Source organism: Heptranchias perlo, chromosome 35 (genome assembly GCF_035084215.1).
Source record: "Heptranchias perlo isolate sHepPer1 chromosome 35, sHepPer1.hap1, whole genome shotgun sequence".
NCBI classification, from domain to species: domain Eukaryota; kingdom Metazoa; phylum Chordata; class Chondrichthyes; order Hexanchiformes; family Hexanchidae; genus Heptranchias; species Heptranchias perlo.
Genome location: NC_090359.1, coordinates 20,531,087 through 20,756,086, shown reverse-complemented (window position 1 = coordinate 20,756,086; position 225,000 = coordinate 20,531,087). Strand labels below are relative to the sequence as shown.

At 49.4% G+C, this 225,000-nt stretch overlaps 5 protein-coding genes across 12 annotated transcripts; 2 read left to right on the top strand and 3 right to left on the bottom strand.

The window, feature by feature from the left end:
- Nucleotides 1-15,042: 15,042 nt before the first annotated feature.
- Nucleotides 15,043-30,830, bottom strand: LOC137302301 (uncharacterized). The gene is made up of 9 exons (XM_067971942.1): nt 30,761-30,830; nt 28,251-28,776; nt 28,099-28,160; nt 23,593-23,732; nt 20,112-20,166; nt 18,983-19,037; nt 17,939-17,993; nt 16,825-16,879; nt 15,043-15,224 (listed from the first exon to the last, which is right to left on the bottom strand). The coding sequence occupies exons 1-4, from the start codon at nt 30,828-30,830 to the stop codon at nt 23,680-23,682; spliced, it is 711 nt and encodes a 236-aa protein (XP_067828043.1). The 3' UTR covers nt 15,043-15,224; nt 16,825-16,879; nt 17,939-17,993; nt 18,983-19,037; nt 20,112-20,166; nt 23,593-23,679.
- A 7,452-nt stretch (nt 30,831-38,282) lies between these two features.
- On the bottom strand, nt 38,283-125,163 carry neurl4 (neuralized E3 ubiquitin protein ligase 4). Of its 5 annotated transcripts, none has more exons than XM_067972055.1 (29): nt 124,909-125,163; nt 111,140-111,530; nt 104,434-104,499; nt 101,311-101,579; nt 98,990-99,101; nt 95,573-95,661; nt 94,603-94,675; nt 90,483-90,744; nt 88,468-88,649; nt 86,573-86,658; nt 85,077-85,239; nt 82,370-82,568; nt 79,482-79,558; nt 77,413-77,518; nt 75,363-75,532; nt 73,861-73,989; nt 72,482-72,627; nt 70,381-70,596; nt 69,097-69,195; nt 64,934-65,083; nt 61,416-61,580; nt 58,000-58,158; nt 52,148-52,327; nt 50,345-50,438; nt 49,299-49,406; nt 47,343-47,487; nt 46,696-46,808; nt 43,407-43,569; nt 38,283-38,612 (listed from the first exon to the last, which is right to left on the bottom strand). In XM_067972055.1, exons 1-29 carry the CDS (start codon nt 125,071-125,073, stop codon nt 38,408-38,410), a joined length of 4,482 nt encoding a protein of 1,493 aa, XP_067828156.1. In that variant the 5' UTR covers nt 125,074-125,163; the 3' UTR covers nt 38,283-38,407. The 5 variants fall into 5 exon arrangements, with proteins under 5 accessions (XP_067828156.1, XP_067828153.1, XP_067828154.1 ...); XM_067972052.1 differs by having other exon boundaries at nt 43,407-43,566; nt 124,909-125,152; XM_067972053.1 differs by having other exon boundaries at nt 77,413-77,491; nt 124,909-125,151.
- A 155-nt stretch (nt 125,164-125,318) lies between these two features.
- On the top strand, nt 125,319-173,765 carry gps2 (G protein pathway suppressor 2). 4 transcript variants are annotated; one of them, XM_067972047.1, is made up of 11 exons: nt 125,319-125,413; nt 129,625-129,758; nt 134,061-134,170; nt 134,739-134,908; nt 138,915-138,994; nt 140,112-140,188; nt 142,791-142,959; nt 167,547-167,633; nt 169,502-169,581; nt 172,337-172,420; nt 173,583-173,765. In XM_067972047.1, exons 2-11 carry the CDS (start codon nt 129,665-129,667, stop codon nt 173,664-173,666), a joined length of 1,035 nt encoding a protein of 344 aa, XP_067828148.1. In that variant the 5' UTR covers nt 125,319-125,413; nt 129,625-129,664; the 3' UTR covers nt 173,667-173,765. The 4 variants fall into 4 exon arrangements, with proteins under 4 accessions (XP_067828148.1, XP_067828150.1, XP_067828147.1 ...); XM_067972049.1 differs by having other exon boundaries at nt 125,374-125,472; nt 134,739-134,857; XM_067972046.1 differs by having other exon boundaries at nt 125,374-125,472.
- Nucleotides 173,766-180,872: 7,107 nt separating this feature from the next.
- On the bottom strand, nt 180,873-198,441 carry LOC137302406 (eukaryotic translation initiation factor 5A-1-like). The gene is made up of 6 exons (XM_067972051.1): nt 198,351-198,441; nt 190,057-190,250; nt 186,508-186,612; nt 185,196-185,327; nt 183,945-184,018; nt 180,873-183,269 (listed from the first exon to the last, which is right to left on the bottom strand). Exons 1-5 carry the CDS (start codon nt 198,382-198,384, stop codon nt 183,956-183,958), a joined length of 528 nt encoding a protein of 175 aa, XP_067828152.1. The 5' UTR covers nt 198,385-198,441; the 3' UTR covers nt 180,873-183,269; nt 183,945-183,955.
- Nucleotides 198,442-210,590: 12,149 nt separating this feature from the next.
- Nucleotides 210,591-224,461, top strand: LOC137302405 (Y-box-binding protein 2-B-like). The gene is made up of 7 exons (XM_067972050.1): nt 210,591-210,870; nt 213,725-213,788; nt 216,066-216,099; nt 218,277-218,366; nt 218,860-218,979; nt 220,427-220,636; nt 224,336-224,461. Exons 1-7 carry the CDS (start codon nt 210,810-210,812, stop codon nt 224,444-224,446), a joined length of 690 nt encoding a protein of 229 aa, XP_067828151.1. The 5' UTR covers nt 210,591-210,809; the 3' UTR covers nt 224,447-224,461.
- Nucleotides 224,462-225,000: the final 539 nt, after the last annotated feature.

Sequence of the window (225,000 nt, the reverse complement as noted above, 5' to 3'; positions counted from 1 at the left end):
TGGAGTTAAGATACAGATCAGCCCCATGATCTAAATGAATGTCGGAACAAGCTCGAGGGGCTGAATGGCCTCCTCCTGTTCCGATGTTCCTGGAAAGGGAGAACAGAAAGAGAAAGAAGATGGTTGGAGAGATGGAGCCTAAGGACTGGGCAACTGGGGCACAGTATATGGGTGAGCTACACCAAGGTTAAGCCATGCAAGGTTAGGTGAAGCCTACTTGCACTACTAGAGTGGCAAGGCAGTCGGCAAAGTATGCCCCAGAGAAGGGCACCGTGTGTGATCCTGAAGACATTTCGCACCATCTCAGTTTTGACTGGAGTATTTCAGCACTATAGCCGAGAGGGGTAAAACAAAATGGAATTGTCACAACTATTTTGTGCTGGCATTGGGAAAAGAGACCATTTCGGGCAGCCAGTGTCATCTGGGCAGCTGGCGCATGGGAACACCATCACCACCAAGTTCCCCTCCGAGTCACACACCACCCGACTTGGACGTACATCGGCCGTTCCTTCATCGTCGCCGGGTCAAAATCCTGGAACTCCCTCCCTATCAGCACCGTGGGAGCACCTTCACCGCACGGGACTGCAGCGGTTCAAGAAGAAGGCCCGCCGCCACCTTCTCAAGGGGCAACTAGGGATGGGCAATGAATGCCGGCCTCGCCAGTGTCGCCCACGTCCCGAGAACCAATGAAAAAGAAAGAAGACGGTGCCAATGATCAACCAATGAGGCAAAACGTGCAGGGAGGTATGGGGTCAGGGGAGGGCCAGGACCTGATCTGGACCGGAGACAGATAATGGAGGGCCAAAAGCGAAGAGGGATCTAAAGATGACTGAGCCGGTGGGCACTGAGACATCAACACCAGGAAGGTGTTGAGTCAACTGATCTCAGCCAGGGCAGCAGTCGAGGGGACGGGGGAGGACGCGAATGGCTTCAGCGCCCCTGCATGAGGGATGGGAAAGTCAGCCAGGGTTTGAGCTCCCAATTGTTATCCAGTGACCCCTGTTGGAAAGTCGATGCTTTGAGGTGTGGATAGGGTCGTCCACCCCGCACCCGCCCCCAATGGGTCAGTACTCACCGTCTAGGCTCGGCTACGAAAGATCAGCTGCTTGGGCCAGGTTATATTCGGGGTTGCCAACCCTCCAGGATTGTCCCTGGAGTCTCCAGGAATTGAAGAGTAATCTCCAGGATACTGCTGCGAGTAAAATACCCGGGAGAAAAATCATTGGTGGGTCGCGGGGGGGTGCGTGGGGGGGCGTCACAAAATAAATTGTAGGTTGTTTTAATTTTCTTTCAGCCCTTTCATTTATTAGTTGTAAAAAAAATATGGGAGGTGGGGGGACAACTGGCTGTTTGACTGACAGTCAAGAATAATCCAATCAAGTAACAAAGAATGTGTTAACTTTACACTTGGAAGCCGCGAGAGTGGACCAATGGCGGGAGCGTGAGGGGGCGGGGCTCCGCGAGGGTAGACCAATGGCGGGAGCGTCAGGGGGCGGGGCTCCGCACGAGTGGACCAATGGCGTGAGTGTGAGTTGGCGGGGCTACGCATGGGTGGACCAATGGCGGGAGCGTGAGGGGGCGGGGCTCCGCGAGGGTAGACCAATGGCGTGAGCGTGAGTTGGCGGGGCTACGCATGGGTGGACCAATGGCGGGAGCGTGAGGGGGCGGGGCTCCGCGAGGGTTGACCAATGGCGGGAGCGTGAGTTGGCGGGGCTACGCATGGGTGGACCAATGGCGTGAGCGTGAGTTGGCGGGGCTCCGCGAGGGTTGACCAATGGCGGTGAGCGTGAGTTGGCGGGGCTACGCATGGGTGGACCAATGGCGTGAGCGTGAGGGGGCGGGGCTCCGCGAGGGTTGACCAATGGCGGGAGCGTGAGGGGGCGGGGCTCCGCGAGGGTTGACCAATGGCGTGAGCGTGAGTTGGCGGGGCTACGCATGGGTGGACCAATGGCGGGAGCGTGAGGGGGTGGGGCTCCGCGGGAGTGGACCAATGGCGGGAGCGTGAGTTGGCGGGGCTCCGCGAGGGTAGACCAATGGCGGGAACGAGCGGCCGGGGCGATGCATGGGTGGACCAATGTTGCGAGCGTGGGGGGGGGGGCAGGGCTCCACGCAGGTGGACCAGTGGCGGGTGCGTGAGGGGGCGGGGCTCCACGAGGGTGGACCAATTGTGGGGGCATGAGGGGGCGGGGCTCCGCACAGGTGGACCAATGGCGGGGGCGTGGGGGGGGGGGGGCTCCATGTGGGTGGACCAATGGTGGGAGCCTAAGGGGGTGGGGCTCCGCACGGGTGGACCAATGGCGGGAGTGTGAGGGGAGGGGGCGGGGCAGTTGGAGGCACGAGGTCATGTGATGAAATCTCCAGGAATATGCACAACTAGAGTTGGCAACCCCAGCGAGATAAGAGTCATTGCCGTCAGGGAAAGGTGGAGAAAGCTGGTAGAACAGCGAAGAGTAGCAGCGAGGAGGAGAGTACGAGGGGAGCCTGCGTTACCTGAAAGGAGTTTTAGCCTCGTCAATAGGGATGTGCCCGTAGTCCTTTCCAACTGGCTTATAGGTGGCTATTATATTCATCTCATCCCAAGACTGTGATTTCTTTTCACTGGGAGGAAGAACAATGTAATGTCAGTGTGTCTCTCTCTCTGGATGCGGCTGACGCCAGCCACACTTGCAGTCGGACAAAACAAAAGCTCCTGGACAGGTCGGCTGGTCAAGTGGGACCTGACCAGCACTGGTCAAACTTGGCCATTCAGGGCTCCTGAGATTTTGGTCGGTCGGTCGGTCAGCCCAAAGTCTCTGCGCTCAGGTAAGAAAGATCTAGCACCTTCCACGGCCTCATGGACGTCCCAAAGCACTTCACGGCTTTTGAGATGCACTCGCGATTGTCCTGCAGGTAAACACGGCAGCCATTTTGCGCTCAGCAAGCTCCGCCAAACAGCACCGAGGTGAACAAGCAGTTAATCTGTTTTCGGTGGAGGGAGGAATGTTGGCCCAGGACACCAGGGAGAACTCCCCCTGCTCCACTTCCAATAGTGGCCGTGGGATCTTTTACGTCCACCTGAGAGGGCAGACGGGGCCTCGGTTTAACGTCTCATCTGAAAGACGGCACCTCCCTCAGTACTGCGCTGGGAGTGTCGGCCTGGATTATGGGCTCAAGTCTCTAGAGTGGGGCTTGAACCCATGACCTTCTGACTCAGAGGCAAGAGTGATACTGACTGAGCCAAATTGACATCATGCCTTGTATACAGGAGCATTATACCCAGTAACACACAGTGTTATTGTATAATATATATATATATGTGTTATTATATTATATATATACCAGAGTGTTATATCCAGTAACATACAGCATGCTTTCATATAATATATACAGGAGTGTTATACCCAGTAACACACCGTGTGTTACTATATGATATATGTACAGGAGTGTTATACCCAGTAACACACGGTGTTATTATATAATATATATATACAGGAGTGTTATTCCCAGTAACACACGGTGTGTTACTATATGATATATGTACAGGAGTGTTATACCCAGTAACACATGGTGTGTTATTATATAATATACAGGAGTGTTATACCCAGTAACACACGGTGTGTTACTATATGATATATACAGGAGTGTTATACCCAGTAACACACGGTGTGTTATTATATAATATATATACAGGAGTGTTATACCCAGTAACACACGGTGTGTTATTATATAATATATATACAGGAGTGTTATTATATAAGATACAGGAGTGTTATACCCAGTAACACATGGTGTGTTATTATATAATCTACAGGAATGTTATACCCAGTAACACACTGTGTGTTTTAACATAATATATACAGGAGTGTTATACCCAGTAACACATGGTGTGTTATTATATAATCTACAGGAATGTTATACCCAGTAACACACTGTGTGTTTTAACATAATATATACAGGAGTGTTATACCCAGTAACACACGGTGTGTTATTATATAATATACAGGAATGTTATACCCAGTAACACACGGTGTGTTATAAATATAACATATATACAGGAGTGTTATACCCAGTAACACACGGTGTGTTATTATATAATATATATACAGGAATGTTATACCCAGTAACACACGGTGTGTTATTATATAATATATATACAGGAATGTTATACCCAGTAACACACGGTGTGTTATTATATAATATATATACAGGAGTGTTATTATATAAGATACAGGAGTGTTATACCCAGTAACACACGGTGTGTTATAAATATAACATATATACAGGAGTGTTATACCCAGTAACACATGGTGTGTTATTATATAATATATACAGGAGTGTTATACCCAGTAACACACGGTGTGTTATTATATAATATATATACAGGAGTGTTATACCCAGTAACACATGGTGTGTTATTATATAATATATATACAGGAGTGTTATACCCAGTAACACACGGTGTGTTATTATATAATATATATACAGGAGTGTTATACCCAGTAACACACGGTGTGTTATTATATAATATACAGGAGTGTTATACCCAGTAACACACGGTGTGTTATTATATAATATATATACAGGAGTGTTATACCCAGTAACACACGGTGTGTTATTATATAATATATATACAGGAGTGTTATACCCAGTAACACACGGTGTGTTATTATATAATATATATACAGGAGTGTTATTATATAAGATACAGGAGTGTTATACCCAGTAACACATGGTGTGTTATTATATAATCTACAGGAATGTTATACCCAGTAACACACTGTGTGTTTTAACATAATATATACAGGAGTGTTATACCCAGTAACACATGGTGTGTTATTATATCATCTACAGGAATGTTATACCCAGTAACACACTGTGTGTTTTAACATAATATATACAGGAGTGTTATACCCAGTAACACACGGTGTGTTATTATATAATATACAGGAATGTTATACCCAGTAACACACGGTGTGTTATAAATATAACATATATACAGGAGTGTTATACCCAGTAACACACGGTGTGTTATTATATAATATATATACAGGAATGTTATACCCAGTAACACACGGTGTGTTATTATATAATATATATACAGGAGTGTTATTATATAAGATACAGGAGTGTTATACCCAGTAACACACGGTGTGTTATAAATATAACATATATACAGGAGTGTTATACCCTGTAACACATGGTGTGTTATTATATAATATATATACAGGAGTGTTATACCCAGTAACACACGGTGTGTTATTATATAATATATATACAGGAGTGTTATACCCAGTAACACATGGTGTGTTATTATATAATATATATACAGGAGTGTTATACCCAGTAACACACGGTGTGTTATTATATAATATACAGGAGTGTTATACCCAGTAACACACGGTGTGTTATTATATAATATATATACAGGAGTGTTATACCCAGTAACACACGGTGTGTTATTATATAATATATATACAGGAGTGTTATTATATAAGATACAGGAGTGTTATACCCAGTAACACATGGTGTGTTATTATATAATATACAGGAATGTTATACCCAGTAACACACGGTGTGTTACTATATGATATATATACAGGAGTGTTATACTCAGTAACACACGGTATGTTATTATATAATATATATACAGGAGTGTTATACCCAGTAACACACGGTGTGTTATTATATAATATATACAGCAGTATTATAGCCAGTAACGCATTGTGTGTTATTACATAATATATATTGGCGTGTTATACCCAGTAACACACAGTATGTCATTTTATAGTATTTACAGAGGTGGGAGATTGGCGGGACGGAGGTTGGTGGGGGAGGGGTTGGTGGGGTGGACGGGTGTACCTGCCCTGGGAGTGTTTGATGGGACAGTGTAGAGGGAGTTTACACTATATATAACCCGAGCTGTTCGTGAGCTGGGAGTGTTTAATGGGACAGTGTAGAGGGAGCTTTACTCTGTATCTAACCCGTGCAGGTCCTGTCCTGGGAGTGTTTGATGGGACAGTGTGGAGGGAGATTTACTCTGTATTTAACCCGAGCTGTTCGTGACCTGGGAGTGTTTGATGGGACAGTGTGGAGGGAGCTTTACTCTGTATCTAACCCTGTACCTGCCCTGGGAGTGTTTGATGGGACAGTATGGAGGGAGCTTTACTCTGTATCTAACCCGAGCTGTTCGTGACCTGGGAGTGTTTGATGGGACAGTGTAGAGGGAGCTTTACTCTGTATCTAACCCGAGCTGTACCTGACCTGGGAGTGTTTGATGGGACGGTGTAGAGGGAGCTTTACTCTGTATCTAACCCGAGCTGTACCTGACCTGGGAATGTTTGATGGGACAGTGTGGAGGGAGCTTTACTCTGTATCTAACCCGAGCTGTACCTGACCTGGGAATGTTTGATGGGACAGTGTGGAGGGAGCTTTACTCTGTATCTAACCCGAGCTGTACCTGACCTGGGAGTGTTTGATGGGACAGTGTAGAGGGAGCTTTACTCTGTATCTAACCCGAGCTGTACCTGCCCTGGGAGTGTTTGATGGGACAGTGTAGAGGGAGCTTTACTCTGTATCTAACCCGTGCTGTACCTGCCCTGGGAGTGTTTGATGGGACAGTGTAGAGGGAGCTTTACTCTGTATCTAACCCGAGCTGTACCTGACCTGGGAGTGTTTGATGGGACAGTGTAGAGGGAGCTTTACTCTGTATCTAACCCGAGCTGTACCTGCCCTGGGAGTGTTTGATGGGACAGTGTAGAGGGAGCTTTACTCTGTATCTAACCCGAGCTGTACCTGCCCTGGGAGTGTTTGATGGGACAGTGTAGAGGGAGCTTTACTCTGTATCTAACCCGAGCTGTACCTGCCCTGGGAGTGTTTGATGGGACGGTGTAGAGGGAGCTTTACTCTGTATCTAACCCGAGCTGTACCTGCCCTGGGAGTGTTTGATGGGACAGTGTAGAGGGAGCTTTACTCGGTATCTAACCCGAGCTGTACCTGCCCTGGGAGTGATTGATGGGACAGTGTAGAGGGAGCTTTACTCTGTATCTATCATGTGCCAGAGCTGCCCTGGGCGTGTTTGACGTTGGCACTGGGTGTGTGAAATGGACATAAAATTTAGAAAAAAAGGAAACAAATTAGTACGTGACAGATTTGATTCATTAATTAAAGATTGATACAGCACCTTTAATATAGTAAAAGGTCCCAAGGTGCTTCACAGGAGCCCAATCAGACAAAAATTGACACCGAGCCAAAGAAGGAGATATTAGAACAAATGACCAAACACTTGGTCAAAGAAATAGATTTTAATCAACGTCGTAAAGGAGGACTGAGGTGGAGAGGCAAAGAGCTTTGTGGAGTGTATTCCAGAGCTTAGGGCCTATACAGCTGAAGGCACGGCCGCCAGTCCTGGGGGCAAAGGGAATGGGGGTTGCACAAGAGGCCATAGTTGGAGGAACGCAGAGTTCTCATTGGGTTGTAGGGCTGGAGGAGGTTACAGAGATAGGGAGGTGGCGAGGCCACAGAGGGTAAGAATCGAGGCGTTGCCGGACTGGGAGCCAATGTCGGTCAGCGAGCTACAAGGGGTGATGGGAGAACGGGACTTGGTGCGAGTTAGGATACGGAGCAGCAGAGTTTTGGATGATCTCAAGTTTACGGAGGGTGGAAGATGGGAGGCCGGCCAGGGGAGCATTGGAATAGTCGAGTCTGGAGGTAACAAAAGCATGGATGAGGGTTTCGGCAGCAGATGAGCTGAGGCAGGGGCGGAGACGGGCGATGTTACAAAGGTGGAAGTAGGCGGTCTTGGTGATGGAGAGGATATGGGGTCAGAAGCTCAGTGCAGGGTCAAATAGGATTGAGGTTGCAAACGGGTCTGGTTCAGCCTCAGACAGTGACCGTGGAGGGGGATGGAGTCGGTAGTTATGGAAAGGAGTTGGTGGCGGAGGCTGAAATCCCTCCATGACCTCGCCCCCTCCCTAACTCTGTAACGTCCTCCAACCCTACAATCCTCCGAGATCTCTGCGCTTCTCCAACTCTGGCCTCGTGCGCAACCCCCAATTCCTTCGCCCCAGCATTGGCTGCCATGCCTGCAGATTTACTCTTTATCTAACCCATGCTGTACCTGCCCTGTTACCCTCCAATCAGGTTTCCGCCCCCGCCACAGCACTGAAACGGCCCTTATCAAAGTCACAAATGACGTCCTGTGTGACTGTGACGATGGTGAACTATCTCTCCTCGTCCTTCTCCACCTGTCTGCAGCCTTTGACACGGTTGACCACACCGCCCTCCTCCATCGCCTCTCCTCCATCCTCCAGCTGGGAGGGACTGCCCTCGTCTGGTTCCATTCTTATCTCTCCAGTCGGAGCCAGAGAATCTCCTGCAATGGCTTCTCTTCCTGCTCCCGCACCGTTACCTCTGGAGTCCCCCAAGGATCTATCCTCGGCCCCCCTCCTATTTCTCATCTACATGCTGCCCCTCGGCGACATCGTCCGAAAACACGACGTCAGGTTCCACATGACGACACCCAGCTCTACCTCACCACCACCTCCCTCGACCCCTCCACCGTCTCTCATTTGTCACACTGCTTGTCCGACATCCAGTATTGAATGAGCAGAACATTCCCCCAATTAAATATTGGGAAGACCGAAGTCATTGTCTTCGGTCCCCGCCATAAACAACTCGTTCCCTCGCCACCGACTCCATCCCTCTCCCTGACCACTGTCCGAGGCTGAACCAGACCGTTCGCGACCTTGGCCTATCTGACCCTGAGATGACCTTCCGACCCCATATCCGCTCAATCACCAAGACCGCCTCCTCCCACCTCTAACATCGCCCCGTCTCCGCCCCCTGCCTCAGCTCATCTGCTGCTCAAACCCTCATCCATGCCTTTGTTACCTCCAGACTCCACTATTCCAATGCTCTCCTGGCTGGCCTCCCACCTTCCACCCTCCTAAATTTGAGATCATCCAAAACTATGCTGCCCCGTATCTTAACTCGTACCAAGTCCCGTTCACCCATCACCCATGTCCTACATTGGCTCCCGATCCGGCAACACCTTGATTTTAAAATTCACATCCTTGTTTTCAAAATTCTCATCCTCGTGTTCAAATCCCTCCGTGGCCTCGCCCCCTCCCTATCTCTGTAACCTCCTCCATCCCTTAACCCTCCGAGATCTCTGCTCTCCTGCAGTTCTGGCCTCTTGCGCGTCCCCGATTTTAATCACTCCACCATTGGCGGCCGTGCCTTCAGCTGCCTAGGCCCCAAAGCTCTGGAATTCCCTCCCTAAACCTCTCCACCTCTACCTCCTTCTCATCCTTTGAGACCCTCCTTAAAACCGACCTTTTTGACCAAGCTTTCAGTCACCTGTTCTAGTGTCTCCTTTGGATCAATGTCAACATTTTTGGTTGACTACACTCCTATGACGTGCCTTTGGACATTTTACTACGTTAAAGATGCTATATAAATGCAAGTTGTTGTTGTTTGATGGGACAGTGTAGAGGGAGCTTTACTCTGTATCTAACCCGTGCTGTACCTGCCCTGGGAGTGTTTGATGGGACAGTGTAGAGGGAGCTTTACTCTGTATCTAACCCGTGCTGTACCTGCCCTGGGAGCGTTTGATGGGACGGTGTAGAGGGAGCTTTACTCTGTATCTAACCCGTGCTGTACCTGCCCTGGGAGTGTTTGATGGGACAGTGTAGAGGGAGCTTTACTCTGTATCTAACCCGTGCTGTACCTGCCCTGGGAGTGTTTGATGGGACAGTGTAGAGGGAGCTTTACTCTGTATCTAACCCGTGCTGTACCTGCCCTGGGAGCGTTTGATGGGACAGTGTAGAGGGAGCTTTACTCTGTATCTAACCCGTGCTGTACCTGCCCTGGGAGTGTTTGATGGGACAGTGTAGAGGGAGCTTTACTCTGTATCTAACCCGTGCTGTACCTGCCCTGGGAGTGTTTGATGGGACAGTGTAGAGGGAGCTTTACTCTGTACCTAACCCGTGCTGTACCTGCCCTGGGAGTGTTTGATGGGACAGTGTAGAGGGAGCTTTACTCTGTATCTAACCCGTGCTGTACCTGCCCTGGGAGTGTTTGATGGGACAGTGTAGAGGGAGCTTTACTCTGTATCTAACCCGTGCTGTACCTGCCCTGGGAGTGTTTGATGGGACGGTGTAGAGGGAGCTTTACTCTGTATCTAACCCGTGCTGTACCTGCCCTGGGAGTGTTTGATGGGACAGTGTAGAGGGAGCTTTACTCTGTATCTAACCCGTGCTGTACCTGCCCTGGGAGTGATTGATGGGGACAGTGTAGAGGGAGCTTTACTCTGTATCTATCATGTGCTGGAATTGACTTGAAAATGTTTAATTATGACACTGGGTGAACATTTAGGAAAAAAATTTTAAAAATGAACGAATGACAGATTTGATTAAATTATTAATTCACTAATTATGACTCATTAATAGAGGAGCTCTAATTAAGCCCTTTCTCTGACAATGTCCCTGTCTTCACTCTCAAGTAGGTATGTCATGTTCTCCTTCTTGACATTGGTATTAAAGGAGCAGGAAGGGTTGTGTGTAAATGCAGCACAAGGTTACTTACTGAACCATACAAGGAAGATCCCAGGCTCAATCACCGGTCTGTGGTGAGATATCGGCTCTCAGCTGAGGCAGCAGTAGTGCGTGTGTGTGGACATCGGCAGAGGGCAGGATTAGGTCCAGTTACGCCACGCTCTTCCCCACCCCAAGGTCGAATAACACTTGCCGTCTGGGCTCACACGCAAAGTTGGGTGAGAGAGCGCCCAGCGACTTTCAACTGTGCCCAACATGAGGAGGAGGGGGGGTAAAAAATCAGTGAAAGGAAATGTTATCCCTTTGTTTCAGAGAAATAGCAGTAAAGTGCAGTGGATTATAATAAACTCCATCCGTTTGGCCATTTGTTTTCCAGGCCGCTTCAGAAATCAGCAAACAACAATCAACAGGTCAAGAGAGTGTTGAACCTGCCCTCTTCTGGCACACGACCGTCGACGTCAAAAACATCAAGAGGTCACCCGACGGGAAACTGTAACATTGCAACAGGAAGCCCTTCTGAGATTGGGGTTCATGCTGGGGACGTGGGCATCGTTGGCCAGGCCGGCATTTATGGCCCCATCCCTAGTTGCCCTGAGAAGGTGGTGGTCTCACAGCTACGGTTCGCGACCACTGAGGGGCTCACTCGGCCGCTTCAGAGGGTGGTGAAGAGTCAACCACGTTGGCGTGGGATTAGAGTCACGTCTCGGCCCAGACTGGGGTAAGGGCGGCAGGTCTGCTTCATCCTAATGGATGTTAGTGACCCAGCTTCACGGTCACTTCTAGCTTTTTATTTCCAGATTTTTAAAAGACTGAATTCAAAGTCTCAAACTGCCCAGGATGGGATCTAAACTCACGGTCCTTGGATTATTAGTCCAGTGACATAACCACCATAGTACTTGGACAGCTCTTTCAAAGAGCCGGCACAGACACAATGGGCCGAATGGCCTCCTTCTGTACTGTATGATTCTATGAGTACCGCACCCTCTAGCAGGGGCAGTGCAGCCAAAACAGAATGTACAATCAAAGTCATGATCAAACCGTACAGTGATCTGTTCAAACATCACCTCAGGGATTATGTCCAGTTCTGCTCACCAAGACACACCATCTAGCAGTTGGACTTTGCCAACTTTATATTGGTAATGGGCCGGAGTTACCATTAGCCTGGCACCGAGGGGGCATTGCGATATAAAAAGGCTTAATAGAGGAACAACAATAACAACTGCTTGCATTTATATAGCGTCTTTACCATAGAAAAACATCCCCGACCGTTTCACAGAGGCGTAATCAAAAATGGCCGCCAAGCCAAAGGAGGGGTGGGTGACCAAAAACTTGGTCAAAGAGGTGGATTTTAAGGAGGTTTTTAAAGGAGGAGGAGAGACAGGTGAAGAGTCAAGGGATTCATACAAGGGAAATCCAGAGCGTGGGATTGCCAGTGGATGAGGAGAATGTACAAGAGGTCAGGGGGTTATCGGAGGTTACAGAGGTCGAAGCCGCGAAGAGATTCGAATACAAGGATGGGAATTTTAAATTTGAGGTGTTGGGAGAACCAGGAGCCCCAACTCAATGCTCTCTCCCCCACACTCTTGCAAAGAGAGCACCAGATCCTTGCTGGGTTACAGCACCAGGGGCGCCGGGCGGCCCCACTCGTACCTCGGCCAAATGGACACTCTTCAGTGCAGTGAATGTTAGTGGGCTCTTCGACCTTGGGAGGCATTCATGTCCTCACTTGCAGCACACTTCCCAGCGAGCGGAGGAGCTGTTCACTGAATGGATGCTCAGTACCTGGATTTTTTTTTAAAAACTCAATGGGCAACTCCAATGCCCCAACTGCTCTGTCTACCAACTAAGGCAATGTGCGTCCCATCACATCGAAAGTCCAGCACAGAAACAGGCCATTCGGCCCGACTGGTCTATGATGGCATTTATTCTCCACGGGAGCCTCCTCCCTCCCTACTTCATCTCACCCGATCAGGATGCCCTTCTATTCCTTTCTCCCTCATGTGCTTATCTAGCTTCCCCTTAAATGCATCAACGTTATTGGGAATTGGGTATTCTGGGACCCTCGGAGCTTCACCAACCCAGGCAATAGTTCTGTCACACTCATGTCATCGCTGGTCCGCAGTAAGAGGGAAAGCAGTACCCAGCACAGGGCTCATGTCAGCTCCAACTCACCTGTCCGCCTCAGGTTCCTTTTTGGCTCTCCCAAGGCTGGAGTTACTTATCTTCTTTAAGATGCCTTTAACAGGTCTGTGGTACTCCATTGTCTGAGGAGGGTTGGGTTGGTTGGGTTGGGTTTGGCGGGGAAGGGGAGGGAGGGGGGTGGGAGTGGGACTTCTCTCTGATCTAAAGAGTTTCAGGACTGGGGTGGAGGCTCAGGTCCTTCCCCTGCATCTGAGAGCCTTCCACCGGCTTCTCAAGTCACTCATTCCCCTAGCGCTGTGAGTTTAAGCCCCGCCTTGCAAAAAAAAAGGGGCGGGGAGGAGGCGGGGCCACCGCCTGGCCGCACCCCTTTCTCCACGTCATACAAGGGGCGGAGTTACGTCGGTTGTGACGTCGATCCGTCATCAGCTGGTTAAAAATGGAAACAAAAGTTTAAAGGGACCAGCACCCCAGAATAGGGTGAGACCACCAGCAAGATCAGAGGCTGCAGGTAGGATCCACCAGTTCGTCATGTAACAAATCTCCTGGGGAAAGCTGTGCATTTGGCTAAAGTACTTATTTCTACAAACTGTATTTTTAAATGGTTCCATTAAAGGTGGAGGTTCCCCCACCCCCACCAAAAGGCTGAGATTGATCGATTATTGTGAGGTGAGAGTTTTACAGGTTAGGGAACCAAGGCAGGGAGATGGGAGTTAAGAGAGATCAGCCAGGATCTAATTGAATGGTGGAACAGGCTCGAGGGGCTGAATGGCCTAACCCCCCCCCCCCCCCCTCCCTTCCACCTACATTTCCCCTATTTCAGTCTTTCTGCTGATACATCGAGGTCCCGTCCTGTCCCAACAAAGGTAGAAGATCCCAGGGCACTACTTAAAGAACAGCAAGTACTGTCCTGGCCACCATTCTTGCCTCAACTAACAGATTAACTGGTCCCATTGTTTGTGGGAATGTGATATGCACAAACTGGCCCCCGCGGCTAACCAGTGACTACACTTCAGAGGGAATTTATTGGCTACGAGGCACTTCAGGGCATTCTCAGGCATAGAAGTGAAAGTTTGGAAATTATATTTAGCACTTTTTTTTTTAAGAATATAAAAACTATCTTATTGCTTGGTTCTTGCTCTCCAGAACACATTCCCTACCTTCTAATGACGCCTTATTGTTTGGTCTCCTCTTGTTTTAACCTTTTTGTGTATTTGTTGGTAAAATGGTGAGAGGAAAAGCATAATGGGTGAGTGTTTTTTACGATCATTGTGAGTGCTTTATTCCTTAGTTACTGAATGGTGGTAGATGTTTGTTCAGTCAATTTACACCTGTGAAGTACGAGTACCTGTATTGTGCGTAGTGTTTTCTACTAAAATTAATGCCTGTGGATAAAAAGGTGCCACTGTAGCCACAACTCCGGCTAGTCAGCCATTTCTAATGGACGCCAGTCTGCTATAGAAGGGCCAGGAGTTGCTTCAAAATCAGCCCTAAACAATATTTCACCTTTTATTAAAAAGAGAATCCATCCATTGTCTGGAGGGAACTGGGTTAGTGAAAGAACTTGCATTTATGTAGCGCCTTTCACCTCAGGGCATCACAAAACACTTTACAGCCAACGAAGTACGGTCACTGTTGTAGCAAGCTCCCACAAACGGCAATGTGACAATGACCAGATCATGTTTCAGTCATGTCCTTTGAGTGATAAATATTGGCCAGGACACCAGGAGAACTCTCTTGCTCTTCTTCGAATAATGTCATGGGATCTTTTACATCCACCTGAGAGGTTTATCTATCCAAAAGACAGCACCTCCAACAATGCAGCAGTCCCTCAGTACTGCACTGGGAGTGCCAGCCTGCATTATGTGCTCAGGTCCCTGGCCTGGGCTTTGAACCTATGACTTTCTGACTCATGGAAGCAGGACTTCATCCAGAGTTCCTATTCTTTTAAAATTGGTTCTCGGGATGTGGGCAACAGCCACCCCTAGTTACCCTGAAAGCATCAAGAGACAGCAACGCAACTTGGGACTGGAGTCACATGTAAGCCAAGCCCATTCCACAAAGGACGTTAGATTAGGACTGCTGTTCCTGTACCCTAACAAGGCAACCGTGTCCCACTCAACCTTACTGGAAGATCAGATGAGGGCAGGATTGGGCTGCCCTCCATAGTCGAATATCCAGTCCTTGCTGGTCTTGGGGGTGTGGGGGGGAAAGAGGGGATCTAGAAAAGAGAGCGAGAGAAAGGTGAGTGAGAGAGAAACAAGGGAGAGAGATAGATAGAAAGCAAGCGACAGATAACAAAGCAAAGAGACCCAGACAAAATTTAAACCCCAGTGCTCTGAAGAATACATAGCAGCCAAAACAGAGCTCCTCATGTCCAGTCTTTTTAATAAACATGCAATGTAATAGCAAGTTGGCAAACACCACAATGCGTGGGCTCCAGGCTTCATCCAAGGGTCTCGAAAGGTTGAATTCATTGGAGGCGTTCCCAGAAGTCACGCTGTGCCTTCACCTTGTTCCAGGTCTCCTCCAAACCAGACGAGGAACCTTTCTCTGTGAGAAGAAGAGAACTTGCATTTATATAGCGCCTTTCCCAACCTCAGGACACCCCAAAGCGCTTTACAGCCAATTAAGTACTTTTGAATGTAGTCATTGCTGTAATGTCAGGAAATGCAGCCGCCAAACTGGACACAGCAAGGTCCCACTTTCAGCACTAACTCGATCTTAATAGTGTTGTTGGGCGAGGGATAAATATTGGCAGGGTCACTGGGGAGAACTCCACTGTGCTACAGCAACCTTATTCCAAAAACATTCCTTGGCGATCCCGCAAGAGCGGAGATCGTGCATTAAGATGCCCCCCCATAGCGAATAGCCCGATAACATTGTTCAGGCTCTCGTGTGAAGAATGGCCATTGTTACCCCAGCAACCCTACCCCAGAGAGAGGAGGAACGAGGTGGTGGGGAAAAGGGAGAGCATTAAACATAAAATCTGTTCTAAACACACGGTACCACCTTAAACGGTGCAATTTCTGAGGACACACAGCAAGGTCACCTTGTACTTTGGATTTTCCTTCATTCAGCTTTCTATTTCTAACACAGATTTTCACGAGACTGGGTGCTGTGGCGGGTTAGACTCTCCACCTCTGGAGCCAAGGGTTTAAATCCAGCCACCTGGTGAGGGGGTCAGAGGTTCGGGCTTTCTGCCAGATGTGAAGGTGGAAGCGATTTGGCCAGTTTCACGCCCATTCTCACTTCAGAAAACTTCCCCGACTTCCAGAGGCCACAAGTGTGCCGCAAATGGGGGGGGGGGGGGGGGAAATCACTGCAACAGCCAGGGAGCGAGTTTCTGTGGGGAAGGGTTGAGGAAGCTTTGCATCTGGGAGTGCCTGATTCCAACACTCACTGTAAGGAGGGTCCTATCCCCTGCACTGATCGACTGTACAACAAGGAACGATGCATCATCATGGCAAGTGATTAACTCCTACTTTTCTCACTCAGTCCCAATACACTATCTGCTTTAAAGAGAACAAATTTAACAGCTGGTAAAAGTGTCCATGGAAATATTCCTGCCATTCTCCTCCACTCCCCACCCCTAAAACATTAAACCACAGCACAGTGACGACCCTTGGTGCTGACACCTAACCACAGACAAGAACCACGGCGACACACAGGAACAGGAGGAGGCCATTCAGCCCCTCGAGCCGGTTCCTCCATTCAATTAGATCATGGCTGATCTGTACCTTAACTCCATTTCCCACCTTGATCCCGTAACTCTTAATATCCTTAAAATCGATCAAACTCGGTTTTGAAATTTTCAATTGACCCCCGGCCTCAACAGCTTTTTGGGGGAGAGAGTTCCAGATTTCCACTCCCCTTTGTGTGAAGAAGTGCTGCCAGACATCACCCCTGAACGGCCAAGCTCTAATTTTAAGGTCATACCTCTTTGTTCTGGACCCCCCTCCACCAGGGGTCAGGACGTGTCCCAGCAACTTTCGGCACAGCGGGGTCACGGGTCAGACCCTCGCGGCTTCCTAGTCTGGGGTGTGTTGTTACTCTGGGGCCACCACTGGATTATACACAGGCACGGGACGGGATCAGGTATAGTGGCGGGTGGCTCCCGGAGACACTGAACGCTGCAACACAAGAATCTTACCTGCGACGGAGTCAGGGTAAGTGTTCACTTTCACCTCTCAGCTTCAGACTCTAACCTGCAATTCAATCACAGAAAAAAAAGAGTTTGATCGGTCAGAAGTGTGAAGTGATGCATTTCGGAAGGTACAATTAAGGGAGGCAATACAAACTAAATGGTACAATTTTAAAGGGGGTCCAGTAAGAGGAACCTAGGGTCTCTCATACTGAAATCTTTGAAGATGGCAGCACAAGTTCATAAGGCTTTTAAAAAAAGCAAACAGGTTCCTGGACTTTATAGGCAGAGGCATAGAATACAAACACAAGGAAGTTATGTTAAACTTTTAGAAATCATTGGTTAGGCCTCAGCTGGAGTATTGTGTCCAATTCTGGGCACCGCATTTTAGGAAGGATGTCAAGGCCTTGGAGAAGGTGCAGAAGAGATTTACCAGAATTATACCAGAGATGAGGGACTTCAGCTGTATGTGTAGAGACTGGAGAAAATAGGATCGTTTTCCTTACAGCAGAGAAGGTTAACGGGAGATTTGATAGGTGTTCAAAATTAAGAATGGTTTTGATAAGAGTAAATAAGGAGAAACTATGTCCAGTGGCAGGAGGGTCAGTAACCAGAGCACACAGATTTAAGATAATTGGTAAAAGACTAGAGGGCAGATGAGGAGAAATGTTTTCTGCTGCGAGTTGTTAGGATCTCAAATGCACTGCCTATAAGGGTGGTGGAAGCAGAATCAATAATTACTTTCAAAATGGAACTGGTTGAATATTTGAAACGAAAAAATTTGAAGAGCTACTGGGAAAGAGCAGAGGAGTGGGATGAACTGGAAGGTTGTTCAAAGGAACAGGCACAATGGGCCGAATGGCCTCCTCCTGTGCGGCGAGATTCGATGATTCTAGATGGAAAACATTCACAAAACGGAGGAGCAGTTTTCGTCACAATGAAGCAACTTGTCCCAGGAACTTTCGGCACAGCGGGGTCACGGGTCAGACCCTCGCGGCTTCCTAGTCTGGGGTGTGTTGTTACTCTGGGGCCACCACTGGATTATACACAGGCACGGGACGGGATCAGGTATAGTGGCGGGTGGCTCCCGGAGACACTGAACGCTGCAACACAAGAATCTTACCTGCGACAGAGTCAGGGTAAGTGTTCACTTTCACCTCTCAGCTTCAGGCTCGAACCTGCAATTCAATCACAGAAAAAAAAAAGAGTTTGATCGGTCAGAAATGTAAAGTGATGCATTTCGGAAGGTACAATTAGGGAGACAATACAAACTAAATGGTACAATTTTAAAGGGGGTCCAGCAAGAGGAATCTGGGGGTTCACATACACAAATCTTTGAAGACGGAATTACAAGCTCATAAGGCTTTTAAAAAAGCAAACGGGATTCTGGACTTTATAGGCAGAGGCATAGAATACAAACTCAAGGAAGTTATGCTAAACTTTTAGAAATCACTGGTTAGGCCTCAGCTGGAGTATTGTGTCCAATTCTGGGCACCGCACTTTAGGAAGGATGTCAAGGCCTTGGAGTGGGTGCAGAGATTTACCAGAATGATACCAGGAATGAGGGGAGATTTGATTTGATAGGTGTTCAAAATTAAGAATGGTTTTGATAGAGTAAATAAGGAGAAACTGTGTCCAGTGGCAGGAGGGTCAGTAACCAGAGCACACAGATTTAAGATTAATGGTAAAAGACCGGAGGGCAGATGAGGAACGTTTTCTGCTGCGAGTTGTTACGATCTCAAATGCTCGGCCTATAAGGGTGGTGGATGCAGAATCAATAATTACTTTCAAAATGGAATTGGATGAATATTTGAAACGAAAAAATTTGAAGAGCTACGGGGAAAGAGCAGAGGAGTGGGATGAACTGGAAGGTTGTTCAAAGGAACAGGCACAATGGGCCGAATGGCCTCCTCCTGTGCGGCGAGATTCGATGATTCTAGATGGAAAACATTCACAAAACGGAGGAGCAGTTTTCGTCACAATGAAGCAACTTGTCCCAGGAACTTTCGGCACAGCGGGGTCACGGGTCAGACCCTCGCGGCTTCCTAGTCTGGGGTGTGTTGTTACTCTGGGGCCACCACTGGATTATACACAGGCACGGGACGGGATCAGGTATAGTGGCGGGTGGCTCCCGGAGACACTGAACGCTGCAACACAAGAATCTTACCTGCGACGGAGTCAGGGTAAGTGTTCACTTTCACCTCTCAGCTTCAGACTCTAACCTGCAATTCAATCACAGAAAAAAAAGAGTTTGATCGGTCAGAAGTGTGAAGTGATGCCTTTTGGGAGGTATAATTAAGGGAGGCAATACAAACTAAATGGTACAATTTTAAAGGGGGTTCAGCAAGAGGAACCTAGGGGCTCTCATACTGAAATCTTTGAAGATGGCAGCACAAGTTCATAAGACTTAAAAAAGCAAACAGGTTCCTGGACTTTATAGGCAGAGGCATAGAATACAAACACAAGGAAGTTATGTTAAACTTTTAGAAATCACTGGTTAGGCCTCAGCTGGAGTATTGTGTCCAATTCTGGACACCGCACTTTAGGAAGGATGTCAAGGCCTTGGAGTGGGTGCAGAGGAAATTTACCAGAATGACACCAGGGATGAGGGACTTCAGCGATGTGTGTAGAGACTGGAGAAAATAGGATTGTTTTCCTTAGAGCAGAGAAGTTTAAGGAGAGATTTGATAGGTGTTCAAAATTAAGAATGGTTTTGATAAGAGTAAATAAGGAGAAACTATGTCCAGTGGCAGGAGGGTCAGTAACCAGAGCATACAGATTTAAGATAATTGGTAAAGGACCAGAGGGGAGATGAGGAGAAATGTTGTTTTTTTCCCCAAACACAGCGAGTTGTTATGATCTGGAATGCGCTGCCTGGAAGGGTGGTGAAAGCAGAATCAATAATAACTGTCAGAAGAGAATTGGTTAAATATTTTAAATGGAAAAATTTGAAGGGCTACGGGGAAAGAGGAGGGGCGTGGGGTGAATTGGATAGCTGTTTCAAAGATCTGGAACAGACACAATGGGCCGAATGGCCTCCTTCTGTGCGGCGAGATTCGATGATTCTAGGTGGAAAATAATCACAAAACGGAGGAACAGGTTTCACCGCAATGAAGCAACTTGTCCCAGGAACTTTCGGCACAGCGGGGTCACGGGTCAGACCCTCGCGGCTTCCTAGTCTGGGGTGTGTTGTTACTCTGGGGCCACCACTGGATTATACACAGGCACGGGACGGGATCAGGTATAGTGGCGGGTGGCTCCCGGAGACACTGAACGCTGCAACACAGGAATCTTACCTGCGATGGAGTCGGGGTAAGTGTTCACTTTCATCTCTCAGCTTCAGACTCTAACCTGCAATTCAATCACAGAAAAAAAAGTTAGACAGGTCAGAAGTGTGAAGTGAGGCATTTCGGGAAGGAACAACTAGGAGGGGCAATACAAACGAAATCAGTGTTTTTCAAACTTTTCTTTCCTCATGACCCAGTGGGAAAAAAAGCACTTAACCCAGGGACCCAAAACAGTACCTCTGACTAGAATTTTTATAAAATCACAATAAAGGGCAATACATGCTAGCTTGAACCATTTCACTTCAAATAACTAAAATTAGACATCAACGCTACTTGAAAAACATTTTAAATACAGTGTAAATACAGTAGAGATCAGGTTTCACTTCCTTAATGTGACGGGTGGGTCTGCCTGTTGTTCATGATCTTGTTCCAATCTGGATCACAAGATGAAAGCACCACACACAGATCAGGTGCACTGTTGACTCGGTTTCTTGCTCTTGTTTTTTTAACTGAGTCAAAGATCCCAGTTCGCAGAGGTAGGTTGTTGTGAGCGGCAGCAACAGCAGAATCTCACCGAACAGAGGATATTCTTTGAAAGCACTGATCCAAAAAGATGACAAACGGAATGACTTGTGGCGTGTTTACAGCGTGCCCTCAGGAGGTGAGTTGCAAAAGCTCGGTTTCTTGCTCAGGCACCAAGTTTAGCTTCACTAGCGATTCAGGATATTCGGAAGCAAAAGGATCTTTCACCCAACGCTTTCCCTTCAAATTTTCAAACCCCTCTGCAGGGAAATAGCCACTAAAATTGTCAGACAGAGCAGCGGGATGTAAGTGTACGACGAATTTCATTTCATTCTTTTTCTTCGTTGATGCCTTTCACCTCAATGTGTTGTAACAGTGTTGGGAACGTGGAATGGCTCGGGCTATTACTTTTTAGTCCGGCTTGCCGCAGTTCGAATGACTTTTGGAATTCTCGTATCTGTTCACAGTGTCAAAAACAAATCGTTGCCTCTTCCTTGTAACTTCAATTTCAGTTTGTTTAAAATTGAGAAAATGTCAGCTAGATGAGACAATTGTCATCGTAAAACAAATCTGCCAACTTACATTCTTTCTCTACCAGAAAGATGAATCTCTTTCCTGAGGTCGTACGCCCTTGTAAGCACTCTGCCCCGTGACAAACATCCTACTTCAGTAAGCACCGCTCCCATTTCTGAGCGTAACACTTCAAAAAGCCTGCAGTTCAGTGAGCTTCCTTTAATGAAATTAACAATTTTCACTCCTTCCTTCAGTACTGCCGTAAGATCAGGGGGAATACCTTTGGACGCCAAAGCTTCGCGGTGAATGAAACGGTGATTCCAAACAACATCATTACCCACTGCCTCAGATATTCTTCTCACAACTCTGCTATTTCTACCTGTCGTATTTGCTGCACCATTTGTATTTTCCAACTACGCAGTCATAAATAAAATTTAAAAAAATGTTTTTTAAATAAAAAAGCAAAATATTATTTGAATGGAGAAATACTACAAAATGCTGCGGTACAGAGGGATCTGGGTGTCCTCGTACATGAAACACAAAAAGTCAACATACAGGTGCAGCAGGTAATCTGGAAGGCAGAATATTGGCCTTTATTTCTAGGGGGATGGAGTATAAAAGCAGGGAAGTCATGCTGCAACTGTACAGGGTGCTGGTGAGACCACACCTGGAGCACTGCGTACAGTTCTGGTGCCCTTATTTAAGGAAGGACATACTTGCATTGCAGGCAGTTCAGAGAAGGTTCACTAGGTTGATTCCGGGTATGGAAGGGTTGTCTTATGAGGAAAGATTGAACAGGTTGGGTCGAAACTCATAGAAGAATGAGAGGAGATCTTATTGAAACATACAAGATTCTGAGGGGACTCGATAGGGTAGATGCTGAGAGGATGTCATCCCTCGTGGGGGAATCTAAAACTAGGGGGCACAGTCTCAGAATAAGGGGTCGCCCGTTTAAGATGGAAATGAGAAGGAATTTCTTCTCCCAGAGGGTCGTGAATCTTTGGAATTCTTTACCCCAAAAAGCTGTGGAGGCCGAGTCATTAAATACATTCAAGGCTGAGTTAGACACATTTTTGATCAGCAATGGGGTCAAAGGATATGGGGAAAGGGCAGGAAAGTGGAGTTGAGGTAAAAATCAGATCAGCCATGATCTCATTAAATGGCGGAGCAGGCTCGAGAGGCCGAATGGTCTGCTCCTATCTCTTATGGTCTATGATCATGCAGTGCTACGAATATCCGTGCTCCTGTTGTATTTTGTATCATAGAATGGGTTACAGCGCAGGAGGCCATTTGGTCCATCGAGTCCATGCCGGCTCTTTGCAAGAGCAATCCAACTAGTCCCATGCCCCCGCCCGACAGATTTTTTCCTTTCAAGTACTTATCCAATTCCCTTTCAAAAGCCACGATTGAATCTGCCTCCACCACCCCCTCGGGCAGTGCATTCCAGATCACAACCACTCACTGTTTAAAAAAGTTTTTCCTTTGGTTCTTTTGCCAATCACCTTAAATCTGTGCCCTCTGGTTCTTGACCCTTCCGCCAATGGGAAGTTTCTCTCTATCTACTCTGTCTAAACCCTTCATGATTTTGAATACCTCTATCAAATCTCCTCGCAACCTTCGCTGTTCCAAGGAGAACAATCCCAGCTTCCCCAGTCCATCACGTAACTGAAGTCCCTTATCCCTGGAACCATTCTAGTAAATCTCTTCTGCACCTTCTCTAAGGCCTTCACATCTTTCCTAAAGTGCGGTGCCCAGAATTCAGTTGTGGCCGAACCAGTGTTTTATAAACTCATCATAAGTTCATCATGATCTCCTTGTTTTTGTACTCTATGTCTCTATTTATAAAGCCCAGGATCCCATATGGGTTTTTAAAACCGCTTTCTCAACCTGCCCTGCCACCTTCAACGATTTGTGTACATATACCGCCAGGTGTCTCTTTTCCTGTACCCATTTTAGAATTGTGCCCGTTAAGTTTATTTTGCCTCTCCTTGTTCTTCCTACCAAAACGATGCCAGTTGTGCCTCATCATTCAGAGTAGCTGGCCGACTTGTTTCTAAATGTCTCTGTTTTGTTTCGAATTTAAAAAAAATGTTGATAGTTTTAAACTCTCGCTTGCAAGCACCTCATTACAAATAACACACTGGGGCTTCAGATCTTTGTTTGCGTCAGCACAATCGATGAAATCGTATTTCAAAAAAAGCCCTGTCCACAATTTGGCTTTCTTCTTATTAGGTGGTTCAGACGAGCTCGGCGTGGCAGGAGTATGTCGGTTGTTACTTGAACTCTCTGTTGCAGACGACGTACTTGCATGTGTTTTTTCATTTTCAGACGTAGATGGGTTTGATAACGGTGTTTACTTTTTCTTAATCCATTTTTGGGGATTAAAGTTTGATGATTAAGCCCCCCCCTCCTTTCCCCGTGATACCGGGCTTAGACCCCGCCTAGCACCACTCACCTTGGCTTTGGCGGCGAGGAACAGCGCATCCTGGTTGATGCTCGAAAACACTAAACGTAAAAGGAAGACTATTACACTGGAACATGGTCATCGCTCCACAGAATGAAATGACTGCCTGCCATCTGCCCAACGGAAATCACCTGTGCAATAATAGAAACCTGAAAGTAAACTTCAGTCCAACATTCAACCAACGTCACGCAATCAAAGTTCTGACTAAAAAACTGCATGTGACCTATCGTGTCTTTATAAAATAAATGTTTGCCCTTTTCTTATTTGGCATCCAGTTATGCTTCATTTGATTTTCCTCAGTTGGTATTGTGGCCGTACCCATTTAATGTCAGTGAGCCGAGACTGCCAATCGGGCTCAGCGTTCTCTGGCGAGCAGCTGCCCGCACTATAAGCTCCGCTGACAATCTGATATCTGACGAATTTCCTCTCCACGTTCCATTACATTCATGCTTTTCTTTTTAGGGTTCAAACGAGGGGGCACAAAGTTCAACACAAAGCAATGGGGCAACATACAGGTCTCCCCAGTAAAGGCAAGAGCACACAGAAGGAATCCCGATGGACCAAACCCCTTCTCATTCACTCCCACTGGAAAAAATCCTCAAGACCAAACCCTTTCCGATTAGATAGAATCCCAAAGAGAAAAACCCTTTCCGATTCCCTGCCATTACACAGAATCCCAAAGAGAAAAACCCTTTCTCATTCCAAGCCATTACAGGGGGTTCCAGTGGACCAACGCCATTTACACCTGCAGAATTCTGTTCAAGTAAAAAAAACGTGTTGTGGTTGTTTTTTGGTGGAATGAATTCAGTCGATCGCAGTGATTTTCGATTACTGAGACATGGTGAGACACAGGGCTGAGAACAGCCCTCACAAACCTGGGTCTGGATTCCACCATTAGAACTACAATCAGATGATGCTTCTATAGAGGCAGCGCAATCATGGTGGGCAGGGGAATTGGCCACGTGGGGAAGCACAGGCCCTCCTGTTGCTTCACCTCCGCCATCTTACCGAGCCGGCACACTGGGAAGGGGCGGGGGGGGGGGTCGGACTCGGACTCAGCCTCTCCTGGAGTTTTGCTTGCTCAGGACTATTTTGAAACACTCTTCGTTTTCCCCCCTCCTGCTGGGAGATTTGGAGTCAACCGTCAATGGGTCACTATAAACCTGAGATGGGGGGGGGGGGGGGGGGGGGGGGGGGGAGTGACCCAGTATTGGGTCGTGACCCGTACTTTGAAAACCACTGGTGCAGAGGAACAAAGGGACCTTGGAGTGCATGTCCACAGATCCCTGAAGGTAGCAGCACAGGTACATAAGGTGGTTAAGAAGGCATACGGGATACTTTCCTTTATTAGCCAAGGCACAGAATATAAATGATGTGGAGATGCCGGTGATGGACTGGGGTGGACAAATGTAAGGAATCTTACAACACCAGGTTATAGTCCAACAAATTTATTTTAAAATCACAAGCTTTCGGAGATTATCCGAAAAAAAGGGGGAAAAAAATTATGTTTTTTAATATTCTCTCTCTCTCTGCCATTTTGGGTTTCTTTCTGCCTGCCTGTGTAATTGACACAATGTATATCCAGTGTACTGGGACGTGCTGTTCTCTGTGACTGGCCTGTTTGAATAACAACGACACCTTTTGATTGGTGTGATGCTGTCCCAACATAGTATAAGATATGTGATTTGAGAACCTTTTCACTCATTCACCTGACGAAGGGGATAATCTCCGAAAGCTTGTGATTTTAAAATAAATTTGTTGGACTATAACCTGGTGTTGTAAGATTCCTTACAGAATATAAAAGCAGGTATGTTATGCCGGAACTGTATAAAACATTGGTTAGGCCGCAGCTTGAGTACTGCGTACAGTTCTGGTCACCACATTACAGGAAGGATGTGATTGCACTGGAGAAGGTGCAGAGGAGATTTACGAGGATGTTGCCAGGACTGGAGAATTTTAGCTATGAGGAAAGATTGGATCGGCTGGGGTTTTTCTCTTTGGAACAAAGGAGGATGGGGGGAGATTTAATTGAGGTGTATAAAATTATGAAGGGACTAGATAAAGTGGATAGGGAGGACCTATTTCCCTTAGCAGAGGGGTCAATATCCAGGGAGCATAGATTTTAAAGTAACTAGTAGAAGGATTAGAGGGGAGCTGAGGAGAATTTTTTTCACAGAGGGCGGTGAGGGTCTGGAACTCACTGCCTGAGAGGGAGGTAGAGGCAGAAACCCTCAATCATTTAAAAAGTACTTGGATGTGCACTTGAAGTGCCGTAACCTACAGGACTATGGACCAAGAGCTGGAAAGTGGGATTAGGCTGGATGGCTCTTTTTCAGCTGGCACAGACACGATGGGCCGAATGGCCTCCTCCTGTGCTGTAAATTTCTATGAATTTATGGCACTTTACCAAATGCCTTTTGAAAGTCCATATACACACCAACTGCACTACCCTCATCAACCCTCTCAGTCACTTCATCAAAGAACTCAATCAAGTTGTCAAACACTATTTTCCATAAACAAATCCGTACTGACTTTCATTTATTAGCCCATACTTTTCCAAGTGCCAATTTATTTTGTCCCAGATTATTGTCTCTATAAAAGTTTCCCCACCACAGACCTCAGGCTGACTGGCCTGTAACTGCCAGGTTTCCACCCTGACTTCCCTCAGTAACGGAGGATGCACCCCACCAGGACCGAGTGACGTTTCAATCTTTTAGGTACCTTCTCTTCAGCTATTTTTGTCCTATCCAATATCACTACTACCTCCTCCTCTTCTGCTACGATGGCAGCATCCTCTTCCCTAGTGAAGACGGATGCAAAGTATTAATTTAGTACCACAGCCATGCCCTGTCTCTACAATGTGGAGATGCCGGTGATGGACTGGGGTTGACAATTGTAAACAATTTTACAACACCAAGTTATAGTCCAGCAATTTTATTTTAAATTCACAAGCTTTCGGAGGCTTCCTCCTTCCTCAGGTTAGGAGGAAGCCTCCGAAAGCTTGTGAATTTAAAATAAAATTGCTGTCTCTACAAGATGATCTTTTTTGTCCCTAATCCATCCCACCCCTTTGACTACTCTTTTATTACTTATATGTTTATAAAAGATTTTTATGTTAGCCACTAATCTATTCTCACACTCTCTTCTGGCCCCTCTTATTCTCTTTTTTAGATCTCCTCTGTACTTTCTGTATTCAGCCTGGTTCTCTACTGTATTATGAACCTTAAATTCATCATAAACCTCCTTTTTCTGTTTCAATTTAGTCTCTATATCTTTGGATGCCCTTCCTTTCCTCCTCGTAGGGATGTGTCTACTCTGTTCCCAAACCAGCTCCTCCTTGGAGGCCTCCCGTTGTTCAATTACTGTTTTGCCGGCCAATTTTTGATTCCAATCCACCTGGGCAAGATCCCTTTTTAAACTCACTAAAATTTGCCCTCCTCCAGTTAAGCATTTTCACACTTGATTGTTCCTTTTCCGTTCATTTATGTAGTGCCTCAGGAAGTCCTAAACAACTTTAGGCCAATGAAATACTTGTTTTTTTGAAGTGTAGTCACTGTTATAATGTAGGGAAACTCAGTAGCCAATTTGTGCACAGCAAGATCCCACAGACAGCGATGCTCACTCGAGTTTAGATGAGAGGGGATCTCATTGAAACATATAAAATTCTGACAGGGCTAGACAGACAGGATGTTTCCCCTGGCTGGGGAGGGTCCAGACCGAGGGGTCACAGTCTCAGGATATGGGGTAGGACATTTAGGACTGAGATGAGAAATTTCTTCACTCAGAGGGTGGTGAACCTGTAGAATTCTCTACCACAGAAGGCTGTGGAGGCCACGTCTCTGAATATATTGAAGAGCTAGATCGATTTCTAGACACTAAAGGCATCAAGGGGTATGGGGAGAGAGCAGGAATATTGTATTGTGATAGAGGATCAGCCATGATCATATTGAGTGGTGGAGCAAGCTCGAAGGGCCGAATGGCCTACTCCTGCTCCTATTTTCTATAACTATTCTAATCCTAATATTATGATCACTGGTCCCTAAATGCTTTTGAAACATAATTAACTCAACATACAAAAATAAGTCATGCTTTTTCAATCTAGAACCGTCCCAGTAAACCTTCCTCCAGCATTCCTGCAGTTACAATAGCACGTGCGTGTAGGAGGAGGCCATTCAGCCCCTCGATGCTGTTCCGCCATTCAATTAGATGGTTGCTGATCTGTAGCTTGACTCCACTTACCCGCTTTGGTCCCATGCCCCTTAATACCATGCTTATTATTTAATATTAAAATACTCCAACGGTCCATATTCCTGTTTTTAATTTCTCCAAGATAATGATTTTTGGAGTTTATGAATAAATTATTTCAGATTAAGATGTAGAAATTTACAACCCAAAAAAAAAATGCAATGGGTAAATGCACCCATTTTAAATAGGTGATCTGGCCAGGGGGGGGGTCCTGAGATGCTGCAAATTGGTGCGAATAAATAAGGTACAGACCTTTTAATGGGACAGTTGCCAGCCTTCTGCAGAAATACGTTGCTCTGCTTTCTTTAGCCTGTCTGAGAGGAGGCACACTAGATTAGAAAAGTTTTTAACGTAAAACGTACCGCTTTTAAGTATTTTTCAACTAAATCTTGGTGTTGGGTTACCGAATGAAGTTGTGGCTGCCGCATCCTGCTGTCTGCTGCTTGGTATGAGGCTCCAGGATAGCGGATGGAGAAGGATTCTGAATGGAGGCAAACGACACATTCACATCGACGCCTACCATCACGGCACCGCGAAGAAAAAGGAGCCGGAAATGGGCGACGCTCAAGAAGTGCTCGAGCAGTTTCCGGCACAGTCGGCACCCGAAGAGCGTTCGGCAATTTCCGGATATAGTCAACACCCGAAGAACGTTCGGCAGGTTCGGGAAATAGCCGAGTTCCGTAGTGTTCGGTACTTTCCAGAAATAACCGAGTCCCGAAGTCTGTTCGGTACTTTCCGGACATAGCCGAGTCCCGAAGAGCGTTCGGCAGCTTCGGGGAATAGCCGAGTCCCGAAGAGCGTTTGGTACTTTCCGGAAATAGCCGAGTCCCGAAGAGCGTTTGGTACGTTCCGGAAATAGCCGAGTCCCGAAGAGCGTTCGGCAGGTTCCGTAAACGGCAGACCCGCCCCCAAAGGCTGTAACGCCGCCATCTTAGTCATCTAGAATTGGCACTGTTGATATTTATTTCTATTTTCTCCTTCTTACAGTCTCAATCATTTATCAAAGATGCAGTTTTTGAGTGCATCTGATGTTTTTGTTCTGCAATAGGCAATTTCATTGTATTTACAACAACAACTTGCATTTATATAGCACCTTTAACGTAGTGAAATGTCCCAGGGCGCTTCAGAGTAGCGATTATCAAACAAAATCAGACACCGAGCCACAAGAGCATCAGAGAGTTAACATGCAGGCAGTTAGGAAGGCAAATAGTATGTTGGCCTTTATTGCAAGGGGCTTGGAGTATAAGAGTAAGGAGGTCTTGCTGCAATTATTTAGGAATCTGGTGAGACCTCACCTGGAGTGCACTGTATGCAGTTTTGGCCTCCTTACCTAAGGAAGGATATACTTGCCTTGGAGGTGGTGCAACGAAGGTTCACTAGATTGATTCTTAGGATGAGAGGGTTGTCCTATGAGGAGAGATTGAGTAGAAGGGGCCTATACTCTCTGGAGTTTAGAAGAATGAGAGGTGATCTCATTGAAATGTGTAAAATTCTTAGTGGGTTTAACGGGGTAGATGCTGGGAGGCTGTTTCCCCTGGCTAGAGAGTCTAGAACTTGGGGTCATAGTCTCAAGATTAGTACCGAGATGAGGAAAAATTTCTTCATTCAGAGTGTTGTGAATATTTGGAATTCACTACCCCAGAGGACTATGGGTGCTCAGTCGTTGAGTACATTCAAGACTGAGAGCGATAGATTTTTGGACACTAAGGGAATCAATGGATATGGGGATAAGGTGGGAAAGTGGAGTTGAGGTCGAAGATCAGCCATGATCTTATTAAATGGCGGAGCAGGTTCGAGGGGCCGTATGGCCTACTCCTGCTCCCATTTCTTTTGTTCTTATGTTCTTAAAAGAGGAGAGAGAGGTGGAAAGGTTTAGGGAGAGAATTCTAGAGCTTAAGGCCTAGGCAGCTGAAAGCACAGCCGTCAATGGTGGACCGATTAAAATCGGGGATGCACAAGAGGCAAGAATTGAAGGAGTGCAGAGATCTCGAAGGGTTGTAGGGCTGGAGGAGGTTATGGAGATGAGGAGGGGGTGGGGCCATGGAGGGATTTGAAAACAAGGATGAGAATTTTAGAATCGAGGCGTTCCCGGACCGGGAGCCAATGTAGGTCAACGAGCACAGGGGTCTTGGGTGAACGGGACTTGGTGCGAGTTAGGATACGGGGCAGCAGAGTTTTGGATGAGCTCAAGTTTACGGAGGGTGGAAGATGGGAGGCCGGCCAGGAGAGCATTGGAATAATCAAGTCTAGAGGTAACAAAGGCATGGATGAGGATTTAGTGAAAATTGTTTATGTAAAAAGCCATATTATGTCTTAATATCTCACTGCAGTTATACAGGGCCTTGGTGAGACCACATCTGGAGTACTGTGTGCAGTTTTGGTCTCCTTATCTGAGGATGTCCTTGCCATGGAGGGAGTGCAACAAAGGTTTACCAGACTGATTCCTGGGATGGCAGGACTGACGTATGAGGAGAGATTGGGTCGACTAGGCCTATATTCACTAGAGTTTAGAAGAATGAGAGGTGATCTCATCGAAACATATAAAATTCTTACAGGACTAGACAGACTAGATGCAGGGAGGATATTCCCGATGGTTGGGGAGTCCAGAACCAGGGGTCACAGTCTCAGGATACGGGGTATGCCATTTAGAACCGAGATGAGGAGAAATTTCTTCACTCAGAGGGTGGTGAACCTGTGGAATTCTCTACCACAGAAGGCAGTGGAGGTCAATTCATTAGAGGTATTCAAGAAGGAGATAGATATATTTCTCAATGCTAAAGGGATCAAGGGAAATGAGGAAAAAGCAGGAACAGGATACTGAGTTAGACGATCAGCCATGATCATTTTGAATGGCGGAGCAGGCCCGAAGGGCCGAATGGCCTACTCTTGCTCCGATTTTCTATGCATCACTTACATGGGACATCATACACAACAGTTCTTTCCACAAAGAACAATCCTTTCCTCCCATCATTTCTTGAAGGCATAAATTCTTGGGAGCGTTACAGTTCCACGGTAAGATTCCCACAATTTGGCCAGTTGGAAACCAAAGGGGGCAGGCCCATGATTTTTTAAAAAGCGCGACGTGAAAGCAAGATCATGAAATGGGCCTGCTCACATAATGGGTTTTTGTTACACAGTTTTCAATTATCAATACTTCACAGCCAAAGTCATGTCTGGTTCAGATGTGGATGGATGGCCATAAGGCAGGCCTCCAATACCTCGATCGAGTGATTGCTCATGTGTGACTCGAGACAGTGAGTGTCAGAAGGCTTGTCTTTTTCTATATATCATCCCCCACTCCCCTCCTCCCAACCCCCGCTTAGTATTTCTTTTTGCAAGTTTAGTTACTCTTGTAAAGCAGTGGCCATTTTGCACACAGCAAGCTCCCACAAACAGCAACGTGATAATGACCAGATAATCTAGGCACCGGGGAGAACGCCCTTGCTCTTCTTCGAAATAGTGGCCGTGGGATCTTTTACGTCCAGCTGAGAGAGCAGATGGGGGCCTACGGTTTAACATCCTACCCGAAGGACGGCACCTCCGGCAGTGCAGCACTCCCTCAGTATTGCGCTGGGAGTGGTCAGCCTAGATTTTGTACTCAAGTCTCTGGAGTGGGCCTTGAACTCACAACCTTCTGACTCAGAGTGCTACCCACTGAGCCACAGCTGACACGAGAGGTGTATTATTTATATCTCATAGAATGTTATCAGCACAGACGCAGACCATTTGGCCCATCAGATCCGTGCTGGTGTTCTTCTCCACATCAGCCACCTCGTCTAAATCCACTCTCCCGCTCGCTCCCCAGAACGATTCTGCGATTTATATCTCCCCGGTCACGTTGATTCGGTAAAGTTGCTGCAATACAGAGAAAGGGGTGAACTACAGTCACGTTTAGGCTGAGACGGGGACTGCAGTAAACACTGAGACTACCTTGAGCGAAGCCACAGGAGACTGCCTAATCTTTACAATTTCAGGAAGTAGCTTTGGTTTCATCATTTATTCCCTCCTCCCCCATCCCAAACCCACTGATATTTTGGCAGACAGTCCAGCGCACAACCCACAGGGATAGGTTCAGCAAACACACCTGCCTCACCATTAAGAGGCTAGAAAGTTGATATATTGTGAAAGATCTTTTTTTTAAAAAACGCAGCAGTCGACTTGTACAGACTACACACGCGTGCAACTGGGGACTAGATAACAGGCAGCTGTATAAACCTGCTGCCCTTAACTTTCTCTTGAAAGCACTGACTCTTGCTGGGGTCCGCTTTCATGGCTGTCCTCCAGTGCTTGACCCAATATAGGAACAGGAGTAGGCCATTCAGCCCCTCGCGCCATTCTATTAGATCGTGGCTAATTTAAGGTAATCGGCAAAAGAACCAGAAGGGAGATGAGAATTTTTTTTTTTATGCAGCGATTTGCTATGATCTGGAATGCACTGCCCGATAGAGTGGTGGAAATAGACTCAGTGGTAGCTTTCAAAAGGGAATTGGATAAATACTTGAAGGGGAGAAAATTCCAGGGCTATGGGGAAAGAGCAGGGGAGTGGGACTAATTGGATAGCTCTTTGAAAGAGACGGCACAGGCACGATGGGCCGAATGGCCTCCTTCTGTGTTGTAAGATTCTACGATTCACTTCTAATTGGCCTGAGTGACTTTTCTAAATGTGTGAACCTCAGCACCGAGTGTGGGCAGGCGATCAAACCCGATCCTTTCCACTACCAATGTCCACGTCCACATTGTATCTCAAGATGAGTCAGGCGAGCCGAGGTCACTGGGGCACAATGAAGTGTTTCCCCTTAAAGAGGCAACACCTCTAGTGTTTCTCATGGAGGGTCTATGACATCCAAACTGATTCAACAAAAAGTTACCCAGTTATAGGGGAAAAGATCCATGGAATACCTGCCAGTGCAAGATAGCATCCAGCAAACAAGGCACGTTCGTACTTAAGGATCACCTGGACACGAGCTATAGCGCAGAAAGTGGGTAAGCAGGCAGAAAAGAAAGACTCGCATTTATATCGAGCCTTTCACGACCTCAGGAAGTTCCAAAGCGTTTCACAGACAATTAAGTACTTTTGAAGTGTGGTCACTGTTGTAGTGTAGTAAACGCAGCAGCCAATTTGCACACAGCAAGATCCCACAAACAGCAATGTGACAAATGACCAGATAATCTGTTTTAGTGATGTTGGTTGAGGGATAAAAATTTGCCAGGAGACCGGGGAGGACACCCCCTGCTCTTCAAAATAGCGTCTTCGGATCTTTTACATCCACCTGAGGGGGCAAGCGGGGCCTCAGTTTAACGTCTCTACTGACGGACGGCACCTCCGACAGTGCAGCACTCCCTCCGTATTACACTGAAGTGTCAGCCTAGATTATGTGTTCAAATTCCACACAAGAGATTAGCAAAAATGAAGGTGTACGAAATTGAAAGAAACCCTGTAAGATGCGATGGCAATTGGTTGCGAGGTAGGAGACAGAGTGGGGACAAAGGGAACGGTCAGCGATTGGCAAGATGTGACAACTGGTGTTCCCCACGGATCTGTACTGGGGCCTCGGCTTTTCACCATGTATATCAATGAGTTGGATGAAGGAAGAGAGAGTTGTATATCCAATTTGCAGACTGCAGTAAATTAGGAGGCACAGTAAGTTTTGTAGATAGGAGCAGGAAACTACGAAGAGATGTAGAAAGCCTGAGTGGGTAAAACTATGGCAGATGGAGTTCATCTACTTCGGATCCGAGAAAAATAAATCAGAATATTGTCTTAATGACAAGAAATATAGGGGCTGTGGAGGAGCAAAGGCATTTGGGTGTCGATATGCCCAATTCACTAAAAGCTGGTGGCCAGATACAAAAAGTAAATCAAAAAAGCGAATGGAATGTTGGCCTTTATCTCAAGGAGGTTGTAATACAAAAGTAAGGAAGTTATGCTTCAGTCATACAGAGCCTTATTCAGACCCTATCTGGAGCACTGCGTTCAGTTTTAGGTACCAAACCTCAAGAAGGATTTATTGGCCTTGGAGGGGGAACAGTGAAGATTCACCAGAATGATATTGGGGCTCAAATTGAGGTCAGCTTGCAGACTAGACTTGTATTCCCTTGAGTATAGAAGATTGAGGAGTGATCAAAATGAGCCGTTTAAAGTCATAGTGTTTCCGTAGAGTAGATACAGAGAAATTATTTCCTCTGGTGGCAGGGCAGGGAGGGGGAATGCATAATCTTTAAAATAGAGTCACTTAGGAATGAAATCAGGACGTACTTTTTCCACAGAAAGGATAATGGAAATGTGGAAAACTCGCCCCTGAACGGCTGTGGATGCTGGGGGACAACTGGAGTTTTCAAGACTGAGATCGACAGATCTTTTATTAGCAGAGAAAGGCTCTGAGGTTGATCCCTGCAACCGAAGAACTCACCCTTCAGTCCTGAGAAAAAGCCAAAGAGAGGACCTTTAAAAAGTGCACAAGATACCAAGTGCGTTAAAGTTAACCTGCAGCACCGTTCAAAGATAAAGCAGGACTGCGGCACAAGGGGCCATCGGTAGAAACTAGCTAAAGGCAAGTTCCAAACTGATAGCAGGAAGAGCAAAGAGTGATAGAGATAATTTAAAGTTACATAGACTAGGCTTGTATGCCCTCGAGCATAGAAGTTTAAGGGGCGATCACATTGAGGTGTTTAAGATGATTAAAGGATTCGATGGGGTCGATAGAGAGAAACTATTTCCTCTGGTGATGGGGGGAGTCCAGAACAAGGGGGAATAACCTTAAAATTAGAGCCAGGCCGTTCAGGGGTGATGTCAGGAAGCACTTCTTCACACAAAGGGCAGTGGAAATCTAGAACTCTTTCCCCCCACCCCCAAAAAGGCCAGGGACGCTGGGGGTCAATTGAAATGTTCAAGACTGAAATCGTTAAGATTTTTTTTTTTAAGTAACGCTATCAAGGGATACGGAGCAAAGGCGGGTAAAATGGAGTTGAGGTACAGATCGGCCATGATCTAATTGAATGGCCTTCTCCTGTTCCTGTGTGATTAAATACCTGGGTAGAATTCAACGCCATGATGGGGGAACCGTAGGGTTTCTGTACTTTTAAAATTTTGTTCGTGGCAGATGGGCAATGCCGGAAAGGCCACATTTATTGCCCGTCCCTCGCAGCGTAGGTTTACTAGAATGATACCCGGACTTCGAGGGTTAAGTTACGAGGAGAGATTACACAAATTGGAGTTGTATTCTCTGGAATTTAGAAGGTTAAGGGGCGATCTGATCGAAGTTTATAAGATATTAAGGGGAACAGATAGGGTGGATAGAGAGAAACTATTTCCGCTGGTTGGGGATTCTGGGAGTCGGGGGCACTGTCTCAAAATTAGAACCAGACTTTTCAGGAGCGAGATTAGAAAACATTTCTACACAGAAAGGGTGGTCGAAGTTTGGAACTCTCCTCCGCAAACGGCAATTGATACTAGCTCAATTGCTAAATTTAAATCAGAGATAGATAGCTTTTTGCCAACCAAAGGAATTAAGGGATATGGGCCATAGGCAGGTATATGGAGTTAGATCACAGATCAGCCATGATCTTATCAAATGGCGGAGCAGGCACGAGGGGCTGAATGGCCCACTCCTGTTCCTATGCCCTAAGGGAGGGAGGATCCTTGAACCGCTGCACTCCTCGCAGCGCTGATGCCCGTCAGCAGGGCAAGTAGAATGAGCTCCCTCGTGCGCACGGTCGAGTCTAGTTGCGTTGCATCGCACAGCTGGAAAGCTACCGCACTCTTACGCAAAAACAGAACTTTGAGCGGGACGACGTGGTTTTTTTTGGTAACGTTTTATGAATGTGAAGGATACGGTGTGACAGGTAACAGTCTTTAATCTTGAGTCACTCGTTCATTTTTTTTTGTTAAATAGTGTCTCATTGGTAACGAAAGGAAAAAATAAACACTCGCGCACACAAGACTATCTGTGACTTGTCCACCTGGAGGACGTCCAGCGGCTACGGAAGACCGGCAGAGTCTTACCGTCGATCGGAGAGCTCCGCCAGGCAAAGGTTCCAGCTCGTTCCCTTTCTCCCCCCCCCCCCCCCCACCCCCCCACCACTGTGCGGCCATCCGAGGCGGGCGGTTATGGGGGACGCGCAGAAATTACATTTTTTTTTTAAAAAGGGGGGGGGGGGGAAAGAACCGTACGCTGGGATGAGCAGGTTAGACTGTGCACCAAAGTGGAACTTTTTTTTGGCTTGCAAGCCCACTTGCGACGAAGAGGCGAGTTCAAGGGTGGAAAGGAGGCAGTGGAAATTACAGTAGTCTCGCATTATAATTCAAAGTTTCAAAGCTGCAGTCTTTGATTTCTTCACGAAGACTGATGTCAAAGTGGCTTAAAGACAGTTCTTCATATTATATATATATAAAAATGCCAACTTCCATTATCTGAACTGCCGTTTGCAGCATTATATATATATATATATATATATATATATATATATTTATATATATGGCTTGCAAGTCATAAAATTCACAATTGAACAGAAAAACTACACACGCACAAACTCGCACGATAAGAGAGCGACCTGAGATGGTGAACGATCACAGTGTTAGTCGACGTAACTTACAGTAGTGGGCGTCACCCTGCAGAACACGTAGGGTTAAACAAGCGGAAATGATTGTCTGGCCCGTTTCAATCATCCCCCCCACCCCACTGTCCAAAATTATTTCTGCCACATCAACTAACGATATCCCCAATCAGGTTTCAGCTTCCTCCACATTACAGTCTAAATAGAAATAAGTTACAACAAACACACACTCTCTCTCTCTCTCACACACACACACACGCACACACACGGGTTAAGGTTTCAACACATTCTACTTCTCCACAGAGTGGGGTCTGCTTCAGGAAAACCCTCCGTGAAATCTTCCAAGTGAAATACATTAAAGCAGGCAACAAGTGGGCACGCACCTGCAGCGCGGCAAGTCAAAGCCGAGAGGAGACGGTGGGAGAAAGGGGGGAAAAACGCAAGGCAAAGCGGACGGGAATAATATCGACAGCCGCGCGCTGAAACCCAAATAAAACGCACGCCCTCCTCCTCCTCAGTTATGGCTTCGTGCGGTTTCTGAAGCACGTCCACACACCGCGCGCGCTCAAGCCGCTGTTGACCGTGCAGGGGGCGTTCTGGAGCAGTCCATCCTATCGGATCTTTTCCACAGCTATCAACTCCCCCCCACCCCCACCCCGCCACCCCCAACTCTTCAGCCGCAGTCATAACCCATTTAACAGCAGTCTGATCAGATTCAGTTTGACAACAATTCCGACCCTGCTGGACGGCACTCTTATAAAATCTCGAGTCTTAAAATTGCAGATTTTTTAAAAAACAACAAACAAAAAAAAAAACCAGGTAAAAATGCGGTAGCAAGTATCAGGCGACAAGCAGCCAATTGGCTGGAGAGCGCAGCGTGCAGAACTAGCTCTTCGAAAGGGCGTGAGGCGGACCCCTGTCACCCGCCGGTCAGGGGATAGAGCGGGGGGGGGGGTGGGGGGGGGGGGAGGGGGAACGCCGCCTTCTACCGTTTGCCCGAGGTGTGCGAAGCCTCGGCCCACCCGGACAATCCCTCGCGGAAACAACATCTTCGTCCTGACGTGTCCGACCGGCCGTGTGTTTTGGGAGTGGGGTGGGGTGGGGTGGGGCGGGGGGCCTTGCTGGCCCCTTCAGCGTTGGCTTTTTCTTCCTCCCTTAGATCCGACGGCCTTGGGGGGCGGCGAGGAGCCAAGCAATCCCATTCTCTGCACCCCCCCGCCCCCCCCCCGACCCAACCCATTTGCAACTCCCCCTCCCCACACCCAGCAGTTCGCTCTCTGTACATGTTTTTAAATATCCCTGCAGTGGGCATGCATTCACAAACACAGGTTTTTTTTTTCTGAAGGAAGTCTGTTGCCTTAAGAGTTGGATCAGCGTCCGTACGCGCGTCCCCTTGAATGGACGCACTTACGCTGGTTACCTGCACAACACATCTTGCTCGCGTGTCTTTTTCCGTGCCTCTCCCCTCCCAAAACAGAGAGGAAATATCCACCGTCAGATATTCTATTTTGTTTTTATGCAGTTAAGTCCGGCCTGTGCCTCAGGCTTCTGGTCGTCGGAACATTCAGCAGTTCAGATGCTCAAGCGTTTTTCTTTTTTTAAAAAAAAAGCTATATATAAAAAAAAAACAGTTTGCCACAGTGGAAACCGGGGGGGGGCCCCTCTAACAAGAGCAACCCCCACCCCCAAAAAGGCAAGGTTAAATCCCAACTGAACGTTTTAGTTCGACGACATCTTGTTCTTCTTTGTCGACACGAGAGACAAAAGTGCAGCGTTCCGTTGGTGCGAGACCCGGGTTGTGTAAAAGTGTGCAAACGCAGATGCTACAGTGTCCTGACTCTGTGTGTGCTTTCTCTTCCTCCCCAACGCCCGCCCGCCCGCCCATCGCCTGCTGTCGTCGCACTTTGATTGCGGCACCAACGTAGCATCAGTCTCTCTGGTTTGTTTCGTTCGTTCTCTCTCTCCCTCCCTCCCTCCCCAAGTTTGCGAGCGGAGGCAGGGAAACGCCTCACTCCACGCGGATCAGCAGGCCGTAAAGGACCGTCGAGGCTCTCTCCTTGGTGACCCACTCGATCTCGTTGTTGCTGAAGCGGGGGTCGATTGACTCGCTGGCCCCCACCGACTGCGGCCCCACCTTGTACGACCCCGGCCGGACACACACCTGGAAGGCCACTTGTGCCTGGTGATGGCGCTGCGATTTCAGGTCCTTGAATCTAAGAGCGGAGAAAGTGGGGGGGGGGGAAAGAATAGCACAATTAGCAAGAACAAAATACAAAGAATTACTGTGTAGAATGATACAGCACAGGAGGAGGCCACTCGGCCCGTCGTACCTGTGCCGGCTCTATGTCCAATCCAATTAGCCCCACTCCCCCCCGCTCTTTCCCCAGAGCCCTGCAAATGTTTCCTTTTTAAGTATTTATCCAATTCCCTTTTGAAAGTTACTATTGAATCTGCTTCCACCGCCCTGTCAGGCAGCGCGTTCCAGATCGTAACAACTCGCTGTGCAACAATAATTCTCACGCCCCTCTAGATTTTTTGCCAATTACCTTAAACCTTCCATACTTAAGAAAAGACATACTTGCTCTCGAGGCAGTACAAAGAAGGTTCACTCGGTTAATCCCGGGGATGAGGGGGCGGACATATGAGGAGAGGTTGAGTAGATTGGGACTCTACTCATTGGAGAGGCGATCTTATAAGATTGTGAAGGGGCTTGATCGGGTGGATGCGGTAAGGATGTTCCCAAGGATGGGTGAAACTAGAACTAGGGGGCATAATCTTAGAATAAGGGGCTGCTCTTTCAAAACTGAGATGAGGAGAAACTTCTTCACTCAGAGGGTGGTAGGTCTGTGGAATTTGCTGCCCCAGGAAGCTGTGGAAGCTACATCATTAAATAAATTTAAAACAGAAATAGACAGTTTCCCAGAAGTAAAGGGAATTAGGGGTTACGGGGAGCGGGCAGGAAATTGGACATGAATTTAGATTTGAGGTTAGGATCAGATCAGCCATGATCTTATTGAATGGCGGAGCAGGTTCGAGGGGCCGATTGGCCTACTCCTGCTCCTATTTCTTATGTCCTCCGGTTACCAACCCTCCTGCCAGTGGAAACAGTCCCTCCCTAACGAGCCTATCAAAACCACTCATAATTTTGATCACCTCTCTTAAATCTCCCCTTAACCTTCTCTGTTCCAAGGAGAATAATCCCAGCTTCTCTAGTCCCTCATCCCCTGGTACCAGTCCAGTAAATCCTCTCTGAATCCTCTCTCCAAGGCCTTGACATCCTTCCTTAAGTGCATTGCCCAGAAATGGACACAATACTCCAGCTGAGGCCTAACCTGTGACTTATAAAGGTTTACCATCACGTCCTTGGCAGGTATGCGAGCAGGTTAACAAGCGGTAGTCTTGTTCCTAGCTTGTACTGCCGTGCCTCACCGCACCCAGGGTCACAGGCAGGCGCGAGCACGCGGGTAAAGGCACAAGCAGTCACACACACTCCAGCCGAGCCGGACTCCGGGAGATGCCACAGCAACATCCTGCACTCTTACAGCACTCGTAACATAGCAAAAAGGGGTCAGCCGTGGTTCAGTGGGTAGCTCCCTCGCCTCTAAGTCAGAAGGTCATGGGTTCAAATCCTATTCCAGAGACTTCAGCACACAATCCCAGCTGACACTTCCCAGCGTCAGTACGGAGGGAGCGCTGCACTGTCGGAGGTGCCGTCTTTTGGATGAGAACATAAGAACATAAGAAATAGGAGCAGGAGTAGGCCAATCGGCCCCTCGAGCCTGCTCCGCCATTCAATAAGATCATGGCTGAGACGTTAAACTGAGGCCCCATCTGCCCTCTCAGGTGGACGTAAAAGATCCCACGGCCACTATCCGAAGAGCAGGGGAGTTTATTTATCTCTCAACCAACATCACTAAAACAGAACATCTGGTTATTATCTCATTGCTGTTTGTGGGATCTTGCTGTGTGCAAATTGGCTGCTGTGTTTCCCTACATTACAACAGTGACTACACTTCAAAAGTACTTCATTGGCTGTAAAGCGCTTTGGGACGTCCTGAGGTTGTGAAGGCGCTGTATAAATGCAAGTCTTTCTTTCAAAATATCCCAAGGCACCTCACAAAAAACATGTTGGGGTAAACAGACGGCAAATGGGAGTCAGAAGAGATAGGGGAGGTGACTGATGGCCAAAGAGGTAGGTTTTGAGGCATATTTGGAAGGTGGGAGGGGAGGTTACAGTCACATTGAATCTCAGCACAGAAACAGGCCATTTGGCTTAACAGGTCTATGCTGGTGTTCATGCTCCACATGAGCCTCCTCCCTCCCGACTTCATCTCACCCTATCAGCATATCCTTCTATTCCTTTCTCCCTCATGTGTTTATCTCGCTTCCTCTTAAATGCATCTCTGCTATTCACCTCAACAACTACTTGTGGGAGCGAGTTCCACATTCTCACCACTCTCTGGGTAAAGAAGTTTCTCCTGAATTCCCGATTGGATTTATTAGTGACTATCTTATATTTATGGCCCCTAGTTTTGGATTACCCCCACAAGTGGAAACATCTTCTCTAAGTCTACCTATAAACCTTTTCATTATCTTAAAGACCTCTATCAGGTCACCCTTCAGCCTTCTCTTTTCTAGAGAAAGGAGCCCCAGCCTGTTCAGCCTTTCCTGACAAGTGCATCCTCTCAGTTCTGGTATCGTGCTTGTGAATTTTTTTGCACCTTCTCCAGTGCCTCTATATCCTTTCTGTAATATGGAGACCAGAACTGTGCACAGTCCTCAGTGTGCTCTAACCATGGTTCGATACAAGTTTAACATAACTTCCCTGCTTTACACCCAGTAGCGTAATAAGCTCTGCTATTGTTCCTTAATTCTAGGTAGTTGGGGTTTTGGGGAGAGAGTTCCAGAGTGCCGGAAGGCTTCATCAATGATGATGCATTCTCCCGCCCTGCCCCAAAGACCAGAGTCAGAAGACCGAAGGATATGAGGGACGTGGGGCTGGAGAGAAGTTGCAGAGGTGGGGGTGGGTTGAAGGCGGATAAATCCCCTGGACCTGATGGCTTACATCCTAGGGTCTTGAGGGAAGTGGCAGTGGGGATTGTGGATGCTTTGGTAATAATTTTCCAAAATTCTCTGGACTCGGCAAAGGTCCCGGCAGATTGGAAAACTGCCAATGTAACACCCTTATTTAAAAAGGGTAGTAGGCAGAAGGCTGGAAATTATAGACCAGTTAGCTTAACATCTGTGGTGGGTAAAATTTTGGAGTCTATTATTAAGGAGACAGTAGCAGAACATTTGGATAAACATAATTTAATAGGACAAAGTCAGCATGGCTTTACGAAGGGGAAGTCATGTCTGACAAATTTGCTTGAGTTCTTTGAGGATATAACGTACAGGGTGGATAAAGGGGAACCAGTGGACGTAGTGTATTTGGACTTCCAGAAGGCATTCGACAAGGTGCCACATAAAAGATTATTGCTCAAGATAAAGAATCACTGGATTGGGGGTAATATTCTGGCATGGGTGGAGGATTGGTTATCTAACAGGAAGCAGAGAGTTGGGATAAATGGTACATTCTCGGACTGGCAACCTGTAGCCAGTGGTGTTCCGCAGGGGTTGGTGCTGGGTCCCCAACTCTTTACAATCTATATTAACGATTTGGAGGAGGGGACCGAGTGTAACATATCAAAGTTTGCAGATGATACAAAGATGGGAGGGAAAGTAGAGAGTGAGGAGGACATAAAAAACCTACAAGGGGATATAGACAGGCTGGGTGAGTGGGCGGAGATTTGGCAGATGCAATACAATATTGGAAAATGTGAGGTTATGCACTATGGCAGGAAAAATCGGAGAGCAAGTTGTTCTCTTAATGGCGAGCAACTGGAAAGTACTGCAGTACAAAGGGATCTGGGGGTCCTAGTGCAAGAAAATCAAAAAGTAAGTTTGCAGGTGCAGCAGGTGATCAAGAAGGCCAACGGAATGTTGGCGTTTATTGCTAGGGGGATAGAATATAAAAACAGGGAGGTATTGCTGTAGTTATATAGGGTATTGGTGAGACCGCACCTGGAATACTGCATACAGTTTTGGTCTCCATACTTAAGAAAAGACATACTTGCTCTCGAGGCAGTACAAAGAAGGTTCACTCGGTTAATCCCGGGGATGAGGGGGCGGACATATGAGGAGAGGTTGAGTAGATTGGGACTCTACTCATTGGAGTTCAGAAGAATGAGAGGCGATCTTATTGAAACATATAAGATTGTGAAGGGGCTTGATCGGGTGGATGCGGTAAGGATGTTCCCAAGGATGGGTGAAACTAGAACTAGGGGGCATAATCTTAGAATAAGGGGCTGCTCTTTCAAAACTGAGATGAGGAGAAACTTCTTCACTCAGAGGGTGGTGGGTCTGTGGAATTTGCTGCCCCAGGAAGCTGTGGAAGCTACATCATTAAATAAATTTAAAACAGAAATAGACAGTTTCCTAGAAGTAAAGGGAATTAGGGGTTACGGGGAGCGGGCAGGAAATTGGACATGAATTTAGATTTGAGGTTAGGATCAGATCAGCCATGATCTTATTGAATGGCGGAGCAGGCTCGAGGGGCCGATTGGCCTACTCCTGCTCCTATTTCTTATGTTCTTATGTTTTATGAAGCCTTAGAGCAGTGCGATAGGTCAAGGGAGGTGGGCAAAGACATGGGTCTGATGGACATTGCCTCCGATAAGGACGCAGGCAGCAACCTTTTTCGGACAAGCTGGATATCAGTGAACTAGTTGGGTTTTTTCCCTGATGGCAGCCCACAAATAACCACATTCATTAAATTCAATTTCACAAGTTGCATTATTGGGATTTGAACTCAAGATCCCCGAGTTTCTAACCACGACAGCATCAAACCATCCGTCCAGCAAATCTGAGTGCTGGGGATCGGCGGACCAGCCATGTCTTCACCCTCCCCTCTCCCCTGAAGGTGCAGTATTAGCTCGACTGTTTATCTATATTCAGTCAGCACTTACTGTATTTTAGGACAGAACCGGTCAAGTCCCACGTATCGCATTGTTGGCGAGAGGTTAACTTTTACAATGTCCTTTTCCTGCACGCTGTTTTCCTCAGGCTCATTATATCCATTCTGTAACTCCACTTTTGCCTGTTTGCTGCAGAAAATTGACGCACCTCCTGCTGTAATTTGGGTGAGGAGTGCAAAGGGGCAGAGGGGGTGAGGAGTGCAAAGGGGCAGAGGGGGTGAGGAGTGCAAAGGGGCAGAGGGGGTGAGGAGTGCAAAGGGGCAGAGGGGGTGAGGAGTGCAAAGGGGCAGAGGGGGTGAGGAGTGCAAAGGGGCAGAGGGGGTGAGGAGTGCAAAGGGGCAGAGGGGGTGAGGAGTGCAAAGGGGCAGAGGGGGTGAGGAGTGCAAAGGGGCAGAGGGGGTGAGGAGTGCAAAGGGGCAGAGGGGGTGAGGAGTGCAAAGGGGCAGAGGGGGTGAGGAGTGCAAAGGGGCAGAGGGGGTGAGGAGTGCAAAGGGGCAGAGGGGGTGAGGAGTGCAAAGGGGCAGAGGGGGTGAGGAGTGCAAAGGGGCAGAGGGGGTGAGGAGTGCAAAGGGGCAGAGGGGGTGAGGAGTGCAAAGGGGCAGAGGGGGTGAGGAGTGCAAAGGGGCAGAGGGGGTGAGGAGTGCAAAGGGGCAGAGGGGGTGAGGAGTGCAAAGGGGCAGAGGGGGTGAGGAGTGCAAAGGGTCAGAGGGGGTGAGGAGTGCAAAGGGTCAGAGGGGGTGAGGAGTGCAAAGGGTCAGAGGGGGTGAGGAGTGCAAAGGGTCAGAGGGGGTGAGGAGTGCAAAGGGTCAGAGGGGGTGAGGAGTGCAAAGGGGCAGAGGGGGTGAGGAGTGCAAAGGGGCAGAGGGGGTGAGGAGTGCAAAGGGGCAGAGGGGGTGAGGAGTGCAAAGGGGCAGAGGGGGTGAGGAGTGCAAAGGGGCAGAGGGGGTGAGGAGTGCAAAGGGGCAGAGGGGGTGAGGAGTGCAAAGGGGCAGAGGGGGTGAGGAGTGCAAAGGGGCAGAGGGGGTGAGGAGTGCAAAGGGGCAGAGGGGGTGAGGAGTGCAAAGGGGCAGAGGGGGTGAGGAGTGCAAAGGGGCAGAGGGGGTGAGGAGTGCAAAGGGGCAGAGGGGGTGAGGAGTGCAAAGGGGCAGAGGGGGTGAGGAGTGCAAAGGGGCAGAGGGGGTGAGGAGTGCAAAGGGGCAGAGGGGGTGAGGAGTGCAAAGGGGCAGAGGGGGTGAGGAGTGCAAAGGGGCAGAGGGGGTGAGGAGTGCAAAGGGGCAGAGGGGGTGAGGAGTGCAAAGGGGCAGAGGGGGTGAGGAGTGCAAAGGGGCAGAGGGGGTGAGGAGTGCAAAGGGGCAGAGGGGGTGAGGAGTGCAAAGGGGCAGAGGGGGTGAGGAGTGCAAAGGGGCAGAGGGGGTGAGGAGTGCAAAGGGGCAGAGGGGGTGAGGAGTGCAAAGGGGCAGAGGGGGTGAGGAGTGCAAAGGGGCAGAGGGGGTGAGGAGTGCAAAGGGGCAGAGGGGGTGAGGAGTGCAAAGGGGCAGAGGGGGTGAGGAGTGCAAAGGGGCAGAGGGGGTGAGGAGTGCAAAGGGGCAGAGGGGGTGAGGAGTGCAAAGGGGCAGAGGGGGTGAGGAGTGCAAAGGGGCAGAGGGGGTGAGGAGTGCAAAGGGGCAGAGGGGGTGAGGAGTGCAAAGGGGCAGAGGGGGTGAGGAGTGCAAAGGGGCAGAGGGGGTGAGGAGTGCAAAGGGGCAGAGGGGGTGAGGAGTGCAAAGGGGCAGAGGGGGTGAGGAGTGCAAAGGGGCAGAGGGGGTGAGGAGTGCAAAGGGGCAGAGGGGGTGAGGAGTGCAAAGGGGCAGAGGGGGTGAGGAGTGCAAAGGGGCAGAGGGGGTGAGGAGTGCAAAGGGGCAGAGGGGGTGAGGAGTGCAAAGGGGCAGAGGGGGTGAGGAGTGCAAAGGGGCAGAGGGGGTGAGGAGTGCAAAGGGGCAGAGGGGGTGAGGAGTGCAAAGGGGCAGAGGGGGTGAGGAGTGCAAAGGGGCAGAGGGGGTGAGGAGTGCAAAGGGCAGAGGGGGTGAGGAGTGCAAAGAGAAAAGAAAGCAAGAGTTTTAGTTATTTCATTCGGATCATCTGAAAATACAAGATGCACAGTATATAACTCATAAATGCTGAACACTGCTGCTGCAGGTCAGACATTGGTCTTTTCACCACAGGGACCGAAGAGAGAGGATGACAGCTGTCCTTCTACGTTGGGAGTAAGGGTCTTAGTAGTGTTTGATGGGACAGTGTAGGGGGAGCTTTACTCTGTATCTAACCCGTGCTGTACCTGCCCTGGGAGTGTTTGATGGGACAGTGTAGGGGGAGCTTTACTCTGTATCTAACCCGTGCTGTACCTGCCCTGGGAGTGTTTGATGGGACAGTGTAGAGGGAGCTTTACTCTGTATCTAACCCGTGCTGTACCTGCCCTGGGAGTGTTTGATGGGACAGTGTAGAGGGAGCTTTACTCTGTATCTAACCCGCGCTGTACCTGCCCTGGGAGTGTTTGATGGGACAGTGTAGAGGGAGCTTTACTCTGTATCTAACCCGTGCTGTACCTGCCCTGGGAGTGTTTGATGGGACAGTGTAGAGGGAGCTTTACTCTGTATCTAACCCGTGCTGTACCTGCCCTGGGAGTGTTTGATGGGACAGTGTAGAGGGAGCTTTACTCTGTATCTAACCCGTGCTGTACCTGCCCTGGGAGTGTTTGATGGGACAGTGTAGAGGGAGCTTTACTCTGTATCTAACCCGTGCTGTACCTGCCCTGGGAGTGTTTGATGGGACAGTATAGAGGGAGCTTTACCCAAGATTACAACGTAGTCTTGGATGAGGAAAACGCATTCAGCCCATTTAAAATCATCCATCCACATGGACCCTAAAGTCTCTCCACTTGGTTCTGAAATGATTCCAGGGTTTTCGCCTGTACATCTCGATCCTGGAATCCACTCCAAGCGTGGTTTCATTCTTTGCAGGACAAAGAATTTCCTGATATCAGTCCTAAATTTACCCTTCACTAGCTTGAATCAGAGAAAAGCGGCTCAGTTCAGATAACCGTCCAAAACTAAACAGGTGCCTTGTTCAGCCGAGAGGAGAGTGCCATCGAGCAGGTTCGTGACCAGACAACAGGGCAATATGGCTCGCTTGCCTTTATGTGCTTGCAGCTTAATGGGAATTTTTTTTCTTCTTTTGAAGTGTTAACTGGGCGTTCAAGCTTTTGATTTCCCCCCTCCCCCACATTTTCATCCCGTTCACATACCTGACACCAGCTCCCCGTGATCCAAGGCCCGCCTCAGAGCCCCCACAGACGTCCCGTGGTATGCCGTGTGCCACTTTTTGTAAACGTTGGCGACCTCACAGCGGGGATTCAGCCTGAAGGAACCCAAATATCGACACGTTTTAGGCAATGCAAAAAGCAAAGAAAAAAAATCACCCGGTGACTTTCACGTCCTCGGGACGTCCGAAAGGGCTTCGCGGCCAATTGAAATACAGAGCGGCAGCCACGAGCCTCGGGGCTAATGGCAACGGAACTAAGTCCCCCATCCCGAGGTGGGACAGGCACTTAATGACCAGCATTACACCCCATTACAGTGGGACCATCACCCTGTGACCTGACATTTCGCCCTATTACAATGGGACATTACACCCTGCTGCAGTGACACAGTTATCTCTGTTTGATGCACCATGTGAAGTCCGTAACACGGCCTGACACAACACGCAGGTGCAGCAACCACACCAGTTCGCACAGAAGAAAGGAACAGTGCAGTCCCTTCCCTGCTGATTAAATCTAACCAGGGTCCTTCGCACTCATCGGTTAACCTCCCCACCCGGTGTGCTGGGGCTGAGCGCGCTCGGACAGTCCGGTGCAGTGACCCTTGCCCCCCCCCCCCGACCTCGGCCACTTACCTCAGTGCGAACCTGCACCACCCGAACGGCAGGGCGTAGTCCTTGGGCGGGTCGCCTCGCTTGTAGTAAGCCTCGTCCCCTCGCAGCTTGTGGCAGGACTCGCAGTAGCACAGGTTGCACTTCAACTCTTCGTTGAAGTAGCCATCTGCAACGTCATGGCAACGGGAGAACGTACAAGTCACTGCGGCGGTCAATCCCCTGCTCACCCTCCCTCCAACCCCCACACCACCTCCCCCCCTCCCCCCCCCCCCATTTCTTCTCTTCCCCCGCTTCTCTCAAAAGTTTACCGCGGGTACCCCAGCTGAGTCCGCCGTTTGTGCAGGCTATTGGACCGTGGAGGGCGTCGCAGCCAAGCCCGCACCCGACCTCCACACATGGCAGGAGTCGCTGGATGGCGACTGATCCCTGTGGCTGGCTCAATGTGGATTGTATCCGTACTACAGAAGGGAGAGACTGGAGAAGCTGGGGTTGTTCTCTTTAGAGCGGAGAAGGTTCAGAGGAGATTTGATGGAGGTTTTCAAGATCACAAACAGTTTTGAGAGTCAGTGAGGAAAATTTGCTTCTGGTGGCAGAGCACACAGATTTAAGGTGATTGATTAAAAGAGCCAGAGGCGACATGAGGAAACGTTTGTTTACGCAGCGAGTTGAGATGATCTGGAATGCGCTGCCTGAAAGGGCGATGGAAACAGATTCAATCGTAACTTTCAGAAGGGAATTGGATAAATACTCGAAAGGGAAAAATTTACAGGGCTGTGGGGAAAGAGCAGGGGAGTGGGACTAATTGGATAGCTCTTGCAAGGGGCCAGCACGGGCACGATGGGCCGAATGGCCTCCTACTGTGCTGTACCATACAATGAGACAGAATACATACTTTTAAACAGTATGAAGTAGGGTGGGAGGAGGCCTGTGTGGAGCTTAAACGCTGGCATGGACCAGTTGGGCCGAATGGCCTGTTTCTGTGCTGTAATTTCTACGTTATTCTATGTAAAACTCTGCAGTAAATCCCCTGCGATGTGACCCACAGAAAATGTCGGCACATACGGATGGAGAGCGGCTCAGCACCCGAGAGCCCTTCATGGGGACTACTTTAGAACGAACGAATTAACATTTATATAGTGCCTAATCAATCCTTGGGGTGCCGCAGTGCTTCTCCAATGAATTCTCCTGAAATGTAATCGTTGTACGGACCCCATCGGGAGCCCTGCGTTCAGTTCTGGGCACTGCGCCTCTGGAAGGATATACTGGCCTCGGAGGGGGCGCAGCGCAGATTCACCAGAATGATATCGGGGCTTAAAGGGTTAAATTACGAGCGCGCGTTTCCAATGGAGGTGCTGAAAATGATAAAGGGTTTCGATAGGGTAGACAGAGAGGAACTATTTCCTCTGGTTGGGGAAATAGAGAACAAGGGGGCATAATCTTAAAATTAGAGTCAGGCCATTTAGGAGTGACATCAGGAAGCACTACAAAAGGTAGTAGAAATCTGGAACTCTCTCCCCCCAAAAAGCTGTGGATCAGTTGGAGCTTTAAAGATTGATAGACTTACCTAATAAATACGCTGTCAAGGGATATGGAACAAAGGCAGGTAAATGGAGTTTAGGTACCGTTTCAGCCATGATCTGATTGAATGGCGGAACAGGCTCGAGGGGCTGAATGGCCCACTCCTGTTCCGATGTTCCATCCGCTCCCTGCACACTCTTCCTCCTTCCCGTGTCGAAATCAAGGTTCGTCGTACAGTATCCTACTCTAACTCGATCTTTCCCAGGACCTGAAAACCGTGGAATGCCTTCGCTCCCTCAGCGTAACACTCCTCCGACAATCTACCAGCTTTTAAAATCCCAGCTGGACGCTGACTGATCACTACGCCCTGATTTACTTCATCATCTCTTCTGTCCTCGACCACGGTGTTTGATGTTCAACTAGCTGCCCCAATATATTCTTTTAAAAAAAAGTTCTCACCTGGCAGTGGGAGGAGCTCTTTAAACCTGGCACAAAGTGCCTGATATTCGCATGTTTTCATGGGATTCACTTCAGGAGGTGGCGTCCAGCATAGGTTCTCCTTGATACCTGGGAAAGAAGAACAGAGATCTGAGTGATCGAACCATTGAGAAAAGTGATGGGGGCAAGAGTGGAGAACATGGGTGTGCGGAGGGGATGGGATTGGGCTGAGGCGCTCTCTCCATCAGATGAGCATGTCGGCACTCACTGCCCTGGCCCGCGTGTGACTAGCGGCCACTTGGGCGAGGTACCAGAGGGCAGGCTATTCCACTGCCAGAGGCATCACAGCCGGGCCCGATCCGAATCTCACCTGACCTCTGCAGGTGGATAATCAGCAGCAGGAGCCCAGGCTGCTTCCCCCTCCCCCTCCCCCTCCGCAAACCAGGGAAATGGTGCTGAGGCCAACTGGGGCATCCTCTACTATCATATCAGTCGAGATTAGCTAATTCAGCACCGACCAGAGCCCCAAACCGGCACACTCTTGGCTGAATGGCTCAGCGACTCACCGTCCGGGGGGTTGGGGGAGCCTTTTAAAAAAAAAAATTGTTTTAAATAAAGATAAAGTGGACCCTCATCTTTTCAGATCAGTAGGATTGATGGATGTTATTGTTTGAATTCATCAAAAGTAGCAATGCAGGTTAATAAATCCATAAATAAATGCAAACAAAGCATTGAGGTGCATTTCCAGAGGAATAGAATTGAAAAGCAGGGAAGTTATGTTAAACTTGTATCGAACCTTGGTTAGACCACACTTGGAGCACTGGGCACAGTTCTGGTCTCCACATTACAAAAAGGATATAGAGGCACTGGAGAAGGTGCAAAACAGAGTCACAAGGATGATACCAGAACTGGGAGTTTATAACAGTCAGGAAAGACCGAACAGGCTGGGGCTCTTTTCTCTAGAAAAGAGAAGGCTGAAGGGTGAATTAATAGATGTCTGTAAAATTATGAAGGGGTTTGATAGGGTAGACGTAGAGAAGTAGTTTCCACTGGGGGAATTCACTTACCATCAACCACATCGGCCTTTTCCAAGTCACCTTGACAACGTAAATGGCCGCCGTCGCCTCCGATGGCCATGACATCATTGGTTACTATGGTAACCTGCCAGATATTAAAATGCATTAGCGTTTAGGCATCCTGAGAAACAGATTAAGGAAGCGACTCAGCACATTTCTCAAACTTTGGGACTCAACGCGAGAAAGGTCAGGAAGGAAATGGAACTTTTACGTTGACCCACTGTCGGAAATCCCAATGCAGAGCGAAGCTTCCACGACACCACCCCAACAATGTGCCTTAAACCCAGGTTCTTTACTGCAAGACTGTAACATTTCCAAGTCGCACAACCTCACTAGACTGTCCAATGAGTGTAGAATTGTGGGCAGTTCCAGCTCAATTCCCTTCATTTCGAGGGCTTGCATCTCAGTGAAGATGGAGCTGTCACACCACTGCAGTACGTAGCACTCTTCAGAGGTGGGGGGCTGAGGTGCACTGATGGGGCAGCATAGAGGGAGGTCGACTCAAAAGTGTGTTGGAACACAGATTTAAGGTAATTGGCAAAAGAGCCAGAGGTGAGATGAGGAGAAATGTTTTTACGTAGCCCGTTATTATGATCTGGAATGCACTACCTGAAAGGTTGGTGGAAACAGGTTCAATGATAACTGAATTGGATAAATACTTGAAGGGGAGAAAATTTGCAGGGCTATGGGGATAGGGCAGAGGAGTGGGTCTAATTTGATAGCTCTTTCAAAGAGCCGGTACAGGCACGATGGGCCAAATGGTCTACTTCTGAGCTGTAAGATTCTATGAACACGCTCCCAGAGATACATTGAGCAATATCATAAGTCGTCACTGAACCAGTCGGTCAGGAAAAAAATGTATGCACCTCTGGAAAACAATTGAATCATTATATTACTTCAACACAGTGGGAAGGGTATTAGGTCCATTGGAATTTTTTTTTAACCATAGGAATAAACAGAAAGGGGCTTGGTCCATTGCGACTGGATACAACAGGAGGAATCAGAAGGGGTTTGGTCCATTGAAATTGTATTCAATGGGAGTAAATGGGAAGGGGTTTTATATAATAGGAGCGAATTGAAATGGGTTTGGGACCCTGGGACTGTTTGGAATGGGAGTGAATGGAAAGGAGTTTCGTCATTGAGATTTTATATATAATGGGAGTGGATTGGGAATGGAGTTTGTTCATTGGGATCTTATATAATGGGAGTGATTGGGAAGGGGTTTGGTCCATTGGGATTTTATATAATGGGAGTGATTGGGAAGGGGTTTGGTCTATTGGGATTTTATATAATGGGAGCGATTGGGAAGGGGTTTGGTCTATTGGGATTTTATATAATGGGAGTGATTGGGAAGGGGTTTGGTCTATTGGGATTTTATATAATGGGAGTGATTGGGAAGGGGTTTGGTCTATTGGGATTTTATATAATGGGAGTGATTGGGAAGGGGTTTGGTCTATTGGGATTTTATATAATGGGAGCGATTGGGAAGGGGTTTGGTCCATTGGGATTTTATATAATGGGAGTGATTGGGAAGGGGTTTGGTCTATTGGGATTTTATATAATGGGAGCGATTGGGAAGGGGTTTGGTCTATTGGGATTTTATATAATGGGAGTGATTGGGAAGGGGTTTGGTCTATTGGGATTTTATATAATGGGAGTGATTGGGAAGGGGTTTGGTCTATTGGGATTTTATATAATGGGAGTGATTGGGAAGGGGTTTGGTCTATTGCAATTCAGCTCTGTCTATTTCATAAGATTCCAACCCTTGCCCCGACCCCCAGCGGAGCCACTCACCTGTTCACACTGGCCATACAGGTCAATGACTACGAAACATGGGTTGGGAATGTCCTGGGCAGCCACACCTTGGTCCATTCCATTAACAAACAGATGGAGAGCGTGTGCGTTGTCCACCAGGAGTCCAAGAACTGTTCCCTCCGGGCACGTGTCCAGGTTGGGACCATAATTATCACAGATCTAAAAAAAAAATCAGAAGAGAAATAAACAGACACCACACAACTCTGGGACATCTTGGGTCACATTGCCCAACAGTGCAGCAGTCACTTCCCACTGGCATCACCAACTGTGCTACTGAGATGCACAGACCAGTAAGGGTACCTGGGTCAATTCCCAATCTGTGCCCAGTTAGCGGATAGAATCGTACAGCACACGGCACAAAAAGGCGCCATTCGGCCCATCATGTCTGTGCCGGCTCTTTGAAGGAACTGTCCAATTAGTCCCACTCCCCCTGCTCTTTCCCCGTGGCCCTGCAAATGTTTCCTTTTCAAGTATTTAATCCAATTCCTTTTTGAAAGTTACTATTGAATCTGCTTCCACCACCTTTTCAGGCTGTGAATTCCAGGTCATCTCTTCATAGGCCTTTAAACTAAAAAGTGGCGGTGGGGTGGTGGGGGGGGGGCGGGGGAAGAGGGAGGGTTCAGGTAAGGATAAATTTCTAAATCTGAAGAGAAAAGTCAAGGCCATACAGCAGTGTAGCGATTTGGGTAAAGATAAGCAGAGTGCGTCAGGAAGGGACAGAGAGTTTAACGGTAATAGTGCATCAGCGAATAAGGTCAAATCAGGGGAAAATAGTAAAAAGTTAAAATTAAAGGCGTTTTATTTCAATGCAAGAAGCATTCGTAACAAGATAGGCAAATTAATGGCACAAAGAGATAAATGGGTTTGATCTAGTGGCCATTACTGAGATGTGGGCAAAAGGCAACCAAGGTTGGGAACTAAATATTCCAGAGTACTTGACTTTTCGAAAAGACAGAGAAAATGGAAAGGGGGGTGGGGAGACGGGGGGAGGTAGGCCTGATAATAGAGGATGACATAAAGACAGTAGCGAGAAAGGATCTTGGCTCGGAAGATCAGGAAGTAGAATCAGTATGGATGGAGACAAGAAATAACAAGGGGCAGAAAACATTGGTGGGAGTAGTTTATAGGCCCCCTAACAGTAGTTATACTGTTTGACAGAGTATTAATCAAGAAACCAGAGGAGCTTGTAACAAAGGTAATACAATAACCGTGGGGGACTTTAATCTTCAGAGAGACTGGGCAAATCAAATTGGCAAAGGTAGTCTGGAGGACGAGTTCATGGAGTGCATTCGAGACGGTTTCGTAGACCAATACATTGTGGAACCAACCAAGGATAATTTTAGATCTTGTCTTGTGTAATGAGACAGGGTTAATTAGTAATCTCATAGTAAGGGATCCTCTGGGGAAGAGTGATCATAACATGATAAACTCAATATGAAATTCTAAGAGTGACGTACTTAAATCCGAAACTAGAGTCTTAAACTTAAACAGAGCCAATTACATAGGTATTAGGGGTGAGTTGGCTAAGGTTGATTGGGAAATTAGATTAAAAGATATGACGGTAGATAAGCAATGGCGAACATTTAAAGAAATACTTCATAATTCTCAATGAATATACATTCCATTGAAGAATAAAAACCCCATGGGAAAAGTGATCCATCCGCAGCTAACTAAAAAAGTTAAGGATAGTATTAGATTAAAAGAACAGGCTTATAATGTTGACAAGAAGAATAGTAAGCCTGAGGATTGGGAGAATTTTAGAAACCAGCAAAGCATGACCAAAAAATTGATGGAGGGAAAAAAACAGAATATGAGTAAACTAGCACGAAATATAAAAACAGATTGCAAGAGCTTCTACAAGTATGTAAAAAGGAAGAGAGCAGCGAAAGTAAACGTGGGTCCCTTAGAAGTTGAGACAGGAGAAATTATAATGGGGAATAAGGAAATGGCAGAGACGTTAAACAAATATTTTGTACCTGTCTTCACAGTACACTATGACCTTCACATACCAGAGGTAGTGGAGAACCAAGGGTGTAATTAGAGTGAGGAACTTAAAGAGGTTAATATTAGTAAAGAAAAAGTACTGGAGAAACTAACGGGACTAAAAGCCGACAAATCCCCTGGACCAGATGGCTTACATCCGAGGGTTCTAAAAGAGGTGGCTGTAGAGATAGTGGCTGCACTGGTTGTGATCTTCCAAAATTCGCTAGATTCTAGAACGGTCCCAGTGGATTGGAAGGTAGAAAATGTAACGCTATTCAAGAGAGGAGGGAGAGAGAAAACAGGGAATTACAGGCCTGTTAGCCTGACACCAGTAGTCGGGAAAATGCTGGAATCTATTATTAAGGGCATGGTAACAGGGCACTTAGAAAATCATAATATGATTAGGCAGAGTCAACGTGCTCTTATGAAAGGGAAATCATGTTTGACAAATCTATTGGAGTTTTTTTTTTTGAGGATGTAACGAGCAGGGTAGATAAAGGGGAGCCATTGGATGAAGTATATTTGGATTTTCAAAAGGCATTCGATAAGGTGCCACACAAAAAGTGGTTACACAAGATAAGGGCTCATGGGGTTGGGGGGAATATATTAGCATGGATAGAGGATTGGTTAATGGACAGAAAACAGAGAGTAGGAATAAACAGGTCATTCTCAGGTTGGCGGGTTGTAACTAGTGGGGTGCCGCAAGGATCGGTGCTTGGGCCTCAGCTATTTACAATCTATATTAAAGACTTAGATGAAGGGACCGAGTGTAATGTATTTGCTGACGATACAAAAGCTAGGTGGGAAAGTAAGCTGTGAGGAGGACACAAGGGCCATGATTTTGACCCAGAGCCGGGAAGGGGGTCGAATCGCCAATGGGAAACCTGGAAGTACGGGTTTCCCGGACGTCCTTACAATTTTGACGTAAGGACATCTATTATTTTTTTTTCCAGTTTGCCGTCCGACTGGCCGGCCTGATTGACTCAGTCGGACGGGAGCAGAGCAAGGAAGAGGACGCGAAAAGTTAATCTTCAGGTAAGTGTTAGATTGTATGGATTGGGCAGGGGGGGGGGGCATGGGTGGATCGATGGGTATGGGGCGAAGGAGTCAGTCATGGGGGGGGGGGTGGGAACAGGAGTCAGTCACTAAAGGGAGGGGGGGTGGGTTCAGGATCGGGAGTCATCGCGGGGGTCCACGATTGTTTGGGGGGGGGGGGGGGGGGTGGCTGCAGGTTGGCTTGTTGGCCCTGGGGGGGGGAAGCACTCCTGCTCCTCCAGGCCCACAAGCTGTGCCAGAAAGGCACTTACCTGCTGTTTCAGGCCTTCTCGCCTCCTCTCACGAGGCGTAAAGGAGAAGGCCCGGGAATCCCGGCCCCCAGGGGTTGCAATTGCAAACCTTTCAAAATGGAGGTCCGCAGCCTCCTTGAAAAGGTTTTAGTGACCAACCCGCCCCTCGTCCCACCATGTGAAAACCGGAAACGGGCGGGATGCAGGCGGGTCTGAAATTGTTGCAAATTTTCAATGCCCCCCACCCCCAACCCCTCCGTTTTCAGTTAAAATTCTGCCCAAAGAATCTGCAAGGGGATACAGACAGGTTAAGTGAGTGTGCAAGAAGGTGGCAGATGGAGTATAATGTGGGGAAATGTGAGGTTATTCACTTTGGTAGGAAAAATAGAAAAACAGAATTTTTTTTTTTTAAATGGTGAGAAACTATTAAATGTTGGTGTTCAGAGGGATTTGGGTGTCCTCGTACACGAAACACAAAGTTAGCATCTAGGTACAGCAAGCAATTAGGAAGGCAGAAGATATGTTGTCCTTTATTGCAAAGGGGGTTGGAGTACAAGAAAAAGGAAGTCTTGCTGCAATTGTACGGGGCTTTGGTGAGACCTCACCTGGAGTACTGTGTACAGTTTTGGTCTCTTTATTTAAGGAAGGATATACTTGCCTTAGAGGCGGTGCAACGAAGGTTCATTAGATTGATTCCTGGGATGAGAGGGTTGTCCTATGAGGCGAGGTTGAGTAGAATAGACCTATACTCTCTGGAGTTTAGAAGAATGAGAGGTGATCTCATTGAAACATATAAGTTTCTGAGTGGGCTTGACAGGGTAGCTGCTGAGAGGCTGTTCCCCTGGCTGGAGAGTCTAGAACTAGGGGACATAGTCTCAGGATAAGGGGTCAGACATTTAGGACTGAGATGAGGAGGAATTTCTTCACTCAGAGGGTTGTGAATCTTTGGAATTCTCTACCCCAGAGGGCTGTGGACGCTCAGTCGCTGAGTATATTCAAGAACGAGATTGACTGATTTTTGGATACTAGGGGAATCAAGGGATATGGGGATCGGGCGGGAAAGTGGAGTTGAGGTTGAAGATCAGCCATGATCTTACTGAATGGTGGAGCAGGCTCGAGGGGCCGTATGGCCCACTCCTGCTCCTATTTCTTACGTTCTCCCTCCTTGTTCTTCTGCCAATTACCTTAAATTTGTGTCTTCTGGTTACCGACCCTCCTGCCACTGGAAACAGTTTCTCCTTATTTCCTCTATCAAAACCCCTCATCATTTTGAACACCTCTATTAAATCTCCCAATGGTCAGCCAGCACAGCAGTTGGAGAACAGCAACTGGCCTCAATGCCAACGGGCACTGCTCCTGCTCGCCATCAAGTGACTCGCCCTAGAAAGCAGGGCCACTGTTTTCCGGCAACTGCGCAAGTCAAATCCCATTTTTTATTGCATGGGAGTCCAGGATTTTCTCTCGTCTTTTGGAAACGGCGCTGTAACTTTGAGTGACCTGTGTGTCTGTAGTTTGAAGAGGAACACACTGGGCAGGGAGAACAAATCACAGCTCACAGTTTAAGTCATCTTTTCTGAAGCAAACATGCCAGGAATGTCCCGGGTGCCATCTGTGAAGAGTGTAGCCCGCACAATAGCTGGGGGTGACACATTTGGCCCGAGTGGCTTCAAGTTAGGGAGAGAGCAAAAAATTAAAAACCTGTGAGGGTTCCTGCTCCTTGTGAGAACATAGATACGTTTTTTCATTGTTTTAGAATCATAGAAGTTTACAACATGGAAACAGGCCCTTCGGCCCAACATGTCCATGTCGCCCAGTTTATACCACTAAGCTAGTCCCAATTGCCTGCATTTGGCCCATATCCCTCTATACCCATCTTACCCACGTAACTGTCCAAATGCTTATTAAAAGACAAAATTGTACCCGCCTCTACTACTGCCTCTGGCAGCTCATTTTCAGCAAAGACGGAACAGACGGAATTAAGGTTAAAGAACACAAGTAGATCAGAATGTGGGCTCACAGATCCTATCCCTTGATCACAGCGACACACTTGAACAAAGTAATAGTTCAGGAAGAGCAAAGACGCGAAGGTTCGGGAGAGGCCACTGGAAGTGTGTGGGAGAGACCACTGGAAACAAGACGACGACATTAAAACTCACTAAGAATTGGACGATGTATGCTTGCTTTTTAAAATGGTATAAACGAGGGATACAAAGCATCACTCAGTGAGGAACTTTAGCTACCTTCTAGGAGAGGTACAGTGAGTGGCCTGGATAGACAGTCGCTCTTTACACGCGAGTTTTCTAGACGTAGGACTGCGTGTACTGCTCTGCATGTAGTCTTAAGATGAATGTTTTGAAACAACAATAAATGTAGTTAGTTGTCAGGCATATTACTGTCTCCAGCTTCCAGGGATCTGTCATTAAAAGGGTAAGGATTATCCGGCACTCCTGTTCACTACCCCTCGCTGCAAGTGTGGATGTTGGCCGAGGTGTAGAATCAGGCCCGGGCCTTTGGGATGAAGTAGTCCGGGGGGACAACCGGAGGAAAGCTCGTCATTCTCACCTTTAAGGAGTTATGAAACACAGAATCCCGCTGGATCAGCCAAGCGGAACGTTTGATCGACGAGGCGGTGCCCGGGAAGTTAAACCGCTCGGGGCAGTTCCCAATCACTCCCAACGAGAGCGAAGAAGTCCACTGAGAGTTTAAACGATCAATTTGGATCTGAATAGAAAAATGCAAAAAAAAAAATAATAATAAATATATAATTAATGGTTACTTTCTTAAAGCAAACAATGGTTTCCAACACTCCTGATCACTACACTCTGGTGGTGGAATCCAGAACAAGAGGGCACAATCTTAAAATTACAGCTAGGCCCATTCACAAGTGAAATCAGGAAGCACTTTTGCCACACAAAGCATAGTGGAAATCTTCCCCCCCAAAAGACTGTGGACGCTGGGGAACAATTGGAGATTTTAAGACTCAGATCAATAGATTTTCATTGGGTAAGGATATCAAGGGATATGGAGCACACGTGGGTAGATGGGAGTTGAGGTGCAGATCAGCCAGGATCTAACTGAATGGCGGAACAGGCTCGAGGGGGCTGAATGGCCTCATCCTGTTCCTAATGCTTTTCATCTCAGCCCCTGCCTGGGCTGGTACGGAGAGTCCCAGATTCAACGTGTTGTGTTAGCAGATCTCAACCATGGAAGCAATTCGGTTGCTGCAACCCGCCGTGGGTGAGGGAGGGGGGGGGATTAAAAAACAAGCATCAGGCTTCCCACTCCTGATCACTTTCCAGTGATTCCCGCTGGAAAGTGTGTACACGTTGGTTGAAGACAGGACTGGGGTCTTGGGGAAAGGGTTGGAACCAAACAGGACTGCTTCAGTCTTGCCCTCGTTCAGTTGCAGCAAGTTAGGCTCATTCATTCCTTGATCTGACTGCACGATGGTGGTTACGGAGCCGAGGGTAGGTGCAGAGAGGCAGAATTGGGTGTTGTCGTCATACAAACAGAAACTAAATACCTGTCTATGGGTGATGTTGGGGCAACATGTAAATGAGGACGTTGGGGGGTGGGGGGGGCCCCCCCGAAGAATGGGGTTCTCGGCACAGGGGCTGGAGGATTAAGCATTGCCGCAGATGTGTTGAATACAGTGGGACAGGTAGGAGTTTTTTTTTTAAATTCGTTCATGGGATGTGGGCGTCGCTGGCGAGGCTAGCATTTATTGCCCATCCCTAATTGCCCTCGAAGAGGTGGTGGTGAGCCGCGTTCTTGAACCGCTGCAATCTGAGCAGAGGGGGTCACGTGGGGTGGGCCACACAAGGGCGGTGGAGGTGGAGGAGCATGGTGCGGTTGACCCATACAGAGAGGTCAAGGAGGGTTAACGTGCCACGAATGCAGAGATGGTTGGTGACTTTCACCAGGGCAATCTCAGTGAGGTGGGCATGGCGAGAACCAGGCCGAAGGGGCTTGAACACATTACTGCGGAGGAGTTGAGCGCAGAGCTGGGTGGCATCATTGCGATCAAGGACTTTGGAAAGTGCAATTAGATAACGGGACGGTAGCTGAAGGAATGAGAGGGGTCAGGGCTGGCTTTTTGATTCGGGGGAAGACGACTGCAGTTTTGAAAGGGAGGAAAAAAACACCTGTTAAAAGCATCAGCAAGGTATTGAGGCAAGGAAAGGTCAAGCATTGGGTCAGGAATAGTGCCATGGGATCTTTAACGTCCACTCGAAGGGGCAGTGGGGGCCTTGGTTTAACGTCTCACCCGAAAGACGGCACCTCAGACAGTGCAGCACTCCCTCAGTACTGGCACTGGGGGATGTCGGCCTAGATTTTGTGGGGATTGAAGGAGCAGGAGGCTGTTTGATGGAGGAGAGGAGCTTGGTAGAGGCTGGCGGGTGAGATGGGCGGGGGTGAGGGGGGGGTGGAGAAGCTGATTGGGGGTTGAGTTGAAAGAATGGCATGGATGGTGTTGGGATAGGAGGAGGATTGGGAGGAGGCTGAGCAGATAGTTTCAATTTTGGAGACGATAAAGTCCATAAGGCTCCTCGCCCCACCCCTGCATTTGGTGTGGAATGTGAGGAAGGAAAGGGGTGGACAGTTGTGGGGGGGGATACCATCAAAGAGCCAAACCGGATTATCCTGTAGACACAAGGGAAACATGCAAGAAAGATCCCACAAACAGCAACATGATAGTGACTACATTATCTGTTTTTTTAGTGATGTTGGTTGAGGGATAAATATTGGCCAGGTGTGGAAATGCATAAAGGGATATTGACCATATTAACTGACTAGCTAATTCACTTAAACTCACATAATAAAGTTTCTCACGAAAACACATAGAAGCACAATTGTGTAATTACTTTCAAGTTTCTCATGCTGATAGCTGTTCTCCCTTTAGATAGAGAGAGGTAGTTGACTAACAGGAATAAACGACCATATAGCCTTGAGACTAGCTACAGACTTACTGATAAAGACAGTTTCTTAGGGGAAAAGCACTTTCCCAGGCCTGCGTCCAAGATATCAAGATGGCTATGGGAACTCGAGGGTTGGTTCCCTATTTTGATTGACCAACTACCTGAGCCAATAAAGAATGTACGTGTACGCCCATATTCTGTGACAGGTGGGCGTTGTTACTGAGCTGTATAAACGTGAGCTGTTTCTTGAACTCAGCGAAGACATATCCTCAACCATTGTCGAGGTGCTCTTCCACTTGTGTACAAGTAAAAATAAATTCTCTCTTGTACTACTTTGTTTGGGTGTTAATGCATTGTATAGAATAAGTAATATTAAGTTTCCACACAGGACATTGGGGAGAATTCCCCCGCTCTTCTTCAAACAGTGGCCGTGAGACCTTTTACATTCACCGGTTTAACGTCTTGTCCGAAAGACGGCATCTCCGACAGTGCAGCGCTCCCCTCAGTACTGCACTGGGAGTGTCAGCCTGGGATTTTGCGCTCAAGTCTCTGGAGTGGGACTCGAACAAATGACCGCCTGACTCAAAGAGGAGAGAAACTGAGGGCTCTTTGGTCTTGAAAGGAGACGGCCGAGCGGGGAACTTGTAGAGGTGTGCAAGATGTTAAATAGTGCAGAGGAGCGCTGCTTCAGTGACGCTAGACAACGAAATAAAGGGAGCAACAGGTTACAACTGGTGAACGGTCAATTTGGGACAGATATTGGGAAGGACTTCCCAAAGACGGGAAGATCTTCAGGGGCAGGATAAGTGGAGGCAAGAACCGTAGATTCATACGAGATCCAGTTGGGCGACCCGATTAGGCAGGTGGGACTAAACTGTTACCTGGGATCTGGTGAGGTAAGATGGGCTGAACGGCCTCCCTCGTCTGTATCCATCTCCCGAGCAGGCAGCACATGTCCAGGCACAGAGCCATCACTGCTTCCGTTCGGACACTTTCTACACACGCCCCACAGCTCAACGCTGGAGGTAAGATGGGCGGCCTACCCCCCTCTCCCGTTACCTTAAAGAGCAGTTGCCGGGGCAACGGCTGGGCGGATGCCACCACCCCCTGGTTGTAGCTGGCCACCCGGGTGGCTGTGTGGCCTTCGTTGGACAACAAGATGTTCCTGCCGTGATTCTCCATGAACTCTATGGTCGCCATGAAAACTGATGCCTCATTCTCACACTGAAAGAGAAGGAGAATCCGATTAACAAGGTGTGCGGGCAGGCTGAAACAGACATGCTTAGAAAACCCCCGAACCCCCCACCCCAACCGATCCCCGCCAGCCTGCTCAGCGTCAGTCATTTCAACAGCTCCTCTATATTTAAATCAGTTTGTTTCTCCTTTTTCTGGGGGTGGGGACTTGAGCTGTGCGATGGCACACTTTCCATTTCAGGCATCAAACACTCCCAGGGCAGGTACAGCACGGGTTAGATACAGAGTAAAGCTCCCTCTACACTGTCCCATCAAACACTCCCAGGGCAGGTACAGCACGGGTTAGATACAGAGTAAAGCTCCCTCTACACTGTCCCATCAAACACTCCCAGGGCAGGTACAGCACGGGTTAGATACAGAGTAAAGCTCCCTCTACACTGTCCCATCAAACACTCCCAGGGTCAGGTACAGCACGGGTTAGATACAGAGTAAAGCTCCCTCTACACTGTCCCATCAAACACTCCCAGGGTCAGGTACAGCACAGGTTAGATACAGAGTAAAGCTCCCTCTACACTGTCCCATCAAACGCTCCCAGGGGCAGGTACAGCACGGGTTAGATACAGAGTAAAGCTCCCTCTACACTGTCCCATCAAACACTCCCAGGGCAGGTACAGCACGGGTTAGATACAGAGTAAAGCTCCCTCTACGCTGCCTCAGCCCCAATCTCAGAAGAGCGCCCTCTACTGCACCTCAATGTGACCCATTTTTCCATTCCCACATGAGCCATCCTTAGGCCTGAGTGACATTTCCAAATTCTGCCAAATAAGGGTAATTATGTACTGTAGGCCCACCCCTTCGAGGACTAGGATGTAGACTGCTCAAGTTTTATGTAAGACCATTAAAGCCAGAGGAGGCGTCTAACCCATTGGTGTGGGCTGTATTTGATCCCAAATCAGAAATGTCTGCTTATTTGTAAATGGGGATAAAATGATTTGACACATCTCAAAAACTTGTGAAAATGCTTTGCATATAATGAGGTATTCTGAAGTGCAGTGACTGTTATGTAGGCCAATGCAGCTGCCATTTTGTACACCGCTTGACGCCACAAACTGCAACGAGATGAACCAGCAGTTAATCTGTTCTTGGTCGATGAGGCAGGAATGTTGCTCAGATCACCAGGGGTGCTCCCTCCAGTGCTCCGATGGGATCTTGAACTTTGACCTGAACCATCTGAGCAGGCTGCCTCGGCATCCAATTAACCTCTCACCCGACAGACGGTATCTCAGACAGTGCAGCACCCCCTCAGTATTGTGCTGGAGTATGAAACTAGTGCAGAATTCTGGTCTCCACATTACAAAAGGATCTTGAGGCACTGGAGAAGGTGCAAAAAACATTTACACGGATGATACCAGAACTGAGAGGATATAACTATCAGGAAAGACCGAACAGGCTGGGGCTCTTTTCCCTAGAAAAGAGAAGGCTGAGGGGTGACCGGATAGAGGTCTTTAAAATTATGAAGGGGTTCGATAGGGTAAACGTAGAGAAGATGTTTTCACTTGTGGGGGAGACCAAAACTAGGAGTCATAAAGATAAGACAGTCACTAATAAATCTAATAAGGAATCCAGGAGAAACTTCTTTACCCAGAGAGTGGTGAGAACGTGGAACTCGCTCCCACGAGGAGCAGTTGAGGCGAATCGAATAGATGAATTTAAGGGGAAGCTGGATAAATGCATGAGGGAGAAAGGAATAGAAGGTTTTGCTAATTGGGTGAGACAAAGAGGGGTGGGAGGAGGCTCGTGTGGAGCATAAACACCGGCATGGACCAGTTGTGCCTAACGGCCTGTTCCTGTGCTGTAAAATTCTATGTAATTCAACGTAAATCTAGATCAGGGGCCAGCCCAGCTGCGGACTGTGGGCCACATGCAGCCCCGAGCCATGGAAAACACAGGCAACCCAGCCCTGCTCGTGCTTATAGTTCTTATTTGTTGGCCTGTCCTGTGCGAATTTTGTGGAGCTTTGGAAAGGGCACTGTGGGCAAATCCTAAATCAGAACACCCAAGATCTAATAGTTATCAGAAATTTGAGATCTATTCAGATTGATGGGACCACGGATTTAACCTTTACATGTCGGCCCGAGGCTCCCTTGTTATGTGACCCACACGAGGAGAAAAAGCTTGGACACACCTTGGATTGTACACCGAAGTCCTGGAGTGGGGCTCGAACCCTCGATCTCCCGATTCAGAGCCGAGAGTGCTACCAACTGAGCCAAGCAGACAGCTTTTCTTCTCCCCACCCCCTTCCGTTTCTTTAAAACCCTGTTTATCGTACGCAACCACTCCTGACCTGCAGTCACTCCAATGTCACACCCGCCCCTATCAAGCCTGGTGTCAAACCCAGGGCCAAGAGGTGAAAGGATTATCGGTTTATAGAGCCCCTTAAGAACAAGTTGCGAAAATGCTTCACGTACAATGGCGTCTTTTGAAGTGCAGTGACTGCTTACGGAGGGCAGATGCGGCAGCCGTTTTCGCACCCCGCACGATCCCACAAACTGCGACGAGGTGGACGAGCAGGCTGTGCGTTTTTCTAAACTCGTGGAACGGATCGGCTGGTGCAGCCCGGTGATGCCGTGGGCCGGTTTGCCGACGCGCCACACAGGCGGGGAAGGGCAAAGGGTCACACCCACGATGCTACACCGGTTGCTGGCAGAGGGCGGCGGGTCAGGGACCAGGGACTGTCTCCCCCCGGCGGGCAGAGAAGGATTAACCGGGCATGTTATCGATATTGGGAGTCAGCCATGTCAGCTGCCTGCTTGCTGGGGTTGTGGGGGGGGGGAACAACATGCTTTGGACGAATGAGAATTAAAAAAAAACAACTTTACTTCAAGATCCCTCAGAGGCAGATAAAAGTTACACGGAGGGCGAAGGAACAACTAGGTAATAAATCATGGCACACGCCCAACGGCTGGTGTACAACAGAAACACACAGGCTAGAAAGTCCCAGGCTCGATTCCCGGTCTGTGCTGAACTAGTTGATCTCAGCATGGGCAGGAGTTGGGGGTGATCCAACGGGCTTCAGTGCCCCCTGGGCTCCAGAGAGCAGAAAATGAGCCAGAGTCCCTGCTCCCGATCGCTATCCAGTGATCCCTGCTGGAAAGTACGCACGTGTGTGTGGTTGTCGGGCGAGGACAGGATCGGGCTCGTCTATGATGCTCTCCATGGCCGAATAGCCTGCCGACCGTCAACTGTCCAGGCATACACACGAACAACGGTCCCTTGGGGTGAGGTACCGGGAGGACGAACGGTGCCCGCACAACTGTATCCCAGTGAGAGTCAGTGCCTTCACGGAAGGAGAAGAGGAAAACAGAAACACATCCTTTCCTTACAGGGGCCAGCTCTTCCTCCTCCTCCTCCTCGCTGCAGCTGTCCGACGACATCGAGGGCGGCTTCATGCTCTCCGTCTCTTCCAGCGCGCTGGAGCTCACGATGGACACCGACACAACCTTACCGTACAAGTCTACGACCGCAAAAACATTCTGGAAGGACAAAAGGAGAGAGACAAAAAAAAGTGTTAAAAAAAAATGCAATCAGTGGCTCTCACAGAGTCATATCCTGTGGGGGTTGGGAAGGTATTACATAGAATTACATCGAGGCTACAGCACAGAAACAGGCCATTCAGCCCAACTGGTCTATGCCAGCGTTTATACTCCACACGAGCATCCTCCCTCCCTACTTCATCTCACCCTATCAGCATATCCTTCTGTGCTTATCTAGCTTTCCCTTAAATGCATCTATGCTATTAACCTCAGCTAGTCCATGTGGTAGCAAGTTCCACATCCTTGCCACTCTCTGGGTAAAGAAGTTTCTCCTAAATTCCCTAAGTTTAAGGATTATCAGATTATGGATATGAATATTAGTGCAAGGATAGGCACGTACAGATTATTAAGTAGAACGAGCTAGTTGACATCATATAATTATGAGCAAGGGTACTTAGGTTAAAACACACATCAGAAAGACACAGATGTACCGGACAAGCCTTTAGCAGAGTTAGGGAGGGGGGAGGTGGGGTGAGATGTGAAAAGATATCAAAGGCACGCATAACAAAAGGTGACAGATAACCGTAACACTAAATGATAGCAGCCATACCAACAGCATACACACAGAATATGACGACATATACACAATGAAACATATAAAAAGATAGGACACCTTAGAAGCTCCTGGGATTTTTGATCTAGTCTTGCAGAGACTAGTGTAAGCAGTCAAGACGACATGCTTGCGACCTCCTGAGGAGTCCTCGGTACGTGAGCACAATTGGTGCCTACATCTCATATACACTGCATGTAAGGGATTGTGTTTTATTATAACATTGACTTGATTTAATAAAGAGTATTAACCAGATGCTTGCAGTGTTTCCTTGTCCTCGAACTCGTATTAGAGATAAAGGATATATGGCAATATCCTATAATACCTCCACTTAAGGGCATTAGGGATATATGAAAATATGCTATGTAAACCCAACAGTTAAGACAGTTCTTATCCTTTTACTTCAATACAGGCTTGTGGACCCAGGAGAGAGAGTGTCACCTGGTCAATAATCTTTACCAAATGAATATAAACACAACATATGGAGTGCTTATGAAATAGGCACCTTTATGCTCACAAGTAACAGACTCATCGGGGGTTCATGAACTAAACCCTCTGACCGCTCACGGCAGCCTCTGCAGCAAGACGACTTAGAGTCCCTACAGTTTCCCCAGGTGCCCTATCTTTATACAGTTCACCACGTAAGGTTAGTACGTAAATATGCCAGCAGTCACATAGTCAACTCCACCCTTCTCGCACATGCGCTTTGCGGCTTAAGCTGGTAATTGATCTCCAGACATTTCACACAATCAAGCGGTCAGGCTGGCGTCGAGGGCCAGCGTTTCCTCGTCTACCCGCACATTTCACACACTCGAGCATCTGCTTGGCTCCTGAGTTACCATCACCTTTGGGAACAAGCTGGCATCTAAGCTCTCGCTCAACATTACGCTCCCGGCTCTACATTCCCAGCACCTACAGCCCCCTGTCAACCCGATAATCACTACCACTACTAGTCTACTCCTCCTAACAAAGGAGAGGACGGACAGGTGGGGCCCAGACACACCTCTCCGCGGGTAGGACAGTAGCTCACGCAGAGGTGCTGGAAATGGTTGGTATTCAGGAAGGCTGAGATCATGTAGGCTAAAGGGTATTCATCATCCAGGGTCTCCACATCCAATCACAGAGCAATAGAAAGTGCCTCTGTGAGCATTTCAGGTGAAAAGAAAAGACAACTTTATATTGTGCACAGTTCTGGTCTCCATATTACAAAAAAGGATATTTTTTTTTATTCGTTCATGGGATGTGGGCGTCGCTGGCGAGGCCGGCATTTATTGCCAATCCCATATAGAAGGTGCGAAAAAGATTTATGAGGATGATACCAAAACGGAGAGAATGTACTTATCAGGAAAGGCTGAGGCTCTGTTTTCTAGAAAAGAGAAGGCTGAGGGGTGACCTGATAGAGGTGTTTAAAATTATGATGGGGGTTCGATAGGGTTGATGTAGAGAAGATGTTTTCACTTGTTGGTTGGGGAGACCGAAACTAGGGGCCATAAATATAAGATAGTCACTAATAAATCCAATAAGGAATTCAGCAGAAACTTCTTTACCCAGAGAGTGGTGAGAATGTGGAATTCGCTCCCACAAGGAGTAGTTCAGGAGACTAGCATAGATGTCTTTAAGGGGAAGCGAGATAAACACATGAGGGAGAAAGGAATAGAAGGATATGCTGATAGGGTGAGATGAAACGGGGAGGGAGGAGGCTCGTGTGGAGCATAAACACCAGCGTAGACCTGTTGAGCCAAATGGACTGTTTCTGTGCTGTAAATTCTATGTAATCTCGGGACGTCCCTTAGTGTTTCACAACCAATTAATTACTTTTTGAAGTGTGGTCAGTCACTGTTGTTAACGGGGACCCAATTTGCACGCAGCAAGGTCCTAGAAGTGGCAGCGAAATAAGTGCCCAGGTAATTTGTTGAGGGACGAATGTCGACCAGAACGCCGGGAGGACCCCCTGCTCTTCTACGGAAAAGAACCTTGGGACGGTGAGGAGAGGATCAGCTCTGATGCCTCCTTCCACAGTCGAATAGCCAGCTAATACTTTGGGTGCGCGGGAGGGGTAAAGTGGAGAGAAAACTTCCGAAACCATGAGCCCTGCAATATGGTTCAGCATTTCCTATTCGGCCACAAAGTGGGGGGGGGGGGGTGGAGGAGGGGGTTAACCATTTTACGGAGCGGGTTTGGTTATCTTCGGTTACCAGCTAATGTTCTTTTTGTTAAATCGTTCTCAGGATGCGGGCAATTACTGGCACTTATTGTCCATCCCCAGCTGCCCCGAGGTGGAAGTGTTGGGCCTTCTTGACGTAACAGCCACGTGTAGCTCGCTCGGCCACTTCATGGGGCAGAACCGGGCAGGGGTTGGTGCTGAACGGCACGTCTCCTGGTGCCGGCCCACGAACCCGGCCAACGGCGTAGACTCGGCAACCCGATGATGTCACTGGTGCCGCTGAGCCAATCAAACGTCTTCGGGGAGGGGGGGGCAGTTTCATCAGGCCGGCGCCTCAACGTGTTGGCGTCACAGCCCACGGCCAGTGCGGTAATCGGAGCCGCTTTAGGGAGACAAGAACAGGAGGAGGCCATTCAGCCCCTCGAGCCTGTTCCGCCATTCAATTAGATCATGGAATGATCCATATCTTAACTCCATCTCCCCGCCTTGGTTCCCTAACCCTTAATACCCTCACTCAACAAAAATCTATCGATCTTAGTTTTTAAATTTTCAATTGACCACCAGCCTCAACAGCTTTTTGGGGGAGAGAGTTCCAGATTTCCACTCCCCTTTGTGTGAGGAAGTGCTTCCTGACATCACCCCTGAACGGCCTGGCGCTAATTTTAAGGTTATGCCCCCTTGTTCTGGACTCCCCCCACCAGAGGAAATAGTTTCTCTCTATCGACCCTATCCAAACCTTTAATCATCTTTAACACCTCGATTAGATCACCCCTTAATCTTCTATATTCGAGGGAATACAAGCAGAGTCTGTGCAACCTGTCCTCGATAATTTAACCCTTTTAGCCCCAGTATCATTCTGGTGAATCTGCGCTGCACCCCCTCCGAGGCCAATATATCCTTCCTGAGGTGCGGTGCCCAGAACTGAACGCAGTGCTCCAGATGGGGTCGAACCAGAGCTTCAGATAAACTGTAACATAACATCCCATTATATTCCAGCCTTCTTGAGATAAAGTTCAACATTCCATTAGACTTTGAAATTATTTTCAGTACCTGTCCACTGGCTTTTAGTGATCTCTGTACTTGGACCCCTCAATCTCTCTGCTCCTCCACAGTTCTGAGTTTCTCGCCGTTTAGAAAATACTCCGATTTCCCCCCTTTTCTTGGGCCCAAATTAACGACCTCGTCTTGAACTCCACCTGCCGCAGTTTTTGCTCACTTGGTCTATCGATGTCCGCTTACCTTGGCGATTCCCGCCGCCGCTACGCCCATGTCCACTCCGTCGACGAAAACGTGCATGGTGTCGTCACCGCCACGCTTCACGCCGACTCGGTTGCCGACCTGCGGTGAAAAGCACGGTGTGAGAAACGGCGGCGCGGGGCACCGTCGCAAGCAGGCAAGCTCGGCTGACGCCAGATGGTACCGAGGGGCATCCCCGCGCGCGTCCCTCGGAGATCCACTTGCCGGAGGCACAGCTCCCACGGCCGTCGGCCGCCCCCTCCGCTTCCTCACCCGAGCAGCCATTCTCCGTTTGTGGGGCGCGGCAGTGAGCGCCGGGCAGCTGTTCAACCACGAGGGCCGTCGCAGCCGGGCCCAAGCCCGTCCTCTGCAGGAGGAGTCGGTGGATAGTGAGGAGGGGGCCGGGGACACCGGCTGCTTTCGCCCTCTCCCAATTTGAGCACTGCCCCCCACCTCCCGCCCCCCGCTGAGATCAGAAACCTCCAACACAGGCCAGGCACTGTAGGTGGGACCTTTTTGGTCCATATGGCTCAGTGCCACTGCTCGGTATTTTCCTTCATATCTCGCACTCGAGGTGAATTCACACTACAGGTTTAGCGTTGGTGTGAAGCGGTTCTGGCTTTCGCACTGACGAACGTACAAAGGTGCATTTATCTAGCCCTCCGACCTCGGGGCGCTTTACACCCAGTGACGTACTTGTGAAGTGGAGACACTGTTGTAATGAGGAGAGGCGTGACAGCCAATTTGTGCACAGCACGATCCCACAAACAGCAGCGAGATAATCTGTTTTAGTGGATGTTAGTTGAGAGATAAATATTGGCCGCAGGACGGCGGGGAGAACGCCCCCTGCTCTTCTTCCAATTGCGGCCGTGGGATCTTTCACTCCCACCAGAGGGGGCAGGCGGGGCCTCGGTTTAACGTCTCATCCGAAAGGCGGCCCCTCCAACAGTGCAGCACTCCCTCAGCGCTGGCACTGGGAGCGGCGGGCTACATTTTGTGCTCAAGTCTCTGGAGTGGGACTTGAACCCACGATCGACTGACTCAGAGGCGAGAGTGCTACTTACTGAGCCACGGCTGACACACAAAAACACCCAACTTGTGGGGCTTAACTTGGGTGTCAAGGTCCATAGAAGTGAAGCAGATTGAGACTACTTCCTCCAGGCAGGCCCTGGCTCTGGGTTCAGGCTCTGCGCACGTTTTATGTACAATACACAGGAGCGACTAGGGCCATTGTGAAGTCTCAACTAAAGCAAACAGGCTCCCGGTCATCTCTCCGCACAGACTCACCGTCAGCCGTTCCAGCGAGCAACCGTAGTTCTGCTTCTGCAGCGTGCCGTTCCGCCTGATCTCGGAGCCGCTGACCAGCCAGCTGACCTTCGACCTCAGCTCCAGCAACGAGGGCGGAAGCCCCGACGAGGTGCAAGGGACGTCCGAAGGTTGAAGAGTGGTCAGCCCGATGTGCAGCGACCCGGACCACTGCTCGTCAATCTCATCGACCTTAACCTGCGGGCGGCAGCATTGAGACCCAGGGCTAGTGAGAGAAACAAGGACAGGCCTGGAGGGCCGAGGGGTCGTCCTGCGCGAGGTGGTGTTGATCGCCTTTACAAGCAGCACTTTGCTCTACAAAAAGTTTTCCTTCCACCTCTGGGACCTGGGTTCCAGACAGACAGGGTCGAAGTCTCCTCTGCCCTTTGACTACAAGTCTCTGGCAAGAAATGAGTTTGTACAGACTCAGCCCAGATCCTGGTCCACAGCAGTAAACTCCTAATTCAAGTTAACTTGGCATAAATTGGAAACGTCACTCAGGGAGGTCTAGGATGGTTGAAGTGGCATATGGAAAAATGTCACATTGGTGCTCTTCTTGAGCTGGGACGGTGTAAATGGAGCTTTATTTGGTATGTAACCCGTGCTGTACCTGCCCTGGGAGTGTTTGATGGGACAGTGTAGAGGGAGCTTTACTCTGTATCTAATCCGTGCTGTACCTGCCCTGGGAGTGTTTGATGGGACAGTGTAGAGGGAAGCTTTACTCTGTATCTAACCCGTGCTGTACCTGCCCTGGGAGTGTTTGATGGGACAGTGTAGAGGGAGCTTTACTCTGTATCTAATCCGTGCTGTACCTGCCCTGGGAGTGTTTGATGGGACAGTGTAGAGGGAGCTTTACTCTGTATCTAATCCGTGCTGTACCTGCCCTGGGAGTGTTTGATGGGACAGTGTAGAGGGAGCTTTACTCTGTATCTAATCCGTGCTGTACCTGCCCTGGGAGTGTTTGATGGGACAGTGTAGAGGGAGCTTTACTCTGTATCTAATCCGTGCTGTACCTGCCCTGGAGCGTTTGATGGGACAGTGTAGAGGGAGCTTTACTCTGTATCTAACCCGTGCTGCACCTGCCTCGGGAGTGTTTAATGGGATAGTGTAGAGGGAGAGTTACTCTGTATCTAACCCGTGCTCGAGCAGAGGCTAAAAACCCTGGAAAGATTGAAGAAGAAGTAAGATGCTGTGATGGGGAGACTGTAGGATCTTTCTGGGTGGATAAGGCAAGCGACCTTCCTCGACCATGTCTATCTTATGATGTGATCTTGGAGTGGTCGTAAGGGCTTAATTCAGCTGAACCTGTCATGTAATTGGCCACAAGACAAATTATTTCTTTTTTTTTTAAATCGATCATCCTCGAGGGTCGGGGGGAAAGTTCAGAGGGCTCCATCTTCTTAGTGACTACACCTGCAGAGAGCACCTCCCTCGTGAGACTGAAGGCTCATGGAAACTTACAGCACAGAAGGTGGCCATTCAGCCCTTCGTGCCTGTGCCGGCTCTTTGAAAGAGCTATCCAATTAGTCCCACACCCCCTGCAATCTCCACATAGTCTTCCAAATTTTTCCTTTTCAAGTATTTATCCAATTCCCTTTTGAAAGCTACTATTGAATCTGCTTCCACCGCCCTTTCAGGCAGCGCATTCCAGATCGTAACAACTCATTGCATAAATAAAATTCTCATCTCCCCCTTCTGGTTCTTTTCCCAATTATCTTAAATCCGTGTCCTCTGGTTACCGACCCTCCTGCCTCTGGAAACATTTTCCCCTTATTTACGCTATCAAACCCCTGATGATTTTGAACACCTCTATTAAATCTCCCTTTAACCTTCTCTGCTCTAAGGAGAACAATCCCAGAGGCACAATAAAGCAAACGGGGTCTGCGCACCCAATGGGCCAAATGGGTTTCTCCTCCCCGACAGTAATACGCTGTCTAGAATTAGGTTGGACGAAAGAAACCAAAACACTCCCTCGCCCCCTAGCCCCCACTCCTGCCCCCCAAACTAATTCAAGTGCCCCAATTTTGGACAGATGCCGGCGACATGGGAGCGAACAGCACAGGCAGAGCGACGATCAAGTTACCTCAAAGACCTCGTCGGACCTCAGCTCCTTTATGCTGAAGACGATCCCGTGGGAGAAGCCGTGGACCCGCACCGCCCGGCAGCCGTCGCTCTGCAGCGCCACGTTCTTTCCGCAATTGGCGTGGAAGCGGTGCGCGATTCCTGGAGCTGAGGGCGGCAAACGGAGCGAGGAGTCAGCCGACGGGACGCTAACCGCACCCCCCCACCCCCCCCTCGTGGCCGCCGTGACGACGGCTACTTGCGCCTTTCACGTGGGTAAAACATCCCCAAGGCGCTTCACGGGAGAATAATTGGACATAAATTTGACTGGGAGATGCGCGCGGGGTGTATGGTGCCCCCGAATCTTACCACTGCGTTGTGGGTCCGAGTTACAGATACCTGTTATTAGCCAGGGCACCCCGTGGGTAGAGAACGTGGCTTCACTTTGACGCGGGGATGTAGCACACAATTTGATGTTCGTATACACACACATACATACTTTAGATATTAGATGTACAGCAAACACACACTTTTGTTGCCTCTCTCTCTCTCTCTCTCTCCATGGGACTGTGCGCGTACGAACTCCACCCCTCAATGTCCCGTTATCTTCAGACGCCCATCTTGTAGAGAGGGCAAACGAGCAGCTCTGAGGATCCCCTCAGTGACGCACAGCGTACATGCCTTTCGAGGCCTTGCTCTGGGGGAGGGGCAGGCAGGGAATAAAAGCGCCCCGGGCAGTCACGTTAGCGTAGGGACCTTGGGAGGTCCCTACACTTAACCCCCTCCCAATGCCCCATCAGCCAGATGGCCCACTCTGTAATGCTTCAGGACCACGTTACAGCCACTACAGCATCTCAGTGCTTCACCAATGCACCGATCCTGCACTCCCAAGCAGGGGGCGAGTGGGGCCATACTCAGAGGCTGCAACACTGTGGTGCCCATTCTCCGACCCATGCTCCCTTCCAGCATGGCAGCTCCCCCACACCCCCTCACTATCCCCTGCTCGGGGTGCAGGCCCCATGGGCTGTTGGCGGGAGCCTTCGGCAGGACATTCGATTGCAGGAGGCATCACAATCAGGCGCGAACCTGCCCCCTCATTCGCACCAGCCTGGAGAGCAGCGACCCGGGCCGACCTTCTCCCTCCCGCGAGCCCAGGCGCAGTGAGGTCAAATTGCAAGGGTGGGGGGGGGGGGGGGGGGGGGGGGGGGAAAGAGAGAAAGGGAGGGGGGGGGGGGGCGCGGAGCGGGGGAGAAAAAGTGCTCGGATCATTGGTGCGGACGTTCTCGGCGGTGTCTCGGATTGACCGGGGCCCGGTGCCGTTTGCCGAGCGACAGGTTAGTGACAATGCCACGTATCTCGGAGAGCTGGGTGGCCGGGGGAGGGGGGGGGGGGCGTGCATACCTGGGGAGTGTGCCGGGAAGGATTTCTCTGTGACGTTGCTCAGGGACAGACTGTTGTCCACAGGTAGCGAGCCGCTGGTAATGGACACTTGGACACACTGCCCATACAGATCAACCACAGCGTACAGCTCTGCGGGGAGAGAAAACAGGACCATAACAGCTGCTACAGTACACCCTCTCAACTCAAATTAAAATTAACACCCCGCCCCTCCGGATTAAATATTAGAAACCGGCCGGGAGACAAACACACCGTCAGGGACCCTCGCATCATGAGGATCGCTGAACGCTGGAAATCGAGCGAGATACGAGAATCTGGAATCGTGCGCTGACTGTTTCGATTGTAGTGCTTTCTCTCACGGGCAGGTGTAGGTGCGTTTGATTAGCGTAAATCAGTCCCAACCTCTCAGACCACCACCCCTTCCCCATCGAACCGATCGGCACAGATGCTCCCTCGACCTCATCTCCTTAAGACTTCACACTTTGGCACATCCCCCTTTGCGTTTCCCGGTTTAAAAGGGTGACTCTCGCACTCCCGGTTAGTAAACGCAGCTCTCCTTCCATTCAGCCGCCTCCGTGCCCCCTTCCCCCCGCCACGCCTCACTGGGATGAACGGAGCTGCTCGGACCAGCAGGATTCCTGCTGCGAACACCCAGTCTATGCTGAGTTATCTTCACCACAAGCCTGCTGCAATTGGCTCCAGCGCCCCTGGGACTGAAGGGGCGTGGGGAAATCGGCCAGATTCCCACTCTGGGTTATTAACCGCAGCGGCCCCTTGCTGGAAAGGGCGGGGGAGATCGGATCAGGCTCGACTGCGATGCCCCCACGATCAAATAGCTTGTCATCTGGGGTCGACCCGCGAGGACGGCCCTGGGCTGAGGTACCGAGGGGGGGGGGGGGGGAAGGGGGCACCTTGCAGAGGTGGGAAGGAGACAGGAGTCAGAGGGGGAGACAAGCTGCCCACATGACTGACAGGAGGCACAGATTCTTGTTGGTATCAGGTTTGTAGGGAGCTCCTCTTTCGGTATCTCATTTGTGTTGGCTTCAAGATGGGTTACGTGGCCAACTCATTAGTTGTGACGTATGGAACCGACCTGCCACTCCCTGGGTTAGGCGACTGTTGATGTGGTCCAAAGCTTAGCACTATGAAAGGCTCAACAAGCCAGGGCTCTCTTATCTAAAAGAGAAGGCCGAAGGGGACCTTTCAGATCCGCCTGGGAGGGGCAGACGGGGCACGGGTTTCACGTCTCATCCGAAAGACGGCTCCCTCAGACAGTGCAGCGCTCCCTCAGTACTGCACCGGTAGTGCCGGCCTGGGGTTATGGGGCTCGAGTCTCTGGAGCGGGGACTGAAACCCACGACCTTCTGACTCTGAGGCGAGGGAGTGCGACCCACTGAGCCACGGCTCTCAAACAGTCCGCTATCTCACCGGGGTTTTGGGGAGGGGGGGGGGGGATATCCTTCCTCTAATACGACCGGGCGCCCCCCACCCCACTGTTCATTTACCTGGCGGCAGTCCCGAACAGGCCACTCCCTGGTCCACCCCGTTGATGTAGTAGTGGAGGTCCCCGTTCAAGCTGCGCATCATCCCGATCCGCGAGCCGGTGGTCAGCGAGTCCAGATCGCAGCCGTAATTGTTACGCATCGTGTTCCCGTCTTGCATGATCGCCGTGCCACTGTGATGGGGGGGGGGGGTGGGGGGGCGGGGGAAAGAGGAGAGAGAGAGAGAGAGAAACACAACCATAAGGACGTCACGGACCGAATGCTCGCGACAAATGTTAAATAAAAGACACGTGCGGAGTGAAAGGTTGGACCGGTCGGCCCCTCGTTGGGGGTTAATGCTCCTCGCGCCGTCGGCCGAGGAAAGTGCAGGCGCACCCTCGCAGGGCAAATGGGAGGCGAGGCGCGGGTCAGCCGGAGTGGCGGGACAGGCTCGAGGGGCTGAATGGCCGCCTCATGTTACTTACAGGTTAGAATTCTGTCAGTTTGCATCATTTTTTTTGTTTTTAAAAAAGGCGTTCCATTTTCAAGTTTGGGCTCTCGGACCCCCCTTTGCCTGGATGATCAGCTCACTTGAGGGAACCCGGGATGAGATTAGGCCTTTCCAGCAGGACTGACCATTACAACCGCCTCCCACAAGGTCGCCATACTCTCTTCATAGAAATTACAACACAGAAACAGGCCATTCGGCCCAACTAGTCCGTGTTGGCCTTTAACCGTCACGAGTCCCAGTCACATTTACCTGCCCTGTCCCCGTATCCCTTCGATCCCTATCCCTTCATCCACCCGTCATCTTGGACGTTGACATAGTTTCTGCCTCAGAACTAACCCCGGAAGTGAATTGCACAGCCTCACAACTCTGTGTGAAGAGGTTTCTCCAGCCCTCTGTTCCAAATCTCTCTCATTTAATCGACAGCCGCACCCCTCCCCCCAAATCTAGGCCCCTCAACCGTGCTAAGGAATCACCAACTCATGAGAACATCACACAGGCTGGGTTTTCCCGAAATGGAGCGCACACACTCTTCTGGTACGGACACATCCGACCTAAGTCAGGAGAGGTTAGGTGCAGGTTGGCTGAGGATCCCCCAACAGGGTCCTGCTGGAGGGTAACCGGATAGAACCGGGGAACTTATCAGCACAGAGCACCGGGGCGTTTCCAGCAGCCTCCACAGCCAGGAGCACCCTACCCAGTATGGTTGAGGCGGAGCCGGATGGGAGAGAATCCCAGGCCCCGGTATGGGGCCCAGTGCCCCCCCCCACTCCCCAGGCCCCGGTATGGGGCCCAGTGCCCCCCCCCCTCCCCAGGCCCCGGTATCGGGCCCAGTGCCACCCCCCCTCCCCAGGCCCCGGTATCGGGCCCAGTGCCACCCCCCCCCTCCCCAGGCCCCGGTATGGGGCCCAGTGCCCCCCCTCCCACCCCAGGCCCCGGTATCGGGCCCAGTGCCCCCCCCACAAAGCCCCAGTTTCGGGCCCAGTGCCCCCCCCACAAGGCCCCGGTATCGGGCCAGTGCCCCCCCCCACAAGGCCCCGGTATCGGGCCCAGTGCCCCCCCCACAAGGGCCCCGGTATCTGGCCCAGTGCCCCGGTATCGGGCCGAACCTAACCTCTAGCAATCTCTCTCCCGCCCTCAATCCCCTTTCTCAACGGGTAGCCATCCAGTACCTTTTTGCAACCAAAATGTCTCCGACTTGAAACAGCGTCAACACAAAACACATGCATTTTGCCCTCCTCTGAGCAATAGCCATTTGGACCTCCTCTCCCGGTGTCGGGGCGGAGGTGTGTGTTACAAACAGTATCACTGCGCCTCTCAAACTCCAGTTCCGCACTGCATGGCTGACTCTTAGTGCCCTTTGAAGCGGCCCGGCGAGCCGCTTAGTCAGGATAATAAATGCGGCCTTGCCAGTGTCACCCACATCCTGGGCACAACCTCCCTGGACTGGGAAGAGAGAACTGGGATCCCTGTCTGCTCCAACGCCATATGGAATTTCTCAAACACCCTCTGCCCTCTGCCCCCTGCCCCCCTGCCCCAGACAGAGTGGTCAGACCCCGCCATTACCTCAGCATCCAGGTGTCATAGTCTATATCCGTCATAGTGCTGGGAAACTCAAGGTCTTCTGGACGGATTGCTGTAACTCCTAAATAAGGGGGAGTCTCAATATTAACTATGACAGGAAAAATGTCATTAAAGTGGACAATATGGGAAAATACACAGCAGAATGAACACATCACAACCGACGGGCTTAGAGCAGCTGGTTCAAATGGATTGGACTCAAACTGAACTGGCTGTCTGCACAATACTCAAAACATAGACACGTGCATGCAAGACACACTGACGCACTCCCCAGACATGCACGCCTGCAACAAAACCAGACACACGAGCATGCAGCACTCCCCACACACACACCTGTGTGCTACCCATCTGGCCACACACACACACACTATATAAATAATGCCTGTGTATGCTACACTGCATAAATACAACAGCCACACACTATCTCCCACATTGCTTAGAAACATACTCTATCAGTAACTAACTGCAAAACAGCAATTTAACAGGTTTTATTTTACTATAGATTAATCTTTTATGTAAAGGTCAGTATTTTAACATTTCAAATCACACGCACACACAGAGAAGCACAGACAGAGACACCTAACAGACCTAGACTTGGAAGACAAATGGGTCAGTTTCTCACTGGCCGATCAGCGAATGGAAACTGCCACTGGGTCTAACTCACTGTCGCCTGGAGTCTAACGAGGCAAGTTACCGCTGAATAGAACCAATGGGCCGGATTTTGCTGTGAAAATAACGGTGAGGCTAACAGCGCTCGCTGTTATTTACGTGCAAATTGCGCAGTGACTTCCGGCGACCACATGCGCGCAGTTGAAAACGCGGAAATCGGGAAGCTGCTGCCCGGGACACCCTTCTCCTCCAAAAGCTGCGCGAAAACGGCGTCTCACCGTCTGACTCACCGTCCAAGTGAATTGAACAGCGTGAAGTTCCTGCACTGACGGCGTAGATACGGGCTAAACTCGGCCAGAAAAAGCTAGGGCTTGTCCATTCCAGTATAAGCACCCATTTAATGGCGTGGTAAGTCTTAATTACTGCCAAACAACCTGTCTGGCACTGAAAATTAACTTTTACAAGTGTGGAGTCTCATTCCTTCAGCTCTTAATTATTGTTAGACATTTAAAAAAAACAATTAAATAAAAAATGTTTTGCTTACTTTTGCTTTGTCTCTTTTATCTCTGTCTCTTACCCTTTCTTTATTTTGCTTTCTGTCCCTGATTTGACATTGAATTCACCATTCTACCTTACACTTGCTGGTTCAGACTCTGCGCTGTTGCTAGCCATTCTCCAAGCTGATCGGTTAAGGGGATACGCGGCTGCTTGCCCCTGTCCACACAGCCCCCACGTGCCCTGTTGTGGGCGCCCCGCTTTTCGGAGCTCTAATTTACAGGAACCGGCCGTGCAAAAAAAAAAAAGCAGCTCGCGGGAAGTCTTCGGGCGAGCGCGAGTCTAACGAAAGGACCGGCGGGGCTTGTTTGCCGCTCACAGCAGAATCCGGCCCGGAAAGCGGTTTTAGCTGCGCTCGATGCCTTAGCAGCACTTTGCGCAGGTCGGAGTGGGTCCTGGTGAGAAGATTCCCATGTACAAAGCTCCACTGGGCCGTCTACCGGCAGGAAAACCAGCGCTGCAGCGCTCGAGTTAAGTCGATGGGTGCGGCTTGCACCTTTGGGGCTGGGCGGAGGGAAGTTTACAGAAATGCACGGGTCTGGGAGCTTCCCCCCCCCCCAACCCCCTCTCCCCACCATTGGCTCGGTACTTAAAAAGGTGGTGAGCTGCTGGGCCGAGGGGTGGAGAGCCATTGCTCCGTGTTGAGTTAGCTGACCTCGGACAGGGCATGTGGTCACTGCAACTTCGCTCGAGGGGTTCGTCGCAATGTGGGATTGATCCCGGGCTCGCCCGATGTACGTGGGCACGTACTTTCCAGCAGGGGTCGGGGGGCGACTTGTGGCCCGCCTGGTGAATGCTGCCTCCCTTCCTATGCTAGCAGTACAGCCTCAGCTCTCCCCCAACCGCCCCCCCGTAACCTTTAGAGAAAGCCCACTTGCCTCGATACTCACCCGCCTCGATGGATCCAGACCACCGATCCACCATCTTCTGAATCAGTATTTCAAACATTTCCCCTTCTCTCAGTGCTCTGAAAAGTAAGTCAACAAAAACCGCCAGTTTGCCACGTGGTTTAAAAAGAGATATAAAAAAATAACAACCCCAGAGGCTGATGCTGGAGGCAAAGGGTGAACTGTCGTCCCAGGGCCACTGCATCTCAAGCTATCATCCGTCCTGGAGCGCCTGCAGAGCCTTTGATAACATCACGACTGCTCTTCACATCCTGGGCATCAAATACAGGCCTCACCCTGCCAGGCTCAGACTGCTGACAGAGGACGTGATATGACCCCCACCTTTTCAGTACCCCCGGAGCAGCTCACAACTTCCGACCTGGCTCTGACAGAAAAGAAAGAAAGACGTGCACTTATTTAGCCGTGCCTCAGTGGGCAGCACTCTCTTGCCTCTGAGCCAGAAGGTCGTGGATTCAAATCCCCACTCCAGAGCCTCGAGCACAAAATCTAGGCGAACACTTCCAGTGCAGTACTCAGGGAGTGCTGCACCGTCGGAGGTGCCGTCTTTCGGATGAGACGTTAAACCCGAGGTCCCATCTGCCCTCTCAGGTGGACGTAAAAGACCCCGCAGCCTCTATTGGAAGAGCAGGGGAGTTCTCCCTGGTGTCCAAGGCCAATATTTATCCCTCAACCAATGCCACTAAAAAAAAACAGATGATTCGGTCATTATCACATTTCTGTTTGTGGGATCTTGCTGTGCGCAAATTGGCTGCTGTGTTTCCTACATTACAACAGTGACCGCACTTTGAAAGTACTTCATTGGCTGTGAAAGCGCTTTGGAGCGTCCTGAGGCCGTGAAAGGCGCTATATAAATGCAAAAGCGAAATTCTGCGGATGCTGGAAATCAGAAATAAAAACAGAAAATGCTGGAAATACTCAGCAGGTCGGGCAGCATCTGTGGAGAGAGAAACAGAGTTAACGTTTCAGGTCGATGACCTTTCGTCAGAACTGCATGTGAATGCAAGTCTTTTTTTTCTCATGACTTCAGGGCTTTACAGCCAATTAGTATCATAGAAAGGTTACAGCACAGAAGGAGGCCATTCGGCCCATCGAGTCCACGCTGGCTCTATACATGAGCAATCCAGCTGGTCCCACTCCCCTGCCCTTTCCCCGTAGCCCTGCAAATTTTTTCCTTTCAAGTACTTATCCAGTTCCCTTTTGAAGGCCATGATTGAATCTGCCTCCACCACCCCCTCGGGCAGTGCATTCCAGATCCTAACCACTCGCTGTGTAAAAAAAAAGTTTTTCCTCATGTCACCTTTGGTTCTTTTACCAATCACTTAAATCTACGTCCTCTGGTTCTTGACCCTTCCGCCAATGGGAACAGTTTCTCTCTATCTACTCTGTCTCGACCCTTCATGATTTTGAACACCTCTATCAAATCTCCACGCAACTGTCTCTGTTCCAAGGAGAACAACCCCAGCTTCTCTAGTCTATCCACGTAACTGAAGCCCCACATCCCTGGAATCATTCTAGTTAATCTCTTCTGCACCCTCTCTAAGGCCTTCACATCTTTCCTGAAGTGCGGTGCCCAGAACTGGATAAAATACTCCAGTTGTGGTCAAACCAATGTTTTATAAAGGTTCATCATGACTTCCATACTTTTGTACTCTATGCCTCTATTTATAAAGCCCAGGATTCCGTATGCGTTTTTAACCGCTTTCTCAACCTGCCCTGCCACTTTCAGCGATTTGTGCACATAAACCCCCAGATCTCTCCGTTCCTGCACCCCTTTTAAAGTTAAGTAGTTCTGAAGTGTAGTCGCCGTTGTAGCGTAGCCACCCAGGCCCCCAACATCACCCAGCCGACCCCCCCCACCCCGCATCAGATCTGCCCCGAAGGAGTAATTCGTAATCTTAAAGATGGATTTGCGAAGGGAAAGAGGGACCTATTTCAGACGTTACGAGGGGAAAGGCCACACATGCAAGAACAATGCAATGAATCTCAGAGAGCGGTGAGCCTCTGGAATGCACTGCCGGCTGGTGCGGTGGGTGCTGACGCTCTGCAGGCCTTCAAGAGGGGGCTGGACTGGTTCCTGACTGGGGCAGAGGTTGCATCATATAGAAGGCAGGTGTCTTTATACAGCAGAGAAGGTTAAAGGGAGATTTGATAGAGGTGTTCAAAATCATGAACTGTTTTGATAGTTTCCCCTTGTTTACTCTGTTTCCAGTGGCAGAAGGGTCAGTAACCAGAGGACACAGATTTAAGGTGATTGGCAAAAGATCCAGAGGCGGCATGAGGAATTATTTTTTTTAATGCAGGTGTTATGATCTGGAACGCGCTGCCTGAAAGGGTGGTGGACAGAGATTCAATAGTAACTTTCAAAAGGGAACTGGATAAATACTTGAAGGGAAAAAAATTTGCAGGGCTATGGGGAAAGGGCAGGGGGGGTGGGGGGGGGGGGGGGGGGGGGGGAGTGGGACTAATTGGATAGCTTTTTCATAGAGCCAGCACAGGCACAATGGGCCAAATGGCCTCCTTCTGTGCTATATCATACTACGATAACACTTGGTCTGTGAGATCTCCTGGCACTGGTTTCAATCCCATGAAGAGGGGGGGGGTCGGAGAGGAATTTTACAGATTATTTTCTCCCTTATCGGCCTTGGGGTTTTCCCTCTGGTTCTTTGACTCTCCCAGGGGATTACATGGCTGCGAGGGGGGGGCAGAGAGGGGTGGGAAGTGTCTTGTCGAGATGCTCCAGCCGTCATGAGGTGTGGGGCAGGCTTGATGGACCAGCTGGTCTTTTCCTGGCCATCTATTTTGTATGGTACGTTCGGAATCCCCAGGGAAACACAGGGACCGGGGTTGGGGGGGGCGCACAGTAGTTTTACCTGCTGGACATGACGATGGCGTCGTTGAATTCGCTGCGGCAGTTCTGCCTGAACGCCGTGCGCCCGCCATTACTGATCACGGCGTTGTTCCCGTGGAGGTGATGGAAACGGAGGTCGTTGCTGGGGGTCAGCGAGAAGAGGCTACAGGGAGAGATCTGATTATTCCCGTCCAAGGAGTCATCAGGCAGAGGAGGGAGATCTGGGCAAGAAAACCAAATGAAAGGGAAAGAAGTTAGCCCAGGATCAGTCTCACTCTCACACACCCCTATCGGGTTAATGCAGGGTCAGTCTCACACACACACACCCCCCTATTGGGTTAATGCAGGGTCAGTCTCACTCTCACACACACCTATTGGGTTAATGCAGGGTCAGTCTCACACACCATAAGGTCAGAAATGGGGATGTTCGCTGATGACTGCACAGTGTTCAGTTCCATGCGCAACCCCTCAAATAATGAAGCAGTCCGAGCCCGCATGCAGCAAGACCTGGACAACATCCAGGCTTGGGCTCATAAATGGCAAGTAACATTCGTGCCAGATAAGTGCCAGGCAATGACCATCTCCAACAAGAGAGAGTCTAACCACCTCCCCTTGACATTCAACGGCATTACCATCGCCGAATCCTCCACCATCAACATCCTGGGGGTCACCATTGACCAGAAACTTAACTGGACCAGCCATATAAATACTGTGGCTACAAGAGCAGGTCAGAGGCTGGGGATTCTGCGGCGAGTGACTCACCTCCTGACTCCCCAAAGCCTTTCCACCATCTACAAGGCACAAGTCAGGAGTGTGATGGAATACTCTCCACTTGCTTGGATAAGTGCAGCTCCAACAACACTCAAGAAGCTCAACACCATCCAAGATAAAGCAGCCCGCTTGATTGGCACCCCATCCACCACACTAAACGTTCACTCCCTTCACCACCGGCGCACAGTGGCTGCAGTGTGTACCATCCACAGGATGCACTGCAGCAACTCACCAAGGCTTCTTCGACAGCACCTCCCAAACCCACGACCTCTACCACCTAGAAGGACAAGAGCAGCAGGCACATGGGAACACCACCTGCACGTTCCCCTCCAAGTCACACACCATCCCGACTTGGAAATATATCGCCGTTCCTTCATCGTCGCTGGGTTAAAATCCTGGAACTCCCTTCCTAACAGCACTGTGGGAGAACCATCACCACACGGACTGCAGCGGTTCAAGAAGGCGGCTCACCACCACCTTCTCAAGGGCAATTAGGGATGGGCAATAAATGCCGGCCTCGCCAGCGACGCCCACATCCCATGAATGAATAAAAAAAACACACACCTATCGGGTTAATGCAGGGTCAGTCTCACACACACACATACACCACCCCCACCCTATTGGATTAATGCAGGGTCAGTCTCACACACACACCCATCGGGTTAATGCAGGGTCAGTCTCACACACACACCCATCGGGTTAATGCAGGGTCAGTCTCACACACACCCCCCCCCTATCGGGTTAATGCAGGATCAGTCTCACACACACACACCCATCGGGTTAATGCAGGGTCAGTCTCACACACACCCACCCCCTATCGGGTTAATGCAGGGTCAGTCTCACACACACACCCACCCCCTATCGGGTTAATGCAGGGTCAGTCTCACACACACACACCCCCCTTTCGGGTTAATGCAGGGTCAGTCACACACACACACACACCTATCGGGTTAATGCAGGATCAATTACACACACCCGCTCTCTCACCCACTGATGTCCATCAGGGTGAGAAATCCCGCATGACAAACAACAGTCGCGTATTCGCAAGGTTATTTTTAAAATTATTTTGAGAAACCTAGAGGATGAGCCACTGCAGACAGACCAACAAAAGAAGATCGGTTAAATCAGGGAGACCGATTAGGTGATGGCACGTTTTGGTGGGAAAGCCCAATGACTCAAGGTGAGGGGAGTCTGAGGGAGATGAGGAGTTCCACTGTTTGGAGGCGCAGGGTAAAAACAGGTTCGAGTAGGGGATGGTGTGGTGAGTCTTGACTTTAACACAGTGTGGATGCCGGCATGCAGCAAGGCCTGGACAACATCCAGGTTTGGGCTGATGTGTGGCGCGAATGTTACTTGCCACCTAAGTGCCAGGCAATGGCCATCTCCAAGAGGGAGAATCCAATCATCTTCCCCTTGACCACTGAATGGCATCACCATTGGCAATAGGAAAAAGGGATAGACTGGAGCTGAGATCACACCATATAGAAGGCAAGGCAAGTGTCTTTATAGATAACACCTAGTCCTATGATCTCCTGGAACTGGTTTTGATCGCCTGGGGTGGGGGCGGTCGGAGAGGAATTTTCCATTGGATTTTTTTTCCTTATTGGCCCTGGATTTTTTCACCTCCCCTAGGAGGTGAAAAAATCCAGGGCCCTAGATTAGATGGCTGTCGGGTGGGGGGGGCAGGGGTGATGAGGAGCGGGGGAGGGGAAAGGTGGGACGTGTCTAGTCTTGATGCTCCAGACAGCACAAGGTGTGGGGCAGGCTTGGTGGGACCAGATGGTCTTTCCCTGCCCATCAATTCTGTACGTCGGTAGGAGGAGGAGTGCGGAGGACGGGGTACTTGGGGAAGAGGCGAGGGAGTTCAGAGGAGCACCGACTGTGCCAGGGTTGACGAAGCAGAGCAGGTTCAAGTAGGGATGGTACACAGCCGAGGTTAGTTAAAACGGCAGACCCACCTATATCGTCTATGATTGTGGCCTGGGCAGCTTGGCCGTAGAGATCCACCACAGCGTAAACGTTGGACGGTACGTTGGACGCCGCAAGTCCCTGGTCCACGTTGTTCACGAAGAAATGCAAACTGCCGTCTTCCTTGCGCATCACGCCAACCGTGTCACCCGCCTTGTGCAAGCAAGGTCGCGGAGGATGAAATGGGGGGTTAGAAAGGGTAAGCAACGTGATAGAGAATAAAATTAGCACTGCATTTACTCCACCTGCATCCATATATTATTCGTGGCTCCCAGTATACACAGCAAGCTCAGGGATCCCAAGAGATCACCCTGGTCCACAGTCCCCCAATCTGCCCGGTGAGAGGGCACATCAAATGGCTCAGTTCTGGATAGGAGCTCACCCTTCTCCAGCCAGAGCCATCAGGAACTAGTGTTGCACCAACAGGTCGTGCGAGTGTCACAGGGACTACTAGTGTTGCACCAATTTATTACTGGTGACAGAACTATTGTTTTTATCCTAAGGGGGTATATTTCAGTTCTGTAAACCTGCTGTTTGTCTTTGCAACTCTTTACTTATCCATTTAGGTTTAATAAATCTGTTTGGTAGTTGAAGCCATCGCCGGACCGAGTGCTTATGCTTCTGGTTTCCGAAGTCAAGACGACCACATGTGTCCAGCAAGCTAAAATACAGCAACAAGGACTTTCCGTTTGAACCCTCGGATTGCCACAATAACCCAGATATTGTTGGGCATATAAAGTGCACATCCCAGATTATAGGGAGCGAGAGCAATGGGAGTGGCCATTGGCATTGAGCACAAGGAAATAATCAGAGGTCAAAGTTGAAAAACATAGCACCTATCCTGTCAATCGTGCTTTCTGTCACCTCTCTTCATTCTTCCTTCCTATATCAGAACAGCGACTGCACTTCAAAAAGAGCTTCATTGGCTGCAAAACGCTTTGGGACGTCCTGAGGTCATGAAAAGCGTTGTATAAATACAAGTCTTTCTTTCTCCCAGTTTTGCTCAGTTCCTCCTCCGTGAAGCACCTTGGGAAGTCTGCTCTGTTGAAGGCTTTACATAAATGCGAGCGGGTCGCGCTCTCGCCTCTGAGTCGGAAGGTCGCGGGTTCAAGTCCCACTCCAGAGACTTGAGCCCATAATCTCGGTTGACACTCCCAGTGCCTGTACTGAGGGAGCGCAGCACTGTCGGAGGTGCCGTCTTTCGGATGAGACGTTAAACCGAGGCCCCTTCTCCCCTCTCTGGTTAGCAGGGGCCAATTAGTTGAGAGAACCGCATTCCACAACAAACACGGAAGACAGCCATTACAATTCTGAACCAAAGACTGAAAGTCTAGCTAACCGAGTTCAAGTAGCATTTAAAAAAAATATTACATTCTGACTGAAATTTTAATGAAGTTGAAGACTTGAGCCTGGTCAAACATGCTGGATGCGCCTATCCATCAGCTTAACCCTCATCAATCAACACGACAAAATTCTGCAGCCTCACCTTTAGTCGATCGAGGTTGTGACCGTACTCATCGAGAATCGTGGTCCCATTATGCATCACACCATTGCCAGTCATCATCCAAGTACCTGAGAAGGAAAACCCAACTGGCTTTAACCTTTTCCGTTCAAACAAAATCGTGAAGGGAACGCTTGTGACAAAAGTTTTAGTGAACAGCGTATTGCGGTAATTTGTTTCTTTCTTTGTCACAGTATATATGGGGTTAAATTCCACATCCACTCAGAAAATGGCCCAACTTGTTTTGACGCAATGGCCATTTGGCCCATCATGTAGGCCATCTAAGGGTTGCCAACCCTCCTGGGTTGCCCCTGGAGTCTCCAGGAATTAATGACTGATCTCTAGGACACTGCTGCAAGCAACATCCAGGAGAAAAACCAGAGGGGCAATAAAGAATTGTTTTTTTTAAAAAAAATTTCTTTGAACAACTTTGATTATTAGTTATAAAAATATCGGACCGAGGGAGGGGAAAAAGGTGAAGAATCGTCCAATCGGGCAGCGAAGAGTCTATTCACTTTCCGACTGGCGTGGGAAGGCGGCGCACCATGAGGATGGACATGTCGGGCGACCAACGGCGGGAGTGTGGGGGCGGGGTGGTTGGAGGCAGGAGGTCACGTGATGAAGCCACCAGGAATATGTCCGAACAGAGTTGGGAACCCTGAGGCCACCTTACCCACCGAGTCTGCTCTGCTATTTCAGCTCGATCTTTTCAACCCCCCTGCCTTTTCTCCACGTGCCTTAAACCCCATTCAGTATCTAACTCACTTGGAAATCGATTCTGTTATCTATGGTCTCCTGGGGATGCAGGCTCTACATTCTCACAACCCTTAGGGTGAACAAGTTTTTCCTGGATTTGGTGTTAATCAGCACATCCTCAAACTCTAAGATTCTCTCCCCTTGCTCTGGACGCCCCTATTACTCGCTGTACATTTTGGATGAGATGTTAAACCAAGGCCTTGACTAAAAAGGGTTAAATTATGAGAACTGGTTGCATAGACTAGGCTTGTATGCAAGGGGGCATAACCTTTAAATTAGAGCTAGGCCGTTCAGGGGTGATGTCAGGAAGCACTTCTTCACACAAAGGGGAGTGGAAATCTGGAACTCCCTCCCCCAAAAAGCTGTTGAGGCTGGGGGTCAATCGGAAAATTTCAAAACTGAGATTGATCAATTGTTGTTAGGCGAGGGTATTAAGGGTTACGGAACCAAGGTGGGTAGATGGAGTTAAGATTCAGATCAGCCCGTGATCTAATTGAATGGCGGAACGGGCTTGAGGGGCTGAATGGCCGCCTCCTGTTTCTATGTTCACGTGGATGTTTTCTTAAAAAAAAAATCATTCTTAATCGCCCACTTATTGCCCCGAGAAAGTGATGGGGCCTTGCTCTTGAACCACTATAGCGGATTCATACAATCAAATGCCAGAGCATTTCAGAGGGCGGATAAGGATCAACCATGTTGGTGTGGGAATGGAGTCACATATAGCCCCACACCGGTTAAAGACGGCTGGTTTCCCTCCCTAAAAGGATATTAGTGAATCATTTGGGGTTTTTTTTTAAAAAATGAGGCCAGTTTTTTTTAAATTTCCAAATTGTTTTTTAATACTTGAATTCAAATTCTCAAACCATCATAGTGAGATTTGAACTCACGTTCTTTGGATTATTAGTCAAGGCCTCTGGATTACTAGTCCAGAAACATAACCACTACGCTAACGTAGCCAAATCTGGTTGGGACCTGAAAAAAAAACAATGAAACAGTTGGATTGTAGTTAAAAACCCAATTAACGTCCTCAGGGAAGAGAACCTGCCACGTGGGCGCGGAGGAGAGAGGGGGCCAGGAAGGGGACGCGGGCAGAGTAAAAGATTCTGAGACCAAGGGAAACGCACCAGAGCGCAGATTGGTCATGGTGGACGGCAACTGGAGGTAAGCGGGATTGTGGGTAGTGACGCCAATTTCGATGGACCCCGCCCACTTGTCTACCATCTTGTCGATACGGACTTGAAAGATTTCGTTGCTCCTGAGGGAACGGTTGCTGAGCACCACGCCGTGGTTGAAGTCATCCGTCGCGCTGTAGAGAAAGGGCAACAAGAATGTCAGATATACGAACGCGACCGCAAAACCGCGAACTTTAAACCCTTTTCTAAAACTTGTGCAATGAGGTAAAAAGTGCAGGATAGAAAGATAGAACTTGCGTTTATATTGCACCTTCCACCACCTCAGGGCATTCCCTAAGCGCTTCACGGAGTACTTTTTTTTCTGAAGCGTACTCACTGATAACACTTTTTACCTCATTGCAGCTTTCCTAACGAAAACCTGTTGGGGCGGTTGGAGAACACGCGATGAAACCACCAGGAAAAACGTCCATCGAACGTTGGCAACCCCAATGCTAGGCTGTTGGACCAGCGTACAAACACACGTGGCTTACATACGTATTAAGAGCAGGAGTAGGCCGTTTGGCCCCTCGAGCCTGCTCTGCCATTTGATAAAGTCATGGCTGATCTGATTATGACCTCAACCCGACTTTTCCAGTCGACCTACTATAACCTTAGATTCCTGATTAACAAGGGAGTCAATCTAAGTCAGCCGTAAAAATACTCCATGACCCTGCCTCCACCGCTCTCCGGGGAAGGGAGTTCCACAGACTCACGACCCTCAGGGAAAAAAATTCTCCTCATCTCCGTCTTAAATGGGAGACCCCTTATTTTTAAACTGTGACCCCTAGTTCTAGTCTCTCCCACAAGGGGAAACATCCTCTCAGCATCTACCCCTTCAAGCCCCCTCAGGATCTTATATGCTTCAATAAGATCACCTCTCATTCTTCTAAACTGCATGGCACGGTAAGGCCCCTGCCTTCTGTGTCCCCGTCGCTTTCCTCCGTCTGGGAGGCCGAGCCTCAACAAGGTGACTCTTTACAGTGATGTAGCAGAGTCAGGGGAATCGTATCTGTGCCATCCATCAAATGTTTCAGAGCCCTGCTCCTTCCGAAAGAAAATGTTAATCAATTTCGAGACCACTGCTTTCAGTTTTTACAGAACAATGTGCGGAATCGCAGGCTCAGCCCCCAGAAGACCAGCGAATATCCCAGCTAATAACAACAGAGTTTGACTTAAATCAGCATGAACGAGTGGTCAGGCTGAACCTTTGCGAACTTTGCGCACATCAGGACGAGTGAGGTTAGCGTTGGGGGGCACAACACTTTCCCACTCCAAACACTCCCAGGGCAGGTACAGCACGGGTTAGATACAGAGTAAAGCTCCCTCTACACTGTCCCATCAAACACTCCCAAGGCAGGTACAGCATGGGTTAGATACAGAGTAAAGCTCCCTCTACACTGTCCCATCAAACACTCCCAGGGCAGGTACAGCACGGGTTAGATACAGAGTAAAGCTCCCTCTATATTGCACCTCAGCCCCCACTTCAGAACAGCACCCTCTACTGCACTAGGACAGCATTTCTCACCTCAGTTATTCTGGGCTCTCGAAGTGGGAGTAATTAGAGGCTGTTTTCTGCTGTGGGCCTCGGTCTCGGACAGAGATGTCCCAAACTCATTTCGCTTAGTAGCCATATTGCCAACACTGAGAAATGTAAATCAGCAAAATGCCGTCACCTACAGGCGAAGAGGAGTGGCAAGATTGGCAGAGTTGTTATGATCTGGAATGCGTTGCCTGAGAGGACGGTGGAAGCAGATTCAATAGTAACTTTCAGAAGGGGAATTGGATAAATACTTGGACAGGAGAAACGTGCAGGGCAATGGACTAATTGGATAGCTCTTTCAAAGAGCCAGCATAGGCACGATGGACCGAATGGCCTTCTTGTGTGCTGTAAGACTCCATGATTCTGCAGCGGGATTTGCCAGGACTGAACCAAGAGCCCAGAGGCAGAATGTCGTCTCTTTACTTACTGAGGCCTCAGGGCTGTCCTTCCATCGCAAACGATGGCGGCCTTCTGCCCGCAGTTGGGGTGGAACAGCAGCCGCTCCACCTCGGCGTCTCCGGAGTCAAAGACACGCCGACCCACGTCCGGCGACAGCGCCCGCATGATGGCGTTGTTCCTCCGCAGCCGGTCGGAGTGGTTGTGGTTGTGGACGATGGTCACTTTCACTGCCATGCCGTAGAGATCCACCACGCCGTAGACCGTAGGCAGGGTCTGAGTTGCGGCCACGCCTGCAAGAGAGTCAGAGAGTGAGAGTGAGAACGAGAGCGAGAGCGCGCGCCAGAGAGAGAGAGAGAGAGAGAGAGAGAGAGACAGACAGAAAGAGCGAGAGCGCGCCAGAGAACGAGAGAGAGCTTTGCACACATTCAAAGGCGGGCGACATTGCACCAATGCCATCATTAGGTTACATATAGCCTTATGGCCACAGGAGATTGGTGCTTATGGTGTTATACTGGCAACCCAAGGGCCATGAGTGACCTGCAAGTGTTGGAGAGAGGAGGATGAACCTTTGTGCACCTTTGAGGGAGAGCGACAACAGAGCTAAGGAGCCAATGCACCCAGTGCCATCATCAAACACTTCCAGGTCACATTATAGCCTTACGGCTACAGGAGATGGGTGGTTATGGTGCTAAGGGGTCGTGAGTTCAAGCTGTGAAATCTGGTCATTTGTGAGCTGGTACCACTAAAAAATAAACACGAGCACGAAAGCGGTCATTAAAATCCAACAGAATCAGGGAACGGAATCTGCCGCCGCTACCCGGTCTGGCCTACACGTGACTCCAGTCCCACACCACGTGGTGAATCCTCAATGCCCTCAGTTGTAAAAACAAAGCACTTCAGGGCAACTAGGCAATAAACGCGGCCTTTGTCCGGGTCGCCCACATCCCCGTGAGAAGAAGTTCAGAGGTCGCGTACATCTCCCCGCACTCTGGCTCAACAATGTGCCTCAAGATACTTTGTCCAAGGTAACCATGATGTGGAGATGCCGGTGATGGACTGGGGTTGACAATTGTAAACAATTTTACAACACCAAGTTATAGTCCAACAATTTTATTTGAAATTCACAAGCTTTCGGAGGCTTCCTCCTTCCTCAGGTGAATGTTGTGGAAATGAAATCCTCGAACCCTTCGCGTTTATAAATCACAGAACAATACCTGGTGATTACAGATAGTCTTTCCAACTGCCCGTTGCCAAGGCAATCACAGTGTGCAGACAGAGAGGTGTTACCTACAAGGCCACCGAATATACAAACACCCAAAAAAAGAGAGGCAGAAACATCCGGAAGGAAGAGAAAGACAGCAAATGACCCGTTATATTAAAAACAGATAACATTTGTTCGCTAGTGGGGTTACGTGTAGCGTGACATGAACCCAAGATCCCGGTTGAGGCCGTCCTCATGGGTGCGGAACTTGGCTATCAATTTCTGCTCGACGATTTTGCATTGTCGTGCCTCTCGAAGGCCGCCTTGGAGTATGCTTACCCGAAGGTCGGTGGCTGAATGTCCATGACTGCTGAAGTGTTCCCCGACTGGGAGGGAACCCTCTTGTCTGGCGATTGTTGCGTGGTGTCCATTCATCCGTTGTCGCAGCGTCTGCATGGTCTCGCCAATGTACCATGCTCTGGGGCATCCTTTCCTGCAACGTATGAGGTAGACAACGTTGGCCGAGTCACAGGAGTATGAACCATGCACCTGGTGGGTGGTGTCCTCTCGTGTGATGGTGGTATCTGTGTCGATGATCTGGCATGTCTTGCAGAGGTTACCGTGGCAGGGTTGAGTGGTGTCGTGGGCGCTGTTCTCCTGAAAGCTGGGTAATTTGCTGCGAACGATGGTCTGTTTGAGGTTGGGTGGCTGTTTAAAGGCGAGTAGTGGAGGTGTGGGGATGGCCATAGCGAGGTGTTCGTCGTCATTGATGACATGTTGAAGGCTGCGGAGAACATGGCGTAGTTTCTCCGCTCCGGGGAAGTACTGGACGACGAAGGGTACTCTGTTGGTTGCGTCCCGTGTTAGTCTTCTGAGGAGGTCTATGCGATTTTTCGCTGTGGCCAGTCGGAACTGTCGATCGATGAGTCGAGCGTCATATCCCGTTCTTACTAGGGCGCCTTTCAGCGTCTGTAGGTGTCCATCGCGTTCCTCGTCTGAGCAGACCCTGTGTATTCGCAGGGCCTATCCATAGGGGATGGCCTCTTTGACGTGGTTAGGGTGGAAGCTGGAAAAGTGGAGCATCGTGAGGTTCTCCGCAGCCTTCAACATGTCATCAATGACGACGAACACCTCACTATGACCATCCCCACACTTCCACTACTCGCCTTTAAACAGCCACCCAACCTCAAACAGACCATCGTTCGCAGCAAATTACCCAGCTTTCAAGAGAACAGCATCCACGACACCACACAACCCTGCCATGGTAACCTCTGCAAGACATGCCAGATCATCGACACAGATACCACCATCACACGAGAGGACACCACCCACCAGGTGCACGGTTCATACTCCTGTGACTCGGCCAACGTTGTCTACCTCATACATTGCAGGAAAGGATGCCCCAGAGCATGGTACATTGGCGAGACCATGCAGACGCTGCGACAACGGATGAACGGACACCGCGCAACAATCGCCAGACAGGAGGGTTCTCTCCCTGTCGGGGAACACTTCAGCAGTCAAGGACATTCAGCCACCGACCTTCAGGTAAGCATACTCCAAGGTGGCCTTCGAGAGGCACGACAACGCAAAATCGTCGAGCAGACATTGATAGCCAAGTTCCGCACCCATGAGGACGGCCTCAACCGGGATCTTGAGTTCATGTCACGCTACACGTAACCCCACCAGCGAACAAATGTTATCTGTTTTTAATATAACGGGTCATTTGCTGTCTTTCTCTTCCTTCCGGATGTTTCTGCCTCTCTCTCTCTCTTTTTTTTTTGGGTGTTTGTATATTCGGTGGCCTTGTAGGTAACACCTCTCTGTCTGCACACTGTGATTGCCTTGGCAACGGGCAGTTGGAAAGACTATCTGTAATCACCAGGTATTGTTCTGTGATTTATAAATGCGAAGGGTTCGAGGATTTCATTTCCACAACATTCACCTGAGGAAGGAGGAAGCCTCCGAAAGCTTGTGAATTTCAAATAAAATTGTTGGACTATAACTTGGTGTTGTAAAATTGTTTACAATTGTCCAAGGTAACACAAGGGAAGACATGACCGGAAGAAAATTGAATGACCATGATGCAAGTGACATGGGAGACTTGGACACGCTAAAAGGATCCAAAATATACAAATGGCCGTAGGACAGATGATATTTATTCCAGAATGCCAAGAGAGACTTGGAAGGAGGTTTGTGGGGCACTGAATTATTATGACGGTGTCACTAGACATTGCAAAAGCCCATGCAGTGACTAAACAGATACAGACAACTACAGGCCTAGTAGATGTATTACACACATTAGTTATTAGCTTTGGCTCGGTTGGTAGCACTTCTGCCCGAGTCACAAGGTCGTGGGTTCAAGCCCCACTCCAGAGACTCAAGCACATAACCCAGGCCGACCCTCCCAGTACAGTACAGAGGGAGCGCTGCACTGTTGGAGGTGTCGTCTTTCGGATGAGACGTTAAATCGAGGCCCCGCCTGCCCCTCTCAGGTGGATGTGAACAGATCCCACGGCCACTATTCGAAGAAGAGCAGGCAAGTTTCCCCAGTGTCCTGGCCAATAGTTATCCTTCAAACAACATCACAAAACTAGAGTCGCTGGTCATTTATCTCATTGCTGATTGTGGGAGCTTGCTGTGCACAAATTGGGTGCCTCGTTTCCCTGGATTAAAACAATGATAGCACTTCAAAGCAACCCTGAGGTTGTGAAAGGCGCTATAGAAATTCTCTCTTTTCTTTCTTTCAGACTCAAAGCGGCTTTCCTGTTACAAAAGTCTGAGGTATGGGAGATTGGGCCCTCACGTATTAACACTGAGTCACCATGCTCTGCAAAAGGCAGTCGTACCAATTCGATACAAGAGGAACTTACAACTCTTTCAGGTCGAGTAAGAGCAAGGGTAACGGACCAAACTAAACTTTGGTCAAAAGCAGCAAAATAGGCCTTACCTTGGTCAATGCCATTTATATAAAAGTGCAAAGCGCCACTGGACTTCCTCATAAGTCCGATGTGGTCCCCTTCCTGCAAAACACAAGGGGAGCAACTCTCAGACAGTGAGGACTCTTCCTAAATTCCCACAGAACTCAAATGAAGATTCCCACCCCGTCTTTATCTCTTTCAGATGCTGATGGGCATTTCAAGCATTACGACGTCAGGTAGATCTCTGCTCCCCACCACGCCCCAAAGTCACCAACATTTGCTGGAATATGGTTCTGTGGGCACCGGCGGCCCTCTGCTACTGCTTTACACGCGCGAGCCTGGGCGCGCTCTTCAACTGTGGGAGGCAATGCCGAATTGTGTCTTCCCTCAATATTCACACGCTCCAGGAGCCAGTGGAAGGCGAATGGGAGCAGAAACCCCGGCTGATTTCCCTCCCTCTATCCCATTAGCGTCGAGACTAACTACGCAGCAACCCCCACCCCCCCACCCTCCGCAACCGAGATCAACTAAGTCAGCAGATGGCGGGAATCAAAACTGCCACCTTCCCTGTCTGTGCGTTCAGCTCTCACTCTGACAACGGAGATTGAGGTGCTCGTTTCCCAGACTCCAGTGGAAAATCCCAACACTGCAGGACACTGGGAACAAAGCATCTTATACATAGAATGTACAGCACAGAAACTGGCCGCTCGGCCCCACTGGTATCTGCTGGTATTTACGCTCCACACGAGCCTCCTCCCACCTTACGTCATCTCACCCTATCAACGCACCCTTCTATTCCTTTCTCCTTCATGTGTTTATCTACTTTTCCCCTTAAATGCATCGATGCTATTCGCCTCAGCTACTCCTTGCGTTCTACATTCTAGCCACTCTCTGGGTGGAGAGGTTTCTCCTGAATTCCTTATTGGATTTATTGGTGACAATCTTATATTTATGGCCCCGAGTTTTGGACTCCCATTGCGAGAGGAGCAGTGCCATTACCTGCAGCTCATCCAGGCTGAACTCACAGTATTCCCTCCGAGTTCCCTTCCCGTTGGTTAGAATTCCACAGCCGCTCATCATAATTGTCCCTGTAACGATAAGAAGGTGACACACAGCTCCCAGAATCAAAAAATGGAAGTTGCACAACTCAGTCCGCCACGCTACACTGATGCCGCCACGTTCCACATGTACACTGACGACACCCAGCTCGAACTCACCACCACCTCCCTCGACCCCTCCACTGTCTCAGGTTTGTCACACTGCTTGTCCAAATACTGAATGAGCAATTAAATATTGGGAAGACCGAAGCCATTGTCTTCAGTCCCCGCCACAAACTCCGTTCCCGAGCCGCCGACTCCTCCCTGGCCACTGTCTGAGGCTGAACCAGACTGTTCGCAATCTTGGCGACCTATTTGACCCTGACATGGGCTTCTGACCGCATGTCTGCGCCATCACCAAGGCCGTCTACTTCCATCTCCAGTCTCCGCCCCTGCCGTAGCTCATCTGCTGCTGAAACCATCACCCATGCCTTTGTTACCTCTAGATCTGACTATTCCAATGCTCACCTGGCCGGCCTCCCATCTTCCACCCTCCATAAACTTGGGCACATCCAAAACTCTGCTGTCCGCATCCTAACTCGCACCAAGTCCCGTTTACCCATCACCCCCTGTGCTCACTGACCTACATTGGCTCCCGGTCCGGGAACGCCTCGATTTTAAAATTCTCATCCTTGTTTTCAAATCCCTCCATGGCCTCGCCCCCTCTCCCTATCTCTGTAGCCTCCTCCAGCCCCTACAACCCTCCGAGATCTCTGCGCTCCTCCAATTCTTGCCTCTTGCGCATCCCCCATTTTAATCGCTCCATCATTGGCGGCCGTGCCTTCAGCTGCCTGGGCCCTAAGCTCTGGAATTCCCTCCCTAAACCTCTCCGCCTCTCTCTCCTCTTTTAAGACGCTCCTTAAAACTTACCTCTTTGACCAAGCTTTTGGTCACCTGTCCTAATATCTCATGTGGCTCGGTGTCAAATTTTGTTTGATAATCGCTCCCGTGAAGAGCCTTGGGATGTTTTACTACGTTAAAGGCGCTATATAAATGCAAGTTGCTGTTGTCGTAGGTTTGATGCACATTAAAAGTACCGATGCGGAGACATGTTTGGAAGTGACACTGTGCGCTTATACCACTCTGCTCTTCACTGCTGCACTCCTATCACAATCAGAACTCAGGGATTCAAGAGTACAGGTCAGGTCCCCTGATGGCCCAGTGGTTGAGTACACCATACGGTGCTGTACTGAGACATACAGACCAGCAAATCCAGAGCTCGACTGCTAGCCTGGTGCCTACTTAGGTGATCTTAACTAGGGCAGTGGGGTGCTACAATTAATCCATATCCTCTCCATCCACCACCGGCGCACCGTGGCTGGCAGTGCGTGCTGTCTACAGGATGCATTGCAGCAAGTCACCAAGGCTTCTTCAGCAGCACCTCCCAAACCCGCGATCTCCGCCGCCAAGGGCAGCGGGTGCATGGGAACACCATCACCGTCAAGTTCCCTTCCAAGTCACACACCATCCTGACGTGGACGTGTAATGTCATTCCGTCATAGTCGCTGGGTCAAAATCCTTGAACCCTCTACTCAACAACATTGTGGGAGCACCTTCACCACACGGAACTGCAGCGGTTCAAGAAGGCGGCTCACCACCACCTTCTCAAGGGGCAACTAGGGATGGGCAATAAATACCGGCCTTGCCAGCGACGCCCACAGCCAAAGAATGAATTTTTTTTTAAAAATCTCCGAGCCCCTAAACTCGATAGAGGAATGGAAATCTAGAGACACAAGAGACTTCAGATACGGGATTATTTCCACAGAAGCAGGGAAGGCTGAGGAGATTTTAAAGAGGTTTTTTAAATTACGATAGGTTTTGCTGGGGGTGCATAGGGAAAGACTATTTCCTCTGGAAGGAGAGTCTGACTAGAATTTGAAATAGTCACAGAGAGAACGAAGGTTGTTGGAGCAGAGAATACTTAATTACAGGAAGTGCTCGAGGCAGAGACCATTGCATCTTTAATGGCAAAATGGGAGAAATATTTGAAGCAGGTGGGCTATGGGGAGAGACCATGGCAGTGGGATTAGTTTTGGGTTGATACAGGTCTATGGGGAGAGATCAGATAATCTATTTTTAGGCATTGGTTGAGGCAAAAATATTGGTCAGGAGACCAGAGAGAACTCATCTGCACTTCCTTCAGTGCAGTACTGAGGGAGTGCTGCACTGTCGGAGGTGCCGTCTTTCAGATGAGATGTTAAACCGAGGCCTCGTCTTACCTCTCAGGTGGACGTAAAAGATCCCACGGCACTATTTTAAAAAGAGCAGGGGGAGTTCCCCCGGTGTCTCGGCCAACACTTATCCCTCAACCAACACCTAAAACAGATTAACTGATCATGTATCTCATTGCTGTTTGTGGGAGTTTGTTGTGCGCCATGTTTCCTACATTACAACAGTGACTGCACTTCAACAGTACATCATTGGCTGGAAAGCGCTGTGGGACATCCTGAGGTCGTGAAAGGCGCTGTATAAATGCAAGTCTTTCTTTCGGAAGAGAGAAAATTGGAGGAGAAATATCGCAGATCAATGTCACAAGTACATTCTGCTCCCACTCTGAACCTGTGTCTCGTCGAGGCTACAAATCTTAATTGCTGTTCAGTAAACACTGGCTGAGGTCAGGCTCTTCAGGCCGCAGCTCAGAAGTCAAGATAACACGTGTGTTTCTTAAATACACATCTGTAGGCTTCAATAACAAAATCTCTCTCTCCATCTAATCAGAACTGCATCATCAACAACAACTTGCATTTATATAGCGCCTTTAACATCGTAAAATGTCCCCAAGGCGCTTCACAGGAGCGATCAAATAAAATTTGACACTGAGCCACATAAGGAGATATTAGGTCAGGCGACCAAAAGTTTGGTCAAAGAGGACGGTTTTAAGGAGCGTCTTAAAGGAGGAGAGAGAGGCGGAGAGGTTTCGGGAGGGAATTCCAGAGCTTAGGGCCTAGGCAGCTGAAGGCACGGCCGCCAATGGCGGAGCGATAGAAATCGAGGGATGCGCAAAAGGCCAGAATTGGAGGAGCGCAGAGATCTCGGAGGGTTTGTAGGGCTGGAGGAAGTTAGAGTTGGGGGGGGGGGGGGGGGGGGGAAAGAGAGGCCATGGGGGGGATTTGAAAACAAGGATGGGAATTTTTATAACGAGGCACTGAAGTGGAGCCAATGTAGGTTGGCGAGCACAGCGGGGCGATGGGTGAACGGGACTTGGTGCGAGTTAGGATACGGGGCAGCAGAGTTTTGGATGAGCTCAAGTTTACGGAGGGTGGGAGAGTAACGCATCTAAGAGTCGCAACACAATGGCATCAAAGCAGGAACCCCTGACCTGATCGGAGGTTGGTCATCGTTGCCGGGTAGTCCAAGTTGTTCGGGTTGTGCATGGTGATGCCGATCTCAATCGAACCAGACCACTTGTCAACCAACTTGTCGATCCGGATCTGTGAAGGTGGGGGTGGGGGGTGGAAATATGAACCTTTTAAAATTTATACAGAAGAGTGAAATCTCACTAACCACTGTCAATTTTAAATTGAGCCAATATTTTGATCATTAAAATATACACAAAGAAAACAAAACCTATTAACACAGGGGCCAGAATGTCTGTAACCTCGCCCTCATCTTAATACCATACTTTTAAGAAAGAGAAAGTCAGGCATTTCACCTTGGGTTCTAATGTTCAGATTGTGCCCCCCTTGTTCTGGATTCCCCCGCCAGAGGAAATAGTTTCTCTGAATCTATCCTACTGAATCCCTTTATCATTTTAAATACCTCTTATGAGATCACCCCTCAACCTTCTAAACTCAAACATGTCCACATAATTTAACCCTTCAAGCCTCATTCTGGTGAATCTGCACTGGACCTCCTCCAGGGCCAATATATCCTTCCTGAGGCGCAGGGTCCAGACCTGAGGGCAGCGCTCCAGGGGGAGTCTGACCAAGGCTCCGTACAATTGAAGCATCACTTTCACATTCCATTCCCCTTGAGGTAAAGGCCAACATTCCATGCGTCTTTTTTGATTGCTTTTTAGTGATGTGTGTACCTGGACATCCAAATCCCTTTGCTTCTCGTCTCTCCCCGTTAAAAAAATATTCCGATTTGGCTTACTCCAATCCAGATTAGGTGACCTCACGCTTACCCACATAGAACTCCATCGGCCTTGGTTTTGCCCACTCACTCAGTCTGTCTTGGTCTCACTTTGTAACTTGCTGTTCCCATCTACACAACTTACTGACATCTGCAAACTTGGATATGCAACTCTCTATTCCTTCATCCAAGTCATTAATAAAAATGGTTAAAAGCTGTGGCCCCAGTACAGATTCCCTGGGGAACGCCACTTGTCACATCCCGCCAATCAGACAGCGTTCCCTTTATCCCCACTCTCTGTCTCCTACCTCCCAACCAATTACCAACCCGCAACACAAGGTTACCTCCAATTCTGTGAGCTCCCATTTTCGCTAATCTCTTGTGCGGTACCTAATCAAATCACCTCAGCCAGGCAGTGAAAAGAAATTAGAAAGACAACACGGGAATGGAAACGACCCAAGTCAGGCAGTGAGAAAACACTGGAGCGCAGCATATTTCCTCAATGGCTCACTGCCTATATGTGACTCCAGTCCCACACCAACGTGGTTGACTCTTAACTGCCCTCAGTTCTATCAAACTGCTTCAGTTCGAGAAGAAGGCCCACCACCACCTTCTCAAGGCACCTAGGGATGGGCCAATAAATGCCAGCCTTGCCCACATCCCGAATTCCTTTTTTTAAAAAGAATTAATCGGCCAGGGGTCAGCTCCTCATCACCACTCAGTGACACCCGGAGGAAAGTGTTGGTGGAGGTCGGGCAAGGACAGGATCGAACAGTCAGCTGCTGCTCGCTGTCTGGGGTCATCTCGTTGTGCTAAACCTTCACAGAACACTGGTCAGGCCCCAGCTGGGGTATTGAGTCCAATTCTGGGCACCGCACTTTAGGAAGGATGTCAAAGCCTTGGAGAGGGTGCAGAGGAGATTGACCAGAATGGTACTGGGCATGAGGGACTTCAGTTGCGTGAAGAGACTGGAGAGTTGGGGATTATTCTCTTCAGAGCAGAGAAGGGTAAGGGGAGATTTGATAGATGTTTTCAAAATCATGAAGGGTTTTGATAAGAGTAAATAAGGAGAAACTGTTTCCAGTGGCAGGAGGGTCGGTAACCAGAGGACACAGATTTAAGGTGATCAGCACAAGAACCAGAGGGGAGATGAGGAAAGAAACATTTTACCCAGCGAGTTCTGATGATCTGGAATGCACTGCCTGAAAGGGAGCAGATTCAATAACAACTTTCAAAAGGAAATTAGATAAATACTTGAAGGGTAAACATTTGCAGGGCTCTGGGGAAAGAACAGGGGGGAGTGGGGCTAATTGGATAGCTCTTTCAAAGAGCCGGCACAGGCACGATGGGCCGAATGGCCTCCTTCTGCGCTGTATCATTCTATGATCTTTGGGCAAAGTAACGGAGAACAGCCAGTGCCCAGAAAACCGAGGCGGGGGCGGGGGGGGGGGGGGGCGGAAGAGAGGGGAGATGTGGGGATGGTAGGAATGAGCAAGGGGGTCCAGTTTAAGCGAAGGCCTCCGACTGACCCAACAAAGCACGGGCAAAACCGGCCGCCACCCTCACCTCGAACATCTCGTTGTCCCGCAGCGGCCGGTTGGTCATCACCACGCCGTTGTTGAACTCGTCGAGCGGCCGCCTGCGCTCCGCCGTCTTGTTGCTGTTGCTGAGCTTGATGAGCGTGCCGCATTTCTCGTGGAACAGCAGGGCATCGTTGGAGGTGACCGAGCACCCGCCGTCCAGCGGGCTGCCCAGGCTGACGTTCAGCAGGCTGCCGCTGTACGCGGTGAGGATGGCGTTGTTCACCACGTCCGACAGCTCCATCCCGACAAAACCTGGAGACATAAGAACATAAGAAATAGGAGCAGGAGTAGGCCATTCGGCCCCTCGAGCCTGCTCCGCCATTCAATAAGATCACGGCTGATCTTCGGCCTCAACTCCACTTTTCCCGCCCGATCCCCATATCCCTTCATTTCCTCAGTGTCCAAAAATCTATCCATCTCAGTCTTGAATATACTCAACGACTGAGCATCCACAGCCCTCTGGGGCAGAGAATTCCGAAGATTCACAACCCTCTGAGTGAAGAAATTTTTCCTCATCTCAGTCTTAAATGGCCGATCCCTTATCCCGAGACTATGACCCCTAGTTCTAGACTCTCCATCCAGGGGAAACATCCTCTCAGCACCTACCTGTCAAGCCCCCTCAGAATTTTATACGTTTCAATGAGATCACCTCTCATTCTTCCAAACTCCAGAGAATATAGGCTGATTCTATTCATTCTCCCTCAATTGGACAACCCTCTCATCCCAGGAATCAATCTAGCAAACCTACATTGCCTCTATGGCAAGTACATGCTTCCTCAGATAAGGAACCAAAACTGTACACAGTACTCCAGTTGTGGTCTCACCAAAGCCCTGTACAATTGCAGCAAGACTTCCTTATTCTTGCACTCCAACCCCCTTGCAATAAAGGTCAACATTCACACAAAGAGAGGTCGCAGTGACTCGAGCCAGCCGTCCCAACGATCAAATGCTAAACGTACGTTCCACAGCGAAGAGCCGCACCAGGGCAGAGAGTAAACAGGACGGGTTTGCTCAGGTGAGGAGTTTGCACTCCTTTCCTGTTGAGTGAGGCACATCACTGGATACCAGTTTGCTCCGCTCCAATTATACACCCGATACCCTCACACCAGATGCCCTTGTCCCCAGTAAAACCTGGTCCCCATCCTGATCATTTCCCCCCCCACCCGGCATGCCCACCCCCAGCCCCCTCATTCAAAGAGCACATAATCCAGCACACAACTGGTTTCAGCCATGTACCACCAGATCTGGCTGGACCACACCAAGCACCATTGGCCTCATTCCCCCTCAGCCAGAAAAAACAACCAGTACTTCAGGATTGTCCTGGAGAGCAAAGATAACACCCGGCTTCTTATCTCCACTCCCAGCCGTCTCCTTAAACCCTTCTCCCCTGCCCCCTCCACCCTCGCCTCCAACAAGTGCGAGGAGCTCATGAACTTCTTTGACATTAAGATCAAGTCCACCTGTTCATCTGCCTCTGCCTCATCCCTCCCTTCCCCATCAAGCTAACCCCCCCCACCGCCCAAGCTCCTCAACCAACGTCTTTCTCCAGTTCCTCTCCCAAGTTCATCTTGTCCATGAGACCCACCTCCTGCTCCCTTGGTCCCATGTCTACGAAATTGCTGACCACCCAATTTCCCTTCCTGGCCCCCATGCTAGTTGGCATTGTAAATGGTTCCCTCTCCTTGGGTACTGTCCCTCTCCCTTTCAAAACCATCATCATCACCCCTCTCCTCATAAAACTGACCCGTGGCTTCCACTGTCCTTGCAAACTACCACCCCATCGCCAACCTCCAGTTCCTGTCCAAAGTCTTTGAACGTGTTGTCACCTCCCAAATCCTTTCCCACAACTCCATGTCTGAATCTCTCCAATCAGATGTCTGCCTCTGCCACACTATTGAAAGGGCCCTAACCAGAGTCACAAATGAGATCCTCTGTGACTGTGACCATAGTGCACCATCCCTCCTCATCCTTCTCGACCTCTCTGCAGCTTTTGACATGATCGACCACACCAACCTCCTCCCAAGGTCTTTCCTCTGATGTCTGGCTCGGTGAGACTGCCCCTCACCTGGTTCCACTCTTCCCTATCTAATCGCACCGTTATCTCTGGAGTCCCCCAAGGATCTATCCTTGATTCCCCTCCTATTTCTCATCTACTGAGATCAGCCGAAGATACGGGATCGGCTTCCACATGTATGCTGACGACACCCAGCTCTACCTCTCCACCGCCCCCGTGCTCTCAGACTGCTTGTCTGGCATCTAGTCTTGGATGACCTGCAATTTCCTCCAGTTAAACACTGTTAGACCCCACACAAACCCTTGCTACTGATTCCATCCTCCTCACTGGTCACTGTACCAGATCGAACCGGACTGTTCACAACCTCAGCATCCTATTTGACCTCGAGTTGAGCTTCCTGCCCCTTACCCTCTCCATCGCAAGACCGTCGACCTCCACCTCCGTAACATCATCTGCCCCTACCCCAGCCCACCTGCTGCTGAAACCCTCATCCATGCCGTTGTCACTTCAGATTCGACTACTCCAATGCTCTCCTGGTCGGCCTCCCACCCTCAGTGAACTTGAGTGCATCCAAAACTCTGCAGCCCCGTAAGCCTGCACCAAGTCCTGGTCACCTATCACCCCTGTGCTCGCTGATCGCCATTTGCTCACGGTCCCTGACACCTCCAATTTAAAATTCTCATCCTCGATTTTAAATCCTTTTATTACATTGCTTCTTCCTATATCCGTAACCTTCTCCAGCCTTGTAATTCCCCCAGGACTCTCCGCCCCCTCCAGCTCTGGCCTCTTGTGCATCCCCTCTTAACCCCACCAGTGGCGGCCAAGGGGTAGGGAGTAAAAGAGAGAGGGAGAGGGAGGAGGAAGGGTAGGGAAAAATAGACAGGGAGAAGACACAATGGGGGGGGGGGGCGGGGAAGTTAGAGAGAGAGACACACACACACCCACAGCCCTTCTTCCCAGGGCATTGCAGTGAAGAGCTCGTTCAGGTCTAATTAAAGACACACGACTCCTTCAATCTAATTAACCCTCCCAATAAACGGGGCAGGGACCAAGCAGGGAGCGGGACAGACACAAGCTCAACTTTCACCTCACCATTTTCCGATTCCAGACCGTTTGGAAATTTATCTGGACGGCTGCAACTCCGAGGAATATTGAGAGCTGAAATCCAGAGAGAGAGAGAGAGAGAGAGAGAACAAAAAAGAACAAGGAGCAAGAGGGTTACACAAGAGTGAGGGTCACGAGCGCCCGGTCATGCACCCCTTGCCTGCGGAAGCCAGAGGCTCAAACCCCCACCCAAGCTCAGTTTCCTTCTCCACGTCCCCGTAATCAGGTACCCGAAGACACTGCTGAGGCCCTAATCTGCACCTATATCAGCTCATGGCCCACGGCTCCCGAGACCCTCCTCAACTGGTCTCCATCTCGATAAGGATGTGGGGGGAACCTCAGCCTGCCCTCCCCTTGCTGGGCCCAACCGCATTGCACAGCAAACTGCTCGTAAGATTCTCGTCTTCAAATCCCTCCGTGGCCTCGCCCAGCCCAGCCCCCTCCAGTTGTACCTACCCGAACCCACTGTTCCTCCGACTCCCGATTATTCCTCGCTCCGACATCGCTGGCCGTTCTTAGATCTGAATCTCCAGAGCTAAATCTGTCCACAGACTCCTAAAACCACGGTGGTCTTGGGCAGTGCTGCCAACGTCCCCTTTATGCCCACTCACGCTTTTTACGTGTGTACACACGCTATGACAATATAGATATGTTTTTATGTTGCTTTTAAAATGGAATGAAAACAGAACAGCAAATGTAGGAATTATGCTTAAACTACGAGATCAGAATTGGTTTGAACAGTGGGCTCGCAGATCCTATCTTTTGATCAGTGACGCACCTGAGTAAAGTCATAATTCAGGAAGAGCAAAGACAAGAAGCAAAAGGTTCGGGAGATACCACCAGAGCTGGGAGATACCACCGGAGTCGAGCAAGAATTGGACAATGTATGCTTGCTTTTTAAAATGGTATAAATGAGGGATACAAAGCAAAACTCAGTGAGGAACTTTAGCTACCTTCCAGGAGAGGTACAGTAAGCGGCCTAGATAGGCAGTCGCTCACGATTCCCGGGGAGTTCTTTACACGTGAGTTTTCTGGACGTAGGACTGCGTGTACTGCTCTGTATGTCATCTTAAGATAAATGTTTTACATAGAATGTACAGCACAGAAACAGGCCATTCAGCCCTGCTGGTCCATGCCGGTATTTATGCTCCACATGAACCTCCTCCCACCCTACTTCATCTCACCCTATCAGCATATCCTTCCACTGCTTCCCCTTAAATGCATCTATGCTATTCGCCTCAACGACTCCACATTCTCACCACTCTCTGGATAAAGAAGTTTCTCCTGAATTCCCTACTGGATTGATTAGTGGCTATCTTATATTTATGGCTCCTAGTTTTGAAACAACAATAAATGTAATTAGTTGTCAGACGTATTACTGCCTCTAGCATCCACAAATCTGTTTATTAAAAGGATAAGGATTATCCAACGCATACACGTGCGAGCGGAGGCTTTCCGGTTGAGTGAAATCGAGGTATGCTCTCTAAATCCACTCCTTGTGTACACCGATCCAAACTACTTCAATGCAGATCAAACGAGGAGACTATACAAAGGGTAGCGCGGTCTGGAGCGTGTTAGAAGGGATCTGGTCTGTGTTGAGTTAGCTCATCTCAGTGGGTGGGTTGTGGTGACAGCGACACATTACAATTGGCCCAGTGAGGTACTGAGCGACATGGAGTAAATAAGAAGCTGGCGGGTTGGATCCCTGCTCCGTGCCAAGTTCACCTGCAGCAGTTCAGGTGATGCGATTCACCCCCACTAGAGGGGCAAAAAAAAAAATCAGCCAGGGTTCCCCTCTCTCGAAGCCACTGACTTGCATCGTTTCACGGGCACCGGAAGTCCTCTGGTACCTCATGAAAAACAAGAGAATCAGTGAAGCTATTCGACCTTGGGGGCCGAGCCCGATCCTGTTCAAACTCGATGTGTACGCGTAGGGTTGGGGGGGGGGGGCTGGAGTGGGGAGGCTTTCCAAGAGGTCATCACGATTGGGAGCAGGCACCCTGGCTGTCGTTTCCTCCCCTTTCCCCGAGCACAAGGGTCGCCGCAGGCCAGTTGCTAAGAGCCCAAGCTGCTGCACTGTCTGAGGCCGGCTAGCTCAGAGCGGGGATGGAAACTGGGACCTTTCTGGTTCGTGAAACTCAGTACCACACCGGGCTGTGCACCTACCCCCCAACCCAGGGGATCGAATTGAATCGAGTTTAATTTGAGGTTATAACTCGATGCATTTTCGCCCCCATTCCCCACTTTCCCTGGGTTGCTCGCCATGTGGGACCACCCTGGAGACTCAGTTCTCACCCATGGAGCAAGCAGCCCGTATCACAAAACTCCTGTTGTTAAAATACAGGAGAAAGCTCATTTTTTTTCTCCCCCCTCTGTCAACCCACTAACAAAACCGTGGTTATGTTAATGCCAGCTCATTCGCACGTCATTAATCGCAGAGAGGACAGGAATCCTCCTGGTTTGGTAACGGAATTTCGCCCCAAGGAGGAATGAAAGTCGACGCGGGAGGATTACACAGGAACAGGAGGAGGCCATTCAGCCCCTCGAGCCTGTCCCGCCATTCAGTTCGATCATGGCTGATCTGTATCTCAACTCCATTTACCCGCCTTGGATCCATATCCCTTGATACCTTTACCCAACAAAAATCTATCGATCTCACTTTTCAAGAAAATATCAATTGACCCCCAGCGTCCACAGCCTTTTTTTGGGCGGGAGAGTTCCAAATTTCCACTACCCTTTGTTTGAAGGGCTGAATGGCCTAGCTCTAACTTTAAGATTGTGCCCTCTTGTTTCGGATTGCCCCACCAGAGGAAATAATTTCTCTCAATCTAATCCCATCAAATCCTTTTATCATTTTAAACACCTCAACCATCTAAACTCCAGGTAATGCAAGATATGTTTATGCAATCTGTCCTTATAACTTCACCCTTTAAGCACTGGTAACGTTCTGGTGAATCTGCGCTGCACCTCCTCCAAGGCCAATATATCCTCCGAGGTGCAGTGCCCAGAACTCGATAGTGAGGAGGAAAGCTGTGGACTGCAGGAAGACATCAATGGACTGGTCAGGTGGGCAGAAAAGTGGCAAATGGAATTCAATCCGGAGAAGTGTGAGGTAACGCTTTTGGGGAGGGCAAACAAGGCAAGGGAATACACATTAAATGGGAGGATACTGAGAGGTGTAGAGGAACAGAGAGGACCTTGGAGTGCATGTCCACAGGTCCTTGAAGGTAGCAGGACAGGTAGATAAGGTGGTCAAGAAGGTATATGGGATACTTACCTTTATTAGCCGAGGCAGAGAATATAAGAGCAGGGAGGTTATGCTGAAACTGTATAAAACATTGGTTAGGCCACAGCTTGAGTACTGCGCACAGTTCTGGTCACCACATTTCAGGAAAGATGTGATTGCACTAGAGAGGGTACAAAGGAGATTTTCGAGGATGTTGTCAGGGTTGGAGAATTTTAGCTATGAGGAAAGATGGGATAGGCTGGGGTTGTTTTCTTTGGAACAAAGGAGGCTGCGGGGAGATTTAATTGAGGTGTATAAAATTATGACGAGACTTGATAGAGTGGATAGGGAGGACCTATTTCCCCTTGCAGAGGGGTCAGTAACCAGGCAGCATAGATTTAAAGTAATTGGTACAAGGAAGCTGAGGAGAAATTTTTTCACCCAGAGGGTGGTGGGGGTCTGGAACTCACTGCCTGAAAGGGAGGTAGAGGCAGAAACCCTCAACCCATTTAAAAATGGATGTGCACTTGAAGTGCTGTAAACCGACAGGGCTACGGACCAAGAGCTGGAAAGTGGAGATTAAGCCGGATAGCTCTTTTTCGGCCGGCATGGACGCGATGGGCCGAATGGCCTCCTTCTGCGCCGTAACTTTCTATGATTCCATGAACTGAACGTAGTACTCCAGATTGGGATCTGACCAAGGCTCTGTACAACTGAAGCATCACTGTCTCACTTTTATACTCCAACCCCCTTGAGATAAAGGCCAATGTTCCATTAGCCTTTTTGAGTGCTTTTTGTGCCTGTGCACCAGTTTTTAGTGATCTGTACATATGGGCACCTAAATCCCTTGGCTCCTCCACAGCTCCCTAGTCTCTCACCATTCAGAAACGATTCAGGAATTGTCTTCCTCCAATCCAAGGTGGACGACCTCCCACTTCCCCACAGCGAGCTCCATCTGCCACAGTTTTGCCCACTCACTTAATCTGCCTTTGTCCATTTGTAACTTCCTGCTCCCAGCAACCTCCCATTTATCTCCCTTACAGGTTGGCTCCACGCAGCACAACGCCACAGTGGCTAAGGACAAGAAGCCAGTGCATGGGGACTATGGGTTTGAAGCCACGACCTATGAGCGGGAAAACTACAGGAGCAAATGTTAGCCTTTATAACTAGAGGGCCAGAATATAAAAGGGGAGGAAGTTTCGCTACAGCTACACAAAACCCTGGTCAGACCACATCTGGAGCACTGTGTACAGTTCTGGGCACTGCAAAGGATATATTGGCCTTGGAAGGATCGCAGCACAGATTCACCAGCTCTAAGGGTCAAATTACGAGGAGAGATTTCATAAACGAGGCTTGTTTAGAAGGTTGAGGGCTCATTTGATTGAGGCTTTTAGGATTTTGAAAGGAATTGATTGGGTGGATGGAGAGAAACTTTCTCCCACTGGTGGGGGAGTTTAGGACAAGGGGACATAACCTTAAAATCAGAGCCAGGCCATTCAGGAGAGAAGTCGGGAAACACTTCTTCACACAAAGGATGGTAGACGTGTGGAACTCTCTCCCACAAAAAGCAGTAGATGCCAGCTCAATTAATAATTTAAAATCTGGGATCGATAGATTTTTGCTGGCCAAGGGAATTAAGGGATATGGAGCCAAGGCGGGTGGATGGAGTTAGGTAGAGATCAGCGAAGATCTCAATGAATGGCGGGAACAGGCCCGAAGGGTTTAATAGCCTACTCCTTTTCCTTTGTCCCTATGAATGCTGCAAGAGGTTATAGACAATAACCTGTTGGAATCGGAGTCAAATCCAGCACTGAATAATATACGAAGGAGACTTTCATCTGACTGGCCAGTATGGTTAGGGAGCCATAGGTTTACAGACCCAGGGCAGGTACAGCATGGGTTAGATAAAGAGAAAAGCTCCCTCTACACCGTCCCATCAAACACTCCCAGGGCAGGTATAGCATGGGTTAGATACAGAGTAAAGCTCCCTCTGCACTGTCCCATCAAACACTCCCAGGGCAGGTACAGCACGGGTTAGATACAGAGTAAAGCTCCCTCTACACCGTCCCATCAAACACTCCCAGGGCAGGTACAGCATGGGTTAGATACAGAGTAAAGCTCCCTCTGCACTGTCCCATCAAACACTCCCAGGGCAGGTACCGCATGGGTTAGATACAGAGTAAAGCTCCCTCTACACTGTCCCATCAAACACTCCCAGGGCAGGTACAGCACAGGTTAGATACAGAGTAAAGCTCCCTCTGCACTGTCCCATCAAACATCCACACGGCACTTACTGTATAGGTTAGAGGAGCCCTCTGCTTTTAAATTTGACGGCAAAAAAAATCCCTCCGTGTCCTAGAGACTGCGAGATTCACCTCCTAGAGGTACGGTCTCTGGGGGGTGAGGCGGGGGGGGGGGGGGGGGGAAGAACAGCTGAGCATAAATACAAACAGGAAAAACAGGAAGGGATTTAGAAACCTGGATCAGTCCTGGACCATTAGCACGGCAGGGGGGGAGCGGGGGGAAGAAATGATTTCCAACCCCTGTAAAAGAACGAACTTGCATTTATCAGGAAAGGGTGAACAGGCTGGGGCTCTTTCCTCTAGAAGAGAGAAGGCTGAGGGGGTGACTTGATGGAGGTCTTTAAAGTAATGGAAGGGTTTGACAGTGCAGACATGGAGAAAATGTTTCCACTTGTGGGGGAGACCAAAACTAGAGGGCATAAACATAAGATAATCGCTAATAAATCCAATCGGGAATTCAGGAGAAATTTCTTTACCCAGAGAGTGGTTAAAATGTGGAATTCGTTACCACAAGTAGTTGTTGAGGCGAATAGCACAGATGCATTTAAGGGGACGCTAGATAAGCACGAGGGAGAAAGAAATAGAAGGTTATGCTGATAGGGTGAGATGAAGTAGGGAGGGAGGAGGCTCGTGTGGAGCATTAACACCGGGATAGACCAGTTGGGCCGAATGGCCTGTTTCTGTGTTGTAGTTTCGAGGTGTAAAGTCATGAAAAGGTGCAAGATGAAGGCAAGTTCTTTCTTCCTACGTCCGCTCGTTCTAGACCCCTCGAAGGACTCTACATGGTTTCCTATTTGTTTTCTCTCCTGTTACTCTTTAACAGAGGCTTTCCAGCTTCGTGCCAGCTGCTCGGGATCTCGTTCGCCAGGAAGTTATTAATTTTTTTCTACTCAATTTGCATACTTTTTTTTAAAAAAGAAAAGGAACTTTCATTTCTAAAGTGTCTTTCACAATGTCCCAAAGCGCTTCACAGCCAACTCAGTGCTTTTGAAGTGTAGTCACCGTTGTATTGTGGGGAAACGCGGCAGCCAATTTGCGCACAGCAAGATCCCATAAACAGCGGTGAGGTAAATGACCAGATCATCATTTATTTATTTTTTAAGTGATGTTGGTTGAGGGATAAACATGAGGGATAAAAACGTAACGGGAAATCTTGAACCGTTACCTTCCTCGGTCGTGGCCGCCCTGCGGGTTTCTTCTCTTCGAAAGACGTTGTCGCAGCCCACCACCGTCACCTGAGTGCACTTGCCGTACAGGTCCACCACGCCCCAAACCTGTGGGGGCAGCCCCGAGGCCGCCACCCCGCAGTCCCGCCCGTTCACCCACAGGTGGAGCTCGCCACCGGCCGTCCGCTGGATGCCCACTTTATCGCCCTCGCTCAGCTGGTCCAGGTCCTGCCCGTACTCCTCCAGCACCGAGCGCCCGTCCCGCAACACCGAGCAGCCGGAGATGATCCAGGAGCCGCCCTTCAGACCGGTGGCGCTGCTGGGAAAGTCCAAGGTGTTGGGGTCTAATGCAGTCACCCCGATCTCGATCGAACCGCTCCAGGAGTTTACCTGTTCAACGAAACAAAGACAGCGAAGGCATCAGTAGCGGCACAGAAATCAGGTCAGCTTCCCAATGGCACATGCAGCGCCCGGTGCGGGGCACCCAGCGCCGAGTCTGGGCACCCAGCGCAGTACAAAGCCAGGCAAGGCAGATTTCAAAGCCAACCTCTGCTCTGTACTGAATTACCAATCTCAGCTAGGCTGGCGGTGGAGGTACCACAATACACCCGTTACGGTCACGTTGTGGTTATGGCACTGGACCAGCAACCAAGAGGTTGAAAGTTGTAATCTAATCAGGGCAGTTAAATAAATCTGGTTTTAAAAAACCAAATGGCCATGAAAGCCGCAGACTGTCGTAAAAGCTCAACTGGTTCACTAATGGTCTTCAGGGAAGGGAACCTGCCGTCCTTACCCTGTCTGGTCTACACGTGACCCCGGTCCTTCATTATGTAATTGAGGTTTTTAAAAAAAATTGTAATGGGTTTTGATGGGATCAAAAGAGAAAGACTGTTTGATCTGGTTGGGGAAGTCAGTGGCAATTTAAAATGGTCAATAAGAGTGAGGAGAGGGGTTAGGAGAAGGTATAACATTGGGGTACAGTGCTGGTATCAAAGTATCATAGTATGTTATAGCACAGAAGGCAGCCATTCAGCCCATTGTGCCTGTGCTGGCTCTTCGAAAGAGCTATCCAATTAGTCCCACTCCGTTCTTTCCCCATAGCCCTGCAAATGTTTTCCCTTCAAGTATTTATCCAATTCCCCCTTTGAAGCTACCATTGAATCTGCTTCCACCGCCCTTTCAGGCAGCGAATTCCAGATCATAACAACTCGCTGCACAAAAAAATAGTTTCCTCATGTCGCCTCTGGCTCTTTTGCCAATCACCTTAAATCTGTGTCCTCTTCTGCCACTCCTTATTTCTCCTTATTTACTTGATCAAAACCGTCCATGATTTTGAACGCCTCTATCAAATCTCCCCTTAACCTTCTCTGTTCTAAGGAGAACAACCCCAGCTTCTCCAGTCTCTCCACATAACTGAAGTCCCTCATCCCTGGTACCATTCCAGTAAATCTCTTCTGCACCCTCTCCAAGGCTTTGACATCCTTCCTAAAGTGTGGTGCTCAGGATTGGACACAATACTCCAGCTGAGGCCTAACCAGTGTTTTATAAAGGTTTAGCATAACTTCCTTGCTTTTGTACTCTATACCTCTATTAATAAATGGTGGGTACAGGTCTGTCACTGGATAACACCAGGATACAGTACTGGTGGGTACAGGTCTGTCACTGTATAACACTGGGGTACAGTACTGGTGGGTACAGGTCTGTCACTGGATAACACTGGGGTACAGTACTGGTGGGTACAGGTCTGACACTGTATAACACTGGGGTACAGTACTGGTGGGTACAGGTCGATCACTGGGGTACAGTACTGGTGGGTACAGGTCTGTCACTGTATAACACTGGGATACAATACTGGTGGGTACAGGTCTGTCACTGTATAACACTGGGGTACAGTACTGGTGGGTACAGGTCGATCACTGGGGTACAGTACTGGTGGGTACAGGTCTGTCACTGTATAACACTGGGACACAATACTGGTGGGTACAGGTCTGTCACTGTATAACACTGGGGTACAGTACTGGTGGGTACAGGTCGATCACTGGGGTACAGTACTGGTGGGTACAGGTCTGTCACTGTATAACACTGGGGTACAGTACTGATGGGTACAGGTCTATCACTGTATAACACTGGGGTACAGTACTGGTGGGTACAGGTTTGTAGTTAAGCTGGGAGCAATTTAAAATGATGCATTAAGAGGGTTATCTTAAATAGGTTTCCCCCATTAACATTCATGAATTTGACTGTGATTGTCCCTAGAGTAAATGAGCATTAATACAGTAAGTAAGCCCAGTAACTTCAGAGCTGGGGCGCTCAGAGTCAGCGTGGATGGATCCCTCTCAGAGGCAAATAGGCTCTTTTATATTTCTCACCTACATGCTGCCCCCTGGGCAGCAACATCTGAAGACATGATGTCAGATCCACACCTACAAACGACACCCAGCTCTACCTCACCCCCACCTCTCTCGACCCTTCCACCACCTCAGTGTTGTCAGACTGCTTGTCCAACATTCAATCCTGGAGGAGATGCAGCTTCCTACCATTAAACACTGGGTAGACCGAAGGCAATGTCTTCGGCCCCCACTACAAACTCCGTGCCCTCACCACCGATTCCATCCCTATCCCCAGCCACTGGTTGAGGCTGCACCAGAAATTCACAACCTCGGCGTCCCAATTGAGCTGAGCTTCCATAGAAACATACTAAATAGGAGCAAGAGCAGGCCATTCGGCCCTTCAGGCCTGCTCTGCCATTCAAAATGATCACGGCTGATCGTCTAACTCAGTACCCTGTTCCCGCTTTTTCCCCATATCCCTTGATCCCTTCAGCATTGAGAAATATATCTATCTCCTTCTTGAACACATCTAACGACTTGGCCTCCACTGCCTTCTGTGGTAGAGAATTCCACAGGTTCACCACCCTCTGAGTGAAGAAATTTCTCCTCATCTCGGTTCTAAATGGCATACTCCATATCCTGAGACTGTGACCCCTGGTTCTGGACTCCCCAGCCATCGGGAACATCCTCCCTGCATCTAGGTCTGTCCAGTCCTGTTAGAATTTTATATGTTTCGATGAGATCACTTCTCATTCTTCTAAACTCTAGTGAATATAGGCCTAGTCGACCCAATCTCTCCTCATACGTCAGTCCTGCCATCCCAGGAATCAGTCTGGTAAACCTTCGTTGCACTCCCTCCATGGCAAGGACATCCTTCCTCGGATAAGGAGACCAAAACTGCACACAATACTCCAGATGTGGTCCCACCATGGCCCTGTATAACTGCAGTAAGACATCCCTGCTCCTGTACTCAAATCCTCTTGCAATGAAGGCCAACATACCATTCGCCTTCCTATCTGCTTGCTGCACCTGAATGCTCGCTTCCAGCGACTGGTGTACAAGGACACCCAGGTCTCGTTGCACCTCCCCTTTTCCCAATCTACCACCATTAAGATAATAATCTGACTTTCTGTTTTTACAACCAAAGTGGATAACCTCACATTCATCCACGTTATACTGCACCTGCCATGTTCTTGCCCACTCACCCAACTTGTCTAAATCACATTGGAGCCTCTTTCCATCCTCCTCACAGCTCACATTCCACCCCAGCTTTGTGTCGTCTGCAAACTTGGAAATGTGACATTCAGTTCCCTCATCCGAATCATTGATATATATTGTGAATAGCTGGGGCCCAAGCACTGATCCCTGCGGTACCCCACTGGTCACTGCCTGCCACCCGTTTATTCCAACTCTGTTTCCTGTCTGTCAATCAATTCTCAATCCATGCCAGTATATTCCCCCCAATCCCATGTGCTTTAATTTTGCACACTAACCTCTTGTGTGGGACCTTATTAAAAGCCTTCTGAAAATCCAAGTACACCACATCCACTGATTCTCCCCTATCTATTTACTAGTTACATCCTCAGAAAACTCCAGTAGATTTGTTAAGCATGATTTCCCTTTCATAAACCCATGCTGACTTTGTACAATCCCGTTAATGCCCTCCTAGTGTTCTGTTATCACATCTTTTATAATAGACTCTAGCATTTTCCCCACTACTGATGTTAGGCTAACTGGTCTGTAATTCCCTGTTTTTTCTCTCTCTCCTTTTTTAAATAGTGGGGTTACATTTGCCACCCTCCAATCTGTAGGAACTGTTCCAGAGTCTATAGAAATTTGGAAGATGATCACCAATGCATCCACTATTTCCAGGGCCACTTCCTTTAGTATTCTGGGATGTAGATTATCAGGCCCTGGGGATTTGTCAGCCTTTAGCCCCATTAATTTCCCTAGCACTATTTTTTTTTTAACTAATACTGGTTTCTTTCAGTTCCTCCCTCTCACTAGACGCTTGGTTCCCTAACATTTCTGGAAGGTTATTTGTGTCCTCCTTTGTGAAGACAGAAGCAAAGTATGTGTTTAATTGTTCGGCCATTTCTTTGTTCCCCGTTATAATTTCCCCCATTTCTGACTGTAAGGGACCTACATTTGTCTTCACCAATCTCTCTCGACATATTTATAGAAGCTTTTACAGTCAGTTTTTATGTTCCCTGCTAGTTTACTCTCATACTCTATTTTCCCCTCTTAATCAATCTCTTTGTTCTCCTTTGCTGAATTCTGAACTGCTCCCAATCCTCAGGCTTGCCACTTTTTCTAGCAATTTTATATGTCTCCTCTTTGGATCTGATACTATCCCTAATTTCTTTTGTAAGCCACGGTTGAGCCACCTTTCCTGTTTTACTTTTGCGCCAGACAGGAATGAATAATTGTTGTAATTCCTGAACACGTTCTTTAAATATTAGCCATCGCCTATCCACCGTCATCCCTTTTAGTAAAGTTCCCCAATCTATCATAGCCAACTCGCACCTCATACTTTCGTAATTTCCTTTATTTAGATTCAGGACTCTAGTTTCGGATTCAAGTACTTCACTCTCCATCTTAATGAGGAATTCTATCATGTTATGGTCGCTCTTCCCTAAGGGACCCCGCACAACAAGACTGTTAATTAATCCTTTCTCATTGCACAATACCCAGTCTAGGATCGCCTGTTCTCTGGTTGGTTCCTCAACATATTGGTCTAGAAAACCATCACGTACACACTCCAGGAATTCCCCCCCCACAGTATTATTGCTAATTTGGTTTGACCAATCTATATGTAGATTAAAGTCACCCATGATTATAATTGGACCCTTCTTGCATGCGTCTCTAATTTCCTGTTTAATGTCCTCCCCTACATCTCCACTACTGTTTGGGGGCCTATAAACAACCCCCACCAACGTTTTCTGCCCCTTGGTGTTTCTTAGCTCCACCCATACAGATTCCACATCGTGATTTTCCGAGCCAATATCCTTCCTCACTATTGCATTGATTTCCTCCTTTACTAACAACACGACCCCACCTCCTTTCCCTTTTTGCCTGTCCTTCCTAAATATTGAATACCCCTGGATGTTCAGTTCCCATCCTTGGTCACCCTGCAGCCATGTCTCCGTAATCGCAACGATATCATAACCGTTAATATCTATCTGCGCTGTTAATTCATCTACCTTATTGCGAATGCTCCGCGCATTAAGACACAATGCCTTCAGACTTGTCTTTTTAAGATTGCTCGTCATCTTAGTTTTATTTTGCACTACGGCCCTATTTGTTTTTCACCCTTGTTTTCTCTGCCTTCCACTATTACTTCTTCCGTCTTTTGTTTCTATCCTTCTTTCCCCCTCCTCTGTCTCCCTGCTCAGGTTCCCAACCCCCTGCCATTCTAGTTTAAACCTTCCCCAACAGCACTAGCAAACACCCCCCTGAGGACATCGGTCCCGGTCCTGCTCGGGTGTAACCCGTCCCGCTTGTACAGGTCCCACCTTCCCCAGAACCGGTCCCAATGTCCCAGGAATCTAAATCCCTCCCTCCTACATCATCCCTGCAGCCACGTATTCATCTGGTCTATTCTCCTGTTCCTATACTCACTAGCACGTGGCACTGGTAGTAATCCTGAGATCACTACCTTTGAGGTCCTGCTTTTTAATTTATCTCCTAACTCCTTAAATTCACCTTGCAGGACCTCATCCCTTTTTTTAACCTATGTCGTTGGTACCAATATGGACCAGATATGGACCACGACTACTGGCTGTTCACCCTCTCCCTCCAGAATGCCCTGCAGCTGCTCCGTGACATCCTTGACCCTAGCACCAGGGAGGCAACATACCATCCTGGAGTCACATTTGCGGCCGCCGAAACGCCGATCTGTTCCCCTTACAATTGAATCCCCTATCACTATAGCCCTGCCATTCCTTATTCCTCCCCTCCTGTGCAGCAGAGCCACCCATAGTGCCACAAACTTGGCTCTTGCTGCTTTCCCCTGATAAGCCATCTCACCAACAGTATCCAAAGCGGTATATCTGTTTGAGAGGGAGATGGCCCCAGGGGACTCATGCTCTACCTGCCTAGTCCTTTTACTCTGCCTGGCGGTCATTCATTTCCTTCTTGCCTGCGTAATCTTTACCTGCGGTGTGACCACCTCACTGAACGTGCTATCCACGATAATCTCAGCATCGCGGATGCTCCAAAGTGAATCCACCCGCAGCTCCAGCTCCGAAATGCGGTTAGCCAGTAGCTGCAGCTGGACACACTTCCTGCACACATGGTCGCCAGGGACACTGGTAGTGTCCATGACTTCCCACATAGTGCAGGAGGAGCATTTCACGGGTGCGAGCTCTGCTGCCATGACTTGCCTTAGATTTACACTGCTTTCACCTCTCGGATTCTCTTCCCGCTCTTTAGACTCTCCTTTTACACTGCGCTCACCTCTCGGACTCTCCTTTTACACTGCGCTCACCTCTCGGACTCTCCTTTTACACTGCGCTCACCTCTCAGGACTCTCCTTTTACACTGCGCTCACCTCTCAGACTCTCCTTTTACACTGCGCTCACCTCTCAGGACTCTCCTCCCGCTCTCGGACCCCATGTCCACTCCATCACCAAGACTGTCTACTTCCACCTCTGTAACATCGCCCGTCTCCGTCCCTGCCTCAGTCCATCTGCTGCTGAAACCCTCATCCATGCTTTTGTTACCTCCTGACTGGACTATTCCAATGCTCTCCTGGCCGGCCTCCCATCTTCCACCCTCCATAAACTTGAGCTCATCCAAAACTCTGCTGCCCGTATCCTAACTCGCACCAAGTCCTGTTCACCCATCACCCCCTGTGCTCGCTGATCTGCATTGGCTCTCGGTCCACCAACATGTCAAATTTAAAATGCTCATTCTTGTGTTCAAATCCCTCCATGGCCTCACCCTTCCCTACCTCTGTAAACTCTTCCAGCCCTACAACCCTCCGAGAACTCTGCATTCCTCCAACTCAGACCTCTTGTACATCATCCACCATTGACGGCCGTGCCTTCAGCCAACTAGGCCCTAAGCTCTGGAATTCCCTCCTTAATCCTCTCTGTTTCTCTCTCTCCTCCTTTAAGGCGCTCCTTGAAACCTAACTCTTGGACCAAGCTTTTGGTCACCTGTCCTAATGTCTCCTCCTTTCACTTGTTGCCAATTTGTGTCCGTGAAGCACCTTGGGATGTTTTCCCATGTTCAAAGGAGATATATAAATGCAAATTGTTCTTGGGATGGGGAGTGATAGAGGGAGAACAAGGAGGAAGGGTAGAGGGAGGGGAAAGAAACACAAGACAGTAGGTGCTACCAGACAGCAGCAGAAGCAATTTCATAAGAACATAAGAAATAGGAGCAGGAGTCGGCCAATCGGCCCCTCGAGCCTGCTCCACCATTTAATAAGATCATGGCTGATCTGATCCTAACCTCAAATCTAAATTCATGTCCAATTTCCTGCCCGCTCCCCGTAACCCCTAATTCCCTTTACTTCTAGGAAACTGTCTATTTCTGTTTTAAATTTATTTAATGATGTAGCTTCCACAGCTTCCTGGGGCAGCAAATTCCACAGACCCACCACCCTCTGAGTGAAGAAGTTTCTCCTCATCTCAGTTTTGAAAGAGCAGCCCCTTATTCTAAGATTATGCCCCCTAGTTCTAGTTTCACCCATCCTTGGGAACATCCTTACCGCATCCACCCGATCAAGCCCCTTCACAATCTTATATGTTTCAATAAGATCGCCTCTCATTCTTCTGAACTCCAATGAGTAGAGTCCCAATCTACTCAACCTCTCCTCATATGTCCGCCCCCTCATTCCCGGGATTAACCGAGTGAACCTTCTTTGTACTGCCTCGAGAGCAAGTATGTCTTTTCTTAAGTATGGACACCAAAACTGTATGCAGTATTCCAGGTGCGGTCTCACCAATACCTTATATAACTGCAGCAATACCTCCCTGTTTTTATATTCTATCCCCCTAGCAATAAAAGCCAACATTCCGTTGGCCTTCTTGATCACCTGCTGCACCTGCAAACTTACTTTTTGATTTTCTTGCACTAGGACCCCCAGATCCCTTTGTACTGCAGTACTTTCCAGTTTCTCGCCATTAAGATAATAACTTGCTCTCCGATTTTTCCTGCCAAAGTGCATAACCTCACATTTTCCAATATTGTATTGCATCTGCCAAATCTCCGCCCACTCACCCAGCCTGTCTATATCCACTTGTAGGTTTTTTATATCCTCCTCAGTCTCTACTTTCCCTCCCATCTTTGTATCATCTGCAAACTTGGATATGTTACACTCGGTCCCCTCCTCCAAATCGTTAATATAGATTGTAAAGAGTTGGGGACCCAGCACCGACCCCTGCAGAACACCACTGGCTACTGGTTGCCAGTCCGAGAATGTACCATTTATCCCAACTCTCTGCTTCCTGTTAGATAACCAATCCTCCACCCATGCCAGAATATTACCCCCAATCCAGTGATTCTTTATCTTGAGCAATAATCTTTTATGTGGCACCTTGTCGAATGCCTTCTGGAAGTCCAAATACACTACGTCCACTGGTTCCCCTTTATCCACCCTGTACGTTATATCCTCAAAGAACTCAAGCAAATTTGTCAGACATGACTTCCCCTTCGTAAAGCCATGCTGACTTTGTCCTATTAAATTATGTTTATCCAAATGTTCTGCTACTGTCTCCTTAATAATAGACTCCAAAATTTTACCCACCACAGATGTTAAGCTAACTGGTCTATAATTTCCAGCCTTCTGCCTACTACCCTTTTTAAATAAGGGTGTTACATTGGCAGTTTTCCAATCTGCCGGGACCTTTGCTGAGTCCAGAGAATTTTGGAAAATTATTACCAAAGCATCCACAATCCCCACTGCCACTTCCCTCAAGACCCTAGGATGTAAGCCATCAGGTCCAGGGGATTTATCCGCCTTGAGTCCCATTAATTTACTGAGTACCAATTCCTTAGTGATTTTAATCGTATTTAGCTCCTCCCCCCCTAGAGCCCCCTGTTTGTCCAGTGTTGGGATATTCTTAGTGTCCTCTACCGTAAAGACTGAAACAAAATATTTGTTCAGCATTTTTGCCATCTCCATGTTTCCCACCATTAATTTCCCGGTCTCATCCTCTCAAGGACCTACGTTTGCCTTAGCCATCCTTTTTCTTTTTATATAACTGTAGAAACACTTGCTATCTGTTTTTATATTTTTTGCTAATTTATTTTCATAATCTATCTTCCTTTTCTTAATCAATCCTTTAGTTACTTTTTGCTGTCTGTTGAAGACTTCCCAATCTTCTATCCTCCCACTAAGTTTGGCTACCTTATATGTCCTTGTTTTTAGTCGGATACTATCCTTAATTTCTTTACTTAGCCACGGATGGCTGTCATTTCTTTTACACCCTTTTTTCCTCAATGGAATATATATTTTTTGAAAGTTGTAAAATAACTCCTTAAATGAACACCACTGTTCATGTACCGTCTTACCCTTTAATCTATTTTCCCAGTCCACTTTAATCAATTCCGCTCTCATACCATCATAGTCTCCTTTATTCAAGCTCAGTACGCTTGTTTGAGAACCAACCTTCTCACCCTCTAATTGGATATGGAATGTAACCATGTTATGGTCACTCATTCCAAGGGGATCCTTAACTAGGACATTAATTAATTAATCCTGGCTCATTACACAGGACCAGGTCCAAGGTTGCTTGCCCCCTTGTAGGATCAGTTACATACTGCTCAAGAAATCCATCCCTACTACACTCAATAAACTCTTCCTCAAGGCTACCCTGCCCAATTTGATTTGTCCAGTTAATATGATAGTTAAAATCCCCCATAATTATAGCTGTTCCCTTATTACATGCCCCGACTATTTCCTGATTAATACTTCTTCCAGCAGAGTTGCAACTATTAGGAGGCCTATATACTACGCCCACGAGTGTTTTTTGCCCCTTATTATTCCTTATCTCTACCCAAACTGTTTCATTATCCTGATCCTTTGTCCCAATATCTTTTCTCTGTATTACAGTGACTCCTTCCTTTATTAACATAGCCACCCCACCTCCCCTTCCCTTCCCTTCCTTCCTGCCTGTCCTTCCTGATTGTTAAATACCCTGGCATATTTAATTCCCAGTTGTTGTCACCCTGCAGCCATGTTTCTGTAATGGCCACAAGATCATACCCATACGTCGTTATTTGTGCCGTTAACTCGTCCATTTTGTTACAAATGCTACGTGCATTCAGATAAAGAACTTTCAAATATGTTTTGTGACACTTAGTTCCTGCTTTTTCCTTTTTTAACACTTTACCTTTTACTCCATACCTTCTGTCCCTTCCTGATACGCTTTCCTCTGTCTCCCTGCTCAGGTTCCCAACCCCCTGCCACAGCTTTGATGCTGGGTTAATCGCCTTACGCCTTCTAGTTTTCATTTTATCTGTCGTGCCTAAAGTACCTAAAGTACACTTTCTTTCCGCTGCTCTATGCTTTTCCCTTTCACTTGTTCTTGAACAACTGTTTGTACTATTTGTATTGTAGATTTCCCCTAGGTCTTCCCCTCTCTTGCTGCTCTCAACTTTATTCCCTTCTGACTCCCCGCTCAGTTTAAACCCCAACAGCACTAGCAAACACCCCCGCGAGGACATTTGTCCCGGTCCTGCTCGGGTGTAACCCGTCACACTTGTACAGGTCCCACCTTCCCCAGAACCAGTCCCAATGTCCCAGGAATCTAAATCCCTCCCTCCTACACCATCCCTGCAGCCACGCATTCATCCTGTCTATTCTCCTGTTCCTATACTCACTAGCACGTGGCACCGGTAGTAATCCTGAGATCACTACCTTTGAAGTCCTGCTTTTTAATTTATCTCCTAACTCCTTAAATTCACCTTGCAGGACCTCATCCCTTTTTTTACCTATGTCGTTGGTACCAATATGGACCACGACTACTGGCTGTTCACCCTCCCCCTCCCCCTCCAGAATGCCCTGTAGCCGCTCCCCGAACCTGGCTCTTGCTGCTTTCCCCTGATAAGCCATCTCCCCCAACAGTATCCAAAGCAGAATATCTGTTTGAGAGGGAGATGGCCCCAGGGGACTCATGCTCTACCTGCCTAGTCCTTTTACTCTGCCTGGCGGTCACCCATTTCCTTTCTGCCTGCGTATTCTTTACCTGCGGTGTGACCACCTCACTGAACGTGCTGTCCACGATAGTCTCAGCATCGCGGATGCTCCACAGTGAATCCACCCGCAGCTCCAGCTCCGAAATGCGGTTAGCCAGTAGCTGCAGCTGGACACACTTCCTGCACACATGGTCGCCAGGGACACTGGTAGTGTCCATGACTTCCCACATAGTGCAGGAGGAGCATATCACGGGTGCGAGCTGTGCTGCCATGACTTGCCTTAGACTCTCTTCCCGCTCTAGGTCTCCCCTTTTATACTCTGCTCACCTCTCGGACTCTCCTGCCTCACCTGTGATGTCGCACAGCAGTTGTCTCCTGTTATTTCATCCCAATACAAACGAGATCCCACTGTCCTTTTGACAAAGCTATTGTTTGTATACCATAAATAAATAGGGGACAGGGTGGTGCAGCGGATTAGACATGGGCTGGGGGGTAAAATAAGTTCGGACTGTTGGGATATAATTTTCACCTATATACTGGCTGCAATGGTCCCACATGAAATAACAGGGATAGTCTAAATCCAGTCCCAAATAACCAGGGGACCCAGATCACTGATATCAGAAAATGTCACACTGGGGCAGTAGGGAACGTTCTCTAAATTTGGGACAGTGTAGAGGGAGCTTTACTCTGAATCTAACCCGTGCTGTACCTGCCCTGCAAGTGTTTGATGGGACAGTGTAGAGGGAGCTTTACTCTGTATCTAACCCGTGCTGTACCTGCCCCGGGAGTGTTTGATGGGACAGTGTAGAGGGAGCGTTACGCTGTATTTTTTTTTATTCGTTCATGGGATGTGGGCATCGCTGGCAAGGCCAGCATATGTTGCCCATCCCTAATTGCCCTTGAGAAGATGGTGGTGAGCCGCCTTCTTGAACCGCTGCAGTCCGTGTGGTGAAGGTTCTCCCACAGTGCTGTTAGGAAGGGAGTTCCAGGATTTTGACCCAGCGACGAGGAAGGAACAGCGATATATTTCCAAGTCGGGATGGTGTGCGACTTGGAGGGGAACATGCAGGTGGTGTTGTTCCCATGTACCTGCTGCTCTTGTCCTTCTAGGTAGTAGAGGTCGCGGGTTTGGGAGGTGCTGTCGAAGAAGCCTTGGCGAGTTGCTGCAGTGCATCCTGTGGATGGTACACACTGCAGCCACAGTGCGCCGGTAGTGAAGGGAGTGAATGTTTAGGGTGGTGGATGGGGTGCCAATCAAGCGGGCTGCTTTGTCCTGGATGGTGTCGAGCTTCTTCAATGTTGTTGGAGCTGCACTCATCCAGGCAAGTGGAGAGTATTCCATCACACTCCTGACTTGTGCCTTGTAGACGGCGGAAAGCCTTTGGGGAGTCAGGAGGTGAATCACTCGCTGCAAAATACCCAGCCTCTGACCTGCTCTCGTAGCCACAGTATTTATATGGCTGGTCCAGTTAAGTTTCTGGTATATAACCCGTGCTGTACCTGCCCTGGGAGTGTTTGATGGGACAGTGTAGAGGGAGCTTTACTCTGTGTCTGCCCTGGGAGTGTTTGATGGGACAGTGTAGAGGGAGCTTTACTCTGTATCTAACCTGTGCTGTACCTGCCCTGGGAGTGTTTGATGCCAACATTAATTGCCCCTAAATTTGCCGAGCAAAATTCAAACCTGAGGACAACTTTTGACGGCGCAGTTCCAATTGACATTCGATTCTGCTTCTGGCTTTTGTTTTTTCTCCTGCTTATAGCCCTCAGCCTGCCTTTCCCCAGGGACACTCTGTGGAGACAGCAGTGATGGGGACGCCAGTGGTTTCTAAATGGCGGATGATGATTTTAAGTTTTTAAATTTAGGGGGAAATTAAACTGAAGAAGATATACAGTTAACTCATCCCACTGGGATCCTCCCCTCCCTTCAGCTGCAGGTTTGATGGAGACAATATGCAGCTTTTATCACTGGGGATTAAGCAGGGGGGGTGGAATTATTCTCCAGCCCGTTTAATCTGAGCAAATATTCATTGTGGGGGGGCTCAGCCTAAATTATAATTAATCCCCAGTTAGCCCCATTTGTGGCTCATTTTTAAAATCATCTTTGTACCCTAATTTCTGTTGCCCCTCCCACCCCCAAACACCCTGTAACTGGAGCTCCACCACCCACCCACCCAGGAGTAGGCCTCAATCCCCGGTGTTTCCTACTGGGGTTCCCCCCGGGGTGGTGGTGGGGATGGGGGGGGGGGGGGGAATGGGGGTCTCTCTCGCCCCCTTCCCCCTTCACTCACCTTCCTGTCGATCCGCACCTGGAAGACCTGCCCGTCCCCGAGCGCCTCTTGGCTCATGGCCAGCCCATGGTTGAACTCCTCGGTCGGCTTGTTGCGCTTCGCCGTGCGGTTACCGTTCAACAGGACCACCAGCTTCCCGGTCCGCTGGTGGAACTCGGCCGCCATCCTTACCGCAGCGGGAGGCGGGGAGGGAGAGAGGCGGGCGGCCGCTAGGCGACGGTCGGCTTTGCGGCAGCCGGCGCCATCCGCTCTACGGCCCAGTCGGCCAATACGTTTTACGGCTGCGGGGCACTCTATTGAAAATCGCGCCGGTCCGTTTTACGGCAAGGGGGCAGATCTGCCGCAAAAAAAAAACCGTTCGAGGAGGAGGAGGAGGAGGAGGGGGGTGGGGGTTTGTTTTACGGCGGTGACGGGCCGTCGGCTCGGTTTGAATCTACTTTTACGGCAGCGGGGGTCAAACGCGGCGAGGAGAGGCGGAAGTGACGGTGTGTGTCATGGCGGCTGAGTGAGTGTTTTATGTGGAGGGAGATCGGCGGTCGGGGGCTGGGACTCGGGCTTTGTGAGGTACTGAGGAGATCAGGGAGATCAGAGAGAGAGAGAGAGAATGAGGGGGGAGAGAGAGAGTGAGTGAGTGAGTGAGGGAGAGGGAATCAAAGGGAGGGGGAGGGGAATCAGAGGGAGGGGGGGGGAGGGGAATCAGAGGGAGGGGGGGGGAGGGGGATCAAAGGGAGGGGGAGGAGGGGAATCAGAGGGAGGGGGGGGGAGGGGGATCAAAGGGAGGGGGAGGAGGGGAATCAGAGGGAGGGGGGGGGGAGGGGGATCAAAGGGAGGGGGAGGAGGGGGATCAAAGGGAGGGGGATCAAAGGGAGGGGGAGGGGGAGGGGGATCAAAGGGAGGGGGAGGGGGATCAAAGGGAGGGGGAGGGGGGATCAAAGGGAGGGGGAGGGGGGATCAAAGGGAGGGGGAGGGGGGGATCAAAGGGAGGGGGAGGGGGGATCAAAGGGAGGGGGAGGGGGGATCAAAGGGAGGGGGGATCAAAGGGAGGGGGAGGGGGGGATCAAAGGGAGGGGGAGGGGGGGATCAGAGGGAGGGGGGATCAGAGGGAGGGGGATCAAAGGGAGGGGGAGGGGGGGATCGGAGGGAGGGGGAATCAAAGGGAGGGGGGATCAAAGGGAGGGGGGATCAAAGGGAGGGGCAGGGGGGGATCAAAGGGAGGGGGAGGGGGGATCAAGGGGAGGGGGGGATCAGAGGGAGGGGGAATCAAGGGGAGGGGAGATCAGAGGGGGAGGGGGATCAAAGAGAGCGAGGGGATCAGAGAGGGAGAGAAGGTGGGGGATCAGCGAGGGAGAGAATGAGGGGGATCAGAGAGGGAGAGAAGGAGGGGGATCAGAGAGGGGGAGGGGATCAAAGGGAGGGGGAGGAGGGGATCAGAGGGAGGGGGAATCAAAGGGGGAGGGGGATCAGAGGGAGGGGGGAGAGAGTGAGGGAGGGGGAATCAAAGAGAGTGAGGGGATCAGAGAGGGAGAGAAGGTGGGGGATCAGCGAGGGAGAGAATGAGGGGGATCAGAGAGGGAGAGAAGGAGGGGGATCAGAGAGAGGGAGAGAAGGAGGGGGATCAGAGAGAGAGAGAGAAGGAGGGGGATCAGAGAGAGAGAGAAGGAGAGGGATCAGAGAAGGAGAGGGATCAGAGAGAGAGAGAAGGAGAGGGATCAGAGAGAGAGAGAAGGAGGGGGATCAGAGAGAGAGAGAGAAGGAGAGGGATCAGAGAGAGAGAGAGAAGGAGGGGGATCAGAGAGAGAGAGAAGGAGGGGGATCAGAGAGAGAGAAGGAGGGGAATCAGAGAGAGAGAGAGGGGGATGAGAGAGAAGGAGGGGCATCAGAGAGAGAGGGGGAGAGGGGAATCAAAGGGAGGGGGAGGGGGAATCAAGGGGAGGGGGAGGGGGAATCAAAGGGAGGGGGATCAAAGGGGGAGAGTGAGGGAGGGGGAATCAAAGGGAGGGAGAGAGGGGGATCAAAGAGAGTGAGGGGATCAGAGAGGGAGAGAAGGTGGAGGATCAGAGGGAGAGAAGGAGGGGGATCAGAGAGAGAGAAGGAGGGGAATCAGATAGAGAGAGAGGGGGGATCAGAGAGAGAGAGAGGGGGGGATCAGAGAGAGAGAGAGGGGGGGGGATCAGAGAGAGAGAGAGGGGGGATCAGAGAGAGAGAGAGGGGGATCAGAGAGAGAGAGAGGGGGGGATCAGAGAGAGGGGGGGATCAGAGAGAGGGGGGGATCAGAGAGAGAGGGGGGGATCAGAGAGAGAGGGGGGGATCAGAGAGAGAGAGGGGGGGATCAGAGAGAGAGGGGGGGATCAGAGAAAGAGGGGGGGATCAGAGAGAGAGGGGGGGATCAGAGAGAGAGGGGGGGATCAGAGAGAGGGGGGGATCAGAGAGAGAGAGAGGGGGGGATCAGAGAGAGAGAGAGGGGGGATCAGAGAGAGAGAGAGGGGGGGATCAGAGAGAGAGAGAGGGGGGGATCAGAGAGAGAGAGAGGAGGGGATCAGAGAGAGAGAGAGAGGGGGGGATCAGAGAGAGAGGGGGGGATCAGAGAGAGAGGGGGGGATCAGAGAGAGAGGGGGGGATCAGAGAGAGAGGGGGGGATCAGAGAGAGAGGGGGGGATCAGAGAGAGAGGGGGGATCAGAGAGAGAGAGGGGGGGGATCAGAGAGAGAGAGGGGGGGGATCAGAGAGAGTGAGAGAGGGGGGGATCAGAGAGAGTGAGAGAGGGGGGGATCAGAGAGAGTGAGAGAGAAGGAGGGGGATCAGAGGGAGAGAGAGGGAAGGGGGGAATCAGAGGAAGGGGGAACAGAGGGAGTGAGAGAGTGGGTGGGGGATCAGAGAGAGATGGATGGGGATCAGAGGGAGAGAGAGAGGGAGGTAAATCAGTGGGAGGAAGGGAGAGAGTGGGGGAGAGAGAAAGGGAGGGGGATCAGAGGGAGGGAGGGAGAAAGAGAGAGAGAGAGGGAGGGAGGGGGAATCAGTGGGAGAGAGGGATGGATCAGTGGGAGAGAGACAAAGGGAAGGAATAGGATCAGAGGGAAAGAGAGAGGGAGGGGGAATCAGTGGGAGAGAGACAAAGGGGAGGAATGGGATCAGAGGGAAAGAGAGAGAGAGGGGGATCAGAGGGAAAGAGAGAGAGGGAGGGGAATCAGGGAAAGAGAGAGAGGGAGTGGGATCAAAGGGAAAGAGAGAGGGAGGGGAATCAGAGGGAAAAAGAGAAAGAGAGAAGGAGGGGGATCAGAGAGAGGGGGGGATCAGTGTGAGGGGAATCAGAGGGAGTGAGAGTGGGGGGTCAGAGGGGGAGAGAGGGAGGGGGATCAGGGGGGGAGAGAGGGAGGGGGATCAGGGGGGGAGAGAGGGAGGGGGATTCAGAGGGAGAGAGGGTGAGGGGGGTTCACGGGAGAGAGAGGGGGGATCAGAGGGAGGGAGGGAGAGAGAGAGTGGGTGGGGGATCAGAGAGAGAAGGAGGGTGGGGAGATCAGAGGGAGGGGGCAGTGGGAGGGGGATTTGTGGTTGGGAGATGGTCAGTGGGAGTGGGATCTGTATAGGGAGGTGATCAGTGTGGGGGTGGGGATCTGGAGAAGGAGGGTTTCTGAGAGGAGGGGAGGTTCTGGGAGAGCAGGATGGTATGTGAACAGGAGGGGGTCTGGGAGAGGGACGGTCACAGGGAGAGGGAGGATTCAGGTGGGGATCAGAGGGAGGGGGGGCCAGGGAGAGGGAGGTAATCAGTAGGAGGGGGATCTGGGCGATGGAGGGGATCTAGGAGAGCGAAGGGGTCAGTGTGAGGTGGATCTGGGAGAGAGCAGGGAGGTCTGGGAGAAGGAGTGGTTCTGGGAGAGGGAAGGGATCAGAGGGAGAGGGATCCTGGGTGAGGGAGGTGGTTCTGTGTGAGGGAGGGGGGATCTTGGAAAAGGAGGGGGATAGAGACACTATCTGGGAGAAGGATGGGGATCTGGGGGAGACCTAAGACTGGATACAGTCTTGTGGGGACACTAGCTCTTGGTGATCCACTGGGGATGAACATGAGGGAGAAAGGAATAGTAAGGATATGCTGATATGATCAGATGAAGAGGGAGGGGAGGAGGCCCGTGTGGAGCATAAACGCCAGCATGGACCAGTTGGGCGAATGGCCTGTTTCTGCGCTGTACATTCTATGTAATTCTACGTAAGATGTGGGCATCGCTGGCGAGGCGGCATTTATTGCCCATCCCTGAGTTGCCCCCTGAGAAGGTGGTGGTGAGCCGACATCCTGAACCGCTGCAGTCCGTGTGGTGATGGTTCTCCCACAGTGCTGAAAGGAAGGGAGTTCCAGGATTTTGACCCAGCGACTATGAAGGAACGGCCGCTATATGTCCAAGTCGGGATGGGTGTACTCGGAGGTGCTGAAGTTCCCGTAACATTGCTGCCCTTGTCCTTCTCGGGTAGAGGTCGCAAGGGGAGAGAGGTGCTGCAGAAGTAACCTTGGCGACTTGCTGCAGTGCATCCTGTAGACAGTGGGCACTGCAGCCACGGTGCACCCATGGTAGAGTGGGGGTTGGATATTGAGGTCTAGTGGGGTGGGGGGCGCCGATCAAGCGGACTGCTCTGTCCCGGACGGGCGTGGGGGGGGGGGAAAGGCGATGATTACACCTCCGTCTGTTTGTTCCACTGCGGGAGCTCACGTCGGCTTTTATTGTTACAGGTCTAGCTTCTAGTGTCTGGCTCCTTCTGAAACTGAGACGATGCCAGCCCTATTGGAACGGCCCAAGATGTCGAGCGCAATGGCGCGGGCTCTTCACCAGCACATCATGAAGGAGAGAGCACGGAAACGACAAGGTGAGGGTCTGGACGGGAGGGGGGGACACAGTAAATCAATGCCGACATGGCAAAAGAACGAGAGGAGGCGATGAATTCACTGCCTGAAGCAGATGCAATAGGAACTTTCAAAAAGGAATCATATATGTATACTTGGAAAGGATACATTTGCAGGGCTATGGGGAAAGAACAAGGGGAGTGAGACTAATTGGGTAGCTCTTTCAAAGAGCCGGCACAGGCACAATGGGCAGAATGGCCTCCTTCTGTGCTGTGCGATTCTACCATAGGTTAGATGCCAAGAGTCGTCGGCCTCTGGCACAGGCAACGGAAACACGTGGTAAGTATCGGTTCCTTTCAGTCCTTCAGAGGGGAGCTGAAGAGTTCCGGTGTCGGCCGTGGCTCAGTGGGCAGCTCTCTCGCCTCTCGAGTCGGAAGGTCGTGGGTTCGAGCCCCCACTCCAGAGACTTGAGCCCACAATCCAGGCTGACGCTCCCAGTACATTACTGAGGGAGTGCTGCACTCAGGTGGACGTGAAAGATCCCACGGCCACTATTTCAAAGACGAGCGGGGGGAGTTCTCCCAGGTGTCCTGGGCCAATATTTATCCTTCAATCAACATCACTAAAAACAGATCTTGCTGTGCGCAAATTAGTTGCCCCATTTCCCGCCATTACAACAGCGACGACACATCATAAGTACTTCATAAGTACCTCTGGGACGTCCTGAGCTTGTGAAAGGATCTATAAAAATGCAAGTTCTTTCTTGAGAGAGGAGGTCATGTCAAGTAATCAAAGAGAGGCAAGATTTAACTCTGATTGCTGACATGAGACATGATGCCCTCTTGGAGCTCGCCCTTGCTCTCACAGGTGGGAGAAAAATCTCCCAGAGGTTTTTGTAAATTATCCTCAGGTTTTTTCTCTCTCTCTCTCTCTCCCTCCCTCCCTCTACCCTCTCCCTCTATCTCTCTCCCTCTAGGATAAATAGAGAGAAACTTTTTCCTCCAAGTGGGCTAGTCTAGGACAAGGGGACATAACCTTAAAATTAGAGCCTTGCCATTCAGGGTGGTAGACGTGTGGAACTCTCTCCCACAAAAAGCAGTAGATGCCAGCTCAATTAATAATTTTAAATCTGGGATGGATAGATTTTTGCTGGCCAAGGGTTTTAAGGGATATGGAGCCAAGGCGGGTGGATGGAGTTAGGATACAGATCAGCCATGATCTCATTGAATGGCGGAACAGAACCGAGCGGCTGAATGGCCTCCTTCTGTTCCTATGTATCTCTACCTTGCTCCCTCTCTATCTCTCTCTCTGTTATTTTCCCTCTCCCAAGAGATTGTGTGACTGTGAGGAGGGCTCGACGGGATGGTCTTTCTCTGTCCTTTTTCATGCACGAGAAGAAGGGTGAGAAAAGACTGTTGGGGGTCCCATTTGCCCAACTCCATCCGCGCGGCACTGGTAACGGGGTCTACCATTTAGAACCGAGAGGGTGGTGAACCTGTGGAATTCTCTACCACAGAAGGCAGTGGAGGCCAAGTCATTAGATGTATTCAAGAAGGAGATAGATATATTTCTCAATGCTAAAGGGATATGGGGAAAAAGCGGGAACTGGGCACTGAGTTAGACGATCAGCCATATCGTTTTGAATGGCGGAGCAGGCCCGAAGGGCCGAATGGCCTACTCTTGCTCCTATTTTCTATGTTTCTATGAACCATGCTGTGCAGGGATTTCCAATCTGCAGCCCCTGGCAAGCTGGTCCTCGAAGCCCAAGCCAAATCTATCCTGTGTCTGCTTGTATTTCTGTCTTGCCGGTTAGTGCTGTTTGACTCCCATTGGGCTGGAGGTTTGGAAAGGAGCGGTTCTTAGCGCTGTTGCCTCATTGGTGGATAACTCCTAAATCACAACCCTGAGATTACACCGAACGTACAGCACAGAAACATTCGGCCCCACTGGTCCATGCTGGTGTTTATGCTCCACACGAGCCTCCTCCCTCCCTACTTCATCTCACCCCATCATCATATCCTTCTATTCCTTTCTCCCTCGTGTTTATCGAGCTTCCCCTTAAATGCATCTACACTATTCGCCTCAACTACTCCTTGTGGGAGCGAGTTCCACATTCTCACCACTCTCTGGGTAAAGAAGTTTCTCCTGAATCCCCGATCGGATTTATTAGTGATTATCTTATATTTATGGCCCCTAGCTTTGGTCTCCCCCACAAGTGGAAACATCTCTACGTTTACCCTATCGAACCCCCTTCGTAATTTTAAAGACCTCTATCAGGTCACCCCTCAGCCTTCTCTTTTCTGGAGAAAGGCACCCCAGCCTGTCCAATCTTTCCTGATAGGTATAACCTCTCAGTTCTGGTATCATCCTTGTAAATCTTTTTCTCACCTTCTCCAGTGCCTCGATACCTGTTGGTATCAGTGACTTGAAATCTCTGCGAATTAATGGGACCAGGTACGCTTAACGCTGAGGCTGTGTGACACAAAGGCAAACAGCTTGGACACTATTTTGCAATATATCCTCCTGGGGCGTAGAGGTACGAAAAGAACTAGACTTACATGGGCCTCCTCTTCGGCCCGGGCTCTGCCACACTCCACGAGGCTTCACGCAGGCTCAGGTGCCAGACAAATAATCCAGGGCGTGTTTCCCCCCCCACCACCACCAAAATGAGAAACACCGGACTCCTGGGGCCGACAAGCAGCTGGACGCAAGTCGCAGGTCGTTTGCGCCACGCTGATGCACCCTCCGCGGCCGGGCACTTGGAAATCGGGGGAGGCGTAAACCGACGACTTGCATTTATATAGCGCCTTTAACGCGGTGAGACACCCCAGTGCACTTGACGGGAGCGTAATCAGGCAAAACTGACACCGAGCCACAGAAGGAGATATTAGGACAGGTGACCAAAAAGTTGGTCAAAGAGGCCGGTTTTAAGGAGCGTCTTAAAGGAGGAGAGAGAGGTCTAGGGAGGGAATTTCAGAGCTTAGGCACGGCTGAAGGCACGTCCGCCAATGGTGTAAATCGGCGGACGCGCAAGAGGCCGGAATTGGAGGAGCGCAGAGATCTCGGTATGAGGGGGGGCGTCATAGGGCTGCAGTAGGTTACAGAGTTCGGTGGGGAAGCCATGGAGAGATTGGAACAGGAAGATGAGAATTTTAAAATCCAGGCTTTGTCGGACCGGGAGCCAATGTAGGTCAACGAGCCCAGAGGCGACGGGTGAACGGGACTTGGTGCGAGTTAGGATACGGGGCAGCAGAGCAAAGAGGCTGGGACGCAGTGGAGGAGGGTCACCTGCCTCAGATCCACCCAAGCAGGGAGTGTCACGGAACCAAAAGCTTAGAAACCCCTGAGGTGGACCAGTGGCCGAGCCCCAACCAGGCCATTTTCGGGGAGAGGTGAAAATACTCTGCGCTCATTTCAGGAATATCTTTGAAAAGAAAGAAAGAACTTGCATTTATATAGCGCCTTTCACGACCTCAGGACGTCCCAAAGGGCTTTACAGCCAATGAAGTACTTTTGAAGTGCAGTCACTGTTGTAATGTAGGAAACGCGGCAGCTCAATTTGCGCACAGCAAGATCCCACAAACAGCAATGTGATAATAACCAGATCACCTGATATAGTGATGTTGGTTGAGGGATAAATATTGGCCTGCTAAATTCCCCTGCTCTTCTTCGAACTAGCGACCATGGGGTCTTTTACGTCCACCCGAGAGGGGCAGACGGGGCCTCAGTTTAACGTCGCAGCTGAAAGACGGCACCTCCGACAGTGCAGCACTCCCTCAGTACTGGCGCCGGGAGTGTCAGCCTGGATTATGGGCTCAAGTCTCTGGTGTGGGACTCGAACCCACGCCGTTCTGACTCAGAGGTGAGAGAGAGAGAGAGAGACCACTGAGCAGCAGCTGACTTCCTGAGCCAAGATTACAGGTATGAGGCTAAATGTTAAAAATTTAGGACGGAGAGCAGGAGAAATGTTTTTCACACAGAGGGTTGGGAGGTCGTGGAATGCACTACCAGAGTTAGTGATTGAAGCAGAGACCGTGTCCACATTTCATGATCGGTTCGATAGGGAGCTGAAGGAAAGGGGGACAAAGGCATACGAGGAGAGGGCGGGCACATGGGATTAGGGTTATTGCCCGTGTGGAGGATGAGTTCGTCGGGCTGAATGGCCTGTTTCTGTACTGTAATTTAGCAGGCAGTCTGGAGGCAGCAGGCCTTCCCGTTATGTTTTGGGGGGGGGCGGCCTCCCCACCTCAATGGGGGAGAGCCATTTTCTGAGACGCTTTGCCAGTTCTCTCCTGTAACTGATGCTGCTGTTGTGGCCATTCCAGAGGAGGAGGAGGTGGATAAGATGATGGAGCAGAAGATGAAAGAAGAGCAGGAACGGAAGAGGAAGAAAGAGATGGAGGAGCGCATGTCCCTGGAAGAGACGAAGGAACAGGTAAGTGGGAGCGGGGTGGGGGGCTGGTTCAGAGTTATTTTCGCCAGTGGATTTGAGCCCGGGCTGTTGAACTGAAACCCTCCTTTCTGACAGCTGGCTGTGAGGGTCCTCTGCCTCTCGCGCGCCATCTCAATCCCGCCCACCGTGCCCGGCCGCTACCAACGTAGCCCTCTCACTCCTACAGGGCACAGGGTGGGAAATGAGGGGGACATCCCGCCGTGTTGGGTGGATTTTCTGAGGTTGGTGGCTGAGGCCCATTGTCAGGGCAGTACATAGAGAGCTTGATTCTGCGTCTAACCTGACCAGATGCCAGTACTGGATGGGGCGGGGGGCAATGTAGAAACTGTCCCACTCCCCAGCACTAACATCCCTCAGGTCGAGGACCCCTATCGGGGGACGCCCTACTGCGACCCGGAGAGAGACTGTCAGCGCAGTACTGCGCGAGAGCTGTGCGTCGTTTGAACGAGGACACGTCCGCAGACTCGCACCGCCTCATGCCTCCCACCCCCCCCCCCCACCCCGGTCTGCGACTCACCGCCCTCACTCCTTGCTCCATTACCTTCCTCAGATCTCTAAGATGGAGCTGAAACTGCAGAATTTGCAGGAGGAAAAGCACCAGTTGTTCCTGCAACTGAAGAAGGTCCTGCATGAGGAGGAGAAACGGCGGGCCAAGATGAAGGAAAATAGGTACAAGACCTGTTTTGGACGATTTTCTCTCTCGACGTCTACGAACATCGGGTGAGGGTAGGATTGGGTGAGGCTGTAATGCCTTCTACAGTTGAATAGCCTGCCAATGTTTTACCGTCTGGGCACTGATCTTTGCCAGGGTACACAGTTCCATGGGCGCCGATTGCTCTCTGGTAGCTCGTCCAAATTTGAGCCTATATATGGTGAATGGTGACCGGCTATTTGACTGTGAGAGGCCTCGTGGCCAAGCCTGATCCTACTCTCTCCGCTCCCTATGTTAATGCACTGGGCGTTCCCGGCGGGAATCACCCTCCCATCGTTTAGTCTCTAAAGGTTAATTGGTGTTGAATTAAAAATTTTTTAACCACAGGCCTAGGGAACCCACTCGGGACGGGAGGGCACCGTCTGGGCATTGCCACTGGAAAGTGCGCACATACGAATGTCAGCGGAGGGTGATGCCCCCCGCAGTCAAATAGCCCGCCAAATAATTCACCATCTAGGTTCAACCTTGGAACAAGGTGTTGGAGGGAAATCAGGTCCTGCGTAACTAACCTGGCAAAAATCGGGAGAATGAGGGCGGGGTGGGAGGGGGATGTGGGGTGGGGGGGGGCTGTTGCTGTAAAGGTTCCGTTGCTTTGTTAACGAGAGATGGCGCAGAGTAAATGGAGTGGCTCGGCGCAAGCGTGCGCCGCCTGGGGTCGGTCCACGCTCGTAACGCAAGCCCGCGCGACTCACCCGTCGCCCTTAACATCTGCGGCGAGCGCATCGCGGACCCCCCCGCTCCCGGCGCCCGAGCTTAAGTCCGGGCTGACGCTCCGCCGAGGCACTGAGGGATTGCCACAGAGGCTGTCCTTCCGTCAAGGTTCCCCCGTCTCCCGTAAAGGTCCCCGGCGCGCCTTTAAAGGTACTGCAACGGCCTCCGGGGTTTCGAGGAAGAGCGGGGAGCTCTCCCCAGTGACCGTGGGCCAAAAGGCAACGGCCGGGGTGGGGGGGGGGGTGCAGGGGTGCAAAAGAAGCAGATTAACTGCTTATTCGGCCAGTTGCTGATTGTGGGATCTTGCTATGTATAAATTGGCTGTCATGTTTCCCTACATAACGAAAGTCACTGCATTTCGAAGTAATTCAATGTACATGAAGCACAATGGGATGTTTGAGTGACCTGATAAGGCACTGCAATGTATAAATACAACTCTTTGTTGATTCAGTCTTACATCTAGAACTCACCTGCAAGTAAAATAGCCCGTTGCTGCCACCCGCAATTTTTATTGAGAAACCTCCACTCCTGTCGTTTGTTTTAAACTCTTATTTTTCTTTTATCTCCCGTCTCCAAAGGAGTTGGCTCTCGCCCGGGGCTCGGGTTCCACAGTACCTCGCCAGGGTGGCCGCTCCTCCAGTACCTCGCCAGGGTGGCCGCTCTTCCCACGCGAGCCCGGGCGGCGGGTGCAGGCGGAGCTATTCGACTGCGGGGGGCCTCGCACGGTCACAAGCCTCCGCTTTCCAGCGGGACTCACTGGGTGGGACCTGGGAGCGTCCCCCCCCCCCCCCCCCCCCCCCCCCGGTCTGCCTGCGCGGTTCGGTCCTCTGCCGATCGTTTGCAGTTCGCCCCGGTTTAAGCACTGCCAACAATGGACGAGATTGAGGACGTGCAGAATTAAAAGGGGCTGCATTCGTTCTCCATCTTTGAGGGGTGATTTGGTAGCCACCTCAGAGAATCGACCGCTTAGTGTGGGACTGGAGTCACATATAGACCAAACCGTGTACAGGCAGGTTTCCTTCCCAAAAGACTAGGAGTCAACCAGTTGGTTATTTACAACAATCCTGTTTTATTCCTGGTGCCACCTTAATTTCACCCTAGCTGAGATTTGAACTCTGGCCTGCCGGTGCGGTGCTGTAACCTCTACGCTACATGCCCGCCCACCTGCCAGGTACAGGAACACAGCTGGTACAAGCCTCGTGGCGGCCTAATGACACTGTGCAGCAACGTGTTACCAGCAGGCAATCGAGGAGAAGTCACTACGTGGCAGCGATCGCAATCTCGGTGTTCAGTTGACTTTCAGGCTGTTCTGGGGATTTATGACGCTTGCCTAATCTCGCCGATTAGATAACAGCCTCCTACACACTTCCCCCCCCCTCCCCCCCCCCGCTCTCCGCATTGTGAGACAGGGCTCGGCACCTGACTGCATTATCATTTGAGTGGGTTGAGTTTGTGGTTGAGGGCTCCTCTGAACTCCATGTTGATCAATGCACCGCCTGCTATACTTTTATTTTAACCACTTATTCTCGGGATGTGGGCGTCCCTGGCAATGCCGACATCTATTGCCCCGTCCTTCGTTGCACCCCTGAGAAGGTGGTGGTGTCCCTCCTTTTCGAACCACTGTTGACCACGGTTTGGTTCAGCTGAGTGGCTCGCCGGGCCACTTCGGAGGGCAGTTAAGAGTCAGCCCACCGGTGTGGGACTTGGAGTCACGTATATTCCAGATCAGGAAAGGATTCCTTCTTTAAAACGACATTAGGCTTTATTACTAAGCCGGAGGGTCAGTGGTTTGATGGTTCAATTCATGGTCTGTGCTGAGTTAAGTGATCTCAACAGGGGCAGCAGTTCTCCCGTTACAGTGGGGCGGGGGAGGTTACTCCCTGCAGAACAAGGGGGCAAAACCTTAAAATTAGAGCTCGGCCGTTTAGGAGTGAAATCTAAAAGCGCGTTTTCACACAAAGGGTAGCGGAAATCTGGAACTCGCTTCCCCCAAAAGGCTGTGGATGGTGGGGATCAGTGGGAGCTTTCAAGCCTGAGATCGATAGATTTTTTTTTTTAGGTGAGATTACCAAGGGATATGGAGCAAAGGCGGGTCAATGGAGTTGAGGAAGAGATCAGCCATGACCTGATTGAATGGCGGAACAGGCCCGAGGGGCTGAATGGCCTCCTCCTGTTCCTATCTTCCTGATCACTGAAGTGCCGGTGTGTGGATGCCGGACGATGATGACATCTGATTCAGCTGTGAATCCCCCCACAGTTGACTAACCCCCCCCGCCTGCCATGACCTATGAAGGATGGCCGGGGTACTTAAGGGAGGTCCATCGCCTCTGGACCTGAATCCCAGCAAAAGTTGGCGCCTTCAGGAAAGCCGCAAAGAGAAAATTGAAGGTCAAAGAAAGGATCTTTGTGATAAGGTCGAGGAGTGTAGCAACGTACAATGCAGTTACCTCTCACAAAGCCAGCACAGCTGTGTACTGTGCAGCTTTCGGGGGCTCCTAGACGTCAGCCCTGGCTCAGTGGGTAGCACTCGCTCCTTCTGAGTCAGAAGATTGTGGGTTCAAACCACGCTCCAGAGACTTGAGCGCAAAATCTAGGCTGACAGGAGTGTAGTATCGAGGGAGTGCTGCACTGCTCAGACGAGACATTAAACCAAGACCTCCGTCTGCCCCCTCAGGTGGACGTAAAAGAGACCACGGCCGCTATTGGAAAAAGAGTAGGGAGGGTTCTGTCCTGGGGCCAATATTTATCCCTCAACCATCCAAAAGACGTGATCTGGTCATTTATCTCATTGCTGTTTGTGGGATCTTGCTGTGCGCAAATTGGCTGCCGTGTTCCCTACAACAACAGTGACTATACTTCAAAAGTACTTAATTGGCTGTCAAGCGCTTTGGGACGTCCTGAGGTCGTGAAAGATTCCAGACAAATGCAGAGTGGGGCTTCACCCTCCCCTGGGCAGCACGGAGTCTCACTGGGGGACTGCTTCCACAATCACCAGACGCCCGCCGGTACCACGCCTAAGCGGCCGCTCTTTACGGTCAAGCCCAGGTGGCATTGTGTCGCCGGGCTGTTCGACCGGGAGGGCATCACGCACATACTCCCCGGCTGGATTGTGATCGACAGCCGGAACCCGAGATGATTCTGGCTCCCACCAGCCACCGAGGCAAATTATCCCAACTAGAGCCCCGGCTTAGATCGGGTAGATCAGCACAGAGTCAGAAGCGAACCTGGAACTTTCCTGTACCCACATCCACCGAGTGAGCTGATGGTGTGATTACTGTCCTGTCTTTGTAACTTTTATTCCAGTGACATGAGCACGCTGACTCAGGCAACGTACCCGCAGGCACTGGCTGTCCATTCCGGCCAGCATCTGATCAACATACAAGGTAAGATCGCCGTCAGCCCTCCCTCCTGCCCTCCGCCCCTCCCTCCCGCCACCCCTCCCTCCGTCAGCCCTCCCTCCCGCCACCCCTCCCTCTGTTAGCCCTCCCTCCCTCCACCCCTCCCTCTGTTAGCCCGCCCGCCCTCCACCCCTCTCACCCGCCCTCCACCACTCCCGCCGTCAGCCCTCCCTCCCTCCGCCCCTCCCTCCCTCCCTCTGCCCCTCCCTCCCTCCACCCCTCCCTCCTGTTAGCCCGTCCGCCCTCCACCCCTCTCACCCGCCCCTCCCTCCCGTTAGCCCTCCCTCCCACCACCCCTCCCTCTGTTAGCCCTCCCTCCCTCCACCCCTCCCTCAATATTATCGCTAACCTTTCTTTTTCCCCCCTCTCCTGAAGGAAATGCAAAATCATGCATCTACCCACACCCTCATCCAAGAGGAGATGGAAGCGAGCTATTCGACACAGTGGGGCATCGCAGGCCCAGCTTGGTCCTGCTCTCGCCTGACCCCCACTTTCTAGGGGGGAAGGCGGGGGAATCTGGCTGATTTTGTTTTTTTTTTTAACGACAATCCCCCACCGCTTACACCGTCCATGCTGATCGCAGGCAGCCGCCTGTATCGGAGCTCTGGCTCTGAGCCCCTTTTATCTGTGTTTTTGTTTTTGTAACGCCCCAGGAACGGCTGCCCGAAGGTCTCCACTTTTGCGACTCCCGTCGTTAACACGGTGCGTCCAGCGGACGGGGACTGGTTCAATCAGCCGCTCGCTAAATCCAGAATCGTAAGGAATCCCCGTCTGATTTCACATCGATTTTAGCACGTGCAATACAGCCCCCCACCACTTCTCAACTTAGATTGGGGGAACCTAGATCCTTTATTCTTCAAAAGCTTCGGCACGAGGGAGTCCGATGGATTTAGCGTTCCACCGCGTATAGCGGGCAAATCGGGTTTGCGCGAACACGCAACCATATATCGCCTCAGGAGATTTATTGCTGCCTGGGCTTAATCAGCACAGCTGGAGAATCGATCACCACCTTCTCCCCCAATGCCCCCCTCCCCACCCCGAACACCATGAAAGCCACTAAGAGGAGCCTGCATTTCACCTTTCTCTCTCTCTTGCACTGCAGAAGGCCACGGGAGACCAGGCGGTCTGCTGGGAGATCGTCCGAAAGCACAGATGTTCACGTCGGGAGCCATCGCGCAGGTACGTAACTCCTCTCCGAGCCTCCGTGAGTTTTGAGTACAGGTCCAGAGCGGGTTAGCACGAGACGGTCCCACGGATATTGTCTTCCGAACGAGCCCGCGGGAGGGGCGCGCGCGCAGCACCCGGGAACTTGTCGGCCGCGGCTCGGCGGGCGGCGCTCCCGCCTGTGAGCCAGGAGGTCGTGGGTTCGAGCCCCACTCCAGAGACTTGAGCAAACGTTCCAGGCCGACACTCCCAGTGCCAGTGCTGAGGGAGAGCCGCACTGTCGGAGGTGCCAACCTTTGGATGAGACGCTAAACCGAGGCCCCGTCTGCCCTCCCGGCTGGATGTAAAAACCACGCTACCCTGAAGAAGAGCAGAGGAGTTCTTCTGGCAGCCTGACCCCCTCGACCAACACCACCCGAAACCGGATTAACTTGGTCATCCATCCCTTTTGCTGTTTGTGGGAGCTTGCTGTGCGCAAAATGGCTGCCGCGTTTGCCGACAGCAGTCGCTGCACTGCATCAGCAATTCGTTGGCTGTAAAGTGCTTTGGGAGATCCTGAGGACGTGAAAGGCGCTATATAAATGCATGTTATTTCTTTATTTGTTCTTTCCCCCCCTCCGCCCCGTTGCCATTAATTATACAGCAAGCTTTTTACTTTAGGGCTTTTGGTAAAACCTTGTCTCCCGGTAATCCCGCCAGCACGGCTTCAGGAACTCGGCCCTATTCGTATTTCTTACTCCTGTTTGAATAGTGTGGTGCCAGGAGGTTTGGAAAGAGGCTGTTCAGAAAGGAAGGACGGACTTGCAATTCTACCCTGCCTTTTAAGCCCTCAGGACTACCCAAAGCACTTTACAGCCAATGAAGTACTTTTGAAGTGTAGCCACTGTTTTAATGTAGGAAACGCAGCAGCCAATTTGCACACAGCAAGGTCCCACAAACAGCAATGTGATAATGACCAGATCGTCTGTTTTTTTAGTGATTTTGGTTAAGGGATTAATACTGGCCTCAGGACACCGGGGAGAACTCTCCTGCTCTGCTTCGAAATAGTGGCCGTGGGATCTTTTACATCCACCTGAGAGTGGCAGACGGGGGCCCTCGGTTTAACGTCTCATCCGAAAGACGGCACCTCCGACGGTGCAGCGCTCCCTCAGCCCCGGCACTGGGAGTGTCGGCCTGGGATTATGTGCTTAAGTCTCGGGTGTGGGACCTAAACCCACGAGCTTCTGACTCCGAGGCGAGAGTGTTACCCACTGAACCACGGCTGACGGAGTTGCCTTATCGGTGGATAAATCGTATATCCAGACCCCAAGACAGCGACTGGGAATAAATGAGGATTAATGGGAAGGGGGAATTTAAACTTAATTCGGGGCCCCCAAACCTTCACGCCACAATTCCCTCGAAGACAAAATCTTGGGAGGAGTTAGTTCTGTTCTGCAGGAGATGTCGTCAAGTTCAGTATTTGTTCGCACACCCGCCCCTCTCTTTTCCCCCCCCCCCCCCCACTCTATTTTTAAAAATTTGTTCACGGGATGTGGGCGACACTGGCAAGGCCAGTATTCCCTACACATCCCTCATTGCCCCGGGGGGGGGGGGCATTGAGTCAACCACGTAATGTGGGACTGGAGTCACGTGTTAGGCCCAGACCGGACAGGGGTGGCAGGTTCCCTTCCCTGAAGGACATTGGCGAACGTGTTTGGCTTCCGTTTTGTGCCTGTTACTTGCAGGGACGGGGGCGGGGGCGGGGGAGGATCTGGCTGGAGGACAGAAAGAACGAACTTGCATTCGTATGGCGCCTTTCCCCGCCTCAGGACGTCCCAAAGCGCTTTACAGCCAATGGAGGACTTTTGAAGTGTAGTTAATGTCGGAACCGCGGCCGCCAATTTGCGCACAGCAAGATCCCACAAACAGCATCGAGATAAATGACCCGATAATCTGTATTTAGTGATGTTGGTTGAGGGATAAATATTGGCCGTGGTCACATTGCTTTATGTGGGATCTTGCTGTGCGCAAATTGGCTGCCGCATTTCCGACATTTAAACAGTGGCTACACTTCAGAAGTACTTAATTGGCTGTTGAGATAAAAGTGTTGAAAATCATGAAGGTTTTAGCTAAAGTAAACAAAGAGAAACCGTTCCCATTGGCGGAAGGGTTGAGGCCCAGAGGACACAGATTGAGGATGATTGGCAAAAGAACCCGAGGCGACATGAGGAAAAACCTTTTTACCCATCGAGTAGTTATGATCTGGAATGCGCTCCCTTGAAGGGTGGTGGTGGCAGATTCAATCGTGGCCTTCAAAAAGGAATTGGATAAATACTTGAGGGGAAAAAAGTTGCAGGGCAATGGGGAAAGAGCGGGGGAATGGGACTAACTGGATTGCTCTTACAAAGAGCTGGCAAGTGCTCGATGGGCCGAATGGCCTCCTTCTGTGCTGCAACCATTTTATGGTTCTATGAAAGCTCTTTGGAACGTCCTGAGGTCGTGATAGGTGCTATACAGATGCAAGTTCTTTCTTTCTTTTGTTATTTCTTTCCCTCCCTCCTTTCTTTCTTTCTTTCTTCATTGTGTTCCTCTCTATGTCTCACTCTCTCACTCTCACCCTCTCTCTTTCTCTTCCCAGAGTCGTGCATTCACAACACAGGCTGGATTCACTGCTGCACAGACAGACCATCCTCAGTACCAGACTGGCCAGTCAGGACATGGTACTTACCCAGTCAGCCAGACACAACATGGACCAGCTTATGGGCCAGGACAGGCCGTGACTTATGCCAGCAGCCAACAGCTTCGAGGTGAGCCAGCTGTGCCCGACACGCACCGTTCATTCGTAGCAGGACAGCCCACTACAATTGGGCATTAACAGGAGTGTCCTACACACTGTACATTGTTACGAGGAGTGTCCAACACACGCTGTACATTGTTACACGGAGCGTCCTGCACACGCTGTACATTGTTACACGGAGTGTCCTACGCACGCTGTACGTTGTTACACGGAGTGTCCTACACACGCTGTACATTGTTACACGGAGTGTCCTACACACGCTGTACTTTGTTACACGGAGTGTCCTACACACGCTGTACATTGTTACACGGAGTGTCCTACACACACTGTACATTGTTACACGGAGTGTCCTACACACGCTGTACATTGTTACACGGAGTGTCCTACACACACTGTACATTGTTACACGGAGTGTCCTACGCACACTGTACATTGTTACAGGGAGTATCCTACACACACTGTACATTGTTACACGGAGTGTCCTACACACGCTGTACATTGTTACACGGACTGTCCGACACACTGTGTACATTGTTACACGGAGTGTCCTACACACACTGTACATTGTGACACGGAGTGTCCTACACACACTGTACATTGTGACACGGAGTGTCCTACACACACCGTACATTGTTACACGGAGTGTCCTACGCACACTGTACATTGTTACACGGAGTGTCCTACGCACGCTGTACATTGTTACACGGAGTGTCCTACGCACGCTGTACATTGTTACACGGAGTGTCCTACACACACTGTACATTGTTACACGGAGCATCCGACACACGCTGTACATTGTTACACGGAGTGTCCTACACACGCTGTACATTGTTACACGGAGTGTCCTACACACGCTGTACATTGTTACACGGAGTGTCCTACACACGCTGTACATTGTTACACGGAGTGTCCTACACACACTGTACATTGTTACACGGAGTGTCCTACACACGCTGTACATTGTTACACGGAGTGTCCTACACACACTGTACATTGTTACACGGAGTATCCTACGCACACTGTACATTGTTACAGGGAGTATCCTACACACACTGTACATTGTTACACGGAGTGTCCTACACACGCTGTACATTGTGACACGGACTGTCCTACACACTGTGTACATTGTTACACGGAGTGTCCTACACACACTGTACATTGTTACACGGAGTGTCCTACACACACTGTACATTGTTACACGGAGTGTCCTACGCACACTGTACATTGTTACACGGAGTGTCCTACGCACGCTGTACATTGTTACACGGAGTGTCCTACGCACGCTGTACATTGTTACACGGAGTGTCCTACACACACTGTACATTGTTACACGGAGTATCCTACACACGCTGTACATTGTTACACGGAGCGTCCTACACACACTGTACATTGTTACACGGAGCGTCCTACACACGCTGTACATTGTGACACGGAGCGTCCTACACACGCTGTACATTGTTACACGGAGTGTCCTACACACGCTGTACATTGTTACAGGGAGTATCCTACACACTGTACATTGTTACACTGAGTGTCCTACGCACACTGTACATTGTTACACTGAGTGTCCGACACACGCTGTACATTGTTACACTGAGCGTCCTACACACACTGTACATTGTTACACGGAGTGTCCTACACACGCTGTACATTGTTACACGGAGTGTCCTACACACGCTGTACATTGTTACACGGAGTGTCCTACACACGCTGTACATTGTTACAGGGAGTATCCTACACACACTGTACATTGTTACACGGAGTGTCCTACACACGCTGTACATTGTTACACGGAGTGTCCTACACACACTGTACATTGTTACACGGAGTATCCTACACACACTGTACATTGTTACACGGAGTGTCCTACAGACGCTGTACATTGTTACACGGAGTGTCCTACACACGCTGTACATTGTTACACGGAGTGTCCTACACACACTGTACATTGTTACACGGAGTGTCCTACACACGCTGTACATTGTTACACGGAGTGTCCTACACACACTGTACATTGTTACACGGAGTATCCTACGCACACTGTACATTGTTACAGGGAGTATCCTACACACACTGTACATTGTTACACGGAGTGTCCTACACACGCTGTACATTGTGACACGGACTGTCCTACACACTGTGTACATTGTTACACGGAGTGTCCTACACACACTGTACATTGTTACACGGAGTGTCCTACACACACTGTACATTGTTACACGGAGTGTCCGACACACACTGTACATTGTTACACGGAGTGTCCGACACACACTGTACATTGTTACACGGAGTGTCCTACGCACGCTGTACGTTGTTACACGGAGTGTCCTACACACGCTGTACATTGTTACACGGAGCGTCCTGCACACGCTGTACATTGTTACACGGAGTGTCCTACGCACGCTGTACGTTGTTACACGGAGTGTCCTACACACGCTGTACATTGTTACACGGAGTGTCCTACACACGCTGTACTTTGTTACACGGAGTGTCCTACACACGCTGTACATTGTTACACGGAGTGTCCTACACACACTGTACATTGTTACACGGAGTGTCCTACACACGCTGTACATTGTTACACGGAGTGTCCTACACACACTGTACATTGTTACACGGAGTGTCCTACGCACACTGTACATTGTTACAGGGAGTATCCTACACACACTGTACATTGTTACACGGAGTGTCCTACACACGCTGTACATTGTTACACGGACTGTCCGACACACTGTGTACATTGTTACACGGAGTGTCCTACACACACTGTACATTGTGACACGGAGTGTCCTACACACACTGTACATTGTGACACGGAGTGTCCTACACACACCGTACATTGTTACACGGAGTGTCCTACGCACACTGTACATTGTTACACGGAGTGTCCTACGCACGCTGTACATTGTTACACGGAGTGTCCTACGCACGCTGTACATTGTTACACGGAGTGTCCTACACACACTGTACATTGTTACACGGAGCATCCGACACACGCTGTACATTGTTACACGGAGTGTCCTACACACGCTGTACATTGTTACACGGAGTGTCCTACACACGCTGTACATTGTTACACGGAGTGTCCTACACACGCTGTACATTGTTACACGGAGTGTCCTACACACACTGTACATTGTTACACGGAGTGTCCTACACACGCTGTACATTGTTACACGGAGTGTCCTACACACACTGTACATTGTTACACGGAGTATCCTACGCACACTGTACATTGTTACAGGGAGTATCCTACACACACTGTACATTGTTACACGGAGTGTCCTACACACGCTGTACATTGTGACACGGACTGTCCTACACACTGTGTACATTGTTACACGGAGTGTCCTACACACACTGTACATTGTTACACGGAGTGTCCTACACACACTGTACATTGTTACACGGAGTGTCCTACGCACACTGTACATTGTTACACGGAGTGTCCTACGCACGCTGTACATTGTTACACGGAGTGTCCTACGCACGCTGTACATTGTTACACGGAGTGTCCTACACACACTGTACATTGTTACACGGAGTATCCTACACACGCTGTACATTGTTACACGGAGCGTCCTACACACACTGTACATTGTTACACGGAGCGTCCTACACACGCTGTACATTGTGACACGGAGCGTCCTACACACGCTGTACATTGTTACACGGAGTGTCCTACACACGCTGTACATTGTTACAGGGAGTATCCTACACACTGTACATTGTTACACTGAGTGTCCTACGCACACTGTACATTGTTACACTGAGTGTCCGACACACGCTGTACATTGTTACACTGAGCGTCCTACACACACTGTACATTGTTACACGGAGTGTCCTACACACGCTGTACATTGTTACACGGAGTGTCCTACACACGCTGTACATTGTTACACGGAGTGTCCTACACACGCTGTACATTGTTACAGGGAGTATCCTACACACACTGTACATTGTTACACGGAGTGTCCTACACACGCTGTACATTGTTACACGGAGTGTCCTACACACACTGTACATTGTTACACGGAGTATCCTACACACACTGTACATTGTTACACGGAGTGTCCTACAGACGCTGTACATTGTTACACGGAGTGTCCTACACACGCTGTACATTGTTACACGGAGTGTCCTACACACACTGTACATTGTTACACGGAGTGTCCTACACACGCTGTACATTGTTACACGGAGTGTCCTACACACACTGTACATTGTTACACGGAGTATCCTACGCACACTGTACATTGTTACAGGGAGTATCCTACACACACTGTACATTGTTACACGGAGTGTCCTACACACGCTGTACATTGTGACACGGACTGTCCTACACACTGTGTACATTGTTACACGGAGTGTCCTACACACACTGTACATTGTTACACGGAGTGTCCTACACACACTGTACATTGTTACACGGAGTGTCCGACACACACTGTACATTGTTACACGGAGTGTCCGACACACACTGTACATTGTTACACGGAGTGTCCTACGCACGCTGTACATTGTTACACTGAGTGTCCTACACACGCTGTACATTGTTACACGGAGTGTCCTACGCACGCTGTACATTGTTACACTGAGTGTCCTACACACACTGTACATTGTTACACGGAGTGTCCTACACACACTGTACATTGTTACAGGGAGTATCCTACACACACTGTACATTGTTACACGGAGTGTCCTACACACGCTGTACATTGTTACACGGACTGTCCTACACACTGTGTACATTGTTACACGGAGTGTCCTACTCACACTGTACATTGTTACACGGAGTGTCCTACACACACTACCTTGTTACACGGAGTGTCCTACGCACACTGTACATTGTTACACGGAGCGTCCTACACACACTGTACATTGTTACACGGAGCGTCCTACACACACTGTACATTGTTACAGGGAGTATCCTACACACTGTACATTGTTACACTGAGTGTCCTACGCACACTGTACATTGTTACACTGAGTGTCCTACACACGCTGTACATTGTTACACTGAGCGTCCTACACACACTGTACATTGTTACACGGAGTGTCCTACACACGCTGTACATTGTTACACGGAGTGTCCTACACACACTGTACATTGTTACACGGAGTGTCCGACACACGCTGTACATTGTTACAGGGAGTGTCCTACACACACTGTACATTGTTACACGGAGTGTCCTACACACACTGTACATTGTTACAGGGAGTATCCTACACACACTGTACATTGTTACACGGAGTGTCCTACACACACTGTACATTGTTACACGGAGTGTCCTACACACGCTGTACATTGTTACAGGGAGTATCCTACACACACTGTACATTGTTACACGGAGTGTCCTACACACACTGTACATTGTTACACGGAGTATCCTACACACACAGTACATTATTACAAGGAGTGTCCGACAAACACTGTACATTGTTACACTGAGTATCCTACACACACTGTACATTGTTACACTGAGTGTCCTACACACGCTGTACATTGTTACACGGAGTGTCCTACACACGCTGTACATTGTTACAGGGAGTATCCTACACACTGTACATTGTTACACTGAGTGTCCTACACACACTGTACATTGTTACAGGGAGTATCCTACACACACTGTACATTGTTACACGGAGTATCCTACACACGCTGTACATTGTTACACGGAGTGTCCTACACACGCTGTACATTGTTACACGGAGTGTCCTACACACACTGTACATTGTTACACGGAGTGTCCTACGCACCCTGTACATTGTTACACGGAGTGTCCTACACACACTGTACATTGTTACACGGAGTGTCCTACGCACGCTGTACATTGTTACACTGAGTGTCCCACACACGCTGTACATTGTTACACGGAGTGTCCTACGCACGCTGTACATTGTTACACTGAGTGTCCTACACACACTGTACATTGTTACACGGAGTGTCCTACACACACTGTACATTGTTACAGGGAGTATCCTACACACACTGTACATTGTTACACGGAGTGTCCTACACACGCTGTACATTGTTACACGGACTGTCCTACACACTGTACATTGTTACACGGAGTGTCCTACACACGCTGTACATTGTTACACGGAGCGTCCTACACACACTGTACATTGTTACAGGGAGTATCCTACACACTGTACATTGTTACACTGAGTGTCCTACGCACACTGTACATTGTTACACTGAGTGTCCTACACACGCTGTACATTGTTACACTGAGCGTCCTACACACACTGTACATTGTGACACGGAGTGTCCTACACACGCTGTACATTGTTACACGGAGTGTCCTACACACACTGTACATTGTTACACGGAGTGTCCTACACACGCTGTACATTGTTACAGGGAGTATCCGACACACACTGTACATTGTTACACGGAGTGTCCTACACACACTGTACATTGTTACACGGAGTGTCCTACACACGCTGTACATTGTTACAGGGAGTATCCGACACACACTGTACATTGTTACACGGAGTGTCCTACGCACACTGTACATTGTTACACGGAGTGTCCTACACACACTGTACATTGTTACACGGAGTGTCCTACACACACTGTACATTGTTACACGGAGTGTCCTACACACGCTGTACATTGTTACACGGAGTGTCCTACACACACTGTACATTGTTACACGGAGTGTCCTACGCACACTGTACATTGTTACAGGGAGTATCCTACACACACTGTACATTGTTACACGGAGTGTCCTACACATGCTGTACATTGTTACACGGACTGTCCTACACACTGTGTACATTGTTGCACGGAGTGTCCTACACACACTGTACATTGTTACACGGAGTGTCCTACAGACACTGCACATTGTTACACGGAGTGTCCTACGCACACTGTACATTGTTACACGGAGTGTCCTACGCACGCTGTACATTGTTACACGGAGTGTCCGACACACGCTGTACATTGTTACACGGAGTGTCCTACACACGCTGTACATTGTTATACGGAGTGTCCTACACACGCTGTACATTATTACACGGAGTGTCCTACACACACTGTACATTGTTACACGGAGTGTCCTACACACACTGTACATTGTTACACGGAGTGTCCTACACACGCTGTACATTGTTACACGGAGTGTCCTACACACACTGTACATTGTTACACGGAGTGTCCTACACACACTGTACATTGTTACACGGAGTGTCCTACGCACGCTGTACATTGTTACACGGAGTGTCCTACACACACTGTACATTGTTACACGGAGTATCCTACACACACTGTACATTGTTACACGGAGTGTCCTACGCACACTGTACATTGTTACAGGGATTATCCTGCACACACTGTACATTGTTACACGGAGTGTCCTACACACGCTGTACATTGTTACATGGACTGTCCTACACACTGTGTACATTGTTACACGGACTGTCCTACACACTGTGTACATTGTTACACGGAGTGTCCTACACACACTGTACATTGTTACACGGAGTGTCCTACACACACTGTACATTGTTACACGGACTGTCCTACGCATACTGTACATTGTTACACGGAGTGTCCTACGCACGCTGTACATTGTTACACGGATTGTCCGACGCACGCTGTACATTGTTACACGGAGTGTCCTACACACACTGTACATTGTTACACGGAGTATCCTACACACGCTGTACATGGTTACACGGAGTATCCCACACACGCTGTACATGGTTACACGGAGCGTCCTACACACGCTGTACATTGTTACACGGAGCGTCCTACACACGCTGTACATTGTTACACGGAGCGTCCTACACACGCTGTACATTGTTACACGGAGTGTCCTACACACGCTGTACATTGTTACAGGGAGTATCCTACACACTGTACATTGTTACACTGAGTGTCCTACACACGCTGTACATTGTTACACGGAGTGTCCTACACACGCTGTACATTGTTACAGGGAGTATCCTACACACTGTACATTGTTACACGGAGCGTCCTACACACACTGTACATTGTTACAGGGAGTATCCTACACACTGTACATTGTTACACTGAGTGTCCTACGCACACTGTACATTGTTACACGGAGTGTCCTACACACGCTGTACATTGTTACACGGAGTGTCCTACGCACGCTGTACATTGTTACACGGAGTGTCCTACACACACTGTACATTGTTACACGGAGTGTCCTACACACACTGTACATTGTTACACGGAGTGTCCTACACACACTGTACATTGTTACACGGAGTGTCCTACACACACTGTACATTGTTACACGGAGTGTCCTACACACACTGTACATTGTTACACTGAGTGTCCAACACACGCTGTACATTGTTACACGGAGTGTCCGACGCACGCTGTACATTGTTACACTGAGTGTCCTACACACACTGTACATTGTTACACGGAGTGTCCTACACACACTGTACATTGTTACAGGGAGTATCCTACACACACTGTACATTGTTACACGGAGTGTCCGACACACGCTGTACATTGTTACACGGACTGTCCTACACACTGTGTACATTGTTACACGGAGTGTCCTACACACACTGTACATTGTTACACGGAGTGTCCTACACACACTGTACATTGTTACACGGAGTGTCCTACGCACACTGTACATTGTTACACGGAGTGTCCTACGCACGCTGTACATTGTTACACGGAGTGTCCGACACACACTGTACATTGTTACACGGAGCGTCCTACACACACTGTACATTGTTACACGGAGCGTCCTACACACACTGTACATTGTTACACGGAGCGTCCTACACACGCTGTACATTGTTACACGGAGTGTCCTACACACACTGTACATTGTTACACGGAGTGTCCTACACACGCTGTACATTGTTACACGGAGTGTCCTACACACGCTGTACATTGTGACACGGAGTATCCTACACACGCTGTACATTGTTACACGGAGTGTCCTACACACGCTGTACATTGTTACACGGAGTGTCCTACACACACTGTACATTGTTACACTGAGTGTCCTACACACGCTGTACATTGTTACACGGAGTGTCCTACACACGCTGTACATTGTTGCAGGGAGTATCCTACACACTGTACATTGTTACACGGAGCGTCCTACACACACTGTACATTGTTACAGGGAGTATCCTACACACACTGTACATTGTTACACGGAGTATCCTACACACGCTGTACATTGTTACACGGAGTGTCCTACACACGCTGTACATTGTGACACGGAGTATCCTACACACGCTGTACATTGTTACACGGAGTGTCCTACACACACTGTACATTGTTACACGGAGTGTCCTACGCACCCTGTACATTGTTACACGGAGTGTCCTACGCACCCTGTACATTGTTACACGGAGTGTCCTACACACACTGTACATTGTTACACGGAGTGTCCTACGCACGCTGTACATTGTTACACTGAGTGTCCTACGCACGCTGTACATTGTTACACGGAGTGTCCTACGCACGCTGTGCATTGTTACACTGAGTGTCCTACACACACTGTACATTGTTACACGGAGTGTCCTACACACACTGTACATTGTTACAGGGAGTATCCTACACACACTGTACATTGTTACACGGAGTGTCCTACACACGCTGTACATTGTTACACGGACTGTCCTACACACTGTGTACATTGTTACACGGAGTGTCCTACACACACTGTACATTGTTACACGGAGTGTCCTACACACACTGTACATTGTTACACGGAGTGTCCTACGCACACTGTACATTGTTACACGGAGTGTCCTACGCACGCTGTACATTGTTACACGGAGTGTCCTACGCACACTGTACATTGTTACACGGAGCGTCCTACACACTCTGTACATTGTTACACGGAGCGTCCGACACACGCTGTACATTGTTACACGGAGTGTCCTACACACACTGTACATTGTTACACGGAGCGTCCTACACACACTGTACATTGTTACAGGGAGTATCCTACACACTGTACATTGTTACACTGAGTGTCCTACGCACACTGTACATTGTTACACTGAGTGTCCTACACACGCTGTACATTGTTACACTGAGCGTCCTACACACACTGTACATTGTTGCACGGAGTGTCCTACACACGCTGTACATTGTTACACAGAGTGTCCTACACACACTGTACATTGTTACACGGAGTGTCCCACAAACGCTGTACATTGTTACAGGGAGTATCCGACACACACTGTACATTGTTACACGGAGTGTCCTACACACACTGTACATTGTTACACGGAGTGTCCTACACACGCTGTACATTGTTACTGGGAGTATCCGACACACACTGTACATTGTTACACGGAGTGTCCTACGCACACTGTACATTGTTACACGGAGTGTCCTACACACTGTACATTGTTACACGGAGTGTCCTACACACGCTGTACATTGTTACACGGAGTGTCCTACACACGCTGTACATTGTTACACGGAGTGTCCTACACACTGTACATTGTTACACGGAGTGTCCTACACACGCTGTACATTGTTACACGGAGTGTCCTACACACGCTGTACATTGTTACACGGAGTGTCCTACACACACTGTACATTGTTACACGGAGTGTCCTACACACACTGTACATTGTTACACGGAGCGTCCTACACACGCTGTACATTGTTACACGGAGTGTCCTACACACGCTGTACATTGTTCCACTGAGTGTCCTACACACGCTGTACATTGTTACACGGAGTGTCCTACACACGCTGTACATTGTTACACGGAGTGTCCTACACACACTGTACATTGTTACACGGAGTGTCCTACACACACTGTACATTGTTACACGGAGTATCCTACGCACACTGTACATTGTTACACGGAGTGTCCTACGCACAATGTACATTGTTACAGGGAGTATCCTGCACACACTGTACATTGTTACACGGAGTGTCCTACACACGCTGTACATTGTTACATGGACTGTCCTACACACTGTGTACATTGTTACACGGAGTGTCCTACACACACTGTACATTGTTACACGGAGTGTCCTACACACACTGTACATTGTTACACGGAGCGTTCTACACACGCTGTGCATTGTTACACGGAGCGTCCGACACACACTGTACATTGTTACACGGAGCGTCCTACACACACTGTACATTGTTACACGGAGCGTTCTACACACGCTGTACATTGTTACACAGAGTGTCCTACACACGCTGTACATTGTTACACGGAGTGTCCTACACACGCTGTACATTGTTACACGGAGTGTCCTACACACACTGTACATTGTTACACGGAGTATCCTACACACACTGTACATTGTTACACGGAGTGTCCTACACACGCTGTACATTGTTACACGGAGTGTCCTACACACGCTGTACATTGTTGCACGGAGTGTCCTACACACACTGTACATTGTTGCACGGAGTGTCCTACACACTGTGTACATTGTTACACGGAGTGTCCTACACACTGTGTACATTGTTACACGGAGTGTCCTACACACTGTGTACATTGTTACACGGAGTGTCCTACACACTGTGTACATTGTTACACGGAGTGTCCTACACACTGTGTACATTGTTACACGGAGTGTCCTACACACTGTGTACATTGTTACACGGAGTGTCCTACACACTGTGTACATTGTGACACGGAGTGTCCTACACACTGTGTACATTGTTACACGGAGTGTCCTACACACACTGTACATTGTTACACGGAGTGTCCTACACACACTGTACATTGTTACACAGAGTGTCCTACACACTGTGTACATTGTTACACGGAGTGTCCTACACACTGTGTACATTGTTACACGGAGTGTCCTACACACTGTGTACATTGTTACACGGAGTGTCCTACACACACTGTACATTGTTACACGGAGTGTCCTACACACACTGTACATTGTTACACGGAGTGTCCTACACACACTGTACATTGTTACAGGGAGTATCCTACACACATTGTACATTGTTACACGGAGTGTCCTACACACGCTGTACATTGTTACACGGACTGTCCTACACACACTGTACATTGTTACACACAGTGTCGTACGCACGCTGTACATTGTTACACGGAGTGTCCTACACACGCTGTACATTGTTACACGGAGTGTCCGACGCACGCTGTACATTGTTACACGGAGTGTCCTATGCACACTACATTGTTACACGGAGTGTCCTACACACGCTGTACATTGTTACACGGAGTGTCCTACACACGCTGTACATTGTTACACGGAGTGTCCTACGCACGCTGTACATTGTTACACGGAGTGTCCTACACACACTGTACATTGTTACACGGAGTGTCCTACGCACACTGTACATTGTTACAGGGAGTATCCTACACACACTGTACATTGTTACACGGAGTGTCCTACACACGCTGTACATTGTTACACGGACTGTCCTACACACTGTGTACATTGTTACACGGAGTGTCCTACACACACTGTACATTGTTACACGGAGTGTCCTACACACACTGTCCATTGTTACACGGAGTGTCCGACGCACGCTGTACATTGTTACACGGAGCGTCCGACACACACTGCACATTGTTACACGGAGTGTCCTACGCACGCTGTACATTGTTACACGGAGTGTCCTGCACACGCTGTACATTGTTACACGGAGTGTCCTACGCACGCTGTACATTGTTACACGGAGTGTCCTACGCACACTGTACATTGTTACACGGAGTGTCCTACACACGCTGTACATTGTTACACGGAATGTCCTACACACACTGTACATTGTTACACGGAGTGACCTACACACACTGTACATTGTTACACGGAGTGTCCTACACACGCTGTACATTGTTACACGGAGTGTCCTACACACACTGGACATTGTTACACGGAGTGTCCTACACACTGTACATTGTTACACGGAGTGTCCTACGCACGCTGTACATTGTTACACGGAGTGTCCTACACACACTGTACATTGTTACACGGAGTGTCCTACACACACTGTACATTGTTACACTGAGTGTCCTACACACGCTGTACATTGTTACACTGAGTGTCCTACGCACGCTGTACATTGTTACACTGAGTGTCCTATGCACACTGTACATTGTTACACGGAGTGTCCGACGCACACTGTACATTGTTACACGGAGTGTCCTACACACGCTGTACATTGTGACACTGAGTGTCCTATGCACACTGTACATTGTTACACGGAGCGTGCTACACACACTGTACATTGTTCCACGGAGTGTCCTACACACACTGTACATTGTTACACGGAGTGTCCTACACACACTGTACTTTGTTACACGGAGTGTCCTACGCACGCTGTACATTGTTACACGGAGTGTCCTACACACGCTGTACATTGTTACACGGAGTGTCCTACGCACGCTGTACATTGTTACACGGAGTGTCCTACACACACTGTACATTGTTACACGGAGTGTCCTACGCACACTGTACATTGTTACAGGGAGTATCCTACACACACTGTACATTGTTACACGGAGTGTCCTACACACGCTGTACATTGTGACACGGACTGTCCTACACACTGTGTACATTGTTACACGGAGTGTCCTACACACACTGTACATTGTTACACGGAGTGTCCTACACACACTGTCCATTGTTACACGGAGTGTCCGACGCACGCTGTACATTGTTACACGGAGCGTCCTACACACACTGTACATTGTTACACGGAGTGTCCTACGCACGCTGTACATTGTTACACGGAGTGTCCTGCACACGCTGTACATTGTTACACGGAGTGTCCTACGCACGCTGTACATTGTTACACGGAGCGTCCTACACACACTGTACATTGTTACACGGAGTGTCCGACGCACACTGTACATTGTTACACGGAGTGTCCTACACACACTGTACATTGTTACACAGAGGGTCCAACACACACTGTACATTGTTACACGGAGTGTCCTACACACACTGTACATTGTTACACGGAGTGTCCTACACACTCTGTACATTGTTACAGGGAGTATCCTACACACACTGTACATTGTTACACGGAGTGTCCTACACACACTGTACATTGTTACACGGAGTATCCTACACACACTGTACATTGTGACACGGAGTGTCCTACACACACTGTACATTGTTACACGGAGTGTCCGACACACGCTGTACATTGTTGCACGGAGTGTCCTACACACGATGTACATTGTTACACGGAGTGTCCTACACACTGTACATTGTTACACGGAGTGTCCTACACACACTGTACATTTTTACACGGAGTGTCCTACACACGCTGTACATTGTTACACGGAGTGTCCTACACACACTGTACATTGTTACACAGAGGGTCCTACACACACTGTACATTGTTACACGGAGCGTCCTACACACGCTGTACATTGTTACACGGAGTGTCCGACACACGCTGTACATTGTTACACGGAGTGTCCTACACACGCTGTACATTGTTACACGGAGTGTCCTACACACGCTGTACATTGTTACACGGAGTGTCCTACACACACTGTACATTGTTACACGGAGTGTCCTACACACACTGTACATTGTTACACGGAGTATCCTACACACACTGTACATTGTTACACGGAGTGTCCTACGCACACTGTGCATTGTTACAGGGAGTATCCTGCACACACTGTACATTGTTACACGGAGTGTCCTACACACGCTGTACATTGTTACACGGAGTGTCCTACACACACTGTACATTGTTACACGGAGCGTCCTACACACACTGTACATTGTTACACGGAGCGTCCTACACACGCTGTACATTGTTACACGGAGCGTCCTACACACACTGTACATTGTTACACGGAGTGTCCTACACACGCTGTACATTGTTACAGGGAGTATCCGACACACACTGTACATTGTTACACGGAGTGTCCTACACACACTGTACATTGTTACACGGAGTGTCCTACACACGCTGTACATTGTTACAGGGAGTATCCAACACACACTGTACATTGTTACACGGAGTGTCCTACACACACTGTACATTGTTACACGGAGTATCCTACACACACAGTACATTATTACATGGAGTGTCCGACACACACTGTACATTGTTACACTGAGTATCCTACGCACACTGTACATTGTTACACCGAGTGTCCTACACACGCTGTACATTGTTACACGGAGTGTCCTACACACGCTGTACATTGTTACAGGGAGTATCCGACACACACTGTACATTGTTACACGGAGTGTCCTACGCACACTGTACATTGTTACACGGAGTGTCCTACACACGCTGTACATTGTTACACGGAGTGTCCTACACACGCTGTACATTGTTACACGGAGTGTCCTACACACACTGTACATTGTTACACGGAGTGTCCTACACACACTGTACATTGTTACACGGAGTATCCTACACACACTGTACATTATTACACGGAGTGTCCTACACACACTGTACATTGTTACACTGAGTGTCCTACGCACACTGTACATTGTTACACTGAGTGTCCTACACACGCTGTACATTGTTACACGGAGTGTCCTACACACGCTGTACATTGTTACAGGGAGTATCCTACACACACTGTACATTGTTACACTGAGTGTCCTACACACGCTGTACATTGTTACACTGAGCGTCCTACACACACTGTACATTGTTGCACGGAGTGTCCTACACACGCTGTACATTGTTGCACGGAGTGTCCTACACACACTGTACATTGTTACACGGAGTGTCCTACACACGCTGTACATTGTTACAGGGAGTATCCTACACACACTGTACATTGTTACACGGAGTGTCCTACACACACTGTACATTGTTACACGGAGTATCCTACACACACTGTACATTATTACACGGAGTGTCCTACACACACTGTACATTGTTACACGGAGTATCCTACACACGCTGTACATTGTTACACGGAGTGTCCTACACACACTGTACATTGTTACACGGAGTATCCTACACACACTGTACATTGTTACACGGAGTGTCCTACACACACTGTACATTGTTACACGGAGTATCCTACACACACTGTACATTGTTACACGGAGTGTCCTACACACACTGTACATTGTTACACGGAGTATCCTACACACACTGTACATTGTTACACGGAGTGTCCTACACACGCTGTACATTGCTACACGGAGTGTCCGACACACGCTGTACATTGTTACACGGAGTGTCCTACACACTGTACATTGTTACACGGAGTGTCCTACACACGCTGTACATTGTTACACGGAGTGTCCTACACACGCTGTACATTGTTACACGGAGTGTCCTACACACGCTGTACATTGTTACACGGAGTGTCCTACACACACTGTACATTGTTACACGGAGCGTCCTACACACACTGTACATTGTTACACGGAGCGTCCTACACACGCTGTACATTGTTACACGGAGTGTCCTACACACGCTGTACATTGTTCCACTGAGTGTCCTACACACGCTGTACATTGTTACACGGAGTGTCCTACACACGCTGTACATTGTTACACGGAGTGTCCTACACACACTGTACATTGTTACACGGAGTGTCCTACACACACTGTACATTGTTACACGGAGTATCCTACACACACTGTACATTGTTACACGGAGTGTCCTACGCACACTGTACATTGTTACAGGGAGTATCCTGCACACACTGTACATTGTTACACGGAGTGTCCTACACACGCTGTACATTGTTACATGGACTGTCCTACACACTGTGTACATTGTTACACGGAGTGTCCTACACACACTGTACATTGTTACACGGAGTGTCCTACACACACTGTACATTGTTACACGGAGCGTTCTACACACGCTGTGCATTGTTACACGGAGCGTCCTACACACACTGTACATTGTTACACGGAGCGTCCTACACACACTGTACATTGTTACACGGAGCGTTCTACACACGCTGTACATTGTTACACAGAGTGTCCTACACACGCTGTACATTGTTACACGGAGTGTCCTACACACGCTGTACATTGTTACACGGAGTGTCCTACACACACTGTACATTGTTACACGGAGTATCCTACACACACTGTACATTGTTACACGGAGTGTCCTACACACGCTGTACATTGTTACACGGAGTGTCCTACACACGCTGTACATTGTTACACGGAGTGTCCTACACACACTGTACATTGTTGCACGGAGTGTCCTACACACTGTGTACATTGTTACACGGAGTGTCCTACACACTGTGTACATTGTTACACGGAGTGTCCTACACACTGTGTACATTGTTACACGGAGTGTCCTACACACTGTGTACATTGTTACACGGAGTGTCCTGCACACTGTGTACATTGTTACACGGAGTGTCCTACACACACTGTACATTGTTACACGGAGCGTTCTACACACGCTGTGCATTGTTACACGGAGCGTCCTACACACACTGTACATTGTTACACGGAGCGTCCTACACACACTGTACATTGTTACACGGAGCGTTCTACACACGCTGTACATTGTTACACAGAGTGTCCTACACACGCTGTACATTGTTACACGGAGTGTCCTACACACGCTGTACATTGTTACACGGAGTGTCCTACACACACTGTACATTGTTACACGGAGTGTCCTACACACGCTGTACATTGTTACACGGAGTGTCCTACACACGCTGTACATTGTTGCACGGAGTGTCCTACACACACTGTACATTGTTGCACGGAGTGTCCTACACACTGTGTACATTGTTACACGGAGTGTCCTACACACTGTGTACATTGTTACACGGAGTGTCCTACACACTGTGTACATTGTTACACGGAGTGTCCTACACACTGTGTACATTGTTACACGGAGTGTCCTACACACTGTGTACATTGTTACACGGAGTGTCCTACACACTGTGTACATTGTTACACGGAGTGTCCTACACACTGTGTACATTGTTACACGGAGTGTCCTACACACACTGTACATTGTTACACGGAGTGTCCTACACACTGTGTACATTGTTACACGGAGTGTCCTACACACTGTGTACATTGTTACACGGAGTGTCCTACACACACTGTACATTGTTACACGGAGTGTCCTACACACACTGTACATTGTTACACGGAGTGTCCTACACACACTGTACATTGTTACAGGGAGTGTCCTACACACATTGTACATTGTTACACGGAGTGTCCTACACACGCTGTACATTGTTACACGGACTGTCCTACACACACTGTACATTGTTACACACAGTGTCGTACGCACGCTGTACATTGTTACACGGAGTGTCCTACACACGCTGTACATTGTTACACGGAGTGTCCTACACACGCTGTACATTGTTACACGGAGTGTCCTATGCACACTACATTGTTACACGGAGTGTCCTACACACGCTGTACATTGTTACACGGAGTGTCCGACGCACACTGTACATTGTTACACGGAGTGTCCTACACACGCTGTACATTGTTACACGGAGTGTCCTACGCACGCTGTACATTGTTACACGGAGTGTCCTACACACACTGTACATTGTTACACGGAGTGTCCTACGCACACTGTACATTGTTACAGGGAGTATCCTACACACACTGTACATTGTTACACGGAGTGTCCTACACACGCTGTACATTGTTACACGGACTGTCCTACACACTGTGTACATTGTTACACGGAGTGTCCTACACACACTGTACATTGTTACACGGAGTGTCCTACACACACTGTCCATTGTTACACGGAGTGTCCGACGCACGCTGTACATTGTTACACGGAGCGTCCGACACACACTGCACATTGTTACACGGAGTGTCCTACGCACGCTGTACATTGTTACACGGAGTGTCCTGCACACGCTGTGCATTGTTACACGGAGTGTCCTACGCACGCTGTACATTGTTACACGGAGTGTCCTACGCACACTGTACATTGTTACACGGAGTGTCCTACACACGCTGTACATTGTTACACGGAATGTCCTACACACACTGTACATTGTTACACGGAGTGTCCTACACACACTGTACATTGTTACACGGAGTGTCCTACACACGCTGTACATTGTTACACGGAGTGTCCTACACACACTGTACATTGTTACACGGAGTGTCCTACACACTGTACATTGTTACACGGAGTGTCCTACGCACGCTGTACATTGTTACACGGAGTGTCCTACACACACTGTACATTGTTACACGGAGTGTCCTACACACACTGTACATTGTTACACTGAGTGTCCTACACACGCTGTACATTGTTACACTGAGTGTCCTATGCACACTGTACATTGTTACACGGAGCGTCCTACACACACTGTACATTGTTACACGGAGTGTCCGACGCACACTGTACATTGTTACACGGAGTGTCCTACACACGCTGTACATTGTTACACTGAGTGTCCGATGCACACTGTACATTGTTACACGGAGCGTGCTACACACACTGTACATTGTTACACGGAGTGTCCTACACACACTGTACATTGTTACACGGAGTGTCCTACACACACTGTACATTGTTACACGGAGTGTCCTACGCACGCTGTACATTGTTACACGGAGTGTCCTACACACGCTGTACATTGTTACACGGAGTGTCCTACGCACGCTGTACATTGTTACACGGAGTGTCCTACACACACTGTACATTGTTACACGGAGTGTCCTACGCACACTGTACATTGTTACAGGGAGTATCCTACACACACTGTACATTGTTACACGGAGTGTCCTACACACGCTGTACATTGTTACACGGACTGTCCTACACACGCTGTACATTGTTACACGGAGTGTCCTGCACACGCTGTACATTGTTACACGGAGTGTCCTATGCACGCTGTACATTGTTACACGGAGTGTCCTATGCACACTGTACATTGTTACACGGAGTGTCCTACACACGCTGTACATTGTTACACGGAGTGTCCTACACACGCTGTACATTGTTACACGGAGTGTCCTACACACACTGTACATTGTTACACGGAGTGTCCTACACACTGTACATTGTTACACTGAGTGTCCTACGCACGCTGTACATTGTTACACGGAGTGTCCTACACACACTGTACATTGTTACACGGAGTGTCCTACACACGCTGTACATTGTTACACTGAGTGTCCTATGCACACTGTACATTGTTACACGGAGCGTCCTACACACACTGTACATTGTTACACGGAGTGTCCGACGCACACTGTACATTGTTACACGGAGTGTCCTACACACACTGTACATTGTTACACAGAGGGTCCAACACACACTGTACATTGTTACACGGAGTGTCCTACACACACTGTACATTGTTACACGGAGTGTCCTACACACGCTGTACATTGTAACAGGGAGTATCCTACACACACTGTACATTGTTACACGGAGTGTCCTACACACACTGTACATTGTTACACGGAGTATCCTACACACACTGTACATTGTTACACGGAGTGTCCTACACACACTGTACATTGTTACACGGAGTGTCCTACACACGCTGTACATTGTTGCACGGAGTGTCCTACACACGCTGTACATTGTTACACGGAGTGTCCTACACACTGTACATTGTTACACGGAGTGTCCTACACACACTGTACATTTTTACACGGAGTGTCCTACACACGCTGTACATTGTTACACGGAGTGTCCTACACACACTGTACATTGTTACACAGAGGGTCCTACACACACTGTACATTGTTACACGGAGCGTCCTACACACGCTGTACATTGTTACACGGAGTGTCCGACACACACTGTACATTGTTACACGGAGTGTCCTACACACTGTACATTGTTACACGGAGTGTCCTACACACGCTGTACATTGTTACACGGAGTGTCCTACACACGCTGTACATTGTTACACGGAGTGTCCTACACACGCTGTACATTGTTACACGGAGTGTCCTACACACACTGTACATTGTTACACGGAGTATCCTACACACACTGTACATTGTTACACGGAGTGTCCTACACACACTGTACATTGTTACACGGAGTGTCCTACGCACACTGTACATTGTTACAGGGAGTATCCTGCACACGCTGTACATTGTTACACGGAGTGTCCTACACACGCTGTACATTGTTACACGGAGTGTCCTACACACACTGTACATTGTTACACGGAGCGTCCTACACACACTGTACATTGTTACACGGAGCGTCCTACACACGCTGTACATTGTTACACGGAGCGTCCTACACACACTGTACATTGTTACACGGAGTGTCCTACACACGCTGTACATTGTTACAGGGAGTATCCGACACACACTGTACATTGTTACACGGAGTGTCCTACACACACTGTACATTGTTACACGGAGTGTCCTACACACGCTGTACATTGTTACAGGGAGTATCCAACACACACTGTACATTGTTACACGGAGTGTCCTACACACACTGTACATTGTTACACGGAGTATCCTACACACACAGTACATTATTACATGGAGTGTCCGACACACACTGTACATTGTTACACTGAGTATCCTACGCACACTGTACATTGTTACACCGAGTGTCCTACACACGCTGTACATTGTTACACGGAGCGTCCTACACACACTGTACATTGTTACACGGAGCGTCCTACACACACTGTACATTGTTACACGGAGTGTCCTACACACGCTGTACATTGTTACAGGGAGTATCCGACACACACTGTACATTGTTACACGGAGTGTCCTACACACACTGTACATTGTTACACGGAGTGTCCTACGCACACTGTACATTGTTACACGGAGTGTCCTACACACGCTGTACATTGTTACACGGAGTGTCCTACACACGCTGTACATTGTTACACGGAGTGTCCTACACACACTGTACATTGTTACACGGAGTGTCCTACACACACTGTACATTGTTACACGGAGTATCCTACACACACTGTACATTATTACACGGAGTGTCCTACACACACTGTACATTGTTACACTGAGTGTCCTACGCACACTGTACATTGTTACACTGAGTGTCCTACACACGCTGTACATTGTTACACGGAGTGTCCTACACACGCTGTACATTGTTACAGGGAGTATCCTACACACACTGTACATTGTTACACTGAGTGTCCTACACACGCTGTACATTGTTACACTGAGCGTCCTACACACACTGTACATTGTTGCACGGAGTGTCCTACACACGCTGTACATTGTTGCACGGAGTGTCCTACACACACTGTACATTGTTACACGGAGTGTCCTACACACGCTGTACATTGTTACAGGGAGTATCCTACACACACTGTACATTGTTACACGGAGTGTCCTACACACACTGTACATTGTTACACGGAGTATCCTACACACACTGTACATTATTACACGGAGTGTCCTACACACTGTACATTGTTACACGGAGTGTCCTACACACGCTGTACATTGTTACACGGAGTGTCCTACACACGCTGTACATTGTTACACGGAGTGTCCTACACACTGTACATTGTTACACGGAGTGTCCTACACACGCTGTACATTGTTACACGGAGTGTCCTACACACGCTGTACATTGTTACACGGAGTGTCCTACACACACTGTACATTGTTACACGGAGTGTCCTACACACACTGTACATTGTTACACGGAGCGTCCTACACACGCTGTACATTGTTACACGGAGCGTCCTACACACGCTGTACATTGTTCCACTGAGTGTCCTACACACGCTGTACATTGTTACACGGAGTGTCCTACACACGCTGTACATTGTTACACGGAGTGTCCTACACACACTGTACATTGTTACACGGAGTGTCCTACACACACTGTACATTGTTACACGGAGTGTCCTACGCACACTGTACATTGTTACAGGGAGTATCCTGCACACACTGTACATTGTTACACGGAGTGTCCTACACACGCTGTACATTGTTACATGGACTGTCCTACACACTGTGTACATTGTTACACGGAGTGTCCTACACACACTGTACATTGTTACACGGAGTGTCCTACACACACTGTACATTGTTACACGGAGCGTTCTACACACGCTGTGCATTGTTACACGGAGCGTCCTACACACACTGTACATTGTTACACGGAGCGTCCTACACACACTGTACATTGTTACACGGAGCGTTCTACACACGCTGTACATTGTTACACAGAGTGTCCTACACACGCTGTACATTGTTACACGGAGTGTCCTACACACGCTGTACATTGTTACACGGAGTGTCCTACACACACTGTACATTGTTACACGGAGTGTCCGACGCACGCTGTACATTGTTACACGGAGCGTCCTACACACGCTGTACATTGTTACACGGAGTGTCCTACGCACGCTGTACATTGTTACACGGAGTGTCCTGCACACGCTGTACATTGTTACACGGAGTGTCCTACGCACGCTGTACATTGTTACACGGAGTGTCCTATGCACACTGTACATTGTTACACGGAGTGTCCTACACACGCTGTACATTGTTACACGGAATGTCCTACACACACTGTACATTGTTACACGGAGTGTCCTACACACACTGTACATTGTTACACGGAGTGTCCTACACACGCTGTACATTGTTACACGGAGTGTCCTACACACACTGTACATTGTTACACGGAGTGTCCTACACACTGTACATTGTTACACTGAGTGTCCTACGCACGCTGTACATTGTTACACGGAGTGTCCTACACACACTGTACATTGTTACACGGAGTGTCCTACACACGCTGTACATTGTTACACTGAGTGTCCTACACACGCTGTACATTGTTACACTGAGTGTCCTATGCACACTGTACATTGTTACACGGAGCGTCCTACACACACTGTACATTGTTACACGGAGTGTCCGACGCACACTGTACATTGTTACACGGAGTGTCCTACACACGCTGTACATTGTTACACTGAGTGTCCTATGCACACTGTACATTGTTACACGGAGCGTGCTACACACACTGTACATTGTTACACGGAGTGTCCTACACACACTGTACATTGTTACACGGAGTGTCCTACACACACTGTACATTGTTACACGGAGTGTCCTACACACACTGTACATTGTTACACGGAGTGTCCTACGCACACTGTACATTGTTGCACGGAGTGTCCTACACACACTGTACATTGTTACACAGAGTGTCCTACGCACACTGTACATTGTTACACGGAGCGTCCTACGCACACTGTACATTGTTACACGGAGCGTCCTACGCACACTGTACATTGTTACCAAGATTATTCCCTATGGTGCCTCGGCCAGTGCCCACTTATGACGTGCGAGCCCAGCTGGTGAATATCGGCAACTGTTCAGTCACTGAGAAACATCGCAGATCAGCCCCATCCTTTCCTCTCCCACGAGGGAACATTCCACAGCGGGGTGACCGGTCAAGATCTGAATTTTGACCCCTGTTCAGGAGCACTGACGTCAGCCGCACCCTGTATTGCCGTCTCCTTTCCGTGGGTTCAATTAGTTCCCCTCCACATGGTCTTTGTGGCCCAAGAGGGTGGACAGAGCTCTCCCTCGTTCCCGTCCACTTGTGGCCACTGAGTCGTCGGGGGGAGGTTATTGCGATGGTTCATGAAGTGGTTTGTAACAGGGCGGTGGGTTTAAAAAAGGATTAACGGTCCTCATTTGTTCTTTTTTCAGGGCCTTCAGCTTTCCAGGCAATGTCTGCTTACCTTCCACATCAGCAGACTGCCTACTCAGTCCATGGACACTTTACCCCCCAACAAGGTAAGGAGCTCTCTGCGTCAGAGAGCCAGAAGCTTGTTCTAACTGCTGCGCTTCGCTGGTATCGTCCCTATTCACCTGTTGGCGTGACTTGATTGGCACCGGCTGCCCTTGACCAGGTGCACACCTTCACCGTCAGACGGCTATTCGACCGTGAAGGGGGTTCGCGACCCGAGCCCGGTCCCGTCGCCAGCCTTGCAGCCGTATTCGCGCGGGCATTTTCCCGCAGGAGTCCCCGGCAACCGTCGGGATCAGGAACCCCGGCTCCGATGTTCCCCCTTCCCTAGCCCGGGGACGCCCTGCGGGGGCTGTTGTGGCCACCCGGGCTGCTCCACTCCTCTCCGCCCCCGAGTCACGCTGGCGTGAGCCGGGGTGCGCTTTGGCCTCTGCTGGCTGCTTCCCAGCACTTTGACCCAAGAACATGTTCTTTGTGGGTGGTCCTTGGCGGCATTTGGCCAGGGGGGGCATTGCAGCCTATCCCGAAGATGTCCCATGGGATCTTGCTGCGTGTACTGTACAGCGCACCGCTGTTAGGAAAGAGCTTGCCTTCATGTAGCGGCTGATCACGTCCTCAAGTTGTCCCTAAAAATTCTCATATCCAAAATGCAGTCACTATTGTGCAGATGTCCAGCAGCAGAGTCCTGCCAGCAGCACTGAGATAAATGACCAATTAATCTTTTTTTTTTAGTGATGTTGGTTGAGGGGTAAATATTGGCCCCAGGACACCAGGCAGAACTCAGTTGCTCTTCTTCAAATAATGGCCGTGGGATCTTTTGCATCCACCTGAGAGGCTCAGACGGGGCCTGGGTTTAATGTCTCATCCGAAAGGCGGCACCTCCAACGGTGCTGCACTCCCTCAGTGCAGGCGCTGGGAGTTTCGGCCTGGATTATGTGCTCAAATCTCCGGAGCGGGGACACTATTCGAAGAAGAGCAGGGGAGTTCTCTCCAGTGTCCTGGCCAATATTTATTCCTTCACCAACATTACTGGGAAAAAAAACAGATGATCTGGTCATTATCATGTTGCTGTTTGTGGGATCTTGCTGTGCACAAATCGGCTGCCACATTTCCTACATTACAACAGTGACTACACTTCAGAAAGTACTTCATTAGTTGTAAAGCGCTTTGGGACGTCCTGAGGTTGCGAAAGGCGCCATATAAATGCAAGTCTTCCTTTCCCAAAGGGACTGGCCTGCCTCCAGTACCTTGTCCACTTGGCAGTTATTGATTCGAGAGCAGGACAATGAATGCGATCACTTGTCTATCTACACACACACTCGCACGTACACACACACGTACACCACACACACGCACGTACACACACACGCACGTACACACACACGCACGCGCACATACACACACGCGCACATACACACACGCGCACGTACGCACACACGCGCACGTACACACATGCGCACGTACACACACACACACGCGCACGTACACACACACACACACGCGCGCACGTACACACACACACACACGCGCACGTACATATCTACACTCACGAACATATACACACACACACACAAGTACATATATACACGTGTATATACACACACCTCTATACACACATATACACACACCTCTATGCACACATATACACATACTTATACACTTTCCAGCAAGTGTCACTGTATCTTGATCGGCAGTGGGAACTCTGGCTGATTTTCCCTCTAACCAGTTGAGATACTGAGACCAGATGTGATGCATTGAATGTGTATTTGCCGAGATGGGTACACCTCTCATCGATCTATAAGTAAAGTTACCGGCTGATGAACTTGTCACCTTAGCATTGATGTGTTGCTCTGTTCAGATTCTTCTGAGAGATGGTCCATATTCTAATCCATATTTTCCTATCTCTTAATTACAGCCTTCATTCCCCCAACTACAGCAATTCCGCTGCAGAAACAACTGGAACACGCAAACCAGCAGTCAGGATTCACCGATTCTGTACGTAGTCCCACTCTCCTCTTTCTCACAACAGCATTCAATACGTTCAGGTTCAGACAAGCCCCTCAATCCAAGCCCAAGGTTCCTTAACATCAAACTATTCCCATTGTATAGAATCCCACTGGACCAAACCCCCTCCCATTGTACAGAATCCCACTGGACCAAACCCCCTCCCATTGTACAGAATCCCACTGGACCAAACCCCCTCCCATTGTACAGATTCCCAATGGACCAAACCCCCTCCCACTGTACAGAATCCCACTGGACCAAACCCCCTCCCATTGTATAGAATCCCAATGGACCAAACCCCCTCCCATTGTACAGAATCCCACTGGACCAAACCCCCTCCCATTGTATAGAATCCCAATGGACCAAACCCCCTCCCATTGTACAGATTCCCAATGGACCAAACCCCCTCCCATTGTATAGAATCCCACTGGACCAAACCCCCTCCCATTGTATAGAATCCCACTGGACCAAACCCCCTCCCATTGTACAGAATCCCAATGGACCAAACCCCCTCCCACTGCACAGATTCCCACTGGACCAAACCCCCTCCCATTGTACAGATTCCCACTGGACCAAACCCCCTCCCATTGTACAGATTCCCACTGGACCAAACCCCCTCCCATTGTACAGAATCCCAATGGACCAAACCCCCTCCCACTGCACAGATTCCCACTGGACCAAACCCCCTCCCATTCACTCCCATTGTATAGAATCCCAATGGACCAAACCCCCTCCCATTGTACAGAATCCCAATGGACCAAACCCCCTCCCATTGTATAGAATCCCAATGGACCAAACCCCCTCCCATTGTACAGATTCCCACTGGACCAAACCCCCTCCCATTGTACAGATTCCCACTGGACCAAACCCCCTCCCATTGTATAGAATCCCAATGGACCAAACCCCCTCCCATTGTACAGATTCCCACTGGACCAAACCCCCTCCCATTGTACAGATTCCCAATGGACCAAACCCCCTCCCATTGTACAGAATCCCACTGGACCAAACCCCCTCCCATTGTACAGAATCCCACTGGACCAAACCCCCTCCCATTGTACAGATTCCCAATGGACCAAACCCCCTCCCACTGTACAGAATCCCACTGGACCAAACCCCCTCCCATTGTATAGAATCCCAATGGACCAAACCCCCTCCCATTGTACAGAATCCCACTGGACCAAACCCCCTCCCATTGTATAGAATCCCAATGGACCAAACCCCCTCCCATTGTACAGATTCCCAATGGACCAAACCCCCTCCCATTGTATAGAATCCCACTGGACCAAACCCCCTCCCATTGTATAGAATCCCACTGGACCAAACCCCCTCCCATTGTACAGAATCCCAATGGACCAAACCCCCTCCCACTGCACAGATTCCCACTGGACCAAACCCCCTCCCATTGTACAGATTCCCACTGGACCAAACCCCCTCCCATTGTACAGATTCCCACTGGACCAAACCCCCTCCCATTGTACAGAATCCCAATGGACCAAACCCCCTCCCACTGCACAGATTCCCACTGGACCAAACCCCCTCCCATTCACTCCCATTGTATAGAATCCCAATGGACCAAACCCCCTCCCATTGTACAGAATCCCAATGGACCAAACCCCCTCCCATTGTATAGAATCCCAATGGACCAAACCCCCTCCCATTGTACAGATTCCCACTGGACCAAACCCCCTCCCATTGTACAGATTCCCACTGGACCAAACCCCCTCCCATTGTATAGAATCCCAATGGACCAAACCCCCTCCCATTGTACAGATTCCCACTGGACCAAACCCCCTCCCATTGTACAGATTCCCAATGGACCAAACCCCCTCCCATTGTATAGAATCCCACTGGACCAAACCCCCTCCCATTGTACAGAATCCCACTGGACCAAACCCCCTCCCATTGTATAGAATCCCACTGGACCAAACCCCCTCCCACTGTACAGAATCCCACTGGACCAAACCTCCTCCCATTGTACAGATTCCCACTGGACCAAACTCCCTCCCACTGTACAGAATCCCACTGGACCAAACCCCCTCCCACTGTACAGATTCCCAATGGACCAAACCCCCTCCCATTGTACAGAATCCCACTGGACCAAACCCCCTCCCATTGTACAGATTCCCAATGGACCAAACCCCCTCCCATTGTATAGATTCCCAATGGACCAAACCCCTTCCCATTCACTCCCACTGTACAGAATCCCAATGGACCAAACCCCCTCCCATTGTACAGATTCCCAATGGACCAAACCCCTTCCTATTGTACAGATTCCCAATGGACCAAACCCCTTCCTATTCTCTCCCACTGTACAGAATCCCAATGGACCAAACCCCTTCCCATTCACTCCCACTGTACAGAATCCCAATGGACCAAACCCCCTCCCATTGTACAGATTCCCAATGGACCAAACCCCTTCCCATTCACTCCCACTGTACAGAATCCCAATGGACCAAACCCCCTCCCATTGTACAGAATCCCACTGGACCAAACCCCCTCCCATTGTACAGATTCCCAATGGACCAAACCCCTTCCTATTCTCTCCCACTGTACAGAATCCCAATGGACCAAACCCCCTCCCATTCACTCCCATTGTACACAATCCCATATAAACCTGTTACACTCACTCTTGGAATGGCACAGCTTCATGCTTTCAGACTGGCCACCTGCTTTGGGGAGTTAACGCACTCCCTATTGCTGTTCCAGTATCAATGATGTTTCTCCTTCTCCTTCTCATGTCCTCCAGGCCGGATTAGCCTACGTCCACCCACAGAGGCCAGCGTCCCCTGGGGGCTTCACGCACGGGACCCCGCCTCAGCAAGCCCTCCCGGTGAGTGGATGGAGAGAGAGTTTGTGGGAGCCGGCATGTTGCCAAGGGGTTTGCTGATACCACTCGTCATCATTTGCTGGGGGGTGCAGCTCAGAGAGACCGGCAGCAGGGCTGGTGGGGGAACTGGGAGCTGTCACACTGGTACAGTACGGACGCTCGTCAGAGGTTATTGTTCAGGCAGCGTAGAGGGGGCGTAACACTGCAGCTAATGTGTGCTGGAGCTAACCTGCCCTGGGAGTGTTTGATGGGACAGTGTAGAGGGAGCTTTACTCTGTATCTAACCCTGTACCTGCCCTGGGAGTGTTTGATGGGACAGTGTAGAGGGAGCTTTACTCTGTATCTAACCCTGTACCTGCCCTGGGAGTGTTTGATGGGACAGTGTAGAGGGAGCTTTACTCTGTATCTAACCCGTGCTGTACCTGACCCTGGGAGTGTTTGATGGGACAGTGTAGAGGGAGCTTTACTCTGTATCTAACCCGTGCTGTACCTGCCCTGGGAGTGTTTGATGGGACAGTGTAGAGGGAGCTTTACTCTGTATCTAACCCGTGCTGTACCTGCCCTGGGAGTGTTTGATGGGACAGTGTAGAGGGAGCTTTACTCTGTATCTAACCTGTGCTGTACCTGCCCTGGGAGTGTTTGATGGGACAGTGTAGAGGGAGCTTTACTCTGTATCTAACCCTGTACCTGCCCTGGGAGTGTTTGATGGGACAGTGTAGAGGGAGCTTTACTCTGTATCTAACCCGTGTTGTACCTGCCCTGGGAGTGTTTGATGGGACAGTGTAGAGGGAGCTTTACTCTGTATCTAACCCTGTACCTGCCCTGGGAGTGTTTGATGGGACAGTGTAGAGGGAGCTTTACTCTGTATCTAACCCTGTACCTGCCCTGGGAGTGTTTGATGGGACAGTGTAGAGGGAGCTTTACTCTGTATCTAACCCCGTATTGTACCTGCCCTAGGAATGTTTGATGGGACAGTATAGAGGGAGCTTTACTCTCTACATCTCATTGGGGTGTACTTCAGTTAAAAAATCAAGGATGCTTGTATAAGACTAAGACATAAGGGAGCAATGGTAACTTAGTCTCGATCTGTAGCCGCTGTTTCTCACTGGTGATGCATGACGTCGGGATCATTTCCCACTAAAATCTTTCCTTGTGTTTTTCCCAGACTGGATTCCAAGCGACGAGTCAGGCAGCTCCCCGTCATGCGTACCTACAGCACAGTCAGGGCCAGCGCTTCTACCACCAGTAAACCCCCCCAGCCCTGGAAAAACTACTGTCACCACCCCCCCTTGCTCCACCTCCGCTGCTCCAAGTAAGGGAGTGGGGGGGGGGTGGGGAAGAAAATCATCAAACCATCGCATTGAAGAGTGATGCCGTGTGCCTCCGTGAATTGTCAAAGTTATCCCTTCCTCTTGTATACGTAAAATTTGTCTCTCGTAAGTTATCTCCGTTTATAAACACAGTCGTGTAACTGGGAGAAACAAGCTGTGCGGAAGCTGGATCGCAGCGATAGGCGGTGAAATGTGGGAGGTGTGCAGCTCGCCCTGCGTTCAGTTTCTGGTCCAGTGACGAGCCTGTGTGCCGGCAGATCTCTGGCTGAGGTTGCTGAAATATTATTCCTCGATGGACTGGAGTCTGAGTAACCGAAGATTTTGGATGTTTTTTTTTTTTTTGCCGTCGTATAGGAGTAGCATTTGAGGCTGGAGTGCCGTGCAAAATCTCCCTCCGCCGCCCAGGACCCGTTCCGGGATTCACTCCGCGTGTTTCTCCTTTGCTGAAGTACAGTTCCACGGGCACCCTGAGGAACCCAAAGTTTTCTCGCCTCGGCAGGGTTCCAGCTGTGTGGCGGGCGCTGGGTCTTGTCCGCACTTTGCCTGGAGGGTCAGCGGATGGTGACCTGCGGTGCAAACCCTGTGCTGGTTTGACCTGTGAGTCTGAGGCCAGTGATGGCGATCCCCTACTGCTGCCTTATGGTTCAGATCAACTGACTCTTGTCAGAATGTGAAAGAAAGACTTGCATTTATATAGCGCCTTTCACCCCCTCGGGACGTCCCAAAGCGCTTCACAGCCAATGAAGTACTTTTGAACTGCAGTCCCTGTTGTAATGTGGGGAAGGCAGCAGCCAATTTGCTCACAGCAAGCTCCCACAAACAGCAATAGATCAATGCCCGGATAATCTGTGGGGGCTTTTTTAAGCATTGGTTGAGGGATAAATATTGTCCAGGACACCAGGGAGAGCTCCTCTTCCAATAGTGGCCGTGGGATCTTTCACGTCCACCTGAGAGGGGCAGACGGGGCCTGGGTTTAACGTCTCATCCGAAAGACGGCACCTCTGACAGTGCAGCGCTCCCTCAGTGGTGGCACTGGGAGGGTCGGCCTGGGATTATGGGCTCAAGTCTCCATGACTCTTTGACTCAGAGGCGAGAGAGTGCGACCCACTGAACCAAGCCTGGCACTTAAAAGGAGTCGAATGCGGTCTGTATAGCCCAGTACCTCACTAGAAAGTGCATAAGGACATTGGACGGATTTGGCAAGAGACTTTAACACTACAGCGTTCTGGTCCGATGAAATGATTCTAGCGTTCTGGTCCGATGAAATGATTTTCCCCTCTGTAACGTATTTTAATGTTGTATTTATGTGCACCTTGAGCAACCTATTTTTACCATAAATGCTTCCTCGTCCAGATCGGACATCTTCAATTTTAATTTCTGACTCATATTTAGGGTAGACACTGGCACAAAACTGCCTACTAATTTGGCATTAAATTGGCAAACTCACTCAGAGAGGCCAATGGAACAAATGTTACACTGGTGCAGAAGGGGGCACACTTCTAAGGTTGTGGCTCAGTAACCTTGTTGAGCCAGAATAGGAGGGAGCTTTACCCTGTATCTAACCCGTGCTGTACCAGATGGGACAGTGTGGAGGGAGCTTTACCCTGTATCTACCCCGTGCTGTACCAGATGGGACAGTGTGGAGGGAGCTTTACTCTGTATCTAACCCTGTACCTGCCCTGGGAGTGTTTGATGGGACAGTGTAGAGGGAGCTTTACTCTGTATCTAACCCGTGCTGGACCTGCCCTGGGAGTGTTTGATGGGACAGTGTAGAGGGAGCTTTACTCTGTATCTAACCCCGTGCTGTACTTGCCCTGGGAGTGTTTGATGGGACAGTGTAGAGGGAGCTTTACTCTGTATCTAACCCGTGCTGTACCCGCCCTGGGAGTGTTTGATGGGACAGTGTAGAGGGAGCTTTACTCTGTATCTAACCCGTGCTGTACCTGCCCTGGGAGTGTTTGATGGGACACGGTGGTGCTTGAAACAGGAAGTGCTTCATTTCTCAGCACTGACACCTCTCACACTGATGAACAAAAAGTTCACCCCATGTGTTATACCTGAGTAATCAATGGTGTGGCATCAGATGTGCCCTTTGTGGGAATTAAATGGGTGCCTGCCAGAATTTCTAAATCATATTTCCCTCTCGTGGCACCAGAACTGAGCGTGTTGCTAACCTGGCCTTTTACTATCAGGGCAAACAAGTCATCGGCTCCGTTGCAGGTGACGACCAGTTTGTAGTGGTAATGACCCCATTGAGGAGATTAATTACCGCGCTCTGGTCTGTTGGGTGCCACTTGACATCAAGGCCGCACCAATTGGACCTACACTTCACACGCCTTGGGTGAGCTGTAAAATAACGCACAATGGGAATGCGGGAGCATGGTCAGATACCCCAAACATCTCTTGGAGGATTAAACCTGCCTCTCATTTTGTCTTTTGAATGAGTTGGAGAGCAGTCTGCTTGGATTTGTAATGTGGATGCGTAACTTTTAACAAAACGTTTATTTTCTACAAACGCTTCGAAATGTGGCTGCTTTGTTGCGATATTCTGAGTGAAATTAAATGTCAGTCTTCAAACTGAAAGCCTGTGTCCCTGTGCTTCCTGCTCGTCTCCAGCGTGGACTTTGGAACTGGTTGCACAGTGCGATTTATTGGGAAAATGGCACATGTGGCTCTCCTGGTGCTGAATGGACCAACTAGTGTCTTACTGAGGCGTTCAGTGCAGGAGGGGCCCGGACTCTCTTTTCATCGTGGGGTGAGCTGATCTCAGAGCAGCTGACTTCAGGGCCCGGGGTGGGGGTGGAAGAAATTCAGCTTCCACTTCTGATCGCTACCGAGTGGCTCGATCAGTGCAAGGAGAGAACATAGGAACAGGAGGAGGCCATTCAGCCCCTCGAGCCTGTTCTTCCATTCTATTAGATCATGGCTGATCTGTATCTTAACACCATTACCCGCCTTGGTTCTGTAACCCTGAATACCCTTACCTAACAAAAATCTATCAATCTCACTTTTTAAATTTTCAATTGACCCCCCAGCCTCCACAGCTTTTTGGGGGGAGAGAGTTCCAGATTTCCACTCCCCTTTGTGTGAAGAAGTGCTTCCTGACATCACCCCTGAACGGCCTGGCTCTAATTTTAAGGTTATGCCCCCTTGTTCTGGACTCCCCCCACTAGAGGAAATAGTTTCTCTCTATCGACCCTATCAAATCCTGTAATCATCTTAAACACCTCAATTAGATCACCCCTTAATCTTCTATATTTGAGGGAACACAAGCCTAGTCTGTGCAACCTGTCCTCATAATTTAACCCTTTTAGCCCCGGTATCATTCTAGTGAATCTGTGCTGCACCCCCTCCAAGGCCAATATATCCTTCCTGAGGTGCGGTGCCCAGAACTGAACGCAGTGCTCCAGATGGGGGTCTGACCAGGGCTTTATATAACTGTAGAATAACTTCCATCCCTTTGTATTCCAGCCCTCTTGAGATAAAGACCAACATTCCATTAGCCTTTTAAATTATTTTTTGTATCTGTTAACTAGCTTTTAGTGATTTCTGTACTTGGACCCCTCAATCTCTCTGCTCCTCCACAATTCCTAGCTTCTTGCCCTTTAGAAATTACTCTGATCTATCTTTCTTAGGTCCCAGGTGGATGACCTCACACTTCCCCACGTTGAACTCCATCTGCCGCGGTTTTGCCCACTCACTGAATCTATCAACGTCCCTCTGCAACTTTCTCCTCCCATCTACATTATTTACTGTGCCACCTCACCAACACTGGCAAAAGGTGGGAAGTGGGAATCAGAAGAGTATAATTTCAAAATTTGCAGATGACACCAAATCGGAGGGCGGTGGGGGGGGGGTTTAATTAATACAAAGCTAGAATGCATCAAAATGCAAGAAGGCATTAATAAATTTACAGAATGGGCATGTAATTGGCAAATGAATTTCAATATCGGTACACAAATCACAAAGTAGCGACGCAGGTTAATAAGGCCATAAAAAAAAAAGGCAAATCAAGCACTGGGGTTCAGTTCTCGAGGGATAGAACTGAGAAGCAGAGAAGTTATGTTAAACTTGTATAGAATCTTGGTTAGACCACACTTGGGAGTATTGTGCACAGTTCTGGTCTCTATTATAGAAAGGAGATAGGGGCATTGGAGATGGTGCAAAAGAGATTCACAAGGATGATACCAGGACTGAGGATATCCTTATCAGGGAAGGTTGAATAGGCTGGAGTTCATCCACATTATTTATGGCTCCCGGTCCGGGAACACCTCAATTTTAAAATTCTCATTTTAGTTTTCAAATCCTTCCATGGCGTCCTCCCCCCATCTCTGTAACCTCCTCCGAGATCTCTGCGCTCCTCCAATTCTGGCCTCTTGCACACCCGATTTTAATTGCTCTCCCATTGGCGGCCTTGCCTTCAGCTGCCTAGGCCCTAAGCTCTGGAATTCCCTTCCTAAACCTCTCTAACTCTCCGTCTTTAAGATGCCCCTTAAAACCTACCTCTTTGACGAAGCTTTTGGTCACCTGTCCTAATATCTCCTGATGCGGCTCGGTGTCAAATTTTGTTTGATAATCGCTCCTGTGAAACGTCTTGGGGATATTTTACTACATTAAAGGCGCTGTATAAATGCAAGTTGGGGGACACCACTGGTCACATCCTGCCAATTTGAGTACAGACCCATTAGCCCTACTCTCTGTCTCCTACCTCCTAATCAATTCCCTATTCAAGCCAATAGGCTGCCTCCAATTCCATGAGCTTTCATTTTTGTTAACAGGCTCTTCTATGAAACCTTATCGAATGCCTTCTGGAAGTCCATATAAACAACATCCATAGACACTCCCTTATCTATCACGTTTGTTATCTCCTCAAAAAATTCGACTAGTTTCGTTAGACGTGACCTACCCTTTACAAATCCACACTGGCTCTCTCTGATCAACTCCAATTTGTCCCAATGCTCAGTCAACTCTGTCCCTAATAACAAATTCTAGTAACTTCCCCACAACTGACGTTTGACTAATAGAAACCAAAATATTATGGGCCTCTCTCAAACAATGGAGCAACATTGGCAATTTTCCAATCCAAGGGGACAATTCCTGAATCGAGAGTTTTGGAAGACCATGACCAACGAATCAACAGGTCTTGTATTCTACCAAATACTTTTTTTTCCAACACCCCCCGCTGTTCAGTCAGTAGTTTTACCCTGTCGAGTGTCGATTTCTGCCTTACCTAAATTTAAAACCATGGTTCGTGACTCACCCATCTCCATCTCGAACCTAATATTGAATTCTATATTATTATAGATTTAATAGAATGGTTCCTGGAATGAGGGACTTCATTTATGTGGAGAGGCTGGGGTTGTTCTCCTTCGAGCAGAGAAGGTTGAGAGGAGATTTGATAGAAGTGTTCAAGATCACAACTGGTTTAAGATACGGTAAATAAAGAGAAACTGTTCCAATTAGCGGAAGGGTCGAGAACTAGAGGACACAGATTTAAGGGAATTACATACTTGCATACGAATTAAGAGCAGGAGTAGGCCATTCGGCCCCTCGAGCCTGCTCTGCCATTTGATAAGATCATGGCTGATCTGATTGTGACCTCAACCCTACTTTGGCAAAAGAATCAAAGGCAATGTGAGGAACGTAATAGGAGCAGGAGTAGGCCATAAGGCCCCTCGAGCCTGCTCCACCATTCAGTGAGATCATGGCTGATCTTCGACCTCAACTCCACTTTCCTGCCCGATCCCCAGGAAAAACTTTTTTACGCAGCGAGTAGTTATGATCTGGAATGCGCTGCCTGAAAGGGTGGTGGAAGCAGATTCAATCATGGCCTTCAAAAAGGAATCGGATAAATATTTGAAGGGAAAAAATTTGCAGGGCTACGGGGAAAGAGCTGGGGAATGGGACTAACTGGATTGCTCTGACAAAGAGCCTGCACAGGCTCGATGGGCCGAATCATGGCTGATCTTCTATCTTAACTCCACTTTCCCACCCTATCCCTTGATTCCCTTAGTGTCCAAATATCCATCGATCTCAGCCTTGAATATACTCAACGACTCAGCATCCACAGCCCTCGGGTAAAGAATTCCAAATATTCACAACCCTCCGAGTGAAGAAATTTTCCCTCAATGGACGACCCCTTACACTAGAGGTCATAGTCACAAGATAACGGTATAACTACTGTTTTTGCAACAAGCTTCTCTGATCTCTACGTTTATGTATCCTGTTACTTTATCACTATCGGGAAGTCCATCCACAACTCACACCAAAGTCGATTCCTCAATCCTACTGCCTGCTCACCCTGACCGATAGCTCCCTTTTCTAATGCCCTAAGTGTCCCTTATCAATACTGCTGCTCCTCCTTTTTCAATTTCCCTGTCCTTTCCAAAGACCTTATAACCTGGAATATTTATCTCCCAGTCATGCCCAGCTTGGAGCCAGGTCTCAGTGATGGCCACTAAGTCGCATCCTTTAAACGGAATCTGCCCATCTAATTCACTTGTTTTATTTCTTATGCTACATGGTTTATGCCCTGATGTTTTTAAAACTTATCACATTCCTTGTTTTTTTAAAAAAAAATCACTGTGTTGTAGTTATTTTATTTCCTAGATTTTTCTCTGAACCTGGAGTATTTACATTACCATAAACACAGTGATGACCTGGACTTTGCTCTCATTCCTTTTTTTTAAAAAAAAACTTTTGGCTATTTTTATTTGAGCTTGCCCTACCCACCCCCTTTATTGGTTTAAAATCCTTTCAGCTAGGATCTTGGTCCCAGCCCAACGGTACACAGCTCCTTCCTGTCCCAGTGTCCCGAGAAATGGAACCCCTCCTTCCCACACGTCAACTTCCCTAATCTGTTTGTCCCAATGCCAGTTAACACGTGGCTTAGGTAATAACCCTGAGGTGACCACTTTTGAGCTCCGATCTTCCGGTATTCCCTCAGCGGAGGCCTCCTCCCTTTTCTTCCAGACAGGGACCGCGACAACTGGATCGTCCCCATTTCCCGAGCTACCCCGGCACCAGGTCGACACAACGTGCCCTTCGGGACTCTCGATCGTGGCTGCGAAATGGGAGCTTCCATTTTAAACGCAAGAATTTATAATGGAAAACGTAACAGGAAGTGCAGGCAGATGTCACATTCATTTATTAGTTCCCAAGCTCTGGTGGTGTTGCACACAGAGTAAAGACCAAGTGTAGTTTTCAAGTGAAGTGGGGACAGACAGCAGCGGATGCAGAAGTAATGGAGTCCCCATTTTAAAGTTATACTTCTATACAGATTTACAGTTAAATGGCAAAACACAGCATTTTGGGCAGCAGAGTTGCTTGGAGCATTGTACGTCCTCTGCAGGGCAGGCTGGGAGCTGCAAAATCAGGTGCTGCTGCCTCCAGTGGAAGGAGAGAGTAACTACAGTGTGACGCGTTTACATAGGATTTTTCAGTGCGTGTCGACAAAAAATTTAGTACATTTTACCGGTGGGGGGGTGGGGGGGGGTAAAACTACAGCGAGGTGGGATCTCTGGACTGTGTCTCATTACTCGATGTGAAGCCCAACTGCAGAAATGAAGCACCGTTGATAATTAACTCTTTGTAAGTTAACTTTATTTTAAACTGGTTTGCATTTTGTTATTCAGAGTAATGTTTGACCTGACTCTCACCCACCACCACCACCACCCCCCCTCCTCCTCCCCCCTCCCCTTCCTTTCCCTTTCTCCCTCCCCCCACTGCTGGAGTCAGCAGGCGTAGCGAGCGACAAAGTGAAAGGTTACAACCCGAAAAAGGTGGCTGACACTGGCCATCGAGTCAGGGTATCTGGGTAGCTACTTAGTGTAGTCGGAGCCAGCCATAACCTACGGGAGAACTAGGCAGCCACACAGGCACCTGAAAGCTTTGCCACCATCTTCATCCTCACACAGATAAAACAATTCACAGACGCACATACACTGCAAAATTCCAGGGCATAACAAAACACGTGTTTAATTAATGTTTTTAAATGCAGTGGAATCAAGCTGTGTATACACACACACACACACACACACAGCTTCCTAATGGTTCACAAGCTCTTTGTTAAATTTAAAATGGGGATTGTCATCAGGGGCAAAGCAGAGCCATTGTGTTTTTTCGTACAAAGCAACACGATTAAGATGCAGATTGCAACACCAGGACGTGTCTGGGGCTCTGTTTCCCTTTCGCTAAAAGACGTCTTTGTTACGACAATGCCCCACCCCAGGTCGATACTACGAACCATCCTGTTCTGAAGGGGGGGGGGGGTGAGAGAAAGGCAAGGTCTCCCCCACTTCCTCCATTCAAAGAGCTGGGGGGGGGGGGGGGTGGGGGGGTGGGGGGAGGCCACTAACGGTCACGTGCGCACCCCACCCACCCCCCAACAAAACTCACGCCAGCCGATTTTAAACCAGCTCAGATTCTCAAGCTGTTCGCAACCAGGTTTGGGCAGTGGTTCTGAGCAAATTCCACCTCCCGTCCCCACCGCATAAAAACAGCCTTTGAATTTCTTTCAGCGCGAGGTGGGCGGGGAAGGAGGAGTGAAAAGTTACCCTCCAAAAGTGGTACAATAACTCAGTGCTGGAGTGCCCCTCGAGCGAGGAAGAAGCACATTTTTTACAGGCGTTTACAGAAAGTGGCATTGCCCTTTTAAGAAGTCAAACTTTCTTGCTCTTTTTTTTTAAAAAAAAAATCCAGATTCCTCCCACCTCAATTATAAAGAAAACCCAGTCCCAAAAGCCTTTGAACTCCTGCACGCTCTCTCTCCCTCCCCTGCTTTCCACCGCCCCCCCGCCCCACCAAAGCCCAGGTGGTTTAAAAAGGCAACAGCGCAGACTTTATTTCAGCTGCACTGCCTTTCGCCGCGATTTGAACTCAGCGTCTTAAAAATCCCACAGTCAGGTCGAAGTTACGTTAGGTGTCGATTCAGAGAAAAGGTTTTGCGGGGAGTGGGTGGGGGGGGGGGGGTATCAAAAAGGATAATTACCGATGGTCCCCACCACCCGCGACCCCCTCAAAAAGAAAACCCCACCCCAGCGGGAAAGCCGGTGCGTTCTTTGGACAGCCGACGGAACGAGTAACTTCAACCCACTCGCACAGTGCGGAACGAAGCCGAGGCAGCGGAGAACGGGGAGGAAAAAAAAAACGACGAGTCTCTCTCCATCCCCGTAAAGTGTCTTCAAGTTTTGGAGGGAGTGGAATGGTTCATATAATCAGGGGGAGGAGGAGGAGGAGGAGGAGGGAGTGTGTCACTGGAGTCGTCGTTCTGCTCGGAGAGACCACGCTGATCGATCATGCAGAGTTCTTTTTTCCCCTCCCGGTAGCAGTGGAAAGGAGGCACAAGCGAAAGTTTCGGAAATAAAATTAGTGTTCGCTTGCAATTTTTTTTTTTTTTGGTTTTTTTTTTTGTTTGTTTAAATTATACTTTTTTTTTTGTGTTCGTGTTGAAATAAAAAGTCTCTCAATCCCAAAGCACACCTTCAACTCACAGACCTGGGCGGTTTTCCAGAAGCTGGATCCTGTTTAAAAAAAAAAATCAAACCAGTATTAAACATGGGAAGAAGGAGCAATAAGATAACAGTCGCTCGGACGGGTCACCGGACGGTTAGTTTTTAACGCGGCTGTGGGTCGCACAATATATAAAAAAGATAGAACTTGCATTCATACAGCACCTTTCACCACCTCAGGATGTCCCAAAGAGCTTTACAGCCAATCTGCGCACAGCAAGATCCCACAAACAGCCAGGCGATAAACGATCGTTGTTTTTTTTAAAAAAAAAGTGATGTTGTTTGAGGGATAAGTAACGGCCCAGGACACCGGGGGAGCGCGCCCCCTGCTCTTTTTCGAAATAGCGGCCGTGGGATCTTTTACGTCCACCTCAGGAGGGGCAGGCGGATTTAATCATGGATCGCTAGAAAGTCTCTTTTTGGGGAATAGATTGGGGATTTGGAGTAACCTCGTCCTCCACCTCTCTCCCTCCTCCCTCCCCCGTTTATTTCAAAATTCAGATAGTCAGAAGCTGGTGGGAATGCGATGCTCCCCATGGTCGAATAACCCGACACCCACACTGCCGGAGCAGAGGGCACGCTCTGGCCTGGAAGAGTTAGAAGCACGAAGTGGACGAGCAGGGTTGGATTAATGACAGATGCCGAGCGAGGTGACCTTGCGCGCGCCCCTCCCCCCGCGGTACATACCTATGTCGCCGTTACTTGCTCATCACCTTGGCAGCGATAGCAGATTCTTCATTCATGGCACTGAGGACAGTGATCTGGGGAAAGACAGCGTCGGTCGGGGGGTTAAGTACGAGAATAGACACAGCCTGTTGAATAATGCAGGATGCTGCCGCTCTCTAAATCATTCATGTGCCACACCAGATAAAAGCAGATGATTGGAACGTACGAGCCGGTCAGAGTCCGAGAACATTTACCATTCAGGCCCCCCTCAACTCGTACTGTTCAAGAAGGCGCCGCGCCACACACACACACACACACACACACACACACACACACCCTCAGGACGTCCCAAAGCGCTTTACAGCCAATGAAGTACTTTTCGAAGTGTAGTCGCTCTTGTAATGTGGGAAACGCTGCAGCCAATTTGCGCACAGCAAGATCCCACAAACAACAACGTGATAATGGACAGGTAATCTGTTTTCGTGGTGTTGATTGAAGGATAAATATTGGCCCAGGACACCAGGGAGAACTCCCCCCTGTTCTTCTTCAAAATAGATCTTTCACATCCACCTGAAGCGTCTGAGAGGGGCCCTCGGTTTAACGTCGCAGCTGAAAGACGGCACCTCCGACAGCGCAGCACTCCCTCGGTACTGGCAACCGGGAGCGTCGGCCTGGATTCCGGGGCTCAAGTCTCTGGAGCGGGACTCGAACCCACGACCTTCTGACTCAGAGGAGAGAGTGAGACCCGCTGAGCCACAGCCGACACCTTTGGAAAAGGCGACAAAAATGTGGCAACAGGAACTACGGTTTTGCAGACAGGAAGAGCACACCCGAAGATTTTTTTCTTAAAAATAGATTATGGATTATCCAAACTTCCTTTCTCAAGGGCACTAGTTTTGCCCGGGTACAGCCCGACAGAAGCTGGCACTGCTCCAGCACCTCGCCCATTCGCACAGTCTGAGTGCTGATAGGCTATTCAATGGCGGAGGGCACCAGCAGCCAAGCCTGACCCTGTTTTTTTTTTAATTAGTCCCTATCTACGAAGAGCAGGAACCTGTGGTCATTGTCCTTTCCCCAACCTGGGTCCACCAAGGACAACTTTAACTGCACCCCACCCCGGGCTGCCCAGGCCGAGAATCGAACCCGAGCTGGGAACTAATTGACGTCTTGGCATCGTGTGCCCGCCTCCTCCCGGCAGCAAACTGGCACAGCAGTCAAAATGGACTTTTAATTTACCACGGGCCGAAGTTAGACAGACACGAAAATACTCACCACCGTCTCCTCCCCAGCATTGTAACGCTGCTCGATGTCCTTCCCCAGCTCATTATCTGGAAGTTTCAAATCTTCACGCACCTCCCCGCTATCCCCCAGGAGGGAGAGGTAGCCATCCAGAATCCCGATCAGCTGCAGCAAACCAGCACACACAAAACAGCATGTCAGCAGGGGGGGGGGGGGGGGGAGGGACGGACGCCATCTTCCCCACCGGCCCCCCTCCCTCCCCTAGGAACCTAGGAACAGGAGGGGGCCATTCAGCCCCTCGAACCTGTTCCGCCAATCAATTAGATCATGGCTGATCGGTACCTCAGCTCCATTGGGAGTCTGGGTCCATGCTCTCCAGCTGCCCTCAGTACCCCACCCAGCTGCCCATCCTGGACAGCACTGACTTTCCTGGGGGTGTGAGCAGTGAGGGTATGGCTCACATCACCCCCGCCCTCCCCACTGCCGGGTACCCATTAGGAGAGGGAACCCGAGCTAGTATTCCTCTCTGTGGCCCACTCAGGTGACCCATATCATCCCCAACAGAGGAACACGAGGAGGTCATTCAACCCACCGAGCCTGTTCCGCCATTCAGTGAGATCATGGCTGATCTGTATCCTAACTCCATTTCCCCACCTTGGCTCCATATCCCTTAATTCCCTTGGCCAGCAAAAATCTATCGATCCCAGATTTTAAATTATTAATTGAGCTGGCATCTACTGCTTTTTGTGGGAGAGAGTTCCACACGTCTGCCATCCTTTGTGTGAAGAAGTGTTTCCCGACTTCTCTCCTGAATGGCCTGGCTCTGATTTTAAGGTTATGTCCCCTTGTCCTGGACTCCCTCCACCAGTGGGAAAAAGTTTCTCTCCATCCACCCCATCAATTCCTTTCAAAATCCTAAAAACCTCAATCAAATCACCCCTTAACCTTCCATATTCCGGGGAATACAAGCCTCGTTTGTATAATCTCTCCTCCTAATTTAACCCTTGGAGCCCTGGTATCATTCTGGTGAATCTGCGCTGCACTCTCTCCAAGGCCAATATTCCATTCTAAAGTGCGGTGCCCAGAACCGTACACAGTGCTCCAGATGTGGTCTGACCAGGGGTTTGTACAGCTGTAGCAAAACTTCCTCCACGCTGGGGGGGGGAAGAGAAGCGAGAGGGAGCGGGGGAGAGGCGTGTCGGATGGTAATACTCCAGGAACAGTCAGAGTGCTCAGACTATCTGAAGCAGAATCTGACCAGTTTCCACAGTCACTCCACGCGGGTCCCTGCCCACAAACAAAATCTCCAGACCCACCCCTCCCACAGATCCCTCGAAGTCCGTACCTGGTAGTCAGATCTTCTGATGTTGGGCACATCCATGTTATGGGTGGAAGGACAGATATCCTCATATTTTTTCCCGGTGAATAGATCAATGCCCACCAAGTGAACCTAGTGTCAACAGAGCAGATATGGTGAGTAACTGGCAAAAGTGTACGTACAAGCCTGATCAGATTTACACAGGGCAGTTTCCATTGTGAATGTGGACACACAGGAATTTATAATGGCAAAGTTGACAGGAGGTGTGCACAGATGCGAGATTTTTAGTATATAATATTATACACATACATCCCTCCATCTCGCCCCCTGGATCGGCAGCTCGTGTCTGAACACAACCGCACGTCTAGACGTAAGGCCACCAAGGAAGAGGGGGGGCGCTACATCCCCGAGGTTTAAAAAAAATCCATTGAAGGAGATGTGCCAACCACACTGGTGCAGGCGAGACTGGAACCAAGCAGGCTGGAAACAGGTCGAGCAGACACAACATACTAAAAGGGTTAAATTATGACAGGTTGCATAGACTAGGCTCGTATTCCCTCGACTGTAAAAGATTAAGGGGTGATCTAATTAGGAACACAGGAACAGGAGTAGGCCATTCAGCCCCTCGTGTGTGCTCCGCCATTTGATAAGCTCATGGCTGATCTGTGATCTAACTCCATATACCTGCCTTTCCCATATCCCTTAATTCCTTTGGTTGCCAAAAAGCTATCTATCTCAGATTTAAATTTAGCAATTGAGCTCGTATCAATTGCCGTTTGCGGAAGAGAGTTCCAAACTTCTACCACCCTTTGTGTGTAGAAATGTTTTCTAATCTCACTCCTGAAAGGTCTGGCTCTAATTTTTAGACAATGCCCCCTACTCCTAGAATCCCCAACCTGCGGAAATAGTTTCTCTCTATCCACCCTATCTGTTCCCCTTAATATCTTATAAACTTCGATCAGATCACCCCTTAACCTTCTAAACTCTAGAGAATACAACCCCAATTTGTGTAATCTCTCCTCGTAACTTAACCCTTGAAGTCCGGGTATCATTCTAGCAAACCTACACTGCACTCCCTCCAAGGCCAACATGTCCTTCCGAAGGTGCGGTGCCCAGAACTGCTCACAGTACTCCAGGTGCGGTCTAACCAGGGTTTTGTAGAGCTGCAGCATAACTTCTGCCCCCTTGTACTCCAGTCCTCTAGATATAAAGGCCAGCATTCCATTTGCCTTCTTGATTATTTTCTGCACCTGTTCATGACACTTCAATGATCTATGTACCTGAACCCCTAAGTCCCTTTGGACATCCACTGTTTAACTTTTTACCATTTAGAAAATACCCTGTTCTATCCTTTTTTGATCCAAAGTGGATGACCTCTCATTTGTCTACATTGAATTCCATTTGCCACAGTTTTGCCCATTCACCTAATCTATCAATATCGCGTTGTAATTTTATGTTTTCATCTACACTGCTTACAATTGAGGCGTTTAAGATGATTGAAGGATTTGATAGGGTAGATAGAGAGAAAACATTTCATCTGGTGGGGGGGGGGGGGAAAAGTCCAGAACAAGGGGGGGCATAACCTTAAAATTAGAGCTAGGCTGTTCAGGGGTGATGTCAGGAAGCACTTCTTCACACAAAGGGGAGTGGAAATCTGGAACTCTCTCCCCCGAAAAGCTGTTGAGGCCGGGGGTCAATTGGAAATCTCAAAACTGAGATTGATAGATTTTTGTTAGGCAAGGGTATTAAGGGTCACAGAACCAAGGTGGGTAAATGGAGTTGAGGTACAGATCTCGCCATGATCTAATTGAATGGCGGAACAGGCTCGAGGGGCTGAATGGCCTACTCGTGTTTCTAACATGCCACGGTTACAGTCACAATGTGTGGCTCAGCACTGGGCTCAAAGCTGGCTCTACCCCCTCCGGTCGGAGTCGAGGTTCCAGTCTTCCAATGTCTTGCATAAGACAGGTCCTCGGTGGCACCAGGTACCGACCTGCCGCAGTCAGGCTGCACGTAACTGGAGGGAGCCTTTCACCTCTGCTAGGTGAGCCAATCAAAGCTGGCCAGACCTTGGGACGAGGGTGCAGAGGAGATTTACTAAAACGGTACCAGGGGTGAGGGACTCCAGATCTGTGGAGACACTGGAAAAGCTGAGGTCGTTCTCCTTAGAGCAGAGAAGGTTAAGGGGAGATTTAATAGGTGTTCAAAATCATGAGGAGAGATGGAGTAAATAAGGAGAAACCGTTTCCACTGGCAGGAGGGGTCAGTCACCAGAGGACACACATTTAAGGTAACTGGCAAAAGAACCAGAGGGGACATGAGAATTATTTTTAACGCAGCGAGTTGTTCTGATCTGGAATGCGCTGCCTGAAAGGGCGGTGGAAGCAGATTCAATAATAACTTTCAAAAGGGGAATTGGATAAAGACTTGAAAAGAAAAAATGTGTAGGGCTCTGGGGAAAGAGCAGGGGGGGTGGGGGGAAAGAGTGGGACTAATTGGATAGCTCTTTCAAAGAGCCAGCATAGGCACGATGGGCCGAATGGCCTCCTTTTGCGCTGTATGATTCAGACTGATGAATCTCCTCTCTGGGCCACCTTGAAGGGCCTTGTGTCAAGCGAGTTTAGGTACAGCTCCTGTGGGGAGCGGTGTCACTCTGCAAAGACCGTCTACGGTCAGGGGAGGGGAGTGGGCCTCACACATCGGTCAAATGTGGAAAGTGCAGACATCACACTGTTACAGTATGGGGCAATCTTACGAGATTGGCTTTAAGGCACATTGTTGGGGCAGTGTAGAGGGAACTTTAACTTACGTCTACTTGGTTTTACCTGTAAATGGGTAAAACATTTATTCCTCAACGTGTCTGCAACAAGTTTCAGTTGTACAGCAACTTCAGATTAGGAGAAAGTCCCACGGTCCATCATAAAGGGAGAGGCACTGAACATTTAACAAGGGAGTCGAGGGGTGACTGAAGCCTTGATCGGAAAGATGAGGGTGGAGCGATTTAGGGAGGGATTTCCAAAAGGGAGAGCGAAACAACAACTTGCATTTATATAGCGCCTTAAACGGCAAACGTCCCCAAGGCACTTCAGTGAAACGTTAATCAGACAAAACTTGACAACGAGCAACATAAGGAGATATTCGGACAGGTGACCTAAAGCTCGGTCAAAGAGGTAGGTTTTAAGGAGCGTCTTAAAAGGAGGGAATTCCAGAGCTTAGGGCCTAGACGGCTCAAGGCACAGTTGCCAATAGTGGGGCGAAGGGAGTGTGGGGGGTGTGCAACAGACAAGAATTGGAAGAGGGCAGAGGTCGCGGAGGGTTGGAGGAGGTTAGAGAGATCGGGAGGGGACGAGGTCATGGAGGGATCTGAACACGAGGATGAGAATTTTAAAATCGAGGCGTTGCCAGACTGGGAGTCAATGTAGGTCGTCGAGCACGTGTTTGGGGGGGGGGGACTGGAGAACAGGACTTGATGAGAGTCAGCATAGTTTTGGACAAGCTCAACTTTGCGGAGGGGCAATGCCAGACCCCGCTAAACACTCGGAAGCAAAACAACAGCACCAGTTTCCCCGCCCTTACCTTGGCGTGGCCGTGCTTGCCGGTCTTGGAGGTCGACATGTCCACGATCTTGCACGGACGCCCCTTCAGCACAACAAAGCCGTTTTTGCGCAGCGCCGAGCACTGCATGGGGTAGGTGGTGGAGGCCCCAGAGTGGCCAGTCTCAAAATCTACATCGGCGGGGTCTGCCATCTTTAAACTTGGGTCGTGTGGTGCTGCGAGAGAGAAGAGGCAAAGTCAGTCAGCTCTTCGGGGGCCCATCCACCCACAAAGCACCTATCCCCCTCCCCGCCACGGGGCAGCCCAAATCAGTGCCGCCTCGTGTCGACAGTAATGCCCGCCACCCATCGACCAACCTACGCACTTTGATGGCAGGCGTACTATATTGCCACGGTTAGCCGCATGTCAATAAGCAGGCGAGCTCCACAACTCCAAACGCAGCAACAACCCAACTATCCCTGGACTCCAAGACATCAAAAACAAGCACTCACTTCACTTCGGCCTCAGTCTGAAAATCCATCCAAAAGGAGCCACGAGGTTGAATTAAGCCCATCCCAGGCACAAGAGGCTTCAGCAGGAGGCCCAGGAAGACTCAGGCCCAATTAGCAGCCCTCTCATCACACCCTCCAATCCTTCTCGAATTGCCTCACACCCTGTGTTTCAACAGGCTCCCTGGAAACTTATTCCGCAAACCCAACCCTTCACTCCAATATCCTCCTCTGGTGTTTGAAGCCCTCACTATAATATACAATTCACCCAGATTGAATGGTCAACTCCCTTCAGGATCTTGAAACCGGCAAGTCAGGTCAGCTCAAAGTCAACAATAATTTGCATTTATATAGCGCCTTTAACATAGTAAAACGTCCCCAAGGCACCTCACAGGAGCGTTAGTCAGACAAAAATTTGACACCGAGCCACAAGGAGATATTAGGTCGGTTTTAAGGAGCGTCTTTAAGGAGAGAGAGGAAGAGAGATTTAGGGTGGGAATTCCAGAGCTCAAGGCCTAGTAAGCTGAAGTCCTCTTGTTTCCAAAGAAAAAGTGCCAGATTTTAACCTTTTAAAACTCCCAACACCTAAAATCCCTTTCGTTAACCCCGTATCCCATCAAGGAACGTTTCCCCTGCACTTTCGGGGGCACCAGTTTTGTACTTTGTAATTTTAGGATAAATACACAGCGAGAGCTCCTGCAGGAGGCTAGTCAAGGTAAGCCAGTATATTTGGGATGGCACAGATGGCCCGAGTGCTCCCAGGTTAGGGAGAGGCACAGGCGGCTTCTGCGAGCTCTCTACCGACCCGAGAGGGAGGGAGAGGTTGGACCTTGGCTACGATGTCAGATTGCCCCCTTCCCTCTGCCCTCAGGTACCATGGCACACCACTAGCTAACCCAGCACAGTCTACCCAGTCCTGTACAGGTCTATACCACAGATGCAAAAAGTGCCTGCCATAATTCAGTGGGTTGCACTCTTGCCCGAGTCACAGTTGTGAGTTCGAGTCCCACTCCAGAAACGTGAGCCCATAATCCAGGCTGACACTTGCAGTGCAGTATTGAGGGAGCGCTGCACTATTAGAGGTGCCATCTTTCGGGTGAGATGTTAAACCAAGTCTGCCCCTCTCAGCTAGACGCAAGAGATCCCACGGCCATTATTTCGAAGAAGAGTAGGGGAGTTCTGGCCAATATTTATCCCTCAGCCACCATCGCAAACAGATAATCTGATCACCATGCTGCTGTTTGTGGGAGCTTGCTGTGCGCAAATTGGCTGCTGCATTTCCCTAAATTACAATAGCGACTCAACTTTAAAGAGTACTTCATTGGCTGTAAAGCATTTTGGAACATCCTGAGGTCGTGAAAGGCACTACATAAGTGGAAATCTTTACTTACACACAAAACTGTGAAATCATGTTTGTACAACTTATCAAAACAGGAGAAGGCCGTTCAGCCTATTGCTCTGATAGCCCATCACAGAATACAGTTGCAGCCTGAATTGCTCAAGAGTTCTTTTTGCTAAGGAACTGCCTGGCAGATCTATAAAATCCGCCCCCCCCCCCCCCCCCATTATAAGGGAGGACCAGGAGTCACTCTCTTATGTAAGGGCATAATTGCCCAGATGTTAGGAAGCGTTTCCTTTTCACCGCAGAGAACAGCGAACCTCTGGAACAGGCTGCCGGCTCGTGCGGCAATTCACCGAGTTAATCAGGGCCAGGGTGGTCTCCTGGACTAGTTTCGATCGCCGAAGGGGTTCGGAGAGGACTTGTTCCAATTTCCACACCCTAAATTGGCATGCGTTTTTCACCTCTCCTGGGAGGTTGCACAGGTTCCAGGTGGGGAGTGTCTGTATGGTGATGTATAAGGCGTCACATATTTATGGGACAGGCTGGATGGTCCAGTAGGTCTTTCCCGGTTGCCGTTGTCCGTATGTATGTTTATAATGGAAAGAGCCTGTGCAATCTCTTCCCCCACTGGCAGGAGGGTGTAATTACAGCGTGACAAGTTTACATAGGTAATTTCCATCGTAAATGTGGACGTACGAGTTTATAATAGCAATATAAAACAGGCAGAATGTACGACTTGAAAATGGGGACTGAATTACACCTGCACACACTACTCCAACTATACCCAAACGGAGCCCAAACGGAGCCCCGATCCCCTGTGTGCAAACTACGAGATTTCAAATGGTCTATTTTGAAAGTTTCAGTAATTCCCATGTATATTTTCATCATTTGCATTTACCGGATCGGTACATTTTTAAAAATATGCTTTGCTCCCATGCTCTCCAAACTCCACTGAGCCCCCTGCCCCCCTCCAAAACATTCATCCTCCCTTTCAAATCCCTGTTTGACCTCGTCCCACCCTACGCCCGTGATCTCCGAGCCGTCAGGGTCCCTGTATGTCGACTCTGCTCCTCAAACTGCTTCTCCTTCACCCCCACTTCGGTCGCCATTATGCTCCCTTGCTCTAGAACTCCCTTCCACCTTGCCTCTCCGCGTTCAGATGTCTCTTCCAACACCTCCAGTCTTTGCACCTTCAATTCCTCTCCTTGTGCCCATTTTCTCCTCACTGTGAAGCTGAGGCAACCGATGCGCGTTACAGAAATGCAAGTCGACTGAAACAATCCCCCTTCAAACAGCTTCTAAACTGTCCCGCCCGACCTTCTCAATCTTTCCATGTAGCTCAGCCCCATTGTACTTAGGATCAGTCCTGTGGCTCCTCTCCTCTCCAGTACCTGCGTATCGTTCCTTGTGCTTTAGTGACAAACACTGAACACAGTACGCCAAGTGAAGCATATATAATCACCATATATTTTCTACTACGCAAGTTAAGTCACTCCCCGCGAAGTGTGGCTCAGTGGGTAGCAATCTTGCCCAAGTCAGAGGGTTGCGGGTTCGAGTTCCACTCCAGAGACTTCAGTACATAATCCATGGCTGACGTTCCTAGTACTAGTACTGATGCAGGGCAGGGGTTACTACCCCTTGGACATTGTGAATTCAAAACTCTGAAAATTACATTTGGACATCATAAGCTTAAAACTGCAAATGTGCTGAAACTGTAACAAGATTCGGTTTTCAACAGCTAATAAGTTACAGAAGTGTCGAGAAGTTTCGAACAGGCTTGGTCCTCAAAACAAATGACTTGGAAAAACAGCGCTGAGACAGTGAAATCATTGGGAAAGATAACTGCACCTGCGTTCACACGGACAAGAAACACAGCAAGTTTCACATGGTGAAGAGGCTGCGCCCGGATTCACGCGGGTTTGAGTGGTCCAACTAACTGTCCGTCATAACACAATGGCGGGTGAGTGGCCAAAATGGAACTTCTCTTAACTTTCATTCACGCCCCAATTGGCCAAAATCAAAGACGGAACAACGAAGCAGCTTCTTCACTGCAGTCGAAGGAGCTTGAAAGAAAGCTCTGCTCACAGGGAGGATGTCTATAGCACCTTTAACGTAGTAAAACTTCCCAAGGCGCTTAACAGGAGCAATCAAACAAAATTTGACCGAAAAGACCTCCAGCGTCAAGAAGAGTTAATCACTAACTGCCGTGATGCAAAAACCCTTAGTTTTTAAGGTTGTATGTATTGCTTGATTCGCCTAATACTTGTAAGAATTGTTTAAATCATTAGATAATCTTGATTTGCTTCATGCTTGTGTGAATTATATTAAATAATCACTTTTGACTAACAAAACTATGGCAAAAGTGTGACTTTCTTTGACTTGACTATTGTCCAGGTTCACGAATCAACGAAAATCAGGTTTACCCTACACTGAGGGAGTGCTGCACTGTCAGAGGTGCCGTTAAACCCAGGCCCTATCTGCCCCCTCGGGCGGATGTAGATCCCACAGCACTATTCGAAGAGCAGGGGAGTTCTCCCCGGTATCCTGGGCCAATATTTATCCCTCAACCAACATCACTAAAACAGACTATCTGGTCATTATCACACTGCTGTTTGTGGGATCTTGCTGTGCGCAAATTGGCTGCCGCGTTCCCTACATTACAACAGTGACTGCACTTCAAAAGTACTTCACCGACTGTAAAGCGCTTTAGGATGTCCTGAGATCAAGTGACGCTTTGAACCAAGACCGAGATCCAACTGCTCAGGTGAAGGTTAAGGATTCCACAGAACGATTCATAGAGTAGAGAGTTCTCCCAGTGTCCTGACCACAAATCACCCGTCAACCAACACCAAAAAGAAAAATTAACTGGTCGTTCACCTCATTGCTGCCTGCGGGATCTCACCGTGCACTTGCCTACTTAGGTCCTTGTGGTTTAAAGTAATCCACAGTATGTGAAGTGCTTCAACGCATTTGGAAGCTAATAGGACATTATAAATAGAATTTACAGCACAGAAACAGGCCACTCTATGCCGGTGTTTATGCTCCACACGAGCCCCCTCCCACCATACTTGATCGAAGCCCTTCACCCCATCCTTCTATTCCTTTCTCTCTCGTGTTCTTACCCAGCTTCCCCTTAAATGCATCTGCTATTCACCTCAACCACTCCTTGTGGGAGTGAGTTCCACATTCTCACCACTCTCTGGGTAAAGACGTTTCTCCTGAATTCTTTATTAGTGACTACCTTGCATTGAGAGCCCCTCGTTATAGACCCCCCCCTCCCCACAAAGTGGAAACATCTTCTCTACGTCCACCCTATCGAACCCCTTCATAATTTCTGAAGACCTCAATAAGGTCATCCCTCAGCCTTTTTTTTAAAAAAGAGAAAAGAGTCCCAGCCTGTTCAGTCTTTCTCGATAGTTGTACCCCCTCAATTCTGGTTATCATCCTTGTAAATCTTCTTTGCACTTATACAAATGCAGCTCTATCATTCCCCACCTGTACAATGGATTAATGTTTTTCTAAACTTATTCAAAAGACAGCACATCTTGGGGTGAAGTGGGGGGGGAATTAACTGGGTCAGCCTTCCCTGATTGTTGCCTCAATGTATTGTCACTACAAGTTCAGTAAAACGTACTGACGGGTGTTTGAGATTCACACAAGAAACACTGTGCAGCTACGGATTCTGAATCCGAATTGGTTACCGAAAGAAGAACAGAATTACATTTATATAGCACCTTTCACCACCTCAGGGCTTTCCAAAGCACTTTTGAAGTGTAGTCACTGTTGTTATGTGGGAAACGCGGCAGCCAATTTGCACACAGCAAGGTCCCACAAACAGTAATATAATGTTGACCGGATAGTCTGTTTTAGTGATGATGGTTGAGGGATAAATATTGGTCCAGGACACCCAGGAGAACTCCCCTGCTCTTCTTCCAATAATGCCACGGGATCTTTTACACCCACGCAAGAGGGCAGATGGGGCCTGGGTTAACGTCTCATCCGAAAGACGGCACCTCCGACACTGCAGCACTCCCTCAGTACTGGCACTGGGAGTGTCGGCTTGGGATTATGTGCTCAAGTCTCTGACTCAGAGGGGAGAGTGCTACCGACTGACCTCCCTGCTAGCATGGCCTACACGTGACTCCAGTCCCATACTACATAGTTAACTCAATGTCCTCGAAATTGGTCCAGCGAGTCATTCTGTTACAAACTTGAAGGGCAACTCGGGATAGTTAGCAAATGCAGCCTTGCCAGTATCAACTACATCCCAAAAAAAATTTTTAAATTAAGAACATCACACAAGTGCATCATGCCAATGGGCAAAGTGCATTTTTGCAATATCACAATTGAGAGTAACCCAGTCACAATACCGATGCTGCTACCTTGTTAATACAAAGCAGCTTGTAACCGTCAGACGCTCAAACTGTGAATGCCAAGAGGCACTCCCTGCATCACAGCAGCTGAATCAGACCAAATGCACCATTTCCTTTAACTAGTCTTCCCGATACATGCATCACAGAATGTTCCTGAAGCATTAAGAGTGCAGGAAGCATCAGTTCCATCTATTTCAGCCTCTGCACGGTTCAAATACCCAAAATTTTACCACTCGGTCTCGAACTGTCCCAAATATGTTGCACAGATCCCCCCACACATACCCCTGGACACACCATCCGCGTCCCATACCTCTCCCCAGATACCCAGTACCTGCTTCACCTCCCCGCTCCCTAACCCTCCCCCCCAGGATCCACTCCCACCCCCACCCCCCAGGATCCCCCCTCCAAGGGATCCGCTCCCTCACCCCCCCCATCCAAGGGATCCGCTCCCTCACCCCCCCATCCAAGGGATCCGCTCCCTCACCCCCCCATCCAAGGGATCCGCTCCCTCACCCCCCCATCCAAGGGATCCGCTCCCTCACCCCCCCATCCAAGGGATCCGCTCCCTCACCCCCCCATCCAAGGGATCCGCTCCCTCACCCCCCCATCCAAGGGATCCGCTCCCTCACCCCCCCATCCAAGGGATCCGCTCCCTCACCCCCCCATCCAAGGGATCCGCTCCCTCACCCCCCCATCCAAGGGATCCGCTCCCTCACCCCCCCATCCAAGGGATCCGCTCCCTCACCCCCCCATCCAAGGGATCCGCTCCCTCACCCCCCCATCCAAGGGATCCGCTCCCTCACCCCCCCATCCAAGGGATCCGCTCCCTCACCCCCCCATCCAAGGGATCCGCTCCCTCACCCCCCCCATCCAAGGGATCCGCTCCCTCACCCCCCCCATCCAAGGGATCCGCTCCCTCACCCCCCCATCCAAGGGATCCGCTCCCTCACCCCCCCATCCAAGGGATCCGCTCCCTCACCCCCCCCCCATCCAAGGGATCCGCTCCCTCACCCCCCCATCCAAGGGATCCGCTCCCTCACCCCCCCCATCCAAGGGATCCGCTCCCTCACCCCCCCCATCCAAGGGATCCGCTCCCTCACCCCCCCCCATCCAAGGGATCCGCTCCCTCACCCCCCCCATCCAAGGGATCCGCTCCCTCACCCCCCCCCATCCAAGGGATCCGCTCCCTCACCCCCCCATCCAAGGGATCTGCTCCCTCACCCCCCCATCCAAGGGATCCGCTCCCTCACCCCCCCATCCAAGGGATCCGCTCCCTCACCCCCCCCATCCAAGGGATCCGCTCCCTCACCCCCCCCATCCAAGGGATCCGCTCCCTCACCCCCCCCATCCAAGGGATCCGCTCCCTCACCCCCCCCATCCAAGGGATCCGCTCCCTCACCCCCCCATCCAAGGGATCCGCTCCCTCACCCCCCCCATCCAAGGGATCCGCTCCCTCACCCCCCCATCCAAGGGATCCGCTCCCTCACCCCCCCATCCAAGGGATCCGCTCCCTCACCCCCCCCATCCAAGGGATCCGCTCCCTCACCCCCCCATCCAAGGGATCCGCTCCCTCACCCCCCCATCCAAGGGATCCGCTCCCTCACCCCCCCATCCAAGGGATCCGCTCCCTCACCCCCCCATCCAAGGGATCCGCTCCCTCACCCCCCCATCCAAGGGATCCGCTCCCTCACCCCCTCCCCCCCATCCAAGGGATCCGCTCCCTCACCCCCTCCCCCCCATCCAAGGGATCCACTCCCTCACCCCCCCCCCCGAGTAAACGACCCACCCGTTCCCTCACCCCCCCCCCCGCGCCGCCAGCCCTCTGTCTCCCCCCCCCCCCGATACCTAGCAGCCGCTAATCCCGTTACCCGGCTCTCCATCTCTCCGTTCCCGCCGCCTGCCTGCTCCCATTCCCCTGCGCCCAATGGCGGCTGCGGCCTGCTTCCCCCACCTCCATCCCCCTCCCTCGGCGGCCTCTCCCGCACTTCCGCCGACCCATCACGGGGCAACCCGCGGCCTTTCCCCTCCCCGGTGTGGGGAGGGGGGGGGCCTCCCACTCTCGCCCAGCCGGTTCTCCACCACCGGTCCCCGCAGCCACATGGACGCACTTACCGTCCGAGAGCCTGGCAGAAACCGTAGCCCGCATGCGCCCGCCCCGCTGATAACCCGCCACTGCGCCTGCGCGCTGGCGGACCCGCCCCGACGGCGCACGCGCACTGGTCGACTCGCCCCGACCACGCATGCGTTCGGACCCATCCCGACTTCACTGCGCGTGCGCGCGGACTCCCCAGCCCCACCCCCCAAAAAAAAACCATTGCGCACTGCGCCCGGTCTGCGCAACTTTGCGCATGCGTAGGATTGTGCTGACTCTTCGGCTGAGGGGGAGGAGGGCCGCTTCTTAAAGGGGCAGCCCACCCAGAGTCAGGCTGTCACTTCACCCTGTGCAACAACACAGTGCAGCACTGCATTCAACAGATTTAACAGAACACAACAAAAGTATGCAATGAGAAAAGCAAACCTACCAAGTTTCATTCAGTGAAATAAAGAACTTGTATTTATATAGCAACTGTCACATCCTTAGACCTACAAGAAGTATCAGTTCCATCTATTTCAGCCTCTGCACGGTTCAAATACCCAAAATTTAACCACTCAGCCTCTAACTGTCCCAAATATGTTGCACAGATTCCAACCCCCCGCCCCAAACACTGCCCCAGCTCCATCCAAATACCCCTGGACACACCATCCTCGTCCCATACCTCTCCCCAGATACTCAGTACATGCTTCACCTCCCCAATGCACCCCCTCCATCATTACACCCGCCCCCAGGGGTGCACTCCCTAACCCTCCCGCCCCCCCAGGGGTGCCCTCTCTAACCCTCCCACCCCCCCAGAGGTGCCCTCCCTAACCCTCCCACCACACACCCCCAGGGGTGCACTCCCTAACCCTCCCACCCCCCCAGGGGTGCACTCCCTAACCCTCCCGCCCCCCCAGGGGTGCCCTCTCTAACCCTCCCCCCCCAGGGGTGCACTCCCTAACCCTCCCACCACACCTCCCCAGGGGTGCCCTCCCTAACCCTCCCACCCCCCCAGGGGTGCACTCCCTAACCCTCCCGCCCCCCCCAGGGGTGCCCTCTCTAACCCTCCCCCCCCAGGGGTGCCCTCCCTAATCCTCCCCCCCCCAAGGGGTGGATTCCCTAACCCTCCCGCCCCCAAGGGGTGCACTCCCTAACCCTCCCACGCCCACCAGGGGTGCCCTCCCTAATCCTCCCACCCCACCCCCCCCAGGGGTGCCCTCCCTAACCCTCCCACCCCCCCCCCCCCAGGGGTGCCCTCCCTAACCCTCCCACCCCCCCCCCCCCAGGGGTGCCCTCCCTAACCCTCCCACCCCCCCCCCCCCCAGGGGTGCCCTCCCTAACCCTCCCAAAGCATTTCACAGCCAATAAATTACTTATCAAGTTCAGCAGCCAATGTGAAGACAGCGAGGTCCCACAAACATCAATGAGATAAATTATGTCTGTTAAAGAAAAATAAAGATTTGCATTTATATGGCGCCTTTCACCACCTCAGGACGTCCCAAAGCACTTTACAACCAATGAAGTACTTTTTGAAGTGTATTCACTGTTGTAATGTAGGGAAACACGGCAGCCGAGTTGCGCACAGCAAGATCCCACAAACACCAATGAGATAAATGACCAGATAATCTGTTTTAGTGATGTGAGTTCAGGGATAAATATTGGGCAGGATATCAGGGAGACCTAACCTGCTCTTCTTCAAAATAATACCATGGGCTCTTTTACGTGCACCTGAGAGGGCAGACGGGGCCCACGGTTTGACATCTCATCCAAAAGACAGCACCTCTGACAGTGCAGCACTCCCTCAGTACAACACTGGGAGTGTCGGCCTAGATTGTGTGCTGTAATCTGTGCAGTGGGGATACAAAATTGGATTGACGACAGGCCTCCAGTTTGAAAAACAACCCTCGACAACGTGGTTGTAGAGGGTTGTTTTTCAAACTGGAGGCCTGTGTCCAGCGGTGTGCCTCAGGGATCGGTGCTGGGTCCGCTGTTATTTGTTATTTATATTAATGATTTGGATGAGAATTTAGGAGGCATGGTTAGTAAGTTTGCAGATGACACCAAGATTGGTGGCATTGTGGACAGTGAAGAAGGTTATCTAGGATTGCAACGGGATCTTGATAAATTGGGCCAGTGGGCCAATGAATGGCAGATGGAATTTAATTTAGATAAATGTGAGGTGATGCATTTTGGTAGATCGAATCGGGCCAGGACCTACTCCGTTAATGGTAGGGCGAGTTATAGAACAAAAAGATCTAGGAGTACAGGTTCATAGCTCCTTGAAAGTGGAGTCACAGGTGGATAGGGTGGTGAAGAAGGCATTCGGCATGCTTGGTTTCATTGGTCAGAACACTGAATACAGGAGTTGGGATGTCTTGTTGAAGTTGTACAAGACATTAGTAAGGCCACACTTGGAATACTGTGTACAGTTCTGGTCACCCTATTATAGAAAGGATATTATTAAACTAGAAAGAGTGCAGAAAAGATTTACTAGGATGCTACCGGGACTTGATGGTTTGACTTATAGGGAGAGGTTGGATAGACTGAGACTTTTTTCCCTGGAGAGTAGGAGGTTTAGGGGTGATCTTATAGAAGTCTATAAAATAATGAGGGGCATAGATAAGGTCGATAGTCAAAATCTTTTCCCAAAGGTAGGGGAGTCTATAACGAGGGGGCATAGATTTAAGGTGAGAGGGGAGAGATACAAAAGGGTCCAGAGGGGCAATTTTTTCACTCAAAGGGTGGTGAGTGTCTGGAACGAGCTGCCAGAGGCAGTAGTGGAGGCGGGTACAATTTTGTCTTTTAAAAAGCATTTGGACAGTTACATGGGTAAGATGGGTATAGAGGGATATGGGCCAAGTGCAGGCAATTGGGACTAGCTTAATGGTATAAACTGGGCGACATGGACATGTTGGGCCGAAGGGCCTGTTTCCATGTTGTAAACTTCTATGATTCTATGATTCTATAACCCATGACCTATATTAACTCAGAGGTGAGAGTACTACCAACTGAGCCACAGCTGATATCATTTTAAAATTGACAAGTTAGGCCTCATTAAGCAAAATAAATGATTGCTACTCTTAGGGTTTATTTCTTGAAGAAGTCCTACAGTATTACATGATGTGCACTGGAATCTTTCCTCTATTATGTTGTCGAATTTTGTTTGATAATCGCTCCTGTGAAGCACTTTGGGACGGTTCACTATGTCAAAGGGGCTATATAAATGCAAGTAGTTGTTGTTGTGGCAGACTCCACAATGCCGGCAGAAAATAAAGCAAATTCTCCCCATCTCTCTTGAACTCTTGCTCAGATACCCTGTGGTGTTCAGTGCTAAATGCAGTTAGTAGCAAACTGAAAAGTCTGTGGGGCTTCGAAGCACGAAGTCTGTATTCACCAACAACAATTGCATTTATATAGCTTCTTTAACGTAGTAAAACATCCCAAGGTGCCTCACAGGAGGGTAAATCAGACAAAAAATTGACACCAAGCCAAAGAGGAGACATTAGGATCGACCATTCTGAGCACCTATCATGCAGCTGTCAATCATGTAAACATTTACAGGTCAGACAGAGCAATAAAAGGGAACTTCCTATACTTAGCTGCGATACAAAGTTACGTCAACATTGATACAATGTCTTGCCAAAGTGGCCATTCTTCATACGAGAGTCCTGACAGTGAGTGTCTGCAGCCTATTCAAACATCACAGCACATCCTGTCCTCACACATATCCACACATGTACTTCTTGTGGGACTTGTTGCACGGGAGTTCAGGCCTTGGATGATCCCACCCGCTGGCCCCTGCCCAACTCCAGTGCGGGAGGGGCCACTAAGTCCGATTGTTGTGCTCAGGCTAGTTTTGCGTGTCTTACCTTGTGTTCCTTGTCTTACCTTGTGTTCTTGACTCACCAGGAAGAGGAGGAGGCCATTCAGCCCCTCAAGCCTGTTCCGCCATTCAATTAGATCATGGGCTGATCTGTATCTTAACTCCATCTCCCCGCCTTGGTTCCCTAACCCTTAATACCCTCACCCAACAAAAACCTATCGATCTCAGTCTTGAAATTTTCAATTGACCCCCAGTCTCAACAGCTTTTTGGGGGAGAGAGTTCCAGATTTCCACTCCCCCTTTGTGTGAAGAAGTGCTTCCTGACATCACCCCTGAACGGCCTGGCTCTAATTTTAAGGTTATTCCCCCTTGTTCTGGACTCTCCACCCACCAGAGGAAATAGTTTCTCTCTATCGACCCTATCAAATCCTTTAACCATCTTAAATTCCTCGATTGGATCACCCCTTAATCTTCTATACTCGAGGGAACATAAGCCTAGTCTATGCAGCCTGTCCTCATAATTTAACCCTTTTAAATTCTGGTGAATCTGCGCTGCACCCCCTCCAAGGCCGATATATCCTTCCTGAGGTGCGGTGCCCAGAACTGAACGCAGTGCTCCAGAAGGAGCCTGACCAGTGCTAAGAAAGCAGCAATGCCTTATTCATCTCGTGGCATTGCTGCCAAAGTTGAGACTTCCATTAGTGGTAAATGCAATGTGATTGACCAACAAACTGCATTTATGTAGCACCTTTAACGTAGTAAAACATCCCATGGTGCTTCACAGGAGCGATTTTCCAACAAAATTTGACATCGAGCCACATAAGGAGATATTAGGACAGGTGACCAAAAGCTTGGTCAAAGAGGTAGGTTTTAAGGAGCATCTTAAAGGAGGAGAGAGAGAGGCGGAGAGGTTTAGGGAGGGAATTCCAGAGCTTGGGGCCTAGGCGGCTGAAGGCACGGCCGCCAATGGTGGAGCGATGGAAATCGGGGGATGCGCAAGAGGCCGGAATTGGAGGAGCGCGGAGATCTCGGAGGGTCGTAGGGGCTGGAGGTGGTTACAGAGATAGGGAGAGGTGAGGCCATGGAGGGATTTGAAAACCAGGTTGGGGGAGTGTTAGGACCATGCAATCCGTGCAATTAGAATTATAGAATCTTACAGCATGGAAGGAGGCCATTTGGCCCATCGTGCCTGTGCCGGCTCTTTGAAAGTGCTATCCAATTGGCCCTGCAGATTTTCCCATTTCGAGTCCGCTCCTAAAATGAATCGATGCCCATGGCAATGGCAAATGGTGGCTAATGGTGGCTAATGTTGGCTAATGGTCAGCGCCAGCTGCCCGATGTCGGTGGCTGACGGGGTAAGTGGCTCCCCGCTCTTTCCCTAATTACACGGGGCTTCGTGTCGGTCCAGTGATAAATAGTTGGTATCACGGTCTGCTGAAATATAGGGGCCACAAACCAAACCAGTGCATGGGGCAAACCCCCCTCCCCACATTCCACCCCTCCGTCCTGTGAGTGACATTCAGGATACCCTGTAGGTGAAACTTCCAAGGAGAAAAAAATTTCTCCTGGATCCAAGAACCCAGAACAACCGGTCGCAACATTCTTTTCATCATGCTCTTGGGATGTATTGCCCATCCATTCTTGCCCTTGAGAATTACATCGAATTTACAGCACAAAAACAGGCCATTCGGCCCAATTGGTCTATCCCGGTGTTTATGCTCCACACGAGCCTCCTCCCACTCTACTTCATCTCACCCAATCACCATATCCTTCTATTCCTTTCTCCCTCATGTGTTTATCTCACTTCCCCTTAAATGTATCTCTGCTACTCGCCTCAACTACTCCTTGTGGGAGCGAGTTCCACATTCTCACCACTCTCTGGGTAAAGAAGTTTCCTGAATTTCCTACTGGATTTATTAGTGGCTATTTTATATTTACGGCCCCTAGTTCTGCTCTTCCCCACAAGTGGAAACATCTCTTCGTCTACCCTATCGAACCCCCTTCATGATTTTAAAGACTTCTATCGGGTCACCCTCAGCCTTCTCTTTTCTGGAGAAAAGAGCCCCAGCCTGTTCAGTCTTTCTCAATAGTTATAACCATTAGACGGTGGTGGCAGTTAGCTTCGATGACCTGGCAGCTTGCTAGGCCACATCAGAGGACACAAAGAGACAATCATGCTGTGCAAGACTGGTTGGCATGGGCTGCAGCACAAAAAACAGTCCTAAGTTTAGCTCTTATCATGTCTCAGAGAGGCCAAAGGATGGCTGACATGGGAATGGAAAAAAGTGCCATGCTGGTACAGTAGGGGGTGCATACCATGTTTGAGGCTCAGGCATGGTTTTGGGACAGTGTAGAGGGAGCTTTACTCTGTATCTAACCCGTGCTGCACCTGCCCTGGGAGTGTTTGATGGGACAGTGTAGAAGGAGCTTTACTCTGTATCTAACCCGTGCTGTACCTGCCCTGGGAGTGTTTGATGGGACAGTGCAGAGGGAGCTTTACTCTGTATCTAACCCGTGCTGTACCTGCCCTGGGAGTGTTTGATGGGACAGTGTTGAATGCCCCTATCAGGGTACTTGCCCCTCCTAACCCTACCCCAACCCATCTCTACTCGTTTACCTTCCTGCTCTCCTGCTGCCATTCCAGTCTTTAATTTACCTTGAAAAACCCCACAGCTATAATTGTGCCTCTCTTGACATTCTCCGAAGGGCCCATAGAGGCACCCATCGCTGCCACCTTACGAGCAGCAACCCGAACAGCTGCAACCTCCTCTCTCACTGACCCTCCCACCTAGCGTGCCCACTGGGGGCTAATCCCGCCAGCCTCCTTCCTGTCTCACTCAACCCTCCCACCACTGACTCCATGGACTCTGCCAGCAGATCAATAATCACCGCCCCTCTCCTCATCTCCCTTCCGAATGTCCATTCACTCGCGAACAAGGCCCATGCCATGAATCACCTTATTTTGGGTGATCACGTTGACATCCTGGCTTGGCTCAGGGGTGGTGACCCCTTGCCCCTTACTGAAGCCTCCCCACCTGGCTATCCCTTTCACCACCTGACCCGCCCAAACCATCGCGGTGGTGGTGTGGCCCTTATCACCAAATCTCATAGAAAATAGGAGCAGGAGTAGGCCATTCGGCCCTTCGAGCCTGCTCCGCCATTCAATATGATCATGGCTGATCCTCTCGGTCTCTCTGCCTACTCCTCCGACACCCTCTCCTCCTTTGAGCATCACACTTTGTTCCACTTGCCCCACCTCTCCTTTAAAATCCTGGTTGTCTACCTCCCCGTTAAGTTTCTCCCCGCGATATCTTCCCTCAGCCTCTGCACTGAGTGACTCCTCACCCTTGGTGAATCCAATCTCCATCTCAACTCACCTTGCCTTCACTACTCTGAATTCACTGCTCTCCTATCCTCCCTAAACCTCTCCCTCCATGTAAACTCTCCTTGCCATGTTCACACCACCTCCTCGGCCTTGTCAATTCGTTCGGCCTTTCTATACACCATTGGTCTCAATCGCTATCAAGACCATCTCCAAACCACATCTTTACGTCCTTCACCACCCAAAACCCGCAATCCCTCCCCAATTACTGCCTTCTGCACCGTCCTCGGATAAAACTCTCCTACAAGTCACTCGCAACAGCACTTTCAAACTAACCTTTGGCTCCTCCATTCTCCACGATACTTCTGCCACTGTCGATCTGCTCAATCACTCCCTCACGTCCACTGTATATGCTCTTGTGCCCAGCAAAACCTTTACTGTCTCCTATCCTGGGCATTGCCCCTGGTACAGCCCCTATCTTTGCTCCTTCGAGTCAAAGGGGTGCAGATTTGAGCATATCTGGTGCATGAGTTTGGCCACCCATTACCTGATCTGGCTGGACCATATCAACAACAACAACTTGCATTTATATAGCGCCTTTAACGTAGTAAAACATCCCCAAGGCACTTCACAGGAGCGATTATTGAACAATATTTCACACTGAGCCACATAAGGAGATATTAGGAGAGGTGACCAAAAGCTTGGTCAAAGAGGTAGGTTTTAAGGATCGTCTTAAAGGAGGAGAGAGGGGCGGAGAGGATTAAGGAGGGAATTCCAGAGCTCAGGGCCTAGGCAGCTGAAGGCACGGCCGCCAATGGTGGAGCGATTAAAATCGGGGATGCGCAAGAGGCCGGAATTGGAGGAGCGCAGAGATCTCGGAGGGTTGTAGGGGCTGGAGGAGGTTACAGAGATAGGGAGGGGGGGCGAGGCCATGGAGGGATTTGAAAACAAGGATGAGAATTTTAAAATCGAGGTGTTCCTGGACCGGGAGCCAATGTAGGTCAGCGAGCACAGGGTGGGGGTGATGGGTGAACGGGACTCGGTGCGAGTTAGGGTACAGGGCAGCAGAGTTTTGGATGAGCTCAAGTTTATAGAGGGTGGAAAATGGGAGGCCGGCCAGGAGAGCATTGGACTAGCCGAGACTAGAGGTAACAAAGGCATGGATGAGCGCTATCAGGCCTCGCGCTCCTCTGCCAAAACCACCTATTACTCCGGGATCATCCTGGAGAGCAATGATAACCCCTGTCCTCTATCTCCTCAAACCGCACTCCCCGCCCTCTCCAACCTCAGCTGCGACAGCAAATATGAGGAGTTCATGGACTTCAATATTCTGGTCTCCATGTTATAAAAAGGATATAGAGACACTGGAGAAGGTGCAAAAAAGATTCACAAGGATGATACCAGAACTGAGAGGTTATAACTATCGGGATAGACTGAACAGGCTGGGGCTCTTTTCCCTAGAAAAGAGACGGCTGAGCGGTGACCTGATAGAGGTCTTTAAAATTATGAAAGGGGTTCGATGGGGTAGATGTAGAGAAGATGCTTCCACTTGTGGGGGGGAGACCTAAACTAGGGGCCATAAATATGATAGCCACCAATATTGAGTTCAGGAGAACTTCTTTACCCAGAGAGTGGTTCAAATGTAGGACTTGCTACCACAAGGAGCAGTTGAGGCACACAGATGCATTTAAGGGAAAGCTCGATAGAAGGACATGCTGATAGGGTGAGATGAAGAGAGGTGGGAGGAGACTCGTGTGGAGCATAAACGCTGGCATGGACCAGTTGGGCCGAATAGCCTGTTTCTGTGCCGTCCGTTCAATGTAATTCTGTGTAATTTGTCACTAAGGTTGAGACCATTCATTCAGCTGCCTCTGCCGCTTCCTTCCCTCCCCATTCCCACCAAGCCGAACCTCCCCCTCGGCTCCTCCTGCTCTAGCCCTGAATCCGCAACTCTCACCAGTTTCTCTCCCACCTCCCCTTACGCCCTCTCTAAGCTCACCTAGTCCACCTCCTGTTCTCATGGACCCTATTCCCACTAGACTGTTGACCGCCCAACTTGCCCTCCTGGCCCCCATGCTAGCTGATATTGTAAGTGGTTCCCTCTCCTCTGGTACTGTCCCTCTCCCTTTGAAAACCTCTGTCATCACCCCCCACCCCATCCCCTCAAATAACCCACCCATGATCCCTCACACTACCACCCCAACTTCCAATCATCATTTCTTCTTCAAAGTCCATCTCAAATCCGCGCTCATCTTTCACGCAAGTCCCTGTTTGAATCTCTCCAATAAGGTTTCTGCCTCTGCCACAGCAGTGAAACAGCCCTAATCAAAGTCACAAATCACATCCTCCACGACTTGCGACCATGGTGCAATCTCCCACCTCCGTCCTACTCGGCCTCCCTGCAGCCTTTGACACAGTCGACCCACACCACCCTCCCTAGTTCCCACGACTCTGGCCCCTTGTGCATTCTCCCCTTCTTTTACGCCACTATTGGCGGCCGTGCCTTCAGCTGCCTAGGCCCCGTGCTCTGGAAATCCCTCCCTACACCTCTCTGCCTCTCCTCCTTTAAGACCCTCCTTAAAGTCCACCATTTCAACCGAGCTTTTGGTCCTAATATCTCTTCCTTTGGCTCGGCGACCATGTTTCAATTATGCCTGTGTGAAGCGCCTCGAGGCTTTTTCTATGTTAAAGGTGCTATATAAATACCCGTTGTTGTTGCCTCACATACAAGATCATTACAGATGAGAAAGGCCATTTAGCCCATCTTATTTCATCCATCCAAAAGCGCCCTATACTCCCCCCAATTGCAGCATCCGATTGTTTCTTAAATGATTCCAGGGAGGTTTGTCTCCACTCCTCTATCCTGATGTTCTACATCCCATTGATTTGTTGATTGCTATCTGCATTGTCGGACAGCTTTGAGTCCTCTACTTCTCCTAGGTGTCTTTCAGCTTCATCCTGAAGTACTTGAGTTTAAAATTCTCATCCTCAGCCTCCCCACGCCCCCTCCCTCCCCCTCTTATCTCTGTAACCTCCACCAGCCCTACAACTCTCCCAGAACTTTCCCTTCCTCCTCACTCTAGCCTTCTGTGCATTTCCCACTCCCTTCACCAGCGTTCCTCCAGCTCTGGCCTCTTGACCATCCCCCTTTTCCTTCACCCCACCATTGGTGGCCGTGCCTTCAGCCGCCTAGGCCCCATGCTCTAAGAACATAAGAAATAGGAGCAGGTGTAGGCCATGTGGCCTCTCGAGCCTGCTCCGCCACTCAATAAGATCATGGCTGATCTTCGACCTCAACTCCACTCTCTAGAATTCCCTTTTTGTCTGTAAAGTGCCTTGGGATGTTTTTTCTACGTTAAAGGTGCTTCCGACACCACAACCTCTCCATCGTCAAGCCCGCCTCCGTAATATTGCCCATCTCCACCCACCTGCTACTGAAACCCTCATCCTGTTACCTCCAAACTCGACTATTCCAATGCCCTCCTGGCCGGCCTCCCACCTTGCACTCCCCATCAACTTAAGCTAATCCAAAACTCTGCTGCCTGTATCCTAACCGAATCCCATTCACTCATCACCCCTGCACTCGCTGACTCCCAGTCCGGCAACGCCTCCATTTTAAAATTCTCATCCTTGCGTTCCTATCCCCTCCGTGGCCTCGCACCTCCTCCAGCCCGATAACCCTCCCAGAACTCTGCGTTCCTCCAACACTGGCCTCTTGTGCACCCCCCCCCCAACCACTTCCTTCGCTCCGCCATTGGCGGCCGTGCCTTCAGCCCTCTAGGCCCTAAACTCTGGAATTCCCTCCCTAAACCTCTCCACATCGCTCTCCTCCTTTAAGATGGTCCTTAAAACCTACCTCTTTGACCAAGCTTTTGGCCGCCCCCTCCTTCTATGGCTCGACATCCAATTCTGCCTGTGAAGAGCCTTGGGACATTTTTCTACCTTAAAGACCAGTGACTACACTCCAAAAGTACTTCAATGGCTGTAAAGCGCTTTGGGACGTCCCGAGGTCATGAAAGGCGCTGTATAAATGCGAGTCCTTTCTTCTGATAAGGTTCCTCACAACAGGCTACTCTACAAGATGGAGTCTCGTGGAATCGATGGGATGGTTTTACAGAGGAGGATGAATTGGCCAGCGGTTAGTAACGGTCGTGGATCTGCCTGGAGACCAATAGAAGCCAACGACCCAATACCGATCCCTGCCTGGTCACCCGCGGTGGCCTGCAGGGGTCTGTGTTGGATCGTTGGTTTCTACTGTCTTGATTAATGAACTGGATGTCGGTGATGGGGGGAATGGGCCACAAGTCACAGCTTAAGGAATGACTGAACAGGCTGGGGCTCTTTTCTCGAGAAAAGAGAAGGCCGAGGGTTGACCTGATAGAGGTCGTCAAAATTATGAAAAGGTTCGATAGGGTAGACGTAGAGAAGATGTTTCCACTTATGGGGGATATCAGAACTAGCGGCCATAAATATAAGACAGTCACTAATAAATCCAATCGGGAATTCAGGAGAAACTTCTTTACCCAGAGAGTGGTTGGGATGTGGAACTCGCTCCCACAAGGAGGAGTTGAGGCGAATAGCGGAGATGCATTTCAGGGGAAGCTCGATAAACACACGAGGGAGGAAGGAATAGAAGGATATGGTGATAGGGTGAGATGAAGTCGGGAGGGAGGAGGCTCGTGTGGAGCATAAACGCCGGGATAGACCAGTTGGGCCGAATGGCCTGTTTCTGTGCTGTACATACACAAGTTGTTGATAAGTGAGGTATTGGGAGGAGTCGACCAATCTGTAAAGTGCCTTGGGACAGAGAAGGAGAATTTAAAAAGAAAGGGATCGTTTTTAATGCTTTGGATATTTATTCTCTTGTTGTTTCCGCAAAGTCATTGATTTACAAATGGAATTATCGAAGAAGGAGGGCAACCTTGGACTCAATTTAAGAATTATTGCTTCGATTATTGATCAGGGCCACAAAAAAAAAGGGAAAAGTGAAATGACAAGGAAATTACAAAAAGAATCGTGTTAATTTCTCATTTTGAAAAGAGAAAAGTTTTCCCGCGGGGGGCGGCTTCAGCCAATGGCAACGAGAACGTTAATTACAGGGCGGCCAATAGCAGCGCGGCCCCGATGGCCGGCCCCGCCCCCCGCCGGCCGCGGACTTTAGAAAAGTTGCTGAAAAGTTGGCAAAAAGTTTGGGGTCGAGTTCAGGAGCCTGGGGAAAGAGGCCCTTGTTCATCGGAGAGAGAGAGAGAGAGAGAGAGAGAGAGTGTGTGTGTCCATCGGCTCTGGCTACTTCTAGGGCGGTATAGGGAGCAGTGCCTGCTCGCAGTAACACCCTCCATCGGAGTCAGAGCAATGAGCGAGGCGGAGATCCAGCCCGAGAGAAGCCCGAATGCAGTGGAGAAAAAAGTGCTTGGTAGGAGAAATGCAGGGGAGAGGGGGCAGGGAACAGGGAACAACTGGGCTCCGAGAGGAAAAGAAGCTTTTATTCCTTAAAGCTTAACCATTTTTCCAATTGTTTTAATCACTTTTCCCCCAAAAATCAAAACTTTTAATCGCTTTAAAGTTTTGAGCACTTTAAAAAGTTATTCAAACTTTTTTTTTAAAAAGTGCTTCAATTTTTTTTGTGACATTTTTATTTTAAAAATGCTAATTTTATTGACACCCTTCCCTGATTAAAGTTTGTTTATTTTGGGGAATGATTTTTAATTTCTCGATTTGTTTCTGGACCACGTTTTTTAAAAATAAGGTGAACTTTGATTTGCTGCCTCGCTTGTGTTTTTTTACCACTTAAAGGGGCCTTGCACTCGGCTGCCCTGATATTTTTTTTAAAGGTCCTTATTGAAGTACTGGAATCCCAGGGACTGCTTCAAGTGGCGAGGAGGAATATATAAGAGATTCTTTTATTTATTTTTCCTCCCTCCCCAATCCTGATTGAGCAGCCTCAACCCTATGTACTTGTGATGTGGAGATGCTGGTGATTGACTGGGGTGGACAAATGTAAGGAGTTGTACAACACCAGGTTATAGTCCAACAGTTTTATTTGACATCTCAAGCTTTTTGAGCTTTGCTCCTTCCTCCTGATGAAGGAGCAAAGCTCTGAAAGCTTGTGATTTCAAATAAAGCTGTTGGACTATAACCTGGTGTTGTATGACTCCTTTACATATGTACTTGTAACATCTTTAACAGAAAGAAGCCTTACTGATTTTGAGGGGGATATCATTTATTCTTGCTATGCACAAACTACTTGATACCTTCCATGCTCTGATAAGATTGCCTGTGGTCCATGCATTGTGCAATTGGTTTGGGGATGGGTCAAATCTAGACTCTAACCCCTATTTACCTTACTAATTCTATTTGATTGATAGTATTGTAACACTGGGAACTAAATACAATCAATGAACATTGGATGTCTGGGAATGAGTTACAGGTTGGAATCTAATTGAGGGGTTTGGGTGATTTTTTATATATATTTCATTCACATTCACCAGTAACTTTGTATATGTGTTGGTAATTCTGTGATTTAATTGTAATTGGGACAGTAGAAATCCAAGTACAGAATTCTGGATGTTTTGAGTTTACTGCTTGCTGTTGGATATTTAGCTGATCACAATCTCAATTATTGTTATCTTCAGTTACACCTTTGTTTTTTATCTTTATTTTTCTTTGCTCCCATTTTAAAATGGGCACTGTTTGGTTCCAGCCCACTGACCTAATTCCATGTCCTTTTTATTTTATTGTAGAAGGATTTATCAGTTGCTGCTGTGATATCAGCAATTTTAGGCAACACAGGCAAACTGCACAAAATGGTGCCCAAAAGCCACATTACTCCATTGATCCATGAAAGTCACATGACTGTTGCCTCATAATCATGTGACTGGATGAATGGCAGGTTTCTTTCTAAGATGGCTGCTGGGCCTGTGTGATGGGTTACTCCAGTTCTGCATGTGCCCCCCTTGTGAGGAAGTGCCACTAATAGAACAATTTAAACAAAATCTAATGTGAACCCCCCCCCAAAAAAATTGGAAGCTTATAAAACAAGATCATGTCAACCAGATGCTCCATTCCCTGCAGTGCCTGCCAGTATGCTTGAGGCCTTCTGTGACTAGTGAGCACTGCAAGGAATGGAGTGCCTGGTTACCACATTGATTTTTGTTGAATGTGCCCTCTCCAGGGCCACTTGGGCACAGAAGACTGAAGGACAGAAGCAGGGAGCCAGAGTGACCCCTTACCCACAAACGATGGATTGTGAGATGGCTTGTATGTGTCCTGGTGTGTTTGTTCTAATCCATAGTTGTGTTGTGCACATTTGAGGTGAATTCAATGAAGAAAAGGTGGCCCACACTGGGCAAGGGTGCCAGATTTTCTTCCCTAAAGGACATTAGTGAACCAGTTGGGGTTTTTACAACAATCTTGACTGTGTTGTGGTCACTTTAACTGATCATTTCCAGATCTTTAAAACTGAATTCAAATTGCCAAGGTGGGATTTGAACTCTTGCTCTCTGGATTACTAGTCCAGTAACATAGGGAATTCAGGAGAAACTTCTTTACCCAGTGAGTGGTTAGAATGTGGAACTTGCTACCACATGGAGTAGTTGAGATGAATAGCATAGATGTGTTTGAGGGGAAGTGAGAAAAACATGAGGGAGAAAGGGTGAGATGAAGGAGGGAGGTGCCTCGTGTGGAGCATAAACACCAGCATAGACCAGTTGGGCCGAATGGCCTGTTTCTGTGCTGTACATTTGATGTAATAACCACTACACTGCTGAACCTCCATTAGTACCTATTGTGCACTTTACAACCAATAAATTGCTATTTAAGTGTAGTTCACTTGTAATTTGGGGAAATGCAGCAGCCAATTTGGAGCACAATCCACTAAAATCAACCAACACTTCAAAAACAGATTATCTTGTCATTAGTTCATCAATGTCTGGCATCTTGCTGGGTGCAAATTTGTCTGCTGTTTCCACTATTATAAATGACTACACTTCAAAAGTACTTTGTTGGCTGTAAAATGCTTTGGGACATCCTGAGGTGTTGAAAGGTGCATAAGTTTTTTTTCTCCCCTCTTACTTAATCCTTTTATTTTCCGGGTAAGTATCTCTGCTTTGCTGCTGGCCTCTGTTGTAAGTTGCCTGTCTCATTCAGAGCCTCCCCTCTCGTCAGAGAGAGTGCACTGCTTACATTGTGAGGGGGGCCTGCAGGAATAATTTGATGGGGGTCCAATCTTGTTGACCTAACTGTGTTCCTTTACTTCTTTCAAACCACAGCCACCAGTGTTCTCGGTACCGTGAAGTGGTTCAATGTGCGAAATGGGTATGGATTCATTAACAGGTAACTTTTTTTCCTCTCCCGTCTGTGTCCTGGACTTCCTTCTCCCCTTTTTCCCCACCCCACCACCATGGATGCTGAAGACTGGTTCCATGGGCCTGATAGCCTTCTGGTGACTTCAGCCAAGTAAGAATTCTTCATACATGAGCATGGTAGCATAGTGGTTATGTTACTGGACTAGTAATCCAGAGGCCTGGACTAATATTCCAGAGTCATGAGTTCAAATCCTGCCATGGCAGCTGGGGAATTTAAATTCAATTAATTAAATTATTGGACTAAAAAAACTGGTATCAGTAATGGTGGCCATGAAACTACCATTGTCGTCATAACCCATCTGGTTCACTAATGTCCTTTTTTAGGGAAGGAAACCTGCCGTCCTTACTCTGTCCGGCCTATGTGTGACTCCAGACCCACAGCAATGTGGTTGATTCTTAATTGCCCCCTGAAATGGCCGAGCAAGCCACTCAGTTCACGAAGGCAGCTCACAATGACCTTCTCAAGGACAACTAGGGATGGGCAATAAATGCTGGCCTTGCCAGCGACGCCCACATCCCATGAACAAATTTTTTAAAGTGTCGAGTGTTGACTGTTATGGGGGGGAGGTGAATAAAAGAGGGCAAGGACATGTATCATTGCCCACAATGCCCATCCTGTTCTCCCATCATGCCTCAACTTTACTGTAGGAGAGGTTGTTTAGAGGGCCTTGGCCTAATTTGTAAAATTTCTTTCCCTGCCCACCCCCATGAGTGCCGAGGCCAATTCAGGCCCCGCACCCCCCCCCCCCCCCTCCAGCCTGCAATCGGCAACATGGGCACCTTGCAGACTGCCTCGGCTTGGTTCATCAGTGATCTTTCACCCACTCAGCCGTGGGGAGAACTCTAGTGTTCTTCTTCTGAGATCCACTTGGTCCCTGTAGGTGGACTGCTACTGACTCCTTAGGACAGAGTTGTGCCAATAGAAATGTCTGACTACATAGAACGTACAGCACAGAAACAGGCCATTTGGCCCAGCTGATCCAGGCTGGTGTTTATGCTCCACATGAGCCTCCTCCCACCCCTCTACATCTGACCCCTATCAACATATCCTTCTATTCCTTTCTCCCTCATGTGTTTATCCAGCTTCCCCTTAAATGCATCTACATTATTTGCCTCAACTACTTCTTGTGGTAGTGAGTTCCACTCTCTGGGTAAAGAAGTTTCTCCTGAATTCCCCATTGGATTTATTAGTGACTCTCTTGTATTTATGGCCTAGTTTTAGTCTCCCACAAGTGGAAACATCTTCTCTACGTCTCCCCTATGAACCCCCTTCGTAATCTTAAAGACCTCTATCAGGCCACCCCATAGCCTTTAATTTTCTAGAGGCAAGAGCCCCAGCCTGTTCACCCTTTCCTGATCAGTATATCCTCTCAGTTCTGGTATCATTCCCATTAATCTTTCATTGCCCCTTCTCCAGTGTGCCTCTATCCTGGAGACCAGAACTGTGCACAGTATTCAGTGTGGTACCATAGGTGTGGCAATGGCAACACCGTTCTAGTCATGTGCACTAATTTTGCTGATTTGGCACAAGTGACTAATGTATTGGACAATACTGCTCTAGGAGAAGCCTGGTGGCAGATTTGCCTTGCTCTTCTGGTCCTGCCCAGCAAGTGCCCATCTTTTTTTGTCTTTTCTCCAACCCCCCCCCCCCCCCCCCAGCCCCAAACAAACAGGACCATGCAGGCTCAAACTCGTAGCTAGGCCGCTCTTTGGTATTCATTTATTGTCGGCTGTGGCTCGGTGGGTAGCACACTCTTGCCTCTGAGTCAGAAGGTTGTGGGTTCAAGTCCCACTCCAGAGACTTGAGCACCTAATCTAGGCCGACACCCCCCTCCGCCCAGTGCCAGCACTGAGGGAGTGCTGCACTGTTGGAGGTGCTGTCATTCGATGAGACGTTAAACCGGGGTCCCGTCTGCCCTCTCAGATGGATGCTAAAGATCCCACGGCCAATAATTGAAGAGCAGCAGGGGAGTTCTGTGTCCTGGGCTGACATTTATCCCTCAACCAACATCACTTTTTTAAAAAAAGAAAGCAAACAGATTATTTTTGTTTATTTGTGGGATCTTGCTGTGCGCAAATTCCTGCTTTACAACAGTGACTACACGTCAAAAGTACGTCATTGGCTGTGAAGCATTTTGGGGGCATCTGAGGTCATTAAAAACGCTGTATAAATGCAAGTTTGTTTTATTTGGGTGTTTTTTGCACTTTCTTACCCTCTTGTGTTTTTTTTTTCCCCCCCTTCCAGGAATGACACAAAAGAGGATGTGTTTGTTCACCAGGTATGGGTTAAAGTGCACTCTCCCTTTACTGTGTTGCTGGCTTTTATCTGTTCTCTCAAAGGTTACTCAATGACTGACTCTGCAGTAAGTTGGGTGCTGTCCTTTCACACCTGGGGCCTAATCCTAAGACTTGTCCTATGTAAAACAAATTTGGGAGGTTTCTGTATCAATTTTCTGTCTCCCTCCCCACACCATCCTCATGGGAATCTCTTCTCGCAACACCCCAGATGATTGATGGGGATAGTGAGAAGGAATGTGATGCTGATGCAGTACAGGGTAAATGAGTTTAAAATTGCCTTGGCTCCAACCCCATCGAGCCCTCTCCAGGATAAATTAACATTCTTGCTCAGAGGACTTGGCGTCACACTGCTTGATGTAGCATTGCAGAGTGTGCTTTACTCTGTATATAACCCGTGCTGTACCTGCCCTGGGAGTGTTTGATGGGACAGTGTAGAGGGAGCTTTACTCTGTATCTAACCCGTGCTGTACCTGCCCTGGGAGTGTTTGATGGGACAGTGTAGAGGGAGCTTTACTCTGTATCTAACCCGTGCTGTACCTGCCCTGGGAGTGTTTGATGGGACAGTGTAGAGGGGGCTTTACTCTGTATCTAACCCGTGCTGTACCTGCCCTGGGAGTTTGCTATTGAAGCTGGGTGCCTGAAAGTGTCCTATTTTCCCAGCACTGACCTCTCTCCTTAATTGTGTTATGGTTGATTATTTTATTAACTAGCACCTTTTAAACTTGCTCCTTCTGTCTAGTAGTTCCACAGCTATTCCTTCTTTCTCACTTGGCCTCCTCCCTCAGGGTGATGTCCCACCCCTGCTGTTCTAAGCCTTGCGCACAACTGACAAAATAGACCCAGCTAAGGGAGCTGCAGATTTGGGTGTTGCCCCCTCTTGGTACCTGAGTTTGTCATCCATGCAAATGTAGCAGCCATTTTGCACATGGTGCCATCCCACGAAACAGGAATTGGAAGTACCTGTTGTTTTTCTTTGGTGATGATGGTTGAGGGAGGGAGGGATGTTGGCTTGGGCACTGAGAACTCTCCTCCTAATAGTGCTACCTAGCATTACAACAGATGGGGCCTCAACTTTGACCTCTCCTGGAAGATGGCAGCACTCCCTTTTGTGGGGGTGGGGTATGTGAGACAGTCAGCCAAGGTTCATTGCTCCTAATTGCACTCCAGGGACTCCTGCTGGTAGGTGCATGTCAGTGTTTGGCATTCAGGGTAAGGAGAGGATGGTGGTGACGACCCTTGTGGTCAAATAGCTTGCTGGCATACACCGTCTGTGCTCACGTGGTGCGATGATTGCTTGTTGGAGTTGCTGACCCCTTTAGAACCTGTACTATTCCGGTCCTCTCCTGGCCGGCCTCCCATCTTCCACCCGCCACAAACTTGAGCTCATCCAAAACTCTGCTGCCTGTATGCTAACTCGCACCGCGTCCCGTTCACTTCCCCCCCCCCCCCCCGCCTCCAACTATGCTCGCTGACTTAAATCGCTTCTGGTCTGGCAATGCCATGATTTTTAAAATTCTCATCCTTGTTCAAATCCCTCCATGGCCCCTCCCTATCTCTGTAACCTCCTACAACCCTCCGAGATCTCTGCGCTCCTCTAATTCTGGCCTCCTGCGTGTCCCCGATTTCCGTCGCTGCTCCACTGGCGGCCGTGCCTTCAGCTGCCCAGGTCCTCGGCTCTGGAATTCCCTCCCGAAACCTCTACCCTCCTTCTTGAGACGCTCCTTAAAACCTACCTCTTTGACCAAGCTTTTGGTCACCTGTCCTAATATCTCCTTCTGTGGCTCGGTGTAAATGTTTGATAATCGCTCCTGTGAAGCGTCTTGGGACGTTTTCCCTACGTTAAAGGTGCTATATAAATGCAAGTTGTTGTAACCCCAGCGGGAGTGTTCAGGAGAGCATTGGAGGAGGAGGAAGAAATGCAAATTCTTGTCCTCGCAGTAAGTCTGGGAACCAAAGTTTGTGCAACTACTGGGAACTGAGGTCTGCCTATCTGCGAAAACAAAAAAGGTTTTGAGATTTTCTGTGTACATGGAGCGAGTTGCAGTGAATAACCTTGGGATCAGCGCCCTGTTCTGTCTGCCAGGTGGAGGAGAACTTGTTTTGGCCAAATGACGATTGGGCAATATTGTGTTTTTTTGTTTTTTCAAAACCCCTGCAGACTGCCATCAAGAGAAACAACCCTCGCAAGTACCTGCGCAGTGTCGGTGACGGAGAGACTGTGGAGTTTGATGTTGTAGAGGGAGAGAAGGTAAATTTTTTTTTGGGGGGAGAAAACAAGCATCTCCAATTTTCCTGACTTTTCTGGAGCTGTTGGCCTTTTTTGGGGGGGTGGGGGGTGCATCCTTTGGTACCTTGCTCCAAGTAGCAGTTTCTGGATCCAGGTGGGCTATTTGACCATGGGATGGTTGGCTATGGGGGGCATCACAGGCACACCTGATTCAGTTCTCATGCCAACACTGGGTAGTGATTCAGTCTGAGAACCTTGACTGAATTCTCCTCACTGTCTCTCCTGCCACAGCAGAGAGGGTCTTTTTTTATTTCAAACCCCCCCTCCCCTCAAAAACTGTTGGAGCGCCCAGCTGCATCGTTCTGTGCCCTCCCCCTGCACCCCACAATCACCAACTGCATGGAGGGAATATGACTAACCTTCCTCCCATCCTCCGCCCTGTGAAAGCAATGTACACGAGCGTGGTCTTTGTGCTGCGTCTCTCTCTCTAACTAACATGTTCTATCCCACGCAGGGAGCAGAGGCCGCCAACGTGAGTGGCCCTGGTGGTGTTCCAGTCAAAGGGAGTCGATATGCTCCCAACCGCCGCCGATTCCGCAGAGGGTACTTCAGGCGCCGCGGACCTGTGGGTCAGGCAAGTATAAGTCGCCTTCAAATCATTGAGGCTGACACGAGCATTAAAAAAAAATAGGAGTAGGCCATTCAGCCCCTCGGGGCCTGTTCGGTCAGGTCATGGCTGATCTGTACCTCAACTGCCTTTGCTCCAAATCCCTCTACCCTTGCCCAACAAGAATCTGTCGATCTCGCCAATTTCAGGTGAGCATCTGCGGTCTTTTGGAGGGTGGGTTCCAGATTTTGGGGGAGCTAGTTTCAGGAAGGAGTACCTTCACTGCACTCCTGCCCCCCCCTGCCCCCAAACCAATATGGACAAGGTGGCTCACCACTGCTCCACCTTCTCGAGGGCAACTAGGGATGGGGGCAATAAACGCTGGCCATGCCAGCGGTGCCCACATCCTGAATTAATTTGCTGAAAAAATTTACAGCAGGCATAAGGCCATTCAGCCCATCATAGTACATTATGCAGGGGAGGGGGTTGGACAAGAGGTTCCCCTTGGTTGGTATGGTGCTACCATTGCAAGGGGCATGATGTTGCTGATCAGTATCATGCAATGGAATTGTGCCCTTGATGGCTGGAGATTGGTGCCCACCAAGTGAAGGGTGCCAAGGTGTCCAGAGGGCCGGATTTGTCCAGTGAGTAGTGTGGGTGGCACAGACCGAGGAGATAGTACTGGACTAGTGAGCCAGAGGTCATGATTTCAACTCTCGGGGGGTGGGGGGCCCATGCACATTGGCTCTCTGCCCTTCTCTAAAGGAGAGAAAATCAGCCAAGATTCAGACTCCTGAATACTGTCACTGCTGGAAGGTGTGGGTATTGAAGATGTGTGAGCTCAGCTGTGATATGCTGACCCACCCCGTGCCGCACCTTGCAGTCGAATAGCCTCATGGGTGAAGTGATGGAGGCTGACAGGTGGAACAGCCGCCAAGCTGGGGAGAAAATTGATGGGAGGGAGGAGGAGGTGGTGAAAGATTGCTGTTTGATGCTCTTGTTCAGCACACTGCTGTTTCATTTCTTCACCTGGGGTTTGATGGCCCTGTAAGGAGCCTGACCAAAGTGAAGCAGTCTCCAGTGGCCATGCCTGTAGCTCAGAAAGCAGCCTCATTTATCTCTGAGGAAAGTCAGTTTGGAAGACCGTCAGAACTGTAGAGGGAGCTTTACTCTGTATATAACCCGTGCTGTACCTGCCCTGGGAGTGTTTGATGGGACAGTGTAGAGGGAGATTTACTCTGTATCTGACCTGTGCTGTACCTGCCCTGGGAGTGTTTGATGGGACAGTGTAGAGGGAGCTTTACTCTGTATATAACCCGTGCTGTACCTGCCCTGGGAGTGTTTGGGACAATGTAGAGGAAGGAGGTGGTGAGGAGTGGTGGCGGATTGTAAATCCGTGGGCTGATCCTCCTTATGGACAGGTGAAACTCTGCAGATTCCAATGCTGAGGGTTTTGAGCTTCTGTTCTCCACAGGACGGGCAACAGGGCGACCAGTCGGTGACTGGAGAGCCAGCGGAAAGTACTGGCGAGAGGCAGGAGGACTCGACGGAGACGGGCGACGCCCAGCCACGGGCCTCAAATCAGCGCCGACGTCTCCCTCCTCCCTACTTTTACCGAAGCCGGTTTCGACGCAGGCCTCGGCCCCAGGCCTCTCAGCAAGACGGCGAGGGGCAGGCGGTCAGCGTGAGTCGCCTTTTTTTTTGGTCTTTTGGCCGTTTCAGATTTTAAAATGTTGCTCGCGAGCCTTTGGTTGAGATTGGATCTGCTGTTCGCTCTTGAAGCCTGAATATTGCGTGCTTTCCCCCCTCCTGTCTGCCTGTGGAGAGAAAGGAGCTTCTCTGCCTGCCCCCTTTAGTGAGCTGTGCGGAGGGGGAAGGGGTCAAAAGATCAGTGATGGCCTCTACAGTTGCCCTCTGAACCCAGAGTTGGGGTGGGGGGGCTTATATAAACAATGATTGCTATATATTGCCTCTTGAGTGCTTCCATACTCCTTGGAAAAATAAGGGTCCAAATGGGGTAGAGGCACAAAGGGATCTAGGGGTACAGATTCACAAATCATTACGAGTAGTGACACAAGTTAATAAGGCCATTTTTAAAAAAAAATGCAAACCAAGCAGGGGTTTATTTTTAGAGGGATAGAATTGAAAAGCAGAAGGTATGTTAAACTTTTTTTATTCGTTCATGGGATGTGGGCATTGCTGCCAAGGCCGGCATTTATTGCCCTTAAGGTGGTGGTGAGCCGCCTTCTTGAACCGCTGCAGTCCGTATGGTGATGGTTCTCCCACAGTGCTGTTAGGAAGGGAGTTCCAGGATTTTGACCCAGCGATGATGAAGGAACGGCCGATATATTTCCAAGTCGGGATGGTGTGTGACTTGGAGGGGAATGTGCAGGTGGTGTTGTTCCCATGTGCCTGCTGCCGCTGTCCTTCTAGGTGGTAGAGGTCGTGGGTTTGGGAGATGCTGTCGAAGAAGCCTTGGCGAGTTGCTGCAGTGCATCCTGTGGATGGTACACACTGCAGCCACTGTGCACCAGTGGTGAAGGGAGTGATTGTTTGGGGTGGTGGTTGGGGTGCCAATCAAGTGGGTTGCTTTGTCCTGGATGGTGTTGAGCTTCACGTGTTGTTGGAGCTGTATTCATCTAAGCAAGTGGAGAGTATTCCATCACACTCCTGACTTGTGCCTTGTAGATGGTGGAAAGGCTTTGGGGAGTTAGGTGAGTCACTTGCCGCAGAATACCCAGCCTCTGACCTGCTCTTGTAGCCACAGTTTTTATATGGCTGGTCCAGTTAAGTTTCTGGTCATTGACCCCCAGGATGTTGATGGGGATTTGGCGATGGTAATGCCGTTGAATGTCAAGGGGAGGTGGTTAGACTCTCTCTTGTTGGAGATGGTCATTGCCTGGCACTTTTCTGGCATGAATGTTACTTGCCACTTATCAGCCCAAGCATGGATGTTGTCCAGGTCTTGCATACAGGCGCGGCCAGCTTCATTATCTGAGGAGTTGCAAATGGAACTGAACACTGTGCAATCATCAGCAAACATCCCCATTTCTGACCTTATGGAGGGAAGGTCATTGATGAAGCAGCTGAAGATGGTTGGGCCTCGGACACTGCCCTGAGGAACTCCTGCAGCAATGTCCTGGGGCTGAGATGATTGGCCTCCAACAACCACTACCATCTTCCTTTGTGCTAGGTATGACTCCAGCCACTGGATAGTTTTCCTGATTCCCATTGACTTCATTTTTACTAGGGCTCCTTGGTGCCACCCTCTGTCAAATGCTGCCTTGATGTCGAGGGCAGTCACTCTCTCTCCTCACCTCTGGAATTCAGCTTTTTTGTCCATGTTTGGACCAAGGCTGTAATGAGGTCTGGAGCCGAGTGGTCCTGGCGGAACCCAAACTGAGCATCGGTGAGCAGGTTATTGGTAAGTGCCGCTTGATAGCACTGTCGACGACACCGTCCATCACTTTGCTGATTGGGTGGTAATTAGCTGGATTGGATTTGTCCTTTTTTGTGGACAGGACATACCTGGGCAATTTTCCACATTGTTTGGTAGATGCCAGTGTTGTAGCTGTACTGGAACAGTTTGGCTAGAGGTGTGGCTAGTTCTGGAGCAAAAGTCTTCACTACAAAACTTGTACAGAACCTTGGGTAGACCACACTTGGAGTACTGGGCACAGTTCTGGTCTCCAGATTACAAAAAGGATAAAGGCACTGGAGAAGGTGCAAAAAAGATTTACAGGGATGATACCAGAACTGAGAGGATATACTGATCAGGAAAGATTGAACAGGCTGGGGGTGACCTAATTGAGGTCTTTAAAATTATGTAAACAATTTTACAACACCAAGTTATAGTCCAGCAATTTTATTTTAAATTCACAAGCTTTCGGAGATTTTCTCCTTCCTCAGGCAAATGTTTCAAGATCTCCTTGAAGCCTACGCATTTATACATATTGAACAATAATAAATGGTGTTTACAGACTGCCCCTGCAACTGCCCGTTGCCAAGGCAATCACCGTGTTCAGACAGAGAGGTGTTACCTGCAGAACCTCCGAATACACATTCAATAAAAAAACATAATAAAATTATGATGTGGAGATGCCGGTGATGGACTGGGGTTGACAATTGTAAACAATTTTACAACACCAAGTTATAGTCCAGCAATTTTATTTTAAATTCACAAGCTTTCGGAGATTTTCTCCTTCCTCAGGCAAATGTTTCAAGATCTCCTTGAAGCCTACGCATTTATACATGTATAAATGCGTAGGCTTCAAGGAGATCTTGAAACATTTGCCTGAGGAAGGAGAAAATCTCCAAGCTTGTGAATTTAAAATAAAATTGCTGGACTATAACTTGGTGTTGTAAAATTGTTTACAATAATAAAATTATGACCAGGGTTTGATAGAGAAGATGTTTGTATCTGTGGGGGAGTCCAAAACTAGGGGCCATAGTTATAAGACAGTCACTAATAAATCCAATAAGGAATACAGGAGAAACTTCTTTACCCAGAGAATGTGGAACTCGCTACCACAAGGAGTAGTTGAGGCAAATCGCATAGATGCATTTAAGGGGAAGTGAGATACAAAAGACCAAGAAAGGAGGCCTTTGCCGATCCCCATGTTCTTGCGTCAGTCTAGCTGTCTGTATCCTTCTTTCCCATGGACGAACAGGGTAAATGTCTTACCACTGTCAGGGATCGCCAGAGCCGGTGCCGAACATGAGGCCTTTTTCAAATTTGCGAAGGCCTCTTGCTGTTCTTTCGTGAGGCCGATGGCTTCCTTTGATGTCCGCTTCCCCCTTTAAGAGGTCATTCGATGGCTGAGGAAAATGTGCAGGGTCCTGGCTGGGGTATCCCAGTCTGAGTCAGATAGATAAAGAACAAAGGAAAACACAGGCGCAAAGCTGGTTTAGAGACAGATTCCAAGTCCTCTAGCGACTAGTGGAGAAAGTTGTACTGATGAGCCTCCTCGGGCGCGGCTTGCCCCACTGATGGAAAAAGCGAAACTATCAAAACACTTCGTAATTTTGAACACCTATTAAATCTCCCCTTAATCTTTGATCTAAGGAGAGCAACCTCAGCTTCTCCAGTCTCTCCACATAACTGAAGTCACACATCCCTGGTACCATTCTGGTAAATCTCTGCACCCTCTCCAAGGCCTTAAGATGCTTCCTGAAGTTTCATACAGGATCTTTATAAGATGGTGAGGTTAGTTGGATTTAAACCGATGCAAGATCGGTGCGCTAACTGAATCGGCCAAATGTTGGCTGACTTGTCCGATTGGGGCTCCGCAATCATGGCTACTTGTGCTTGTGTGGTGACGGCCTTGAGTAAACTCTGATCACCTGAGGTAATAGTTGAGGTTTTGACCTGCTTCTGTTTCAGGGCGATGAGGTGTCTGAGAACAAAGAGCCAGGTGCGGATTCCGGGCCAGGGCAGCAGCAGAGTCAGCGCGGTGCTCCAGGAGCGAGAGTCCGACCCCAGTTCCGCAGGTAATGTGTTGGATCAGTGACTTGCAGGATCGCCTCCAACAAGGTGTCTGTCTGTGTGTGTGTGTGTGTCTCCCTAGCTTGGGAATCTTCTGCCCAATATCCCAACATCCATGACCCTTTGCATGTGGACTTGAAAGCTGCCCACAGGCGGTGTGTGGGATCCAGGTGTCAATGGGTTGGCAAATCCCGTGTGGAGACCCGTTGTCCTGCGGTGTTCCATTCCTGAGGGTGGTCATTGAGAAAGCCGCTGGGTTGGGAGAGCTGGAGTCCTGCAGCCTTCCAGGATCTCTGTAACCTCCTGCAAGCCTCTGAAATCTCTGCGCTCCTCCAATTCTGGCCTCTTGCGCACCCCCGGTTTCCATCGCTCCACCATTGGTGGCCGTGCCTTCAGCCGCCTAGGACTTGAGCTCTGGAATTCCTTCCCTAAACCTTTGTGCCTCTCCTTTTTAAGACTCTCCTTAAAACCTACTTCTTTGATCAAGCTTTTGGTCACCTGTCCTATGATCTCATCATTATCAAATTTTGTCTGATAAAGCTCCTGTGAAGCACCTTGAGATA

What these genes read in the sequence shown, in the direction of transcription:
- LOC137302301 (XM_067971942.1), bottom strand. Translation starts at nt 30,830, where the DNA reads ATGCCTTCAAGAAATGATGGGAGGAAAGGATTGTTCTTTGTGGAAAGA. An exon ending in GGCAGCCACAACTTCATTCG is followed by an intron (nt 28,161 to 28,250) that starts GTAACCCAACAC and finishes GCCTCCTCTCAG; the next exon opens with ACAGGCTAAAGAAAGCAGAG. An exon ending in GGCAACTGTCCCATTAAAAG is followed by an intron (nt 23,733 to 28,098) that starts GTCTGTACCTTA and finishes ATTATTGCACAG; the next exon opens with GTGATTTCCGTTGGGCAGAT.
- neurl4 (XM_067972055.1), bottom strand. Translation starts at nt 125,073, where the DNA reads ATGGCGGCCGAGTTCCACCAGCGGACCGGGAAGCTGGTGGTCCTGTTG. An exon ending in AGGACAGCCCTGAGGCCTCA is followed by an intron (nt 88,650 to 90,482) that starts GTAAGTAAAGAG and finishes CTTTCTCTACAG; the next exon opens with CGCGACGGATGACTTCAACC. An exon ending in TATGACACCTGGATGCTGAG is followed by an intron (nt 75,533 to 77,412) that starts GTAATGGCGGGG and finishes CCCCCATCACAG; the next exon opens with TGGCACGGCGATCATGCAAG.
- gps2 (XM_067972047.1), top strand. Translation starts at nt 129,665, where the DNA reads ATGCCAGCCCTATTGGAACGGCCCAAGATGTCGAGCGCAATGGCGCGG. An exon ending in TGGAAGAGACGAAGGAACAG is followed by an intron (nt 134,171 to 134,738) that starts GTAAGTGGGAGC and finishes TACCTTCCTCAG; the next exon opens with ATCTCTAAGATGGAGCTGAA. An exon ending in GCATCTGATCAACATACAAG is followed by an intron (nt 138,995 to 140,111) that starts GTAAGATCGCCG and finishes CTTGCACTGCAG; the next exon opens with AAGGCCACGGGAGACCAGGC.
- LOC137302406 (XM_067972051.1), bottom strand. Translation starts at nt 198,384, where the DNA reads ATGCGGGCTACGGTTTCTGCCAGGCTCTCGGACG. An exon ending in TTCTGCCAGGCTCTCGGACG is followed by an intron (nt 190,251 to 198,350) that starts GTAAGTGCGTCC and finishes TCTCTCTCGCAG; the next exon opens with CACCACACGACCCAAGTTTA. An exon ending in GCAAGCACGGCCACGCCAAG is followed by an intron (nt 186,613 to 190,056) that starts GTAAGGGCGGGG and finishes TGTTGACACTAG; the next exon opens with GTTCACTTGGTGGGCATTGA.
- LOC137302405 (XM_067972050.1), top strand. Translation starts at nt 210,810, where the DNA reads ATGAGCGAGGCGGAGATCCAGCCCGAGAGAAGCCCGAATGCAGTGGAG. An exon ending in AGGATGTGTTTGTTCACCAG is followed by an intron (nt 216,100 to 218,276) that starts GTATGGGTTAAA and finishes AAACCCCTGCAG; the next exon opens with ACTGCCATCAAGAGAAACAA. An exon ending in GCCGCGGACCTGTGGGTCAG is followed by an intron (nt 218,980 to 220,426) that starts GCAAGTATAAGT and finishes TGTTCTCCACAG; the next exon opens with GACGGGCAACAGGGCGACCA.